This window comes from Lethenteron reissneri, chromosome 8 (genome assembly GCF_015708825.2).
Source record: "Lethenteron reissneri isolate LAM-NWPU_2019-01 chromosome 8, ASM1570882v1, whole genome shotgun sequence".
Taxonomy (NCBI): domain Eukaryota; kingdom Metazoa; phylum Chordata; class Hyperoartia; order Petromyzontiformes; family Petromyzontidae; genus Lethenteron; species Lethenteron reissneri.
This window is the reverse complement of record NC_083786.1, coordinates 8,706,578-8,971,766: the sequence shown is the minus strand read 5'-3', so window position 1 is coordinate 8,971,766 and position 265,189 is coordinate 8,706,578. Positions and strand designations below refer to the sequence as shown.

Here is a 265,189-nt window from a genome sequence, read left to right as displayed (position 1 = left end):
GTAACAGATTTTTGGGGAAAGTGCTGTTAGCGAGCGCCTATGAAGGCCGTTACGGTGCGCGATGGGGTGGGTGGGCAACACCACGCCCGGACACCTTTGTCTCCTCTGTGCTGATGTTTACACATTGTAGCAGGTAAACATTTGAGGCTGAGTCTACATAGGGGAGGCCCACGACCGGTTCAGATAATCATCACTGGTGTTGGCCATGAGCAGGAATCGAACTCGGGTCGCTGGGTTCATCGCACAGCGTGCTAACCGCTACATGGCCGCTACCCACCACACATATAAAACACATGCACGCAGACACATTCCCAACACATTAATCAATAACACTTGATTTTATATGCTATGAAGAAGGGCAATTGACCGAAACGTCACCTATCATATATGTTCCTTTTAAGGTCACAGTGTTATTGAGGGACGCGTTTGGTCACGCGTGTATGTAGGTTTGTTATCACACACAAAGGCAAACACCTCTGGTATAGCCGTGTTAGACTTGATGACTATTGCAAATTCTTTAGGCGAGCATCTCCTAAGGCCCGACACACCAACACACGAGCCAAAGATCCCCCGTATAGACTTCACGTAGGCTGCTGAGACATGCTGCTCGCGGTTACTATGGAAGCCGGAACGGCGGATGAGGGGGTACTTATTTAAGGCTGAGTCGACCAAAGGGTGACCCGGGACCAGTGATGATATCGTTCGTTTCTGACACTAGCTGTGCTCGGGAAGTCGAACGATGCTTGCCGGATTCGTAGCGCAGTGCGCTAACTGCTGTGCCACCGCTCCCTCCCCACACATTAAAGCCTGACGCGCACACACACACACAAATATTCCCCCGTATAGCCTTTAATAGATAGTTGTGGTAAGTACTGTTAGCGAGCACCTAGTAAGGTCAGCATCACGCCCATACGCCTTTGTCTCCCCAGTGCTCATGTTTGCTACACACCGCATCAGCTACTCATTTGAGACTGAGTCAACATGGGGGAGTGGGGGGGGGGACACAGCTGATTCAGAGAATCGTCACTGATATGAGCAGTAAGCGTGAATCGGACGCAAGCCGCTGGGTTTGTAGCGCAGTGCGCTAACCGCTGCGCCACCGCTCACCTGACACACAAGGACATACGCAACACACACACACACGTGTATTCGCGAGCACGTGCGCGTGTGTGTGTGTGTGTGTGCGCTAGGTCGACTCAGCCTCAAATGAGTACCTGGTGCGATGTGTAAACATCGCCGCTAGGGAGACAAAGGCGGCCGGGCGTGGTGTTGGCCACCCACCCCCTCGTGTGCCGTGCCGGCCTTTATAGGTGCTCGCTAACAGTACTTGCCCCTACAGTCTGTTAAGGCTGTACGGGGGATCTTTGTCTTTGTGTGCGTGCTGAAGGACGCAGGTCAAACGTGCAAACACACAAAGGCGCGTTTGCTATTTCAATCAATTTCGTCTTGTGACGGATAACAAATATTTGGGTTTATATTTAATATTCTCAACTATGTGGTAAAAAATTACACGACAGCACGTGCGCGCGAATAAGTACACGTTCGTTATAAGCATGACGTATTACAGAATTGTACCTCGTGGACAATCCCTTGCGACGGGACGTTTCGTTGTGCAAGGGTATCCAAAGGCAAAACCCCCCGTATAGCCTTAACAGACTTTTGGGGAAAGTGTTGTGAGCGAGCACCTATGAAGGCCGGCACGGCACACGAGGGGTTGGGTGGACAGCAACACGCCCGGCCGCCTTTGTCTCCCTCGTGGCGATGTTTACACATCGCACAAGGTGCTCATTTTAGGTTGAATAGACCTAGGGGACGCCCACGAACAGGTTAAGATATTCGCCACTGTTATTGGTCGTGAGCGGGAATCGAACTCGGGTCTACTGGACACCTGTGGAACGACTGGACATGTGTGAAGAAGAGCTTCATAGCTCATCGGATTCCTCCAGTGAAAATACATATTCTGGGTCGCCACGTTCGTAGCGCAGCGCGCTAACCACTCCGCCACCGCTCCCCACTGTGCAAGGGTGTCCAGTGACACACATACACACACCAAGCAAACACTCACTTGAGTGTATAAACGATTCTAGATTTGAAGCTTTCGTAACTGCAAGGATTCATATTCTTAGGTTTTTTCGGTAAAAGTCACGTAGGTAAAACATTTAAATTAATAAAACATCATATACGGAGTGGTAGCTCTTGTAATCTCTCATTTACTTGATACAGCTGTCGTGGCTGTGACGGTTCCACCTGAAGACGGAAGCTTGTGTTGCCTCCGAAACGTCGTGATTTTTTTTATTTTACTTTTATTAATTTTAATGTTTTACCTACGTGACTTTACCGAAAAAACCCAATAATATGTATAAACGATGGGCATGACGGTTTCAGGAGATCCGTGTGCATATGCGGCGCTCGGTACTGACAACAGAGTCCCATTGTTTTTGGCAATAGCAATGTCCCTCCAGCTGACAACCATATCTACTGCTGCGTGCATCTACCGCCGCATTACAGGAGCGCTGCGGGTAGCTACGGACGCGTGGCCTGTAGCCCAGCACTGTGGAGACAACAGCGAGGGTTGATGGGTCACACACAGATGGGTTGAAAGGCTCTTTCCGCGAGACGTCGGCAGTACAGCAAGTGGAAGGATCGCCATTTGCGTGTTCCATCTTGTCGGGGATATAGCGTTGCCCCGTCGCGCGAGGCGTGGAGTTTCTACCCCGGTGCTCCAGTTTCCTTCTGCGGGCATAAACAACGAATTAATTTGGCTGGAGACATATTCTTTTAACGCAATGCAAGCGGCAGGACCCTGTTATCTAGGAAACCGTGGCTTTCCTAGATAACAAACACAAAACATTGCAGGAGCAACGCACGTACATTAGACAGCGCGGTGCCGTGGGATGTAATGCGCACCAACCTACTTAGCATGGGGAAACGTTGAGAAATGTATATATATTTTTAAAAACTCAATCATGTAAATCGTGATAATTGGTTCTTTACCCTTCTATCTGGCAACAAAACTGACACCTTTTTGCAAGGAGTCATGTTTGCATAGACCGCAATACCTGCAGTCATAAATACAAACAAAAGAACATAACTCTGATAATGTGCACTGTCCTTGAAGTTGATTGGTCCACACCCGAGACAGCTTTCCTTCGAGCCTAGTCTCATATGGGTTGGACCAGATGACGCCAAAAGGCGCACAACTCAAGGACAATGCACCATCAGAGTATGAGAGCTCGGGGCAAGCATCTACACTATGGGGACCTCATTTGCCAGTAAAAATATGATAATTGGTTCTTTACCCTTCTATCTGGCAACAAAACTGACACCTTTTTGCAAGGAGTCATGTTTGCATAGACCGCAATACCTGCAGTCATAAATACAAACAAAAGAACATAACTCTGATAATGTGCACTGTCCTTGAAGTTGATTGGTCCACACCCGAGACAGCTTTCCTTCGAGCCTAGTCTCATATGGGTTGGACCAGATGACGCCAAAAGGCGCACAACTCAAGGACAATGCACCATCAGAGTATGAGAGCTCGGGGCAAGCATCTACACTATGGGGACCTCATTTGCCAGTAAAAAAATATGATAATTGGTTCTTTACCCTTCTATCTGGCAACAAAACTGACACCTTTTTGCAAGGAGTCATGTTTGCATAGACCGCAATACCTGCAGTCATAAATACAAACAAAAGAACATAACTCTGATAATGTGCACTGTCCTTGAAGTTGATTGGTCCACACCCGAGACAGCTTTCCTTCGAGCCTAGTCTCATATGGGTTGGACCAGATGACGCCAAAAGGCGCACAACTCAAGGACAATGCACCATCAGAGTATGAGAGCTCGGGGCAAGCATCTACACTATGGGGACCTCATTTGCCAGTAAAAATATGATAATTGGTTCTTTACCCTTCTATCTGGCAACAAAACTGACACCTTTTTGCAAGGAGTCATGTTTGCATAGACCGCAATACCTGCAGTCATAAATACAAACAAAAGAACATAACTCTGATAATGTGCACTGTCCTTGAAGTTGATTGGTCCACACCCGAGACAGCTTTCCTTCGAGCCTAGTCTCATATGGGTTGGACCAGATGACGCCAAAAGGCGCACAACTCAAGGACAATGCACCATCAGAGTATGAGAGCTCGGGGCAAGCATCTACACTATGGGGACCTCATTTGCCAGTAAAAATATGATAATTGGTTCTTTACCCTTCTATCTGGCAACAAAACTGACACCTTTTTGCAAGGAGTCATGTTTGCATAGACCGCAATACCTGCAGTCATAAATACAAACAAAAGAACATAACTCTGATAATGTGCACTGTCCTTGAAGTTGATTGGTCCACACCCGAGACAGCTTTCCTTCGAGCCTAGTCTCATATGGGTTGGACCAGATGACGCCAAAAGGCGCACAACTCAAGGACAATGCACCATCAGAGTATGAGAGCTCGGGGCAAGCATCTACACTATGGGGACCTCATTTGCCAGTAAAAATATGATAATTGGTTCTTTACCCTTCTATCTGGCAACAAAACTGACACCTTTTTGCAAGGAGTCATGTTTGCATAGACCGCAATACCTGCAGTCATAAATACAAACAAAAGAACATAACTCTGATAATGTGCACTGTCCTTGAAGTTGATTGGTCCACACCCGAGACAGCTTTCCTTCGAGCCTAGTCTCATATGGGTTGGACCAGATGACGCCAAAAGGCGCACAACTCAAGGACAATGCACCATCAGAGTATGAGAGCTCGGGGCAAGCATCTACACTATGGGGACCTCATTTGCCAGTAAAAATATGATAATTGGTTCTTTACCCTTCTATCCGATAGAAGGGTAAAGAACCAATTATCATATTTTTACTGGCAAATGAGGTCCCCATAGTGTAGATGCTTGCCCCGAGCTCTCATACTCTGATGGTGCATTGTCCTTGAGTTGTGCGCCTTTTGGCGTCATCTGGTCCAACCCATATGAGACTAGGCTCGAAGGAAAGCTGTCTCGGGTGTGGACCAATCAACTTCAAGGACAGTGCACATTATCAGAGTTATGTTCTTTTGTTTGTATTTATGACTGCAGGTATTGCGGTCTATGCAAACATGACTCCTTGCAAAAAGGTGTCAGTTTTGTTGCCAGATAGAAGGGTAAAGAACCAATTATCATATTTTTACTGGCAAATGAGGTCCCCATAGTGTAGATGCTTGCCCCGAGCTCTCATACTCTGATGGTGCATTGTCCTTGAGTTGTGCGCCTTTTGGCGTCATCTGGTCCAACCCATATGAGACTAGGCTCGAAGGAAAGCTGTCTCGGGTGTGGACCAATCAACTTCAAGGACAGTGCACATTATCAGAGTTATGTTCTTTTGTTTGTATTTATGACTGCAGGTATTGCGGTCTATGCAAACATGACTCCTTGCAAAAAGGTGTCAGTTTTGTTGCCAGATAGAAGGGTAAAGAACCAATTATCATATTTTTACTGGCAAATGAGGTCCCCATAGTGTAGATGCTTGCCCCGAGCTCTCATACTCTGATGGTGCATTGTCCTTGAGTTGTGCGCCTTTTGGCGTCATCTGGTCCAACCCATATGAGACTAGGCTCGAAGGAAAGCTGTCTCGGGTGTGGACCAATCAACTTCAAGGACAGTGCACATTATCAGAGTTATGTTCTTTTGTTTGTATTTATGACTGCAGGTATTGCGGTCTATGCAAACATGACTCCTTGCAAAAAGGTGTCAGTTTTGTTGCCAGATAGAAGGGTAAAGAACCAATTATCATATTTTTACTGGCAAATGAGGTCCCCATAGTGTAGATGCTTGCCCCGAGCTCTCATACTCTGATGGTGCATTGTCCTTGAGTTGTGCGCCTTTTGGCGTCATCTGGTCCAACCCATATGAGACTAGGCTCGAAGGAAAGCTGTCTCGGGTGTGGACCAATCAACTTCAAGGACAGTGCACATTATCAGAGTTATGTTCTTTTGTTTGTATTTATGACTGCAGGTATTGCGGTCTATGCAAACATGACTCCTTGCAAAAAGGTGTCAGTTTTGTTGCCAGATAGAAGGGTAAAGAACCAATTATCATATTTTTACTGGCAAATGAGGTCCCCATAGTGTAGATGCTTGCCCCGAGCTCTCATACTCTGATGGTGCATTGTCCTTGAGTTGTGCGCCTTTTGGCGTCATCTGGTCCAACCCATATGAGACTAGGCTCGAAGGAAAGCTGTCTCGGGTGTGGACCAATCAACTTCAAGGACAGTGCACATTATCAGAGTTATGTTCTTTTGTTTGTATTTATGACTGCAGGTATTGCGGTCTATGCAAACATGACTCCTTGCAAAAAGGTGTCAGTTTTGTTGCCAGATAGAAGGGTAAAGAACCAATTATCATATTTTTACTGGCAAATGAGGTCCCCATAGTGTACATGTAAATCGTGTTCATGTTGCGGTTATCAGGGTTCCCCCTGCAATTCCGCTCTCCCCGAGGAGTGGTGGCGCAGTGGTTAGCGCACCACGCTGCGGAGGTCACCACGCTAACCCCGAATTCGATACTCAGGCACGGCTAACGTCAGTGGCGAGCGAACCGGTCCAAGACCCCTTGCCCAACCATTCGCTAACCCTCCCGCTGACCATCGTGTTGAAGTATGGCCAAGCATAACCACATGACCGACGCGGGGAAGGCCTTTATCCAGCAGTGAATTGATCAAGGGCGGTATAGATTACTATTATTATTATTTTAGTATTTTTTTCTTGCTATATCGCCTATGAGATGTTTCGTTTTAAGTCCACAGTGTTATTGATGAATGCATTGGATTTGTTGTTGTTGTTGTTGTCGTTGTGGTTCGTTTTTGCTTGTGCCGCCACTGTCAAACGCAGCGGCAGCAGCAGCAGCGATAACCGAATTGTGTAAGTTATCAGTAATTTGTTAAAAATATATTTTAAAAAATTGTGTTTTATATTTAAAGAGCTGCGCACATCTGTTTGGAACGGCTGTTCGATGCGTGTCGCAATCATTGATTTGGCTGTCGGAGAGAAAGATCGGAAATATTCAAATCCATAGCTGGGTTTTCTGGTAAACCACCTCCACGCTGTCGTACGTGCAGGCAAAGACGATTCCCCGATAGCCTTATACAGACTGTTGGGAAAAGGGCTGTTAGTGAGATCCTATATGAATGCCGGCACGGCACACGAGGGGGTTGGGTGGCCAAAACACACCACGCCCGGTCCGCCTTTGTCTCCCCAGTGCTGATGTTTAAACACATCGTAGCAGGCACTCATTTATGGCTGAGTCGACCTAGGGGCAGGCCTGGAACCGCTTGAGATATTAATCACCGGTGTTGGTTGGCCGTGAGCCGGAATCGAACTCGGGTCGCCACAGAGACACACACACACACGTGGGTGCTGTGAGCGAGCACCTATGGAGGAATGTCGCTTGCGTGTGTGTGTGTATTTGTGGTAATTCCACTGCTGGATGAATGTCTCTCCCAAGCCGCCGCCGCCTCTCATGCACGATCCCACGATGTAACAATCCACTGAGCACCTATACATATAAGTGAATAAATATATGTTTAAAAGCAATTGATTTATCAGCAGCAGCAGCAATTTCATCAATAACATGGATACAGTTGAAGACTAATATCGACGTTAACGCGATAAAGGTTTTATGAGTCCCAAGACAACTCAGACATGGTTCCTAAGTGTGGAATCTTTTTTTCTCCCCGAATATTTTTTGTTCGCGCGTGTTGGAGGCATGGCAGCAGTGCCCCGGGGGAAACCCCCCACGCACACGAGGTGACAAGAGCTGAGATGATATCAGCCTCGACACCAACACCATCACCTCCAACGCCATCATCGGTACCTCCAAAAGACAAAGATACCCCGTATAACCTGAACAAACTGTTGGGGCAAGTGCTGTCTGCGAGGGCTAGTACGGCGCACAGGATGGGGGGGGGGGCAGCACACACACCACACACACACCGCACACGCACACCACGCACACCACACACACACCGCACATGCACCACACACACCACACACACATCGCACACGCACCACACACACCACACACACACCGCACACGCACCACACCCACCACACACACTACACACCCACCACACACACACCGCACACACACCGCACACGCACCACACCCACCACACACACACCACACGCACACCACACACACCACACACCACACACACACACCGCACACACACACCACACACACACACCACACGCACCACACACACACCACACACACACCGCACACACACCGCACACGCACCACACACACACAGCACACACACACCACGCACACCACACACGCACCACACACACCGCACACACACCGCACACGCACCACACACACCACACACACACCACCACACACCACACCCACCACACACACACCACCACACACACACCACACCCACCACACCCCCACCACACACACCACACACACACACCGCACACACCACACACACAGCACACACGCACCACACACACCGCACACACACCGCACACGTACCACACACACCGCACACACACCGCACACGCACCACACACACCACACACACACCGCACACGCACCACACACCCACCACACACACACACCACACACACACCGCACACGCCCCACACCCAGCACACACACACCACACACCCACCACACACACACCACACACACACACCGCACACGCCCCACACGCCCCACACCCAGCACACACACACCACACACCCACCACACACACACCACACACACACCGCACACGCACCACACACACCCACCACACACACACCACACACACACCGCACACGCACCACACCCACCACACACACACCACACACACACACCACACACACACACCGCACACACACCCCCGACACGTCCACACCAATCACAGTCGCACTCGGCGGCCGCTCGCAAGCTCGCTCGCTCGCCCGCCCGCCGGAAATTGCATCTTTGACCTCTTAATTATTCGCAGCGCGTTAATCAGCTTCATTTCTCAGTGGGCCGCGCTCCTCGTCGCGGTCTGAGCACGCGCGCCGTAAAGCGATAGAAATGAGTCCGCGAAATGCGGAGCGATAAATCACGATCACGTTAGGATGGGTGTGAGCCATGGCCAAGTAAGGTTACACTGGGCGGGTGCTTGCCCGTATGAGGAGTTACGGAGCTTGGTTCGATACGAACATAATAGCGATTTTGTCTCACTGGTCACGATGCTCGACCTCATACTCAATCCCATGCTCGACCCCATGCTCGACCCCACGCTCAAACCCACGCTCAAACACACGACACCTCGAACTCATGATCGACTCCGCGCTTTAGCCCATTATAGCTCGATCCCATGCTCGACCTCATGCTCGATCCCATGCTCGACCTCATGCTCGATCTCATGCTCAACTCCACGCTCAAACACACGACACCTCGATCCCATGCTCGACCTCATGATCAATCTCATGCTCGACCTCATGCTCGATCCCATGCTCGACCTCATGCTCGATCCCATGCTCGACCTCATGATCAATCTCATGCTCGACCTCATGCTCGATCCCATGCTCGACCTCATGCTCGATCCCATGCTCGACCTCATGATCAATCTCATGCTCGACCTCATGCTCGATCCCATGCTCGACCTCATGCTCGATCCCATGCTCGACCTCATGATCAATCTCATGCTCGACCTCATGCTCGATCCCATGCTCGACCTCATGCTCGATCCCATGCTCGACCTCATGATCAATCTCATGCTCGACCTCATGCTCGATCCCATGCTCGACCTCATGCTCGATCCCATGCTCGACCTCATGATCAATCTCATGCTCGACCTCATGCTCGATCCCATGCTCGACCTCATGCTCGATCCCATGCTCGACCTCATGCTCGATCCCATGCTCGACCTCATGATCAATCTCATGCTCGACCTCATGCTCGATCCCATGCTCGACCTCATGCTCGATCCCATGCTCGACCTCATGCTCGATCCCATGCTCGACCTCATGATCAATCTCATGCTCGACCTCATGCTCGATCCCATGCTCGACCTCATGATCAATCTCATGCTCGACCTCATGCTCGATCCCATGCTCGACCTCATGCTCGATCCCATGCTCGACCTCATGATCAATCTCATGCTCGACCTCATGCTCGATCCCATGCTCGACCTCATGCTCGATCCCGTGCTCGACCTCATGATCAATCTCATGCTCGACCTCATGCTCGATCCCATGCTCGACCTCATGCTCGATCCCATGCTCGACCTCATGCTCGATCCCATGCTCGACCTCATGATCAATCTCATGCTCGACCTCATGCTCGATCCCATGCTCGACCTCATGATCAATCTCATGCTCGACCTCATGCTCGATCCCATGCTCGACCTCATGCTCGATCCCATGCTCGACCTCACGCTCAAACACACAATACCTCCAACCCGTCGTTGCATGGCGTTGCTTCCCATTGGCCGGACGAGGCAAGTGCGTGCATCATTCTTCCGTATTTCACGGAACCCATCCTAGCGCGCTGCAGCGCCCGGAGACTCACCGCCGCGTGCTGGCGGCGAATACGAGTGGGGGCGCCACGGTGGCTAGGAGATGTTAACTACCTCGCCTGGTATACAGGAGGTCGTGGGTTCGATCGCGACCCCGACGCCTGCTGCTGTATATTTGGAGTTTGCACGCTCTCCCCGTGGTCGCGTGGATTTTTCTCCGGTTCCTTCGGTTTTTTCCCTCCACATTTAGAAACGTGCGTTTTAGAGTATTTGACTGGTATTAATTTCCACGTGATAAGCCACTTCGTTGATCATTTGTGGCCAGGTCGCATCTCAAACAGAGATACATAGCTCAGTGGGCCTTACTTGGTATAATAAAATAAAAAAGGTTAGTTTTAGTTGAGGCTTTTGTACTGGTAGGAACCTCCTGGTTACACCAGCCCACAGGGGATTATTGTGTCCGTCCGTCCGTCCGTCCGTCGTGCAGGGAGTGGCTGGGTGGGGAGGTTGGGGAGGGTCTGGGTTGGGAGGGTGGGGAGGAGCTGGGTGGGTGGTGGGAGGGGTGGGGCTGGGTGGGGAGGGGCTGGTCACCCCGTGGTGCCTTTATAAAACTCAACGTTTAACCTACTCACACCGGCTTGTGCCAGCCCTCACAGTCGGGCATATTTGCGGAATACACCACGCCGCCGTTGACCCTGGCCATTGACCGAGCAACCCAACGTTCCTACCAGCTCCCTCCGCAGCAGGAATGTGTTGGGGGCTGATTGGCTACTCAATGACTCGACTGGGACTCGCATCAGTTGCGTCCGTCCGTCTGCCCGTGGTGTTCATCCATCTGAGGGCACCGCTCACGTTGTCAGGAAAGATACTGAGAGCGATCGCTGCGAAACTCACCACGCGGTTCACCGGCGTCAGCACGAATCTGACCTCCACAGCTTACCAAGCTCAGCACTGAACTCACCACTAGTCACACGGCGCACCAACAGCGATCCTCAGCTGTGTGTGTAATTTTTTGGGGGGTGCAACGAATATAATATATATAAAACTCCCAAACAGTATATTTGGTTTAGTTTATTATTAGAAATGCGCGCGTGCGTTAGAACGAGTGGAGCTGGAATGGTTGCTATCAGACGAATTCAGGGTGCTTCAAAAAAACGTTCTCACTTCTGAGAATTTGTAACATTCACCACAAGAAATGCGCATCCGGGCTCTGTAGACCACCTGGAGGGGAATCCAGGCACGTGTTGACAATGATGGCGAGCCAGCGGAGACTGACTTTTTGAAGCTATTAACCAACATTTATTATCATGTTACAGTGTATCATTCGTTCTTTTTCCGTTTAAAAACGATAGTCCCATATAAGTGTTAACATTATTTTGAAAACCCCTGTAATTGTTGTTGTTGTTGTCGTTTCGAATCCAGTCGCACGATGCTCCTCCAACGAACTCGAGTCTCGTTTCACGGGCCGGGTTGCTGCAGCTTTTGTATTTCGCTGCGTGGATGTCGCAGCTCGGTACGCGACCAGAGCGCGCCACGACGCGTATCAACACCGGACTGGGGAGGGGGGGGGGGCAGAAACGCGAATTGTCTTCAGCGCGACGCGTCCACCCACGCGAGCACGTGGGGAACCAAAGCTCACCGCATCGGTTACGAATAACAGAACACTGCATTGACACGACATCAAGGCGTTGCTAGATGCGTCCTACGAATGGGGGCGAATGACTCTGCTCAAACAAAATGTTGGTATGTTCATCTGGGGTTGGTGTGCTGTTGTTGGTAAAATCGGGATGTTTATATTTGGAAATGAAATTAATTGTGGATGTACAGATGATGATGGTGGTGGTGATTCATTAACGGATGAATGTGAATGATTATGAATTTAAATAAATGATTGATGGACTGATAATTAATTTCATCGATAATGATGGTGATGATGAATATCGAGAGATGAATAATTATGATTATAGATCGATTAGCATTAACATTGATGGTTACGTCATTATACATATTATTAGTATTGCTGTGAATACGGATGATGATTATTATTACGTGAATGATTTCTCTATGGATAAATATGGATGAAGGTTCTGCTGATGACCATGATGATGTTTACTGGAATGACAAATCCACGCGTAATCTTGGTGCCCGTTAACAGAGCATGACGATGGCGATAATCGTTGTTGCTACCGTTATCATCTGCATGTTGCTTTTTGTGTTTAGTTTCTTGTCCTTCCCTCCGCACCTCCGATTAGCACGGTTGGCTAGAAGATCAACACACACACACATACACGCGTGGCTCTCTTTATAGCTCAGCTGAGATAATAAACGCGTCTTCTGTGCCACTGCTTTGACAGGTGTGCTCGGGCGATGATTCATTCATAGATGACCGTGGCGATGATGAAGAGTGAACTAATCATGAACCTTACCACCACCACGTTGCAGTTATGAGCAGCGCGCATGGCTGTTCGTGTCTTTGTCTTTGGTGGCGGTGATTGGTTGTGGGGAGCGGTGGTGTAGTGGTTAGCGCTACGAATCTGGCGACCCGGGTTCGATTCCCGCTCACGGCCGACACCGGTGGCGATTATCTGAACCGGTTCTGGGCCTCCCCTAGGTCGACTCGGCCTCAAATGAGTACCTAGTGCGGTGCGTAAAAAACATTGCCACTACGGAGACACAAAGGCGGCCGGGCGTGGTGCTGGCCACCCACCCCCTCGTGTACCGTGCCGGCCTTCATAGGTGCTCGCTAACAGCACTTGCCCCAACAGTCTGTTAAGACTACACGGGGAATATTTGTCTTTGCTGTCTGGTTATAGGAATCAGGCGACGAGTCCCGACACTGGACTCGTAAATCAGAGCCCGGGGGGGGGGGGGGGGGGGGGGGGGGGGGCTCCGGGGCTATGATTTAGCATCGTCCGGGCGGATTGAAGTGGCGACGCGAGGCGAATCACCCCGTGCGGGGAGCCCTCGAGAACGACTCGGGAGATGGGAAGTGAAGAATTAATGTCGCGCTCGTGTCCGCCGTCCCCGCGTCTTGCGTCGGGAGGCGTCGATCTGGCGGCAACTGCTGCCGGCGAAACGTCGGACTCGAATTGTGAATGTTGTGGGGTTCACTCTCCAACGACACCGGCGCGTGCTGAGCTCGTCACGAATTTGGCACGTTTTGTTAACGTGAGTCTGTAGTGGCCGTGACCACCGGGACCCTGGCCCACGTGACCACTGGGACCCTGGCCCCCGTGACCTCTGGGTCCCTGGCCCCCGTGACCTCTGAGACCCTGGCCCACGTGACCTCTGGGTCCCTGGCCCACGTGACCTCTGAGACCCTGGCCCACGTGACCTCTGGGTCCCTGGCCCACGTGACCTCTGGGTCCCTGGCCACCGTGACCACCGAGACCCTGGCCCACGTGACCACTGGGACCCTGGCCCACGTGACCACTGAGACCCTGGCCCACGTGACCACCGAGACCCTGGCCCACGTGACCACTGAGACCCTGGCCCACGTGACCACCGTGACCCTGGCCCACGTGACCACTGAGACCCTGGCCCCCGTGACCTCTGGGTCCCTGGCCCACGTGACCTCTGAGACCCTGGCCCACGTGGCCACTGGGACCCTGGCCCCCGTGACCTCTGGGTCCCTGGCCCACGTGACCACTGAGACCCTGGCCCACGTGACCACCGAGATCCTGGCCCACGTGACCACTGGGACCCTGGCCACGTGACCACCGAGACCCTGGTCCACGTGACCTCTGAGACCCTGGCCCACGTGACCTCTGAGACCCTGGCCCACGTGACCTCTGAGACCCTGGCCCACGTGACCCCTGAGACCCTGGCCCACGTGACCCCTGAGACCCTGGCCCACGTGACCTCTGAGACCCTGGCCCACGTGACCTCTGAGACCCTGGCCCACGTGACCACCGAGACCCTGGCCCACGTGACCCCTGAGACCCTGGCCCACGTGACCACTGGGACCCTGGCCCACGTGACCCCTGAGACCCTGGCCCACGTGACCACCGAGACCCTGGCCCACATGACCTCTGGGACCCTGGCCCACGTGACCACTGAAACCCTGGCCACTGTCACCACTGGGACCCTGGCCCACGTGACCACCGGGACCCTGGCCCACGTGATCAGTGAGACCCTGGCCCACGTGACCACTGAGACCCTGGCCCACGTGACCACTGGGACCCTGGCCCACGTGACCACCGGGACCCTGGCCCACGTGACCAGTGAGACCCTGGCCCACGTGACCACTGAGACTCTGGCCCACGTGACCACTGGGACCCTGGCCCACGTGACCACCGGGACCCTGGCCCACGTGACCACTGAGACCCTGGCCCACGTGACCACTGGGACCCTGGCCCACGTGACCACCGGGACCCTGGCCCACGTGACCTCTGAGACCCTGGCCCCCGTGACCACCGAGACCCTGGTCCACGTGACCACCGAGACCCTGGCCCACGTGACCACCGAGACCCCGGCCGTGCCGGTTCGTCCGCGTGTGCCGGGGTTGTCCGGTTTGGGGTTCGGGGTGCATCTGCCTCTCACGGGAGCCCCCAGTCGCTACTTCATTATGCAAAGCGCCCGTAGTCGTTTGCCACTTGACGGCTCAATCCATCGCAAGGGCCCTTAATTCCCATTCAGTAAACACGGATTATAATTCATGTGCGCAAACGTCGCCCTCCGCGTTTTAATTTTGCTCAAGGCCCGATTACCTCTGTTGCATCTATTTGAAGGGTCTTATTCCCCCCCCCCCCCACTCTTCGCCGCAAACTTCTTACCCTAATTAAAAACACTAATCAAGACGCTGATTATTAATTACTGTGAGTGTGGGACGAATACGCCCCTCCCCTCCGCCTCCTACCCACCTCCACCACCAGCTGCATCGCTACCTCCAAGGATGATGATGATGGTGGTGGTGGTGGCTCAATATCGCCACGTGAGCGCCACACCGAAGCCGGGTAAGCTAGTTGGTGAATTAATAATAGAGGGTTCGTGTTTTTTTGGGGGGTGAAATCGCGTAACTATAAATGTTGTGTCGTTAAACCCGTCACCACCACCCGACACAGACAATTAGCAAGGAGTTGTCGCGTAAACAAAACGCGCCAATTCTTTGCACGTTCAGCACTCAGCCGGTTGTGTGTTGGACAGTGAAGCCACAGTCCCGTGACGTTTCGCCGGTAATTACAACCAGCCTCATCAGGCGGCAGCCAGAGTTGTGGGAGAAATCCACCTGCTTCGGTCCTGAATAAAGGGATAGTTAATACATTTAATAAATCACACTCTTTGGGTCTTTCGGTAAAGTCACGTAGATAGAAAAATAATAAACAAATACAAAATCACGTCGTTTCAATCGCGACACAAGCAATCTTCTTCAGGTGAAAAGGCAGGAAGAAATATGTCTCAGCAGTCCGCCTGCTGTATATTTTTCCACCTGAAGACGATTGCTTGCGTTGCGATCGAAACGTCGTGATTTTTTATTCTTTCATTATTTTTATATTTACGTGACTTTACCGAAAGACCCAACGAGTGTGAATTCCCGCAGTCACGAAAGCTTTAAGTCTAAATAAATCACCTTCCGTTCTCTATCTACGCGCGAATAACAGGGTCATGTTGGAGTCAGTCGGCCTACTGACCTTCCAGACATTTGTTATTACCTCTCGTGTGGCGCTTTCGGTCTTAATAGGTGCTCGCTAACAGCACTTGCCCCAACAGGGGAATCTGCATCTTTGCATTATGCACCGTTTGTATGTACTGCATGTGCACGTTTGTATGCATTTGTGTATTTGTGTGCGCGAGCGAGTTAGTGTTTGTTACAGGTGTACATCACAACAGACAAAGATCCCCCGTGTATCACCGATGAAAGCCGGCACGGCACACAAGGGGGTGGGTGGCCAGCACCACGCCCGACCGCCTTTGTCTCCCCAGCGGCGACGTTTACTACACACCACACCAGCTACTCTTTTATGGCTGAGTCGACCTAGGCGAGGTCCAGGACCGATTCAGATAATCGTCGCTGGTGCCGGTGGCCGTGAGCGGGAATCGAACAATAGACAGACACACACAGACACGAGCACAAATCAGAAAATTAATTATTTGTTTATTATCAATAGCTGTTGTGCCAGATCACTAAATACCAATTAATTAAGGCTGCATTAAGGCAATTGATTTATTGATTGTTCTGCAGTTTATATCATAGCCGACAGTGCTGCACTAATTCCTTGAGAGTTTTTTTTTTCACCCTCCGAGGTTAATGATTTTTCAAGTAAGTTTTTTTGTATTCATCGTGTACAGGCTTGCGTGCAACAACAAAAACAGAGAGTCGCGTGTACCCACACACAAAGACAAAGATCCCCCGCATGGCCTTAACAGACTGCTGGGGCAAGTGTCCTTGTGGCCAGGTGGGGGTATGCGCGTCCACAACCCTTTTTGCGAATCCACTACTGGGTGATGTGGCCATCCCCACGCCCTGCCACGGTTGGACACGTACGGTGCGAAAGAAATACTCTTTGGTTTTTTCGGTAAAGTCACGTAGGTAAATTTTTTTAAATAAATTAAATCACGACGGTTCCACGGTTCCACCGGAAGCTTGTGTTGCCTCCGAAACGTCGTGATTTAATTTATTTTAATTTTTCACCTACGTGACTTTACCGAAAAAACCAAAGAGTATGGATCCTTGCAGTCACGAAAATTTCAAATCTAGAATTGGTGCGAAAGAAACTCAACATACATGGGTGAAAGGGATGGGTGACCCAGGACCGGTTCTGATTGTCACGCGCCACTGACCTTAGCCGAGGGCGCCCGAATGTAAACTCGGGGATGCCGGGTTCACCAGGCAGTGCGCTCACCACTGCGCCACCGCTCCCCGTATTTAGGGTTCACGTGTAAATTCCCGCATTGTTCAACTCAAGGCCCCTGCAGCGTGAAAAGAGCGATCTTAGGCACATGCCCTCTCTGTGCCATAGGAAAGGGCTCTTGGCCGAAACGTCTGCCTACTATATATATCTCTGTTACAAGACAGTGTTCATGACGAATGTGATTGATATCGTTTAAGTCTACGAAAAGTACAACAAAAATCCTGCTTCTAAAATAAAAATAAAACATAATCAGACGATAATAATTCCCATATATGCGGTATTCGTGTATTAGGCACGCGTAGTGTAAACGGCCAGATGGTATTTCATCTCGGCGAAGGAAAGAAATGAAAGTAAGGCATCGCGTCGTCTCTTCTCGAAGCCGTGACCCTCATGAGCAGCGGCGTGCGATCTGATGGCCGCGCAGATTGTAGAGAGAGACACGTGACCTTCCGCGTCTCTACCCCCCCCTCCCGACACAAATATAAATATCCCCCCCTCCCTTATAGCCTTATCATACTTTTAGGGCAAGTGCTGTGAGCGAGTAGCACCTATGAAGGCCGGCACGGCACGCGAGGGAGTGGGTGGCCGGCACCACGACTGATCTTTGCGCCCCGACACACACAGCCCCCCCTCCCCACGTTCACTCCCTCCGCACTCCCCCCACCATTACCTCACTCCGCACACGACGTCCAACTCACCTTGCCAACCCTCGTCTCTCCCCATCGCAAGGCTCCATTCTACAGCTCATCACGCCCCATCACCCCCCCCCCCCCTCTTCTTCACAGCTTGCCCCCACCACCATCACCACCATCACCATCCATCTCACGCCCCTCTTGATGACATCAACCAAGCACTTGCCCCATCACGCACCATCGCTCCCCTCCACCTCCCATCCCATCATCCCCCCTCCCCCATCACCCAAACCAAGCTCGTATCCCTCCCGGCTCATCCCATCGCCTCCCAGCATCACCCCAATCACCTGGCCACGTCACTCCCCACATCCATCACCCACCTTTGCCACGTCACCCCACATCACACCGCTCGCTGTCACTTTCTCGCCCCCCTCCGTCAACCACCTCCCACGTCGCTCCTCGCCACAACCCCACCGCGTCACATCGCACCGACCCTTCTCCCGATGTTAGGAAGCCGCTGGAACTCTCCACTTTTAAATCGAGCTTTTAAATCCATACTCTTAGTTCTTTCGGTAAAGTCACGTAGGTAAAAAATGAAATTAAAATTAATAAAAATAAAACAATAACATTTTAATTAAAATCTTAATTTCATTTTTTACCTACGTGACTTTACCGAAAGAACTAAGAGTATGAATCCTTGCAGTCACGAAAGCTTCAAATCTAGAACTTTTAAATCCAACCCATTTCCTTACAACTGCTCGTTGTGTTCAGTTTGTTGTCCTTCCCTCGCATCTCCGACGAGCGAGGTTGGCTACGTACGGTGCGAAAGAAGTTCGCACACACAATACCCCACACATCTTCGCATCACATCGCCTCGCACGCCTCACCACTCGTCATCGCTCCCCTCCCCAGTGGCTCACGACTCTCACGGTCTCTCTCCACTTCCTCCTCCTCCTCCCCTACCTCCTTCCCTACCGTCTCCACCATCACTTCCCTACCTCCCCTGCAGCTCCCCACGTGCCCCCCCTCCCTCCCACCGCGTGTCGCCCCCCCCCGTCCCCACGTGCCCCCCCCCCCCACCGCGTCCACTACCCCCCGCCCCCCCCCCCCACCGTGTGTCCTCCCCCGCCCCGTCCTCACGTGCCCCCCCCCCCCCCACCGCGTCCACTACCCCCCCGCCCCCCCCCCACGTGCCCCCCCCTCCACCGCGTGTCCCCCCCCCCCCCACGTGCCGCGAGACAGACCCTGCAACCCAACGTCGATAATCGCAGCCGAGAGGCTGTCTCTCCTCGTAACTTTGCTCCCAGATCCGCTGCATCCCATTACGCGGTGGGGGGGGGGGGGGGGTGCAGGTGAATTGGTGGGGGCTGCGGGAGGGGGCGTCACTGGGAATTCAATCACGGGAGTACCTCGATGCACGTCTCCCACCTCTACGTCGTTTCGCAAGAACGTCGTCACTTGAGTATTATTATTAATAGCGCCGACTGATTGGCGTCGCCTCGACCCCCAACACACTGGACGTCGCTCAGAGCGTCGTCCACCCTTTCTCGTTATCCGTCGTATTTCAACCTTCGCCACCACCACCACTACCACCCACTACTACCGCTACTACTACCACAACCACCCACTACTACCACTACTACCACCACCACCACCACCCACTACTACCACTACTACTATCACTACTACTACCACTACTACTACCACCACCACCCACTACTACCACTACTACCACCACCACCACCACCACCCACTACTACCACTACTACTATCACTACTACTACCGCTACTACTACCACCACCACCCACTACTACCACTACTACCACCACCACCACCCACTACTACCACTACTACTACCACCACCACCCACTACTACCGCTACTACTACCACCACCCACTACTACCGCTACTACTACCACCACCACCCACTACTACCACTACTACTACCACCACCACCCACTACTACCGCTACTACTACCACCACCACCCACTACTACCACTACTACTACCACTACTACTACCACCACCACCACCCACTACCACCACTACCACCACTACCACCCACTACTACCCTGTAAATCGCTTTAATTTAACGTCGTTTCCATATTCGTGGTCGCACCTTTCGGGAACGCATCCCCGACGTAAACCGGGGTATAATTGTACCGTGTTTGGTTGGTGGTGGTGGATAGTCAGGGTGGTGAGAAATCGCATGCACGGCCCTTGAATTAATGATATTGTGCTGTACCCGCTGTCTGCAACCCGCAGTAGTCAGTCTGAGTTCGATTGCCGAGGATATCTGAAACGGCCCTGAAATTTGAAATCCCTAGCTCGTCGCCACCATCACCATCCCGCACTTCTGACGGGCGTGGTGAAGTATAGTCAATCACCTACCCCCCCAACCTCCCTCCCCACCCATCATGACTGACACGGCGGCGTGGGGGAGGCCTTCATCCATCAGTGGATTGAGAATGTCTTGTAACCGCTTTCGGATCAGAAAGGGCGGATTGGCAAAGAGCTGTGAATGATGTGTTTCAGCCCTTGTGTCAATCCACTGCTATTTGACCATACTTCCCCACGCTGGTCAATGCAGGTCAGTAAGGGGTGGGGTTCACGGGACGTGGGGGCATATAAGTGTCGTACAATAACACTGGTCAACAAAAACAAAACATTTATTTCTGGCCTGGACTTTTGCAGCTGTTCTAGACTAATTTCAGGGTGCTGATTCCAAATCTGATCTCAGATTTGCTCTATCACATCTCATTTTTATGCTATCGGCATACCCCATTTTCATTGATTTTACCCGAAATTAACTCTGTCACTTATGATTGCAATTTGTTGCGAGTCAGTGACTGCTTTAGTGTTAAAATATGGTGCTGGATTTTTAGGATAGTATGTTTCTAATATAATTTTATGTAGATATCCACATTTATTTAATATTTTTCTTCTGCAGTTTTTATTGAAAATGCAATATTTGATATCTCAAAAACCTGATGTGATAGACAAAAACTGATGCCAGATTTGGAATCGGCACCCCAAAACTACCTTAAAATCGTTGGAATACCTTATGCCAGAAAAAGTGTGTTGACCAGTGTAATTGATGCACACACGGGTGCATACACACGCACATTTACCCTACAAATTGTTGATACGCCTACGCGTATATACACACACGGACGCGGTTGCAGGAACCTATAACACCTAGTATGCCTGGTGGTCGCCAATGGGAGCGTGATCCAGGTCTCGAGCACCGCATCGAGTTCCGAGCTCTGTGGCGATCATCCTGTGGAACAGAAAACACTCAACTCAAACTCGGGGGGTGATTTTGTCAGCGACGTGTTTGATAGGAAAATTACTAATAACGAATTACAATGATGAATACCAAACCATCATCGGCCAGTCAAGCAGTGTTTGGTTTTAATTAAAATCGTGCATTCATCAGCGAATAAAGCCCCAAATGTGTTCGTGCTTTCATTGGAAAACCTTTTATTATTGAGGGGTCATTGCCACACAAACTGCCGTTAGCAAATACATCACTGTTTATGTGTTTAAAGATTCCCACCGATCCGCGATAAACGAGAGTTTAGTGGATTTCCAATGCAGATGTGTGTAAAGTATCCACTTTATTACACACTCGTACTGCGACACGGACACATAAAGACACACACACACACACGATCATTAATAAATACAAGCACACGTATACCGATACAGACACACGCTCGCATTTTACTGACACACACGTAATAATATTCATGCAATCACTCAAATAGAGTACTCATACGCGCTCGCACATACTAGCGCACATCTAGACAAAGATCCCCCGTATAACCTTCACATACTTTTGGGGCAAGTGCTGTTAGCGAGCACCTATAAAGGCCGACACGGCACACGAGGAGGTGGGTGGCCAGCACCACGCTCGGCCGCCTTTGTCTCCCCAGTGGCGATGTTTACACACCGCACCAGGCACTCATTTTGAGGCGGAGTCGACCTAGGGGAGGACCAGGACCGGTTAAGATAATCTTCGCTGGTGTTGGCCGTGAGCGGGAACCGAACTCGGGTCGCCGGGTTCGTAGCGCAGCGTTATGCTACCGCTGCCCACGAGACACAAACACGCACACAAGCTATACAGATATTCGATGGCTCTTTCGGTAAAGCCAGGTGAAGACGATTATTTGTGTTGCGATCGAAACGTCGTGATATTTTTATTATTCATAATCAACGTTTTTGGGTTAGATCGCGTTATTTATTAATGTGTCGTAACCCTCCACCACCCGACACGGCCAATCGGCAAAAAAGTGTCACGTTGACAAAAGACAAATAGTTCACTGCTTTAGCCCACCGGTGTGTTGAAGAGTGAAACCACAACATTTACAAATACTCAACAATTGTAAATGTCGTGGTTTCACGCTTCAACACACCGGTGGGCTAAAGTAGTGAACTATTTGGGTTTGTCAACGTGACACTTTTTTGCTGATTGGCCGTGTCGGGTGGTGGAGGGTTACGACACATTAATAAATAACGCAATCTAACCCAAAAACGTTTATTATGAATATTGGTCGCGAAAGCCTACGTGTTAAACATATTTTTATCATTTTATATCTACGTGGTTTTACCGAAAGACCCATAGAATATGTATCCCTGCAGTCACGAAAGCTTTAAGTCAAGTTATACATGTGTAGTGGGTTCCACGCACGGAGGCAGACACTTGTACTTGGGAGGCAACACGTTGATTATACACCCCAACAGGGTAACTGCATAACTTTAATAAACACTCGTGAAAACGAACTACATGGTAACTAGCTAGACCTCAACAAGGTCACCATATAAACGGGTCAGGTCAGTAACGTTCTGCCTGACCCACGATGCCGAACGCGACGACCGAAGAGCAAAGATCGAAGAGACGAAGCCCCCGCTCGGCTCAAAGGACCCCAAATCCTTATCCCCTGGGCGTGGCCTCGTTCCGCCCTCGGCCACGCCTCCTTCGGGATCTCCCCAGAATGTTCTGGGACCTCACATCACGTGTCCCCTTCGGCCCCCGCCCTTATCCTATGCAGGTCACGTGCCCTCTTGGGGTTCACCTCGGCCTGTCACGTGTGCCATGCCGTACTCTGGTGACAGAGAGAGGCTCTAAGACGCACGGTTACACTCTGCTCTCAGTACTTTTTGGTTCTTTCGGTAAAGTCACGTAGGTATAAAATAAAATACGACGTTTCGGTCGCAACACAAGCGGTCGTCCTCAGGCGGAAAAAATATAATCCAGCAGTTGAACTGGAACTTCCAGCAGTGCTGGATTATATTTTTTCCGCCCGAGGACGATCGCTTGCGTTGCGATCGAAACGTCGTGATTTATTTTCTTTTTATACCTACGTGACTTTACCGGAAGAACCAAAGAGTATGGATCCCTGCAGTCACGAAAGCTTCAAATCAAGATATTCTCTCAGTAGCTGGCGCAAACGCCATAGTGACTCTACACACACATATATAAAAACAACGACGGCACACACAACGCACATGGTGTACATGTAAGATATGCTAGTGAAATTAAAATATGCTCATTGGCATTATCTCAGCTGGTCAGGCCCCATTGAGCTACACAGAGAGCCACGCGTGTATGTGTGCTGATCTTCTTTCGCACCGTACGTAGCCAACCGCGCTAATCGGCGGTGCGGGGTGAAAGACAAAAACTTGACACTAAAAAAGCAGCATGCAGATGATAACGGTAGCAGCAATGATTATCGTCATTTTTTGTTAATGGTCACCAAGATTACGTGTGGATTTATCATTCCCGTCAACATCATCATCAGCATAATCGTCATCCATATGTATCCATATATCAATATAAATATGGATCCCATCAACATCACCATCTCGCTGCGTGGTGTGCGTCGTGGTAGTAGTAGTAGTGCATCGTATCTCGCCAAACTTTATCGTTACATTATTTTTGCGGGGAATAGTTTTTTCGCTGAACGCGGCAACTTTTCGGGAACGCATCCACCGCGTTAAACGGGGATTGACCGATTGACCGGCTGTGACGGTACCACCTGAAGACGGAAGCTTGCGTTGCCTCCGAAACGTCGTGATTTTTATTTTTTTTTACTTTTTTATGTTTTTTTTACCTACGTGACTTTACCGAAAAAACCTAAGAATATGAATCATTGCAGTCACGAAAGCTTCAAATCTGGGGATTGACCGGTTAGGGAACGCCTCGGGAACTCGCCGCGCTAATGGGGAGCAATACATTCAGCCACAACCACTACCACCACCACCACCGCGCCTAATCGCCGCCCACTTCTAACCCAGAGCGCCACTGACGGGCGGACGGGACCTCGTGCATACGCTGTGGGCGGAGGGGGTGGAGGTGCAGAGAGGGGTGGTAGCCTCCCCCCCCCCTCCACGCCCATCAGCGTGTTCCCTAATGACCACTTGAACGAAATCAATTTAAGGGTGGCGTGTGCATGTGCGCAGAAGTGTGCACGTGTGTGTGTGCAAGTCTGCGTGGCGTGTATGTGCAAGTGTGTGTATGTGTGTCCACAGGGAGCGGCGGCGCAGTGGTTAGCGCACTGCGGTACGAAACCGGGGTTACCGAGTTCGATTCTCGCTCACGGGCAAAGGCGAATATCTGAACTGGTCCTGGGCCTCCCCCTAGGTCGACTCAGCCTTAAATGAGTACCCGGAACGGTGTGTAAAAATCAGCACTGGAGAGACAAAGGCGGCCGGGTGTGTTGTTGTCCACCCACCATATAGTACTAATTTAAGGCTTAGTCGACCTAGCGGAGGTCCAGGACCGGTGCAGATATTTGTCACTGCAAGTTATTGGTCATAATCGGGAATCGAACTCGGGTGGCCTGTAGCGCAGTGAGCTTAACCACTTCACCACGGCTGTCAATCACGCACGTTCGCACGCATGCACACATTATCCACGTGTCAGTTTTACACGTAGGCTTTCGCGACCAATATTATTCATAATAAACGTTTTTAGGTTAGATCGCGTTATTTATAAATGTGTCGTAACCCTCCACCACCCGACACGACCAATCAGCAAAAAAAGTGTCCGATGATGCTGGATGTAATTACCAGCGAAACGTCGTACTAAAAAAATTGTAAATGTTGTGGATCCACTCTTCAACACACCGGTGGGCTAAAGTAGTGAAGTCACGTAGGTAAAAAAATTAAAATTAATAAAAGTAAAATAAAAATAAAGTAAAAATCACGACGTTTCGGAGGCAACACAAGCTGCCGTCTTCAGGTGTATAAAGTGATACAGCAATCGTGTTGTGACGGTTCCACCTGAAGACGGAATCTTGTGTTGCCTCCGAAACGTCGTGATTTTATTTTTATTTTACTTTTATTAATTTAAAATTTTTACCTACGTGACTTTACCGAAAAAACCTAAGAATATGAATCCTTGCAGTCACGAAAGCTTAAAATCTAGAATTAAAGTAGTGAACTATTTGTCTTTTGTCAACGTGACACTTTTTTTACTGATTGGCCGTGTCGGGTGGTGGAGGGTTACAACACATTTATAAATAACGCGATCTAAACCACAAAAACGTTTATTATGAATTATCCATGTGTGTATGCACGCACGCTCGGATGCACGTACTATTATATGCCGTTTAATCGCGTGCGCGCTGCTGTTGCTGCTACCCACGTGGGCGGGTAATCAGGCCGGGCGCACGCATCGATTGCGCGAGAATCAATTGCCGTGCCGGGCCGAGCCGAGGCCAGCCGCGGGGACAGGGCGCAGCTAATTCGGTCAGGGCGGGGGAGATTACTCCGCGAGAGCGCACGACGTCTCCAATACATCCGCTAATGATGCCTCAACATTGCCTGCAGAACCACCCTTACTCCTCCTCCATCTCTCACTTCCTCACTCGCTCTCTCCCTCCCTCCCTGCAAGCTCCCCTCGCTCCCTCCATCATTCCTCTCGCCTGCTCCGAAACCCGTCCGACCTCCATCACTCCATCGCGTCATCCTCCATCACTCATGCCCTCCATAACTCCATTCGTTCTTCTGTGACTACCTACAGCTCTCCGTCCCTCGCTCCTTCCCGCCCGCGCCTCACTCATCTCCCCTCCCTCCCTCCAACAGTTATCCCGTCTGTCTACCACTCATTCCCCTCCATTCCTACAATCGTTCCCTCCACCCGTCCCGTTGTACGCGCACGGAGACACGGTGCACTTGTGTTCGTGCGCGTTGTCTGTGTATGTTCAATGAGTTCCTCGTTCGGTCCTGCTGCCGTGCCGGCCTTCATAGGTGATCTCTAACAGCACTTGCCCCAACAGCCTGCTAAGGCTATACGGGGGATCTTTGCCTTCTGTGTATGAGCGTAATGACGTTACACGCACGCAGACTGTTACACTCACAGACACAGAACTACACGCACACACACACGCGCGTGTAGCTCTGTGTGTGTGAGTGTGTCAGGAGGAGGCTGTCACGCGCGCCACGCGTGTGCACGTGCGCGTAACGTCTCTCTCCTTACACACACACAGACACAGAGCGACACGCACACACACACACGCGTGTAGCTGTGTGTGTGAGTGAGTGTGTCAGGAGGAGGAGGCTGTCACACGCGCCACGCGTGTGCACGTGCGTGCGCGCGCGCGTGGCGGGGCGGAGGTGCGAACGCCCGCGCCTCCATCCCGTCCGTGATTTCCCTGGAGACGCTGAGAGCGCGAGGCGGTAGTGGGTGGGGGGAAGGTGGGGGGGGTAGTGGGTGGGGGAAGGTGGTGGGGGGGGGGGGCGAGGTGGGGGTGGGTGGGTGTTCGGAAGCGTGTCTAGCGCGTGTGTTGAGGGCGGGACTGTGGTGGTGGTGGTGGAGGACATGGACGGTGATGATGGTGACAGGTTGCGGAGGAGGCGGATGATGCTGGTTCAAGACGACGACGGTGATGGGCTGATGGTGATGGAGAAGGGAAGGAGCGGGTGGCGAAGTTTTTGATGGTGGTGATGCGGCGGTGGTCACGGAGGGTGATGATGGTGGTGATGGTAATGATGGTGGTGGTTGGAGCGTAGTGTCTGCACGTGTGTGTGTGTGTGTGGAGTGGTGGCATCGGGCATTGCGCTACAAACTCTACGACCTGAGTTCGATGGCCAAACACGGCGAGCATCAGCGAGCGAGTGATATCAATCGGTTCCGAGCACAGCGGAGACAAAGGCGGCCGGGAGTTGTTGGAATCACATCACCTGCACGTGCGCGGCGTTGCGACCTTAATAGGTTCTCGCTCACAGCACTGGCCCCAAAAGCATACGTAGGAGATGATGATGGTGGTGGTGGTAGTGGTGGTTGGTGGTGGTGGTGGTGAAGGATGATCATAATAGGGGTGGAGGAGGTTGAGGGTGATTGATGATGATGGTGATGTGGTGGTGGAGGAGGTTGAGGGTGATGATGATGAGGTGGAGGAGGAGGGTGATGAGGGTGATTTGGTGGAGGAATGATGGGTGGAATTGATGAAGAGCTCCTTGAGGGGGGCAGGGATTGGGTGGGGATCGGTGGGAGGGTGGTGGCTGTCCATTATTGCAACTGGTGGTCCCCGCTGCGGGTTATGGGGGAAAACAAAGACAAGGCTCCCCCATATAGACTTAACATGATGTTGGGGCAAGTGCTGTTAGCGAGCACCTATGAAGCCCGGCACGGCACACGAGGAGGTGGGTGGCCAGCGCCAAACCCGACCGCCTTTGTCTCCCCAGTGGCGATGTTGACACCGCACCAGGTACCCATTTGAGGCTGAGTCGACCTATGGGAGGCCCAGAACCGGTTCAGATAATCGTCACTGGTGTTGGCCGTGAGCGGGAATCGAACTCGGGTTTGTTGGGTTCGTAGCGCAGCGTAGCGCTAACCGCTACACCACCGCTCCCTACATGGGGAAAACAGACACGCAAACACAGAAATACACAGACACACACAGAAACACACACGGAAACACACATAACGGCGGGGCTATGGGGGGAGATGGCGGGCGGAGGGGGGTCGGGAGAAGATGGGTGTGTGATGGGGGGATGGGTGTGTGATGGGGGGGATGGGTGTGTGATGGGGCCGCCTTCTGTCAAGGCATTATTCTGCTTCCCGGGCGAGCAGCGGGTCCCGTTTTCAATTAGGGTCCCATTCCCGTGCAGTATAAACACATTACGCACCGTAGATTGAACTTGTTAAGTTGACATATTACATCAACAGACGGGTATTCATTCTGTTTTTCACACTCGTAAGCCTCTGAAAGCGCATCACGCGACCGCCTCTTGCTAATGACAGTGCATTCATTTAGCATTAAGGCATTTTTGAGCAGAGCCTCGCGAAAACAATGCCGTAAAACTGACACGCATCGCACGCACACCACACACGACACACGACGCATCTGACTGCACCGCACCACGCACCAATATATAAAGACATCGCAGCTATTAGGAGCACACAGTTGTGTTTTATGGAACGCGGTGGGACGGGCTGAGTGAGGAGTGGAGGCGCAGTGGTTGACGCATTGCGCCATGATTGCCAAGCCACGGATAGCATCAGTGGCCGGGGGATATCTCAACCGGTCCCTGAGTCCAACCCGAATCATTCACCAACACGCATTGACCACCGTGGCGAGGCACGGACAAAACGATCCACTGCGCTCTATGGATCCGGCTTATTGAGTTCGATTCCCGGCTATGACTATGACATCAGCAGTCGAGTGATATCAGAACCGGTCACTGGGCCTACGTTAGCTTTTTCACCGACATGCACTGACCAGAGTGGGGAAGTATGCTCAAGCACCCCTCCTTTGACCGACATAGCGTGGAGCAGCCTTAATCCAGCGTGTGGATTGACAAACAGTGGAAATGCAAAATTATGTTTGGTATCCAGCAGTAGATAGATCATGGCTAATGGCAATAATGATCCGGTAATATTTGCTCACGGAGAATGGCGTTCAACTGGTTGCCATCGTTGAATGAAGAGCAAACGAATAGAGGAATGAAACAGCTGACGTTTCGGCCGGGTGCCTTTAAAACGACAATGTCTGCCAAAAATCCCCCCAGAGAGACGTACACTCGAGAGAGAGATTTTAATCATCCTAATTAATTATATAACGCGCCTGGCCACCTGGACGAGCGGCCCTCTGAACAACTGCCCAGGGGTGAGTGAGGTCAGCGTTGGAAATTGGTAAATGTTGTAATTTAGTGCAGGGGAGCTTGGGATTTGGGTGATGGGTGACACACACACATATGCGTGCACGCGTAAACACAGACAAAGATCTCCCGTATAGCCTTTGTATTATTTTGGGGCAAGTACTGTTAGCGAACGCCTATGAAGGCCGGAACGGCACACGGGAGGGGGGGGGGTGGCCAGCACCACTCGCGGCCGCTTTTGTTTCCCTATATCGGCGATGTTTACACGCCGTACCAGGTATTAATTTAAGGCTGAGTGCACCTAGGGGAGGCCCAAGACCGGTTCAGATAATCGTCGCCGGTGTTGGCCATGAGCAGGGAATAAAACTCGGGTGGCCAGGTTCGTAGCGCAGCGTAGCGCTAACCGCTGCACCACCGCTCCGCATAGACGCGCACAATGGCAAGCAGACACGTGTGCACATGTTCGTGAACGCAACACGTGCATATAGAAACGTACACATACACTTGTGTATATATGCAAATGCAGTGCAAAGACAAATATCCCTAGTTTAGCGTTCAACAGACTGTTGGGGCAAGTGCTGTTAGCGAGTAGCACCTCTGCAGGCCGGCACGGCACACGAGGGAGTGGGTGGCCAATACCACGCCTGGCCGCCTTTGTCTCTGCACAAGGTAATCGTCACCGGCGTTGGTTGTGAACGAGAATCGAACTCGGATTACCAGGTTCGTAGCGCAGTGCGCTAATTACTGCGCCACATACATATTGAGATTGGTAACGTCGTTTTTTTGCATTACTGGTAACCGAATAAAAAAACCGGTTAAAACCGGTTACTGGTTTTGCACACGTATAGTACTGTATTACAATTATTAAAACTGAGAATCATAGGAAAGCTGCGGTGGTGTTAATGGTCAGAAACATTGGACTTGCAATCAAGACAAGATCTCCCGGCGGGGTAGTTGAAACAAACTCACTCACTCTTACTCACCCACTCTTACTCACCCACTCTTACTCACCCACTCTTACTCACCCACTCTTACTCACCCACTCTTACTCACCCACTCTTACTCACCCACTCTTACTCACCCACTCTTACTCACCCACTCTTACTCACCCACTCTTACTCACCCACTCTTACTCACCCACTCTTACTCACCCACTCTTACTCACCCACTCTTACTCACCCACTCTTACTCACCCACTCTTACTCACCCACTCTTACTCACCCACTCTCACTCACCCACTCTCACTCACCCACCATCACTCACCCACTCTCACCCACTCTCACTCACCCACTATCACTCATCCACCCTCACTCACCCACTCTCACTCACCCACCCTGACTCACCCACTCACACTCACCCACTCTCACTCACCCGCCCTCACTCAGCCACCCTGACTCACCCACTCACACTCACCCACTCACACTCACCAACACTCTACACCCACTCTCACTCACTCACTCTCACTCACCCACTCTCACCCACTATCACTCACCCACTTTCACTCACCCGCCCTCACTCACCCACTCTCACTCACCCCCTCTCACTCACCCCCGCTCACTCACCCAACCTCACTCACCCACTCTCACTCACCCACTCTCACCCACTCTCACTCACCCACTCTCACCCACCCTCACTCACCGACTCTCACTCACCCACTCTCACCCACTCTCACTCACCCACCCTCACTCATCCACCCACTCTCACCCACTCTCACTCACCCACCCTTTACTCACCCACCCTCACTCACGCACCCTCACCCACCCTCACTCACCCACTCTCACTCACCCACTCACACTCACCCACTCTCACTCACCCACTCTCACTCACTCTCACTCACCCACTCTCACTCACCCACCATCACTCTCCCACCCTCACTCACCCACTCTCACTCACCCAATCTCACTCACGCACCCTCACTCACCCACTCTTACTCACCCACCCTCACTCACCCACTCTCACTCACCCACTCTCACTCACCCCCTCTCACCCACTCTCACCCACTCTCACTCACCCACTCTCACCCAATCTCACTCACCCAATCTCTCTCACCCACTCTTACTCACCCACTCTTACTCACCCACTCTTACTCACCCACTCTTACTCACCCACTCTCACTCACCCACTCTCACTCACCCACCATCACTCACCCACTCTCACCCACTCTCACTCACCCACTATCACTCATCCACCCTCACTCACCCACTCTCACTCACCCACCCTGACTCACCCACTCACACTCACCCACTCTCACTCACCCGCCCTCACTCAGCCACCCTGACTCACCCACTCACACTCACCCACTCACACTCACCAACACTCTACACCCACTCTCACTCACTCACTCTCACTCACCCACTCTCACCCACTATCACTCACCCACTTTCACTCACTCACCCGCCCTCACTCACCCACTCTCACTCACCCCCTCTCACTCACCCCCGCTCACTCACCCAACCTCACTCACCCACTCTCACTCACCCACTCTCACCCACTCTCACTCACCCACTCTCACCCACCCGCATTCACTCACCCACTCACACTCACCCACTCTCACCCACTCTCACTCACCCACCCTCACTCATCCACCCACTCTCACCCACTCTCACTCACCCACCCTTTACTCACCCACCCTCACTCACGCACCCTCACCCACCCTCACTCACCCACTCTCACTCACCCACTCGCACTCACCCACTCTCACTCACCCACTCTCACTCACTCTCACTCACCCACTCTCACTCACCCACCATCACTCTCCCACCCTCACTCACCCACTCTCACTCACCCAATCTCACTCACGCACCCTCACTCACCCACTCTTACTCACCCACCCTCACTCACCCACTCTCACTCACCCACTCTCACTCACCCCCTCTCACCCACTCTCACCCACTCTCACTCACCCACTCTCACCCAATCTCACTCACCCAATCTCTCTCACCCACTCTCACTCACCCACCCTCACTCACCCACCCTCACTCACCCACTCTCACCCACTCTCACCCACTCTCACCCACTCTTACTCACCCACTCTAACTCACCCACTCTTACTCACCCACTCTTACTCACCCACCCTCACTCACCCACCATTACTCACCCACCCTCACTCACGCACCCTCACTCACCCACTCTCACCCACTCTCACTCACCCACTCGCACTCACCCACTCTCACTCACCCACTCTCACCCACTCTAACTCACCCACTCTCACTCACCCACTCTAACTCACCCACTCTTACTCACCCACTCTTACTCACCCACCCTCACTCATTCACCCTCACTCACCCACCCTCACTCACCCACTCTCACCCACTCCCACTCACCCACTCTCACCCACTCTAACTCACCCACTCTAACTCACCCACTCTCACTCACCCACTCTCACCCACTCCCACTCACCCACTCTCACTCACCCACTCTCACTCACCCACTCTAACTCACCCACTCTAACTCACCCACTCTCACCCACTCTCACTCACCCACTCTCACTCACCCACTCTCACTCACCCACCATCACTCACCCACCCTCACTCACCCACTCTCACTCACCCACTCTCACTCACTCTCACTCACTCTCACTCACCCACCCTCACTCACCCACCCTCACTCACTCATTCACCCTCACTCACCCACCATCACTCACCCACTCTCACTCACTCTCACTCACCCACCATCACTCACCCACCCTCACTCACGCACCCTCACTCACCCACTCTCACTCACCCACCTTTACTCACCCACTCTCACTCACTCTCACTCACCCACCATCACTCACCCACCCTCACTCACCCACTCTCACCCACACTCACTCACCCACTCTCACCCACTCTAACTCACCCACTCTCACTCACCCACTCTCACTCACCCACTCTCACCCACTCTAACTCACCCACTCTCACTCACCCACTCTAACTCACCCACTATTACTCACCCACCCTCACTCATTCACCCTCACTCACCCACTCTCACTCACCACTCTCACCCACTCCCACTCACCCACTCTCACTCACCCACTCTCACTCACCCACTCTAACTCACCCACTCTCACCCACTCTAACTCACCCACTCTCACCCACTCTCACTCACGCACTCTCACTCACCCACTCTCACCCACTCTCACTCACCCACTCTCACTCACCCACTCTAACTCACCCACTCTCACCCACTCCCACTCACCCACTCTCACTCACCCACTCTCACTCACCCACTCTCACCCACTCTCACTCACCCACTCTCACTCACCCACCCTCACTCACCCACCCTCACTCACCCACTCTCACTCACCCACTCTCACCCACTCACACCCAATCTCACTCACCCACACTCACTCACCCACCATCACTCACCCACTCTCACTCACCCACCCTCACTCACCCACCCTCACTCACCCACTCTCACTCACCCACTCTCACTCACCCACTCTCACTCACCCACTCTCACTCACCCACTCTCACCCACTCTCACTCACCCACTCTCACTCACCCACTCTCACTCACCCACTCTCACTCACCCACTCTCACTCACCCACTCTCACTCATTCACCCTCACTCACCCACTCTCACCCACTCTAACTCACCCACTCTAACTCACCCACTCTAACTCACTCACTCTAACTCACCCACTCGCACTCACCCACTCTCACTCACCCACTCTCACTCACTCTCACTCACTCACCCACTCTCACTCACCCAATCTCACTCACGCACCCTCACTCACCCAATCTCACTCACCCACCCTCACTCACCCACTCTAACTCACCCATTCTAACTCACCCACTCTTACTCACCCACTCTCACTCATTCACCCTCACTCACCCAATCTCACTCACCCACCCTCACTCATCCACTCTAACTCACCCACTCTCACTCACCCACTCTTACTCACCCACTCTCACTCATTCACCCTCACTCACCCACTCTCACTCACCCACTCTCACTCATCCACCATCACTCACTCACCCACCCTCACTCACCCACCCTCACTCACCCACTCTCACTCTATCGCTCACCGACCTACTCATTCTCATTCACTGGGCTGGCACCTGACAGTGATGATCGGTGAGGGTCGGTTGGTTGGCACGAGATGCGTTAATAACGCCGCATGGCTGAGGAATTATTTATTTATTTACACGCGTATATTTCATTTTTCTTTGCAGTAACCAGGAGGTGGAGTGGGGAAGGGGGTGGGCGTGGGTCAGCCCTCCCCCTCCCATTCCATCCCCTTCTCCCCATCTCCCCCCACGGGAGCCTCGACTTCAATTCCCCGCAAGAAAATGAGAAAAACTCCAGCTCAGAGAAGCGTTTAAGAGGCGAGGGATGCAGATAGGTGGGGTACTATGGGGGGCAATTGAGGCGAGGATATTCGTCTGTGGTGGGTCACGGACGGGGTGAGGGGCGGAGGGAGCTCCCCCCCCCCCCCCGCATCACGGGGGTTAATCAGAGTTGGGCGACCGTACAGAATCAGAATCTTTATTGAGACTGGAGGGGGAATCCGATGAGCTATGAAGCTTTCTTCCACCCCCACCCCCCCACAAATGTCCAGTATGGGGCGTGTCAGCAAGTTTACAACAGCAAACAATAAAAAAACGATAAGAGTGCAAAAAAAATGGTAAGTAAGTAAGTCAATATTAATAAGTAATAAACAAATTAATGTTTGATTTAAGGCTTTCGTGACTGCAGGGATTCATATTCTTGGTCACGTCGAAGGGAAATAATAAATTAATATCATCACGTAGAAGGGAAATAATAAATTAATATTTTTTTTCATTCTACGTGACTTTACCGAATATTTCCCTTCTACGTGACTTTACCGAAAGAACCAAGAAAACAAATGAATGTTATACGAGTCCGATTTATCAAGAGCTGTCCGTTCCTGAATTCACACGTGCTTGTGTGGGCTGCTGTGGTTGGCAGCTATTCATCGGGACCCTTACTCAGGTGCAGTGGCGAGGAAGGAGCTGTGTTGTTCTTTTTGTTGATGATTGATGATGATCATTGATGATGATGATGGCAACAATTGGTGATAATCGTGGCGAAGCGACAATGGATGAAGATGAGTCTATGATGATGCGTATGATGCTGATGGCAACAATGTACGATGATTGATGACTTAGTAATTGATCATGAGGACAATAACTGAAGATCACATATAAAGGTGACTATCAGGATGCTTAGGATGATGATGGTGGTGAGTATAATTGATATCACGTTTAAATCAAACGTGACCTCAAGATGACCTTGGATTAATTGTCATGGGTTTGTAGCACCGTGCCTCTTGAGGTTCAATCATCAGCTTTTTTGTATTTCAATCACACAGAAGTCAATACATTGACAAAAAACCCCCACTGTGTGGCCTTAAAATGAAAAATCAAAAACACAATAGATAACGTTTCGGCCACATCTCTTCATAGCACATTTATGAATCAGGGCAATTTTAAGGCCACGGTTTTCTTGACGAATGTGGTGAGCTTTGTTGTTGATAGTGCTTGTGCATCACCGTGTGTGTGTGATGCCAGCCAACTCATGGCACACCACCTGGGCCTGTCCCGTGGCCTCCTGTCAGCGAGCCTTCGACACTTCACGCGGCCCCAGAGTGCACCTCGTGCACCTGGCCTGGCACAAGCGCCGTGGGCGAATGGCGGCCGCTCTTGTTGTTCTATGATGGTGGCAATCATGCCATTAAAGCGAACACAAACTAGAATTGACCATGAAGGCTATGGGTCGGCAACCAAAATAACAAGAATATTTTTTTGTTCGAATTTGGTAGTAGTAATAATAGTAAAAAAAAACCTCAATATTGTAAGAGCCGCAATGCATGTGGTGAATACGAGAGGTTCCTTAACCATTTTTACATTTTTTTATTTTACCATATAAGGCCCACTGAGATATTCGCTTCTTTTTCAAAAGCGACCTGGCCACAAATTATACCTCAACGAAGTGGCTAATCACGTGGACATTGATAGCAGCCAAATACTCTAAACGTGTGTTGATTCTAAATGTGGAGGGAAAAACCGGAGGACCCGGAGAAAAATCATCTCGACCATGGGAAGAGAGACACTCAAATTCCAAATATACAGAGCAGGCGTCAGTGGTCGGGATCGAACCCACGACCTCTTGTATACCAGGGGAGGCAGTATACATTTTGTCACGAAGCAGAACTGCAGCTTGCCGACCCCTGGATGAAGGCACAGCTGTGAACCCATACGGTGTACCCGTATTCTTGTACAAGGAAATTGTGTTTTCAGGTCCATACGGCGTACAGTCATTTCAAAACGGGCACATTTTTGTTATTGTTGTTGTTGTATATTTGATTGTGTTCTTCCTCATGATGGGAATTTGTAGGATGAACGTTGACATTTATTAGGGCACGGGGTGACCAATAAGTTCAGAATAGGTCTGTAGTAAGGTAGGGCACTGATAAGGGGTTGACAGGTATGTGAAGGCCCACATCCTTATGCTGCTCCCAATGTCTAAGTTTCCCCCCCCCCCCATCTCTCGCTGAGTGGGGGGGGGGGTGCAGGGAGCCGCCCCCCCAATCTCGCCCTGTGAGTGGATGAGGCCCCCGTGACGTCACCTCTCCGCCTCCACTGCGCGCCGTTGTCCCTCGCCACGACATTCGCCGTGCTCCACTGCTGGATTGCGCTGCGGACTGACACAAGCTATGGCGCTTCACCGCAGCCTCCGATCTCTGCTGCCGCTACCGTTCAGGGTCGCTCGCCCGAGCCTCAGGAGTCTACCGCCGCGACCGGGGAAGCGATTATTATCCGTCTCCGTGAGTGCCTCGGGCGATGGGGGTCGTTCGGTTGTCAGGAGGCGGCGGTGGCTCGGATAGAATCGCCTGCCCGGGACGGCGCGTGTTGGTCGGTAGAGCGCGCTAGGCCGCGGTGGGTGGTGAGTCGAGGTGTTGGTTTTTTTAAACATTTGTAGTAATGATTAACAAACAAAAATATTGACGTTGAATACAGTGATGTGTGTGTGTCACTGAAGCAGTTTGTGGCAATTTAGTTACTCTGAAGTAGGATTTGTGTGTGTGTGTGCGTGTGTTGCAATTTCGAATTATTCATTGATCTGAAAGATGACGTGTTGATAGCCCTTTGATTAATGCACGCAATTCGCCAGTGCTAGTTGGGAGCGTCTACATGTGTGAATATGTACACTATATGAGATAAAGTTCATAAACACTTGGTCGTAACTTGCACAACCAAAAAATACATTCTTTCATAAGTTGGCTTTTGCAAAAAAAAATCACGTATTAGTATTCATTTCACCGAATAGAATGTTGATAATTATGCACTGGCGTATGTATGGACTGGCTTATGACGTGGAAATATATTTCAGCCAAATACTCTAAATGGGTGCTATGTTGAACTACGTAGCCACCGACGCTAATCGGAGGTTTAAGAGTTACGTGACCAGACCCTTCCCTTTACGCCCCTGCATTCCACAGTGAGGAAGCTGGTCTGAGGGGCACCTTGTGATTGATTAAGAGCTGTCAATAACAGGAACGTGTAACCCAGAGAGGTGGTCGAGACGAACAAACGAGTAGCAGCAAAACAAGATGAGATAATACTCTCAAGAGGAAGCCCTCCCAAGCAGATGGAGCGATGAAGCTTGATATAGCATTGCAGAAACCACTCATATGCATGATATTTATTGTTTTCGTTACAGATAAATGATAATTATCGATACAATTGACGTCGGTAAAATAGTGGACATCTGCGAAAAAGAGCTTCATAGCTCGTCGGATTCTTCCGGCCTAAATAAAGATTCTGAATTGAACGTCTGCTATATTCTTAGGTTTTTTCGGTAAAGTCACGTAGGTAAAAAATAAAAATTAATTAAAGTAAAAATAAATCACGACGTTTCGGAGGCAACACACGCTTCCGTCTCCGAAACGTCGTGATTTTTATTTTATTTTACATTTATTAATTTTTATTTTTTACCTACATGACTTTACCGAAAAAATCTAAGAATATGAATCCTTGCAGTCACGAAAGCTTCAAATCTAGAATGAACGTCTGCTGTTGTTCTCCCCACTCCCTCCCCGATGTTGCCCGAGCAGTGCGCCCGTCGTCAGGACCTGGACGACAAACCGCTTTTCCCCGGAGCGTCGGCCGAGTACTCGGACACCATGGAGTTCATCCAGCCCAACGTGATCGCTGGCATCCCCGTCTACCGCGTTATGGACCGCCAGGGCCAGATCATCAACCCCAAGGAGGACCCCAAGGTTTGTGGGTTTTTTGCCACGGTGGCGAGATGTTGACGACCTCGCCTGGTATAGAGGAGGTCGTGGATTTGATGCTGGCCCTGACGCCTGTTTGCGTGTCTCTCTCCCCATGGTCGCGTGGATTTTTCTCCGTGCCATTCGGTTTTTTCCTCCACCTTTAGAAACGTGCTTTTAGAGTATTTGGCTTCTATAAATTTCCACGTGGTAAGCCACTTGGTTGAGCCATCATTTCTAGGCAGGTTGCTTCTGAAAAATAGCTATATAGCTTAGTATTATGAAAAATATAAAATAATTGAAATAAAAAAATAATTGCTAGTCCCTTGGCGCTTTGCACACGGTCGTCACCCACCCCACTTTACTAGGGAGAATGCAAAGAGGATTCTCTATTAAAACTGTTTCGATTGAAACATAGGCAGATTAAAGTTGTCAAATGGTGGACGGGTGGCTCAGAGGTCAGAGCGCTGAGGTCCTGGGTTCGAATTCAGATATCAGCCACTGTTGGGGCTCAGAAATGCAGCGTATAACATGAGAGCTGCATTGCACAAATTGTCATTGCAGTTAAATTGCTGCACAGATTGGACTTTAGACAGACTCTGGGACCTGTTTACTTTTCTGTGGAATAACATTTTGCATGCTGCCACAGTTTTTTGTGCTATTTTTGGATTTGAAAGTGTTCAAGTGATTGCTGGACAACAGCCATACGCTACTTTACGTCTAAACAACACCGAACAGCGTTTATAACTATTATCATTAAATCAAGTGGCATTTAAAACGGGGTGAAGTTGTGGTGCAGTGGTTAGCGTATTGGGCTATATGAACTTGGCAACCCGAGTACGATTCCTGGGCATTGCTTATATCAGTTTTACGGCTGATATCAGAACTGCTCCAATCAACAGTGACCAACATCGCGAAGTATGATAATACCACCCCATGACTGGCCTGGCATTGGAGGGAGATTCCTCATCTATCAGTGAATTGATAAAGGGCTGTGCATCATTATTATTATTATTGATAAAGCTTTCCAAATAATGTTGACAGTGTTTATGTACGAGCAATATCTCTCCTTCCCCAACGTGGGGGGGGGGGCACTAGATCTCTCACAAAGATGGTCCAATATGAGAAAAACTTTGTTTAAAATTACGTTGCTATGAATGACTTTAAAAAATAAAAACTGGTCGAAATCATTAAACGGTAGCCCAAAAAATTGAAGATACTAAACAAAGCAAAATTATTGTTTGTATGAATGCAAACAACTGTCTGTAACGGCTACCTATCTGCTTCCATACTAATAATTACATAATTCTGAAGACAAACACATGTTGGAACGCATTGCATAATCCATGTGCATGCATGATTTTTCTCAACTAGTATTTTTGTTAAAACAGCAGCAGATATACAAGTTGCTCAAGTGCGAGTGTGTGTGTGTTCCCCCACGTGAGGTGCGGTGGTGTATTGGTTAGCGCGCTGCGCTCGTGCCCGGCATCCCGAGTTCAATTCCCACTCACGGCCAAGGTTGACTCAGCCTCAAATGAGTACCTGGTGTGGTGTGTAAACATCACAACTGGGGAGGCAAATGCAGCCGGGCGTGGTGCTGGCCACCCACCCTCTCAAGTGCCCTGCTGGCCTTCACAGGTGCTACTCGCTAACCGCACTTGCCCCAACAACAGCCCGTTAATGCTATAAGCGGGTTTCTTTGTCATTGTCTTTTTGTTTCCCCCCACTTGCCCTGGAGTAGCTGGACAAGGACACGGTACTGAAGATGTACAAGAAGATGACCCTGCTCAACACGATGGACCGCATCCTGTATGAGTCGCAGCGGCAGGGACGCATCTCCTTCTACATGACCAACTACGGCGAGGAGGGCACCCACATGGGCAGCGCTGCTGCCCTTGAGCCGCACGACCTCGTGTTCGGCCAGTACCGGGAGGCCGGTGAGCCACCGCTGTCGTTTATACGCGACTTGCAAAAAGGGGGGCTTCCGATTCATCGATTGATTTGGCAATTACTTTTATATATTTTTTTTACATATTTATTTTGAGTGATTTTCTCACCTTTCCTATACATTACACTCCAATCGTTTGTTTAGGATCATTGGTTTTAATTTTCTGACCTGCCCCTACTGGAGATCTGCGAAAAAGAGCTTCATAGCTCATCGGATTTCTCCAGGATAAATAAAGATTCTGATTAGCTCATGTTTAAATGATAATTTCATTTTATATAGCGTCATTCATGCAATTGCATTCCACAAGGCTACACATCAATTATCCAGTTCCGTACACAGATAATACAAAAACAAAACCCCACTACTTAGCATAAAAAAAAAACAAATACATAAATATCGAGAAAAAAAATACACAACAAGAAAACAGGCATGGTATACAATGCCTATGACCCTACCCTAACTCTAACCCATTGCTTGTGATGAATACAAAAGCAATCTGCCACCACTCCACCCCACCCCAAAAAAAACTTCATAATGTCACTTGTTTTATAAATGATTTGGATCTCACCCCGCGCCCCTTGTCGATTTCATGACCGCCGTCGATTGTTTGCCTTCTTGCAACCGCCGTTCTCGCCAGGCGTTCTGATGTGGCGAGGCTTCCCGCTCGACCTGTTCATGTCGCAGTGCTACGGCAACGTGGATGATCCGGGCAAGGGGCGGCAGATGCCCGTCCACTACGGGTCGAACGAGCTCAACTTTGTCACCATCTCCTCCCCGCTCGCCACGCAGATCCCGCAGGGTGAGTGTCGGGAGTGTTGGAGTCTCGGAAGAAGCGTCGGCCGCTCACCCCGCCATAAATTCCACCGCCAGCTACTGAGTATTTGGCTGCTATAAATGTCCACGTGATGAGGCCACTTCATTAAGCTATCATTTGCGATGGCCAGGTTACTTCTAAAAAAAGAGCTATGTTCAAATCTAGAATTAAGAGCTATATCGTTCAGTGGGCCTTACCTGGTAAAATAAAAAAAAAATGTTTATAGTTCGTTTAGAGTCTGGGGCACTGCACCTCATTGCCATCATCATAATTTAATATTCTTACCAAGCTTCATAGGTCAGTACTTCTCCAAGCACATCCATGGTGGTTAAACGTGTGGACCGAATTCCTACAGATTTATAAATGCATGTACGTGGGCTGGATGAGGGTCTCCCTCAAAGTCATCGCCGTACCTAATTGACCTGCGATGAAACAATCCGTCGAACTCATGCCCACGAGCTGATTTCCCGGCTCCAGTTTCAAGTGCTCGGAGCTTATTTACGGCTTTCCCACGGTTGCTGAAGAAGCTCCCGACGCGTGAAGCGAAACATCGAGCCTCGTGCCGAACAACACGCGGTACAATCCGAAAGGACGTCGGAGAACTACGCAGCAGCACAATCGTGAAAACCTTACGCGGTAGTGTTCACCCGAGTAGCTGGCACCATGTGTAAACATCGCCACTGGAGTGGAGAGATGAAGGGGGCCGTGCATTATGCTGGCCGCACTCCGTCTCTTCTTGCGCTTTGCCATTCTTGCTTCGCTCTTTTTCTGACGCACAAAGACAGAGATCCCCCGTATAGCCTTAACATACTGTTGGGGCAAGTGCTGTTGGTGAGCATCGACGATGAAGGCCGGCACGGTACACGAGGGGATGGTGGCCAGCACACCGCCCGACCGCCTTTGTCTCCCCAGTGCTGATGTTTTTACACACCGCACCAAGTACTTCTTCATAATGTGGCTGAGTCGACCTAGGTTGAGGCCCAGGACCAGGAATCGAACTTGGGTCACCAGGTTCGTAGCACAGCAGCGCGCTAACCGCTGCACTACCGCACCCCACAACGCACGCACGCACGCAGCCGTGGGTGCCGCCTACGCCTACAAGCGCGCCAACAACGACCGCGTGGTGATCTGCTACTTCGGGGAGGGCGCGGCGAGCGAGGGCGATGCCCACGCCGGATTCAACTTCTCCGCCACGCTCGAGTGCCCCGTCATCTTCTTCTGCCGCAACAACGGCTACGCGATCTCCACACCCACGGACGAGCAGTACCGCGGAGACGGCATCGGTACGGAGTTTTAAACCACGGTAGAAAACCTCTCAAAGCCGGACTTCAGGGTAAGCCGGACATCGGCGGTTTAGCTGGAAGGCTACCCCGAAGTATAAATGTGCTCGACAACAAGAAATCGGATTGCATGCTAACGTAAGGCTGTGCGCTTGCAGGTTACGGCTTGCTGCTTTGCCCTTGCAGTTCTAAATATGTGTAATTTTACGTTGCGTGAAATTCTCTGAAGCTTTGCTCAAATCACGTGATCTGTGCTCCCAATTCCCATTGTTCATGTGTTTGACATTAATTTACGAAGTGAATTCGATAAGCATGTCAAACAATTTATTCAGCCTTCCATGTCCCACTCCTTAAGATTGCAACGTTTATAAACCCCAGCTTCCATCTGTCCGGTTAACCAGTTTACGATTAAGTTACAAAATGAAAACAATCTGTGGCCAGTTTCTTTTATCTTAACGTAAAAGTTAATCAAAACCTTTTTCACATTGTAAAAGGACGTACGCGAGATGTATGTATGTTGAACTTAATTCTCACCGTATGCAGCCAACCGTGCTAATAGGAGGTGCTGGGAAATATGAGTCGCTTAATTGGCACGGACACGTGCTCTTGAGGAAAAGTTCACCAAATATTAATTTTTATCCATAGGTCAATGGGTTTGATCAATAATTTAATTACAAGACCTGTTATGCGCACGGTCTTCTTAATGCGTAATTACAGGAGCCTTTAATTTTACCAGTTGCCAGCAGTTTATGGCTTTGGCAGTGGTCATTATGGCGTCGGCTGATTGGCTGTAAACCTGCCTGGCTTCCGAGTGACTTTGTTGTGCCCGCCTTCATGCCAGTCTCAGACACCGCCACGCTTGCACGTTTCTTGATTACAATCGCCGTGGCGCACGCCGATGATCAAACAGTGTGAGCCACCAATTGTAGAGCCCCCATCGTCCAGAAATGCTTTTCCCCTGCTATGCATGCTGCTGACTGCCTGCCCTTGTTCAAGGATGGCCTCAATATCTTCCTCTTTTATTCATATGCCTGTGACCGACTGCCTCTCTCCGTATGAATAAGCCCAGTTTTTGTTTTACAGCGCCTTAAGATGAAGCCGCATTTACACTCTATTTGAATCCAAACTGTGTTCTAAATATAAGTGTTGGTAGATAATGTAGAGATTTGTAAAACTCCCAACCCCATTGGGCTACGCGGTGGTACAGCAATTGGGTCGTGAAGCCTTTCTCTCTGAATGCAAGTCCATCCGTGAACCTCTCCGTGCTTTATTTTTTGCACTCTCTTCAGACTTTGTTCCATTTTCTTGGTCCATGTTTCTGACTCGTGTCACAGCCGGTGTAATATACACCAACTAAAAACTTTGGGAAGATTGAGATGATGCTCTTCAGTACTACCCCCTCTCGTGTGCGCTTCGGCTTGTCTTCCAGGCATCCCAATGTAGGCTTCCCTCCCCCCACCCCCCCGTTGTTATTATGAACCCTTTCCTGTTCAGGGTGGGGTGTCCTGTTCACCTCTGAATCTCGGAACGCGCGAGGTGCTCGGCGTTAATTTTATTTAGAGAGACGTAGCGCCGTTGTTCTTAAAGACATTGTCACTCACCGCAGAGAACCGCAGAGACACCGTCGCACCGAACTCTACGATAGCTAGCCCCAAACTGTGCCACAAGCCCTCCCCGTATGGTCTTGCGGGAGCCTCGGTACCGATAAAGTAATTTTATTTTTTTCCCGCGTTATTTTTGATGGCGTACACACGTACGTTATAAAAGCCGATTACGTCATCGGAACAGGAAAGGGGTTAACGAGCGTGTGACGTCCGTCGCAGCGGCGCGGGGCCCGGGCTACGGGATCCTGTCGATCCGCGTGGACGGCAACGATGTGTTCGCCGTGTACAACGCCACGCGGGAGGCACGGAGGCGTGCAGTCAGTGAGAACCAGCCCACGCTCATCGAGGCCATGACCTACCGGTGAGCGCCTCCTTCCTCCCGCCTCCCGAGCCACTGCCGAGGTTGGTGGAGAGGACAAACGTACGTCACAATGCCTTTGTTATATTTGTATTTTTATTATATATTTTCATTGCAGCAACATGCGGGGCCCGGCCAAAACCACACACCGGGAGATACCAATGACAGGATACAAAATCCGCAAACGTCCATTCCGGCGTGGCTGGACCACGTTAAAGGGGGCGAAACGAAGGGGGGCAGGGTGCCCCCCCCCCCCCCACTGCTTCATCCAAGTGGGGACCTTGTGGGGGGGGGGGGAAATAGATTTAAATGGGGAGGGGAGACAGGCAGGGGGGAGAATAATAACCAACACACTCAGGGAAGGCCTGGGGAGAGGGGGAAAGAGGTGGGGAGATAATGCTTTGCTCTCTTGATAGAGGGGTGTCTGTGATTGTTTCTGCCTGTGTTGTTGTTGTTATATATTTGTTGACTTAAACGCGAGTTGCACACTGCGATGGGCGCGTCTCAGGATCGGGCACCACAGCACAAGCGACGACAGCTCGGCGTACCGCTCGGTGGACGAGGTCAACTACTGGGACAAGCAGGACCACCCGATCTCGCGACTGCGCAACTACATGCTCCGCGAGAGCATGTGGAACGACTCGCTGGAGAAGGACTGGCGCAAGCAGTCGCGCAAGCTGGTACCGCGTTCGCGCACGCACACACACGCCCACACACACACACACGCCCACACGCCCACACACACACACACGCCCACACACACACACACGCCCACACCCGTGAGAGCCACACTGCTTCACCACCAGCTCCGTTTCGCCTGCAGCCAACCGCTGTATGGGTATCGTTTTTCTCTTTTTGGGGCGTAGGTGCCCCGGCTACGAAGAATGGGGGGGGGGGGGGTAAATTGGGACAGGCGGTTCGCCCTGTTTCGTTGAATCTCTTTGGAACTTGCTTTCTAGTTTGTTGTCCTTTCCCAGCATCTCCGATTAACAGTTGGCTAACGTACGGTGCGAAAGAAGTTGAACATATGTACATACGTACAAATCATACATACGTACGTACATTCCTTGCACCCAGGGCCCGTGCTAGCCGCGCCACACCACGCTGCCGAGCGGTGGCAAATTCATCTTCTGCGAATTGCCCATGAACAGACGCGCGTATGTGTTAACAACGGGAGTCATTTCTGCAGATGTGTAATAATTAGATCCGTCAAGAACCACCTTCCCCACGTCGCCCCTGGATAAGGGAGTAATGTTCCCGTGTTGGTTTCCGAATCTTCCAGCGTCGTATCGCTCGGGGTCGCGCTTACTTTCGTTCCGCGCGCCGCAGGTCCTGGAGGCGTTCGAGAAGGCGGAGAAACGACTCAAGCCGAGCCCCTCGGAGCTCTTCCACGACGTGTACAAGGAGATGACACCGCACATCCAGCGGCAGATGGATGAGATGAGACGCCACGTCAAGATCTATGGAGAGCACTACCCCATGGACAAGTTTGACAAGTTCTGACTCGCTCTCCCTCTGCCCATTGACGACGAACATGTTGCCAGCGTTGGGCCACGATTCCTCTCCCGCCCCTAATCCCCGTGTGCCTGTCTCCTTACATCTGTGAGGACGTCCAACCGTCCCGTGACGTGGAAGAAACAATACCGTTCTATAATATTGCATGCACGCTCATTACACCGACAGATTAGTAGCAAACGTTTTTACTCGCAGTCAGAGCCTGTGTTGCACTTTAGAGGTGGATAATCTATTTATGGTGTCCTAAGTCATTTTGGGGGGGGGTTTGGGGGAGGGGTTTTCGTTAATCCTGGTTTTAGTTGACGGCTGTTTAAAGAAAGCACAGTTTCGAAATGGAACCTTTGCAAAAATATTTCGGCTGGGCTGAACCGCACAAGAAAATCGTAGCCGGCGTCGCATGCCGAGACGTTTGAAAATCTACCGCACTTTGGGAGCGTTCCAAATATTTCACCGCCGTCTCTCGGCGATGGGTGGTGTGGGTTTGTTGCGTAGCGCGTGTCGCCAGCGGTCATGCCAGGTGCGCTGGCGATGCTCGCTCTGCAGGTTTTTACGTTTCAAAGGATGCATAAGCTTCTTGATTTTACTCACTCTCTTGAGCTGTGGCCGTTTCATCATGAACTAGATTGCAGCAAGGGGGGACGCTATAGCACAAGGCTGGAGTCGCAGCAGCGCGTTTGCTTTTGTCCAACTTCATATCAATTTGTAAATTTACAAAGTAGTTTTTGATTAAAAGAACATGCAGTTACGAATTGGGATTAAATTAAACAATCTTGTTGAAGATACCAGTTGGCATCCATCAGCGGCTTAATGCAACTTAGTCTGGAAGGACTTGGAATGTTATTTATTTCATTGCGAGCCTTGATTAACAAGCAGATTGCAGCTTGGCCCAATGCTATCTAGTGTAAAAGACAGTTTTAATAGAGACATGGGGAATTAGTGGCAGAATAATTGGCAATAAATGTTACATTAACTTGAGCGTTAAGTGCATTTTTGGGGATCCAAGTAAATGTGGAGTTGAAAATTAAAATACGGAAACATTTGAACATAAAAACCCTAGGTGCTTAAGGGTATCTGAACAGGTTAGTAACTGAACCAGCTGATCCTATAATTATTTATCCAGGAAAGCCACACCGACTTTTAGAGGGTCCTGCATTTGGGTTTTTTATTTTAAGATTGTTTTCAGCTAATTAATGAGCGCTTATGCGCGAGGGAGAAACACTGCATCCCTGTACAGACGGAAGCAGATGGCGATTCGTCTACTTGCTGTAACTGCCTTCTGGAGAGACAGGGTGATGGCAACCTTGACACCCACGGGAAGAAGGGAGTTGAACAACAACATTCGTGCGATCCCCCACCAGCCCTGGCTTCCTTCACAAATGCTGGATGATTCCAGGCCACGTGTATAGGCAAACGCCCGGCTAAAAATGAAAATCTCATTCGCAGCCGAAATCAGCAATTACGGTTGGAGTGGCTTAAAATAATTGGTCACAGGTGACGTCCGACAATGATGTGTTCATGTTTTGTTTGTAGCAATTGTGTTGAAGGCGTGATAGTGACAAAATAAACAGTTGAAAACGACAGTATATGTGGAGTTATTTAATTTGGGTCGGTAATAAATTAGTTTGCCAATTTGTAGAGTGATTTTAAGAAAACATAAGAGAAAAGTTTATACTGGTAGGAACCTCCTGGTTCCACCAGCCCACAGGGGATTATTGTGTCCGTCGTGCATCCAAAAATGTGAGCGGTGGGGAGGGGCTGGGTGGGGAGGAGCTGGTCACCCCGTGGTGCTCTTATAAAACTCAACGTTTAACCTACTCACGCCGGCTTGTGCCCGCCCTCACAGTCGGGCATATTTGCGGAATACACCACGCCGCCGTTGACCCTGGCCATTGACCGAGCAACCCAACGTTCCTACCAGCTCCCTCCGCAGGAATGTGTTTGGCCATGTCTTTAAAAGTTTTTTGGAAGAGCCCTTAGTGTCACAACGCACGAACCGTCACCGTTTCACACAAATCACATTTGAGAGGTTTATTTTGACATGTACAGATGAGACCAAAATGAGTATTGAAAATCGGACGTTAAAAATTGACGGCTTTGAAATTCCGCTTGTGTCAAAAATCAATGATTAAGGCCCCACGGAGAAGTGTTGATATAGATCTTGAAAAATGAAATAAAAAAAACTTCCTTTGCGCCGGCACAAATTTCTGTGCTGGCGGCATTACAGACTTGTGCCTTTGCAGATAACCCACGTTCAAGATACATTTCGTTTCTCTCCCATACCCTCTTCATGTGAGCCTACAGGAAAAACATGACACGGTCACGTAAGGGTTCGTTCCACTAATGGGGTTTGGTTTGCGACATTGCACTTCCGAGATGATCTCTCAAGCGAAATGCTGAGGGAGGGTGGCGTTTGTGCACAGACTGCCCTATATGACATCATAACAACAGTCTGGACCACTGGACGGGTTCCGCAGGATTGGAAGGATGCCCTGGTGGTCCCCCTCTTCAAGAAGGGGGACCCACACAGACTGTAACAACTACAGGGGCATTTCAGTCCTCAGTGTGCCGGGAAAGGTCCTGGCAAGGATTATTCAACATTGCCTTGCGAGGCACGCTGAGGAGAGGAATCGGGTCACGTGCACGGTCTTTGCTGGTCACATGGCACGAGGGGGGCCCCCCCCCACCCCGTTAGACATTCTGCCGGCCCATGGTTGGCATGTTCACGGTGGGAACTCTCTCCGTTGCATCCTCTGCCTTCCACTGTGCGGTCACCGTCTTGAGCTGCGTGTAGAACTGGAAGCCCTGTGCACGCGCACACGCACACGGCCGAGGTTAGTGAGAACAAACGGAATAAAGAAAAACAAATTCTTGATCTTTTAACGTATGGGTGGGGAAAGTTATCCCTCCGGAGGACCAATTAGTCATGTCCAATGTGAATTAACAGTAGATCAGAGCGGCCCTCCCCCGCCCCCCGATTTAAATCTGCAACCCGAAAAATAAACATACTTTTGCAGATACATCTCCTAGGCTATGCATCTCGGGCTCTCCAACGTAATCATTACGAGAGCCCGTGCCTCCTGTTACAGAGCTCAAGCATGAACGCTCAGCTTTATACAGGGAGGAATTAACAGTTCCTCACTGCCCACCAGGGATTATTTGTCTGTGTCTGTCGTGCATAGCCACGCCCTTGATTTGTATTTCATAGAGCGCTTTGGGCGGGCTCAGCACCACGTGACGCGCCGCCCCACGCAGCTTGCGCCGCGTGACACGGATCGCACGAATGCGCTGTCCAACCAAGTTCCTACCTGCCCACTTCGAAGGAACGTGTTCTGGAAAGTGCCAAAAACCTAAGTGTGTGAGCAATGCTGCTGCATTGATTTTGTATTGCAAATTTGCAACAGTCACACCCGCGATGGTGTCACTACAAGGTGGTGTGGTGATATACCTCAAAGCCAGTTAAACATATTTTCTCATCAGGGAAACTTCAAACTCAAGCCAGATATAGCCCAGAACACAACAGCCTTAGGGTAACCGGTGTTCAAAATGGGAGCGACGTTCTTGTGATGACGAACGAGTCACTTTTTTTTTTGAAACCGACGTGACAAATTTTTTAAAAACCACGGATACGCGGCGAGAGTCGTCTACCTGCTTGCCGTAGAAGTTCACGTCCCCACGGAACGAACCCCTGGAGCCGGTGAAGGAAAACATTGGCAGCGGCACTGGAATCGGGACGTTGATACCGATCTTGGGAGTAGGGACAAAAAAGAGTTTACGTATCAGTTCCTGCGATAACCGATGTCGAATGTGCAGCAGGTATTTAAGCATTCAAACGCAACGGCAATTCCCAATGTCTCGCGTTTCAGGGCGACGATTCGATTCAAATTTTGTTGTGATTTTTAAAAAATCTCGTTCGTAAAGTTACGTTTTTTATATATTGCGTGCAGTTTCACTCACTCCACGAGCCACTAACAGTAATATAATTTGCTAATAATATGCATAAATTGGAAATAAATTATTCTTATACTCAATTTGACGACTGTTAAGCATAACTGTAAGAACTGCATGCACTGCGAGTGAAATAATTCAACCGATGTATCGTTGCTTGCAAAGAATCGTCGTGATTCAGGGTTTGCGATTCGATTCGCGAATCTATTTCCGTTTCACACGGCAGTGAACGGCAGCTCCTCCAGTTACAGCTTCGGAGGGTAAACGTGAACCAATTAGAAACAACGCACTCAATCAAAAACAGTCAACGTCCACTCTTAACAAGCACGCGATTGGAAGCACGCATCACGATCACAAAAATTAATTTCAAATTGACGAAACGCTTCATCGCCTCTAGCTTAGTTCCATCCATATCACTAAATCCTTTGCGAGGGGGGGGGGGGTGAGGTTAGCATCCTCTCACCTGGCCCACGTCAATTTCGTGCGTGAACTTCCGCGCAGTCGCGCCGTTGTTGGTGAAGATGGCCGTGCCGTTGCCGTAGGGGTTGCTGTTGATGACGCTCACGGCCTCGTCAAGGGAATCGGCCTCCAGTACCAGCAGCACCGGCCCAAAGATCTCCTCCGTGTAGCACTTCATGTGCGGCTACGCGCGGGGGAGGGGGGGGGGAACATCCACACGGGAGTTAACGCAAATTGGTTACCGTCGCCGCGAAGAAGATGGAAACTTCACGACTGTGGAGCTGCGACGACTGTTGCCACGGAAGGAGCTGGAGGGCCGCAAAGACCGCAGCGTGTCCTTTCAACGCGACACAAACTAATTTGATAACTGCTCGAAACTGCCGAACTCCTGATTAGCACGGTTTGCTACGTATGGTGCGGTAGAGAAGTTCAACACAAGTGGATAATGACACAAAGTGACAATCTTGGCATTCGCATTTCAAAGATAAAAAATCCCCTCGGCTCAATTTGTCCAATCCAGCCTTGACTGAAAACAGCATGAAGGCAAATAAACGAGGACGTGAGCGACGAGGTTAACGTTTCACCCAGATGGTTGAACAGTCTTCCCCCCCTCCCCCCACCCCTTGCCAACTCCCGTCTCGTCCTCACCTTGACCCCGGTGATGATGGTCGGCCCCACGAAGTTGCCGCTCTCGTAGCCCTTCACCGAGACCTTGCGCCCGTCCAGAATGATGCGGGCGCCCTCCTTCTCGGCGCTGCCCACCAGCTCGCAGACGCGCGCCTTCGCCTCCGGCGAGATCAAGGGACCCAGGTCGGCGCCGGGTTGGTCGCCTGCGCCCATCGACAAACGATCCACCCACGCCAGAGGTCGCAACCGGGTACCCGATACCCGTACCCTACCCGATACCTGTTTGCGACCCTGGTGCGGCCGGGTGCGGGTATGGGTAGACCGCGAGTCACTGGCGAGTAACTGTTTGTCACTCATTTCCCAACGTCTGGTCTCTTCTCACAATTCAAGTTCCTAGAATCAACACACCCGCGCCTGCGACATGGCTTCATCCCAGAGGTCGCAATCAGGTACCCGATACCCGTACCCTACCCGTACCCGGCCGGGTACGGGTAGGGTACGGGTACGGCCGGGTACGGGTACGGGTACCCGTTTCCGACCCTGGTGCGGCCGGGTACGGGTAAGGAATCAAAACCCGTTTGCGACCTCTGACCCACGCCCAATGTAGCAGCAGAGAAACACACACAGTGGGGGGGGGGGGGTAGTGAAGGTCAAGGGTTCCTTCTCTTTGTGGAGAGGCAATACTGGTTTGCATTGCCGAGTTGTACCCCCCCCCCCACACCGTGGGAATGTCAAATTTCCAACACTGGTCAGTCGTGTTCAGCAATAGGTCTGGCAGCCTCCGAGGTTATGCTGCCCATGAAAAGATAAGCCTGTCCTACAGATTCAAAGTGAAACCTCCGCTACCAAACCGGAACTCGTCATAGGCACACTGCCCAGGTATGGAAATTCCTCCACTGTATCTGAAAACTGCCTCGTTACTCATGAGGTGGTACAGTGTTTGTCGACATAAAAAACCTAGGCATGCGCTTTGTTTTAGTGGGGCCGATTGGTGACATAGCAGTAGAGTTAGGGACTGTTGATTTGGGAGACTCTGCTCCTGACAAAAAAACAGATCCACGGCATAGCCTTAACAAGACTGGGCAAGTGCTGCGAGCGAGCGCCTACTGAACACGCGCACGCAGCCACAATAGCACAGCAAACTGCATTCTAGATTTGAAGCTTTCGTGACTGCAAGGATTCATATTCTTAGGTTTTTTCGGTAAAGTCACCATACAGCAAACTGCATTTCAGGCCCGTACCGGCATTGACGCGCAGCTTCTTGGCTCTCTCCACGAGCTCGGGCAGCCAATCACGAGCCCCCCCCACCATGACGGCGGTGGACAGCGCCATGCACCGCTGGCCCGCCGCTCCGAACGCCGCGCCCACCAGCTGGTTCAGCGTGTTCTCCTTGTTCGCGTCCGCCATCACCACGCCGTGGTTCTTGGCTCCCTGCGCGGGTTCAGCGGCAAAACGAACGCGGGCCTCTTGGTCGATCGTTCGCGCGAGTCGTTCGTATGCTCGTGCATCCGTCGGTCCGTCCGTCCAGCAGCATTCATAACAAACTTTGCGACTGCGTTTTAATTATGCTACTGCAGCACCCCCCAACTCCAACCCTTATTCTTTTTAAGAATTTTTATTTGTGCAAGATATCTCCATTGCTATTAAGCAACCTCTTTGAAAATGCTTTCGAGCCCGCACTGCGATGAACATTCCTCTCGGCAGAGCGGGTGGGAAAGTGCTGCCCCATGCAGCGTCGAAATTAGGTCACTTGAAGGGATCTCAGAGTGATCGCCCCTTCGGTGTGCTGTACTCTAACACAAAGGGGGTCGTGTTGGAGAATGGATTCTTCGTTTCCTGACGCGACACCGATAGCACAATTAAGATAATATTGGGCAAAAAAAAAAGCCCCAAGTTGTCGCCCATCCATTACACGATCCTCTCCTGCTTTCTTGTAGGACTCAATCGGAGCATTCAACCGTGCAAGGGAAATGTGCGCAGAGAAGCGCGCACACGCGTGTACAAATGCACGCAAGAGTAAGGCATGTAATCGTGCACATGCATCCTTATTAAACTTTGGGGAGAAAATTGGTATTTTTTAAAATATATAAGACAGTAACGAGGACTGCGAGACCAACGCACCATGTTGCACTGTACGCGCTTGCCGTTGGCAGAGCCGCGGGTGTGGATGTACTCCCCGGCCTGGTTGGAGCCCACGAAGCTGATTGCCTTGATGGCCGGGTGGTCGCACACAAACTTCACGGCTGTCAAGAAGCATAGACACACACGTGCAATAATGACACGGGGAGAGTGTGATAACAAGCAGGCTTTCATGTAAAGGCGTTGCCGTTGTTTCAGTGGCTTAGGCGAGGCCCTGGACTAGTTTGGATATTTTCCATGGCTGGGAATCAATGCACTAATCACTATGCCGTATTCCACATACACAAAGACAGACTATGAGGGCAAGTGTCATCAATGTGTTCGTATTAAGGCCAACAAGGCGCCCGAGGGTGTGGTGGGCTAACACTACGCCCGGTCGCCTTCGTCTCCCCAGTGGCGATGTTTGCACAACGCACCAGGTACAAAATAAAGGTTCAAATCCACCTCGGTGACCGCTTCAGATATTCGTAAAAAATATTAGCCGTTGCCACGGAATTGAATCGCGTTCATAACTCATTGCATCAACCACTACGCTACCGCTCCAGTTCCACACACACATACAAATACCCCTCCCATATAGTCTTCAACAGACATTTGGGGCAAGTGCTGTTATAGTGGAAACCTATGAAAGTCAGAAGAGGACATGAAGGGATGGGTGGCCAGGACCACGTCCACCCACCTTTGTCTCCCTAGTGGCAATATTTACATCTCGCACCAGGTACTCAGTTGAGGGGAAGTCCACGATTGGTTCAGATATTCACCGCCGTTATTGTTCGCGAGCGAGACTCTAACTCGGCTGGCCGGGTTCAAAGTGCAGCGTGCTAACCACTGCACTACCCACTCCCCATACAGACAACAACCGCCATTCGCCACTAAGTGGCGGTGGACGTCACCACGGCGCTTGTGCCGGGCTACAATGCACTTTAAGGCCACGTAAAATGTCGAACGCTTACTGGCAGGAGGTCATGGGACAGACCCGGGTGCCATGGGTTGATTGACTGCGATGACTGGTCGAGGGACCTACTGGCGGAGCCAGTGGGGGGGGTGGGGTGGCACGTGCCCCCCCCCAATGATCCGATCGAAATTCCTAATTGAGGTTTATTAGTAATAAATCGGCATTTTGCGACCCCCACTGCCACTGTGTAGCTTATTATTGAGTCCATAATTGGCAATAAGTAACGGCAAAGCAGTTATAAGTGACTCAGAATTGTGCGCAGTTGCGTATACAGTACACAACTTCCCTGAAGGCATTCACCTTCAGCGAGCGCGATGCCGATCACACAACGCGGTTCGAATTCGACCCTCGATCGATGACTGCGCCATCGCGGCACACGCGTCGAATAAAAAGCAAGGGACAAGTCCTTACTTACTAACAACTCCTATCATTTTTCATTGCTGGAGGGGTTGCCCCCCCTACCTGAAAATCGTGGCTCCGCCATTGGATGCACCACCTGTGCTCCCTACTGTGCCAACTTGCTGTATTTTAGCCACCCGGCGCTCCGCTCATTGTTGTGAGCGTCGCTCCTCTGCCCTCCGTTGTTGCTGGAAAGCGACTGCCTCCAACTGTCCAGTAACGTCCTTCACGAGCCTCCTCCACAGAGGCCGATTTTGACACCGCTGCTACCAGTCATCGGCAAGTCCACTCAGCTCCACATCCTCTTGTACCACATCACTCCATCTCTTCTCTAGCCCGTGCCGCGCCCGATTAGCACCCTCTATCAGGCCGAACAAAACCTGTTTAGGTGTGTGGTGGCTGGACATACAGGCTACACACAAGCACACGCAAATACAGACACGCGTACATCCGCACGCGTGCAAGCGCGGCGTGCGCGAGGTCCCGTACCGTCGTGCTGTCCGTGGATGATGTTGAGCGTTCCGTCGGGGGCGCCGGCGTCCTGCAGGAGTCGCGCCAGCAGCATGGCGGTGCCCGGCACGCGCTCCGACGGCTTGAGCAGGAACGTGTTTCCGCACACGAGCGCCACGGGGAACATCCATAACGGGATCATGGCCGGGAAGTTGAAGGGCGTGACGCCGGCGCATACGCCGAGCGGCAAGCGGTACGTGTAGCTGTCCATGTCGCGCGCGATCGACGGCAGGGTCTCGCCCAGGACCAGCGAGGTAATGCTGCAGCAATGCTCCACCACCTCTGTGGGCAGCAGTGTCGGACCGCTCAAACAAACACGCGCACACAAATGACAAAAGATCCACCCCTCGTGTGGCCTACACAGGCTGGTGGGGGGGTACGTGCTGTTAGCGAGCACCTATGAAGGCCGTAGTGCCACACCAGGGGATGGTGTGGCAAACAGCATTCCTGGACACCTTTGTCTTACCAGTGCCGATCTTAACACAACACACACTCGGCATGATATTGAAGCGGTGAGTGCATCAGGGCAGGAGACTCACGCAGCCCTCGGAACACATCTCCCTCCGCATCCGCCAGCGTCTTGCCCTGCTCCTTTGTGATGACCTTGGCCAGTTCTTTCTGAACGAGGCCACACGCACACACGGGTCTACGTTTATAATACAATACAATTTGGACTTTTTCGCGCCTAAATGCGACTGCATCTTAAGACATATATCGGAAACAATCCCGCAACAGCTGGCTTCAAATGTGTGGCAATGGTTAGAGCTTTGCTTGTTTTCACAGTTTGTTTCTTTTTTTTTTAAACCATTTCCCCAATGTTATTCCAATGGTGATATCAGCATCATATCACTGAGGACAAATGTTCATGCAGAACACCCAATGTTAGAGAATAGCCGGTGGAAGCAAATATCATGGAACTACTTATAACCCTTTCCCATTCCGATGACGTATGTGTATGTCTTCAGTGTTTCTTACAATTCCGTTCTGATAATGTACGCGTACATGTATAAAATAATAACTTTATCGGTACGTCTCCAGGTTGGAAGACGTACCGAGGCTCCCACAAGGCCACGCGGGAGGGTGTAGAAGAACACAGTTTGGCGCCAGCTATCACCCAGTGAGGTCATGCCGCTTGAGTTCTCTGCGGTGAGTACGGTAACAATGTCTTAAAAATAAACGGTGGTACGCCTCCCTAAATGAAATTGACGCTAAACGCTTGCGCGTTCAGCGGTGAACGGAAACCCACCCTACCACTTGCAGACGTCTCGGTACGGGAAAGGGTGAAGAGACCAATACAAGTGACCTCAACCGTTATCCACCCCTAGGGGCAGGGGCGGTTTCTTCATTAGGGCGATTGGGCGACGCACCACCAATGTCATTCAACCACAGAGTCACGCTAGCCGTCACTGTGCCTCTGGATATAGTCCAATCAGCGTCATGTCCCGTTCTGTGGAGTACCGCCTCTTTTTGGGCGATTTCACTCCGGCTGAGAATCGCCCAGAGTGGTCCCATAGACTTACATTCAAAGATGTTTTTTTTCGAACGGGGGGCGCTGCAATGCATTCTCTATGCTTCCGGGAGGGCTCGCACTAACATGCTTACGTCATCATACGTAAGCACGTTGCATCCAACAATATTATTTGTCGCCACCTAGTGGAATCTTTAATAAAAGAAATTTGAGTGGATTGTATTAATAGTGAGTATAGAAACAAACAAGATGTATTGTAAGAGTCACTTTATTTTTCATTAATATTAAAGAAGTGAAGTTGCCTTTACATGCTTAAGCTGTTAATTTATCCTTTGCATGGGTGGACCTTATCCTTATAAATCATCCAGACATTTGCCCCCCCTGAGAGATTTTGCAGGAGCCGCCACTGCCTAGGGGAGCTGCACGACAGTGTGGCTTCGGCACGACAGCCGTGGAACGGCGAACTCACAATGTTGTCCTTGATGAGCTGCTGGTACTTGAGGAAGACCTGCTGGCGTGTGAGCACCGACGTCTCCGACCACGGTCCGTAGGCGCGCTGGCACGACTCCGCCGCGGTGTTCATCTCGGCGAGCGTCGCCTTGGGCACGCGCGTCACCACCTCGTTCGTGGCCTGAAATCGCGGCGTTCACCGAAGCGTCGCCGGCGCGTTAAACCGACGAAGGTCGATACGGGAGCAGAAAAGTGCATGAAAAAGCAACATAATGGAACTGCAAGGCCGTGAGAGGTGGTAATGGTATGAGGAATTCATCCAGCAGCGGATAGAATGGATTGATAATGAAGAGCAGGCAGTGCTGCAATTAATTACCTCAACTAACAATCAGAACAGAGGTTTTTTTGCATTAGATCATGAACATGTAAGTGTCGTTAAACCTGCCACCACCTGACACATCAGTAAGGTTTGTCACGTAACCAAAACATGCCAATTAGTTACTACGGTGTGTTGGAGAGTAAACCCACAACATTTACAATTCGAGGACGACATTTCACCAGTAATTACAACCTCGACAAGCGACAAGCCTAATGAGGCTGGTTGTAGTTACTGACGAAATTAATTACTGGTGAAATGTCGTACTCGAAATGTTCCTGTTGTGGGTTTACTCTCCAACACACCGGTGTGCTGTACTAGGAACGAATTGCCATGTTTTGTTTCGCGACAAACCTTACTAATTGGCTGCGTTGGTTGGAGGCGGGTTTTACGACATTTATATTTATGTGATCTAACCCAAAAACCTCTATTATGGATAATATTGGTCGCAAAAGCCTACGTGTTAAACTCTTTGGTTCTTTCGGTAAAGTCACGTAGGTGAAAATAATACAAATAATAAACTTTACCGAAAGAACCAAAAAGTATGGATCCTTGCAGTCACGAAAACTTCAAATCTAGAATTAAACAATCAGAAACTCACAAGTTCAAATCCCATTCTGGAATGGGTTCAGCAGGGGTTGATACATTTTTATCAACATTGCTTATTCCATAAAGACACTGGTCACCTATCACAAAATAACGTGGAATTTCCAGCACCAGAAAGCACGACAAACAGGATTCGATTATTGAATCGAATCGCGAACCACGAATTGTCACAATGTAAATATTTGTGGAAGGATGGAAAATTATTACACGGTTACTTTTTAATAACAGCGGCAGAGTTCAGCTTAACCTTGAACACCAACACGTGCCCTCCAGCTTTTAGAGTTCTGTAACCACATATTCCAGCCGACAGCTGAGCGAAGAATATTAATTCATTAAATTACAATACTTATCTAATCTCATCGAGCCGTTTGCATCCCCATCATACCAGAGTTGCCTCATCTTTATTTAATGCTCCCAGAGTAGATTTCACAGCCAACTTTCAAAGGGTTCAGTGCCAAGTCCATATGAAGATCATAAAATGTGCTTGCTCAGACAGTCCCGTTGCAAAGTCAACTTTGCAATTAAAAAAATATGCATTGGAGTGACTGTACAGTATAATGGTACAGAAGTTTTCAAGTACACAAGGAAGCATGGGAAAAGTACAGGTTTGGAATTTCATGAAGACACAGAAAGAGGAATGCATGGATTGGAGTGAATACACAGGTTAGAACTCAAAACAAGCAAGTAGGCTTGGGAAGGACATGCCGCTTGAAAGGATGATGGCGGGTGGGCGAGAATAATTACTGAGTAGCAGCCAACGGAGGAGGGCGATGGGCCCGAGAGGAGACCCACTATGGAGATGGAGTGCTGAGTTCAGCTCGTGTGCAGATGCTGGGATGATTATCGTGACGAACGGCGGACGGATTGAGAAGGCTGCCTTCATCCAGCAGTGGATTGGTCATGGCCGATGATGATGATGGTGACGATGCATTGGGGTGAAAGATTTCGAGTGAGAGATGTAAATGTCTGAGCGTACAACTCCCTTGCTTGTGCGTATTTGTGCAAGTAATGCGACGCACAAGCAAGCTGTGGGTCATGTTCCAGGTATGCACTAACATGCAACTAATTAAACCACTTACTGGGTTGTGCACATCCAGCCATTCTGAGGTGGTGGAGTCGAAAAACTTTCCGTCGATGAACAACTTTGTGGTTGGCTTTGGAGAGACACGCACAACGTACAGGAGAGTGCATGCATGATCCATGAACCATTTGCATCGCACACACCACTGTTAAAAGCATCCGTTCAGTGTGTGCGTGTGATCGTACCTACAAAGCAGTATATCATTCCCGGGTATGACGTTATGTGATCACCTAACAAACACGTCGCTGAGGAAGGCAACTTTCCTTCCCGAATGGCTCAGGAATTCGAGCATGAAGTTGGGTGTTGTAAGGAAGGCAGGGGGGGAGTGAGATGGGTTTGGGTGAACTTGAGGCATGAGTCTGCCCTCAGGCAGAAACATTTGAGAACATTTAGATAATACTTTAAGCCAAACTAAATGAAATCTCATTCAATAAATGAAACTTTTTAAAAGGTAAAAAAAATTGGACGTGTAAATGTATAACACGTGTAATGCATTTATAACACCAGTGTTATTTTGACCTATGGCATACAATTAAGGGGTCCACATAATTATTCACTCTTCCGAGTGATATCAGGAATGCCAACACATTGAAATATTTAAATACAATTTTAATAATCCATGCGAGATTACATTTGAGCAGGATTGTGAAATGGCTTTTTAAAGTATTATTACAAATAACCCTGGGATGCTTTGCAAGGAGAGCATTATACAACAAGCAAACCGTCATCACCGGCCTGTAACTTCGCACTGCAAGGCAAAGCCCCTGTTCCAAATTCTTTTACGACTTCCTTTCCCTAGTTGTTCTTGTCCAGTAGTGGGGGAAACTCTGTTGTGTAGGCACACTGCGAGATAAGTGTACGAGGAGTCGTACTCACAGCTCCAGAGGAGTACAGCCTTGCCGCAGCGTGGACTCCCTGCAAAGAAAAAAAACAGAAAAAAGGCACATCACAGGTTAATAATAGTTACGTTTGTCAAAACACAAATGGGTGAAGGTCTCCCCGCGATGTGTAGGGTCATGCGAGTTGACTGTACTGCACGTAGCTGGGTCAGTTCGGGTCCGGGAGGGAACGAGCTGAGTTTGTTTTTTATGTCACTCACCACTGATGCTAGCCATGACCGGTAATTTAAATGAATGTATGTGGGTTATGAACAGTGTGCTGGACCATGTACCCCCACAGTTAAATAATTGAGCATTACCGAATCTGCAGTCCTTTATCAAAACAGCACACTACTGGATGAAGGCCTTGTCACACCGTGTGGGTCATATGGGTTGTTTTGACTATACTTCACCACACCGGTCAGTGCGGGTGGGTCACGCCAGGCCACACGAGTGGTTCGGAGAGCACTTGCCACTGATGTTAGCCATGGCTGGAAACTTGGAAGGCCAGATTTATAGTGCAGCACGCGCATTCGCTTGACTAATAGTTAATGAATCGCATAGTCTTTAAGCGTGGTTCTCATTTAAATCTGTCATCAGCAAAAATGGTTTGTTTGTCATTGCCAACCAATGGAAAAAGGGGGTGTTGTTCCAATGAGCCAATCCGCACGTCCATTTCGTAGAAGTCACGGCCCATGAAAAAAAAAACACATTACCAAGCGCCAGTGTCCATGGCTGTTAAACTGCTGGTTATCCAGACCGCAGGACTTGCCTCTAGATGTATAAATTGCTTTCGTGGAAACAGAATATTAATACCTGTACAGAGGTGTATGTTTAGCGATGGGCTTTAATGTTTAAAAGGCCGCTGTAAATGATTATTCATACGAGAGGCCTGGCTCACTGAAAGAGATAAGTGTGTGTTCTCCAAAACTTATTTTGGGTTACAACATTCGATGCCTTACTGACAAGAGATACAAAACAAAATCCAGTAGAGTTTTCAGAAGAAAACAAAACCCAATTACATCTCATTTCTATGCTATCGGCATACCCCGTTATCATTGATTTTACCCGAAATTAACTCTGTCACTTATGATTGCAAGTTGTTGCGAGTCAGTGACTGCTTTAGTGTTAAAACATGGTGCTGTATTTTTGGATAGTGTGTTTATAATATCATTTGGTGTAGATATCCACATTTATTTAATATTTTTCTTCTGCAGTTTTTATTGAAAATGCAATATTTAATATCTCAAAAACCTGATGCGATAGACAAAAACTGATGCCAGATTTGGAATCAGCACCCCAAAATTACATTAAACCCGTTGGAATACCTTGTGCCAGAAACACGTGTGTTGACCAGTGTTATGCGTATTGTTATTGGGTGTCCCCGGCGCCTTTGTATGAAATGAGGATCATCGCCTGAAACGTCGACTATTTTTTTTCTTCCCCTTTGTAAAGCCACATGAGCATCACCAAATAATAAATAAAAACATCATTGGACATTTGGATTCGTTATAATCTTACAATAAGTTGCGAAATAAGCCATTTCAGGGCCGCGTGAACTTGACTCTGACGGGGAATGTGTTTACACTTGAACGCAATGCACGGCATTTAACAGCTGCAAACGCACGAACTTGTTTTAACTCTACACTTCTACCTTCGAAGTTAACACAACGCCTTGTAGCAAACCACATCGTCCACAAAACATCGTCCACAAAAATGTATATCAATAACAGCTTAGCATTAAAATGCAAAAACGACAAATCGCACGCAAGGCCTAAAAAAAACGTAGAGACCGCGGACCCCCCCGTCTTGCCTAGCGGCTCTACCCAGGACCCCCCCCCCCCCTCAGGCGGCTCTGGCCTGGGGCGATGCCACCTCGCACGGATGGGGGGGGGGGCTTTGCCTGACAACCAAATCGTTTAAATAAATTCGCATCGTAATCACGCTGCCATCGCAATGCCACCACCTAACGTCGCCTTATTTATTGTTAACTGCTGCACCACTAAAACTGACAGCCGAAGAACATTAACAAAGCTTACCCCCAAACCCGCGTCTCGCATGTAACAAAGACGGCGGCGCTGTTAGCGAGCACCTAATAAGGCCAACACTACGCCCGGCCACCTTTGTCTCCCTCCGTGGCGATGTTTCACACACCGCACCAGGTACTCGTTTGAGGCCGAGTCGACCTAGGCGAGGACCGGTTCAGATAATCGTCACCGATGTTGGCCGCGAGCAGGAATCGAACTCGGCTCGCCGGGTTCGATACCGCAGCGCTAACCACTACACCCACCGCTCCCGCGCACATCCGAGCACCACGCAACGCAAACTCTCAATACATTTTAAGCACTTTAACATTATCCTTCACTTCACAGACGTGAGTTTCACAGCGGAGATGTTGCCTGTGCAACTTTAACATCGACGGCGTGCAAACATTATCACGGTACTGCGTGCCACATCACCACCACCACCACCTTGTAGTGCCCCGCCACGCCTTTGAGGAGGAACGCCATGGTGAGACTGGTGCGGTGCAGAGGTCGGAGAGAGCGGTGCTCTCCTTTTAGCCAGCCAGGCTCAGCCAATCGCCTCTTCTCCTCGAGCTCACGCCCACAACCATCCCCCTCTCTCTCTAACCATCTCTCTCTCTAACCATCTCCCTCTCTCTCTAACCATCTCTCTCTCTAACCATCTCTCTCTCTTACCCCTCTCTCTAAACTCCCTCTCTCTAACCATCTCCCTCTCTCTCTAACCATCTCTCTCTCTAACCATCTCTCTCTCTAACCATCTCTCTCTCTCACCCCTCTCTCGAAACTCTCTCTCTCTAACGCAAATTCGTGAAGCGTTCCATATTTTTTCATGCCGAGGGGGAGAGTGACTTTTTGAAGAAATGGGGGTGCGCCAAGGACGCTCTGTGTACAGTTGTGCAGAATGCACTGATCTACACGTTTTGACCCCCCCCCTCCCCCCCGTTTCTTGTCCAGTCGTGCAGGACTGACGCCGCTGTTCGCTTTATGGTGATTGTCACTGAGACTGAACGCATTTAATTTGTCACTGGTTGCAGAAATGGTCACTTCCGAGTGGCTTACAAGGCACAGCAATATTCCAGCGCAATTTGCGCTGGGGAAATAAAGTTTTCAAAAGTCAAAAGTCTCTTACCTCTCTTTTTTTACGATCAGTGGAAACAAGACGATGCTCGGTGTATTCGGCACTTTGCATCGTTTATCATTTCGTAATTAAAAAAAAAATGTTTAACCTAGCTTTATGTAAAACCCTCACGCCCACAACCATCTCTTACCCCTCTCTCTCTCTCTTACCCCTCTCTCTCTTAAATTTAGATTTAAAGCTTTCGTGACTGCAGGGATTCATCTTCTTGGTTCCTTCGGTAAAGTCACGCAGAAGGGAAATAATAAAATAATAAAAATAAAACATAATAAAATAATTCTCACGACGTTTCGGCCACAACACAAGCAGCCGTCCTCAGGTGGAGAACAGGTCTGTTTCCATTCTGCGTGACTTTACCGAAAGAACCAAGAAGAACTCTCTCTAACCTCTCTCTCTTCTTTTCGCTGCAAAGCGCGTCGATTTGTAGCGTTCATTTTCATTTTTTTGTGTATTTCATATTTAAATCGCCTCCAGTGCAATTGCTGCTAGCGGCAATAAAAGTTGTTTAAAAGTCAAAGTCTTACCCCTCTCTCTAAACTCACTTTTTTTTTACGATCAGTGGAAACAAGAAGATGCTCGGTGTAGTCGGCACTTTGCTTCGTTCATCATTTCGGTTTTTTTGTTTTTTTTAAATGAAAGATTTCACGAAAGATGTCACGCTCTGCTCTCCTTCTTACCCCTTCCCTCTCTTTTTTTTCTCTACCCCCTCTCTCCCTACTCCATGTCTATGTTCCCCCTATGTCTTCTGTGGCCTCTCTCCTCTTCTCTCTCTATCCCCTCTCCACTCGCCTTCCCCCCCTCTCCTTCCACGATACAAAGGCAGTGGATGAATCACGATTTTCCAGCTCCTCGCGAGATTCGGTGATTCGCATTTGTCAATAACACTTGTTTTGCTTTTTGCAAATGACGACGTTTCGGGCAATAGCCCTTCTTCAAGCACAGTGTGTTTATTGTAAGGAACCTACCCCATTCAAATCTTGATACGCATGTGTGTAGAACTTCTTTCGCACCGTACGTAGCCAACCGTTGCCAATCGAAGTTGCGGGGGGAACACAACAAACTAAACACAACACGCAGTTCTAAAGAAGTTACATTTCATTCCGGACGATTATTTAAAAGTGCACATAGCTCCAGTGGCGTCCTGGCATTGCAAACGAAGAGAACGTTCCAGACGGCCACAGGAAGCGCATCTGATGCAGTGGCCACCGTCCTTTGTTCGATGGCCACACAAAAGCCGCCGCTGTTGCGGGGATGACGTTCGCGATTATGGTTTAGGGGCCGTCCATAAATGACGTCACGCGATTTTGGACGATTTTTGACCCCCCCCCTCGTCACACGGCGTCACAAAAAGTCAGACCCCCCCCCTCAAATATGACGCCACAAAGCTCTGCTCTGCTCCCCCCCCCCCCCAAAACCATATTTCCATTTTGAAAATAAACATGCTTCAAATCGCTTTCAACTATTGTCATTGTAGTGCGTATTTAATGTGGCGCTGCACTCTGATGTTGTATGAGTGTTGTTATAACAATTAGTGTTGTTATAACAATTCTATATTTATTTAAAGTTGCGCATTTTGATGTGACGTCACATTTCTCACCCCCCCCCCCACCCTCGTTACACATCGTCACAAATGTCGAAGCGAATTAAATAGCAAAGACAAAGATCCCGCACCCCGTAGCCTTCACAGACTGTTGGGGCAAGTGCTGGCAGCGAGCACCTATGAAGGTCGACACGGTGAACGCGAGGCGGTGTTGTGCCAAGCAACCACGCCCGGCCGCCTTTGTCTCCCCAGTGGCGATGATAAAGACACCGCACCGGGCATTCATTTGAGGCTGAGTAGACCTATGGGGAGGCCCAGGACCGGCTCACACACTCGTCACTGATGTTGGCCGTGAGCGTTTTTGTAGCGCGGCGCTCCACACAAACACTGAGCACGCGTAGTTAGGAAAGCCTTACATAAGCACCGTTTGCATATTAACGATTGTTCTTCTTTGTTTTTTTTAAGTCTCACTTTTGCCCGTCTCGTTTGCGCCATTAGCTTAACAGAACAGCATATGAACTGGCACATCATCAACGGCCGTGATCTTGTTCACCGCTGGATAAAGTCTCCTCCACATGCCGACATCCCCGCACGGCAGACCTGGCAATGGCAAAATCCGCCTCCTGCACGTGCGCTGAAAGAATAAATCGCTCCAAACTTGCGAATGAGAATGATTGTTCTTCTTGGTTCTTTCGGTAAAGTCACGTAGAATGGAAATAATAAAATACAACATAATAAAATAATTCTCACGACGTTTCGGCCACAACGCAAGCAGCCGTCCTCAGGTGAAGATCAGGTCTGTCGGGGAGACAGCGTCTACGTGATGACTTTACCGAAAGAACCAAGAAGATGAATCCCTGCAGTCACGAAAGCTTTAAATCGAGAATGATTGTGTTGAGCGGGCCGTGTATTTTACACCTCGGACTTCAGGGCTATCCTCCCGCAATGAAACCGCCTTCGAATAACCTCACCGTGACACGAGGGCTCTCGGCTTTTGTCATTTGACGTAACCACCCCATATTCACGGTGACAGTAACCTTTATCGAGTGGAGTAAAGTGATTTAACACGAGGCTCAACACCTATGAGAGTTACAATACACTAATTGCAGAGACATGAATACATGGTGACTGAAAACCATCAAGGATGTACCGCTGTTACACGCGGTATGACAGGATGCTGCATCACAAATAGACATCGCGTAGCCCAAATCAATGTCATTACCAAAGAAATAAAAACAAACTCACAACATTTACTCATACGACCACCAAGCAAGCAAAAATGCCGTAAAACACAAACAACACAATCAGGATGGATTCAACAGGCTTCCCCACAAAAAAAAATCTAAAGCACTACATCTAAAAATCTGAACGTCACGAAAGAAAATTTTAATAAATCTTAGATGATGCTACGTTACGTGCTGAAGCGAGTTTTACTTCAGTTAGCTAAATGGCTCTCCGATCACGCCACGCGAAAAATGCGAACGTCGCCGGCTTGGCCAGCGAGAAGGCTCCGGCGTGTCCAAGAATACGCCCAACATGGCAAACTTGACATCTGATTGGTTAAAGGATGACAATCAACAACATCGTCCCCATTTGCTTCAACAGCAGAGGGGATTCACTCGACATTCTGAAGGCCCTCGGGGTAGATTTTTCACCCGGAGAGACGGAGACGGCACAGGTGGAAAATCCGATTGGATAAACGCTCTCATTTATATATGAGCTGCACTGGAAGCAGCGCAACCGAGGGAGAGAGTAGCAATGAAATGACGTTAATAGACTGATGGGAACGAACTTTGTAAAATACATATAGCATTCAAGAAAAAATATATTAAATTATGAAAAAGTTCTGATTCTGACAATTTCTAGGCCAGCAGAGAAGGTCTTGCTGGCACTGGCGGCCAGCCTCTGGACTGTTGACAATTTTACTTTTAAAACAAATGAGTTGATGTAGTACTGCAATATAAGTTTAATTAGTGCAGGGTACGTCTAGTGAGTAACTATTCACGAGCAGATTTCAGACTATTCATCAGGACATAATTGAAAATGTAATTATTATAGTGCAATCCACTCTCTCTCTAGCTCTCTCTGGACTCTCTATTGATGCTTCATATTCTTGGTTCTTTCGGTAAAGTCACGTAGAAGGGAAATAATAAAATAATAAAAAATTCACATAATAAAATAAAATTCTCACTGTCATTTTCAGAATTTTATTTGATGTTATATTTTTATTATTTTATTATTCCCTTCTACGTGACTTTACCAAAAGAACCACGAATATGAATCCCTGTAGTCACGAAAGCTTTAAATCGAAAAATCTATATGTGCTATGCAGAAGAGCTATTGCCTGAAACGTCACCTTACATATATTCTTCTTAAGACAGTGTTATTGGCGATTGTGTTGTATTTTTTAAAATATTATATCTCTATGTTACATGCCCTTTGGGGTGCATTGTTTATATATTTCCACTTGATAATCTACTTTGTTGAGATATCATTTGTGGCCGGGTCGCTTCTGAAAAATAAGCTAATAGCTCAATGGGCTTTACCTTGTAAGATACAAACATAGTTTATTTTTATACAATTTTAAAGCAATTTGTTTACCTTTGCACTCCTTTCGTGTTTTTTTATTGTTTGTTATTGTAACGTTATTACCCGCCACTAGTGGACATCTGTGAAATAGAGCTTAATAGCTCACCAGATTCCTCCAGTATAAATATATTTTCTGATTCTAATGCAGCAGCATCACCGAAAAAAAGTACAGTAATAATCGGATAGCCAAATCTTGAAACTAAAAAAAAGTCTAATTTCGAAGCGTGTTTTTTCGGGGAATACAACAAAATACGCAGTAGCAACATTTGATTTATTCTTTATTTTTCACGTGTACAAAATTTCATGTAAAAAATGTCAAGAGTTGACGGTTATAAACAATTGAGTTCTAAATCCATGACAAAGCATTGGCTGTTAGTACAACGTTGTATTTACAAATCACGTTGGATAATCTTACGTACCAAAAGATTTTTTTTACAAAGATTATACATTTAATTTTCACTATATCACAAACAGCAACCTGTAACAGCTTGTCATGAAGTACATTCTTAAATACAGATGTGCAGGGGTTTAAAGGTTATCCTCTTATTATGCAAGGGATTTTCTGTGGGCAGCCTGAATTTTCTTCCATATAAAAATAAAACTCAATTTTAAAAAATGGATTTGGCCAAATTCTCCTGGAAAAGACCTCCCTGAAAAAAAAACCAGTACACACAAGGGGCTTTTCCCAGGTAAATAATTATTGAAATAAAAAAAATATTTAGAAATTATCATTTATTTGACCAACATAAGAACTACATAGGTGGCTGTGTTTCCGAAGGTCTCATTGAAATGCCAACATATGACACGTGGCAAGATGTACGTCATCGTATCAGCCATGATTTATCCACTGCTTGATTAAGGCCGCCCCAAAGCTATGCTGGTCGGTGCGAGTTGGTTAAGGGATCAGGGGAGTGGGAACCAGGATCGGTTCGGGTCATCACTCGCCACTGCTGTTAGCTGTGTCTGGGACTCAAACTTAGGTTGATGGTTTTTCCTGGTGAAATGTACGAACCACTGCTCCACCCTATTCTGGATGTAAATTCGTTTAATTATTACTTCATATTGTTCATAGCCTGTAGCCCTTTGGGTCTCAGGCAGTAATTGGTCAAATATTTCTACAACATTCTGAAAAGACTATTTTCTGATACACGAACATTACAATGAGGGCATTACATGAACGTCTATATTAGTGCAAAATGCAGACCACCTCACTGTAGTGGTTGAAAGGTATACACTGGCAATGTTACATTGTGCAAAGTTTGGTTACAAGAATCATACAAAATTACACGTACATACTAAATAAAGATAAGATTTAAAAAAACCCCGTGACTGATTGTACAAAGCAGGGTTTAAGAGAATCAAGAATGACTTTTTAATAACCGATGATTGATGTGGTTAGATAAAATCTATCGGTAATTACTGTGAAAGCTGCATATAAATTTGTTTTGTAGGCGACACAAATTTCTGCAACAATTACCGAACGTGATGAAATATTACATGAAGTCGGGCAGTTATTTTTTACATAAAGCGACAATTCCACCGATGCACTTTAAATTTGTGATTCTTTCGTGGACTTTGTTGATTCGCGCTCCCTCTGACAACGAACGCTCCATGGAATCTGAAGTTCATCTCAAACGATCGGAGCGGAGTTCCTTCATCTTGTGCTGTAGAGGACGTTACCTCCCATGGATATAATATAATGCTTGCGCAACGACCCACACGCACAGAAACAAAACCGTTGACAGACAGCATGCAGTTTGAGGCAACGCAAGCGTTTCGCAAGCAACAGTACGCCACACACAGCTGCGCAAGTATCCACGCTTGTGTTGCCGTGCACAACCCTCCGATGTGTTTTCAGGTTGTACCGTGGTGCTGTTTTTTACACGATGTCTGACGTTTCGCTATCAGACATTAGACAGTGCCAACAAGAGCGTAATTTGCAGTTTACCTGTAAGAGTATGAAAGGCAACGGTAGGAGAGACCGACATTGGGCTTAACGCACAGACTCTCACATCCTCTGTTGATCTTGTTTTGCCACCTTTATTCATTTCCCTTGCTCGTTTCAACAAAAATAACACCCGATGGCACTACCCCAAGTCGTCAGCTTCAATGCGAGGTGTAAGTCACTCTCTCCCCGCATGCGGTGAAGCTTCAGCGTCCAAACAGACCGACGTCATGCGTGGCATGTAACAGCTGCAAACGCATGAACTTGTTTGTCCCACAGACCCTCGCGTCTGTCATTTCCGGCACGGAGAAGTAGCAAATCGAGTGTGAAGGCGGTGCAACTGCCACCCGGGCCCACAGGCCAGAGGGTCCCGGGTCGCCGAGAAACGCAGAAAGTGGGGGGTGTCCGGGCAGGTTCAGGTGCCACCCCTGCCCCTCATCTCATTCCTCGCACCCGGTGGGCCCCCCGCCCCCCGCGCCACGACCACGCTACTGCACTCCGTGGTCATCACACCGCCTTGTCGAGGACGGTGGCCGCCGGGTCTCGCTCGGAAGCCTGCGCCTCGCCGGGACCGTTGGCGGCGGCGGACGGCGGCACAACGTAGCGACTCTCCGCCTCCGCGCAATCGCCGGCGCCCTCGCAGTGCACCGTCGCGCACGAGGCCACGGGCCGGCAGCATCCCGCGGCGCCGCCATCGTCGCCGCAATCGTCGAGGTCCCCAAACGCGGCCGCCACCGTTGCCGCCGCCGCGTCACCGCCGGCGCCGTGGTCCTTATCCGCGGCGCACCACACGGCCCTGGCGCCACCGATGCAGCTGCCGCCGCCGCCGCCGCCGCAGGCTCCGAGCTCCGAGAAGAATCCGGTGGCGGCGGAGGCTCGGCCCCTGTCGAGTTGGTCCGCGTTGACGTAGAGCTCCTCCGGGAGGGACTTGGCGATCTTCTCCAGCTCGTACCGCAGCGACGTGAAGCTGGGACGCTGCGTCGGGTCCAGGTGCCAGCAGCCGTACATCAGGTCGTACCTGCGGCACACAAAAGACGGAGAGCTCCCGTGTGTCACCACGCAAGGACCGATGGTGAAGGTGCCGTCGGCAGCGAGCGCCTATTCAAGGCCAGCACGATGGACAAAGTGGTGCGGCGTGGCCAACACTACTGCACACCGCGCCGAATTTTTCTTCCCGGTGTTGATGTTTATGACACACCGCACCAGGTACTCGTTCAAGGCTGAGTTTGACATAGGGGAGACCCAGGACCGGTTCAGATATCCACCACGAGAATGGAACTGGGGTCGCCGGGTTTGTGGCACAGCACGTTAACCGCTGCGACATGAGGGGCCGTACATTGTGGGCGTGTGTGCACTCACGGACATTCGTCGTGGGGAGAGTTTCAGAGTATGGTGCTTGCCACTTTGGTTTTCCAAACACATGCAAAAGCACTTATATAAGGAACCGGCCAGGTTTTCCTAAATTGAGATCCTCCTTTAAAAAAAGTGGGGGAGCAAGGGGTGGAGGGGGGGGTGCTTTCTCTGAACATTTCTGTTGATGTGTGGGAGGCAGCAAGAATGTCTGGAATAAAAGGAAACTCACGAGGGAGTATTCAGTCACTTTGGAACAAATAACAGCACTTGCTGTACTGTCTCCTGCAACCACTTAATGATGGACGTGATGTACGTATGTTGATCTTCCTTTGCAGCGTATGTGGCCAACCGCGCCGATCATTTGGTTTCTTACAAATCCTCAACACAATACGATGTGGACCGATTCGGCGGCATCAATATGCTTCTTGCACCGAAACAGGGGGCACGTCGATTTCATAGAGAGAGACAAAGGAAGAAAATCTCCGCTGTATAGTCACAACAGACTTTTGGGGCAAGTGCTGTGAGCGAGCACCTATGAAGGCCGGCACAGCACACGAGCGGATGGGTGGCCACCAGCACCACGCCCTGGCCGCCTTTTTCTCACTCGTGGCGATGTCGACTACACACTCGCACCCCGCACTCATTTAAGTCTGAGTCGACCTAGGGGAGGCCCAGAACCCATTCAGATCATCGTCACTGGTGTTCATGGCCGTGAGCGGGAACGATACTCGGGTCGCCAGGTTGGTAGCGCAGCGCGCTAAACGCTGCTGCTGCTGCTGCTAGAGAGACAGACAGACACACCCACCTAGAGGCCCTGTGCCATTAGCACAACCCAAAGGAAACGAGTCGGGGTGGTGGAGTGACGACCGTAGGGGGCTTTGGGGCTTCGAAGCCGCAACGCCTACGTGGCACCGAGGAGTAACAATTCTTTCCCGTGGCGTGCGATGTTTCCAATTAGCGGCACTGTAGTTTCTCCGGCGGGGTATGCATGCATGTATGTGTGTGGGTGAAGCGGAGCGGTGGCACAGTGGGTTCGTGCACCACGCTCTGAACCAAACAACCTTAAAAGTTTGATTCCTGCCCATAGGTTGTCATCGGTGGTGAGCGGTGGCCTCACCAACACCCACGGCTGGCACGTCAAGAGGAGGCTTTCATCCAGCAGTGGATTGACGAAGGGGCTGTAAACTAGTATGATTATTTCAGGGTTTTATGCAATAGTCTGCAAGCATTTCCACACGTCTGATTGGTAGGGTTGACTACGTGCGGTGCGAAAGAAGTTCAACATACATACGAGCATTGATACATGCACATTAGAGTGTAATATTTACAATTTTCCAAATTAAATGTGAATGTGATCATATTATGTTGCATTCGATATCCACCATCTGCACTTCGAATGTGTTTTGAGCCTAGAGAGTGGAAACTGTTTTATTATTTGAAATATTTCACTCGGACCGATACGTTGAGATGGAAAATCCCTTTCAAGGTGTGCGTCCAGGGTGCATGCAAATTGTAAGCTAATTTATTTTATTCAAACAATTGAATTAAGAAACTATCTATTAATCAATTATAATATAGGGACTATTCTGCTTACGAATGAGTTCCGGGTCTGTTCGTAAGTCGATTTTGTTCGCAAGTCCAATTTTACTCCTGTCGATTACAAACGTGTTGTACGGCGTGTACACGGAACACGGGGTATGGCTTCAAAAGTTGTATAATCTCCTGTAGATGTAGATGCCACTGGTTCTTCACGTTCTGCAGATGTAGATGCCACTGGTTCTTCACGTTCTGCAGATGTAGATGCCACAAGGTTCTTCACGTTCTGCAGATGTAGATGCCACTGGTTCTTCACGTTCTGCAGATGTAGATGCCACTGGTTCTTCACGTTCTGCAGATGTAGATGCCACTGGTTCTTCACGTTCTGCAGATGTAGACGCCATCACCGCCATCTATTGTGCGGCGGTTGAACTTACGACTCTCGGTCCGAAAAGGCAACTGGACATACGGGCAGGTTTGTTCGTATCTCTAACAGTTCATAAGTCAAATGTTCATAAGTAGGAGTCCCTATAATGTTTTTCCAATGTCGAAGAGTCCACAGCTTCGAAATTTGAAAAACATACTCCACTTGGGATTATACACGACAATCATCCAACCCAGACTGCCGAAAATGTCACGAAATTTGGTGATCGAGGCTTTCCTGGCCAAAACAAAGCCAAACAAAGCCAAACAAAGCCGAAACAAAGCAAAAAATGGCCGCCCTTATTGTCCGGTGCAGATGTACCGGCCGCTTTGTACCACCAGGTGGCGCCACACGCACGGGATTTGTACTGCCCCCTCCCCAGCAGGGCCAGGGGAGGGGGGCATGCAGGGATGGGTGGGTGAACTGGAATTGACCACCTGTGCACCAGAGGTCGCACCCGTACCCGGCCATCGGGTAGGGTACGGGTATCGGGTACCTGATTGCGACCTCTGCTGTGCACTCTGCCAGGCGCTATTGCCCTCCACCCGACCGTCACCTAATGTGTGTTGTGCGTGTCTGTAATAAGAAGGCCAGGCGTGGCACGCTGGCCACCCACCCCCTCGTGTGCCGTGCCAGCCTTCATTCACAGCACTTGCCCCAAAAGTCCGTCAAAGGCTATAGGAGGGATCTTTGTATGTGTGTATGTATGGGGAGTGGTAGTTCAGCGGTTAGCGCGCCGCGCGACAAACCCGGCGATCCGAGTTCAATTCTCGCTCAAGGCCAACACCGATGACGATTAATCCGAACCGTTCCCGGGCCTCCCCTAGGTCGACTCAGCCTTACATGATAATTACCTGTCGTAATGTGGAAATCATCAGCAACTGGGAGATAAAGAAGACCGTGCGTGGTGTTGGTTACCCACCCCCTCGCGTGCCGTGCCTGCCTCCATATGTGCTCGCCAAGAGCACTTGCGCCCAAGAGTCTATCAAAGGCTATAGGGGGGGATCGTTGTCTTGGTATATATGTGACCAATTCTCGTGGGAAGCTGCGTGCGTTGTGAACGCCCGTCCTGACTGAGATAACACTGATGATGATGATTATGGTGCCCTTGCCAACGCAATTATTTAGTTTCTCAATGGGTTTCTACATGAGCCTGTGTCTCCGTGCGAATCTATGACTCACCAAATGAGTCTTTGAAGTGTACATGTGAGACTGTGGGCAGAGGAGCGACGCTCACAACAATGAGTGAGGCGGTACTGGGGTGGCTAAAATGCAGAAAGTTGGCACAGTGGGGAGCAAAGTTGGTGCGTCATCTCGGTCAGTCAACCCATGGCACCTGGGTCTGTTCCGTGACCTCCCGCCAGCGAGCCCTCGACACTTCACGTGGCCTCAAAGCGCAACTCGAGTGGCACAAGTGTTGTGGTGACGTCAAAAGCGATTTTAGCGGCTGTTGCTGTTCGCTCACAGTTGGTCGAGGCAGTCTGGCGGCTGCTTGAGTCGGTGGCCCTGCTGCAGGTAGTCGTAGATCTCGTGGTTTGCGATGCCGGGGTACGGCATCTGCCCCCGCGTCGCGATCTCCCACATGGTCACGCCAAACGCCCACTGCGACGACAGTCAAGAAACAGAGTTCCGCACGTTTAGGGGCGGCTTCGCCGGTCAACGTTATTCAGAATCACGCGTGTATCCATCGCCGCAATGCGTTTTAGGCTTGCATCATATACCTAGTAAACGCGCAGCGTTAGCAACACGATGCGCCGACATTGGCCCCAACCGCATGGCAACGATGGCCACCTGGGTAGCTGATCGCAGAATTTATGTTTCGAAACAGCAGGGTTATTATTCGCGGAATGACGAAACGCAGCAAAAGCGCTCCGCTGTCAGCAGAGGGTCGTGCGGCAAAATCCATTGTTGTACCGTACTTATATGCTGCTGTACTCCCGGCGTCTTTGCGCCACGCCTTTTTCCAATCCACACCGACTACCATGGCGCACCTCCGATTAGCACGGTTGGCTACGTACGGCGGGAAAGAAGTTGAACATACCGGTACTTACGTACGTGGTCACATGACCCTCATAATGATCCATATTTGCGTGAGAAGGCCCTCGGGAAGCCACCAGGAGGCCAACAACCAGCAATGGATTGAGAAAGGCCGCATTGCGCAACGCGCTCCGAACCCACAGACCTGAAGTTCGACTCCCGGCTGCTGCTAATAGTGTGCGAGTGATATCCGAAGCGGTCGTGGGCGAATCTCCCCTTGACCAACCCGCACTGACCAACGCGGGGAAGTATGGACAAACAACGTCCCCCACCCCTCCCCGCCCCCACCATGACACGACACGATGTGACGTTAATCACCCAGGCAGTGTGTTTACTTCGCATCAATCACAAAAGTGGCCGCTGTCATGGACTTCAGATCAATACTTCCTGTATTGGATATAACCAGGTATGAAGAGTCGTTTCCACCCCCACCCCCAAGTTAGCCAAGCACATGGGTCAGGCTAACTATAGGACCCATCAACAGAGCACCGAACGGGTCAGACCGGTCTCGGATGAGATTAAAAAAGGGAGCGATTGTGCTCTTTACTCAATGAGACGGCGGTTTTCCTTCACCGCTCCCTTGAAACGAGCGCCCGTGTCAAATTAAAGGCGCAGGGGTTGTAACCCCGCTCCTATTCTTGCATGTGCAGACAGACGGCACAAAGGGGGCTTTTGAGCTATAGGAATGGGTTTTCTCTCCCCCCCCCACCCACGTGCGGTATACAATGCAGGGGGAGCGGTGGCGCAGCGCTCAGAGGCACCGAGAAATGAGCCCAGCTACCCGTGTTAAATTCCTGGCGAAAATTTTGGCTCAAATCATGGCCAAAAATCTTGGCTCAAATCATGGCTAAAAATCTTGGCGAAAATCACGGCTCAAATCATGGCTAAAAATCTTGGCGAAAATCATGGCGAACATGTGTGGCGATTAAACCCATCTCATTCGGGCCTATGCCACCGCTATACCAACCCGCAGTGACCAGCGTGGTAAAGTTTACTCGAACAACTCCCATGACTGGGGAGGGTCTAGTAATCCAGCAACTGTGGAGGCAGCGAGGGTTAGTGGTTGACGCACACACACACACACACGTGCGCGGATGTTGTGAAACTCCCTTCGCGTGGGTCGTTGAGGAGGAGCCGTACACTGGCTCGCCAGGAGAAGGCAGTACAGCAAGTGGGCTAATCGCCATCCCTTTGATCTATTTATACGGGGATAGCGTGTTGCCCCCTCGCATGCGTGGGTTTTCTCTGGGCGCTCCCACATGTGTCATAATAATAACAACATAAATCGTACATTGAATGAAAACATCTTAAAATAAAAAAGTAAATTCAGGACCTTCACGAAAGTCCCGAATTGACTTCAGCTTCGCTTTCCTGGATAAATAATTAATATGAATAATTCACTCGTATAAACGAGTGGGTTGACATGTGGCTGTTACAATATGCATGTATGTATGTTGAACTTCTTACGCATCGTACGTAGCCAACCGTGCTAATCGAAGGTGCGGGGGGAGGGGAAGGACAAGAAACTGAACACAAAACGCAGTTCTAAAGAAACACATCTTCAATCTACATGATGATTTAAAGTGCACAGCTCCAGTGGCTACTGAATATATATATCAGAAGGAAGAGCGTTCCAGACGGCCGCAGAAGCGCATCTGAAAAAGCACAATGCAGTGACCGCCTTTGTTCGATGGCTAGACAAAATATAATTCGTGCACAATGTAGAGCATGCCCGCTCTATAGCATGCCCATGGCAGCCAAACACATGCACGCACACACGCGATTCAATGTTCGAACAATCGCATGACCACAGTGTTTGTTCGCACGAACAATATCCTTTATTTAGCCTTGAAGACTGTAGGTGCAAGTGCTGTTAGCGAGCGGCACCTATGAAGGCCGGCACGGCACACGAGAGGGTGGGTGGCCAACACCACGGACTTTGTCTCCCCAGTGGCGATGTTTACACACCGCACCAGGTACTCATTTGCGGCTGAGTCGACCTAGGGCAGGCCCTGGATCAGTTCAGATAATCATCACCGCTGTTGGCCATGAGCGGGAGTTGGACTCGGGTAGCCGGGTTTGTAGCGGAGCGCGCTAACCACACGCGCCCATAACAAACACGCACATGCCTACACACACACACAGCCCTACGTGTGCACCCCACACACCCGTAACACATGCTTTGCATGCAAGCCGCTTGTGTGACCACTGGATCACTCTACAGCAGCCGTGGATGACGGGACCCGATAGTGGAGAGGAGTGGGGCATCAGGAAGAACCAGGCAGACGTGTGCTGCACCCAGAGTTGCGCACAGCTGCCAGCCAACTTTGACTTCTGGGCACATTCCTTGAACAAGACCGTCAAGGAATAACGCGTGCATGTGCGTGCATGTGCGTGCATGTGCGTGCTTGTGCGTGCTTGTGCGTGCCCGACTGAATGTGTGTGTGGGCGTGCGTGTGGGGAGCGGTAGTGCAGCGGTTAGCGCGCTGCGCTACGAACCTGGCGACCCGGGTTCGATTCCCGCTCACGGCAAACACCAGTGACGATTGTCTAAACCGGTCCTGGGCCTCCCCTAGGTCGACTCAGCCTCAAATAAGTACCTGGTGCGGTGTGTAAACATCGCCGCTAGGGAGACAAAGGCGGCCGGGCGTGGTGTTTGCCACCCACCCCCTCGTGTGCCGTGCCGGCCTTTATAGGTGCTCGCTAACAGCAACAGTCTGTTCAGGCTATGGGGGGGATCTTTGTGTGTGTGCGTCTGTGCACGTGGGTGTGTGCGTGTAATTACAGCTTTGTTATAAGTGAACCAAATCCTGGGCCTCCCCTAAGTCGACTCAGCCTCAAATGAGGTGTGTAAAACATCAGCACTGGGGAGACAAATGCGGCCTTGCATTGTGCTGGCCACCCACTGGCTCGCGTGCCGTCCTGGCCAAGCTTAATAGGTGCTCACTAACAGCACTCGCCTCAACAGCCTGTTGAAGGCTATACGGGGAATCTTTGTCTTTGTGCACACATGCGGTTGCGTGTATGTATCTATGTATGTTGAACTTCTTTCGCACCGTACATAGCCAACCGTGCTAATCGGAGGTGCAACAAACTAAACACAAAAATAAATTAGTTTTAAAATTGCATGGGTCAGTTGAGGCTCTACGGGATATCTTTGTCCTTGATGGTGTCTTGGTTCAGGTCTCCCCCTCCGCCTGCCCAACTCCGACCTGCCCTCCCAAACCCTGCACCAGACTCTGAGTAAGCACACCTGGCCGAGTGCACTGCGAACGAACTACAGATGTTCACGTGGTATTTTATTTTTATTTCCTCCAACATTTGTGGTTCCTTACTTCCCAACGTATTCCCAACCGTGCTCTCGGCGGTCACGTCGCAAGCTGGATAATCCATTTGGAAATCTCGCAAGCAAAGTGCGTAACCCCGAGTTGTCAGCGAACAGCTGTGGAAGAGATCCCTCCCAAACAGTTTTCCCACGGAGGAAGGGAAACGAAAAGGAAACGGGCGGAATTTTCCTAAATCTTGTTCTCGTAGGAGCGTCATTTTTTTTGTTCAGTTTAAACCAAACATCACTCGTGTGCAGTGTGCATCGATGCAATTTGCACTGGAATGGAGATGTAGTGGCAGACACGGAAGAATGAATCGACTGCAGTTAGAATTAATAAAAGCAAAGCAAGCGTGAGGAAGACACAGCAATGGCTCTTTAACTTAAACAAATATTTCTAACAATAAAAATCTGTAATGGTCAATGGCTCGTCGATGAATCTCCATCATGTTTCAGCTGTAACTCAGTGGCACGTACGGATGACCAATCATCCGACGCGGGCGGTATGCGTCAACTTAATTTGCAAAACGCAGAAGGATTGCGTCCAGTGAAGTTTATGAACCAGGTGAGAACTCAAAACGACCGCCAGGATGGAGCTTCATTCGCAAGAGCGACCTGGGTACGGACCGATGATTGCAAGTTTGAGACTCGATGAACGGAGTCCGAGGAACTGCAGTTTGCGGAAAACCGGGCCGATATAAAACTCGCACAAAACCACAGCGCACTGACAACAACGTGCTGCACCCTCCCATGAGCCGCGGGTTGGCTACGTGCGGTAAAGTCGCGTAGAAGGGAAATAATAAAATAATAAAAATAAAAAAGAGGTTCGACAAACGTACGTGCAACAACGTAGCAATATTTCGATTTAAAGCTTTCGTGACTGCAGGGATTCATCTTCTTGGTTCTTTCAATGAAGTCACGTAGAATGGAAATAATAAAATAATTTAAATAAAACATAATAAAATAATTCTCACGACATTTCGGCCACAACGCAAGCAGCCGTCCTCAGGTGGAGAACAGGTCTGTCGAGAAGACGTCATTCAGAGTCATTCAGACTCTGTCTTCTCGACAGACCTGTTCTCCACCTGAGGACGGCTGCTTGCGTTGTGGCCGAAACGTCGTGAAAATTATTTTATAATGTTTTATTTTTATTATTTTATTATTTCCCTTCTACGCGACTTTACCGAAAGAACCAAGAAAACGTAGCAATAAATGCAAGTGAAAATCCCGCTGCTGTGCTGTCAATCGCTCCGTGCAAAAAGTCAACAGATGCTTCCAGCTGTTGAGCAATGGAGAACGCGATTACGCAGAGCGTCGAGGGGCAGCCAGAAGCCAGCGTAGGCAGATATTTTTCCGCGTCCGGCGAGAGGAAGTTGGACTTCTTGGCTCCCCCCCCCCTCCGTCCGGTGAGAAACCGATCCCATCGGCTCGGAGCCCCCGTCCATACGATGACAGCAGTGGGGGGAGGGGGGGGGGGAGTTCGATATTGGGGCAAGGCCAACACCGGTGGAGAGAGTGTTTATCTGAAGCGGTCCTGGTGCTACTCGAGCTCGACTCGGCCGTAAATGAGCACCGCGCCTGGTGCGGCTTTGTGAGCGCCGCCGTTGGGGAGACAAAGGCGGTCAGGCACGGTGATGCCCTCACCACTACTACCCCCGTGCGCACTGGGACGGCTTAAAACGCCGCGAGTTGGCGCAGTGGGGAGCGCAGCTGGTAGCGTCTGTTCGTCTTCCCAGTCAACCCATGACACCTGGGTGTCACGTGACCTCCTGCCAGCGAGCCCTCGATACTTCACGCGAACTCAAAGTGCACTTAGCTTGGCTCAAGCGTCGTGGTGACGTCACGGCGTTTTAGTGGCGAACGGCAATTGTTGTTGTTGTGTATGTGCTTGTTTATACGAGTCAACCCAGCCTCAAATTAATACCTGGTATGCCACTGAGGACACAAAGGCGGATGGGTATGATGCCGTGTCGGTCTTCATAGCTGCTCCTCTCTAAACACCCTTGCCCCAACAGCCTTTCAAGGCTACACTGGGGTTATACTGGGGATGCATACGAGTGAGCGAGTGAATGAGTGAGCGAGTGAGTGAATGAGTGGGTGGGTGTGTTCCGCACCACGTCGCTCTTGGACGTGTAGAGCCGGTCGGCCAAACTCTCGAGCGCGATCCACTTGACGGGCATCTTGGCGATTCGGCCCTGCCGGTAGTAGTCGCCGCTGTAGATCTTCTTGGAGAGGCCGAAGTCGGCGACGCACACAGTCATGTTCTCGTGCAGCCTGCGGCCATGCGGGAGACACGGGGTGAGCGAGAGCGAGCGGGTGGGCGAGCGGGCGGGCGGGCGAGCGGGCAGCAGAGCGAACGGGAGGGTTCAACGGCGGGTGTGCGGTGTGGTGACGATGCGAGAGCAAAATGAGCAAAAGTTTAGTACGACAGTGGGACATCTTCTTGGTTCTTTCGGTAAAGTCACGTAGAAAGGAAATAATAAAATAATAAAAATAAAACATAAAATAATTCTCACGACGTTTCGGAGGCAACACAAGCTTCCGTCTTCAGGTGGAACCGTCACAGCGCGATAGCTGTATCAAGTAAGAGTCTCTTACTCTTACTTGATACAGCTATCGTGCTGTGACGGTTCGACGTGACTTTACCGAAAGAACCAAGAAGATGAATCCCTGCAGTCCCGAAAGCTTTAAATCAGTGGGACATCGTTCGCTGTGACTGTTCAGAAATGGAGAGTGGGCTCGGGCAGGGTGCGTCGCCAGAAGGGATGACGGCCGGTGGTGAAGGGAGAGGGAGGAGGTGGGCGATGGTGGAGACAGGGAGGAGGTGGGCGATGAAGGACAGGGAAGTGGGCGATGATGAAGTTGGATGAGATGGGCGACGAAGTGACGCATCCGCCACGACGACGGCACGCACTCACATGCAGTTGCGAGCGGCGAGGTCGCGGTGGATGAAGTTCTTGCTGGCGAGGTACTCCATGCCGCCCGCGATGTCCACCATGAACTTGACGAGCGTGTCCAGGGGCACGAGCTGGGCGTGACGGGCGGGGGTCAGGGGTCAGGGGTCAGCCACCGCGGGGGGGGGGGGGGGTTGGTGTTGGTCAAGCAGGGGAGGATGGGAGAGAATAGGGAGATGATAGGAAAAAAGAGGAAATTGGGGAAAAAGCAGAGGGGATGGGATGGGAGATGATAGAGGGGGGAGATGATAGAGGGGAGAGATGGGAGGTGGAAGGAACAAGATGAGAAAGATGGGGGATGTGAGAGAGATCGACAAACCAGTAGATGACATAGGTATAAGTGGGAGAGGGGAGATTGGGGGAGGGGAGAAATTGCGAACGAACAAGGTTATTCATATGTCCTGTGCTTACCAGTAAATAACGTACGGTGCGAAAGAAGTTCAACACACGTACATACCTGGCTCTGCTGCTTCACCAGCCATAGACAGCTACGTGTACACCGTCTGTGTAAACTAGGGACGAGCACGCATGAAACGTGCCTTTGTGGCACGCAGAGACGCGAGGCGAGAGGGGGGACAGCACCTCCGATGAGCATTGTTGGCTCCGCACGGTGCGACAGAAGCTCAACGTACGCACGCACATAAGTTTTAGCGAAGCGAGAATTCATCCGATGGAGCGGGCGGGCGTCGTCATCGCTGCGGGTGAACTTTTCACGACACAGACGTCTCGCTGGTAGAGGTGGAGGGAGGGGGTGGCCTGCTCGGTCTGGGCGAGCCTGTCCTGGCAGACCGCGTGCTCCTGGCATCTAAAGATCCCTCGTATAGCCTTAACAGACTGTAGGGGCAAGTGCTGTTAGCGAGCACCTATGAAGGCCAGAACGGTACACGAGGGGGTGGGTGGCCAGCACCACGCCCGACCGCCTTTGCCTCCCCAGTGGCGATGTTTACACACCACACTGGGTACTAATTTGAGGCCGAGTCGACCTAGAAGAGGCCCAGGACCGGTTCAGATAATCGTCACTGGTGTTGGCCGTGAGTGGGAATCGAACCCCGGGTCGTCAGGTTCATAGCGCAGCGTAGCGCTAACCGCTATACCACCGCTCCCGGCATCTATACCACCCCCACAAGGGCTCGGGGGTTCGTGCGGCCGCAGTGGCGTATAGCGTAGCGTGGTCGGCGGGGAACTAAACGGGGCTTCCCTGGACGACGGGCGCGCGCGAGTGGTGGCGAGCGGCGAGTGGCAGAGCCTCACCGTGGGCTGGTTGCTGATGCGGGAGCGCAGCAGGAAACTGTGCAGGTCCCCGTGCTGCATGAACGGGATGACGACCATCGGACGCGGCATGCGGTGCTGCTGGGACATCTCCATGCACACTCCTGCCGGGCGGGCACCACACGCGTCGCGTCAGATACCAGATGAGGATTTTGGGGCTCCGATTTTGTTTGATGGTGGTATCCCCATGTAAGGGTCAGCAGCGCACTGGACTTGCAATCCAGCGGTTGGCGGTTCGATTTGTTTCTTAGATTTTGTTGCCGTGCCGTGGTTTGAGTAAATAAGCGAGTTAATCGACAGCGACGCCGAGGATGATCGAGGAGGACGAATGGCTCGGAGTTCTGTGCGCCGAGCCAGCGCCGCTGTTCGCGACCAGAGGATTGGTCCTCCCATCGTGCCTTGCTACTATGTGAAATGAACGAGCTGCAGTGTGACCTGTTTGGTTACATGGTGCCTCCTGAAACTATTGTTAAGGTGGCTTGGGAAGACAAAGGTCAGAGGTCAGAGCACCGAGCTGCCACCAATGAGAATCCTGGGTTTGAACTCCTGGTTTTAGCCGCCCATGAGTCCATTGGGTCCTCAAGTGCGGTGAATTGTTAGTGTCAGCCTGGTCACCAATGACTCACATAGACACTCATAGACTCACATAGAGTTCCATAGACTCACATAGAGACCCACAGAATCCACAGGTCTCAACCTTGATTTAACTGGATTCTCAAATGTGGGGAGTTTTTGGTGTCAGCCTGGTCACCAATGAATCAAACAGAAAAAAAACCTCCACTATCGGCAATTTGGATTTTTCGCCTAAGTTAGCAAAATGTACAGCTCTGAGAATTAAACATTTCGGTTCAACGGTCAACTGTCAAACCTCATAGCAGAGTGTGTGGGAAAGCACGATGCCTGCAGCGTAAAGGAACAAAAATTGAGTGAAAGGTTCGGTGAAAAATCCCTTCCCACGGTCATTCTCTAACACAGGGGGCGGGGCAATGCAGCGCTCTGCGAGATGTCTCAATGGATTCTTCGCCTCATGACACAAAGCCAACAAGAACACAATGCATTGGAGGCAGTAGGGGTGGAGGGGGTGGGGTGGGGAATTACCAAAACATGTAAATAAATATCCGTTACAATAAGCGACGAGGACGATGATGACGACACTAACGGTAAGGACAACTGCGATGAACAGGATGACGGTGGTCGCGCGTTACGTAAAGGATCGGCCCACGTTTCACTCCATTGCCCGACACCAAAACGTTCTGCTCTTACAAAACATTGCGAGGATGATGATGACGACACTAACGGTAAGGACAACTGTGATGAACAGGATGACGGTGGTCGCGCGTTACGTAAAGGATCGGCCTACGTTTCACTCATATGTCTGATGCCAAAAGGAAGTGTGCAACAGCTGCTCTCTGATGACTTGAACGCAACATTTCCCAAAGCCGCTGGGCAACCGGGGGAACTTACGGCGCAGGGATGGCCCACTTGCGGTCCAGCATCACCACTAAGGCACAGGACACGGATGCCCACGGATCCGTGAGCCACAAGGATCCCTGGGTTCAGCCCCCTCCCCCCCCTGCCGCCCCCCCCCCCCCCGTCCTCCCACACCGTCCCCTCCCCCTACCCTCCAGACTGCAGTGAAGAAATGTTATATTTATTTTATGTACATAGTTGTACCTTTTAGGGCCACAGCGCTGTTGACAAATGTGTCATGCTGTTTTATTTGTGTTTGTGCGGTCACTGCCAACGCAGCAGCAGCAGCAGCATCACAATTTAAATAATTACTTAGTACGTATTTCAACGCTCGTTTCCTGTCAGTCAATGGACAGCATGCAAGTCCTGTCCGATGTACTCTTAGGTTCTTTCGGTAAAGTCACGTTAGATAAAAAATAATTTAAATAAAATAATAATAAATAAATATTAATCAATTAAATCACGACGTTTTGGAGGCAACACAAGTCGTGATTTAATTGATTTATTTTCATTTACTATTATTTTATTTTAATTATTTTTTACCTACGTGACTTTACCGAAAAAACCTAAGAGTATGAATCCTTGCAGTCACGAAAGCTTCAAATCTAGAATCCTGTCCGATTTTGTTTTCGGGTTCTACCGCGCGTTGATCGGCACCGTGTCCGAAGTTTCGCTCCACGTACCTGGAAGCTTCCTTCTAAAAACGGAGGGAGCTAAACATCGGAAACCGTTGCCGTTATACACTGTATGTATGTTGAACTTCTTTCGCGGAGTGCGTAGCCAACCGTGATAATCGGAGTTGCGAAATATTCCGTTTCTTCCTTAATTATTGTTACAGATCTTTTTCTTTTACAAAAACATGACCGGTTTCGCGGGCAGCACGGATAAAAGCGAGCGGTTCCCTTCACGAAGGGGACCGCCCCCTGGGGGCAACACTCACCGGGCCGCGAGCCCTGGACGGCTCAAACCTCACGTGATTACCGGGCGGAACCTGGCAATTGTTCACAACCTCTTATAATTGTAGCACGGTTGGCTGCGTACGGTGCGAACGACGTTCAACACTCGTGTACATACACGTGCAATCGGGGCCTTAACGTGGGACGCTTGGTTAATGGCCTGAACAAGCCCCTGTGCTTGCCAGTAAACAACGCAGCGCTCTGTGTGGCTCTGATGTTTCACAAGGTATGACAGCCACGTGCATACATTGTGTAAACTAGGGACGAGCGGAGCACGTTTGAAACGTGCCTTCGGCATGCGGAGACGCGAGGTGAGAGGGGACGGCACCTCTCCGATTAGCACGGTTGGCTACAGACGGTGTGAAAGAGGTTCAACGCACGTGTACGTACGTACAATCAGGGCTTAACGTGGGAGCTCGGTTCACGGCCCCGGGGCCAGTACCCTCCCCGTACCCCGGGCGAGCGGGCGAGCGAGCGGGCGAGTCGGTGGGCGGGCTGGTGGGCGGGCTCACGGGATGAGCAACTATTTTCTCAGGCCCGTGGCCCCGCGATGGATCGCAGTCACATTCCCACGTTGCGCAGCAGCCTGGTTGCTTCACGCTGGAACGCTGCAAGGCGCCCAGGAGTTCCCACGGCTCTCCCCGGACCTCCTGGGACGGAATGCTCGCCGGGCTTTTGTGCTTTGCTTTTTTTTTTCCCGGGCCAAATACAAACAGACGACCAGCGTCGTCCGCCACTTAGAGCTATCGCTGGAGTAAAAACTTTGCTTTATCGAACGATCGTGATTTATCCATCTTCGTTTTATTGTTGTAGCCATCATCATCGTCATTGTGATCATTGGTCAGAAGCGATCCACTGCTGTATAAAGGCCTTCCCGAGCCATCGTCATGTCTCGTGGTTCTTATAATGACACACTCTACCTGTTTTTTTCATCATCATCATCATCATCAATCAGCAGCAGCCATAAAATAAAAACATTGTTTATAGTAGTCATATGTGTAGAATCCACAGATGCATCCTTACCAATAGACCCAGGACATTGGGGTGATCAAATTCATTCATGCAGACCGCCTCGCTCAGAAACTCCTCCATCTCGTTCCGGGAGCAAATGTCCACTGCAAAAAAAAAACAACAAAGATCCCCCGTGTAGCCTTAACAAACTTTTGAAGCAAGCGCTGTTAGTGAGTAGCACCTATGAAGTTTCCAGCCCAGCACGTAAGGGGGTGGCCAGCGACATCATCAGGCCACCTCTGTCCCCGCAGCGCTGATGTTCACACACCAACAAGGCGCTCATTCATTTAAGGCAACTGATATTAGCCGTGACAGAGCTTGCTGACCGTTATATCACCGCTCAACAGGCACACACACACAGATACACACAGAAGGAGGCAGTGTGTGTGTGTGTGTGGAGGGGAGCAGAGTGAGGTGGGAGCGGAGAGACGTAGGCAGTCAGGCAGACGGTGAGGTGAGCGTGTGCGACCTTGCAATTAATCTGGGATTGCAGAGGAAAGCCGGTGGAGTGGTTGGTAATCGGGGTGATGTGCACGTGGCGGCGGTGAGGGGGGGGGGGGAGAATGGCGGCCTTGTTTCAAATGGAGCCGTCACGTCTCACTCATCGCGAGGTAACGAAGCGAAGTGGCCACAAGCCGGCGCCAGGATTGGTCTCACGAGCGCCGCTAACGAAGCGACTTCAGCGCCACGCTGTCGTGCATTTTTTGCCGTCGCCAAATATTACGACGTTTCATGCATCTCAACTGTCTTATTTTGAGATTTAAAAGGTAGAAAATAAAAATAGGACAAACCCTCCGGCAGTTACTTGTGCAGGCAGGCTCTCAGCTGCGCTCAGAGGTCATAGACCATGGGATTTTCCCCCAACTGCTAAATCAAGTTTGGGCGAAAATCGCACCAGTATACATTCATCAGCGGCAGTGATTTATCCAGCGCCGGACTTTTAAGGCCTCCCCTAAACTGCCGCCGTCTCTCACGGTATCCGCTCCCTTCGCTGGCTTCCTGTCGCCAGCGGGGTCAACTACAAGGTCGCCTGCTTTTGGTCGTCCCCCTGCACTAACAGCTGACGGTGGAACCCTCCGAGGCAGCAGCAGCAGAGCGACTCACAACCTACTCTCTACACCGAGGACCAGGACCGCCGTTTAATCGCTGGCACCAGAGTCACACGGCAACCACGCTGCTCACCACTCCACTGTAAACCGCTCGCTCCCACCTCTGCGCCACTCACACACCCCAAAGGCAGGCGGAGGGGGAAAGTTGTTATGTTTTTTCCTTCTTTCTGTGCGACTGTTTTAATCTGAAACAGACACTCCTGCAGGAAATGGGGAAACGCGCCGTGATTTGCAGGCAGGGCTCGGGTAAAGGCGTGCATATGTGCGCGCGTGGAAATGTGTGTGTACGTGCATGCGTGGAAATGCGTGTGCACGTGTGTGCGTGGAAATGCATGTGCACGTGCGTGCATGGAAATGCGTGTGTACGTGGAAATGTGCGTGTACGTGTGTGCGTGGAAATGCGTGTGTACGTGGAAATGTGTGTGCACGTGTGTACGTGGAAATGCGTGTGTACGTGGAAATGCGTGTGCACGTGGAAATGCGTGTGCACGTGCGTGCGTGGAAATGCGTACGTGCTTGGAAATGCGTGTGTACGCGTGTGCGTGGAGTTGCGTTTGCACGTGTGTGTGTGTGTGCACGTGAAAATGCATGCGTGTGCACATGCGTGCGTACGGAGAAATGCGTGCGCGTGCGGAAATGCGTGCGCATGTAAAAATGTGCGTGTGTAAATTCGTGCGTGTGTGCATGCATCCGTGCGTGTGTGCGTGCGTGCATGCGTGCGTACATTTCATGGTCTTGACGGCCACCTTGGTGCCCTCGCTGCTGGCCCCCTCCCTCACGAGGCGGCCCTCGATCACCGAGCCGAACTCGCCTGGGGAGAGGGAGGGCCACGTCGTGGTGTTAGGGGGGGGAGGAAACAAAGACAAAGGTCCCCCCAGTGTAACCTCCTAACAGACTGATTGGGGCAAGTGCTGTTCTAGCGAGTAGCAGCACGACGCACGAGGGGGTGGGTGGGTGGCCGGCATCACGCCCGACCGCCTTTGTCTCACCAGCGGCGATGATTTACACATCGCACCAGGTACTGATTTGAGGCCTAGTCGACCTAGGTGAGGCCCAGGACCAGTTCAAATAATCGTCACAGATGTTGTATTATTAATTATAATATTTGTCTAATTAATTAATTAATTTGTATTACACAAATGGAAGTAGCGTCACGAGTCAAATGTCTTCTCAAACACGAGCAGTAACTTTCACACCACTCCCCAGACCTTTTTTTTCCGAGAAGACCCTGGGATTTCAGAGGCTGGGTTTCCTGGTATGAATTCTACAAAAACAAAGCGTGCGCTTCCAATTCAAACATTTCAACTTTAAAACAAAAACAAGCTTCGCCGAGCTCATAGATGCTCAAAAATTCTCCCTCTACCCATCATTTCCCACCAGTCGTGGAAGGGGAAATGAAGTTATTTTTAAACATCTCAGCTGCCAAAAGATACCACTCACTCATACTTCCCCCCCCCGCCACCACAACACATCCCACCCCTCCCCCTGATCCCAAGAAGAGGATGCAATTTCTGACGATCGTTTTACGGTAGCAGTGCGACCCGTTTTATCCGTGAAAACGAAAGCCAACGCGGGATACGAAACGCGCTTTTTCTCGCAGAGGGTGGCGGCACGCCATCTTCACTTTCTACGTGGCACGTATCTGGTGATTAATAAATAAATAATTCGCGCCAGTGATGTGCTGTGATTCATACGCACAGTGAGTATTCGTTGAACGCGGTAGGGGATGCGTTCTGGAAACGCGCCACTTGAAGCGAAAAACGCATTCAGCGAGATCAATTTCCCCATATTTAATGTAGTAACGGTGAAGTTTGGCGAGTTACGATGTACCGCTACTACTACTACTACACACGCCGTGCAGTGAGATGGTGGGATGAATAACTGAGGGTACGCCGCCGCGTTCCTGTATCATTCCGCTTGATGTATCACTGTGCTCCTCTTTGACAGCCAGGTGCCTGGACTTATCCTGCGCTAGCACCCCCTGGACTTATCATGCCCTAGCACCCCCTGGTAATAACCTGCCCTGGGCACAGTTGTACTGCCTGTACTCTCGATGGCTACGCCACCAGTTGGTGAACTGTAGCTACAGGCAAAGCACGTGGTGTATGTATATGTGTTGAACTTATTTCGCACCGTATATAGCCAACTGATTTAATGAAATGAGTGGCTTCCTAATATTGGAAGGAAGAGAGCGTTCCAGACGGCTGCAGATGCATGATGATGCAGTGACCGTCTATTTTTCGAGAAACCAGCCACGGACCAACCCTCGTCTCCACGGACAACCCCTCACCAAGCGTCCCCCCCCGCCCCTGCCCCTCACTCGCGAGGCCTCACCTTCGCCAATGACCTTCCCCAGTGCCAGCTGCCTCCTCTCCAGCATCACCTCCTTGAGCTTCACCTTGAGTTCCTCGCTCACGCCGAGGCTCGTGACTGCACAGCAGAGGGACCAGCCGAGAGGGACAGAGAGACAGAGAGGCAGAGAGACAGAGACACAGAGACACAGAGACAGAGAGACAGAGAGACACACACAGAGAGACACACACAGAGAGACACATACAGAGAGACAGAGACAGAGAGACACACACAGACACACATACAGAGAGACAGAGAGACACACACACACAGAGAGGGAGAGACGGAAGAGATGGAGGGAGAGAGAGAGGGACAGGTTCAGTTAAATGTTCCTTCTGATATTGTTCCAGAATCAACCGTGTTCCAATTGCGCTGTCGCACATCGTTGTTATTATTTAAAATGTTGTTGAAGTGGGTGAGAACTCGTGATCGTCTCATTTACAAGAACGACCCGAGAGAGTAGCTGTGCTGTCAAAGTGAAAACATTTCATTTCGGAATTTGTATGGCGGGAGAAACTGTTTAGTGGCGTGATTGGTTGGTTGTTATTGATTCTAGATTTGAAGCTTTCGTGACTGCAAGGATTCATACTCTTAGTTCTTTCGGTAAAGTCACGTAGGTAAAAAAAAATGAAATTAAATTTTATTAATTTTAATTTCATTTTTTTTACCTACGTGACTTTACCGAAAGAACTAAGAGTATGGTTGTTATTGGTTGGTTGTAATTGGTTGATTGCGATTGCTTGCTCAAGACACCTGTTGGTGGATAAATAATTTGGTGATAAAAAAAATAAAAAAAACACAACACACTCGTTTAAAACACTTTGTGCCTGAAATGAAAAGTTTATGATCAGCGATATTTCGGGCAATTTCCCTTCTTCACAGCACATACATAACATAAGGGCAATTGTCGCATTAAGTATACTTTTTTTTAAGGCTGCAGTGTAATTGACAAATGTGTTGACTTTCATGTTGGTGGATATCTGAATGAAGTTATTTAATCAGAATCATCATCCTGTTACAAGCGGCTTCTTGAAGTTTTCGTCCATCATTCCCCTTTTAGCTCAAGAACCGAAGGCAGTGCTAGGACGAGGCTGTGTGCACACAGCTGCCAGAGTAGATGCATCCAGCAGTCTGAGTTCGATTCCTGACCACGAGTCTCCGTGTGCACAGCTACAGAGGTCAGCGTAGCGGTTGCATCGCCGCTCCTTCACATGTGCTTCTGTGGCCATCTGGAATGCTCTTTCTTCCGATATTAGGGAGGCACTGGAGGTATTCCATTTTAAATCTAAATTGAAAACTAATGACTTTAGAACTGCTTTTGGTGTTTAGTTTGTTGTTCTTCCCCGGCACCTCGAATAAGCACGGTTGGCTATGTGCGGTGTGAAAGAAGTTCAACATCCATACATCCCTCGATGGGTTTAATTCACGCAGTCATGGTTGACCTGAGCTGAGCCCATCAACTCGCTGCCCTTGAGAACTTGGTTTCAATCACGGGGCAGTTTTAACCCAGAGTCGAACCCAGGTCCATTAACTTTGCTGGCTCGGACTGTGCTTTCATCACGCGGAACGAAGGAACCACTCCTTCGGCCAGGACAATTCACTAAAAAAATAACACTCCTTGATGCTCGTCTGAAAGTGACACTTCCTGAACAACGGCTTTGTTTATTCTAGACTCTCCCCACAAGGTCGCGAGTAACGAGGAAAGCCAGTGCGATACCGCATCTTGAAATAATGTTACGTCTACTGCCACCTTCAACCCCCGGGGTTCATACGAACTGATGGAGCCACCCCAAAGATGTCTGCCAAAACGTGGCAGCTTCCGCAGTTGTAGGCGGAGGTCCGTAGGACCGTGCTCGTAGGCATTCGGGTGAATTAACAAAATAAAAATAAAAATCAGCCATGATTCGCGAAGGCCTTCCATCACAAGCCTGGCTCCAGTTCCTCTTGGATTATGGGCGCTACGGTGGCGACAAGTTAACTACCTTGGCCTGGTATACAGGAGGTGGTAGGTTCAATCTCGACTGACGCCTAGTTGTATATTTGGAGTGTGCGTGTTCTCCCCCGTGGTTGCGTGGATTTTTCTCCCGGATCCTCTGGATTTTCCCTCCACATTTGGAAACATGCAGGTTTAGAGTATTTGGCTGCTCTAAATTTCCACGTGATAAGCCACTTCCTTGAGGTCACTTATGAAAAAAAAAAACCAATATAGCTCAATGGGCCTTACATGGTAAAGTAGAAAATAGTTTATGGGGTGGGAACAGTAGAAATATTGTGTGAGGGGCCAAAGGGACATTGGGTGGTCCAGGGACCAACCCAGCACCCCTCCATCACCACCACCACCCTCCCCCCTCCCCAATCCACCAATCTCCCTCTTGGCCAAGCAATAACAATAATATGAATGATGACAATAACCATGGCCTTAAGCTAACGAGAATATCGTCCGGGAGTCTCAAGAGGCTCCCGCTGCATCGGAATGGTTTTGTCCAATTCTGTGACTCAAGAGTTTGGCTCAATGTGGTTGGGAAGAGCGGAGAGGCCGGAGAAAACCCGACCGCAGATGTGCAAGGGGAGAGCACTCAAAGCTTTGCTTAGCACAGTCGGCTACGTACGGTGTGAAAAAAGTTCAACATACATACAATACAATACCCGCCGTCGGCCACTAAGTCACGGTGACGTCACCACGACGCCTGTGCCAGGCCAGGTGCACTTTGAGGCCACGTGAAGTGCCGAAGGCTCGATGACAGGAGGTTTCGGAACAGACTCAGGTGCCATGGGTTGGCTGACTGAGATGACTGGCAGATGCACCAGCTGTACCCCCTAATGTGCCAACTTGCTGCTTGGTGCTTGGTAGGAGTGCCAGGTGGAAGGGTTACCAGCCGCTAGTATACACTAACCTTGCTACATACACACCCCTCACACACACACATATCCTGCACCACTTACACACCCAGCCTGCACCAAACGCACACCAACACAGCCTGCATACACACACACATTCAACAAATACATCTCCTCTTCTGCAATCCTCTGGGCTGCTTAGCAGCTCCAGGTGGGTTTTGGGGAGGGGGGGTTCACGAATCTCTACGTGATTCGCCAACCCTTGCCGCCGAACTCGGTGGATCGCAGGTGTGGCGGGCGCACGTTCACCGCCGGACCGGTGGGGCGATTTTGCGAGCGCTTGCACCGTGCCGGAGGGTCGCAAAGGCGGCGTGGTGGCGACTCGGGCCAGCGTGGGCGAATTTGGCGAGATGTAAACATCGGGCCCCCACACTGCATTCCTCTGTCATAGATCAAGTTACAACAACTGCAGTTTGCAAAATAAGTCTTCGGCCCCTTACCCCCCCCTCCCCTGCCGCCCCCCCCCCCCTCCCACAAAAAATAATTTCCCCAAGGAAGGAGAAGAAAAATGTAGCGATAAAACATCTACACTGGACGCTGACTGTAACACGCGAAGGCGATTTTCGTTTGCTGTTCTGTTTATTTGTTTACCTGTGATTTACTTGGGCTAATTTGCCTCTGGGGTGGAGCGGGCGCGCAGTGGTTAGCGTGCCGCACTGTGAACCGGGCGCCGCAGTGGCGAGATGTTAACTACCCCGCCTGGTATACAGACGGTCGTGGGTTCGATCCCGACCCCGATGCCTGCATATGTGGAATTTGCGCGTATCTCTCCCCGTGGTAGCGTGGATTTTTCTCCGGGTAGTCCGGTTTTCCCCCCCACATTTAGAAACATGTGTTTAGAGTGTTTGGCTGCTACCAATTTCCACGTGATAAGCCTCTTCTTCGTTGAGCTTTCATTTGTGACCAGGTCGCTTCTGAAAAAGAGCAATATAGTCCAGTGGGCCTTAGCTTGTAAAATTATTTTTTTTGTTAATTTTCGTTTCTCGGCCAAGGTTGAGTGACACCTCAACTGCTCCTGGTCTCTCCTCCCTTCCCCCACCACCTCTGTTCACCCAGCATTTATAAACAGGTCCACCACAGTTGGGTCCGCCACCGTTAATTGATGGATTACGTGTGGTGGGATACAGTGTGGGTTACCCCCGCTTCTCCCCCCCCCCCCCCTGAGTCGTTAGAAGAGCAGGCCAAGTACCCTCTTAGAGGAGGGCTTTCCGGAACTCGCTCGCTCGCAGCGGAAGCCCCTCACGGTACGGGCAGGCAACTGCCAGGCTGCCCCCCTTTTACCCGTTTTGCCTCAATTACCTTGAGTAAATTGCATAGGGCGAGCGAGCGTTATTTCCGTCGAGGAGCTAATGGGGGGGGTTAGAAATGTTTCTGTGCTGTCGCGCACGGTCACGGAGGAGAGGCATTCCGCTCGCTGGGGGTCCGTCTCCCTTCTTGACGCCATGTGGAAAGCGTTATGGAGACGCGGCTCTATTTCTTTCCTTGCCTTTTTTCCCCTTCTCCTTCTCCTCCTCCTCTCTTGTTAAAACAATTTCGGACTGCTATGAATGTAAACAGACGGAGCCCACTCTGGAAATCCCACGCACGCATTCGCAGGGGGGGCCCCTGTGCGACTCTCGGCTCCAACTCTCGCATGAAGCTTTAAGGCGGTGGCGAGGAGGGGTGGGGGTGGACGGAGGATTGAGGTCGTGGAGATAACGCTCGCTGTGCTGCCTTACTGCCGCGGAGTTCAACGTTTGCGCGTTCAAATAACGACTCGGTTGATACAGCGCGTCAAACCTGCCGTTACAGCAACGGTTCTGAACCCTTGGGTCAGGGGGCGCAGGCTGCTGCATGGATACCGTGCAGGAAATATTGTGAGCGTGCGCGGGGAAATGTCAGCGTTATGTTGCGGTGGCAAACCACACACCGTAAACCTGAAACACGTGCCTTGCTAACACTGCATTGACTCGAGGCATGGACACGTGGGATCGCTCTACCCTGCGTGTGGCCTCTCTATTCATGTAGCTATGAATAAGGGTCATTGCCCGAAACGTCGCCTATTACACATCATTCCTCTTAAGCCCACACGGTGTTATTGTTGACGACCGCGTTGAGGTATTTACCATGTCATTCGTTTGGTCTCGCCGTGCGGGACGACGATGAATGTGTCGCGAGCTCGAGAATCTGTGTCGACTGGCGGCCTCAATGGATGGCTTGTCAAATGGGTACATCACTGCGGCCTCGTGGTAATCCAACGTGCACGTGCACTCCCTCGTGTAATCGCGCACGTGCTCCTGCTTGAGCCAGCGCTGGCTGGCGCGCGCACGCACGTGGGGGTTCAGCGCGCGTTAGTGCGAGTGTGTACGTGAGTACGTACGCGTGTTGTCGATGGCGCGTCGCGAGTACGACTTCTTGGCTCGGTACGACACCATGGGCTCCTCCAGGGCGCTGGGCGGTACCGTACGGAACGCTCGTCTGCGGTGGGCAGTTGAAGGTTGGGTGTGTGGGGTTGGTTGGTTGGCGATTGTCAGTTGGTGGTTGTCAGTTGGCGGTTGGCGGTTGATGGTTGGATGTGCGGGGTTGGTTGGTTGGCGATTGTCAGTTGGTGGTTGTCAGTTGGTGGTTGGGTGTGCGGGGTTGGTTGGTTGGCGATTGTCAGTTGGTGGTTGTCAGTTGGCGGTTGGTGGTTGGGTGTGTGGGGTTGGTTGGTTGGTTGGTGATTGTCAGTTGGTGGTTGTCAGTTGGCGGTTGGCGGTTGGTAGTTGTCAGTTGGTGGTTGGGTGTGCGGGGTTGGTTGGTTGGCGATTGTCAGTTGGTGGTAGTCAGTTGGCGGTTGGTGGTTGGGTGTGTGGGGTTGGTTGGTTGGTGATTGTCAGTCGGTGGTTGTCAGTTAGCGGTTGGTAGTTGGCAGTCGATGATTGGTAGTTGTCAGTTGGCGGTTGATGGTGATCAGTTGGTGGTTGATGGTTGTCGGTGGGTGATTGGTAGATGTTGGTTAGCGGTTGGTGGTTGAGAGTTGATGGATGGTGGTTAATGTTGGGCGGTCAAAAGTTGTTGGTTGGCGGATTATGTTTGGTAGTTTGTCGGTTGATGGTTGTCGGAGAGTAGGGGAGGCGTGGGTAAGGGGGAGGAGAGGGAAAACGTGGAGGAGAGGAAGGGGAGTCGGGGGTGAACACAGAGCAAAATAACATCGAGGCAGTGAGCTAAAGAAATCAGCAAAGAAACTTCATCTCCAGACTGAAGGAGTAAAGCAAAAAGCCATTCCATCTTTTAAAAATCCGCTTTGAATAGCCAATATTCAAAGTAATCCACTTTGGTTTCTTGAGATCACTCTCATTTGTCTAACAATGTGTTTTTAATAATAAACTGGCCGATGAAAGAGTGTTGTGAATGATGTTGTTCATAAGTCTCGCAAGCCTTACTTATGCGCGGCTTCTCGTTTAAGCCTCATCCATCCCAAGGCGCTTACCATCATTTTTGTTTTTCTGTTATGTCACGATGGCCAAGCTTGGGCCCGAAAGGCCCAAACTGATGGTGGCCAGTAAACGGCGAGCGCTCGCGAAGTCGTAATCAATGACAGACTAACCGCAACGGTGGTCAGGTGTTAACACGCGTTAATCCAAAAACACGTTTAAAAACAAAATATGATTTATTATTTATGCTCCACCTTAATGCATGCACAGCGCACTATCGGTTTCATGTCACGAGACAGAGAATCCATTCGGAAATCTCGTGTGCGGGCAGTGCAACCCCCCCATGTGTCTGATATGCAGCAGGTTTTCACGGAAACAACTTCTGAAAGAGTCCTCCAGTGACCTGTTTATCTTTGACACGGTAGAGGTTGCACCTTCCCACACACGCCGATATTAGATTGGTGCTCGCCACGTGACAGTCAAACCGATATTTCAATCTACCGATTGCACCGGGTACTCATTTGAGGCCGAGTCGACCTAGGGGGAAGGCCCAAGACTGGTTCAGGTCATTGTCAATGGTGTTGGTGGTGGCCGCGAGCGGGAATCGAATTCAGGCCGCCGAGTTGTTCGTTCGACGCGCTAGACGTTGCGTTAACCCCCCCCACCCGCCCGCACGACCATGCTGCTCATTGCGTACTCTGCTCGTGTCTTCACCGTGCACGTGTTTGGCATTTAATACGTCTCGGCCCTCGTCGTAACTCACTCTCGCCGTGGCAACGGATAAACAAAGATTACGGAATCGCAAAAAAGACGCCCTGTGCCCATTTCCGGCACAGCTGCCCCCCCCCCCGTCCTTCCCCGCACGTGTGCAATTGTACTGGGTGAAGGATTTGTTTTGTCTCTCTCCTGACAGTAATAACAAACAATTGAGCGCATTTGGTGACGACGTTGGCATCCTCAAGAGCGCAGGCCTAGCACGAAGGAACACGTTGTGTTTCACAGACACAGGCTGCCGCAGGGAGGGGGGGGAGGCGACGTTGTTACGTGTCTACAGGGTGATAATGGTCCAGATGTCTTGTTACCCCCCCCTCCCCCCCCAAATTCATTGACCCCTAACAATTTTTGCTCCTTTGCAAATTCATACATCTTTTGTTTTTTCTTCATAAACCTTACATACAAACATTTTATAATTTTTTAGAGAATTAAATGGGGGGGTCCCAAGATGTCTCGACAACACTGTAGAGTGATCCCAACATAGAACAAAAATATTGCGGTGTAATTAAAAAAAAAATCGAATTTGCCAAATGTGGACTGTGACACCAGCACACAATGGCTCTTCCACACTGTTATGGAAGAGGGGGGGGGGGAGTACCCACCCTTTACCCCACTGCACGTGATCTATGGATCAACTTCATCACAGTGTACCCATGCTGGGTGGACAGAGGCGGAGGGATTTAAGAAAATCATCCATTCTTTCAACTATATTATCAGGATTGGAATATGTATTCATACTGGCGGAATCTGATAAGCTATAAAGCTCTCTTTCACAGGTGTCTAGTCGGGACGGGTCAGAACATTACAACAACAACAATACAAACACACAATAGGAGTGCAAAGTATAGGAAAGGTAAACAAATCGCTTAAAAATATATACAAATAAAACTAAACTATTTTTGTCCTATCAGGCAAAACCCACTGAGCTATTAGCTTCTTGTTCCGAAGCGATCTGGCCGCAGATGATAGCTCACGGAAGTGGCTTATCACGTGGAAATCTATAGCAGCCAAATGTAAGTATCTGCCTGCAAGAGACAAATAAAACGCTCGCGCACACACGTAACACACACACACACACCCCACCCACAACATCATCATCACCATCAGCCATGACGAATCCGCTGCTGGATGACGAGCCCTGGTGAAACTCACCCGAAGGCGGTGGCCTTGCGGCGGCGAGCGACGGCAAGGAGCAGGGCGAGTAGGGCGAGCGCCGCCACCACGGCCAGCACGCCGGCCACCAGCGGCGTCCAGTCCCAGTCGGCCCTCTCTGCCGCTCCCAGATTCGCACCCACTGCTGCGGCATAGCAACAAGGACGATGGCGCATTCACGTCAACGCAGGCGGCCGCGCGTCGATTGTTTTGGCTTATGTTATCAAACTCCAGGCATCGCGACGCGCCACGCCACGGCACGAAGCCTTCCCGTGCCGAACTATCTTTACCTCCTGTGCCCCACCCCCCCCACCGCCCCCATTCAGCCACAGTCAATCTACTGCTGGATGAGCGCCTCCCCAAGTCACTACAAGGCATTGCCCAGTGCCTGCGCGTGGGCCGATCTCAATGCTATATCTCGATGACGGCAGACGTTGCTTCTCGGGCTCGTTGCCTCCTGTTTGGCTGCCACTCCGTCGTTCATCCGTCGTTAGTCCGTCGTTACGTGGCCTGCACGAGCGCCAGTTGCTTCTCTTAACACAACTAAATTCACACCTTCCACCCACGTGTATGTATGATGGTGAACTTCTTTCGCACCGTATGTAGCCAACTGCGCTAATCAGAGGCGGGGGGGGGTCAACAAACTAACACAAAAAAGCGTTCTCCGTGCGACGCGGCCCGCCGGCGGTGTCTGCGGCGGCGCATTCACAGTTTAAATCTAGCGGCCGCCCCTGGTCATCGACGCAGAAAAAAAAAAAACACGCGTCATCCACTGAACGACGGATGCTGAAAATCCCGTGACGTCGCTCGACGTTGAGGATCCCTGTGCCACCATCACGGTCCGAATTTGCAATTTTTTTTAAAGAAGGCCTGCAAATTTATTCAATTGGGATTACACGCAGCAGCAGCAGCAATAGTCACCCCCCGCACTGGCAGACTGATGCCCCCTCGCAGGCCACGTGCGGAGCCAACCGCGTGCCGCACAGGGACAGCCGCCACTGGGGCGGGTGGGGGGTGGCCTTCGACTGTTCGAGGTGAGCTGCGATGTAAGGTGCTTTGGTTTTGCCGACGCCGTCAAAGCGCCGAATGAATGCAAAGATGGTCGTTATTATTGTGACGAAAATTGGACGACGTCGTCGCCACCGCGCCGTACTCTCGGCACGGAGAAAATGGGATGCAGAAACGACGGGGGGGGGGGGGGGTGATCACGTGCGTCCAAACTCGACAACTTCACATTTTATGGCTTAAAAATAATCATTGCAGCTGCCGTAGCTCAAGAGTTCCACATTGCTCACCCCACATCTTCCCCCCGCCACCCGCACCCCCACCCCCCCCCCCCGCAAGGGCCACGTGTACGCGCCGTGTTACGGACGGGAGACGCGGCATCATCGTGTTAACCTCACTTGGAAACGAGCGCCCTGGCGATGCCAACTACCTTTGAGTGGCGAGCAGCGACGTCTACTGCTGCTGCTGCTGTTGGTGTTTTGCGTAAAAGTTATTTTAGATTTTTAACGTGCCATGAAGAAGGGACATTGCAGGAAACATTGCCTAAAGGCCGCGGCGGTGGTGTTATTGCCACGGAACATGTCGAGTCGTTGTCAACGGTGCTTGTGCATCACTGCCAAAGCAGAGGCGTCGTCGTCACCCAAACACCATTGGAACCTCATTTGCCAGTAGCAAAATATGATAATTGTTTTTCTTGCCCTTTTATCTTGCAACAAAACTTACACCTTTTTTTACAAGGAGTCATGTTTGCATTGACCACAATACCTGCAGTCATAATGCAAAAAAAAACACAACTCTGATAATGTATGCACTGTCCTTGAAATTGATTGCACCTTTTGGCGTCATCTGGTCCAACACCATGTGAGACTAGGCTCTAAAGAAAGCTGTCTCGGGTGTGGACCAATCAATTTCAAGGACAGTGCATACATGATCAGAGTTATGTTTTTTGTTTGCATTCCGACTGCAGGTATTGTGGTCAATGCAAACATGACTCCTTGTAAAAAAAGGTGTCAGTTTTGTTGCCAGATAAGACGGGTAAAAAAGCAATTATCATGTCACCCAAACAGTTTGCTTCGAATAAGTGCCTTGCGCAATGGTGCTGGGTGAACTTCTCCAGCGCCGGCGAGACAGGAGGTGATCGAGCAAAGCGCAGAAGCACAAGCCCACACCACCATCTCCGCACACGCCACGGCGACCAAAACAGGCGCTCGCCAACAGCGCTGACACAAGCTACAAAAGGAACTCTTTGTTTTTCGTGCTGAAATTAATTTGATTAATAATATACAAAACCAGACTAGTACGCGCGAAAAATTATCGTATCGTTTTCTACGCTTTGGTTGATAAAGACATAACACACGCGCTGTTTGTTTTACCCAGAACGTGTGCGTTTTTTTCATTTTTAACGGCAGATTTAGCCAAGTTTATTTACTTTGCGCATGCCAGGCGGCGGGTTTAAAATACAGTAAAACAAAACGAATCGTGAAAGCTTCTTTCATTGCTCGAGGCTGCGAGGTTTTTTTGAGTAGCATGGCAGTGGCTGTGGCGGTGGCACATCCGGCACTTTGAAGGCAAGGGTTGGTGGATCAAGCAGAGATTTGGGGACATTGGGGAAACTCTCTGCTGCCGGACGGCGAGCTGGTCGCCAGGAGATGGCAGTACAGCAAGCGGGGGACGTGCACCTCTCTGTGTGGAGCCGGGCTTCGGGTGTTCGACTGTTACCCCCTCGTGCGTGTGCGCGCTGCGTTGGGCTTTGCGTATGTGTATGTTGAGCTTTCTCTCACACCGTACGTTGCCAACCGCGCTGCTCAGAGGTGCGGGGGAAGGACAACAAACTTAAGACAAAAAATTTATTCTGAAGAAATTCGTTTTCAACTCAGATTTATAAGGCTCCTAATATCGGAAGAGCGTTCCAGACGGCCGCAGAGGTGCATGGGAAAGCGCGCGATGCGATGACCATCTTTGTTCGATGGTTTCCTCCCACGCGACGTCGTGGAATTCATGGCCAAACGTCCCGATGTAGCAGGACCCTCCTGAAAAGAGTCTTGGGACTCAGCGAGGCTTTCTTGGACAAACAAGAGAGCGTGTTATAGGCTGCTGCAGCACTACATTTCCGGGGTCAGCAAAGGCGCAGTGCAGAACAATCCGTCGTTGTACTGCGCTTCTGCGTTCCCACCTCGAGGCAAGTCCGCCTTCACCAACCGGCGTTGACCACCGCGGTGAGGGACAGTCAAATTAACCCCAACGACCGCGCACGGCGTGGAGAGCCCCTCATCCAGCAGTGGATTTATAAGAGAGCTGTACACAACACGTACAAAACTCACAGACGGCATCGGGAAGCACATCTGCGGCGACAGCCGACTTACACAGCAGCAGCATCAGCGGCAGTGTATGTAGCAGTGTCTGTAACAGCAGCATCAGCAGTGTCTGTAGTAGCAACATCAGCAGCAGCATCAGCAGTGTCTGTAGCAGTGTCTGTAGCAGCAGCATCAGCAGTGTCTGTAGTAGCAGCATCAGCAGTGTCTGTAGCAGCAGCATCAGCAGCAGCATCAGCAGCGGCATCTGTAGCATCATCAACAGTGCCTGTAGCAGCAGCAGTGTCTGCAGCAGCATCAGCAGTCTCTGTAGCAGCATCAGCATCAGCAGTAGTGTCTGTATAATCAGCAGCATCAGCAGTGTCTGTAGCGTCAGCATCAGCAGCAGCGGCTGAGTAGACAGACAGCATCAGACTCCCACAGGCTCTCGCACTCCCCAGGAATGTAGCCGGTTGTGTTCTTTATGTCCCCGCTGTAATCGCTGTAATGAACCCCGACAGCAGCGGTGGTAAACGCTGCAGGTCTCCACACCCGTGACAGGGGGGGGCGGGGGGGGAGGTGGTCACGCAATTCTGGAGAGCGATAAGAGAGCTTTTATTACCTCCTATGATTGTGCAGCACTCGGCAAATCCTGCCACCGTGCGTCTGCGTGCGTCTGTGACGACGATGACTCGGTTCCCGCGCAACGATGGCAGCGGCGATAATTTCAGGAGTTCGGGGCCAATGCCGGGGCTTGCTGCGGCTGCTGGCCACGTGCGAGGAGGGCTTCAGAAAAGAGAGAGAGAGTTTGTGTCGTTTTGCTGATCCTACCCCTCCGTTGAAGGAGCCCAGACTTGAGTGGGTTTACGATGCGGTCCATAGCTATGGCTACAGTCGCACGGCTCTGGCTTGTGTCTTCTTGAATGCATCTCTGTATGTCTCTATGAATCTCTACGCATCTCTATGGGGGGTTTCTATGGGTCTCTATTTGTCTCATTGGGTTGACGATATGGTCCACAGCGTGGGCTGCATGGCCCGAGTCGCACGCGTGTTTATTGACTTTAATGTAACTTTATGGGTCTCTTCGTTTCTCAACTACTATTTACCATTTTTTATTTTTTACCAAGTAAAGCCCACTCAGCTGTATAGCTCTTTTTCAGAAGCGACCTGGTGATCACAAACGATAGCTCAACGAAGTGGCTCATCACGTGGAAATGTATCGCAGCCAAATACTCTAAATGCGTGATGTTGATTCTAAATGTGTTGAAAAATCAACGCGACCATGGGGAGAACGTGCAAAATATACAGCAGCAGGCGTCAGGGTCGAGATTGAACCCACGACCTCCTGTATACCAGGCGAGGTAGTTAACATCTCGCCACCGTGGCGCCCCATAAAATAAAACTTGCCGTACACGTCTGGGATTGGCACTTACTGGGCAATTATCGTCTCGCCTCTCGGTGCCTTCGTCAGTTCAGAAGTCAAAGTCCCGTGTGGGCCGAGCTCTCTTTGCCTTCCACTCGGCTAAAATAACCGCACCCAATGATAAACAACAGCAGAGGGGGCCCCCCTCCCTCCCTCCCTCCCTCCACCACCCTTGAGTAGTAGATGTTCTATCTCACAGGACTCCGCAGGTCAATGTGTCAATCGCTGTGGACTGTGCTCTTTCAACGGAGGAGGAGAAATAGCAAAACTACAAGGTATATATAGAGATCCATTGAGACACAGAGATAGAGAGATACATTAAAGACACAAGCCGCAGGAGTGCGACTGAGGTTGTGCAACCCAAGCTATGGGCCGAGCAGTAAACTCACTGTGATCTTTCGATTTAAAGCTTTCGTGACTGCAGGGATTCATCTTCTTGGTTCTTTCGGTAAAGTCACGTAGAAGGGAAATAATAAAATAATAAAAATAAAACATAATAAAATTCTCACGACGTTTAGGCCACAACGCAAGCAGCCGTCCTCAGGTGAAGAACAGGTCTGTCGGAAAGACAGCGTCTATCCGACGGACCTGTTCCTTCACGTCGTGAGAATAATTTTATTATGTTTTATTTTTATTATTTTATTATTTCCCTTCTACGTAACTTTACCAAAAGAACCAAGAAGATGAATCACTGTGATCTGTGCTCCTTTAACGGAGGAGAAACAGCGAAACGACACGAAGCTCTATCATCATGGCCAACAGCCGCAGCAGCAGCAGACCTCGACATTGGCATCTGTCTCCTGAACATTTCGCTTTCATACGCGAGAAGAGAATTTCAAAGTGAGAAAATAAACACATCGAAATGCCCCGATTCGTTTCCGTCCCGACGTTTGGCTTCACGTGCTGGAAGCCTCTTCCGGAACTCGATGAGCACATGGGGCGAAACGTCGGGCATCGTGCAGAACAATGTCCGCGGTGCGCCGGCGAAGGAGGCAAAGGTCATAAGAGATCCTTGTGGATATCACTCGCCGCTGATGTTCACCATGGCCGGGAATCGAACCCAGGTGGCAGGGTTCATAGCACGATGGTCCACTAACCCCTGCGCCACCGCCACCGCACCAACATGAAGCGAGCGGATGAAAATGTTGAGAAGTGTACATCTGTACAATGTCGAACATATTAATTTAAATTGTAATATCGCATCGCCTGCGCGTGGGCGACGAGATCTATAATGTTTGGCTTTGACTTCCTAAAACAGCCACATCCTTCACTTTTCTCATGAAATATTGCCAGCCCCGAATACGCAACATTACCACATCCCCACAACCACAATACCCGCCACGCTTCTGTATCCTCAGCCCCACCCTCGTTCTTCCCCCGAACCTACCAAGGCTGCGTGGGGTGAGCCATCAAAATCACTCGCGCGGCAGATGTTCCACAACGTTTAACGCTTTGCGAATACGGTCGAGAAAGCGTCGGTGCCTTAGCTCCGTCCATCTGTGTGTCTGTCCGTAATGGGGTGGTGGTGGGCGGGGGGGGCACCACAACTCTCGAGTCTTCTTCTTTCATACGGCTGTTGATGCAGAGCAACAACCACAATTCCACATTCAGGCGGTGAAGCCCAGACACCCGCATCAGGAGCAGCGAGTGGAGCGTATAGCCACGATGTCTCCTTCATATTTGTCGATCGGGGAATTGCGTCGTTACACGTTGAACGGTGTGTTCTGGAAAACCACAGTTTTAAATTTTCCGTTTGTGCATCATCAGGGTATCCACATCTACTGCTGCCATGGTTTGTGCAGTGGATGCGTTTTAGGGTGGACCATGAGCTTCGTGGAAGATCAAACCCAGCGATCTTAAGCATTTGGTCTTTCACAATGTGTTTGTGAGGTCTGTTGAACTCCATTCCGCTCTTCCAGGCTTGAATATGTAGAAGAACAGCGTCTTCTTCTGGAGCATGTTCACGAAGTGCGAATGAAGCTTTGGGCTGAGGTCGTGCTCCCTCCCCAGCGGAGGCCTCGCCACTTGTGAGAACTGGAGGACCGGCCCCACCTGATGAAAGCATTGGCTTTAATAAGTTGGGCCAGTTCAATGGCCTCCGTGCACACGATGGCTATGGAATATCCATCTCTATACGGCCTCCGTTGAACTGGGCCAACCCTCCGAGAGCGTCGTGCAATATGCATCATTTTTCCTTAAAACTTGCTTTCTCCGTCGGCTTATTGAGGCAACAACCGGGCTCTGCGAAGGGAGCGGCGCTTTGATCTCAAAATGCGACGGAGAGAATCCGTGACGGCAGGAAGCCAAAAGCGCCCACGCTACCTCCTCTCAAATACCGGGTGATCCACGGACAGATACCCCACTAAAATAACAGGGGGGGGGGATACCAAAGAACAACATTCTCTTTCAGAGCCTCCGCACGTTTCCCACCAAACTCAATGCACACGCTGGCTATGGAATGTCCATCTCTATAGGGTGGGCGGCGATTGAGTAGGTGAGCGGATGGATGGGTGATGAGTAGGCGAGTGGGCGGGTGAGTAGGTGAGTGGGTGGATGAGTAGGCAAGTGGGCGGGTGAGTAGGTGAGTGGGTGGATGAGTAGGTGAGTGGGTGGATGAGTTGGTGATTAGGTGGGGTCTGTGAGTGGGTGGGTGAATCGGTGAGTGCGTGTGTGTGGGTTAGAGGATCTGTGTATTTAGCAATTCACCAACTCTCGGACACAGCTATTGCTTATCCAAATCACTTACAAGTGAATCTCTAATCATTGCTATTCAGTGGCCATTAAAGGAGAAGATCCCCCAACTATCTACATCTTGCCCAGCCCTTACCCTCTAAATAATATTATCTGGCTCAGCTCTGGCTCCTCTCAGATGGGAAGGGGGGGGGGGGGTGTCGAGAAGGGCCCCCAAACAGCTTTGTGGCCCAAAGGGACCTATTGAGTCGGCGACGCATCCGAAGAACGTGAAGTCCGCCCTCAAAAAGGGACGTTCAGCTGGAAATCAAGCAGTGCACTCGGAAGATTGTTTTAGTGGAATTTCCTAAATTGCCGCAATGTCTGTAAAATTGACCGCTTTCGTGTGACGGCACGCGGTGGCCGCATCGCGTTGTCGCACGTGCGACGATTGCGCTTGTGGGTGTTTGGCGGCGGGGTGGGGGGTGTACGGCGAGCGGTGGCGCAGCGGTTAGCGCGCCATCGCTACGAATTCGGCCGCCCGAGTTCGACTCCCGCTCACGGCCAACACCGGCGACGATTTTATCTGAACCACTCCTGGGCCGCCGCCCTTAGATCGCCTTAAGAATTTGTAATTAGTGGGGTGTGTAAACATGGCCACTGGGGAGACAAAGGCGGCTGGGCGCGGAGCTCGCCACCCACCCCCTCGTGTGCCATGCTGTCACTTCATAGGTGCTACTCGCTAAGAGCACTTGCCCGAAAAGTCTGTTAAGGCTACACGGGGAACCTTTGTGTGTGCGAGCACCTATTATGGCCCCGCCAATGATATAATTTGTTTGTCTTTGGCGGGGAAGAGGGGCGGGGGTTGGACAGATCCGAGGTCGTGTCCGAGGTCGTCGTGGAGAAGGAGAAACGAGAGCCACGTCACCGCCGCGGTAATCTCCAGGAAGCTGCTCTCACGACTTCCCCGCACGTCGCGTTACGCGGGTATCGGTCTGATTCTCATCATCTTCCTCCGCCCTCCGCTGTCTTTCGTCGTCAACTTCGTTTGCTCGCCTCTTCCAGTGGTGCAGGTGGTTTACACTCTGCACCAGAGTACTCATTTAAGGCCGAGTCATCTCAGAGGATTCCCGCCCAAGATCAGTTCGTTCCGATCTCACCTCGCCACTTCCGCAAGCCGTGGCCGGGAATCAGCCTCGGTGCTGCCAGGTTCATAACAGCGGTGCTCACCAGTGTGCCATCTTTCACCGCGTTCGTTTGTGTGCAGCGCGCAATCTGCACTCAACAAGGGCTGGGCGCTCCTGCACATGTGAAAGTTCACGGACTTTCAAGACGGCAGAGCGATCCATCTCACTGCTGGGAAGGGGCGGGGGGGGGCGGGTGTAGGGGGAGCCCCCAGGGTGACGTGGGCGTTGGAAAGTCTCCAGCCAACAACTTAAAGCCCCTTTCGTGTTTACGATAGTCACAGCCCACGGGCGGAGGACAAACGACTCGCAGAAACAACATCTCAGAGGCGTGGAAATTGATTCCTCGCCCCACGTCACGCGTTGGCGTCGCCGCGAAGCCAAACGCAGCTGCTAGTCGGGCGGACTGCTCCAATTACCGAGCCAGCTGATGAATTGCGAATTGCAGTCCAGTGGACTGCGCACCACGGCACCACCACAACCACCAACCCACGCGCAGTCCCCGGCACCAACCCAACCCACCCACGCTCTGGATTAAGTGGAATATTTTTGCTTGGCCTAAGTCGGCGTTGAATTTGGATTTATATTTTTTCATTTTCGTCCCGACCGTTTGCAGATCTGCGAGTAGGTGTAGGCGAGACGCACGCACACGATGGCGCGCGGTGGCGCGATCATCTACGGTAACGCAATCAATCGTAGCGGTGCATGGCAGGGCACGCAGTCTGCTGATGTCTCTAAGAATGGCGAAACGTGTCAGTGTGTCCCGCGTCCAGATGGGTGCTGGTGCTTCCACTTCGTAGTGGGCTCGCCGACAGTCAATCTGTCTGTCGCTTCAGACGCGGTCTTCAAGATGCAGACTTTAAAGATTGTTTAACTCCGTTTTCGTTTCTCATTTTCGATCAGTCCGTCGGAGCGGGTTGGCGGGCAACAGCACGGCAAGTGAAACAGAGTACAGTATTTAAGGCGGCGTATAAACCATTCAGTTTTCAGCTCACCGCTCACCACAGCATTACGCTGTGCAATTGGCCGCCTGCTCGTTGAAGGCAGACGTCACCTAATTTCTGGGTTTGGGGGCGACGGGTGTTGCCACTGGGAGGGTCCAGGGTGTTCCCACGGCACAGCTTCATGATGCATACCCACCCAGTGAGATCATCACAGGCGGAGACACGATTTGGATACAAACACTCGCGCACACGTGTACGTCTATACGTAGGAAAACACACACGCACGCAAGTGCACACACGTACACAAACACAAAGATCACCCCTGTAGACTTCACAGACTGTTGGGGCAAAAGTGCTGTTAGCGAGCACCTATGAAGGCTGGCACAGTACACGAGGCGGTGGGTACGCAGTACCATGCCCAACCGCTTTTGTCTCCGCAGACCATACCAGGTACTCATTTGAGGCTGAGTCGACCCAGCGAATGCCCAGCAAGCGGTTCAGAATTGCACTCGCCAGAGACGCTAGCCGTGGCCGGTAATCAAACCCAAGCTTGTCGCTGCGGTGATCTCGCCACCACTACGCCCACTCCTCACCACTGACGCACAAAGCAGGCACGCGCTATGAAACACCCGCACACACAGAGCGCCCATCGATTCATCGCATTCCACAGAAATCTGCACTGCAGAACTAAATCCGAGGGCGAAGGCAACCACACGAGCTCCGGTTTCACTCGGGTGCCTGCAACGCGATGGCAGTGACAACAAGCGCCACACATCCACCCACGACCGCAGCCCCCCACCCCCCCCCACAAACCCATGTGGCGGTGCACGGAGCGGGAGCCGGCACGTATCTCAGCGCCGATGGCACCGGTGATTAACCTCCGTTGTGCTGCCGCGGGGGCGTGGGGGCGGGTAGCGAGATGATGGGCTCAGATCGGTCACCAAACGACTCGCACAGAGGTCCGTAGATTTATATCGAGAACTGTATGCTAACGTAGACACCACAATGCTCACGTAAAGATCCTTGGGCTTATGTAGAGACACACTAATGGTGTTGTGGATATTTCTAAATTCTGGGACGTGGGAGTGGGTGGAGAACGATTCCAATTCTACTGAAAATGAATAATACTCTTTGGTTCTTTCGGTAAAGTCACGTAGGTATAAAAGAAATCAGTGATTTATTTTAAATCAACGATTTATTTTATTTTATACCTACGTGACTTTACCGAAACAACCAAAGAGTATGGATTCCTGCAGTCACGAAAGCTTCAAATAAAAAATGAATAATGTTTGGGTTTACTGATGCGCGACAAACACTCCTTGCGGAATTCTGTGCCCGTGTGTGGAGAGAGAGGCGTATTGCAAGTTACTTCAGAAGCAGTTCCGTGACATCCTCTTCTTCTCTGGCATGAGGCGAGGCGCCACTGCCTGCGAGCGTTCCGACTGGAGACCCCCCCCCCACCCCACCTTGCCTCCGTCTCGTGACGTGATGATGCGGGTGGCATTAGAATCAAAGACTCGTCCGGGGTATTTGGCCGCAAAACATTTCCACGCTTCACTTGTGATGGCCAGGTCGCTTCTGAAAAAGAGCTACGTCGCTCAGTGGGGCCTTACCCCTTTTAAAATAAAAATAAAGTTTTACTCCTTTTTCCATGACGCCTCTTGGAATCCCTGCCTCACTTGATACAGCAAATCTGGCTGTGACGGTCCCACCTGATGACGGAGACTTGTGTTGCCTCCGAAACGTCGTGATTTTTATTATTTTATTTCTAATAATTTTAATTTCATTTTTTTACCTACGTGACTTTTACCGAAAAAACTAAGAGTATGCCTCCCAGGAGGCCAGAGAGGGCGTGATGATGAAAACGATGGTTTGGTAGTGAAAACGTGGCGCTTGGCTTTTGCGCTGCAGAGGAAGTAATCCGCGCCACGTCGCACCCTGCACAACCTGCCTCGTCTGAGATTCCATCTGGAGCGTTTGGGTCAAGGGAGGATAATATGGGTGGTTTTTTCTCTGTGTGCGTCTGACTTTTTGCGTGTCTGTCTGTCTGTTCGCACGTTGGTCTGTCTGCCTGTTTATCGATGTCTGTCGGTCTCTCCCCCGCCTGTCTGACTGCCTGCCGTTCTGTCCATCTTATTATCGTTCTGTTTGTCTAACCGTCTGTCTGGCTATCATCAAATCTGCTTGCCTGCCTCGCATTATTTTAGTTGTGCTCCATAGACTCAACAGACTAATAGAGGTATGGCCAACATTTGCAAACGTGATTTGTTACTTTGAACCTTACGACAGTTCAATTTCAATGTGCAATTTTATTGAGGGGCTATGCGCTGTCTTTGCGTGGTCTGGGACTGTTATTGTTGGTGTTGTTTTGCTGCCTTGCCAAGCTTGCATGTGGCGTTGAAATTAATGCACTCATGCAACTTGTACGTGGATTTGTATTTATTTTATTTTAGCGACTTGCTTACTTTTTCTCTATTTTGCACTCCTATCGTTTTTTGTTGTTGTTGTTGTATCGTTTGTTGACGCAACTCGCTGACACGCCCATACTGGACACCTGTGGAAAAAGAGCTTCATAGCTCATCGGATTCCGCCTCCAGGATAAATAACGATTCTGATTCATAATATGAAACATAATATCAACCAACTAAATAACCAAACTACTTATTTACCCACCTGTCTTGTCTGCCCACATACCGTGGAACCTCCTTCTGATCTATCCTCTTACCTGCCTGCCCTACTACATGTCTACGACTCACCCACCTGCTTACACACCCACCAGCCCAGCCATATCTGTCTTGCCTGCGTTTCCACTCCCCATCATAAAAAAAATAATGACTCATTTTACAATGCAGGAGAGCACCGCATCTTCCCACAGCAGCAGACGCCCCCCCCCCACCACTTGAGCCACACACACACACACAGATTTGTGGTGCCTCCGTTGGCCGTCTTCACACGGTGGTGGAGGGGGTGGGGCGAAGGGGGCGTTGAAAAACAATTCGAAGAAAATTCACGCTCGGGCGTGGATTATGCAACATGCGATCACGCAACAACTTGGATCATGCAACACGCTGGATCACGCAACACGCAATTCCGACGTGCGCCACTTTCGTCCGTAAGTATAAGTATTCGATCCGCACTCCGGAAGCCGAGAGGTAGCCGTCAGGGTAAAACTCACCTGCGTATTTGCAAATACGGTCGTGGTCTTTTCTGTTCTGCACCTTTTTTGTATCAATGTGGCCCGGTTTTCATTAATTGTGAGTCCTGAATAGCAACACAACTTTGACACCTAAAATCTAAGTTTATTTCCCATCGCAATGAGTTTACGAGAGTTACCGTGCCCTCCCCCCAACCCACCCTCCCACATTTTATACAGAGACCCAGAGAGAGACATTCAGACAAAAACGGCTAACACAGAGATGATTACGCAGGTCGAAGGTTACACCCAAGACGTGGCGCGACAGTTTGGGGACTTGGTCGCGAATGGAGGGCAGCGACGGACCGCGGGGGGAGGGGGGGGGCAGCGACGAACCGCGGGGGGCAGCGCGACGGCCAGAGGTCGCAACCGGGTACCCGATACCCGTACCCTACCCGATACTCGGCTACCCGTACCCGTACTCGGCTACCCGTACCCGTACGGGTACGGGTAGCCGTTTGCGACCCTGGTGCGGCCGGGTATGGGTAGGCCGTGAGTCACTGGTGAGTCACCGTTTGTCACTCATTTCGGGTAGGGTACGGGTACGGGTAGGGAACGGGAACCCGTACCTGGCCGGGTACGGGTACGGGTACCCATTTGCGACCCTGGTGCGGCCGGGTACGGGTACGGGTAAGGAATCAAAACCCGTTTGCGACCTCTGGCGCAGGCCGCTTGGTGCTGAATGACCCTCGGGCCCAAAGAAAACGGCCCAGTGGGCTTGGCCTGAGGGTTGCCGCAGCCCAGCTGTGAGAGTGGCACGAAGCCACGGTCTCTCCACTGCCGGATGAAGGCCCCCCCTCCCCTCCCCCCTGCCCTGCCGCGCAGTACTCACCGGTCTGGTGGAGGTGGACGGTGAGCTCGGCGCTGGCCGGCCCGTCGCCTGCCGCCGTGTACGCCAGCACCTGGACCGTCAGGTTGCCTCCGCCCGCCGCGGAGACGTTGAGCCGCGCCCGCGCGCTCCTCCCGGCGTCCAGAGCCTCCTGCGGGCGAGCGCGGCGCCGCACGCGTCGACAGTTGGCTGTCAATCATTATTGTCGTTGCTGTTGTTGCTATAACACTGGTCAACAAAAAAAACATTTTTTTCTGGCCTGAACTTTTGCAGCTGTTTTAGACTAATTTCAGGGTGCCGATTCCAAATCTGATTTCAGATTTGCTCTATCACATCTCTATCGGCATACCCCATTTTCATTGATTTTACCCGAAATTAACTCTGTCACTTATGATTGCAAGTTGTTGCGAGTCAGCGACTGCTTTAGTGTTAAAAATATGGTGCTGTATTTTTAGGATAGTGTGTTTATAATATAATTTTATGTAGATATCCACATCTATTTAATATTTTTCTTCTGCAGTTTTTATTGAAAATGCAATATTTGATATCTCAAAAACCTGATGTGATAGACAAAAACTGATGCCAGATTTGGAATCAGCACCCCAAAATTACCTTAAACCCGTTGGAATACCTTATGCCAGAAAAAGTGTGTTGACCAGTGTTATCTTTTTTTACGCGCAAATTAACCGATGCCGCTGCTGCGTTGCCAGTGGTGCACAAATACGAACAACAAGACGGCTGAAGAAGAAGAACACTTTTCGCGGAACGCGGAACGCGCACCGTTAGAACGCGGTTTGTGAGCGGTCGACGACGAAATGCTTTCTTGAGATGCGCAGCTGAGCGGCACGATACGGTACGCCAAATGATACGGTACGCGGAGGCGTACCCTCATCTCAGTTCTTTGTCCCGCCACGGCATGACGGCAGGCCGAGTTCACAGCACACACGTGATTCCCAGTAGCAGTAACTCCTCGTTTAACGCATTTTCACTGAACGTGGCACTTTTCAGGAACGCATCTACTACCTCTGCCAGCCGTGGATAGATCACGGCTGACAACGACGACGATGATTATGGCAGTGCCGTACCGGTGGGGCGCCGTGCACCGAGTAGATCAGGCGGTAACCGCGCACCGCGCCGTTGGCCAGCGTCGGAGGGACCTCTGCCCACGTCACGTCGATCCAGTCCCCGCTCTGCATCAGCGAGACGTTCTCGGGCGCCACCTCCGGCACTGGCGCACGGCGACACACGAGGCGTTGGGGGAGCACATTAAAATGAACGAGCAGTCGAAATTATTCCTTTGAAGGACGATTCACTGTTGATTTTTTGGAGGTTTGGCCGCGTAATTATCCGGGCCGAAGTTTTGGTCGTTTAACCCTCCACCACCTGACACGGCCAAACGAATGACATTTGTCACGTGGTGCACAAGCGTTCATCGCGCCGGTTATTAGTTGTTGCAGCTCACTCGCCGGTAAGTTTAAGAACAATTCCCACAACCAATTTTAATAAAAAAATAGATTTCATATATTTAAAATCAATATATACAAAATATTTTTCGTGGGACAACTTAGGCCACGTCATTATGTGGCTTTAACCAAAAATCACTTACGAATGATAATATAGGCTGCAAAAACCTGCGCCCACGGGTAATCATAAGTTAATTGTAAACATCTCATAGCTATTAATAAACGTCATCACCTGCTCACACTTACCCCCTTCCGTGGTGTTGCCTTGTGACCAATCCGACCAATCAGAGCGGCCGACCTCGTTGTCACAGGCGACTCGCAGCTGGTACGTTGCCATGGCGGCCAATCCTTCAATCACGTGCCAACTGGGAAAGGGGGCGGCAGTGACCTCCCAGGCTTGCTCATTGGCTGTCGTGCTGGAGGCGGAGCCACGAGGCATGGGGGCAGGGCCCGTGGAGGCGGTTGTGGTCGAGGAGTTTGTGGTGGAGGAGTTTGTGGTGGAGGGGTTTGTGGTGGAGGCAGTGGAGGTGAATCCACGTGGAGGGAGGGTGGGTCTGCTGGTGATGCTGGTGTCCGAGGTGATGCCCTCTCTTAGAATCTGGTAGCAGAGGACAAAATGCACTTAAGTTATGCCTTTAATCACCAATATCATCAGCCGTGATCAATCCACTGTTGGATGAAGGCCGCCCTAATCTGTCGCCTTTCCTCTTGGTTCCGTGATGCAGCAATCCTCCCAGCGTCTGCGCACAAGTCGGTCTCATTGCTTAATCTCCCCGGTGGACGTCCTAATGGGCACCTTCACCCCCCTTTTAATCGTGGCAATTTTTTTCATTTTTTTTTCACGTTGTTCCAAACGTCCTATAGCTGTGGTGTCATGAAAATGGCCCATGGAAGGGGATATCACAGAACTGCTTCTGAGATCCCGTTCAAGTGCCCTCCTATCCGCACAGTATGGGCCAGCACTTTCTCAAGCACCCCGCAGCAAAGTGACGCTCGTCACGAGACGGTCAACGTGATATTTCTAATTCTCTGCAATTCAGCCAAATTGAGTGTGGCATCAAATTTAACGCGATGTCTTCTTTTCATGCAGCCATTGGTGACCGGTACATCTGAGACTGTCGACTCTGAAGGCTTGAGAACCCAGTATAACAACGGGCGGTTGAAACCTGGATTCCAACTCGGCTGGCTTGTCAGCAGAGCCTCTGACCCATGAGTCACCTAGCCACCCCATGAGTCACCTGACCACCTTAGCACACCTACATTTCAATCCCAATCTTTGAAATCTTTTAACCCCACTGCACAGGTGGCCGAAACCTGGATTCCAACCCAGGTTCTCAGCGATGTCGCCCGAGTTGCCCTTAACCTCGGAGCCTCCCGGCCGCCTCTATTCCTATCCGTTGATTTATGTATTTATTTGCGACAGTGGAGGAGTGCCACGCCACCTGGATGACGCAGCTCGCGATGGTGGAGAATCCCTCGAAGCCGGACACCCAGGAGACGTTGAGGGAGTGGGCGGCCGCCCTCGGCACAGACACGGCCCCGGGGGCGGTGGGCACGACTGTGAGTGTGGCACGGCGGAGAGAGAGAGAGAGAGGGGACACAGTGAGAAGAAGGGAGAAAGAGAGTGGACGGAGAGAGAGAAACTGCGAGAGATGGTAAGAGCGACACACGCAGTGAGACACATGGAGAGATGGAGAGAGACACGGAGACACAGGGAGAGACAGAGGGAGAGAAAAACTGCGAGAGATGGTAAGAGCGACACACGCAGTGAGACACATGGAGAGATGGAGAGAGACAAGGAGACACAGGGAGAGACAGAGAGAGAGAAAAACTGCGAGAGATGGTAAGAGCGACACACGCAGTGAGACACATGGAGAGATGGAGAGAGACACGGAGACACAGGGAGAGACAGAGGGAGAGACACAGGGAGAGATATATAGGGAGAGAAACACACAAGAGACAGGGAAAGAGATACAGAGAGAGACAGTTAATGAGTGTTAACACGAGGGAGGAAGCCAGGGCATCCGGAGAAAACCTGCTTGCGAGTGAGGGGGCAACCAGTGGGCAACCACGCACAGATGATATTAGTCGGCACTCTGCTTTACCACATCCTCCTGGTGAGCAAGGGTACGGCTCCCACTCGAAGCCCCACGGGAAGGGAGTGTTGCAACGTCTGTGTGTGTGTCTGCGCGCGATCCACCAAACCTCGCTGCTGCCTCCTCAGCGCTGCGTTACAGGCAGCCACGTGCAGTGAGCGTGGCCACCGCTGCCAGATTCTCCTTCCGGCGCATGACGAGATAATGTGTGAAAAGCTAAAACCGTGAATATCGAGGTTGGTGACCGAGCCCGGCTAAAAGGAGCCCCTGAACATGAAAAAAGAGAGTGCTGCCCGACTCGCCTTTGATGTTGACCAGTGCATTGTGGGAGACGCTGACGCCCCTCGCGTTGGAAGCGTGGCACGAATACTTGGCGCTCGTCTCCTCTCCTGGGGAAACAGAAAAGAATGTTCGCTGAAGCCGCCGCCTCTGAACAAATCCTCAAAAAAAACACAAATCCTCCGATCGGCAGAGCCACGCAAATTTGCGAGCCGATCCGACATCTGCTGCCAATTGTCGAGCGAGGACCGGCACGACCGAAGCGCAGCGCTCAAGACGGCGACCGTCGCTATTCGGGAAATGATAACGCAAGGTGGGTTTGCCAAAAGGCCGATGAAAAGAAGTGTTTGAGAAAGTCGCAGAGATTCGTTGGAATTATGGACAAATAAGGAGTCATCGATGCCGTTGATGAAGCAAAATAAATAAAATCGTGAGGACGTTTTGGTATTCGCGCGATCGTTATTTTAGCGGGAAGGATATCAAGAAAGCACGGAGTTTTACAGACACGGTTCCATAAGTTTGCTCGTGTGGATCCGTGAGTGGCGGGGCGATTTTGCTGTGCGTTTCTCAACCGAGCCATTTGTGGTGTAAAGACAATGGCAGCAGCAGCAGCAGCAGCGGGATGACATCAAAGGCCTACAACAACAATGCAACAACACTCCACTAAAGTATAAACTAATTTTATTTTACCAGGTAAGGCCCACTGAGCTATATAGCTCTTTTTCAGAAGCGACCTGGCCACGAATGTTAGCTTAATAAAGTGGCTTATCGTGTAGAAATGTATTGCAGCAGCCAAATACTCTAAACGCGTGTCGATTCTAAATTTGGTGGGAAAAACCGGAGGACCCAGAGAAAAAAAAACACGCGACCACGGGGAGAGAGACACGCAAACTCCAAATATACAGCAGGTGCCAGGGTCGGGAAAGAATCCACGACCTCCTGTGTACCAAACGAGGTAGTTAACAGTCAAGATGCTGAAAAGCGCTTGATTTGTAATGATTACTTTGTGTTTTTGTTCGAATTAAATGTCGTGCGGGGGGGGGACGCGAGTGTTTCGCGAGAGCGGTCGAGCGCCACTTTCTTCCGCAAAAACTAAAAAAGTGGAAACGCGACGGTACACAGAGCACAGCCGAACACAGCCGCTGCTATTTCCGCGGAATGTGTCTGTGTGTGTGTGTCTGTGTGTGTGTCTATGTGTGTGTGTGTCTATGTGTGTGTGCAGTTGGCACTGTGCCAACAGTTGGTACAGTAGGGGGCACAGGTGGTGCATCAGCCAGTCATTTCGGTCATCTCAGTCAGTCGACCCGTGGCACCTGGGTCTGCCCCGTGACCTCCTGCCAGCGGGCGTTCGACACTTCACGTGGCCTCAAGGTGCACATGGCCTGGCACAAGTGTCGTGGTGACGTCACCACCACTTAGTGGCGAAGACGGTTGTTGTTGTTGTTGCAGTTGGCACAGTAGGGGGTACAGCTGGTGTATCTACGGGTCATCACGGTCAGCCAACCCATGGCACCTGAGTCTGTCCAGAGACCTCCTGTCAGCCAGCCTTTGACACTTCACATGACTTCAAGGTGCACCTGGCCTGGCACGGGTGCCATGGTGATGTCACCATCACTTAGTGGAGAATGGTGGGTATTGGTATCGGTGTGTGCAGGGCGTGGTGCGGGCCACCCACTCCCTCGTGTGCCATGTCAGCCTTCAAAGAGGCAATTCGTTAACAGCACTTGCCCCAACAGCCTGTTAAGAGTATATGGGGGATCTTTGTGTGTTGTGTACAGGGTCAAGGTCATACGTGTGGTGGGAGCGGTAGTATCATGGTTCGTGCTCTGCACGACGAACCCGGCGACCCGGGTTTATATGTGGGGCACTTTAGAAAACTTAAACAAAAACTAAAAAACGTTAACGACTGTGTTTCATTTTTCCCAGGTAAAGCCCACTGGGCTATAAGCTCTTGTCATTCATAGGCCACCTGGTCACACGCGATGACAGCTCATTGATCGTGGCTGCTATCACCATCGCACGTGGGAATTCATAGGAGCAGCTAAGTCATATAAATGCGTGTTGATTCTCAATCCACCACGAGCAGAGAAAGACAGAACACTTTGACTCCAAATGTCAAATATTATACATCGCCAGGGTCCGGGATCGAACCCACGACCTCCTGCGCACCGAGCAACGGAGCTCAACATCTCGCCACCATCCCAGCGCCCAAAGCCCTCGCCAATGAGTAAATTATGAAGTATCTAATGCGCATCGTTCCGCGGTAATTGAACACAACCTGATAGTCTTGGAAGGACACGTGTTATCAATGACCCACGACGGGTTTCTATCCAAAATTGTTTTCCAAACCGAAAAAAATATGTTCGGCTTTTAAATTTTTTATATATATAATAAATCGTTAAAAATGCCCCCCGGCATAAAAAAATGTGTTCCCGTTCTGTCCGAGGATAAGAGCGTTTTTTTCCCTCACTCCTGGAATGAATGGAATTTTTTTTAGCAGAGAAGCACTGCTGTTTACAAAGATCGCTATCCCGCCCCGCGGGCCCCTGAGCTGTGGACAATCGCCGTGTTGTCGCGTGCCCTGTGCCTTGTAGGCCTCGGAGATGGGCGACAAATTTAATTTATTTAAACCATTTTTATTTTATTAGCTAAGGCCCTACTGAGCTCTATAGCTTGACCTGGCCACAAATGATAGCTCAAAGAAGTGGCTTATCATCATGTGGGAATTTATAGCAGCCAAAAACAATAAACGCATGTTTCTAAATGTGTAGGGAAACACCGGAGGAATCAGAGAAAAATTCACGCGACCACGGGGAGAACACACAAACTCCAAGTATACAACAAGCGTCAGGGTCGGGATCGAACCCACGACCTCCTGTATCCAAGGCGAAGTAGTTAACATCTCGCCACTTTGGCATCCCAATTATCACCGTCTCTGATGGTGTTTTCGGGTCGTGCCATGCGTGCTGTTCAGTACGGTGTCCGATGTTTCGCGACACGTGCCGGGAGCTTGGAAGCTTCTTCGGCAAAGAATGTAGCACGGAGCAAACGGGGCATTTAAATATAGAGCGGTGGAGCGGTGGCGCATTTGTCAGCAGCCTCCACTATAAACCCAGCTACCAGAGTTCGCATTCATGACACTCAAGGCGCTTGCCACAAATGAACCACAATATATTTCTGATCTCAAGCAGCATAAACCATCACGCAAACTCGAGTCATCCTCGCAGCAGCGGCGGCGGCGACTTTTGGCGAGGCATCGAACAAAGACGGCCACCGCATCGCGTGCTTTCAAATGCGCTTCTGCGGCAGTCTGCCTTCCGATATTAGGATGCCGCTGGAGCTATGCACTTTGATCTCATCTACATTGAAAACTCATTTCATTAGAACTGTTTGTTGTCCTTCCCACCCACATCTCCAATTAGCACGACTGGCTGTGCATGTTGCGAAAGAAGTTCAACATACACACAGAGTTCTAATCCTGACCACGGCTGACATCAGCGGCAAGTAGTACCTGGACCAGAGGTCGCAAACGGGTTTTGATTCCTTACCCGTACCCATACCCGGCCGCACCAGGGTCGCAATCGGGTACCCGTACCCTACCCGATACCTGGCTACCCGTACCCGGCCGGGTATCGGGTAGGGTACGGGTACGGGTACCCGATTGCGACCTCTGGGATGAAGCCATGTTGCAGGCGCGGGTGGGTTGATTCTAGGATCTTGAATTGTGAGAAGAGACAAGACGTTGGGAAATGAGTGACAAACGGTGACTCATCAGTGACTCACGGCCTATCCGTACCCGGCCGCACCAGGGTCGCAAACGAGTACCCGTACCCTTACCCGGCCAGGTAAGGGTAGCCGGGTATCGGGTAGGGTACGGGTATCGGGTACCTGATTGCGACCTCTGACCTGGACCGGTCCTGGTTCCCACCATTCACTCACCAACCCACTCTGACCAGCGTGGTGAAGTATGGCCAAACAAACCCCATGGGTCCCCACCTCGCCCTCTCTCCGTAGCCCAATGCCAACTGGGCCCCTTACAGCCCATTGCACCGTTACACATTCAACAGACGCATCACTAGCAGGTAGACCTTCATCCAGCAGTGGATTGTGCAAGTTAACCAATGTACGGACCCTCATGTGACGACAGAGGCACGTCAAAGCACGTGAATAGTTTCTTCTTCTAAATTAAACAATTTACAAATAGATTTCAAAGCATTCGTCCAATGCTGCATCATTCCCTGCAGAGTCGCATTTCATAAACAATACGAATGCCAACACATGACTAAGCAAGCTCTGGTTACATAACACTGCTCACAATGGGAAAATAAATTCCTCACTTCTGCCACTCGCTTTATATGAATGACCAACGTTATGCAAACAGGCAAAGAAAAGTGTGAGCAGCTGCAGATCTTGTTCATTATTTCCTTTTACATATTCCTCTTATTTATATGCCGAGTCGGCAAACACGCGTACAGGATGAGTAGCCCCCAAACTCTCCCATACCTCCCCACCCTCGTCCAAATCTCTAACTTGACGGCTCAATGGGAACAGTTTCAAATGCGTTGCTTGTTCCACCAGATGACAAAATAACGCAGTGTCATCCAATTCCAGCGCTTGAGATGTTCAGGTTATGTGGGTCCCTCGAGTTTCGTAACCGCAGCTGGCGAGGGCCCTGGTGCGAGGAACGTACATGGCCCCCCCCCCCTCTTCCTCTGTACCCCCCCCCCCACCGCCTCCGTGCACCCTCCACCCTTCGCCCCATACCCCCCATTCGGGCCTTTCCTGTTTTCCCGTCAGGCCTAGGTGCAGTTGCACTGCCTCCATACTTCATGAAGCTCACGGACGTTGTATCACCGCAAAAAAAATTAAGAATAATCAACAGCGGTTTGTTAATCTACTGTTGGGTGAAAGGCTCCCCACGTCGTCACGTTGGTCCTGGGGGTTGTTTGATCATACTTCACCAGGCTGGTCGGTGTGTGGGTTGGTTTAATCCTTCTCTTTGTGGACGTCGCGTGTCACTAGTTCCCGTGACCTCCGTGGCCGCAAGAGGCGCTACAATGGATGTAAATGCATATAAAGAATTGGTTCTTGAATGGAATTTTGACCCCGAATTGTGATGATTCATCAAATGTAAATGGGGAGGAGGGGGGCGATGGAGGGGGGTAAGAGAGGGGGAGGGCTCTAGGTGGAGGCGGGGGGTGAATCATCATAAGTCTGCTCGGCAGATTCTTGATAAACAAAAAATAGCGCTGATAAAATTTGCCATCGTGTACATTTTTACGGGGAAGTGTTTTTGCCATGGGTGTTTTGTTTCATTCACTAATGTGTTGTTTACGAACATTACAGGCACAAGACATTCCTCTCTCCGACACGTGCGCTCACAATGTTCACGTTGTTGCGAGAGGACACGGCGGGACCCCCTGTTGTGCCAAGACAGGCGTTCTACTGAAGATGCCACCCGGCCAATCGGAGCAAGACACACCAACTTTCGCCAAACCTCCGAAGACCACGCGCCAACGCGTCGCCCTCAAACGTACCCGGTCTCGCTGCAGACGCAACTGAAGAAGCTCTCGGCAACGGAGCGGAACGTCGGACATCGCGGCCAACACGCGCGCGCGCGGGAACAAACCCAGATATTTGCTTCTGTGCGCACGGAGATTTGGAACGAGCCCCTATGAGAGATCCGAACGGATCCTTTGTCTCGCGACGACGGTTGCGCGCAGATGACGCAAGAGATCAACAAAACGAACGAACCAACACCGCGTAACATTCGGCAGTTCCGTCACGTTCCAAAGCCGCGCGCACGCACCTGGAACGAGCAGCACGGAGGGGGACTCCTCCGCGTGGTTGAGGGGGGCCCCGTTACGGAACCAGGTGATGAGCACGGGATCGGGGGGACCCTCGGCGGCGCACGTCACGTTGAAGGCGGCCCCCCGCAACACGTTCACGCTCGCGGGGTCCTGCGTGAAACTGGGCAGCCCTGGCGAGGAGAGAAGGTTGAGAGGGGTGCGCGCGGAGCGTTGCGCACCGTACGAGGTCAGAATTGCGACATTGCATTGGCTTCCGGTTGTCGAACGGATACGACATAAGGTCGTACCCGCTACACACGCAGGGCGCTAGCCACAAATGAACAACAATCCCTCGCTGATCTCGTCGAAGAGCTTAAAACCATCATCACGCGAACTCCGGTCGTCCTCGCAGCAGTGGCTTCTGTGTGGCTATCGGAGAAAGACTGTCGTCGCGTCGCGCGCTTTCAGATGCGCTTCTGTGGCCGTCTGGAACGCTCTTCCTTCCGATGTTAGGAAGCCGCTGGAGCTGTGCGTTTATTAATCTAGATTGGAAATTCATTTTCTTGTAACTGCTTTTTGTGTTTCGTTTGTTGTCCTTCCAACCTGCACGGTTGGCTACGTATGGTGCGAAAGAAGTTCAACGTACATATGCGTACGTGAACGCGATCGCACCTCACGACGCCACGCGGCAACAGTGAGCATTATTTATTATAGAGAGACAGAGAGGCAGCCATGGGCAAAGGGAAAAAATTTACCCGTAAAAACAAAGTTTTTCACTATAAATCCTTTATATGCGTGGCGGCTAGAGTCCTCTCATCCTCTGGCTTGAGATGGCTGCCACCTATGGGTCAGATGATTGCCTGCCACCATTAAGCAATTGGTAATTAAATATAATTTATTTTTTCCTAAAAAGTGTAAAATTTTGGAAAAAACTTTTCACGAAAATAAATTGTCACGCACAACGAGTCTGTGTGCAAAATGTCAGCTCGATTGGATCACGAGAAGTGGGTTAAAAAACGACCGAAAGATTTGCACGGTCGTAAGCGCGCAAGCAAGCAAGCAAGTGAACTTAATATAAAGGATTTAAAAAAGCAAGCTATCTGAAAATTTAACCCAGCTGTGGAAAAATCATGGCCGACCGACCGATGATGATGATGATGATGACGAGTTGTACGTAGTGAGTTCACTTGACTCCCTGCAGCCACGCAGAGGCAGCTTCAGCGACTAGCGAGGGAGGAGGCGGCGAATCCGTTCTTTTCCTCAAAACGAGGAATCCCTTCATGTGCTTGAGGGCAAATGAAAGATCGTGAAGTGACATGCCCACTGACCTTCGACCCTGAGGAAGCCTTCGTCCGATAGCAGCACTTGTTGGCTCGCTTCCACGCGGCAGCGGTACGCCCCCGCGTCGGTGCGCGCCACGGGGTGGATCCTTGGAACACGAGCAGACAGTTACACCGCATTAGAAAGTAAACTACGCAATAATATCTTCTTCTTGGTTCTTTCGGTAAAGTCACGTAGAAGGGAAATAATAAATAATAAAACATTAACATCATGCTAATCTCCCAGTTACGTGATAATTTCTCACTTTAACATCATGCTAATCTCTCACATTACAATAGCTACTTGTATGATAAATTCCTCTGTTGATATGTAAACTCCTTTGTCAAGGCGCTCTGCTCCTCCCATCCAGCTTAAATACGCTGCCAAGCTTAACAGTGTTCATTGGGACGCTGTCTTTTCCGACAGCTCTGTTCTTCACCTGAGGACGGCTGCTTGTGTTGTGGCCGAAACGTCGTGAGAATTTTATTTTTTTATGTTTTATTTTTATTATATTATTATTTCCCTTCTACGTGACTTTACCGAAAGAACCAAGAAGATGAATCCCTGCAGTCGCGAAAGATTTAAATCGAAATTTACACAATAATAGTGAGAGGTGACTGGGGTAGAGCTCAGTGGATCAGCAAGCCGACCCAGTAATTATTCGAATGTTGGGCCCCCTACGTTGAAATGTGGTTGGAACCGTCGGACCAGCGTTGCTCCAAAGTTCCACGTTTACTGGGGTGCCTGAGATCCCGAGTTCGAAGTTGGGTTTGACCCACCCAACGGACGTTAAGCTGGGTTCTCAAGTGAGTGCAGTGAGTCACGTCCACCAAGGAGATGGAGCGATGAAATCGGCGCGTGTGCAGGTTCTGGGCGGATCGTTATATCGCAGGTCTGTGAGAGAGATGGCAGCAGTTTTTTGGAGGCCTTCATCCAGCAGTGAATTGACCATGGCTCCTGCTGCCAATGATGATGATGATGGAAAACAGACGTGGCAAGACACTGAATCTTCTTGGTTCTTTCGGTAAAGTCACGTAGAATGGAAATAATAAAAGAAGACACTGAATGTCTCTAAACCGGTGCAGAGTTATTTTCATCGCCCGTGGCCGTGCGAACTCGGCCACCCACGGTAACGTGGCGGCCGCTGCCGGTCTGCGGAGCAGAGACAATGGAACCGAGCGTGCACGCGGACGCTCCCACGTGACCAAAACATCTCCTCCTCATTCCCGATGCTCCTCTCTGGAGCGAATAGATCGTGGCGTGCGATGTGAGCCGTTTTTTAAATTTTTTAACCAACCACGTAAGGCCTACCGAGCTATTTAGCTATTTTTCAGAAGCAACCTGGTTATCACAAATGATAGCTTAACGAAGGGGCTTGCCATGTGGAAATTTACAGCAGCAGAATACTCTCAACACATGTTTCTAAATGTGGAGGGAAAACCCGGAGGACCCGGAGAATAATCCACGTGATTACCGGGAAAACATGCAAACTCCATATCCAGGATTCGGGGTCGGGATCGGACCCACGGCCTCCTGTATACCAGGCGAGGTAGTAGAAAATCTCACCACTGCGGCTCCCCCAAATTCAACCCCGCTACTGCAGTCCCCCGTGGCCTCGTGGGCAAGTGGCTGGAACATTGACAATGGGAGGTGGGAACGTAGCACCTCCGATTGGCACGGTTGCCTATGTACGGTGAGAAAGAGGTTCAACGTACATATGTACGTACAACACGGCGAACGAACAGAGCAGGAAACAGCTGCCGCCGCCACAGCCACCGCACCGAAAGAGAGAACATTGAGGTTGTTTGACCATACTTCACTATTTTGGTCCGTCCTGGGTTGCTGAAGAGTGGAAACCCCCCTCCCCCCCCACCCGCCAGGACCGGTTCAGATATCACTCCACCATTGACGTTAGCCGTGGCTGGGAATCGAACTCGGGCCGCCTCGGTCGATAGCGCAGTGCGCTAACCACTGTGCCACCGCTCAATTGCGATTTCAACCAACGTTTGATGAAAACAGCTGAGGTTGTCGAGTGGTCATCTGGCGGATATAGCGACGACAACAGGTCGAGTTGATAGACATGCCTCTGTTATTCTTTAAAAACTAAAATGAGTTGGCGTGGTTAGGGTGCAGAACTGTCTGAAGAAGTGAAATACATTTTGCGGCAATTCGTGGCATGTCAGCGTGTTCTCTCCGTTTCAGTCACAGATCAGGGCACCTTTCAAGCCCGCGAACTGAGATTTACCGCAACCCTTACCACACCTGCAGGGAACATACCGGCTCGGATTAAAACCACAGAGGCTTAGCCTCGTTTAAACGTTAATCAATAAACTACTTTAAAATGAATAAGTGAGTGTAACAAAAAAAAGGGAATCAACTGGACCAAAAATGCAAAGATTTATTCCCTAATCCAGAAATCAATCCGCTGCTCGAGATGAGTTGTAAAGCTCGCAAAGCAATATGCTAAAGTCGTTTTTTTGCAGTTAATAAAAGTAAATTGGGCACGGCGGTCGGTGCAATGCACCGAACCCGCCACCCCACCCGGTTCGATTCCCGGTCACAGCTGAGATGAGTGGCAAGGGACGTTCGCCCCCTTTGAGAAACCGGCACGGAGCAGCGAGGCGAGCTACGGCCGAACAACCCCCGGTGCTTGGCACGCTGTCGGGAGGCCTTCATCCAGCAGTGGATTGAAATATTACAGAGAATCGATCAACCGTTTCGTACGAATAATGCGAAGCGGCAAATCTGTGCGTGCGTTTGTTTGTTTGACAGTTTTGTGCGCGTTTGTCCGAAAAAAGAAACCTCATCCTAGACCACTCCACCAAAGTGAGGGGTCGTTTAAGGAGCTCACGTTACGGAGTTCATGCCAACGGGGTTGATGCAACGACCAAACCAAAATTTAAATTTGATCAGATAAATTTGGATAATTCTGCTTATCATTTACATTAGCCCGGTTCATGATATGAGTCCCATTTCAAAATCACACAGTGGAAAGGCAAGCGCCATTGGTGGGGGGGGGGGGGGGGTATGGGATTGTGTAGGGGAGCGGCGCAGACGTAAAATTTCAACAGGTTTCCCACCCACCCGCTCGTAGTAAACACAAGTTTTTATTATCGTAATTATCGTTTTAAAATGTTTATGTAGTTCCACCCCCCACCCCCTCTATTTTTGAAGGTCAGGTCTGACAGAGCGCATTGACAATTTATTTACTTATATAAACGGTTTACTGTTGAGAAAAGTATGCGTGGCGAGAAAGGACGATGGCCGGTGGGTGAGAATAACGATGTAGCGGCAGCCAACGGAGGAAACGCGCCCGAGAGAACGTCCGGCGCGGAGATGGAGCAAATGAGATCCACTCGTTTACTGGAGCTACGTGGATTTTTAAGTCACAGGACTGTGCGTGATGGTGATGACTTTGGGTCGCCTTCATCCAGCAGATGATGGTGGTGACTGATGATGATGAGGAAGTTTAAGTTCGAAGGCAATTTTGTTTAACCGGGTGAGAACTTAAAGAGACCAGGGGAACAGTCTCACTTGCGATAATGACCCGGGGTCGCCAGAATGCCAAAAAAAACTAATTCAACAAAACAGAGCACAGAGTGACCGAAATAAACAGAAATCAGACCAAGAATAGAAGAAAAAAAATAGAAAAACAAAGCAAAAAAACAACTCTGTTTTGCAGATGAAACAACGACCACTGCGAGTAACAAACAAACTGAAAACGTGACAGTCGGTCACCGTTGGAAGAAGAGAACGCGAAGTTGCCAGCGTGGCGGACACAAGCCCATTCATCGGGAGCGCTCACTCGAAGAGACCGCGGGGGTAATTGTTCACGAGCACACAGCGAGCGGCCCGGCTGAATTAGCATTTTGTGCACGACGGCTTGGCTGGGTCAAAACAAGGCACGGATCGCCGACCCAGTAAGGGCCGCAGGAAAGTCTCCGAATTTGCACTGAAGGGTGCCAATTACTAAAGCGTAGTTTTGCGGAACGCAGGCCCAGATACCAAAAATAACAAGCGGCGAGCGACAAACACAGCGTCGACTGGAGGTGTAATTGATGGAGAGTGAATGCCTTTCTTTTGTTGAGCGAGGTTGTCATTATCAGAGCTTGGGGAAAGAGACTAAGGGAGGGAATTCCAAAGTAGAGCGGTGTGCGGGAACAGGCGGAAAGTGAAGTTGGGCGATCCGCAGTGTGGCAGTGTGGCGAGTGGGATGAGTGGGAGTGTGGATGGGCGAGTTAGTAAATGAGTGAGTGGGTGAAGGGGTGAGTTGGTGAGTGAGTGGGTGGGTGGGTGAGTTGTTATGACCTACAGTGTGGTGGATGAGACAAAACAATCAGTCTGGTAGACATGGCACTCAAAGTGGGTGGAGGAATCGATTTTAACCTGGTGCAGCGAGGCAGAAGCTGGGTGCTCCCCTCCAGCTATGGCAGCGGCATTCCAACTTTGGATAAATTCATGATTTGTACCATCGCAATAATTGTTCGGAGCTACAGAAGAAGTAACAAAAACGAAAGACATTCACCAAAACCGCTGCACATAGGAGGAAAACTAATTAAAAAATTGGCGACGTTTCGGGTAATGGCCTTTCTCCACAGCAGGCCAATTGTGTGTTGGTTAATCTTTTGTCTGCAGTGCCTGCGCACCCAATGCCAGCACGGTGCCACAACCTTCCCTCCAGAGCTCAGGATGGCTTTGGCACAGAAGAGGAAGCCGAAGGAGCTCGCTGCAATCAAGAGGGCGGCTGGCAGCGAAGGCAGCTTCGCAGGCAACGCGACGCAACGTGGCAGCCTGCTACGTTCCGGATTGACCGCCCCCCCCTCCCCCCAATCCCCCCAACGGTTTGGAGTCGCATAAGCCAAATTTCCACTTCTGCAGGAAATACTGAGCCCAACTCATAACTCAACACAACCGCGTGCCTCCTTACTGTCGCCGTTCGTGCCAACTGTTTGGTTTTAGCCGTTGTGCAATGATATTCCGTTCTTATGGTCGCTGCTACTGCTCCCACTATGGCAGTCATACAAGTGCAATGACAGTAGAGTCAATCTACTGTGTGAGTGGACTAGTGGCCACGTGAGGTAATGACAGAGAAGTCAGCTTGCAGTGCGAGTGGACTGGTGGCTGCGGGAATGATCGAGAATCGGAGCGTGGCCAGGTGACGGAAGAGGACGGTGGAGTCTGCCAGTAGAGAGAGCGGTCTGGAACCAGCGAGAAGGTTCGGGAATGGGGGCGTGGCCTCGTGACCACATATAAGGGGGGAGATGCGCGGGAGACTCAGGGCTGTTGCAGTGGGGTCAAGTGTGAGCACGTGGCACCTTAATAAAATAAACCATCTCAAGACAAGTACGTCCAATTCGTCTTTACACAAGTAAAAAAAACACTCAAACCAAACTGGAATTTTCTAGACAACGGGGTCGGCAAAAGCAAATAACAAGAAGATAATTATTTTTTTTTTAGAATTCAGTATAAGACTCAATGCTTAATAAATAACGTCACGAAGCAGCCCTTAAAGAGCCACATGCGGCTCTGGCAAAGATAAAAGTGCAGCCATGCGATTGCTTGCTCACGCCGCTGCTGGCGAAAAAGGGCTTCCAATACTGGCACCTCTAGAGCCGATCTGCAGGGTAGTTGGCCTGCTCTTCCACACTGGCCAAATGTCGCGGAAGAGGTCCGAGTACCCACACTGTACCTCACCGCACGCGACCTCCCAATTAACTAACGGAGACACTCCAATAACCATTGGCTACGTTGCTCACCTCCATTAGTGATCTATTCTTGATTTCCTATACACTGGTAGAGCTTCACCAATATCCGTCATGTTCTATCAACTGTTGTATAGACACCTTTATGGTCCTGTGTTAGTCGTAATGAATTGCGATGATGATGTAATCGGAGATTGTAATTCAAGATAGCGATGTTGCTGTCACTATAACTGACCCATATTTTGGCTGTCCTGCCACGTCCCATCTCATTTGTGCATGAGCTGAACTCATCCGCTCCCCTTCCCCGTGGCGGCGTTGTCCCCTTTCAACGGTCTCGTCTTTCAGCGGTCATCATCCCTTCTCGCCATGAAGTTGTGCGCTGCCCAAGCCCACTTGCATTCCATTTACAGAAAACTCAACACGTCCGTAATTTTCACCGTGGCCTTAAAAGGAGAAGAAATATGTAACAGGCGACGTTTCGGCAAATGGCCCTTTTGCATGCCACAAAAATCAATGCGCCATTCCCTAAAGCATCGCCGATGATGGTGGCGAGATGTGAACTCCCTTGCCGGGTATATAAGAGGTCGTGGGTTCAATCCCGACCCTGACACCTGTATATTTGGAGCATGCATGTTACCCCCGTGGTCGTGTGGATTTTTCTCTGGGTCCTCTGGTTTTTCCCTCCACATTTAGAAACACGCGTTTACAGTGTTTGGCTGTTGCTAGACATGTCCACGTGATAAGCCACTTTCTTGAGCTATCATTTGTAGCCAGGTCGCTTCTGAAAAAGAGCCACAAAGCTCAGTGGGACTTACCTGGTAATATAAAAAGTTTTTTTATTTCGTTGATATATTTTTCCTTTAAAGGCCACAGTGTTATGGACGAATGCATCGAGTTTATTTGTGTTGTTGTTGCTACTTGTGTTATTGCACCACTGCCAACCCAAGCAGCAGCCAGCAGCGTCACCGAATGTATCCGTTTACATTCACGTGCAGTGGATGCGGCATGCCCGATTTGCATTGGCTGCCTCGTCAGGTGGAGAGCCAGTTTTACCAACCGCAAAGGAATGACGACGATGAAGGCCCAACGGCAGAGAAAACACCCTGCGCCTACGACCAGATCACTCGGAACGCGCCCGATCTCGCCAGATCTCGAAAGCCAAGCTGGCTTTGAGCCTGGCTAGTTGCTTAAGTTGCGAGACCGCTGTGCATAAATCAGGTGTCGTGAGCTGCTGCATGGGCTACGCTTATTTTTGCTTTGATTTCTATCTGCCTCGTTGTTCTATTTTATTGTATGTTGTTGATTTTGTAAGTTTGGTCACCGGGGTCACTCTTGAAAACGAGACTCCATCCCGATCTCTTGGATAATCACCCGGGCAAACGAGATAAACTGCAAACTACGTTGTCAGAGCGGGGACGTGCTGACAAATCCACTTTGGTATTGTACAAACTGTGCCCTAACGCCTATATGTCCCACATCTTCACCAACCCCCACTGACCAGCATGGTGAAGTTTGGTCAAACAATCAGCACAACTCGAGCGGCATAGCCTTCATCCAGCAGTGGATCGACCATAGGGGCTGTGCAGTTACACGTACATACACGGAGACTGGAATGAATTGAGCAAAAATAAAACAGAACAGCAACAACAACAGCATTGTCAATTTTTGGTGACAAACCACCAATGAGGCTTGCCTCCGTAAACTCAATTACTCCGTGTTCTTTTTGGACGTCGTTTAATTAAAGTGTGACTAAACGAGATTGAGTCAGAAAGCATTAACGTGTTCGTGGGGGCTTTTTCTTCTGGCCCCTGTATCATGCTGAGCTCCAATACACCCACCCACCCTGACCAACGCGACCCCCAGCCAAGACCTAGTGGAGACCAGGGGTTTATCTGTGGCTTGTGTGGGGGGCCGCTTGGGTGGGGGGGGGGATGTCACGAGGGGGTTGGCAATGATGGGGGGCACCCAGCTTGGCACGCGATGCCATGGAATGAGAGTGCAAGGCTGCTGCTAAGCTTTGAGTAATCCTGTTAACTGGCAAGGGGCACCCCCGTGTTAAAAAAGAAACACTTACAGTACTGATCTAATTTAACTTTATTGACCGTTTGTATACGAGTGATGACAACTACTAATAAAGAGGGATGGAAGGATGGAGCGGTGGTTAGAATCTGAATATTTATTGAGACAGGAGGAATCCGATGAGTTATGAAGCTTTTTTTCCCACAGATGTCCAGCAGGGGCGGTGAGGGCACCGTGCTAAAAACCTAGACGGAGCTGCGTTTGAATCCCGGCTACTCTTCACAAGAGTGACGAGCGATATCCGAACCTGTCCCTGGGCTCCTGTGCACTGAACCATACATAGCAGCGTGGTGAATTATGGTAAACAACCCACATAACTGACAACGATGTGGGGAGAGGGCCTTCATCCAGCAGCCTGTTGCTAAAAGGCTGTGAATGATTCTTTTCAGTTACAAACAAGACAGAAATGCACACACTCCCCTTGTCATTCTTCCCTCTTATAATTGATTACATTTTTGCCCCCAAGTTTATCCTGATTGCACTGAGTAATATGCCAAAGAATCCATTTGCGATTCTCGTAAAAAAACATTGCGAACCTTCGCAGTTAGAGAACGGCCTGCGGAAGTGGATATAACAGAACTACCGCCGAGATCCCCTGAAAGTGACCTCTGGTCCAGAATCTCAGCAGTGCCAGCTCAGCGCTCTGAACACGGAGCCGCAACACAAGCCTCACCTTTTGGCATTTTCAATAGAGAAAAAAAATACAAAAAACAGCCGTTTATTGCCGTATATTTGTTATTCTTTTTCTAAATACCCCTTGCTCTGTATGTTGTCACCCCATGTAACCGACGGAATCAGAATCTGAATCTTTATTTATTCTGGAGGAATCCCATGAGCTATAACGCTCTTTTCTCACAGATGTCCAGGAGGGGCGGACCATAAAGTTCCAACAACAAACTATACAAACACACAATAGGAGTGAAAAGTATTGGAAAGTTAAGCATAACACAAATACAAAATTTATTTTGCCCGGTAAAGCCTACCGAGCTATTGGCTTCTTTTCAGAAGCGACTTGGCCACACATTTACTTATTTATATTTTTTATCAGGCAAGGCCCACTGAGCTATATAACTAGTTTGCAGATAGCTCAACGAAGTGGCTCATCATGTGGACATTTATACCAGCCAAACAATCTAAATAATCTGAACGCAAAACAGACAGACACACTAACAGACGGATGGACAGAGCCCCGGCATGAACGCTCTCAACCGTCATTAGGAAAACGTTCCAAATGCTGAAAAACCAGGGCGCCGACATCGACAACGCACGCAGGCGGGCAAACAGTGAAGGTAACCAGGCGAGCGGGCACCGGGTGAGAACATCTCTTAAATTTCGATTTAAAGCTTTCGTGACTGCAGGGATTCATCTTCTTGGTTCTTTCGGTAAAGTCACGTAGAAGGGAAGTAATAAAATAATAAAAATAAAACATAATAAAATAATTCTCACGACGTTTCGGCCACAAAGCAAGGTGAAAACCAGGTCTGTCGAGGCGGCAGCGTCTTACTTGAGCACCACCTGCAGCAGCTCGCGTCCGTCGCTGTTGAAGCGCGTGAACTCGCGCACGGAGATGTGATCGCCCAGAACGTCGCCCAAGTCGACGCCGTCGCGCAGCCACACCACGTCCATGCGGCGGTCGCTCTCCACCGAGCAGCGCAGCTCGGCCGACGCGCCCACCGACGCCGTCAGGTTCATCGGGCTGCGCTGGATCGACAGCGCTGGATGGGAGAGAAGGTTGGGGTTGGAGTTGGGGTTGGGGGGGGGGGGCAGGGGGAGTCATTGGTTAGGTGAGATGAAAGGGGGCAGAGAGAGGGAGTGTGGGAGGGGGGCAAAGGTCACAGGGGAGCGTAGAGGGAATTGGAAGATGAAGATAACGATGTGAGCTGCGTGGAGTTGAGGATGTTTTAGGATGATGTTTTTGAACGCGAGTTCTCTGGATCCCCACCACAGTACATTGTCATTTTCATCACTGTCAGCCATGATCTATCCACTGCTGGATGAACGACTTCCCAAGTTGTTGCCATCTCTCACGGCCCCGAGATGAAACGATCCATCTACCTCTCAGTAAACATGGATGGAGCAATATGAACACAGACTCTGGGGGAACACAGGCTCTGCTGGTTGCACAAATCAGTCTGAAGACAACCGTTATAAACACGTCACAAAAAGTAAACGGGAAAAAAAATCCATCGTTGTAATCATTTACGCTGAACAAAACCAACGTCAGCAAGACTAGAAAGCAAATGCCAAAGTTGTAAATAAACAGATGTGTGCAATTCACTTGGGCCACTTGAAGGGCTTGTAAAGGGGTCAGCTTGACCACACAGTCTAGAAGATTGCTTTATTTATCAATTCATCACGTTCGTGCAAAAATGCGCAAGCTGAGTATATTGTGCGGACGTTTTGACACTCAGCTTTCCCTGCCACGGTTCGCGAGCAATCTCGCACGATAACCCACGAGCACCACCACCACCAGCAGCAGCAGCAGCAGCTAACAAAACAAATTGCCTACCCAACCCCCAGAAAATAATTAACACCACCCGGAATGTGTCCGATCTCGTCGCATCTCAGAAGCTTCAAGCAGGCTTTAGTGCCTGGGTAAGGCTTGCGAGGACTCGTGCTAAGACGGACGTTTTGCTGAAGACGCCACCCAGCCGATCGGAATGAGACGCCAAATGACAAACACCTCATAACCAAATCGCCCTGGATGTGACCGATCTCATCGCATCTGGGAAGCTAAGCAGGGTCTTTAATTTTTTGTATCGACAGTGCTTCAGATTGGGTGGCCATCATGCATACCAGGTTGTCAGTCTACTCCGGGGGCCATGTGGTGTGCAACAGAGGGCTATTGCAGCAAAATCTACTGTTGCACTGTTCTATGCCCCCTAAACATATACGCTCCCCATATTTTTAACTAACCCGCACTGGCCGGCATGGTCGGTGAAGTATGGCCAAGCGACCTCTACGACCCGCACGGCATGGGGAGGGGGGGGGGCTTTCACGCAGCGGCGGCTCGGCAAAAGGGCCGTGTGCACGCGTACATTGTGTACAACAATGGCAATCGTCACAGCCAAGAGGAAGACCATCGCGGAGATGAGCCGATTGGCTAACTTTCCTCGAGAATAAGTCATGTGAAAAAATACTTTTTTTTTAAAACACGCTTTAATTAAATGTACCGTACGAGTAATGTCAGAACTCCACGACTCCAGGAAGTGGCCCCGAAGCTTGCCACAACATAAGGGATTGTGGTGATTTACAGCCAACGTGAGTTGAGCGTGGACAATTAGACCCAAGCCGAAACATAACATGTAAAAAAGATGGTTTAAAAAAAAAATTTAATGATAGAATATAGTATTGTCATCAGTATGACATAAGTATACCAAGTTTGCAGTCGATAGCACATTGGGAAGTGGGTAAAATTTTAGTTTCAAGATTTGAGGATACAACAGACAGAGTGAGTTAAATAAAAGCGTGTAAAGAAACGGCAAAATCACTGGTGGCGGCTGAGACCTGGGTTCAAACCCAGGTCTCTCAGCTGTGGCAGCCCTGACCTCTGAGCTATCCGATGACCTCTTGCAATGCCTTACTGCTTACCCCCGACGTTTGACCACGTGATACACCGAGTATACCTCACAAATATAATCAGTCGAGATTGTAGCCCATAGTCAACTAAACATGCCCGTGGGCACACAGCGTAGCAGCCTTCAAATATTAACTCACGCACCCTTAAATACAAACTGGTCCCTTTAATTTGGATTTTCAAAAGTCAATAGCCCAAGGGGCTGCTTTTCTCCTATTTACAGCCTTGAGCCAGTGGTGGAAATTCCACATTTCTATGACGGGGGGGAGGGGGAAGTATGCCTGTCCATAGAACCACCACTGTTGGCTCTGGACTACTGCACTGCATAAACAGACCGAATCGAAAGCTGCTAGACTGGAAGGCAGGGGGTGGGTGGGGTAACTTTTTCCCCGACTGAGGGCCGAATAGGACTTTAACAAATACCTTTTGTGGGGGGACCACACACCGACACACACGCTCAGGGACTCCTGTCACCGTAGGAGGCCCTGGCAGTGACAGAAGTGAGCGAGCACAGCGCTCAAATTCGGTGTTGTTGTTGCCAGGTCGACAAAAGTGAACCCTCCAGTACCCGATTAGCGAGGCTAAGAAGCTTGCAGTGAAGGATTAGTGGCCGTGGGTCGTTTCGATGTGGTAGGCCTCACGTGCCCACGGTCCGTATGATATTAAATTGTGGGCCCCCCCTACCCCCCGAGCCTAACATTTCCCACAACGCTCGTGGACAACGACTCCTTGACACATCTGAAACATCTGATGACAAGAACGGGGCGTACAATCTAAATCGCGGGTCGAATACAAATGTGGATCTATATCGTGTCTAAAATTGTGACCGCATCTCATGATGCTGCACAGAAACAGTGGGGTCTTTAATTGTGTTGAGAGGCAGCAGTTAGTCATAGGCAGAGAGAAAAAAACTTGTTTTATTTATACAGCATGAAAGGAATTTGCGAACGAGAAATAACAAACCTTTTTTAGTGATATTTTATTTCCCTCATGACCATTGTGTAACAAGAGAAACTCAGACTGGGTTCGTGGTGTCGGCATTTCTCAGCAATACCATGGCCACTTTCTACACACACGTACTACAATGAGAATAACACAACCGTGAAATGTCAAAGTTTGAGTCCCACGGGAAAAAAAAAAACTCTGTCACTCAGATTTATTTTCTCCATTTCACAAGTCAATTACCAACTCAAGGGTCATAGGTGGTGCACAGGTAATCGTCAACACCACAGGTACCTGATGACCTTCGGTCGGAATGCACGACAATATCTACTCGAAAAAAAACATCATCACCCGGCAAGAATACATATCACGCTCTGGCTTACTCTAGGCCACCAGCGACACAAAACTAAAAGCGACGGGGCTCACAAACTAACTTATGCATGAGGAAGTAAAGTTTCCTAAACTATAGATTCACGATTGTGATTATGGTGCTAACACAAGTGGCAAGCGATATCCAAACTGGTTCTACCCCCCCCCACGCACTTCCTCTTGTCAATCTGCATTGACCAACGTGGTGAAGTATGGTCAAACAACCCCGACGACCGGCAGAAAGTGTAACTCCTATTTCTTTTCCTCACGTAGAACACCCACGTTGGCCATGAGGACACTAACAGCAGCAGCAAGTTAAATCTACTGGCAAATGAGGTTCCAATGGTGTAAATGCTTACCCCGAGCTCTCATACTCTGATGGTGCATTGTCTCTGAGTTGTGCGCCTTTTGGCGTACATCTGGTCCAACCCATGTGAGACTAGGCTCTAAGGAAAGCCGTCTCGGGTGTGGACCAATCAACTTCAAGGACAGTGCATACATTATCAGAGTTATGTTTTTTTTTGCATTATGACTGCAGGTATTGTGGTCTATGCAAACATGACTCCTTGTAAAAAATGTGTCAGTTTTGTTGCCAGATAGAAGGGTAAAAAAAACAATTATCAAGTTAAATCTTGTTTTGTTGTTGTAACTTGCTCATCCGCCCCTACTAGACATTTGTGAAAAAAAGCTTCATAGCTCATCGGATTCCTCAAGGATAAACAAAGATTCTGATTCTCAACTGGCACTACCCTCCCCATTCCCACATCCGTATGCGTAACCTGCACTGACTGGCATCCAGCAGTGAATTCACTTAGGTGCCGTAAATTATATTATTGCATTACGCCACGTCACTGCTTCTGCGTCACCTTTAGCCGTGAAGAACAGACTTTGGCACATTTGCAATCGTGACAAAGTGCACGAGTAATGAACACCACATGTTGCATTACATTACACATATTAGTGCAAAAGTAACATCGTTTTTTGTTTATTCTTGAAGAGTTTGTCCGTTACTCTAATCGGTAACAATTCACATGCCAATTAACAAACATTCATACGGAGATAATTGTATAATGTAATTCTCATCCAGCCCCACATCAACAAGTGCAGCCTCCGACTCTTATCCGCTATCTGTCGGTGACCCCATTTGCGTGATATAAAGGACCATTACTCGAAAAGTCACCTGTTATTGTACACTATCATTCCCTTTCATGGCGGTGTTTTTGACGAAGGCATTGAGGGTTTTTGGTTGTTGTTTGTGCTCAGTGCATGAATCCAAAGCCGTCAACCCATACGGTTTACCCGTATTCTTGTGCAGGGAAATTTAATTCAGGTCCATACGGGGTACAGCCGTTTCAATGCGGACCAAACTAAATTGTCTCTTTGTGTTTCTCCCTTGTGATGGAACTTTGTAGGATGAACGTTGAGATTTATAAGGGCACGGGGTGACCAATAAGGTCTGTATTGGTCTGTAATAAGCGAGGCACTGATAAGGGATTCACAGGTATGTGAATCGTTTCCCGTGACTGTTGAAAGGCAAAGGTATGCTCCTTAGCCGAGCTTAGGTAAGGGGCCGTCCATAAATGACGTCACACACCTGGGGGGGGGGGGGTCAGATTTTTGTGACGATGTGTGACGAGGGGGGGGGGGTGAGAAATGTGACGTCACATCAAAATGCGCAACTTTAAATAATATAGAATTGCTATAACACTCCTACAACATCAGAGTGCAGCGCCACATTAAATACGCACTACAATGACAATAGTTTTAAGCGATTTGAAGCATGTTTTATTTTCAAAATGGAAATATGGTTTGGGGGGGGGCAGAGCTTTGTGACATCATATTTGAGGGGGGGGGGGGTCTGACTTTTTGTGACGCCGTGTGACGAGGGGGGGGGGGTCAAAAATTGTCCAAAATCACGTGACGTCATTTATGGACGCCCCCTTAGGTAATAGAGTCCAGTGTATATTTCCGTACGGACGGTCCCGGCACACCACATTGATGATACCTCTCGTTGTGGCTGTAGCTACCAGTAACGCACCTACTCCATGCTACCATCGACTCGCAAAAATATTACGTATGGAAATAAGTCCTGCCCGGATGTGTGTGTGTGTATATATATGTGGGGTGTTGTATTAAACGATGCCATTAATTATCGCGACTCAGATCCAAGATTCTGGTTTAATAACTGATTGTTGTGTTCTACGTTGCAGTGCAGCGGACCCCGCGTGAGAACCATGGCAATGCAACACCAGTTATTGAAGGCGGATCATGTAAAGTTCGTGTGAACAAAAATGAGGCCGAGGAACAATCGAAGGTGTCTGTCTGTCGGAGGGACACAACTGGGAAAACACAAACACGTTATTGTGTAGATACCTCGGGAAGTTATTGAAGGCAGATCGGGATCAAACTTACGACAATAATGGAGGTTGCTGTATGAGTTTGGGTGCTTTTGGAAACACCAATATGCCTAAAGGAGAAGGTTTTAAATCAGTGGACGGTACCTAACATTTTATGAGTTGGACCAGGGCACGTTCTGACATTACTCGCCAATCTGCGTTTGTAGTCGTGGCCACGAATTGAACTCGGGTCGCCCGGTTTATCACTCAATATCAGCGTATCTGCACGTTTATCCGCGGATTTAAAATTTCCATTGTAAGAATTAAAAAATATTGTGACAAATCTAATAAATGTGTAGCCAAAACAGTACAAAAAGTATTTGTTTTAATATCGCAGGCAACAACATTACGGGAAAGTTATTTTCAAAGTTTGACTGAAGATAAGCGCGCAAGCCAAAATAGCGCACAAAGTGACGTACAGCCGAGTAAAACTCACATTCGTCAATAGCACTCCGGCCTCAAAAGAAAAATAATAGGCGACGTTTCGGGCAATGGCCCCTCTTCAAAGTACATTGTATGTGCGATGAAAAAAAGCCATTGCAAGACAACTATTATATGAAAGGCAGTGTAGTGTTATGTATGTATGTATTTTATTAGGTTTTATTTTATTATTTTATTATTTCCCTGCTACGTGACTTTACCGAAAGAACCAAGAATATGCATTTCTTATAATTGTGCCTGTGCACTACTGTCAACGCTGCCGCGTCACCAAATTACGTTTAATCACTCACACCACGCTTGCTGAATCCAATTAAAATAATTGTTGGGAGTGACACAGGTGAAAAACATGCACTGTATACTGTGGGGCAACTATTAAAGGCGAATTAGAATCAAAGAAAATACCAGGTTAATTAGACAACAAGTTACAAGTAGGCTTTCACGACCAATATTATAATTATTTCGGATTGTATCGCGTAGATATAATGCCAATAATTTGGCATAATTGGCTACGTGATCTCATTGTCCTTGTCGGGTGGCGGAGGGTAAAGTTGAAAATTGTCATTATAGCTACACCATGATATAACCCAAAAAAGAAATCGAAATTATGAGTCCGAGAATAAATATTTCATATTATTACTACAGAGCTTTTGAAGAGGCGATGGATAAAACGATTGTTTTCTTTGTTGTAAAACTGAATTTGATACTAATTTGATAATCATATAAGTAGCAGTGTGTCATTCCCTGCATGCGTCATCTCCATACTGTTGTTGTTCAACTTGCGTATAATTGTCTCCATCAGTGTGCGCACACAAGTTTGCGATCCATAAGGCAACACGCGCATCCCGACGTCTTTTCAATCGACGTGCCGGTGTTGAAGTCCTCCGCACCTGCGATTAGCACGGTTGGCTGCGTACGGTGCGAAAGAAGTTCAACGCACATACAAGGAAAGTGTAAGCTCAAGACATCGCTCTTACCTTCAGCGGAGAAGACGGCGCTCAACAAGAACAGGACCACCACTCCGCCAAACTTTAAGTTGCATCTTGCGACCGAGGCTTGCTCCATCCTTCAGTCCACTTTCTCCCATTCACCGACAATCCAACACGCTCTTGCGCGGAATTAATCAACAGCCTGTCCTGCGCAGAGACTCATCCACCGCTCTAAAAACAAATCTTTGTTGGAACAAAATCAGAACATTGTTTTCTCTGCTTTAAATCAACTCAAGGTCCCTTCAGCTACAGCCTACGCGCATGATACGAAGTTCATCGCAGCTTGAGAAACTCGAACGACTTAAAAAAAAAAACCCCAGGAGTTTGCACGACACGCTATGGATTATGTTTCGCCTTATTTTTATCGACAGTATTTGCCTAGCCTTTTTGTTGTTGTTAAGTCGTACGAGAGCTGAATTTAAAGCGAGTTGGCAAAATACCGACGCTTCTATATTTCGCTGGACGATAACTTGACCACGAGACATTAAACTACTGCAAGACCTCCTTCGCATGAGAAACCATGATATGGACTGAGCGACCGAGATAGACAAACAGGTCTCCCTCTTCCACTGTGTTTACTTTTGTTGAATCAACCGAGGCCGGGGGGAGGGAGCTTTTGTTCCTCTTGCTCGCTTCACTCCATCGAATCACCACTCTCTCAATAGTCGGTGCCGTATCCGGCCGGGGGCTGGGTGAACAGGGAGAGTGGAGGCTGGATTTTGTGAGAGATGGGCGGGACATTGAAGAGGTGTAGGAGGAGGAGGGGGGGGGGCCCACAGCATGGATTAAGAGAGGGAGTGGTGATGGTGGGTGGTGGTGGTTCTTGTTGTTTTTGTGGTTGGTAAGTGGATTGCGTTCAAAGTTTTCATTGAAAAAAAAGTATTGGGGTTTAAATTGCTGCAGTTGAGCGCCACCTGACGGCTATTTTGAGGATTTCCGAGTGCAATCGGCGTGCAAATTTAATGCGGAATAGTGAAAATGAAAGACGCGAGTATCTGTGGGACCTTTTTGCCAGTATCAAAATGGTGTGGGGGGGGGGAAGAGGCTGTACCCTTCCTGGCAATAAAACAGGAGGTGTTAAGATGTCCAAGGGAGGCGGTCCATAAATGACGTCACGCACCTAGGGGGGGGGGGGTGTCAGACATTTGTGACGATGTGGGAAATGTGACGTCACATCGAAATAAGCAACTTTAAATAAATATAGACAACACGTTCTACTTAATTAAATATACTTTTTAATAAATGTTTTCTTCTACAACAGCAGAGTGCAGCGGCACATTAAATACGCACTACGATGACAATAGTTTAAAGCGATTTGAAGCATGTTTTTTTTTGGGGGGGGGGGGGGGGCAAAGCTTTGTGACGTCATATTTGAGGGGGGGGGGGGGGTCTGACTTTTTGTGACGCCGCGTGACCAGGGGGGGGGGGGGGGGTCAAAAATCGTCTAAAATCGCGTGACGTCATTTATGGACGGCCCCAAACACCAAATATAATAATACCCATTTATCAAGGCATCAAGTCTGCATTAACCACACGATCGTGGAAAACACATGCTCTGATGATAATAATATATGCATTTTATTGGTTCTTTCGGTAAAGTCACGTAGAAGGGAAATAATAAAATAATAAAAATAAAACATAATAAAATAATTCTCACGACGTTTCGACCACAACGCAAGCAGCCGTCCTCAGGTGAAGACCAGGTCTGTCGGGGAGACAGCGTCTGAATGAAACAGCACCACGCTTGGAGCGTATATTTAAGCTGGGTTGGAAGATGAATCCCTGCAGTCATGAAAGCTTTAAATCGAAATATATGCATTGTCTTTGAAAATTAATGTCCTACACCAGCGACAGCCTCCCTCATGGCCTCGTCTCACCAGTGTGGCCGTGCAACCCAAACTATGGAACGCGTAGTCAACCCACTGTGGTCTGAGCTCCTTTCGACGGAGGAATAGCAACAACTATACGCTACGTCGAGATCCATAGAGACACCGAGATAGAGAGATATACATTAAAGACACAAGCCACAGGAGTGCGACTGTGATCGTGCAACCCAAACTATGGACATAAGTGAGTTTTTTTGGGTTAGATCGCGTAAGTATAAATACTTCGTTAAACCCGCCACCACCCCGACGCAGCCTGTTAGTAAGGGGTGTCATCTTCTTGGTTCTTTCGGTAAAGTCACGTAGAAGGGAAATAATAAAATAATAAAAATAAAACATAATAAAATAATTCTCACGACGTTTCGGCCACAACGCAAGCAGCCGTCCTCAGGTGAAGAACAGGTCTGTCGATAAGACAGAGTCTAAATGACGTGTCATTTGATGTTTAGTTTTTATTATTTTATTACTTCCCTTCTACGTGACTTTACCGAAAGAACCAAGAAGATGAATCCCTGCACTCACGAAAGCTTTACATCGAAAGGGGTGTCACGTCAACAAAACGTGCCAATTCTTAACTAGTTCAGCACACCGGTGTGTTGGAGAGTAAACCCACGACATTTACAATTCGAGTGCGACGTTTCCCTATTAATTACAACTAGCTTCATCAGGCGATGATGATAATTACTCATTGTCTGTGTCGGGTGGTGTCGAGTGTAACGACACATCGATATTTACGCGATTCTAACTCCAAAACATCCTCTATTCTGGATAATATTGGCCGCGAAAGCCTGCCACGTGCTAAACAAAACTATGGACCGCGCAGTCAACCCACTGCGGACACGACACGAAGCCCTCTCGTGGTGGCCAAGAGAGGCAGCAGCAGCAGCAGCAAGACTTCCTCCATAATTGGTTGGCATTTATTTTCTGTCACCATGCCATGCGTACGGTTAGAATGTCGAGACGTGTCACTGTGGTAAACAGCCATGTGGGTAAATCAGTGAGAGGGATGTGGATGGTGGGAGGACTGGACAGGGTTGGGAGGACGAATTCCAGTGATGTGATGTCGTTTGACATTTCATTTTCAAATGCAATGGAGCACAAGGCCACTGCAGCAGTAATCAAAAGAGCATTGAACAGAGGTTAAATTTTTTTTAGAAAGTCTAATATATAAATTTATTCGTGTGATGTGACTACTTTGCATTGCCTGTTCCTGCACTTTTCCGCGTCGGAGTATTGCAGACTGCACTGAGTTGAATGGTGTAAATTATGTTTAAAAATAATATATACATCAATTACAATCAACTGATGTGATGAACAACCATGCCATCTTTCGATTTAAAGCTTGCGTGACTGCAGGGATTCATCTTCTTGGATCTTTCGGTAAAGTCACGTAGAAGGGAAATAATAAAATAATAAAAATTAAACATTCAGACGCTGTCGCCTCGACAGACCTGGTTTTCACCTGAGGACGGCTGCTTGCGTTGTGGCCGAAACGTCGTGAGAATTATTTTATTATGTTTTATTTTTATTATTGTATTACTTCCCTTCTACGTGACTTTACCGAAAGAACCAAGATGTCCAAAGTAGTTGTTTATAATGTCTGATTATGGACATTAAAAAATAAAAAAAAAACATCAGGTAAATTGTTATATTTCATGAGGAGAAGAGAAGGTTTTTTTTATTGTTATGAATAAGAGTTTAATAAACTTTGCCACTTCAGCGCCCCCTCACGGTCACCGCCTTTTCCCGCCAAATTTCGAGTGCGAGAACCCCGCGGCGTCTCGAGACCCATCGCCTCAGTCTGCAGATTAGAAGTTGTTGTTGCTTTGTGTGTGTATGCTCCTCGTTTAACGCCGCTTGTTAGCGCCCGGCTAACGAAGGTAAGTCGGTGTTGTCGTCGTCCCCAAGTTTGCGTAAATTTGATATATTTTTTTATAAATAATGTGAGGTAATTGTTTGTGCGTGCTACAGTCCGTACTGTACCGCGTAAGGTTTTATCGCTTGGTACCTCCGCCCAGTATAAACGTGATACTTGTGATCATATGTTGTATTACCTGACGTGTTTTAACATTGTGAAAGTACCGCCGTCTATCTTTAATACCGTCGGGAGTGATTTTTGGTTGTGTGGTGTGTGGACAGACTTGGCCCCGTCATAGTAACGCGGAGTTTCCGTCACTGGTTTCTTGTCGCTCATCACAACATTGGGACGCTTGAGCCGTTGAATGATTGGACTAAGTTATTAATATTTCGCCGAGTAATCGATTAACGACCACAAAACCGGTACTGTATGACAATAGTGCGGCCGTCATCCAGCAGTGGATTGACTACAGGGACGTGCACGTCCTCATGTGATCCTTGACCTTTGAGTCTCATTGATATTCGTGTAACTCGGATTGGCTTTGTATACAATACCTATGGGGCCGTCCATAAATGACGTCATGAACCTGGGGGGGGGGGGGGGTCAGACATTTGTGACGATGTGGGACGAGAGAGGGGGGGGGGTGAGAAATGTGACGTCACATCAAAATTCGCAAATTTTAATAAATATAGACAACACGTTCTACTTAATTAAATATACTTTTTAATACAGTACATGTTTTATCCTACAACATCAGAGCGCAGCGGCACATTAAATACGCACTACAATGACAATAGTTTAAAGCGATGTGAAGCATGTTTTATTTTTGGGGGGGGGGGCAGACCTTTGTGACGTCATTTGAGGGGGGGTCTGACTTTTTGTGAAGCCGTGTGACGAGGGGGGGGGGGGGTAAAAAAAATCGTCCTAAATCGCGTGACGTCATTTATGGACGGCCCCAAAGTCTTGCATTGTCTGGAACCTACCCACGTGCCAAATTTAAAGTTGGTTGCATGTCGGGAAGTATGCTAAACATTTCGAACAGACACACACATTCACAAATTTCCCTTTTATATATCGATAGATATTCATTATTGCGCCCCCCCCAAAAAAATATATAAAAGTAAATTTATATTTCATATATATAGATTAGTGACAAACAGCCCTTTTACCAGTTCACTGCTGTCAGTAATGTGGGTGTTTGTGACTATACTTCACCACTCTGGTCAGCGGGGGTTTGCGAAGGTGGTGTCCAAGAACACTGATGTTAGCAATAATATAGTTTTTTTTTAGTTAGATCGCCTAAATATGAATGTGCCGTTAAACCCGCCACCACAATATCCATATTGTTACGGATATCATCCATATTGTTATGGATAAAATTGGTCGCCAAAGCCTACGTGTTAAACTGATGTTAGCCGTGGCCCAGAATGGAACTTGAGTGATCGGGTTCTACACCAAACAATGTGCACCCCAAATTCCTGTTTTCCTCATGCCCTAATTCACCCCAAAATTCTTCAGGTGAAAATAAGTCAGAATAAACACATAATTACTAGATCAGCTAAGGTCCATCCAATGCTGAAGGCATCAAGCCATTACATTCAGAGTGATAACTACCTCGCCTGGTATACAGGAAGTTGTGCGATCGATCCCGACCCTGACGTCTGCTGTATATTTGGAGTTTGCATGCTCCTCCCTATGGTCGCGCGGATTTTTATCCGTGTTCTCCGGTTTTTCCCTCCACGTTTAGAAACTTTTTTTTAGAGCATTTTGGCTGCTAAACATTTCCACACGACGATAAGCCACTTCGTTGAGCTATCGTTTGTGCCTAGATCATTTCTGAAAAAGAGCAAGATATCTTGGTAAAATAAAAATAGGTTAGTTTTAGTTTACTTGAATCGAAGACCCTTTAGCTTCTTATCACATGCATTTATGTCTATAAATTATCCTTGAAATTCGTTGGGAACATATTGATAGAAAATGAAAGGCCAACAAAGGCACATGGGCAAGCATGGTTTAGAAAGGGTTGCTCTACCATCGACCGAAAAGGTTTCTCTTACCATCGACCACACGCTATCAATTGCAGTCTCGACTAAATATGTCAAAGGATGTCTGCAGGGGTGGGGTGCGTGGGGGTGTGCAAGTTCCATTGGTGCAACGATGCATTGTCATGATTGTGGACAGGCTGGCACAATGTGGACAGAGGTGGAGTTTCTGTCCGGCGAAGAACAATCTGGCACTCGCCTGGGCTGTGGTTCCAGCCAGGAACGTGGGAATGCCCTCTACCAGATCGACACACTGCTCAAGGTGTCACCCTCCGAGAAGGTAATGTGTACTGAGAGAAGCCTTTAAAAATAAAATGACAAAGGCCTATAACACCTCGGTGACACTTTCGATTTGCTTTCACAGGTCCTCACCAGCCCACGTGTGTGGCTGCAGAGTAGCAATGCTGGTTTTATTCTAACAGTCGACAGCACCGTCACCCTACTCAGCAGCAATCAGCTGTCTCTGCTACTTCAGCTGCAGTTCGGTAAGTGGTTGTGGGCCACTTTCACAGCTCTTTGAAGATACCTTTCTACACTGCCAAGCATTGTCACGGATGCCTAAATCACTCTGCATCAGAGGTCGCAAACGGGGTTTGATTCCTTACCCGTACCCGTACCCGGCCGCACCAGGGTCGCAAACGGGTACCCGTACCCATACCCTACCCGTACCCGGCCGGGTACGGGTAATATCATTTTCCTCTGGGATGAAGCCATGTTGCAGGCGCGGGTGGGTTGATTCTAGGAACTTTAATTGTGAGAAGAGACAAGACGTTGGGAAATGAGTGACAAACAGTTACTCACCAGCGACTCACGGTCTACCCGTACCCGGCCGCACCAGGGTCGCAAACGGGTTCCCGTACCCGGCCGGGTACGGGTAGCCGGTTATCGGGTAGGGTACGGGTATCGGGTACCCGGTTGCGACCTCTGCTCTGCATGTACCTGATCTCATGAGATATAGGAAGCCAAGCAGGTTCCAGTTTTTGTGATCACTCCTCACAGCAGGTGTTACAGGCTGCTGTGCACTGATTTGCGTGGCTAAATATGGTCAAGTAACCCCTACGAACTGCACAGCATGGGGAGACCCTCATCCCAGCAGTGAATTGACAAACGGCTGTATGTGTACATAATATCATTTTCCTTGGTAACATAAGCCTTATTGATCTGTGCACCTATTCTCAGTTGACAATTTTCAACAGGATCTCAAATGACTGTTTGTTATTGATGCATTTCACTATTTTCACTATTTTGTTTGATGCTTTGTTGTGGTAAATTTCCAAAGGTCGACATCATTAACAGAAATGGCATTTCAGGAGAAATTGCACTCTGATTGAAGGTTAATGCTTGAGTTAACATTTCGGCATTCAACCCTAAATGCTTCTTAATCATTCTTTTTCAGAGGTTGCAGAGTTGCTCAGAGGTCAATGTGTTTAGCTGGCACCACAGAACCTGGGTTTGATCCAAACAGCCGCCTCTAATTAAATCTAGTTTTCCTCTATATTAAGTTGATGGTTTTGGCCCAGTCACCAATGAATGCAAATAGATTAACGACATTAAATGATTATTTTTTGTCCCAAACTTGGATAAATACTAGCGCTGATAATTTAAAACAATTGCATTTCAAATCATGTGACAAAGCTTACTGTCTGTGACCGAGAGGGTGTAAAAGTGTTGTTCTCTACTCTGTAGATTAGATATCAAAGATAATGATTTGATATTCTCTTTTGTGGGCCATTCTCCAACATGGGAGGATGCATTGTTCTGTGAAAGGTCCGATTGGGTACTTTGTCTCACGACATGATGCCTACAGCACAATCTGGATAAAGTTGGAGGGAGGGGAACATAAATAATTTGCCATCTCTTTATTATTCTATTTCTCAAGTGAAACCGTTTTAACAAGATGACAATGTTTGCTCACAGACTCGCCGGTGGATGTAGTGGGGCTTTGCCAGCGAGGTCACTTTCTGGTGGTGGGCGAGAGCAGTGGTTTTCTGAATCTCATCCACGTCGCCTCCCAGCGGAAGCTGATGACCAAGGTGCCGTGTGCTGCTTAAGTGTCCCCTCATCTCTCTGTTCCAAACACAAATCTCTCAAGGCAACAGTCAATTGGCACTTGCTGTACAAGCTATACTCTTTAGGACAAAGGTGGGCAACCTATGGCCCATGACTTCATCTCATACGATCCACGGCCACATGACGCCTACCACTTTGAAATGACCTGCAAATTATATATATCCGTTGTTGCAAGCATGATAGCCACTAATCAGATACTAGAGAGCAATTTTTTCGACCCACCATCAATTTCGCTTTGGCTTGATCAGTGGACTTCTGTCACTGCAAGAGACTCCTTGTTAATGTGTGACCCACCAAAGATTTTGAAATTCCTATTCAGCCCGCTGAAAGTTAAAGGATCCCTGTCCCTGCTTTAAATGCACCATTGTCAAAGTGTTGATTACATTAAATTCACGTGTGACCATTGAATTTTCTTTTCAACAGTGTCTTCTTCAAGGAGATCCATTGAAAGGAAATGGGTCGTACATTGATCTGATACTGGAGCCAGACCCTTCTCAGAATGGTAGGAGGCATGTTGTTTATGTACAGAACTGCACTATATGGAATGTATCATGTGCATTAATATATGTGCTCACTGCCTGTGACCAATTATGTTTTTTGTGTTATTCACAGTAAGAATCGCAGATGCATTGTTTCTGCCCCTTAAATTATTTTTAGTACTTGAATTCCTTTAAAGGCCATGTCTCAATGTTCAAAAACTCAAGACAGGCATACAAATATTTTAAACATTTTAACTGCAGTTCTTGTTTTGATTGTTTTTGTTGAATCCTCATGTAGTTGTATTGTGTATATGACATGACGTGCCAGCTGGCCTATGGTTGTCAATGTTATATGACCATTCTAACCTTAGCTGTCTCTTACATTAATTTTAAAAAAGATATTAATGCTTTGGTACATGTGGTGGTGGTGTAGGTGGCTTGATAAGGTTATGTCAAGCCTGTTGTCATGCTATGGTCTGTCCACTTGCAGATGCCTACCATATGTTCCTTCTGTCGAGAAAAGGATTCTTGTGGGTGTCAAACTTGCGGCTTGAGAAGCTTCAGGAAGGTAAATGTTATCGTGGGTGTTTACTAACTCACCATGCACGACTGTCCCTAGGAACGTCCTGGTCTTAAGACTCGGCGAAGGACATTGTCTTCATTATCATCTTTGCACCGGCGGCTTTTGGCTAGCCATCGAACAAAGATGGTCACTGCATTGCACGCTTTCTGATGTGATTCTGTGCCCATCTGGAGCGCTCTTCCGATATTATGAAGCCACTGGAGCTATGCACTTTTAAATCTGGATTGAAAACAAGTTCTACATACATACATCATTGTCATTAAAACCCAAATTTAAAATGGAATTTGGCCAAACACGACCATGCTAGACCCTCTTGAGAATGAGTTGAGAATTTATGTTGCGAATTAAGGACATCAAGTGATGTCTTCTAACTCGTAGATCACATTCATTGCAAAGCATTATTTTTTGTTTTTTCCATTGTGTGATGCATACATGTTGATATGTATGGAAGGTTCATTTTGTATATGTATGCACATCTATATTTGAAATACACAAGAATAATTCTAAATGTATGCGTATGTTTGTGTTTTAGCTTTGGAGACGGCAAACATGACAACTGCCAAAGAGGTAAATATTGAATTACAATTTTGTATTGCCATCTACAAAGCTGGAAATTTCACTGAATGATTTATATTAAACTTCGTTGTGATGAAATGTACACATTCAGGAGACAACTGTAAACTTTTGTTAACCCACATTAAGTAGAACATGTACTATTGAAGATGTCAATAGTCTACTTTGGAATCCCATTCATGTTTTTTTTCTTTTTCCATAACAGTGCCAAGAAAAAATGAACATCAAGTTCATTTCAACTCAAGATGTTCATACGGACTATAACAGCCATGGTCTGGTCACATTAGTAGATGGCAGCCCACACCTGATCATTGCCGTAAGAGCTGTATTCCTTTTTTATAAAATTATAATTTCTTTGCAAAGGGTTTGTGTCATTTACTTTTCTATGAGTGCAGTGGTGAGATAACATTTTTAGCGAGTTGAGTTTTACTTCAACTCAGTAATTTTTTTAAACGTTAATTTCTTATTGGTGGCACGGTTGTTAATGCAACAGCCAATAGGGGTCAAAGGTGGGATGTTGTATAATCTCCAATAAAATAAATGCTGTAATAGTTTATTCTTTACTCATCTATTTTTTACACGGTAATTAAAAAATCTAAAGATATTCATTTCTCTTTTATACATGTTTAAATTATGCTTTCGAAGTGATTTGCTTATTATGTGTTCCTGGAACTGTATAAAAGCTCATTAACCGTTGTCGTGGAGGATTATGCATTATTCATTCGCAAGTATCGAGTCTATTCTTCATAAAAATAAATACGCAGCATTTTATTCTATGAGACTATGGGACATGTAAACCAATAGTTTTGATCAGTTTTCATGCCAAAAGAAAAGTGATTCTCAATTCCAGTACTCGCGACCCCCCCCCCCCCCCATGGTACAGCATTCTGTGATTACCAACTATCAGGTGAATGCGGTGTGCAGGGGCTTTCCTGGCATATTAATAGAAAAGATTGGTTATCCTAAAACGGTGGACCGTGTAGGTCTAGAAGTCTGATGAGGCTGCTGAACTAAAATCTTATATTTATGTGCAGGGGCAGACACTTGCCTGTTAACTAATCTAAGGAGTTGTTGCTCTTCATTTCCCAAACAATTTCTACGCAGGGCAAAGGTGACATGGTGCTGTCAGAGTGGAAATTGCATACTGCGACACAGCAAGCCTCCATGCAGAGGGCAGTGGATGGACATTTCATGAATGGTAACCATGTGCAATATTTTTTTCACATACATTCCTCTTTTAACATCCAGTCACCCACGAGGTGGCGGGTAACGGTGGCGCAGTTGTTGGTGCATTTTTTTAAGAGTCCGTCAACACAAGTTTCGATTTTTGGCCATGGCTAACAGTAGGCGGGCGAATTCTAAAGCAGTCCGGAGCCGCCCCTTCACCAACCCGCACTGACCAACGTGGTGAAGTATGGCAAAATATCCCCCACGACCGACTTAGCGTGGAGGAAGCCTTCAGCAATGGATTGTAATGATTCCACTAGGTGGCATTAATACCAGATGTGTAAACGAACAAAATGCAAACTGCTGTGTTTTACCTCACATAAGAGGAAGAAAAACATTTATAAAATGTTCAGTGTATCCATTGGCCAATGTTTAACTGTAATTAAATAAGTGAATGCATTTGAGGCCACAAAAGGAGGAAGTGTGCACGCAAATTTAGAATTTTCAGTAATATAATACGTTATCTCTAAATATATGCCATCACGTGAGCATCTTCAGTAGGTTTTTCATGCATATTTTTGGTGCGTGTGCCACTTTTAATGTTTTGCTTTTCTATATCCTTCCTTTGCAAATGCTTAGGTGCTGGCATCCAAAAGTGCCTTGGATTCAACAACTTCATCTTCACGCTGGACGACAACGTACGTTATTTTATTCTCGCGGATAAATTGGTTGGCTTGCACTTCATGAGCCATGCCGAGAGCTATTTCTCTTGTGTGAATTTAAATTTATGGAGGAATGTTAGACTGAAAATCGACATTCAGGTCGAGGAATTGATTTGGTATGAACTGTGGGCGTTGAAGCTGTGAACTGGTGTATTTGGTTTAAAATTGAGGTCTCATGTGTTTCAGAGGCACAAGTGTTTCCTGTTGCTGCATGTTTATTAAATGCATTAATGTTGAGAAAACGAATACCAGTTGGATGCTAGCTGCATTTTTCTTTTATTTGAAACTAAATATTAACATGTGCCGCACTGTTACTGATGTGTTTTTTAAATTAGTATACTTTAAAATCTTTCCGCCCACACATTGGCGGCAATTGGTTTCCATGTCATACCAAGTGTTCTCCCCAAACTAATTATCTCAACCTAAATTGGGTATTTGTTGGGGTGGGGGGGGGCAGTAAAAAGGTGTGAAGTGCTTTCATCAAACATGACTGCTTGGATTAACATATTCCAAAAACCAAGATAATTTTTTTAAAGGAATCTGCATGTGGTCTTATGCGATCACACATAGTTCGTACATTCAGGATTCCATTACATTCAGGAGTCTAAAAACACCCAGCTTCGTTCTTAAGCGAATCCAGAGAGATGTCTTGTAAATTCCGGTGGAAGCACCTCGGATAAATTACCAAATGATATCAGCAAACAAGTGCCTAATCTCTGATCCCACTAAAAGAACCCCTGCATTTATCTATCTCACACAATTGTCCGCATTAAATTGAATCTGCACGTCTCATGCCAGATCCACTCACCACCCTCCACGACTGGAAATACAAAGACAGCCCATTATACGGGAACACCGACAAGATCATTGACCGTATAATAAAACATTGAGAACTCTGAAAATGTAAGAGTCATTAATGCAAGCTACCACACGGCAATTTAAGCCATTTCCTGGCTGAATAATCTGGACATAAATGTGTAAGTTGCTGTTCATCCAGTCATATGCAAGAGAGTTTTTTTTTGTTGGTGTTTGAACATCTTAACACCTGTTTCATTGCCAGGAATTGAGTTTGGTTCTCTTTCTGTGATCTCAAGTATTTCTCACTGCACAGAACCTCAGTGTGTACCTAGCCTGGTACTGCTAAAATAATGGTGGCACTCATAAGAGCATTTTTTTGGGTTATATCGCATAAATATATAAATGTGTCGTTAAAACCCGCCACCACCCGACACAGCAAACTAGTAAGGGTTGTCACGTAAACAGAACATGCCAATTCGTCACAAATTGGCGGGTATTAAGGACACATTTATATATTCACGCGATCTAACCCAACAAAACCTCTTATGGATGATATTGGTCGCGAAAGCCTACGTGTTAAATGGTGGCACTGCTAAAATAATAGCTTCACTACCACTTAGCAGTGAATGTTGTTTTTCTGTCGTTGCCTGGGTTGTGTGCAGCATACGTTGAGCATGTGGGACGTGTGTAGCCTGGTGCTGGTGTGGCAATGGCCACCCGTCTCCGTGCAGGACTTTGGCCTCGTGACTGATGGTGATCTCAAGTCGGCTGAGATGAGCAGGTCAGCCTCCACTGTTAATTCCTCTCTTGCTTCTTGCCATCATCAATCATCCTTAATCAATCCACTGCTGGATGAAGGCCTCCCAAAACCGCAGCCACCTCGCAACGATCCGATCACCATCTGCTGCTTGCCCAACTTACTTTGGTTTTGTGTCATGCTGATAGCGACAAGTCGGTTTGCGCTGGTAGCCAACTCACAGCCAACCTTCTCAAGTGTGTCTGTTTCTGGTTAGCCTCTCCACTTCTGGGAGTGATTTCCAGTTCCAAACATTCTTCTTTAATGGTATCAAGTGATTTTTTCCCCCTAGACATCGTCTAGACCTGGTTCTACAACGATAGCCCATATAGATTTGGGTGTTGATGTTAATGTTAAGAATTTAATTGTGTCCCAGTCACATTCCGCCTTTCCTCCAACCCTTACTCCCATACTACATATCTTTGTTCCCCCTCCCCTCCTCCACGACACACACTTGCTCATGGTCAGATGTCCATTTATTTTTGTCAAGAATATAACTATTTTTGGTTCTTTCGGTAAAGTCACGTAGAAGGGAAATAATAAAATAATAAAACAATTAAAATTAGGACGTTTTGACTGCAACACAAGCAATCATCATCAGGTGTGAAATCCACAGCAAGAACATTTGAGAATTTGTATTGTTTTATATTTTTATTATTATTTTATTGTTTCCCTTCTACGTGACTTAACCGAAATAACCAAGAATATGAATCCCTGCAGTCATGAAAGCTTTAAATCAGAATTGTGCTTTGTTTCTTCTGTTTTGTTCAGCGTGAAACTCGTCATTATGACAACACCGAGTGAAGAAAAGGTAAGTAGTGTTATCGCAGGAGCACTGATCAGTGGTCATTCTTGTGTTGGCCTTGTATTTCTGGGCAATGATAAAACAAGCAGGACGAGGTGTTAAATCAAAATTGGCGGATCTGTTTACTCCATGCTTACACAGATGTGAATGACCTCAATGGAATGATGCCTAAATAATTTTCTATTCACAAAGGGAGACAAAACTGATTTGAAGAATTATACACCCATTCGTCTTTTATCACATGTATACAAACTGTTCAGAAAGATCATACATAATTGAATAATGGTATGTTTAGTGGCCAAAAAACCACAAGAGCAATCTAGTTTTAGAAAACGTTTTAATATTATTGTCAACTAACAATATCGATCAGATTTTTTTACAGAAGACAAATTTATGCCATTTGAATATGAAATACTATAATGTGTTGCATGTGGTTGCTATGCCTGGTCAGGTGAGGTTTCTTCAGGTCTTCTCCCTCCCGGCCATGGAGCAACTGTACTCGCTTGAAGTCACCAACCACTCATTCCTGGCCCGGGCAGCTATCACACAGGCAAGTCCTCTATTTTTTTATTGTAATTCAACATGAGCCTGGTACAGAGAATAAACCATGACTAAGGGAGGGGGCATAGAAACTCCGTGAAAAAAAAGTTCTAAACTCGGTGCTCCTGGGTATACAGGAAAGTTCTCTAAACTATGTGATACCGATGCATACTATTAGAATTTAACTATAATTTCACCAGAAAAACCTCAACGAGTCTCAGGACTCTTTATCACGAGGGTCCTGCATTGGGATGCTCGGCCAGTACCGTTTAATGAATTATTTGGTATATGAGTGGAAACTCATATACCAAATAATTCCGTGCCACATTTTATTTGTTTTTCACACAAACTTTGCTGTTCTGCAGGAAGCCATTTACCTCCTGGAGGGCATGTACGAAGGAGGAAGCAGGTACCTGTTAATGTCACTTTGGGCTTTGTGCGAAATATTCTGATTCATTGCATAGACCGGTCCTGATGAGACTTGTGTAAATGTCCTGAAATAAATTGTACTGTGACAGGTATGTGTACTGTGTAATGCAATGGTTAAAGTATTGCTTTTCAAATGTGGTGGTTTGTCTCTTCCTCTTTACATTACAACTGCAGATGTTGGCTAAATATTTGTAGGCCTATTTTTTGGGGCCAGATTATTATGTTCTGGTGATCATAAAAACAAGTTTGAAATATATACTATAATAGTGTCACTTGGTTCATAAACAGAATAGCTAAAATTAGCTACTAAAAAAATATGGGGGGGCACTATCTTTTGATGGGATCATGAACTCAACTGTTAGGATAAAGTTGTATTAGCTACTTATCCTATTGAAATCCTTTCAAATTGATTTAAAGATTGCCCAAAGCACAAACCAGTGAAAAGGAAACTACATTTTGTCCATTCTGCTACCATTCAGTTTCTATATTTCTCATTATATGTTTCTTCATATAAATACATTTTGGAAAAATATCCAGATTTTTTAACTTGTTAAAATACAGTTCTTGCATCCTTTAACTATCAAGGCATCCAGACGGCGCCGTCTCCATGCTGGTTCTGCGACATCTGACCGAGGCGCTTCCCGAGAACCGGTGAGTCGCATCGGCAATAAACCCAGCCTGGCGGTGAGCGTCATAGATACTCCCCCGTGGGAAATGGCGCGGTCCACTCTGAGCAAGGCCCCCCAACACATTGTGTTACCCACAATGATCCGAATGGAGCAGCCCAAGTTGATGGTTATTTGGGGGGTTGGAGGGGTGTTTATCGTTATTTGACGCTGGTGTGGATTTTTCTTTTACACCAATCCCTGAGAGATAGTAGATGTGGAATAATCAATCATGTTTCACATGTGTTTTCATGGTCGTTTTGTGGTCGATAGCACATAACCTAAATGAAATATCGCTCTGCTTAAGCGAGCATGGTGAAATGCTCATGTCCTGTTTGCAGTCCTGAGATAGTGCTGGAAATTCCTCATTTACGAGTGAGTTTACCCATATGACAACCACTGTTGACTTCTCACGAATTGGTACTCGTTGTCGGATCATGTAGTAGTAAATTAATACTCACTTTCGGATCATAGAGTAGTCGAGACACGTGTTCTACTACAAGATGATCTGATAGGCCTAACATAAAGTTGCAACGCTGTAATTTTATGCTCTGAAATTATTGTTACGTAGCAATATACATTCTGAAATGTGCATTTCTAACATTGGTTTTGTAGGCACAGCAGAACATTTTTTAATGACGCATATGATGTGGCTTGAAATTTAAATCGAGCCCAGATTGCAGTTATGAGCTTTTGCTGTTGCTGAGTACCATTAGAGAGCGGTCCTATCAGCATCCACGCTTTGCTTCTGAATGGTTGTAAAAATAGCGCATTACAACAAAACCGCTTGCTATTTTAAATGACATTTTTTTTTTCTTTTAATAGACTGAGCCGCTTGCTGTGCATGCAACAGTTTGAAGAGGCAGAAAAGTTTGCAATTCATTTCCACTTGGATGTCGAGGTACGCAATGGTTTGTGCACATGCAGCTGTTTTGTCGATCGTCATATATCGTGCTTCCCATTAGTATATCTATCCCACTGCCGGGTGAAGTCCTCCCTATGCTGTGTGGGTCCTGAGGATTTTTTAAGTTAAAGCCTTGGTTTTTAATATTCTATTTGTTTGGCATTCATGTACATTTTTTATCTTATGTGAAGTGCTCTGAGACAAACCTTTAATTGATGTGAAGTGTTTCGATTTAAAGCTTTCGTGACTGCAGGGATTCATCTTCTTGGTTTTTTTGGTAAAGTCACGTAGAATGGAAAGAATAAAATAATAAAAATAAAACATTATAAAATAATTCTCACGACGTTTCGGCCACAACGCAAGCAGCCGTCCTCAGGTGAAGAACAGGTCTGTCGAGAAGACAGACTCTGTCTTCTCGACAGACCTGTTCTTCACAAGATGATGTGAAGTGCTCAATGTAAATAAATATTGTTAGATTTCTTTCACCATGTTTCTCCGCAGTGCTCATTGCGGGTTGATGACATGAAAACTTTATGGTTACGCTTGTATCGAGAAAGATAATGCATTGTGTCAAATTGTAAAGGTGATAACAAGGTGTCTCTCTATCGGATTGTCACAACGCGGCTGACACTGCTTGCTTCTATCAGGTGGTGTATAATGTGAAGGTGACCGTCCTACTGCAAGAGCTCACCTTGGTATCTCCTAGCAGCAAGAACGTTGAATACCGGGCCCAGCTTGCCAAGCAGGCCCGGGCCACGCTGGAGAAAATCCAGGTGACGGGCGTTAATGCACAAGCCTGGTTGAACTTACAGGGAGATCCATTTATAGTTCCTCCACTAAAATAACATGGATATATTATAGAGAAACCAACAGTTCATATGAAAGCTGCGACATATCACTAAACCAATATGAATATACTTATTTGATATATTTTTTATTCTCTCTGTCAGCTTGCAGCCGTCTCTTTAACAATACTCATTCACCTGTGCAGGCGAACATGTCTTTAGAAATAAATGGGGTGTGTATAATCGGATTAGTCAGCCCGTATGATCTCTCACTCGATGCAGGATGACTCTGCTGTGGTGCGATACTGCCTTGACACCTGCTGGCCAAGCTTCGACGTGGCCGTGGAAGTACTCAGCTACTGCAAGAGCAGGGTGAGAGCTCCAATCGTCGCGGTGGATACTTCACGTGGTGGATATACGTCACAGAGCCCTTTGCAGCCACAGATGTGGTGGTTCAAAAGTAGGATGGCTCGAGGGGAAACAGTAGCTCTCGCTGAAATAACTGTGGCAGGTGATCAATATTAATATGAACTGACATTCATATTCAAACAAAGCAATTTACAATAAAAGTGGAATAGCCATAGGGACATTTCGGTCAAATGCTGCTTCTCTCAACCTTTTAAATCAGTTTAATGTAATGTGTTTTAAATATATATACACACAGGCATCCATTCTTGCTCCAAAAACTATTGCATAGTAGTCCAATATATACCGCAATAATATTGTATAATAAAAATGTAATGGACTCGTACATTTCTTTTAGCGGTTTTTGAATGTGTCTACTTCTTCTCTCAACAGATTACAAAAGGCAGTGCTTGGGTGAAAAATGAGCTGATGACAGAGGTAAAGAATACGACAACGGTTATAAAAGTACCATAACATTGCACGTCTATGTAATCGTCACCGGTGAAATTGAGCCCTCAATTAATTCTGAACCATTTGCATTCATGCAGGTTTTACAGGTTCAGGACAGACTGATGACTTTTCACGGAGCATTCGGGGCAAATAATTTCAGGTTTGGAAAATAGCAAATATCGTTGCATACGATAGTCCATTTTGACTCTTTTTTTTACTGAATATAGAGATTTCTTTGACTCCAAAATTGTTTTTGCAACCGGTCACATGAAAGCAACTGATCACATTACATTCTTACAGACAAATTGGCTCAAGCAAAATTAGTATTGCTTTGTTAATCCACTGCTAGACGAAGGCCTACCAACGCTGTGTCCGTCACGGCGGTTGTTCGGCCATACTTTACACTGGTTTTGTGAAGGTTGGTGAATTGGTGGGGGCAGTATTGTTTCAGATATCGTTCGTCACTGAAGTGAGCCATGGCCAGGAATGAAACTCGGGTCATTGAGTTCATAGCCCAGTGGGCGAACCGCCTCACCACTGCTCCCTCTGAGTGAAATATAAACTGTGGACTGTTACATATTCATTACTACACATTTAATGAGTTCAGAAACTCTTAAGTGATTCCCAGCATTAGATTGCCATTCATGTGACAGTACGTTTTTTGAAAAAAGCATCTGTCTCTGTGATCAACAATGGGGCAAAGATTTAAACCGTTTTTTCAAGATACGAATGTGATGAGGTGGGTCGGATGTCACAAAGTGCTGAGCTGGCATTGCTTAAATCCTGGGTTCAAATCCAGGTTTCAGCCACCCATGATTCAGACTGGCATCTCAAGTGTCGTGAGTTGATGGTTTCAGCCCAGTCATTAATGAATGCACACCAAAGTAAATCCTTAAATATGGTTCTCCATGTAATTTCGCTGAATTTCGGCCTCATGAATTGACAACATAAGTTTGACTGTCATGTATAATGAACATTTCCCTGTGTAGCAGAGTAGGGGACAAAGCGGTGGCCCCTCGTTTGAATTTCCAGTCTCATGAGATTTCAGAAGCAGTTCTGTCATTTCTCTTTCTACGGACTCTTCTGCAACAGGATGAGGCACTGCTCTGTGACCTTGTCCTCACGATGGGATGCCGATAGCACAATTGAGATAAATATTACGACACATATTCGCGTCATCTGCTTGTGTATATTAGTATGGTGCTGACCAGCCTGTGTGTGTGTGTTTTTTTAACTGACTCGCAGTGGGCCCCAGTGGCTTTCATTCAAGTTGACCGATCTTTTCACCCAAGTGTTGGAGCAGCTTGAGCAACAGAACCTCGCTAGTGCCCAGTTCATCTGGCTCCGACACCAGGTTTGTTTTTTGGGCGTTTAACTACGCGTGCCCATCACGGTTCGGTGAATTATCACAATTATGGGTCTCGGTTCTATTCGGTATTATTTTTTAGTTTGTGGTGAACCACAGTGTCTAGTGGTTGCACGGTTTATACCAACCCATTAAGTACAACATCATTATAATCAACCATGGCCTGTTGACTGCTGGATGACTTACCGACAAAGAATATGAACAAATGTGCGACAAAGAAGCATGGAGAGCTGTAAGTTTGGAATTAAACTTAGAGACAGCAAGAAGGAACACTTGGATTCGAGAACATACACAAGTTAGAAATATCAAATTAAATATTAAGAAACGTAAGTGGCTTCAGCTGTAGACATCATTGCTGGTTCGCTGACACCGATAACTTAATGGCAGCCAAAAGATGGAACGCACCTGTGAGGAGGTCCACAGTAAATACAATATACAAATCAAATAATATTCCATTATCATTGCTATGCATTTTAGTTGATGATTTTAAGCAGTGTTATTTTCCTACAATTGAGTAAATGGCAATGTCCATCCTGGATATGACAATCAGTCTGGCTGCCTCTTGCGCAAACCCATCACCATACCAATATGATTTAGTAACAATGAAGGACAGTTGCACCAGTCTCTATAAACCACCGATGTCATGATGTCTGCTTAGATTCCACTGGCCTGCCCCTGAGCAGCTGACATCGGTGCAAAATTTATGTTCTCGTGCAGGAGATTAACGAGTTAAGGTCAGATTTTACACTATATTCCATATCCATTTTATAGGCGAATTCCTACCAGAATTACACCGAGAGGAAGAGGAATACATGGATCATGGAACACATACAAGCTAGACGCATCATATCGACTGTTAAGAAAAGTAAGTGGGCTTGGGCAGGGAATATTATTGCTTCAAAGGGATAATGGCCAGTCGTTGAGACTAACAACAGAGTGCCAGCCAAGGTAGGCAACACATACACAAGAACATCGACAGCAGACATGAAGTACTGTATACAATTCTAGATTTGAAGCTTCCGTGACTGCAAGGATTCATACTCTTTGGTTTTTTCGGTAAAGTCACGTAGGTTAAAAGAAAACACGACGTTTCGGAGGCAACACAAGCTTCCGTCTTCAGGTGAAACCGTCACAGCAAAATTTCTGTATTTGTTTTCCTTTAACCTACGTGACTTTACCGAAAAAAAACAAAGAGTACTGTATACAAGTCGGCTCATACAGGTCCTCGATGAATTGTTGCATCACAAGACTGAGAGTATTCCACTTATAGAGTTCAGATCAGCTGACCACTTTAAACCAAGCAAAGACAGACTCCTGTGCCAGGGAATATTGGCGAGTAGCTTGGGTGACTTGGAAGGTTTTACAAGTGATGCCTCTGTATGTCGTTGCATCTGTCTGTCTGTCTATTGCCGATTTGCTGCATGCTTGACTTTATACTTACCTGCCTGTACACCTGTCGGAGTATTTGTTTGTCTGACTGCCTGTTTTTGTCCATCTTCTGTCTGCTAATCAGGTGGAGTTTGAGAAGGAGCTGGACTGCGTTCGGCTGAAGCAACTGCTTGCGGCGGTGCCCCGTGTGATGCCTTCGTGCTCTCTGCTGCCTTGGCTCGCCACCCTGCTCGTGCCGTGTGTGCGCAGGCGTATTCCTGGCGGACAGGTGGGTTTCCTTGTTATGCCGATGGAAAGTTCACCATGGGGTTTGCAGATCTTATTGGACAATTTACACTGGAAAAATGACGTACGTTCTCTGAAGCTTTGTCGCAGTTTTAGCTTAAATATTTCGCTTTTCCTGTTGTTGTTATGATCTCATACATATACTGTTTGTGCAATGTGTCCCTGTTGGAAAACACATGACGAAAGAAAGATATTTTTCTTCAGTTATTTTGAGTAGTGTGCGTGTTAGAGAAATTTTGATTAGTAATTTGCCCAGAGGCAGGTCGTTGGCTCAAATGGCCTCAATTCTGTCAGACCCTTGAGCTTTCTTAACTTCATCCTACAACCCCCCCTTCCCCCATCCTTCAAGTCGTCAAGCAGCATCTTTATATTTCTGCCTCTTTGGCTTCTTCCATAACGTCGCTTGTTTCTGAACACCCTCCCTCAAGCTTTCACCCCCAAGCATGCGAGAGGAAATGTCTTAATAAATACTATTAGGCTCTCTGGTGTGACTGGTTCCCTCTGATGAATGCTAATTGGACACATTTTCACGTTGCTGCATTCGTGTTGGATTTGTATTTTTGGCATTAACCGTGTTATGTATGTGATGTTAAATTTGAGTTGACATGTTGTTTGCTGTTCAGAAAATTCTGGCAAAGTGGCTGGATCAGAGAGCTCGTAGCCTGGAGCTTACGGAGAAGGTACGCAACACAGCCTTGAGGCAACAGCCAGCTTGATTAAATAGCTCTTAAGCATGTATCAGGAGCAACACTTAATCTCCTTTTTGGAAACAGCAGTTTCGATGCCCAGTAATTGCTTATTATAGCAAAGCGTTACCGCTTGCCTCTTTTATAATTATCTTATATCTTTACCAAGGAAAATATAATTGCCTAAATTGACTGGTTATTAATTTAAATGGTGTAACGTTTTGTTATTATGGCAGGATTATTTTTACGAGTGCAAACGCTACTCCCGTGTTTTAATGAACTGCGACAGTGCTCCTTGCATATTATTTGACACTAACGCATTTACTTGTACGTTGTACAGTGTAATCCTCTGCACAGTATTGGCCAGTTTATACAATTTCCTGAAATCCATCGCGTTTTATTCTGCCACCTAGCAACATTGGCCAGAAAACGGACTTCAAATAGCAGAGGTCTTCTTCACAGCTGGGATATCGCCGACACAACTGGACCCCTTCTCTGCCCAGATCATCTTATCCCAGGCATGTTACTTTGTGTGTGCTGTGTGTATGTTGTTTTGGTGTGTGAGTGTCACAGTGTGTGTGTTTCTTAAGATAAGTACCTGGTGCGACATGTAAACATAGCCACTCGGGAGACAAAGGCGGCCAGGCGTGGTGCTGGCCCACCCACCGCCTCGTATGCCATGCCGGCCTTTCATAGGTCCTCGCTAACAACACTTGCCCCAAAAGTCTGTTAAGGCAATACAGGGAATCTTTGTCTTTGTTTCTCAAAGAATGTTTCATTAATATGTGTCTTAGAGTATGTGTGTGTCCAGCCTTCATAAGTGCTTTCTGACAGGACTTAACCCAACAGCCTGAAAAGGTTATACGTGGGTTCTTTGTCTGTGTGGGTCTTAATAGGCCTTAATCGGTACTCCTTAAGTCACTTTCCCCAACAGTCTATTAAAGACCAGGCGGCCGGGCTTGGTACTAGCCCCTCGTGCACAGTACTCGCTAACAGCACTTGCCCCAACAATCTCTGTGGTTATAAGGGGATATATTCCATGTGTGAGTTTATTGTTATCTGAAATAGGCCTTACCCTCAGTGGGATGAGTCATCACATTGTTTTTTCTTTGCTGCTCAGAGCGAGTTTGAGTGCAAGGAAGTACAGCAGCTGCAGGCACTGGTTCACAGCATCCAGGAGTTGCTCGCTCTGCACCGCAAATACAGCTGCCCTCTTTCTCTCTCCAACTTCGAGAAGGTGAGAGTCACAGCTTAGCTCTCGGCTAGCCCATTGAATCTTCACAGATTTCCCACCAATATATTTGTGAGTGAAGGTCGGGTGAATTGATGACTAGTGAGTGCCGAGTATTCGGGTGAGTGGTGAATTTCTGACGAGGGTCAGTTGAGGTCTACGTCATGTTGCTAACGTCCATACAACAGATTTCCCACGAGTAGCAGAGTACACCCAAAGATCTGCACAGACAGGTTTTGACCTTTCAATGCTTTCCAACGTAGGTTGAAAGCGTTCATGCTTTACCTTTGTCCGCTGGTCCATCTATCTGTAACAAGGTGTCCAAAACATCTCTCTTAAAGATAATTCAATATTAACAAAACCTTTTTTTATGAAGGTTTGTTGTTCTTGGAGACTTAACCCGAGACAAAACCAGCCAAGTTGATTATTGAGTCGCACAGCTCTTCGGACAATAGACCTTTCATAAATGACTATTTTCGTGCATATATGTGATTTTTCATAATCGGCACCACGATGATCCCGGCATGCAGGAGACGCGCACGACAATCGTTTTCCGCATGCTCGACCAAGTGGCAGCGCCGCAGCTCGTGGCGCCCACGTTGGAGCGCGTGGTACGGCCCTACCTGCAGGAGCGTGGCCTGGCGTACGACAGCCTGCTCGTGCACTACATCAAGGTGAGCGTGGCCCGCTGGGGTTGGTGGTTCACGTGGGCATTAGGGAGTTTGTAGTGTTGTAATGGTGCCATGGCCTAGAGTAACCTCATCCCATGGCTGACACTCTCGGTAAAGTCACGTAGATAGGTTGAAAAAATAATAAAATAAACAAAAAAACTATGGCGTTTCCATCGCAACACAAGCGACCATCATCAAGTGGAAAGGGGGGGGGGGGAAGCCACTAAAGGCAAGCTGTTTTAAAGGTTTAAAATGGGCATAGCCCAAGCGTCCTGGTATTAGAACGAAGTGGGAGGGGCACATGTGCCCCTCCCACTTCGTCATGTTAATGTGAAATCGGAGAATCAAGAAAAAGGTCGACGCAAACAACTTGTGGTACGCCCAATGCAGGGGCGACACCGCAGAAACTGGAATTGCTCGTCCCATCTTTAGTAAAATAAAACTAACATCGGAAGGTGGCAAGATGGAGACATCACAGCTAGTTATGACTTAAACTGATTAATAACCAGGCCACAGTCTACATTATAGACTGCCAGTACACTCACTCCGATTAAGAACCAGGCTACAGTCTACATTAGTGTTTTTTTGTTTTTTATAATTTTTATTTTATTTGTATTATTCACTTTATTTTTTTATTATAATTGTTTTTCTATCTACGTGACTTTACCGAAAGACCCAAAGAATATGAATTCCTGCAGTCACGAAAGATTTAAGTCAGATTTAAGTCAAGATCTGTTCATACATGTGTTATGACATCGCGGATGTCACTGTGTGGCGCCGGCCCTAGAGGGGCACGGCGTGCGATGTACTCACATCGCGGACATCACGTATATGTAGCGACATCGTGTATGTCACTGTGTAATGCCGGCTCTAGCGAGGCATGGCGTGCGATGCATCGTCATCGCGGACACCCCGTATGTGGGTGTAGTACCAGCCCTAGAGGGGGCTCGGTGAGCGCTGGGATAGTGCTCAGTGGCACCACGCGTGGCGTGCAGTGCTGACTCCTACAGGAGGGAGTGTGAGAGTGTCAGCCATGGGATGAGGTTACCCTATGCCATGGCACTGGTTGACCCTGGAAGTCACGTGACCAGTAAGATCTACACAAGGACCCCAGGTGGAGGCTTGGGGGTGGTCACGTGTCAGGGTAAGATCTGACGGGAAGGATCGAGAAATGACAAGAGGTTTCTCGAAGGTGGTCATGGCCAAGAAGTACGTCTGCAACTCAGTTGAACCCACTACACTTTTATTAAATCCCTCAAGGTTATGTGATTATTGTTACTTTTGGGAATGCATATTAAAATGGTAGCCTTTGTATAGCTTTTTGTTTTACGAGCACGGACCAGAGAAAATAACGTCTCCGCAATATTAAATAAATACTGCTTTATAACCCCAAATAAGTATCTTAACAGACAGACGTAACCACTGTAAAGTGTGCATATCATCTGTACAGCAGGGATGGTCGGGCTCGTTTGAGTTGCGAGACGGGGCGCTGATGTCTGTGCCTGTGCTGCTTCCAGGACCTGCTGGAGCGCTGCAGCAGCCGCTCCATGTCATTGTTCGAGACAGCTTGGGAGGCAAAGGCCATGGCTGTGGTGGCCTGCATGTCCGACACTGATGTGAGTATCCACTCGGCTCCCCTTTGCGTGAAAGTCGCAGCAAACAGTTGCCGAGTCAAACGCGTGTTGATCCACCTCGGTTGCCGACCCGTTGTTATGAAGCACATGAAGAAAAGGTTAATCAAACAAGGTAGCCAATCAAACTGGTACACATTGATTCTTCTTTCTAGATTTGAAGCTTTCATGACTGCAAGGATTCATACTCTTTTTTTTTTTTTCGGTAAAGTCACGTAGGTAAAAAATAAAATAAAATAAATGAAAACAACTAAATTAAATCACGACGTTTCGGGTGCAACACAAGCGTCCTTCTTCACAGCCATCTCTTAGACACATGTAAGCGGTTGTGCTTTCGCTACGTTGTCCCCACCTGAAGAAGGACGCTTGTGTTGCGCCCGAAACGTCGTATTTTGATTGAGTTTTCATTTATTTTATTTTTTACCTACGTGACTGTACCGAAAAAACCCCCAAAGAATATTAATTATTTTGTGTAATTGTACCTTATTTTGCCACCTCAAGCATTGGCCACCGCCACTGAAATAAATGCACTGTCGTTAATATTCTCGGGGAAGCACATGAAGCTATGCGCATACACGCCTTCATGGATATTAACGAGCATGCGGTCACTGTGAAATTTCCAATTAGGCTGTGTAGCCAGTTCTGAGCAGCGCTCATATTGTGTTTGATAACAAGATTTCCACAGTGCATCTTCTAATCGCAAAGCCTATCAATATAAATATAGATGTGTACTTGAAACCTGATAAAGTGGTAGCTGCCTGTGGGATAAAACGTGACTATTACTTCTTGTCTGGCAGCATGTTGCATGGTTCAGTAAGTATTGTCTGCATTGCCTGTGCAGTTGTGTAATTTGTGTCATGAATGATAATAGTGGGTTGTTCAAGAATGTAACATTTTTATTTTAAAATGTGGCAATCCCAGCCCATGGTAATGTTACCATCTGTTTAATGTCATATATTTGTAATTTAAAAGTTTATATATATCTTTTTTTCTAAATCTACTGTGGAAATGGAGTGAGATGGTGTGACAGCTTTTGGGTGACCTTCATCCAGCAGTTGATATATTATGGATGATGATGATGATAATGCAATGTTACCACAGCTATTGCATGATTTTTGCTTTGTGTGTACAGTTGATCTTTGACGCAGTGCTGCAAATCATGTACAAGGCGGTGGTGCCCTGGAGCCAGGCTGTGCAGCAGCTGGTGCAGGAGCACATGCAAATGCATCATCCCAAGTGTGTGCTAGCTCTGAAGCCCCCATGCACTTCACTTGGGCACCCTCCCCCCCCCCTCTTACGGTGTCGACTTGGTATCTCCCTACCACTGAAATGCAGTGAGGATCTCTGATTGAGATTAAAGTAATGATTATGTAACATAACATTTAAAGATTCACCCTTCCAGCTATTCTACAAAATTTCACATCTCAGCATTGCGATGTGATTCAAGAATAGTGTTTTTTTGTTCTTGCCTCATTTGAATTACCTTATTGTTGCTCTGTCTGTTTTTTTATAATTACTTTCTATTTCTTTGTGGTGTTATGATGAATGCAACATAAGCATATCCATTGTGTTCATCGTGAATATCTGATGCTCACATGTACACCATGTGTCGTGAGCGTAAGAACGTATTTTTATCGATGAATTGTTACATGCCTGTCATCTCTTTTCCATGTAGGATCATGCAGCCTGAAAGACCCTTTTAAATCTTATTTCTTTTGGTGAAAGTGAAACAAACGTTACGTTTGAACGTGTGTGTAGCTGTCTAGCATGAGGGCTGTCGTCTCTGAATTTCAGAGATGTTTACCCGTAGCTCTGTACAATTATGGTTGTAATTATGAGCTGGGCATGGTTGCGCACACTTGTAATGCACACTTGAAGTTGAATATTGTGGATCGCATAGATTGTGACCAGGAGATGGTAGTACAGCAAATCCAAATGTGCAGACCTTTTGAGTATTTTCCTATTGTATGCAGGATGCATTTTCTCTTGGGTGCTCCAGTTTATTTGCACACACAGAACACTCTTTAAAAATGCAGATGACCAAATATCCCAAAGCAGGACTCTGCCATGACACTGAGTCATGAGACTCGGTGAGGGTAAATGTATTATATATTATTTTTTGTCGACACGGTCAGACAACTCTTAGCACTGTGTGATCTCACATGGGAAGTTCGTGATGCCATCTCCTGTAGCTGTTTGTTGGCTGTCCCATCTCACAGGGTGAAGCTTTTGCAGGACAGCTACCGGATGATGGAGATGAAGATGCTTCTGCGCAGATATGGCATTCGCAACTTCAACCTGTCCAACGACAAACAAGCTGATGTGAGTCAATTCCATTATCTCCCTCACCGCTGTTATTATCCCTCTTTAATGTCAGTAAAATATTATGCATATGTGTAGAATATGTAACACATTTCAACATAAGTTTGTCTTTGAAAGTAATAGATTATTATGATGAAAGCCAAAGTGTAAATCGTTTTTTTGTTTTAAGGCAAACCTTTGATACATTTTACCTGTTGTCAAAAGGGGAAGTCCCTAAGAGCACGGAAGAAAAGTCCTATCAACTATGGTTGGAAAGTTTAAAAAGTGCTCCCCGCCCTAAAGTATGCACATTGATGTGTAGTTCAGCTACGAAACTAAGGTTAAAATTAATGAAATAACATTTACCTAATTTATTTATCCCAACTAAGTTACACAGAGTCATATCTGCATTGCGTATATAACTTTTTTAGAGCACCCTGGGTGTTTTTAAGATTACATAGTTGCATTACATTACAGATGTCAGGAAATATCGGACACAATCTTGTACAACTAAGATAAATCCTTAGCAAAGGCTGGAAGATGCCAAACCAGAATAATGAAGTAATACACCTGAAAGAGACAATAACTAAATTATTTTTTAATAAATATGTATATAAATAAAAAATGAAAGTCTGTTCCGAATACAAATCCACATCGTTAAAGCTATCGCCACCAAACTTGGCAGGGTTACTTTTTAAAACCCCGCGGAAAACCTTGGCGACATGGCGAGCTGACATTTTATATAGGGGGGCCCAGAGCCCCCCAAACGGCACCCCACACGCTCCCAGTAACGTCACCAACCCTAACCCAGCACGTATTAACCTGGCCCAACACATCTAACAGTTACATAATGACCCCTCCTTATGAAGTTAATCTAAAATTGCCGTTGATTGCATCACCAAAAAACCCGTTGGTGATTCCAATTAAGAGTCAACCTCCGTGACCACGCCGATCTTTCCGTGCGAGAGAAACATTCACAAAAGTACCCGGGCAACGCCGGATGTTTCCTGCTCGTATATATAAAATGACAAGTGTGGTCTTTCAGCAAAATGAAACACCTGGCGATCTCCTTTTCAGACGCTAGTGCGATGCATACTGCGTCAAGACTTGCCCTTGTCATTCGAGGATGCCCTCAAGGTGACCAAGGCGTACATGCTGCCCTTGGGGCAGACCTATCTCCGTCGTGCCCACCAACTGCTCGTCTCAGACCGGGTGAGATTACCGTGGCACAAACTACTCGGAAGCATTAGCCGGTTTCCCAGCTGTCTGTGTCTGCCCAAGCAGATTAATTGAATGGCTGCACGTGTAATGTTCTAATGCTTTTTATTCTGAATGTAAAGTTGCGCATCGACAAATATTAGTTTCAAAAGAAATGATAAGCTTGCTGGAATGTACTAATTACACACGATTTAAATATAAAGTTTGAATAAATCTGAAGATTTGTTAAAAGCAAAGCATGTGATGATGAATTGATTTATCGGTGATAAATATCACCTTTGCATTGCATCCATGTAATTGTGCATGTGTGAATTGGCTATTTACAATTTATGCGAATTATATGCTGATGTTACATTTAAGATAATAGTTGCACAAAAATATATAAAAATACAAGCGAGACAGTAAAAACAAGCGATCGTTAAATCAAATCACAAGTCTGAGTTCTGACATCAGATTGCTGTGGGGTCAAATAAATCCAGTCACACAATACAATTTGCTATTGCATAGCACCCTTCATGCAGAAAATCCCAGGTCACTTTACAACAATAATAACAATCGTATAACTCATGCCTAGTTAAGCACAGACTCTTTTTTTTTGGGCAGATGGAAGAATGTGTGGAGTTGCTACAATCTCTGCCGTTGGACGATGCGATGGTGACCGGGCAACGGCTTTTGCAAAGAGTCGAACTCGAGTTGCAGAGTCCCTTCAACCGGACACACGAGGTGCCATACACGATTGACGATCGATTGCAGCCCATTGTCTAACCACTGCTGGATGAAGGCTTCGCTCTTCCATTGCGGTGGAAGAGATTTGTCTGACTAGACTTCACCACGCCGTTCTGTTGTTGTTTCATGAAGGAGAGACGCCCAGATGTGTTCAGATACCACACTCCACTGATGTTAGCCTTGGCCGAATTGAACTCGGTTCGCCGACTTTGCAATGATGACATCGGGTGTTTGGAGTTTGGGCTGCGTGGTGGCCAGGAGCTCGTAGGGCATCAATATCTAGTGGATTCAACTGAGTCGCAGACGTACTCTTTGGAGGCAACACATTTATTGATACCAACAAAAAGGGGTAACTGCCCCTTTACCAGGTAACAACAACCTATGGTGGTGGACCACCAGGCTAACTACACTAATTACACTGGGAGTAGCGACTACGGACCGGACCCGGCTTGGGTCCCGGTCCACGTGTTGGTGTCTCTTCTCGGACGTAGAACGTAGAATGTCAATCTTCAGGATAACAACAGCAACGCTGAACCCCGGTTCCTCGGGGGACCCGGTTTAGATCCTCACTGGTCGTGGCTGGCCCTGCCTTTGGCCACGACCACCTTCTCGAATCCTCTAGTAGGATCTCGCCCCGACACGTGACCACCCCTTGCCCCCACTTGGGGCCCCTGTGTAGATCTTACCCGTCACGTACCTTCCAGTGTCAACCAGAGTGTCATGGCCTGTAGTAACCCCATTTCATGGCTGATAATCTCACACCCCATCCTGTAGGGGTCGGCACTGCTAGTCACGTGTGGTGTCCACTCAGTGCCATGACTCAGCGCTCACCGAGCCCCTCTAGGGCTGGTACTACACCCACATATACGGGGTGTCCGGGATGGCAATACATCGCACACCGTGCCTCGCAAGAGCCGGCATTACCCAGTCACATCCACGATGTCGCTACATACGTGATGTCCGCGATGTAAATACATCGCACGCCGTGCTTCTCTAAGGCCGGCACTCCACACGATGTCACTACAAATGGATTAGTGAATCCATATGTGTATATTTGAGTGTCGCCACCTCATATGCACGGTGGGTTTCTCTCCAAGTACTCCAGTTTCCTCCCAGATGAAGCCAAACTCTCATTCATAGAATGTATTAAATGTCCCAACGCATGACTTTCCTGAAAGAGTCTTGAGACTTGGTGATACACTCATGGATAAATAAAGTGCATTATTATTCTAAAGTGTATTATTTATTGTATGTACTCATTAACATACTTGTGTGCTTGCATATGATAACCCATTGGTTCAGAGTCATACTTGTCATCTGTGGTTGTAGTTCTGGACCAATCCTGACAGTTCGCTGTGCCGTGTGGTTTCTTATTCAGGGGAAGGCTAAGCTGAAGAAGCTAACCGAGTACTGCATCCCGATTCTCAAGTTCCTTATTTTACATACAGGTCGGTACGCAATTACAATTTGAATTCTGCCAGCATTGTACTGATAAATGCTGAGGTATCTAATTATGCAACCTCCTTTACCTGATATTCTATGAATGATTACGAATTGAGGTCACAGTGTGATTATTCGTTGGTCCTGTTTGCACTGTCTTGTCAGTGTTGTCTTCCTCGTATGTGCCATTTTTTTTTCATTAATTTCTTTAACCCAAATGTAACATATGCATAATTTTTAAAATAAATCTTAAGGAGTCAATTCTTATACTCATGAGTCAATGCGTGTAGAGGGAGCATCGGAATGAATGGATTGTTGCGTGCATACTAAATGTGGTTATTTCTTTCTGCTGCAGAAAACGTCTTCAAACTGAAAGAGCTCAACGTGAATTTAAACACTTTCCAGTCCATTTATAAATTGCAGGTAAGTGTGATGTGGGATTTATGTATGACTTTTGTAAGAGTCCCATGTGCGTGTTGTATAATGCTGCAGACTTAGTTCATCTGTATGTACGTACGAATAACTTCTTTCACACATTACTTACCCAACCGTGCTAATCGGAGGTACGTAGCCAACCGTACTAATAATGGTGGTGATGATGATGATTGAAGTTAATAATGCAGAATCCGTGATGAAAATGGTATTACCAGTCGTTAAAATGAGTGATGATTATTATCATCATACGAATCATGTAAAAGTGATGGTGATGCTGCAGTAACCAATGACAGCTTCCAAACATTTTTGATTTTAGTTTTCTGAATGTCTGAAAAATGTTGCGATATTATTTTAACGTTGTCCAACAATTGTGCGTAAAATCCGTCCGCAGCACAAGTTTGGCATTTACCTGTCGTGCGAGGAGTACGAGTGCAGCGCTGGCCACTCTACCCTGCTGGCGCACTTCTCTGCCGCGTTCACCACCGAGAGTGACGACCTCCCCAGCGACGGCCCCACTCGCGGCCCACCGCAGGCCCCGCAGGTTTCACTGCCCCATCTATTTATTATATATTATTTTTACACCAGGTAAGGCCCACTGAGCTATATAGCTCTTTTTCAGAAGCGACCTGGCCGCAAATGATAGCTCAACGAAGTGGCTTATCATGTGGAAATTTATCGCAGCCAAATACTCTAAATGTGGAGGGAAAATCGGAGGACCTAGAGAAAAATCCACGTGACCACGTGAAGAACATGTAAATTACAAATATACAGGCGTGAGGGTTGGGATTACACCCACGACCTCCTATCCACCAGGCGAGGTAGCTAACATCTCGCCACCATGTGCATGTACGTCCCCATGTTGTTAATCCACTGCTGGATGAGGGGCCTCCCCATGCCGTGCTTTTCAAGGGAGTTACCGTCTTCTGTGCGTTATAAGATGCAACTTTTTTACCTGTACTTTCAAGCAAAAGTGGTAGGCGTGTGCTCAGTTTTGTATAACTTTATTGACACCAGGTACACGTTTGGGGTGCGAATCACGGTCCGGAGAACGTGGTATTTTGACCATGCTTCGTCGTGCTGGTTAGTGCGGATTGGTGAATGGGATGACCAGAAGCTGTTTGGATATCACTTGCCACTGATGTTAGCTGTGGTGGGAAATCTAACTAGGGTGACCGATCATGGGACCTCCTTTGCCAGTACCAAAATATGACAATAGGTTTTCCCCTTTTTTTTGGCAACAAAACAGGTGTTGAGATGTTAAAACAACAAACTGAAACCTTTTACAAGGAATGTTTTTTGTTTGCATTCCGACCACAAGTATTGTGGTTAATGCAGACATGATTCCTTGTAAAAGGTTTCAGTTTGGTGTTTTAACATCTTAACAACTGTTTTGTTGCCTAGAAAAAAGGGGGAAACCTATTCTCAAAGGGTGACCGAGTTCGTACTGAAGTGCACCATCCACTGTGCTACCGCTTATGCCAGCTTCATATGTACATGTGCAGCCCTCTTAGCAGAAAACCGCTGAATGTGGGCCTCCCCACGCAATGTGGGTCATGGTCTGTGAAGGCGGGAAACGTATACATGGGAGCATAGAAATTGCAGTACAATCATGGATTTTTAGCACTGCCTTCTGCAAACTATACATCCTCTTAGCAGAGTGTAACAACCTGGCGTGCATGGTAGTCGCCCATGCAAGCACTTTCCAGGCTCAAATTTGTTTGGTTTCTGAGATTAGGCGCATGCCAGATGTTTTGGTCATGGTCCAACTTTGACCGGATATTTTTTTTTGACAGTGGCACAGCAGTATAATTGCCCTGCTTTCTCCCATAAAGCACACATGATCATTCTGTACGTAATGTCATCGCTGTGCGTTAAGAGTGCAGCGAAGCTCAGTGTGGTGAGCTGCCGCGGCGTCAGCGAGGGGGGCGAGGGCAGCGAGGCGTCCGAGCGCTGCCCCCAGAACATGGTGGAGCTGCATGAGTTGGCCGCGCTGCTCGGGGTCGGGCGGCATGACCTTGCTCGCGGGCTCGCTGGGCACGCGCTGTCCACCGGAAAGGTCCAGAAGGCCATCGACATCTGCAGGTGAGAGAAGGTTGGAGAAAAATACAGTACAGTGGACTCGGTGGGGCTGACTGCACACTCAACCAACCGTACATACGCGTGCTTTGTGGTTTCTGCTGGATGAGGGCCTCCCCTCACTTGCAGGTCTTGGGGTTATTTGACCATACTTCACTACGCAGGTTTGTGAAGGTGAGGACCCACAGCCAGTTGAAATAGCATTCACCGCCCATGTTTAACCATGGCTGGGAATAGACATTGGAGCAAGCTACAACAATTGTATTTTGCTGCCCTGCCCGCCACGTAACCCGTTGGCAACAAATCTGTATTATGCACGGTGGTCACCCGTCCAAGCAACTATCCAGACTCGGCGCTGTTTAGTCGAGCCTCGGTGTGATCCCACGGCGTGCGCTGTTCTCTTTGCGCCCGCCGCTCAGGGGGGAGCTCGACGGTGCTCTGAGCCCTCACGCGTCGGCCGAGTTGGCGTTCTGGGTGGTGCAGCAACTATCCACGAGGCTGGAGAATGATGAGCACATGGAGGTGCCACCCACGCTCAACCTGCCCGCCGAGATGCACACGCTCTGCCAGTTCGCCACCGCATACTGCCACCCCGGTGCGTCGCCAGTCTTGTCAAACCCTTACGAATGTAACCGTTGAGGGCTCCATTAACCAGCTTCAATTGGGAGAAGAAAAAAAAACGTGGTATGCAAAGGGATGCAATGACGCATTTATGTTGTCGATTTAAACCGATTTTTACACTGAATGACGCATGCATCAAATGGTACGTGAAGTAATAACATTACGTTTAATTTGACGAAATTACACACGTGCGGTAGTTAATTTATTCGTGTGTATAGAAGAGGCCCCCCCCCCCCACCAGGGATGTCCTGGGACTCGTTGGTCTCACCACGGTGTTGCTCTCTGACCTCTTTCCCACAAATCCCTACCCTGGTTGTCCCCCACCTCCCTTGTACCCTTATCGCTTTGCTTTTTTTCCCTTCCATTTTTATAAGGAGCTTGAGATGCTATTGTATTTTAACTCGTTACAAGTTGTTGTTGCTGTTGCAATCATTACATCAATGTACCCCTGCCTGCCTTCTCGTGTGCCCCTAGACATCCTGCTCGATTGTCTGGAGTTGAGCAAGAACACGCGCGTCGCCTTGGCCATTTACGAGCAGTGCCAGACTGAAGACTACGGCTTTGTGGCCAAGGTTCCGCCAACACCTTCCTTTTCAGTCTCTTTCATATGTAGTCCATTTTTCTTCTTGGTTCTTTCGGTAAAGTCACGTAGAAGGGAAGTAATAAAATAATAAAAATAAAACATAATAAAATAATTCTCACGACGTTTCGGCCACAACGCAAGCAGCCGTCCTCAGGTGAAACCAGGTCTGTCGAGGCGACAGCGTCTGAATGAAACAGCACACGAGCTTGGAGCATATATATAAGCTGGGCGCCTTGACAAAGGAATTTGCATATCAAGAGGAATTTAGCATATTTATGGGAAATGCAGGAATGTGATTAGTACTACATATGCATGTGCATTATGCAGGATTAACAGCATCAAAGGGAGAGGATATGGGAAATGCAGGTATGTGAATAGTACTAATTCAGCATCAAAGGGAGGGGGTAGGGGTAGCATTAATAAAGGGAAGGAGTGTTAATAATATGTAGTCCATTCATAAACAGTCAATAGGCTGGTAAATTAACTGGGGATTTTGAGGTGGCTGGGTGGCCCCACACTGAGCCGAGACCCTGCGATGAAGTCTGATCAGTTTCTTGTGATTTAAACAGAGTTTTCAAGTGTAGAGCATTGATGGTCTGATTCTGATCATCAATGCCTAAGCAAAACCCCTTACATTTGGTTACGCGTGTTCTCACGATTAATTATCAGTCTGGTCCAACAGAGCACCATCTCAAACATGAGAGTCGCGTTCTGTAATTGTGGCCGAACCGTCCCTAAAGCCTGAGTTTAATTTCCAGCCATGACTAACATCACTGCTGATTTCTATATCAGTATCAGTCACGGGTCACCCTTCACCAGCCTGCATTGACCAAGCTTGGTGAAGTGTGATAAAAACAACTCCCATGACTGCCACAATGTGCAGAGGCCTTCATCTGCGCACTCGTGATAACCTATGTGTATAACAGTTATAAATGTACTTCCTTACATCCAGTAATTAGCCATGCATTCGGACCTCCAATTTGCATGGTTGGCTACGTAGGGTGTGAAAGAAGTTAAACATACTTACGTACAAGGTAATAAACATATATTCAAGGAAATAATCAAATCTAAGGTAATAATGCATTTTCCGTTACTTCTTAAATCATTGCCCTACTCTAATGTGCATGCGCACATGGCAGGACTCGGCTGGTGCGGACAAGGATCCCTACCAGGAGTGGACGTTCGAAGAGTACTTCCGTGAGGATGGCATCGTGCTCGATCCCGTGCAGACGCTCCCGGTTGTCTACGAGCTCACCGCCCTCGTTGGCCCGCGCAAACACGGTTCGTGCCGATGGCTTAACTCGGTGCTTCTCAACCAGGTGGGGGGAGGTGGTACGCGGACCACCTTGGGGATACGTGAGGTGATCTCTAAATGTGTAATTTTTTTTTAGAAGCGACCTGGCCACAAATGATAGCTCAACGAAGTGGCTTCTTGTGGGGAAATTTATAACAGCCAAATATTCGAAACACATGTTTGTAAATGTAGAGGGGAAAACTGGAGTACCTGGAGAAAAATCCACGCGACCACAGGGAGAACATGCAAACTCCAAGTATACGGGCATCATCAGGGTCGGGATTGAACCCACGACCTTCTGTATACCAGGCGAGGTAGTTAACATCTCGCCACTGCGGTGCCCCTTTTCCAAATTATATCATGCATGAGTCATTGGTGGATACTTATATAATGACGTAAGAATCTGCCAATGTAAAATAACTATGATAGACTTTAAATCCATATGGCCGCCGAGAACGATGCAAAAATGTATTTCTAAACTTATTGATCGTAAACAATGTGGTTTCCAAGAGTAACCAGCGAGTGTGAACAAATGATGTTATGCATGTAGAGCATCCGTTAAATGTTTTTTTCGCTTGCATTTATGAGCTAGTTAGGATACCTAACAAAAGGGACAATTGGTTAATATATTGATGTTTATTATTCATACATTTATTTTTCAGAACCTTGTGTGGTCAAGCATGGGGATACTCGGTTGAAACAAAATTCAACATGGGGGGCCAAAAAACCACTGGCTTGGCCGTAATGCCTGTCTCGCTGCACTTCTTGGCAGCTTTTGGACATTACTAACAATAAATCAATAAATCCTGTTAGCTGTACTTCACCCTGCTACCAAATTGTGAACTAATTTGCATTGTCACCCTTGAGTGGCCAAAAATTAACGTATTCATCTTCACATGGTAAATGCTATGGGTCTTGCGTCTCTTCCCTCTTGTCATCCTTTAACAAGTATAACCCGTAAAAACAAAGTTTTGTCACTATAAATCCTTTATATGCGTGGCGGCTAGAGTCCTCTCGTCCTCTGGCTTGAGATGGCTGCCACCTATGGGTCAGATGATTGTGTGCCAGCATTAACCAATTGGTAAATAAATGTTTTTTTTTTCCCTAAACAGTGTACATTTTTGGAGAAAAAATTTCACGAAAATGCAGTGTCACGCACAACGAGTCTGTGTGCAAAATGTCAGCTCGATTGGATGACGGGAAGTGGGTTAAAAAACGACCGAAAGATTTGCACGGTCCTAAGCAAGCAAGCAAGCGAACTTAATATAAAGGATTTAAAATGACTCGTTTCTGTGGCTTGTGTGCTCGTGACATTGCAGGAAAACGGTTCCCTCTGGATTGCACGGCTCTTGCCCTGAGATCTGAAGGTACACATAATGCTTTGTCAATCCACTGCTGGATGAGAACATTTATTTATACTTGCCTACTAAACATAATGCCAAACAAAAGGAAAAAATGCACGTGTACTTTGAAGCAAATAACTTCCACAGTCAATGATAATCCCCATTATCTTGAAAAGCGGTAGCACAGCCTAACAGCACGGCGATAATTTTTCCCTGTTTAGCCGCCACCACACCAGAGGTCGCAAACGGGTTTTGATTCCTTACCCGTACCCGGCCGCACCAGGGTCGCAAACTGGTATCCGTACCCGGCCGGGTACGGGTACCCGATACCCGGCCGGGTACGGGTAGCCGGGTATCGGGTAGGGTACGGGTATCGGGTACCCGATTGCGACCTCTGGGATGAAGCCATGTTGCAGGCGCGGGTGGGTTGATTCTAGGAACTTGAATTGTGAGAAGAGACAAGACGTTGGGAAATGAGTGACAAACGGTTACTCACCAGTGACTCACGGCCTACCCATCGCCGTACCCGTACCCGGCCGCACCAGGGTCGCAAACGGGTACCCGTACCCGTACCCGGCTGGGTACGGGTAGCTGGGTATCGGGTAGGGTACGGGTATCGGGTACCCGATTGCGACCTTTGGGATGAAGCCATGTTGCAGGCGCGGGTGGGTTGATTCTAGGAACTTGAATTGTGAGAAGAGACAAGACGTTGGGAAATGAGTGACAAACGGTTATTCACCAGTGACTCACGGCCTACCCGTCGCCGTACCCGTACCCGGCCGCACCAGGGTCGCAAACGGGTACCCGTACCCGTACCCGGCCGGGTACGGGTTGCCGGGTATCGGTTAGGGTACGGGTATCGGGTACCCGTTTGCGACCTCTGCATCACACATTTTTGTAAGGCTCGATTTTAAACATTTATAGAGATTCCGATTGGCAGCTAAGGCTTTGCGTCACCACCATCACTCGTGGATGCTCTCCCTTTCGCGGTGGCACACGCAGGGTTATCGCGGAAGTCCGGTGCAGAAACGAGCGAGGTGATGCAGGTGTACACGCCTCTGGTGGCCCTGCTGCACAGCCTGCGTGAGGCCAGCCAGCTGCAGCTCGCCCTCATGGCTGTGTTACGCCTCTTCGCCGCGTGCCACCAGCACATCTTCACCAACATCGTCAGCAAAGCGATCGCCACTGGGGTAGGCGCACGTTGCTTTTATTTCAGGCCGAGGAGAATGTCGGTGGGGTAACTGGAGCGTCGGATCTGGTGATACTTGATGTCATTGTTTATAAAAAGTGTTACTTTTTACCACAATTTTACGTTGTCCTGGTGGTGCTAGTGGTGCTATGTCATGCACCGAAGTGTCCGTTCAGAACTGCAGAGCAGCGTGCAACCCTTCATGCATAAAAATGGCCCATGAAAGTGGGTACCAAAGATCCACCACTGAGGTCTCTTCAGATTAGCTCGAGTTCACACATCTTCTTGGTTCTTTCGGTAAAGTCACGTAGAAGGGAAGTAATAAAATAATAAAAATAAAACATAATAAAATAATTCTCACGACGTTTCGGCCACAACGCAAGTAGCCATCCTCAGGTGGCCGAAACGTCGTGAGAATTATTTTATTATGTTTTATTTTTATTATTTTATTACTTCCCTTCTACGTGACTTTACCGAAAGAGCCAAGAAGATGAATCCCTGCAGTCACGAAAGCTTTAAATCAAAATTTAATCGAGTTCACACAGTTGAGGACAGCACTTTCCCACCTATCCTGCTACAAAGGAAAATGTTGTTGCAGTGCAGCGCAACTCTCCCTGTTAAAATGTGATATCTGCACACCATATCGTAGTTGTGAGTTCCGAATAAAATGTATTTATTTCATGACATGATCCAGGATCGTACTTGTAGTATAATTCAGAGAAAAAAATACACGTTGGCTTAATGTCACACATGCATCTGACCAGTGGTCACCACATTTAGCGTTGGATAAAATATTTTAATCGTGTATTTATTTTCTCCATTGTTGCTTTTAGCTGCACGGCCAGCAATGGTATGACGAGCAGAAGACGCTTCTCTTCACGTTATCCAACACGGTGATGGATATTATCAAGCCGGTTGCTTTGGCTCTCGTACACAAGGTAGGCCGTTGGTATCCTCCATGGGGTTTGTAGTCACTCGTGATGGATTTGGGGTGCTCTTTTGTTTGCTTTTGTTGGAATTAAAGGCTCCTAATAGATCGATGAACCCTTTGTTTTCCTCCAGGTTGAGATTGCAGCGAGGCTTTTTTTGCTATCATGTTTGTAACCGTTACATTTTTAGCATTTTAAAATTGCATTTATATGGATGGTTATTTAGTTTACAAACAGTTGTATATCTCGATCTATACTTTCAGTCTCTGAATTTTCTTTTGTAGTTCTTTAGTCGTTTATCAAAAATATTTATTAGAAGGGGTGGAGCGATCTTGTGCGTGTATATCACATGCGTGGTGTGCAGAGAGCGCTTATTTTAATTTCACCAGACCTTGCGTGTATGTATCCCGGGAGACTTATAACGTGCTGATTAAGAAGCACTCCCTATTGTTAAACATTAATCAGATGCATGCAGCTTTGTACCGCCTTGAATTGTATTTTGGGTGGTAAACATGGAAAAGTGGCGTGCCGTGGTGTGACACGAGAACTGAAGTTTGAGAAACCTTGCTGGATATCATTTTTGCTGGAATGATAATGCTGCATCCTCCGCTGCTGTTCATCTCCTTCCTCCCACCTGCCCCCATGGCCCTCCCCCCCCCCCCCCCCCGACAGGTGTTGAATTCTCGCGCTGTGGACAAGAGCCTTGCTCTGAGCTACTGCCTCATGCTGCATCCTGATGTCGCCTTCGAGAAACTGTGGTCCCTTGTCAAAAACGCACAGAATAACTACCCCCGCATCTTGGTGAGTGCTGGTGCCTAACTGCACCTTTGTTTGCGCAGTGCAACTTGCTGGTAGTAAAATAAAGAATACAATTTGGGTTTATGTCACGATGAAATGCAACTGCATCTGAAGACGCTGTTCAGAAAAAGCGAGCATGTTTTTTTGTTATTTAGAAAGGGAGTCGGTCATAGGCAGTGGGGAATAAGGAAGGCCTTCAGCCCGAACTTAAACCGGGGCAGGGATTCGACAGCGCATATGGGGGCAGCAGAGGAGAAATGAGTTTGCTACACACTGAGAAAACGATACCTCTGGGGGCTTTGACAGGTATTGTTTGCTGGAGAAGAGAGTGCATGGAGGGGCAGGAGTGAGATGAGAGAGGAGGGGGTGGGAAAGCACGAGTCCATGCTGGATCTTGAAGACGGAGTGCGATCTTAAATTAATTGTTAAATGCCTGCTGGTTACTCTTTCTGAAAAAAACATTTCTTAAGACAAATTGAGACCATGAATCTTTACAATTCATTGAGTCACGAGGGGGTTTGAATTGTTACATGCCGACTCGTGGTGTATAGATGCAAGTATTTATTGATTCATATTAATGTTGGAGGGCCACGATACATGCATCGGATTGCATGTGTAAAAATCTGGGGTTGGGGGCGGAGCGGGGGGATTGGGGAGGGGGGGGGCTTGTACTTTAAATGTCTACTTGATACCTCTGAGCAGGTGAGAAATGATAGGAAATGCCACTACCCTTCATGAAATGTTGATCATGATCCTTCCCCAATGCTGTTGCGTGATGCAGTCGATGGCCGTTGTTGGCGGGTGGCTGGCAGAGATGCAGAGCAGCCCCGACCAAGCCAAGTGCTTTGCAGAGCTCTACACTGATGCGCAGTGGGGAGTGAAGCTCAGCCGCCTCGGGGTACGTGTCCCCCCCCCCCTCCCCGCCACTGAGACAGCGCATGGCGCTTGCAGCTTTATTGGATATGGTTTTCCCGCTGTTGTGCCGTATAGCCCTACGATGTGTTTTCTGGTCGTAAGGAATGTCGTTTGTCATGATGTCTCGACGTTTCACTTTATGTACTGAGAGCTTCTCCGGGAACTGAATGTAGTTCCGGCAGAATCTTCTAGGAACTGCCTTCATCCAACAGTAGATTTTAAAAAGGACTATAAAGTAACGTATGATAATGAAATGCGTGCCAAAAAATTAAGCTTTCAAAATGTGAAAGGAAAACCCGTTTATTTAACAAAAGATTAATGTGAACAGGTGGCGTTCCACTCCGTGTTCTGCATGTCTCACGCCACCAAGGGCAACCTCATTCCAGCTCTGGTGAGCTCCCCAAATATGGACTCTGATCTCCTTCTGCAGTACTGCAGGTAAACTTGAGGCTGCACTCTTCACACGACATACTGCACGCTAGGCAAAGCACAACACATCACACGCTACATAATTTACACGACATGCCCATGCAGCACAACACACAATAGCCATGCACGCTGTATACTTCGCACACTGCACAATGTATAACACACCACGTGCAATGCTGTGCATGGCGCACCGCATACTAGACGCACATTTCCCCACATCTCCCTTACAAACAACCGTGAATCGCAGTTGCCTCAAGTAGTCGGATAAAGAGTGTGGGGTCGCGCTGAGAACCGGGCGTGCATTTGCGTTCCAGCGAGTACGGATTGGAGAGCGATGCGGCGCTGCAGCAGTACATCGAGACGCTGCTGCTGCTCCCGCTGTGCCAGTCGGGCGACCTCGTCCCGGTTGCCGCTGCTCCTCCGTTGCGTGGTGCCGACGAAGGCGGCGACGCGGCAGAGGAAGAGAGAAGGAAGGCCGAGCAGGCCCGTCGCATTGAGAAGGCCTTCGCCGTCATCCCCTGCCTCTCCAAACAGGACGACTTTGTGCTCAATCTGACGGCGAAGCTGCATAAGGCATGGAGATGAGCTGAGGTTCAGCTCTCCGGGTTTTTCGTTTCCTAGATTAAATGTGTAATCTATCTGGTGCAGGGGTCTTGCAACTAAAATAACAAGAAGAGCCATTTTTTTCAAATTCGGTAAACAACTTAATATTTAAAGAGCTGCATGTGGCTCCGGAGCTGCAGGTTGCCGACTCCTGATCTCGTACCATCCCTATAACGGATGGTTTCCACCTTTTGCGATCTTCATTGTCTCTCTTCTCCTCGATACCTCACGAAACAAGCCTACAACACCTGGTTATCCCAGGTAGCCGCCCACCTAAGGGACTAACCAGGCTCAGGGCTCCGTCGATTTTGGTCACATAGTGATTTGGTTGTCGGTGAGATGTTATTTTTTGCTGGGTTTGGTGGCCAAAACTGTAGGTCAACTAACACTGCATGTTCCCATACATTCTGTAAAAAAAATATATATTTTATAGAATGAAGTGGAAAACACTCATTTGTTGGAATGTTTTTTTTTGTGTAATATTGATAACAAGCTTGCAACCACCATTGGAACCTCATTTTCCAGTAACAAAATATGATAATTGTTTTTTTTACCCTTTTATCTGGCAACAAAACTGACACCTTTTTTACAAGGAGTCATGTTTGTATTGACCACAATACCTGCAGTCGGAATGCAAACAAATAACATAAATCTGATAATGTATGCACTGTCCTTGAAATTGATTGGTCCACACCCGAGACTGCTTTCTTTAGAGCCTAGTCTCACATGGTGTTGGACCAGATGACGCCAAAAGGCGCAGGTATTGTGGTCAATGCAAACATGACTCCTTGTAAAAAAGGTCTCAGTTTTGTTGCCAGATAAAAGGGTAAAAAAAAACAATTATCAAGCTTGCAACCATCAACTCACTGGTTTAATCACGGATGGCTGATACCCAGATTCAAAAGCAGGATCTCAGCGGTGCTAACTCCTGAGCAACCCGCCCACTTCAGCTCATTGCATCATAGTGTTTATGTAAAATATATTATTAGAAGCGTTCAAAAGGTCTCTTAAAGCTAAAACATATATCAAGGCTTATTTTTGTATTCACACACTGTTATAATACCGAATCAGAAAACTCCTCAATTGCAAAAGTTTTCCCTTCTGCTAAAAGCTTTAGTTCAGGATTCAGACTTTTTTTCCCACAATTGTATTTCACTGTAGGTTGGTAATGGCCCGAGCAGGGTCAAATTCTCGCTCGTATGTAATCTTTCATCCCGTTTTGTTCCCCCTTTTGCCTCCGACAGTTGAGTCCATATGACTACAATGGCATTGAAGTGATTCTCAAGGCCATGCAGGTCGCAGATTCCGACATAATGCACATAAACGTGGAACAGGTACGTGGGACTGATGTATGTATGTGTGCATGTATATTGAACTTCTTTCGCATCGTACGTAGCCATCCGTGTTAATCGGAGATGCAAGATGTGCTCGACATTCGCTTCCTCGCATTAATATTTGCCGATCTTAATAATCCTGTCTCTCATTTTCAAAATCAAATTCATTATTCATTGATTACCATTTGCCTGTCTTGTGCTCATTCCAATTACAAGTTCGTCCTATGGTCATCTAAGGTGGTTTAGAATTACTTGCGGAAATGAAACATGCCCCGCAAAATACCATTAATTTATAATGATTTTATTACTGGACCTCTGTCGTTAAAATAAATTCCTTGCCGTCATCATGAACAAGTACAAACACTGATTTATTATTTTAAAAAATAATATATTAACGTTACAGCCAGGTGGGTATGGTTATATTATTTATCTCTCAATAAGCGATTATGAGTTTGTTTCCAATTTGGAGGCCTATCATCCCTTGGGTTATTCTATGGCTAGGTTCTCCACAATCGAGTGTGAAATATTTTTGCTGGCTAAGGCCTGCCAACGGGGGCCCAAGAACATATCACATTTAATTCCAGACTATGACCATTCATAGCAGACTAATATAGATAGACTAGCTGTACTACCCGGCTTCGCCCGGGACTTGTATCCACCACGGCCGGCCACCTTTGTCTCCCCAGTGGCGATGTTAATACGCCACACCAGTTACTCGTTTTGAGGCTGAGTCCCTCCCTCACCACTCTCCCTCCCTCACCACTCTCCCTCCCTCACCACTCTCCCTCCCTCACCACTCTCCCTCCCTCAGCACTCTCCCTCCCTCACCACTCTCCCTCCCTCACCACTCTCCCTCCCTCACCACTCTCCCTCCCTCACCACTATCCCTCCCTCACCACTCTCCCTCCCTCAGCACTCTCCCTCCCTCACCGCTCTCCCTCCCTCACCGCTCTCCCTCCCTCACCGCTCTCCCTTCCTCACCACTCTCCCTCCCTCACCACTCTCCCTCCCTCACCACTCTCCCTCCCTCAGCACTCTCCCTCCCTCACCGCTCTCCCTCCCTCACCACTCTCCCTCCCTCACCGCTCTCCCTCCCTCACCGCTCTCCCTCCCTCACCACTCTCCCTCCCTCACCACTCTCCCTCCCTCACCACTCTCCCTCCCTCAGCACTCTCCCTCCCTCACCGCTCTCCCTCCCTCAGCGCTCTCCCTCCCTCACCGCTCTCCCTCCTTCACCGCTCTCCCTCCCTCACCACTCTCCCTCCCTCACCACTCTCTCTCCCTCACCACTCTCCCTCCCTCACCACTCTCCCTCCCTCACCACTCTCCCTCCCTCACCACTCTCCCTCCCTCAGCACTCTCCCTCCCTCACCACTCTCCCTCCCTCACCACTCTCCCTCCCTCACCACTCTCCCTCCCTCACCACTATCCCTCCCTCACCACTCTCCCTCCCTCAGCACTCTCCCTCCCTCACCGCTCTCCCTCCCTCACCGCTCTCCCTCCCTCACCGCTCTCCCTCCCTCACCGCTCTCCCTCCCTCACCACTCTCCCTCCCTCACCACTCTCCCTCCCTCACCACTCTCCCTCCCTCACCACTCTCCCTCCCTCACCACTCTCCCTCCCTCAGCACTCTCCCTCCCTCACCGCTCTCCCTCCCTCACCACTCTCCCTCCCTCACCACTCTCCCTCCCTCAGCACTCTCCCTCCCTCAGCGCTCTCCCTCCCTCAGCGCTCTTCCCTCCCTCACCGCTCTCCCTCCTTCACCGCTCTCCCTCCCTCACCACTCTCCCTCCCTCACCACTCTCCCTCCCTCACCACTCTCCCTCCCTCACCACTCTCCCTCCCTCACCACTCTCCCTCCCTCACCACTCTCCCTCCCTCACCACTCTCCCTCCCTCACCACTGACGCCCAGCCGCCTTTGTCTCCCCAGTGGCGATGTTAATAGGCCACACCAGTTACTCATTTGAGGCTGAGTCGACCTAGGGGAGGTTCAAATAATCGTCAGCGGTGGTGGCCGTGAGCGGGAATCGAACTGGGTTCGCCGGGTTGGTAGCGCAGCGTAGCGTTAACCACTACACCCACCGCTCCTCACACACCACACACGCACAGACACACACACAGACACACACACATAGACACACGCAGACACACACACAGACACACACAGACAGACACACACACACACAGACACACAGACAGCACGCTAACCACAACACTACCGCTCCCCACACACCACACACGCACACACACAGACACACACACACAGACACACACACACAGACACAGACAGCACGCTAAGCACTACACTACCGTTCCCCCTACACAACACACGCGCGCGCGTCCATAGGTACACATACACGCGCTTGCTGCAGACAGACGACTGTCAGGGTGCGTAGGGCAGTAAACGACTGAAAATATAAAGCGGCAATGCTGCGCGAGGAACGCCTTAGACCTGCAACACATTTGTGTAATGCAAGCGTAAACACACACATACATACACACATACACACACATACACACATACATACACACAGACATACACATACACACAAACACACACATACAAACACACAAACACATACACAATACACACACACATACATGCATACACACAGACAGACACATAAGACACATACATACACACACATACATACACAGAAACACATAAACACACATACATAGACACACACATACATACACACAAACACATCCACACACGTACATACACACATACATACAGACACGCAGACATACACATAAACACATACAAAAAAACGCACATACATACACACACATGCATACACACAAAACATACAGACACATACATACACACATACATACAGACACGCAGACATATACATAAACACATACAAAAAAACGCACATACATACACACACATACATACACACAAAACATACAGACACATACATACATACATACAGACACACAGACATACACATAAACACATACACACATAGTCATGATCCGGCTTTGCCCGGGACTTGGATTCACCACGCCCGGCCGCCTTTGTCTCCCCAGTGGCGATGTTAATACGCCACACCAGTTACTCGTTTTGAGGCTGAGTCCCTCCCTCGCCACTCTCCCTCCCTCGCCACTCTGCCTCCCTCGCCACTCTGTAGAGGACGAGAAATTTGTATGAATTTACCTCAGAGTGGCGTGTTGGGTGTCGAGGCCTAGCACCGTGCAGAGCCTCCCGCCTTGCCTGATTTTCCCACCCGGCGAACGCTGGGTACGGGTGCCGGTCCCCCCCCCCCCCCGCGCTATTAAAAATGGCGTCCACCCCGCGGCGAAAAGTTGCTACTCGTTGCCAGGGGCAACCGCCGTCCAATGAAAGCGGCGAAGGCGTTGCTAGCCGTTGCCAGGGGCAACCGCCGTCCAATGAAAGTGCGTATGGTCCGAAATCCACACACACATACACAGACAGACAGACATGCACGATTTTATATACATAGATTGTTGCCTGTAGATGGACGGTGGCATTATGCAATGCAATTCCTCAAAAAGCCCATCTCATGACTCCAGCAATGACAATCTTGTTGCATCTCTCACCCTCGCCTCTTCTCCACCAAATCCTGGCACCACCACCGTTCCTGGCAAAATGCAGGCCCTGGAGCTGCTGAGGCACCTAAACTCCTACCGCCGGATCTCACCTCCCGGGAAACTCGAGGAGCAGGGCTGGACCCTGCAGATAGCACCGCTCGCCGCCACACGCCTGCCCTTCCACCTGCTGCCCTTCAACCCGCAGCACTTCTGGACGGTTATCAGTAAGGATGTTTGCCATCAAGGCTTCTCAGAATTCTGGGAGGCTGCCCGGTTGGTGTTGGACTTGTATTCATGGATTATTGTGCTGGTGGGATCTTCATGAAAAATACCGTGCTGGTGGCTCAGAGGTCACTCAGGTAGCTGGGGGTCGCTCAGAGGTCAGACTACAAAGCTGGCACCCCAGAGATCCTGTGTTTGCATCTGGGTTTTAGCCACCACTGATAAAAAATAAAACTGGGTCCTCAGGTGTAATGAGTGGTCTCGGTCGGATCACCAAGGACTGCACGAAAAACCCATCCACGTGAAATTAGGAACCGGCACTTAATTTGGCTACCTTTCAGCTCCTGAGAATTTAAAATATTGGTTTCACCGTCATGCAATAGACATTAATCTCAGTGGCTTGGTGGGAATGCGCTGCCCTCTACTGTGTAGAACAAGTCACTTGATTGGATCTCAGAGTTGGCTTCATGATATCTGCTTCCGACAGCTGTTCTCTAACACAAAGGGTCACATCGCTCTGATAGATTTGAAAGGTTCCTTTGTTTCATGACATTACACTGATGGCACAATAAAGATAAAATTGAGGGAAAGACATATAAATGCTGCACGAATACATTTATTGGGAAATCCTAGTAAGTTCTAGACAACACAGATATGTATAATAAGCACACAACCTCTGCAAATGCAAATACTGTCATTTCCTGAAGAAGTGCATTATGGTCCTTTTGTCTTAGGTCGCAAAATGTGAGCAAATGTGATTGATAGTAACAGTGATATAGTGCTTTATAAGTGGTCACAGATGAAACCTTATTAGGACTCATCAGCACAGTGTACTCACCAGTGCTCACTGCAACAAAGTCTGCCTGAAAACGATATACACTATGTAGGCCCCACTTTCATTAGCTTGGCTAATGCCATAAGCTGTATAAAACCTAAATTTGGTTTCACATGGAGAAATGCACTTCTCCTCTGTTCATTAAATATTCACAATGGACTTCGTGCCTGTTCATTATGCATTGGTTATTCTTCATTGCAAACGTAACGCCACAACATTGGCCATCGTGCTGCGACTGTCAAATAATGGTAATATTTCTGCCAAGATTTATGGGGCGCTGTAAGCGGGGGGTGGAAAAAGAGCGACACCGTGTTTTGATTTACAATTGCAGCTCCAGAGCTGAGCGAGGACACACTCCCCACCCTCGTGCTCATTGCCAAGCTCCTGAAGGTCAGTTCATTCTCTGTCATCACAACACGGGAGCCATGCATCGCTTCCAACAGAGACCATGCTGTGCGCTCGTTACACTTGTGCTGTGAACCTACCGTTTGATTACATTAGCCCAGAGTTCAGCAACCTTGTGGCTCCAGAGCCGCATGCGACTCTATAAGAACTGCTTCGTGACGGTATTTATTAAGGACCGTCTCGTATTCGCATGTATTGTGGCTCTTGATTTTTTTTTTACCAAATTCATAAAGAATGGATCTCCTTTGTTATTTTGGTTGCCGACCCTTGCATTAGCCCAACAATTATCTGAAAAGCCGTTATCCCCGTTATTGTGGTACATGTAGCTCATTGGCAGAGCAAGACGCTCGCAATTGAAGGGATGAGAGTTCAAATCCTGGTTTGAAGGTTTTCAGTCCACCATCTCCCTGGGGTCTATCAAATGAGTCCCATGCAGGGAAGGTCAACAGTGGTTGTCTTATGGAAAGGCTGGCACCCACCATGGGAAACTGGATTTGTATCCACTGACTCGGGATTGTAAACAGGAGTTGATCACCACTTTAGTGCTCATTTGGGTAGGAGATAACTTAGACTTTTATGTATATTGTATATAGTTGTGAACATTTATGTTTTAGGACACATGAGCTTACAAACTGTATCCTACTGGAATTTTCGAGAACTGCTTGCTTTGCAATGCGCATGTAATGCTAAATACAAAAAAAAATCTGTTCTGACATCCACGATCCATACTTTGAAACATACATGTAAAATATAATTAATTACGGCTATTCATGCAAATAATTGTGCAGCTGTTCTTGTGAGTTTAGTGGAACGAATGAGACGGAACAAGGCAGACATCTCAAGGCAGAATACAAACTAGATAACTGAAATTATTCTTGAATTAAATCATGGGGCCCACACATTGTCACAATCGATTTTCTGGGTTTGGGATCAATCGTTGCATGTCTCATTTGCAAACACTGCCCTGTGACTGGAATTTACGTAACAAACCAACGTTGTGGGTAATTTGACGCTCTTAACAGCAGGACTGCTGCTCTGAACTTTCCCCTTTGTGTGTATTCTTCAGTTGTAAAGTCAGTGTTACAACGGTGGTAAAGCATCCGCAACCTCTTACTACACACCGGCTGCCAACAGAGACCCTGACATTTTTACATTGGACATTGAAAAACTAAATCTGACATGGATTCTACCACTAGATAGTTTTTTTTGTGGTTGTGCTGTCTCGCTCTCTGATCAATTTTTTGTGTTGCACCGTGTGCTGTTCGGCATGTTCAACTTTTTACTGCACGTGCTGTGAGCTTCGGCAATTATTTTTTCAGATTTACACACAGCGCAACCCGCAAACGAGTTCGAGTTGGCAAGGATTTTGTTTCTGATGCCAAGCGGTCACTGATGCGCGACAGGCTCACCGATTGATCTTCAAGTTTTTTTTTACGTGCGTGATGCCCCGTGAACCAGATGCCGCTGGACAAACTCTACCTGTCCGCCATCAAACACGTCTTCGAGAAGTCCCTCAAACCCAAGATCCTGCACCGTTCGTTGGAGAGGACGAAAGCCACCGCTGCCGCCACAGCCGGGGCACAAGCCACTAGGGTGGCACCCTATAGAACTTCTGCTTCTTCCTCCTCCTCCTGCCTAACGATCGACAAGGAGGCGATGGATACCGTGCAGAAGCTGTACTCCTATGTGCTCGCGATCCAGAACCCTGAGTGGGCTAACGCCATTGCCTCGTGCATCGCCCATGAGCTACCATCAGGTGCATTTCCTCCTGTGCCCCTGCCTTTTGCTCTGCCCTATAAGTGTAACTGCCCGTCATAGGAAGAAAAAATACTAAAGTAAGGTCTGTGACTAGTTGGCTGCCTTGCAGATGGCAATAAGGAAGTCTTTTATAATTTAATATACAGCCATTTTTTACAATCCACAGCTGGATGAAGGCTTCCCCATGCTGAGATATTCATAGGGATTATTGTACCATACTTCACCAATGCTTGTCAGATGGTGAGGGTGTTGGGGGGGCCCAGGAACGGTTCAGATATCACTCACCACTAATGTTAGCTGTGGCTGGGGAAAATGAACGTTGCTTCATTGTGCAGTGTACTAGCCACTGTGCCACTGCTCCGCCAAACAAACGGAACACTGGATAAAATGAAAGGAATAAAATAATATCAGGCAATGTGATTTTTTTATGCAATTAAAAATGTCAGTATAAATGCTAAACACATTTTAAAAATGAGTTATAGTTCTACTATAAGATGACCCGGAAGATTGCATGTGGGGTGTATGTTTTCTTGTGTTATCACACCCATCAATTATTTAATATTTATTAAAATTACAAGGCGATGTCATGTTAATGTTTTTTTTCGACTAACAGATCATATAAACACTGGACAAATGAGACATGGCAAACGAGAAGCAGTAATGCCTTGTTAGTGCTGAAATGATTAATTGGCTAAATAGATTCCGAATAAATTAACGTGATTAATCACTCGTTACATGTTTTTATTTAATTACGAATCTGCTTGCGGCCTCATTGTGGGAGACTCGCCGCAGAGCGAGGCGCCTGCGCGTGACGCGGCGATGACGCGTGATGATGGTGACATCCTCTTTGGTTTTTTTCGGTAAAGTCACGTAGATAAAAAATAAAATAAAGTAAATAAAAAATGAAAAAAACTAAATTAAATCACGGCGTTTCGGGCGCAACACAAGCGTTCGTCTTCAGGTGGGGACAATACACAGTGAAAGAACAATCGCTTAAGTATGCCTAAGAGATAGCTGTGACGAGGAATTACATAGCTGCGGGGGTGTGGGGGCGGGGTGTGGGCTGGGAGGTGGGCATGGAGTTCAAACTAAAGCTTTGTGATGCAGGGGGTGGATGGAGGAAGTTAAGCTGGTTCATAGGAAAGCTATAAAAAACTAAATGAAATCACCAATACACTACACTACTATACTCTACACTGGTGACATCGTCAGTCGTCCCACTACGTCGATCTCGTGCTCGTGCCGTTACTTACTTGTGAAAAAAGTTTCTTGGGCATAATCAGTTGGCTTTAATCAATGAATTACTATATCCCTAGCTACACATTTGGGGAACAATTGATGAGCACAATCCATACATGTATTTTAGAAAGTAACACAAAAAATGAGCTGCAATGTATTTTGCATTTATTGCAGCGGGATGTGCAGTCCTCATTAAATCTTTATATGATCCGCACTCTGGTAAAAAAAAAATTTGCTAACAAAGGATAAGTTGTCATGGTGGAATTCAGGGTCATTTTAAAGCCACGGCTTGAAAACCACAATTTTACAGTGCATTGGTGTAATGGGAGACTTAGAAATAAAACGTTAAGTGTGAGTCTGCGCATTGGACATTCTGTGCGGAAACCCTTTGTGCACTACAGCCCTTCTGCTAATCCACTGTTTGTCGACGGCCTCCCTACGCCTTGTTAGTTGTTTTTTACCATACTTTACCACACTGAGCAGTGCAGGCTATGGCGGTGGGGGCCCAAAGACTGGTTCGGATATATCACTCGCCACTGATGTTAGCCGTGGCCGGAAAACGAACTTAGATGATCGGGTTTAGAGTGGAGCACACCAATCGTTGTAACACCGTTCCAGTCAAATCTCTTTTAAACCCCTTCTAATTAAACCCTTGAGAGCGTCACCAATATGGAGGGTGGAATCGTGAAGGGGATGAAATGAATAAACCGTGGATGCTTGTGGTTGGTTTCTACAGGTCCGGAGAAGGTTCACGTTCTCAACCTGTGCATTATACTGGCCCAGCGCTGGCTGAGCAGCATACCAAAGGTGAGCTCCCTGAAATTTGTCTCACTCCTAGGGACCCACCCAGTCCAGGTAAAATGTACAGCCATTCATCAGTCCACTGCTGGATGAAGGTCTCGGCCAGCTGAATCAGTCACGGAGGTGGTTTGACCGTACTGCACCATGCTCGTCGGGTGTGGGTATGTGAAGATGGGGGAACCAGAACTGGTTTAGATATCACTCACCATTGATATTAGCCATGGCTGGGATTCGATGTTATGTAGCCAGGTTCAAACAACCAATCATCGCAAGATTTATAAAGCAATATTCAGGGCTTTTGAAACTTTCAAAGCAACCCTGGTACATATTAAAATGCTAGGCTGCTGCAAAATGGGAACAACTGGTCTGAATCTAGATTTGAAGCTTTCGTAACTGCAAAGATCTATACTCTTTGGTTCTTTCGGTAAAGTCACGTAGGTATAAAATACAATTAATTAAATCACGACGTTTCGATCGCAACACAAGCAATCATCATCAGGTGGGAAAACCACAGCAAGAAAAAACTGGTCTGAGACCTACACAGAAGTACAAGGTCATGCAATTCACATTTAAAGTGCGTTGGATGAAAGTCTGCTGTAAGCACGTTCCTTTGGAGTGGGCAGGTAGGAACTTGGTTGGGCAGCGCATTCGCTCGATCCGTGTTGGATACCGTAGTCGTGTTGGAGGTTGTAGTATGCACGACAGACAGATAATCCCTGGTGGGCAGTGTGGAACCTGTTGTTCCTACCTGTATAATACTTTTATGTTATATAGCGTAATTCATGCGAACAGCATCCCACAATGCTGTAATAGTTGGTCACAATGTTTTAGAGTGTGCCGCTTTAAAAAAATGTCTGACTTGATATAAGGCCATTTTAAAACCAAATCCTGATCCTCTGACCAGTTGCAGTGTGTTGTGTAATAGGAGACCCGGTTTGGAAGTGAACTATTGTTGTAAAAATCCTCTTGCTTTTCATCATAATGTAGTGTAGCCCATCATCAATCACAACCACTACATTCTTTAGAATCATTGGTCAACTGTTCATAGCTTCGTGCATCATTGCTGTCCCCTCCCCAATCACCTGTCAATATTATTATCACCTCCAACATGTTCTTGAGTATAACTGGTAAACCGATCATGACATGGCAATTCATTCGTAACCTCCCTGAAGACTTCGTTTTTTTAATCAATCATGTTTTTTAGAATAGGTGATCAATTGATCATGACTTAGTAAATCATTGCTACATTCCTCTCCAGGCACTCGTTAATGCAATCGCCATCATCATCATCATGATAAGGAGCATTAATACATTTACTCAACTGTGTTCGCAGGGCGAGGAGGGCAAAAATGACACGGCAAATGCATGCAGGCTGCTGGAAAAGATGACCGTGCAATATCGGCGCTCGGCCACGGAGAACTGCCTGAATAACCACGGCTTGTCTTCACTCGACACCCTATCCATGCTCTCCACGCCCGCCAAGCTCATCGTCTGCCTCTATGACCACGCCAGCATCCTTGAGCGTGCCGCCAACCCCATGCTCGGCGATTACCCTGGTGCGTTTTGACTTGTCGTCCCGTGTCTCTTTTTGGATTGCAATTTAATTGGAGTGCCTGTTAGTCCGCAGCAACAATGCGCTTCTTAGAAAAGACGTGTTGAATTTAAAAAGCAACGATGCACTCGCTCTCGCAGATATACACGCGGCGGTGAACGAGATCGGAGAGGTGAACAAGACGGACGTACGGAAAATTCGCGTGATGCTGCTGCAGCAGTGGCTGAACCCGCCCAGTGATTCATCTGAACAGTGGGTAAGTGGCATGTGCATTGGCATTGCAGTTATATTCCAATTACGCCTTTTGGTATCATATGGTCATGGAATTAAGAACTTCCTCTTCAGGACTATTATCGAGATCGGGCCGTGGAAGATGACATCCCAGAACACCTTCTGATGCCACTTAAATGTCCTTTTTTCCACACGGAGTAGTGCACTTTCTCATGACTTGCATAGAGTGTTAATTGCATGTCGACAAAACTAAATAGCAGTTTTAAATTCTCAGAGCCAAAATGATCCAGATTGAATGTGATTGTTTTCCTGTATATTCGTTGGTGACTGGGGTGAGACCCGGTTTTTAAACTCAGGTTTCAGATTTGAACACAGACTCCGTGGTGCCATCTCAGCACTTTGATACAGTGTTAGTGCCCCCTGACCCACCCAGCTACCTCTTGGCAGACACTCTAGAAGGTTTCTGCTTCAGCAATCTCTTTTGTCACTGTTCTTTTCAGCTGTGCAGATGAATAATTGGTTTGCCCGGTGCCTTTGCTGAATATGCCCTCATATCCCGTGATAAATTCACTTCTAGATGAAGTCTCCAAAGCACATCGCCTTATTCTTTGGGTCTTTCGGTAAAGTCACGTAGATGGCTTCACAAGTATGTGGACCAGAGTTAACTTGGAGAGATGTTCATAGGTAGTTACGTGATATCTGCTGTGTGCTGTTCTCTAACTCGGAGGGTTAGCACTGCTCTGGAAGAGATCTGCATGGATTATTTTTCTCGTGACAGGACTGATAGCACAATCGAGATAAAATACAAAACTTCTATTTTTCAGTGAACAAAAGACTTTGATGAGTCCCCGCAGAAGCTGGTTCTCACTTCATTAGAATGTGTTCGACACACGTGCACACTTGCCTGCATGCGTACACAGCAGCGCAACAACGTACGCACAACGATAAACATGCAGCACAAAAGGCTATTGTGTGCCATGCAAGCTGCAGCGACGATCAATTTTTAATCTTGCCACCGCACTGTAGAAGCCGATGGGTGACAGTGACCAACGTGTTTGAATACGCAACCAGTGTCACGTAAATCTGACTTTGTGAGAAGCACAGATTTGACGTTATTGGAAATTCTGTTTCTCGGAGTAATAATAAACGCCAGCTCTGTGGATCCTTGTTTAATGCGCGCAGTGGCAACTTTATAACAATGATGCACATTTGTCAGCAGTTTGTGATGAATCAGCAACATTCGACTTCATCCGCACGATCCAACATGCAGATGAAGGAGTTGCAATTACGGTAAAGCCATATTGCCAAATTTCAGCGATTTGACGTGCAAATAAAGCATAAGGTTGCATATTAATAAAGATGCTGTGACAGCTTTCTCAAGAGGAAATCATCATGGGCCTGTCATAGCCCAGCACCTAATTTAAAAAATACTCCACATGAATTGCAAAGTGCATGAAGAGAATATTTGTTTTACTCCCCTTTGAAATACTTCTTCAACTGTCCCGCGTAACGCTGTCTGCGTTAATAGAGCCGTTTGAATTTCAGATTGAGACCTCGGCGTGTGTGTGTGTAGGGAGCAGTGGTGTTGCTGTTAGCGTACTGCGCTACGAACCCAGCTACCTGAGTTTGATTCCCACTCATGGCCAACACCAATGACGATTATCTGAACCATGGGCCTCCCCTAGGTCTACTCAGCCTAAAATAAGTACCTGGTGCCATGTGCAAACATCGCCACTGGGGAGACAAAGGGCGTGGTGTTGGCCACCCACAATGTTGTGTGCCGTTTCGGCCATCGTAGGTGCTCGCTAAAAGCACTTGCCACAATAGTCTGTTAAGCCTATATGGGGGATCTTTGTCTTTGTGTGCACATGTTCCACGTGACGCAGACAGCGTTAAATCACGTGGGACGTGTTTAAAAATTGGGCTTGTGCAGCGTGGAATGAGTTCATTTGTAATGAATGGGAGGAGTACATTGGTAAGCGCGGAAAGACGTAACGCGATGGGTCGCGAGGACTGGAGTTTGGGAAACCATGTCTTAAGAGAACGTGGCAGGAAAGCGTTGTAGATGTAATTGGACAACGGAGGTTACAATGGGGTGGGGTGGTGCATGTGAGGCAGGCATTGAGGTGGCACCCAGAGGTCAATGACCAAGGGGAAGACGTAAAAACCCAGATGGTGGAATATTTTGCGGGTTCGATCCCGACCCCGACGCCTGCGTGTTTGGAGTTTGCGTGTCTCTCTCTCCCCGTGGTCGCGTGGATTTTTCTTCAGGTCCTCCGGTTTTTCCCTCCACGTTTAGAATCAACGTGCTTTTAGAGTATTTGGCTGCTATACATTTCCACGTGATAAGCCACTTTAGTTGAGCTATCATTTGTGGCCATGTAGCTTCTGAAAAAGAGCTGCATAGCTCAGTGGGGCTTACCTGGTAAAAAAAAACAAGGCTCAGACCAGTAGTTCAGAGGTTGACTGCAATTGCTACGGTGTCTCGCAAAAAGAAGGCGAAGTGTGGTGGCATCAACAGCATTTGCCTTAAATTACTAAATTAAACCTTGCTTTGAATCGCAGTTACCAACGATCTTATTGAAAGATAAAATTAACCTTGATCCATAGGCCAGTTACTTTAAGGACATGGGTTTCTATTTGCACAGGGACTGGACGGTGGGGTGCAACCATGTGATCTTCATACAGACAGCAGCCTGGCAAAGTGAGTACCTGCATAAAAATAAAAAAGAATCGTGCAATGTTAAAAAAAATATCAAACATTTCAACTAGTTTGCCAAGATGCTTGCATGCGTGCTGTACACACACACACACACAGCCTCTCCACGCCTTGTGGGTCCGGGTGAGTATTTGGTCATACACCACCGTGCAGGTTAATGAAGTCATAGAGTATATAGATATGGTAGCAAAGAAGTATGGTACAACAATTAATAGGGTTTTTTTTATGCACTGCCCTCTGCTACTGCCCACCACGTAGCCCTACAGTCTACAACAGCCTCTTGTGGATGGTGATCACCCATCCAAGCATGATCCAGGCTCGAACCTGCTGGGCTTCTGAGATTTGACGATGTAGGGCGCATTTTATATGATCTCGTCTGTGCAAACGAGTGACAAAACATGTCAGACAAGCCAATGTTGAGTAGACTTTTCCCCCCTCAAATTTGGTTAAAATTCTGGGCAGTCATTCGATTCATGTCGCGTGAACATAATAATACATTTTAATCAATACATCCGCTACTTTCTTAGTGTTCAACTTACTTAAATGTGTTATTGGAATTTGCAATTGCTGGATTAAGACCTTCATTCAGCAGTGGATTGTATGTATGTTGAACTTCTTTCTCACCGTACGTAGCCAACCATGCTAATCGGAGGTGTGGGATTGACGAAGGGCTGTTAAATATTATTTTATTTTGTAAGTCTGTTGTCGTCTGTATGTATGTTTGCCTGTCTCTCGCTCTACACGTATAATATGTTTACTGTTGCCTTCTTCTTGGTTCTTTCGGTAAAGTCACGTAGAAGGGAAGTAATAAAATAATAAAAATAAAACATAATAAAATAAAATAATTCTCACGACGTTTCGGCTACAACGCAAGCAGCCGTCTTCAGAAGACGGCTGCTTGCGTTGTAGCCGAAACGTCGTGAGAATTATTTTATTTTATTATGTTTTATTTGTATTATTTTATTACTTCCCTTCTACATGACTTTACCGAAAGAACCAAGAAGATGAATCCCTGCAGTCACGAAAGCTTTAAATCGAAATTTACTGTTGCCTTGTTATCACTTAGTAATAGGCCATTGCATTGCTTGGCCTCACAGAGGACACCGCAGGCAATTTAAAATCAGAGCAATGCGACCTGGAAATTGATTAACTCAATACTGCCCGAGGTCGTGTGTATAGCATCAATAATTATTGAGCCACTGGCCTCCCCCTGTGCCATTTGGCCAGTGCACCCCAGCCCTTTCCACCACCCTACTGGAGCGTTCTGTGTATTGGTTCTGGGGTCACTCCTTGGTCGATCCATCTTCTAATAAGTTCCCGGTGAGGTGTGTAAACATCCGCGTTGTGAAGATGACTGGTGGTCAGGCCATGACTGACCAGACCACCTCCATTGTGTGCCATGCCAAGTCTCAATATGAGCACGCTGTTAGAATTCGACCCAATAGTCTTGTTTTAACCGATACGACGGATCTGGTACCTGTTTAAAGTGGTATTTGAACTTGCCATGGCCTTTCCCTAGGTTTGACTCAGCCTTAAATGAATACTGGTGTAGTGTGAAATAAGCTTGTTTGCAGGCGTTATGTGGATTGTTGCGTCGTTGAGATTGAGAGAGACCATGAGAAGTTGGCAACAGCTATGAGAGGTCTTCATCAAGCAGTGGCTAGAACCTGGTTGGTGATGAATGTATTGGTTGGTGTGTGTCGGCATAGGATAATGTACTTGCTGCAAACCCTGCCCCTGGACTACAGCACCCGCGGACTGATTACCATTGCCAATGGCGTAAGTATTTCGCTTGCTCATCACAAATGGACACACTGCCATTCCAAGTAACAGATACAGCAATATAATGATATGAGTCATTTGTATACTGCAGTCTATTAAAAACATTGATATAGCGTCAAAAAAACAGAGGCAGCCAAATTGGAAAACGCGCCTGAGAGTACGTCCGCTGCAGAGATGTAGCTCTGAAATTAGGTTGTATGCATGCATGCATGTGCTAGATGGATTGTTACGGCGCAAGACGTTGAGATGGTGAATACGTTTTGGGAGGCCTTCATCCAACAGCGGATTGATCATGGCTGATGCCACGGTGGCGAGATATTAACTGCCTCGCCTGGTATGCAGGAGGTCGCGGGTTCGATCTCGACCCTGACGCCTGTGTATTTGGATTATTCTTTGGTTCTTTCGGTAAAGTGACTTTACCGAAAGAACCAAAGAATAATTCCTGCAGTCACGAAAGCTCCAAAATTAAGATTGTGTATTTGGAGTTTGCACGTTCTCCCCGTTGTCGCGTTGATTTTTCTCCGGGTCCTCTAGGTTTTTCCCTCCACATTTAAAAACATGCGCTTAGAATATTTGGCTGCTATAAATTTCCACATGATAAGCCACTTCGTTGAGCTATCATTTGTGGCCAGGTCGTTTGTGAAAAAAAGTGATATAGCTCAGTGCACCTTACCTCGTAAAATCAAAAGTTTTTCAGCTTAGTTTGATGACTGATAATAGCGCCTCTCTTTCGCGACGGGTTTCGAAGTGCTAACATTTTTTTTTGGTGCGTGCGTCTCCAGCAGTCGATGTCGGACGCGAAGGTGACTTACAGACAGCGCGCGCGAGCGCTGCATTGCCTCCTCCGCCTAGCGGACGCCCCCACCATCGAGTCCATCACTAAGCAGCCTCTGGAGAAAGTCCGGTGAGCATCGACCCACGCCCGTCACGAACACGGCCTTACAACCCACACGCCTGTGTAATCCAGCACTTTGGAAGCGAGTGTGGGCGGATCATATAGATTTATGAAATGTCCACAAACCCTCTGGGCTGCGAGGTGGCCTAGAGGTCTGCTCCTTTTTACACGCTTTTATTTAACTCACTCCATCTGTTGTATCCTCAAAAAAGAAATCGTGTAACTCAATTTTTACCTAGTTCCAAATGTACTGTCGACTGTTAACTTGAAATAGCTATGTCATACTGATGACAATACTATATTCTATCATAAAAAAAATCCCAAACATATTTTTTTACATTTTACACACTTTTATTTAACTTACTGTATGTGTTGTCGTATCCTAAAATCGTGTAACTCAATTTCAACCGTATTCCCAATGTCGTATCGACTGCAAACTTGGTATAGGTGTGTCATACTGATGACAATACTATATTCTATCATTGAAAATTAAAAATATCTATTTTTAAACAATCTTTTTTATGGCTATAATTGTCCACGTTTACGGCTCTAATTCTCGACGCTCAACTCACGTTGGCTGTAAATCACCACGGTCCCTTACGGATGCAAAAAGACGAGGATCAAAAGAAAGCTGTCTCTTATTCTTAGGTTTTTTCAGTAAAGTCATGTAGGTAAAACATTAAAATTAATAAAAATAAAATAAAATTCACGACGTTTCGGAGGCAACACAAGCTTCCTCGTTTACTTGATACAGCTGTCGTGGCTGTGACGGTTCCACTTGAAGACGGAAGCTTGTGTTGCCTCTGAAACGTTGTGAATTTTATTTTATTTTACTTTTATTAATTTTAATGTTTTACCTACGTGACTTTACCGAAAAAACCTAAATATGAATCCTTGCAGTCACGAAAGCTTCAAATCTAAAGCTGTCTCTGGTGTGGACCAATCAGTTTCAAGGACAATGCATATAATATCAGAGTATGTTTTTTGTTTGCATTCTGACCACAGGCATTGTGGTTAATGGAGACATGATTCCTTGTAAAAGGTTTCAGTTTGGTGTTTTTACATCTTAACACCTGTTTTGTTGCTAGAATAAAGGGGTAAACCTATTATCATTTCAAGAGCCGCAATGCATAGGAATACTAAACGGTGGTCCTTAATAAATATCGTCACTAAACAGTCCTTAAAGAGCCGCATGCGTCTCCGGAGCCACAGGCTGCCAGCATAAAAATCTATATCCAAGTTTGAAAGCCACACGATGGATTAAGACTGAAAAAAATGCTGCTGTGCCTCTGTTGAATTTCCATAGTTCTCAGTGGTTTAAAATGTGTTTTCTGGAGGTCTTCTATGCAAACCGGTTCATGAGGATGGATCAGATCATTTTTTTACAGTAATTCACATGGGTTGTATTATAACCAATTAAAGCGGCTACCCTGGGCTTATTTAGCAAATGGCAGGCTCTCTTTAGCGGTGGTGAATTGCGCTTCGCGACTGATGCCCGCTTGTTTTACATATTTGATGTTGGTTGTGTTTTATAACCTGAACAGATACGACCTGCACTCCTACCTGTACCTGGCCCAGTTTGAAGCCCTGTCCATTCCTTACACGGTCGACTCGTTCCACAACAGTTCCAAAGAAGGCTTGATCAAGGGGCTCTGGAAGAATCACAACCACGAGCCCAGGGCAAGCGATGCACACAGCTGATATCCCACATGTCTGCTGTTCCACATGATTTGCTGGACATCTGTGAAAAAGAGCTTTATAGCGCATCAGATTCCTCGAGTATAAATAAATCTTCCGATTCTGATAACCCACACAATTGATGTCCCGCAAATTACATTTTACACGCCTGATATTCAATGCCTGCCTTCTCACACACCGAGAGTTCTACAGATAAACTTCATTGCTCACCCGCCTTTTCATACGATTCTTTACAAAAACTACATTCCTGCGTGCCTGTGTTCAAATGAATTTTCCCATTTTTTGTTTACATTTGTTCTTGCTTTTAAACCACGTGCTGAAATGCCAGGGAGATAATCCCTTGGGGCTACAGCAAGCTGGCAGGTTATTGGGTCAATGGAGATCAATGCATTATCGGCGTTTTCTATCATGTGTGGAGACTCCGCAATTTTGGTTAAATGAATCGTGCTCAGCACACATATACAGCCTTCCGCATGCGTCGCATAATTGTGCTTGTCACCAGGCTGTGCGGTTGGTGGCCGAACTGAGCTTGGATTTTGGAGTGTACGACCTGCAACTCTGGAGTGGAGTCCTGCAGAAGCTTCTGGCCTTCAACATGGTGAGGAGAATTAAAACAAAGATCCCCTGTATAACCTTCACATACATTTTGGCCAAGTGCTGCGAGCGAGCACCTACAAAGGCTGGCACGGCACACGGAGGAGGTGGTTGGCCAGCACCACGCCTGCCTTTGTCTCCAGAGGCTGATGAGTTGATGAGTTAATGATGACGTCACCCTGCTGCTGCTCTATATAAGAACGGGAGACAGAGCAGAGCCTCACCATTCTGGCGAATTTCCCGATGATGCTGGATGCAATTACCAGCGAAACGTCGGTCTACTCAAAAATTGTAAATGTTGTGGTTTCACGCTTCAACACACCGGTGGGCTAAAGCAGTGAACTATTTGTCTTTTGTCAACGTGACACTTTTTTACTGATTGGCCGTGTCGGGTGGTGGAGGGTTACGACACATTTATAAATAACGCGATCTAAACCCAAAAACGTTGATTATGAATCCAGAGGCTGAGTCGACCTGCACGGTGTGGGCAGGCTCTCTTCCCGCAATGGATTAGCAATAAGGGACTGTATATATATGTATATGTTCAATATCTAGTACTGTATAATACTAAAGTTAGTGCATTACATTTTTACACAAGCTTCAATGGCCCTGTTGCCAACACACTGCCATTTTAAGATTAATATCAAAACACTGGTGGTTGACAATCGCTGCCAAATAAATACAATTAATGTAAACAAACGTGTGAGCATATGGGACCCTCGTTGTCACTAAAAGCTATTGTTCTGTCTCCCCAAGCCAATTATAGATTGTAGTGTCACTGTGCTGGTAGGTGAAAAATTACACAAGTCCACCAAACTGCTGAATTGAAGTTTTGCACGGTTGTTGTACGTCACGTGTTACAAAGTACTTGGAATCCGTATCTAATCCACAGATCGATTACCTGCGAGTGGTATTGGTTAGGATCACACCCATCACGTCTCTCTGGCAGGTGAGTGGATCTCCTGCTTGTTTCCTCGCCACAATAAGGCTCCCTTTGCATGGAGTGGCTGCGTGCTTGGAATTACATTGAGAGAGAGGGGGGAAGGAGGACCACGTAGATCAGAGAATATACGGCGAGTTGGAGACAGCTTATTGACTTGAAAAATTAAGTGTGCCTTGGGGAGGGCACGTTGCCAAAATAAATGATGCCCAGTGGTGGAGATTAACGATGGAGTGTTATCCAAAGGTGGGAACACGCCCAGAAGAACGTCCACTGCAGAGGTGCAGCGTTGATTTCCTGTGCAGAAGCTACATGGATCATGAACATCGTGAGATCAAGACAGATGGCAATAGTTCTAGATTTGAAGTTTTCGTGACTGCAAGCATTCATACTCTTTGTTTTTTTTCGGTAAAGTCACTTAGGTAAAAAATTAAAATAAATTAAATCACGACGTTTCGGAGGCAACACAAGCTTCCGTCTTCAGGTGGAACCGTCACAGCAAAACGGTTCCACCTGAAGAAGGACGCTTGTGTTGCCTCCGAAACGTCGTGATTTAATTTATTTTAATTTTTTACCTACGTGACTTTAACGAAAAAACCAAAGAGTATGGATGGCAATAGATTGGGAAGGCCTTCATCCAGCAGTGGATATATCATGGCTGTAGATTCATTTTTATCTATAGGTTCATTATACCTTGTGGGCTTTAATATTTTCAAGCCAAGGAAGCTCACCCTGGATATGTGTTGGAGCCTCTTGCAGCAAAGAAGCATCACGGAGGAACCTTATTCTAAAAGTTATTTTTACTAGAAAATCGTAGCACATTTTTTTGTTCAGGGAATTTTTTACGCAGCCAGAAACACCTGAGCATTACAATAATTCAAGATGTTTTATTGAACCTCTGAGTGTAATTAGCTTGACTCAGCACACCTGGAAAGTTTACAAAAGTCGATTATTTTTCAAAAGAGCTAATGAAGTAGTTTGACACGGGCATAGATTTGGACCGAACGATTTATGCTTCCCTATGTGGTTCATTCATCATCTCTACAGTGGCTCTTGTTATCCACTGGTTGTAATAAAAAAGAGCTTCCATGCATAGCCTTTATTTCATCTATCACTGCTGCTGAGTGTGTCCAAAGAAACTTGCTTCTCTTCTATATTTTAGGTTCCAAATTTTGCAAGAACGTGGAGGTCTGTCATCTCAACACCACTGATCGAAGGTTGGTCATTGTTGCTTAAGGGTCATGGATACGATTGATTTCTGTAATTGCTTTCTACTTTGAACTGTTAATGAAATGTTTTCATGCAAATACACAAACATTCTTACAGTTCTTTACAAAGGCAGCTAGTTTTCGTTTGATCCAAGTTTGAAATTTATTTCATTTCCTGCTGTGAAAAGTATTTGTTTTCAAAGTTTAAATGCAATTTTGATTGTGTTCAAATAAATTAAACAACTTAACCTGCTCTGTGCGTCTTTCCTGCAGCTTCCTGCCCTTTGACTCCCAAACAAAAGGATGATTGCCATCACTCTTTCTTGTTACTGCTCAGGTACTTTATAAACAATGTTGATAAGCGATGATGCAATATAACACTTTGGATTTACAGATGGTCTAAAGCAGCGGTCCCAAACCTTTTTGGCACCAGGGACCGGTTTCGTGGAAGACAATTTTTTCACGAATCGGTGGGGGGGGGGGGTTCATCATTGGGTCTTTCCCCCTTTTCAAAGAAGCTCTCCAGCGACGTTTGTTTTTTACTCATGTTGGCTACTAGGGGTTAGCAGCTTGTGGGCTTACCAACACTGTGACTGAGACAAGTGCGCAGTGCGGGAAAGAGGCACGGACGGAAGTGGTAAATAAAATAATGGCCGGGCCACGCGCGGACTCACGCTCACCTCCTGCTGTGCGGCCCGGGCCACGGACCTGTACCGGTCCACGGCCCGGGGGTTGGGGGAGCGCTGGTTTAAAGTCACCCGCAGCTCTAGCAGCTTTTAAATTAAGGGGGTTGGGAGGAGATTTATGTTCTTGGTTCTTTTGGTAAAGTCACGTAGAAGGGAAGTAATAAAATTATAAAAATATAATTTATTATGTTTTATTTTTATTATGTATTACTTCCCTTCTACGTGACTTTACCGAAAGAACCAAGAAGATGAATCCCTGCAGTCACGAAAGCTTTAAATCGAAATTTAGGAGATTTATGATTGAAAGATACATAGCAAATATCATTATAATAATCTGCACACATTAGGTGCCTTTTAAAACGTCTGAAGGCAATTAGGACTGTAAGTCTCTCATGTAAGTCTGCACACGTGCTCGCGAACAGCTGTTAGCGAGCAATTATTATGGCCGAAACAGCACACAAGAGGGTGGGTGGCCAACACCACGCCCGGCCACCTTTTGTTTCCCCACTGGAGATGTTTACACACCGCACCGGGTACTCATTTGAGGCCGAGTCGGCCTAGGGGAAGTCCACGACCGGTTCAGATAATCGTCACACGGTTTCACAAGTGGCAGGTTTCACAAGTGGATGGTGTGGCAGTTGGGTGGAATTTGGTGTGAAGGTGCAGCTATTCGCACCTCGCCCTCTGGGCAAAGATGCACCGTCACAGTCGCATATGTATGTCGCGTTTCAGATGCCCTGTTCTCGCCGACCTGGACCTCCTGGCTGTCGGCAAGATGTTTTCCCTGCTGGGGCAGCTCGCATTCACGCTGGGCTCCCTGCTGCTTGTCCCCGTCTCTCAGAAGCGCACCCTTCAGCTCCAGGTTGTCACTCGCGCCCGCGTTTGCCTCCCCGCTCCTCGCAGTTGTCTGCTATGAAGTAAGGGGCCATCCGTTTAGTACGTACGCATGGAGGGGGGAGGGGGGGTTCACCCAAATGCGTATGCTTGCGTATGGGGGGGTGTACTGACAAAGTTCATACGCATAGGAAACAGGTTGGGAGGGAGGTGAAGCCTCGATAGTAATTTGTCTACATTGGCCTTCAAATGAGCTCCAGTTCAGTTTCTTCAGCTGTTAGACAACAAGTACTAGCGGGAGAAGTAGGACTGTGGGAGAGGTGTCACTTGTATGCCACCGTACCCCTGACTGCTAGCAATCACGCAGATCAGCTGTGAGTCTGACAGTCTGGCAGCCTGCCCCATGGATTACACATCTGGCCTCACTACAGACTGCCGCTGGCTCAAGATTTTAGCTGCCGCAGGCCAGTGTAAAACGACACCAGTGCATTCACACGACTGAGTCTTCTGACAGTGAGAACAATCAAAAGCTGGATGATGATGACGTCAGCTACGCTGTGGATATTGAGACGGCGGCCCAGCAGACTGCAGCTCATGCTGCTGTGCTTCAGCCTGACATTGCGCGTGTTGACGAAATCCCTATAATACGTAACCTGTCCGACTGGGTTCAGTCGGCGTTTGAACCTAGCGGACACCAGACAATCTTTTTAAAGGTACGCAACTTAATTCTTTAATGCATTCGGCGGTGGACTATCTGATTGCTTAAACACGTTAATATTATTCATCCTTGATCATTTCTGCGTGGATTAAATACCGGCCGTTCTATAGGATTTGTCAAGCTTACGTACGCCGGTCGGGGGGGGGGGTGGTGTAAAAAGTACGCGTGCGTACAGGGAGGGGTGGAGGGGTCAAGTTTTGACAGATTTTTGCGTACGTACTACATGGATGGGGCCCCTAACATGTGGTGTTAAAGGAGGTGGCGCGCGTGGCTAATAGGGAACAAAGGACCCGTTGACCTGAGCCGTGGAGGTAACGCGTCATCGCGAGTGGCGGTAGCGCGTCGTGACGCGGATGCGGAGATGTGGGGGCGGTGTATGACGGCCTTGTCACAACACTGAGCTGCTGCCGCTGCTGAGACGCTGGGTTCGAAACCAAGTTTGAGCCACCCAACTGTGATTTCACTGGATTCTCAGTTCTACTGATTTGATGGTCCCTGTCCAGTCAGTTTGCAAAAAAAAACTCCATCGAAATGTAATGTATTTTTTCACTTGATTTTGTTTATTCCAGTGCTGATAATATAAAAAAAGCATTGCTTTAATTGGCATGAGATAGACACAGGAAACATGGCATTTGTCGGGGTTACTTTGAAAATGTTTATGCTGGGTAGTTAAAAGGAATGGCACAACTCAAAAAATCAACAGTACGTATCCTCTGGATGCACGTCAAGCTATATAGAGCTGTCTGCCATAAATCCGATGCTTTATTGATGAGAACATTTACTTTTAGAGGTGGCTTAGTGGTCCAGTGATATTACTGCAGCATGAATTTCGTACATTTTAATAGAATATTGCAAAGACGTCACGAGCACCACCACGGCTCGGCCAAAATCCACGTTAAAGTCTTATTCTTACTAACGATACTTCTAAACCCTAGTCGGACAATTCAGGAGACAGTCTGGACAAATGCTGTATCTGGAAGATCAGATGCATTTTTATAGATTACGGCTCTTTAAGTCGCCGAATGGCGAGCCTCCCGAACCCATGCGTGTGTGCCAGCCTTTGCCGAAATGTAATGGTGGCATCGCTTCTGTGCCTCCCACTCTCTGCCAGGGCTTCCTCTCCTCGTGCTGTCTGGACACGCTTCTGACACAGGTCTCGGAGGACGTGGACAAGACGGAATTCTCGGGACTTGCACTCCAGGCACGTTGGGTGCACTCGCCCATGATAAGCCTGCCCTTGGGCAACAAATGCATTTTTTTTTTCACTCGGGGTGAAGGGGAGGAGAAAAAAAATCCTTGTAGGACTGGGCACAGTGCACAGCGCGGTTACATCGTCTTTGTATGTCACGTCCCTTCGATTTTACTTCCAGTGTCACTTCGAGAGACGCGACGGCTCTTGATGGGCGGAGAATTCTAGCGTTGCATCGCGTGCTCGCTGCTCGGCAATAGGGTTTGCCTGCTTATAAGATGTGCGATCAAAGACCTGTTGTCGTTTGCGATGTTGGCGTTAAGAAATTGCACAAGCGTGACCGTGGAGTTTAATGCTTGTGAACGTTTCCTGGAGGTGAGTCAACGCGGCGTTAACAGCAAAAGAACTCCTTGTTTATAAAAAAAATGAAATGATCAGCACCCTCTGAAAAAACACATTTTCCTTGACGTTGATGGAGCTGGATGTGAAAGCTCAGCATCTGCTTGCGATGAATTGTGACGCATGCCCCCGTCAGTTATTTGTCGGTATGAATGGCGGATTCGGTGGGGAAACTATGGGGACGGAAGATTGCCAGGGCGCGGATCATCACGACGTATGGCTGGGGCCACACGCGCCTGCGACTCCCCCCACGACGAGGGATGATGGACGATGTGCTTCGCTTTCGGAGGACAAATTAGCCGCCTTGACTGCACGTTCAGGGTGAAGAAACAATTGAAGCGCCTGTTGGACGCTATAGATTTTTTTCGGGGAAATTATCTCTCCTAATTACAATCGTTTCCGCCAATAGACCACGACGTGTAACTTCTCTCTCTGGCGGCGTCCTCGGCAAACACCAGCTCTTCAGATTTTGGGTCCCCTTTTTTTCTTTAATAGAACAGCATCAATTATTCACACATCCCGTAGGGAGGAGATACACCAGTTTGGATAAGCAGCAGTTAGGACAAATGTAGCTGTAGCGTGCGTTAATACAATCCAGCCAAGGTTCGATGACTCCCCGATGCTCGGAAGCAATAAATCATACCAAGCGGCTGGATAGGTGGTGGTGATACGGTCGCCCTGACTGGTACAATACACATCGGTGCAACTCCACCTTCAGCTCAAGGTTGCTCAAGGTTGCCCTTATAAAACTCAACGTTTAACCTACTCATGCCAGCTTGTGCCCGCCCTCACAGTCGGCCATATTTGCGGAATACACCACGCCGCCGTTGACCCTGGCCATTGACCGAGCAACCCAACGTTCCTACCAGCTCCCTCCGCAGGAATGTGTTTTATCATAACGTTACTGTTCACATTCTTTCTTTCTCTGCGTCGTTGCAGCTGCGTAACGTGGTGCTGAGTCACGTGTTTGAGAAGTCGAAGTTCGAGCGACTACTCGGCTCTGCACACTGGTCTCTGGTGTTGAACTACGCTGCTTCCGTGGAGGCGACCCCCAGATCTCTGCTCGCCTTCCTTTCCCAGCATGGCCGGTGAGCGCTGAGAAATCCCATCATTGTCGTCATTATCGTCGTTATCGTCGTCATCAGCTGTGATATAGCCACCCACTGCCGGATGAAGGCCTCCCCAAGCCACCGACGTCGCTCGGTTTCGTGATGCGACGATCTGTCTTAGCACCAGCATACGAGCTGGTTTTGTTGCTCCATCTCCACGGTAGATGTCCTCCTCTCGGGAGCGTTCTGTCCGTTGGCCGCCACTGCGTCGGTAGTCTCGACCGCCGGACGATCACCCCTTCGGGCAACGTTTCCTGACCAAGCCCACCTATTTTCCTTAAGTCAACGTGACGTCTGAAACGGATATTTCATTTTTATTTAATAATGGAAAGCAACGTAATGTACCTAAAGGGGAGAGGTTTTTACCCGCAATTACACACGAATCAAAAACATGGACAATTACATGCAGAATGGAACAAAGGCTGAAAAGTTTGCCGTGAAGAATAGAATGGTGCATGCTTTGAAAATCTACTGAGAGACAGGAAGCAGAGCACAGATTATGGAGAATCCCTGGGAGTGAAAATTATAACAGGACGGCTCATACTTACTCAAGGGGACTTCTGAATCCCACAGTGGAGCACTAAACCATCACGGCTGGGGGCCTGGGTGCGATTCACATGTTTACAGAGGGTAGTTAAGGCCTGGAGGAGCGAATCTATTTATGGCTTTTTTCTCCATTAGATCTGCCAAGACGGATGTTTTTTTTTCTGCCTTGTTTAATTTGCCCACTCACCAATATATAAATCTCGCCCCGAGTCCGCAATTTCCATTCCCTAGTGATTCAGCTTCTCATGTATACCAAGTAGTCGCCGTTTTTTTATATCAAGTGGTGACTGTTCTTTTTACAGTCATTGGTGACTGTCCTCAGACCATAAACTACGCTTGAGCCCTGTCTAAACACGTTCCTGCGGAGGGAGCTGGTAGGAACGTTGGGTTGCTCGGTCAATGGCCAGGGTCAACGGCGGCGTGGTGTAGTCCGCAAATATGCCCGACTGTGAGGGCGGGCACAAGCCGGCGTGAGTAGGTCAAACGTTGAGTTTTATAAGGGCACCACGGGGTGACCAGCCCCTCCCCACCCAGCCCCACCCCTCCCACCCCCCACCCAGCCCCACCCTCCCCACCCAGCCCCTCCCCACCCTCCCCTCCCCACCCGGCCCCTCCCTCCCCACCCAGCCCCTCCTTGCACGACGGACACAATAATCCCCTGTGGGCTGGTGTAACCAGGAGGTTCCTACCAGTATCACAAGAAGTTGCCAGTATTTTAACTCGGGTCCCAGTGGTGCCGGCTGAACACTGAGAGTCTCTCGCATAGCAGTGCAACCCTCCACGTTGGAGAACGACCGTGGAAGAGGATACCACAGAACTACCTCCAAGATCCCTTCAAGTGACCTCTGGTCCATACAGTAGAGGGCACCATGTTCCAACCCACTGTATTATATTAGAGTAATGTTTGTTGCATGATGGTCAAATTAATGTTTTTCATTCTCAGTTGGAACTTAGCCAATTTGGTACAGAACCAAATGTAATATAATATGTCTCCATCGTATATCTACCCCTCCACATAAAACAAGTATTGTTGCACATCCCATCACTCGCAAGGCCTTGTGGAAGTGCATAATATCAGCAGCATGTATTCAATACAAGCAAAACGCTCGGTCAGTTTTGACATTATCTCATTAGCAGAATCAAGCTCTCACATTAACATCACTGGCCCCGGCCACTTCTTTATAACCCTTGAGCTACACTCATTTCAAACCTTTTAAAAGCTGCTGCCTCAGCAGCAGACCATGCTTTCCCACCTGATGACGGACGCTTGTGTGTTGCGCCCGACACGTCGTGATTGATTTTATTTTCTACCTACGTGACTTTACCGAAAGAACCAAAGAGTATAGAATCAAGCTTGCTTGACTCAATAATGCTGAGCTTCCAGATGGAATAGGAATAATCCCGACTTTTAAGTTGTGTTCCTAATTCGACGTAAAACTATATCATATTTAACACAGTAATCTGTATAATGATCACATTTTTAATGAAAACATATTGTCTGCTTTTTTTGTTGTTACTTTTATGCTCCACAACAACGCTAATGATTATTTTGTCTTGACATAATGGTTATGTTGTGTGCTGTAATAAAAAAAAATTCAATTTTTTTTTAGGATTTCACCAGCACACAGTAAGAATGCAGGGCACATCGCAGGGTCTTTAACTTCCAATTTGCTGCACCATCATGGCCCTTGAATTCCTAACACTGCGCAGTCCTGGGACCAAATTGGCACGATTACTTTAGGATTCGCATGATCATCGCGTGCGTGTTTGCACGCGCGCCTCGCAAATCTTTTAACGCTCCCGTGGGTGATTTTGCCCGCCTGCAACCCCGTCTCCGCCTCCCAGCAGCGAACCGTAAAAAGAGTCCTCCGCCGGTGGGATGTAAACAAAAAAAACGCAAAAAACTCGTGGCACGAAAACGTCGCGGAGATTAGGTCCACTGTGAGCGGAGTGCCGTTTCAACGAAGCCCGTTTTACCCTGGGCCGATGCTTCACAAATAACGACAAGGCCAATGAGGACAGTTAGAAAAAGGTGTTCTTTGACACGCAGGTTTTTGCATCCACTCGTAAGCCGACTGGCCATTCCGGATAAGGCCGTGCGTTGGACACAGTTTCTCTCAAACGTTTGCCGCTCACTACTGTGGGCATTTTTCCACACTACTCTTGGCCTTCATAGATGCTCACGAACAGCACTTGCCTCACTAAACATCCTGTGTAGGCTAAACAGTCTATTTTGTGATCTAACCCATAACACCTGGCTCTTTCTTGCGAACTGGCAGCGAGCCTTCGACACTGTATGTGACCTCAAGGTTCACCCCGCCTGGCACACGTGCTGCGGTGCAGTTGCCATCCTCACTTCGTGATGAATGGTGGCTGCCGTCCTTGTGTGTGTGTGCGTGCGTTTTTGTTTTTTTCCCCCCATCCTGTGGCAACGCTGCACATGCCGTTAAACGATCGCAGGCAGATCATCTCGGCACTCTGTTTACATTTTCGGTCGGCGGTTGATGAGTTATTTAAATTTGCGTAAAGGGAGCTATAATGTCTGTGAGGATGTACCAACGCAATAAGTGCCCTGATCGAGGAAAAGTTGTTCATTGTCTCATCCCTTTATGGATCCTTTTCCTCCCCGCTGCCTTTTAGACTCCCAAGCACGTGTAGGCAATGTTACTCAACCTCTGCGCTTCCTCCATATTCCCTGAATGTTTAACGTATTGGCCCAGTTCTTTATTGCACGGGTGTCTCACTGGTGTGTGTGCCTTTCATAGATTTACTTGCAGTGGCCAGTCGTATTTCTTACACCGTGAAGTGAGGGGGGTGGGGGACACACCCTCGTGAATAGGACTCGTGCCGTTTTCTTTTAAATACACGGTGCGACGCTGCAAAGAGAAATAGATCCGTTAAGAAATCGAATAAGTAACCGACATGCTGCCTGAGACTTCCCGAGCGATTTGGCAAAACAACGAATATGAAGCCTTGTATATCAAAAGTTTATACTGCGATATATAAAAAAAAACATCGGGAGTAGTTTATTTTGAGCAGTGTGTGCGCAAGTGGTGGTGTGGGACCGTTCGACTCTTGGGCCTTCCCTAGGTCGACTCAACCTGAAATGAATACCTGATGCAGTGTGACAACATCGCTACGATGGAGACAAAGGCTGCCGGGCGTGGCGATGGCCACCGATCCCCACCCAGTGTGCTGTGCCTGCCTTCATAGGTGCTCACTCACGGTGCTTGCCCCAAAAAACCTGACAAGGCTACATGTGGTAGCTTTGTCTTTGGATTTAGATTCAGTGAAAAATTGCATGTGGGGGGCACTCCAGCTGGAGGAGAAGATGGCTTTCAGACCGGCACGCTGTCTGCATGCCAAATGGTTTGGGCGCTTACCGAAGCAGCACTGGTCCACATCTGGGGCAGTGCCCACAATTTGGGCGACCTCCTCCTAATTACCCACGTGTGGGGTAGTCATGATATTTAAGGCAATTATCCATCGTTTTAGAAAATCTGAATTATTCAGTGGAGCAAGTCAACTATTTGATACGAACACGAAGTTGAATTTGCCGTCACTATCCCGGCGTGGACGACACGGTGAGTTCATCGGAGTACGTCCGATGATGTGATTTGTCATCAGACATGCTATGCCCTCGTTAAAAATCCACTCGGTGATTTTTTTTTCCCCCCAATGATTATCCACATCTTTGTTTGAAGTGTCCGAGATGCACGTTCAAAATCGCGGAACGGCTGCCCATCTGTGAAGCAGCCTTGTTTTTAATCCATCACACACTTCCTTTTAACCAACTCACCAAAAAGTTAAAAGAAAAGCGAAATGCAGGGAATGCGTTGGCAAGGGTATAAAAAATATTTTTTATACAGATAAGAAAAAACCCTCTCTTTATCATAAACACACGCTTGTTACAGAAAAAACGTGCAGGAAGCACAACTGTTCATAATATGCCACCACTGAGGCAGTGTTACTGATGGTGTTTTGTACTAGTATCAACAAAGTGTTGTTTTAATTTCATTTACCGCAACCACCAATGGCACAGTCTATCACGATATTAAGTTTTAATTTACATTATCACCCTGGTTACCTGAGTTTGATTCACAGCCACGGCTAACATCAGTGGTGAGTGATATCTAAACTCGTATTCAGTCTCAGTCCCTCTATAGTGCTCCGTGTTGACCAGTGTGGTGAGGTATGAACAAACAACTGCCATGACTATAACCACAGCAGACTTTAATCCAGCAATGCGTTGGAAAACGCGCTCTGCGTTATTATATTATTATATAATGATTTCCACATTGTCAAAAAATATCTAATCTTGCACGTGCTGTTAATATTATATTGGTATACATTTGCAGCTTGTATGAACTTGATGCAGTAACGGTGAGCAAAATGATTAATATTGTTTTCCGAAGTGATTAAAATACTTTTAAGTTTTAATTGACATTTCAAGGTTTTTTTTTACTTGATATTCAACATGGAAGGACATTGTTGTGCATTTCCATTTTTGCTTTCTTCAAAGTTATATCCCAACTGCGCTGATTGGCGTCATGTGGCAAGACAACCAAATATCTATGAAGAGCTGTCGCAGTGATCAGTGCACCACCTTGTGCGATAGAACAGTCCTGAAAGATGACATCACTTAAACGCACTTCATGCAAATATCTAAATTCCCTGCAATGTATATTTGTTAGATTTCGATCAAAAAAAGTTTTGAATTCTCAATCCTAGAATAAATTAATTGAAATTTAAAATTGACTAATGTATTGTTTGTACAGTCATTGGTAATCAGCCTGAAACGGTTTTCTCCAGGAATCTAGTTTAATAACGGACGGCTGAAGCCTGGATTCATACTCAGAATTTCAGCGTCACAGGCCCAGTGCTCTGACCTCTGTGCCTCCCGTGACACCTCCACTGCGTGATGTTTCAGTCGGAGCGAGGCTGTGGAGCTGCTGAACCACAAGATACGCCGTGGCGAGGAGTTAGATTCCAGCCATTCCCCAGAAGACCTCTTGGAGGTAAGCCGCCACATCAATTCTGATCCCCGCCAACGCAGCAATAACGAAGACAACAAAAAATGTTTCCACGAAAACAAACTGCTACAGTTCTCCAGCTGACACCGCCTTTTAAATGTCATTAATATTGCAGCCCAATTGTGCGGGTTTACAGCGTAGTGGAATTTACGTGGCAGTAAAATTAGTCCCGCCCAATATTTGTCGGCACATCACCTTTACTGCCGTACGTGCAGAAATGCCACGATGCCGTTAAGTCAAACCTTAAACTCCAGCGTGGGAACGTGTAAGTTCTGTCCCGTGGCCTGGCCAACGGGCATGACGCACACCGTGGGACAGTGTTTTCCTCCAGCGGTAAGTGGCAGAAAGATTTTTCCGTTCTGATGTCATCCGTTGCTAATGCGTGACGACGTGTTCCTGCACGAGCCTGGCTACCTCTTTAAATTTTCATGATTGAGTGCGAGGCCTTGTTGGCTATGTAAGTAACGCTGCACAAAGCACTCTGATGCCCGTCTGCAGTTTAATATCGACCTGTATCAAAATCAATAAATGAGTGAGATAATGTGGTCCATTAAAGCCGACTCCAAAAGAACCAAGAATGTACAACACTCTCATTACCCACCACTTTTAAATGTGCAAAATATATGCAGGTGGCTTCAACTTTGAGATGTAATAATTTATCTGTTAAACACGTAGGCTTTCGTGACCAATAGTATCCATAATTGAGGTGTTTGGGTTAGATCGCATAAAATAGTGAAATATATTACGTCGGAATATAAAAATGAATAAATCTTCATTTTATGGATTTTTTTTATCCAATACGGAGTGTAGCGATGCACTCATTTATCGATTGCTTCTTAAGCTCGCGGTACATAAATCGCATCGCGTGAGTTGCGTGTGATGGGGTTCAGCTGGCCCATGCATCTACTACGGGGCTGCTACATTCAGCACATTGTGGAAAATAATCGATTGTTAAAGGAAATCGCAACCCTGAATCACGACAATCCATCGCATTGGCGGGGGTGGCGGGACTGATTCGTTACTCCACTACTAACTGGAGTAGGTTGTAGGCTTCCTCAGGCTCATTGTCAGATTAACTTAAAGCCCACGCGGGAAATCGACCACGAAATCTGTCTTGCTGCGCCGCGTTGGGTGGGACTCCGACAAGTGACGACTCGGTGCGTTTTCCGTTGTGCTTTGTCATTTAGCAGGTCCTGAAGGCCAGAGTTTGGAAATCTGAAGACGTCTCGCGCAGCTGGATTTTCACGAGAGTTAACAAGTGCGTTATCGTCACGCACACCTCGGAAACACTGAGCGAGCGGTGGGACTGCCAGGAGCCAAGGCAAACAGAGAAGCTGGTAGCGACGTTATTCACGAGGTTGAGCGTGCACCTAGACGCTGGAGAGCGCGCAGTCGTGCAACTCATCGGGTGAATTTTAAATCCTCCCCTAAGCGCCATATTAGACCGGATTGCGATATCTATATCCTGTTGTTCTAACGACGCGTCGCCTGCTCGTAAATTCCCTCGGCGATTGTTCTGCTGTCACCATTCACTTGGGCTTTGGGGCGCGTTAACCTTTAGGCACAAAACCGCGCCGCGGGTGCCCATATCTGTTCCCGCAGTCGCTGACATCGCCCTTGAATGCATTGTGGACTTGGCATCCGATGAAGGGACAGGAACTGTTGTGTTTAATGTTAATGAGGCCTACCCACCATCCCTTTGGCAAAAACACAATTAGAATTAAATTGTCACTGGGGTACTAAGGATAAGCAGGTTGATGAATGTGTATGAAGACATGCATTGAGTCTGTGTCGTGAAAGCCAGGGGCTGTTAGCTCTTTACAAAGTAGCTTTCTATCTCTGCCACCCCTATTAAAAGTGGTTTGTTCCACGTCCGTGCACCCCCACATGCTTGCACAAGGTGTGGGTTATTCTATTTTTGAGTAAGCCTGTTCTAAGAGGGGTGTTTGGGTATGTTCATTTTTTTCAGTGCTCTTGTAGACACCTTTATCTGGGCGTTTTGCTGTCTTGATTTGTTTATTCTCTGCCAACGTATGTAAGCTTTGCACTTTCAGACTCATTTCTTTCAAAAATCCGTATCTATAATGTACAGTGTTCGGACAAGAAAGAATGACATTTCAGATTCCTGACAAATGAATTAGCTTTTAATAAAGATGATTCTTTGCGCACAAATGTCTGTAACGTTTGCTGTTTTTGTTTTGGATGTGGGCTTTGAAAGTTTCAATCATCCGTCAATCGATCAGTGACGGCACACCGCAAAATCACAGGCAATCACTGAAAATCACAGGCAATCACTGTAAACCCTCGATTGCAGCTGCTTCGCAACTACAAGTTGCTCGCAACTGCACGTGGTGAGACGTGTCCCATCGGCGTCAGACCCCCGTCACTCGAGCGCTGGCTGAGAGACAGGAGCCACCGTGTGAAACAAGGAATTTCTCACGAAAACGCACAATCTGCACCTTTTTGCCAGCCGTTATTACCGTTGGCGGTCGCGGCATTGGCTTGATGCCGATCCTAAAGCCTCTACCACTACCCAGCTTGCATTTTCACTGCGATCAACCCCTTTCATTCGTCTAGCTTGGCACGCGTCAAGCTCCACACTTGGTGCCTCTGCATTCTGCTGCGTCCATACGTCGTTATAACAACAGCTCTCTGATGTGGTGCCGTGCCGTGCCGCGCGTTGCTTGGCGTGATGGCCGAGGTGTCGCTGCACATGGCGGGAGCTTCTTCAGCAGCTGATTTGAACAAGAAAAGAAGCAAGCTACCATTCAAGCATGCGGAGCGAAACGTCGGACGTGCCAAACAATACGTGGTACAATTGGAACAGGCCGGAGAGCTGTAACAGCACAAACAGAAAAACTACGCGGTAATAATGATACAGTAATGTAATAATATACAGCCACTTGTGATTCCACTGCTGTATGAAGGCGTTCCCTCACCTTATTGGTCTCAGGAGTTGTTTGACCATACCTCTCCACGCTGGTCAGTGCGTGTTGCCGGGAGGGCACACGGGAATGGTTCAAATATCACTCGCACTCACATTGGCCAAAGACGGGAATCAAACTCAGGTTGACGGGATTATAGTGTAGCGTGCTGGTCACTGGCATGCCACCCCAATCGTACATGGGAGGAACTATGTATGTATGTTGAACTTCACCATTGGAACCTCATTTGCCAGTAAAAAATATGATCTTTTTTTTTAAAGGTGTCCGTTTTTTTTTTAAAGGTGTCAGTTTTGTTGCCAGATAGAAGGGGAAAAAAAAAAACAATTATCATTTTTTTACTGGCAAATGAGGTTCCAGTGACCAATTATCATATGTTGAACTTCTTTCGCACCGTACGTAGCCAACCATGCTAATCGGAACTGTATACAGTAATAGGGACGGGGACCTCGCCATAGGAATATTTAATTTCCACCACTCGCTCGGGGGCTTGCCAATGGACGTCAGTGGTGCTGCATTGTTGATTTCAGCGGGGAGACAATGACTTCACTTGTGACGCACGAGGTTGCTTGGTGTTGATGGAGAAAAAAATGTGACGTGCATTCGAGTGGGCAGGAATTTCTTCATTATTAAAAGCCACTTGCTCGGCCGAACAGATGTGAATCACTGCACTGTGTTAATGGTGCGGAGTGGTGGCGCAGTGGTTAGTGCACTGCTGTGAAGCCGGCTATTTGAGGTCGATCCCCGGTCACGGCCATCAACGGTGATGATCGATATCTGAACCGGTCCCCCCCCCCTTCACCAACCCGCATTGGCCAGCGTAGCGAAATATTTTCAATCAACCCCTCTATTATGTTTTGTATTATTAACACTGCATGGGCCTGATGCAGATTGCTGGATAAATTGTCAGTTTCGCCAAATATCTAGTGTCAAATGTAAAAAAACACAAATCGCCACTCGTTTCAACCAATTTGCCAAATTGTTACGCCGGAAATGTATGAAAAGGTGTCTTTTTTTTTTTACCGCCAACTCGCGCGATTCGGGACTATGTGTCACCAGAGTGGGCGGGCAGCTGTCGCAGGCGCTGCTTCGACCTGTGTGCAATGTCAGGCTGCCCGCTGGCTGTGTGAGACAAGCGACGGGGGTGGGGGGGTTGGGGAGTGAAGCGACTTGCAGAGAGAGATGGCGTACGCCTCCTGCTCACGGGTGTCCACTACACGTGTAGAGGAATTGGCTTAATGCTAGAGATGTTTGAATGGGTGGCGCAGATGACGTGCGGGTTTGTCGGTGAGGGCTGGTTAGGGGGCAACCCCCGGCTTACAACCAACATTTCTTTGAACGCGCCTGATCGCGTCGGATGTCGCGAGACAAAAAAAGCAGTCGTCAGAGGAGGATGCGAAACAGTCGAATGGGAGACGGCCTGGGAATGCCATCGGCTCGGGCTGCGGGCAATTGTTTCTTAAATCCATCTTCTGAGGGCGTGTTGTCTTCGTATGCGTGGTTGATTTTTTTTTCTTCTTCCATTGTTGCATGCTCCCATTTTCTCCCACACCCACACCTCCCCCCAACCCCTCAAAAAAATAGTCATTAAAATAGAATTAGTCAAACATGCCAACAATGTAGCTGGGATTCTCAAAAAAAAAGTAATCTTAAGACTCGGCGGATTAACAAGCGGCATTAAAGTTATTATTTCGTTTCGCGGTGGGGAGCGTACACGTTAAAAGCAGGAGTGCAGTTCGCTTGTTTTAGACAGCCCCGTTGTCAAAACCACTTTGGTGATGTTTCGGAAAATGCGAACTGTAAACAAAGAAATAATGCGTCCGAATACACTTATCATCCAAACTCGCCATCCAGCTGTGGAGTGACCATGGTTGATAATGATGACGACGGTGATGAATGAAAACGTAGTTTATACGCAATCAAGCTTGCTTCCCCATAAATTATTCCCCAACCCCCCACCCCCCTTCGAATAGGGTGCCACGGTGGTGAGATGTTAACTACCTCGCCTGGTATACAGGAGATTGTAGATTCGATCCCGATCCTGACGCCTGCTGTATATTTAAAATGTGCATGCCTCTCTCCCCGTGATCGTGTGGATTTTTCTCCGGGTTCTCTGGGTTTTCCCCTCCACATTTAGAAACGTGCGTTTGGAGTTTTTGGCTGCCGCTATAATACATGTCCACGCGATAAGCCACTTCTTCGTTGGGCTGTCACTTGTGGCCAGGTCGCTTCTGCAAAGGTGCTATACAGCTCAGTGGGCCTTACCTAGTAAAATACAAATTTATTTTTTTTAATCTGTGAGCGGCAACGGGTTCAAGTGTGCGCCACTTGTGGAACCGTTTACCCCGATGAGACCCTGCCAAGACCTCATCCGGCGAGGGGTTGGGTGGCAGTGCCTGGCAGCGGCGTCTCCTCCTCGCGTGATCGCGCGAGCGACGCTCTCATTAGGCGCGGCATCTGTTGCGAGCGAGCGCGGAGCGAGCAGCCGTCACTTACTCACTTACTCCAAGGGTTAACATTGGACCCGTGTGCCGCACGGAAAACCATGTCGCTTAACAGACAGAAATTGAACTAAACTATGGTTTATTTTACAAGGTAAGGCCTGCTGAGGAGAGATCTGGCCGCAAATGATAGCTCAACGGAGTGGCTGATCACGTGGAAATGTATAGCTGACAAATACTCTAAACACATGTTTATAAATGTGGAGGGGGAAAAAATCCGAGGGACCCGGAGAAAAATCCACACGACCACGGGGAGAGAGGCACGCAAATTCCAAATATACAGCAGGCGTCAGGGTTTGGGATCGAACCCACGACCTCCTGTGTACCAGGCGAAGTAGTTAACATCTCGCCACCGAAGGGAATGAACGATTTGGAATGGGAATTTGCAGCTCGCTTCTATGGAAGCGAGGGCACCCACATGGCCGAGCGATCACGTGGCACGAAGCTGCGATCATTCTGGCAGCGATGTTGGGATTGTGGTCGTGAAACGCTCAGGACGGTCTTTTCGTTGGCTATGCCAGATTTCTTGTTGTCTGATGTTACGTCTTTTAGAAGATGACATTTTTAACATTTGGAAATCTGGCAGTTGGCAGCGCGTCGCTCTCGCAGCAGAATAGCTCTTGAAGATGAACGGTGGCTTTAGCTTAATCGAGTGTGCAGGGCGGTGCGATCGCACAGGGACCCACGGGTTGGTGGGGACCCAAGCTCCGATTGGCACGCTTGGCTACGTAAGTTGCAATAGAATTTGAACATACATACACCGGGTTATGAAGAGGAGTGAAATTGGAGAGGGGGACCCCTTCTCATCCCTGGCACCAGAGTCCATGTCAACCACGACTCGCCACTGGAGATGGACGTCAGGACTACCTGGTCCCAAGTCGACCTCGTGTCCGTGCTCGGCGCACACCTGTTGGTACGCGCCGTCCAAAGATTGTCACGATCCTCGTTTGTCGCGGGCTCGAATTGTGCCAAATGTAGTGAAAACTCAAGCTTTAAAAAAAAACAACAACGCGTTTTCTTCGTGGTATTTATTTGGCAAGCCAGACTGAGACCATAAACTCGCTGCACCTTCAGCAACCGGTTTTGGTCACGGCTGGGCACCGGGTTTGAATCCAAGGAAGGTGTCAAGGGTGGTGCCACCATAGCTCTCTGACCCCTCAACCCACCCAGCCAACCCCGAGAGATTCGCCTAATTTTAGGCGGGACGGTATGTCAAAGAAAACAGCTGCTTGTGGTGGCCCAGAACAGCGCTTTCTTCATCATCACCATCATCAACACCATCATCATCATGCACAGGCCTTTTTTGTCCATCCACTGCTGGATGAGGGCCTCCTCCACACGTCGTGCGGGTCACGTGGGGCCATGTGGATTATGTGTCCTACTTAACCCCGCGCTGGTTCGCGCGCCGTGGTGATGGCATGGGAGCAGAGTACAGTACAATAATGGATTTTTCTCTACTGCTCTCCGCTGCCCACACCAGAGCCCCCCCCCCCCCGCCAGCAGCCAATAGCAACTTGTTTTTTTTTTGTGCGCGGTGGTCGCTCATCCAAACACGATCGAAGCTAAACCTTTTTGCGAACTATATAAGCATCGCCTTGTACCCCTAGAAGCCGGAGTACGAGACTCTTAGACGCTGTCCCTTGAGCTGAACTGTATTTCTCTTCGAAACAGGATTATCTCCCCCCCCCACCCCACAATTATATCCCATTGTGTGCTCTCGACATCATCTCATGAGACGGAACGTTTCCATTCCGAAAATTCCCGGCGCGCAGTTTTAAAAAAAACAATCAACGTCGTGCGGTCGGGATGGACGGCTCTGTGAAAGTGGCGTGGCGTGGGTTGGCGTGGGTACCCGATACCCGTACCCTACCCGATACCCGGCTACCCGTACCCGGCCGGGTACGGATACCTGTTTGCGACTCTGGTGCGGCCGGGTACGGGTAGGCCGTGAGTCACTCGTGAGTAACTGTTTGTCACTCATTTTCCAACGTCTTGTCTCTTCTCACAATTCAAGTTCCTAGAATCAACCCACCCGCGCCTGCAACATGGCTTCATCCCAGAGGTCGCAATCAGGTACTCGATACCCGTACCCTACCCGTATCCGGCCATGTGGGTCCGGCCGGGTACGGGTAGGGTACGGGTACGGCCGGGTACGGGTACCCGTTTGCGACTCTGGTGCGGCCGGATACGGGTACGGGTAAGCCGTGAGTCACTCGTGAGTAACTGTTTGTCACTCATTTCCCAACGTCTTGTCTCTTCTCACAATTCAAGTTCCTAGAATCAACCCACCCGCGCCTGCAACATGGCTTCATCCCAGAGGTCGCAATCAGGTACTCGGCCGGGCGACCTCTGGCGTGGGTCCTGTGGTTGTACGGGCGCGGCACGGGCTGGAGAAGAGTTGACGGAGCTGATGTGGCACGCGAGGACGTGGAGCTGAGTGGACTTGCCAATGACCGGTACAAGCGGTGTCGAGATCGGCCAGTGTGGAGGAGGAGGCTCGTGAAGGACGCTGCCTCTGGGCAGTTGGAGGCGGTCGCCCTCCAGCAACAACGGAGGGCGGAGGAGCGACGCTCACAACAACGATCGGAGCGATTTGGCGGCTAAAACACAGCAAGTTGGTACATTAGGGAGGCACAGCTGGTGCATCGGCCAGTCATCTCAAGTCAGTCAACCCATGGCACCTGGGTCTGTCCCGTGACCTCCTGCCTGCGGGCGTTCCACACTTCACGTGGCCTTCAAGTGCACATAGCCTGGCACGAGCGCCGTGGTGACGTCACCGCGAATGGCGGCTGTTGTGGTTGTAAAGAGTGAAACGGGGGGAGGGGGGGGGCTCATGAGGCCACCTGTCCAATGCCCCCCCCCCCCCGCCAATAGACCGGCACCTGTTACCTCTCTCACCCTTTCCCGCATCTCCGATTAGCACGGTTGGCTACGTACGGTGCAAAAGAAGTTCAACACACACACCCGTAGTTCGGCACTGTGCAGTTGCACCGTCTGCACACTCGAGAGCTGTACTGCACTTGGAGGATGGTGCTACGGAAGCAGAAAAGACTCGCAGTCGCACGGCATAAGTGGCGTTTAAAATGTAGTGCACGTTTCTTATCCATAATACGACACAGCCAATTAGTGAGGTTTGTCACGTAAATAGAACGTGCCAATTCGTTAGTAGTACAGCACTAACCGGCGTGTTGGAGAGTTGCATCCGCAACATTTACAGAGTACGACGTTTCGCCGGTAATTACAACTAGCATCATCAGGCGAAAAGTATCCTCCCCATAGTCAGTTTAACAACGTCGGCTTTCGCGATGGCATTGGCCGCGAAAGCCGACGTTTCTTATATGCGAGTGAGCACAGCAACAAAAAGATTTAAGTGGAAATTTTTACATTTATAAATATTTTATTTCATGGCCTCAATTTGTTCGCTCTCGCACCCCAGGTGTTGTCAGGAACTCTGAAGGCCACCACGTGGTGCCTTGTCACCTCACATCGAGCGACCCGCCTCATCCTACAACGCCTTTAAACATTGCTGACCTCAGTGTGCCCGTTGCCGAGTTAAATAAAGGACACTGGTGCCTTGTTACAGTGTATACAACCAAAAATATGAGCGAACCTTTTATATGAAAATAAAAAAAAACATCAAGAAAAGCCTCCGAGACAAGAGCGAGTAAGAGAGCATTGTATTATAGCATATAATCAAGAGACAGAATTGAGACCAGAAGTCCCTTTGATACCACATCATCACGTCATCACGCTCCTCAAATCCCTACTACTGCTTCCAAATTCAAGTCCGCATCAACTAGAACATCGCCCTCACTGCCTTTAAGATCATCGGTGGAATCGGCCCCATCCCAACCCCTGCCTCTACTACGACCCAAACCTCTACTGCCAGTTATTTTATTTTTTATTTTATTTTTATTAATTTTAATTTTTTACCTACGTGACTTTACCGAAAAAACCTAAGAATACTCTACTGCCAGCTCAGCTGGGAGGATTCTCCTCTGCAGCTGCCTCACCCCCCACCCCCGTGGCTTGGAATTACCTAGGTCGATTCGGCCTTAAATAAGTTCTGTACCCAGTGACAAAAAAATGGGCCAAGGAATTTCTCAACATACAGGGGCCCAAATTGCAGGGCAACTTCATTGGACCATTTGGGCTGGTCCAAAAATAACCAATAAAACAATTGGGCCGGTGAGGTTGAATCTTTGGGGCTGCCAAATATACGGGACTTAATGCCAACTGAAAGCGTAAATAAGCAATGAAGCGTCCACATTAAAGGTAATACAATATTTTTTTTATTTACATTTTTTTATTTTCTGATCACATTTGCAATTTTCCCCATACAGCCCGGCCCACCGTCTCTCGCAATGGACCGGCCCCACCGGGCATTCGCCCTGCGGACTGCTGACCTCTGGCCAGCCTGGGCCTGAGCCATCGTCTGTACCTGCTGCTGTACGTGAACATCACAACTTTGGGAGATACAGGCAGCCGAGGGTGCAACTGGTACCGGGCACATCACAGATGCTCGCCTAATATCAGAACTTGCCCCACCCCCCACGCCGCCCCACAACATCCCTTTGCAGCCTATAACAAACACGGCGTAACTTTGCCTTTATGTCAGACCCCCCCCCCCCCCCCCCCCGTGTCGCCAAGGGGCGCATTCGCCCCCCAGACGGACCGGCGCTCGGCGAGTCTCCAGTGCAGGATGCGAGCGATGCTCCCGTGGGGGGGGGGTGGGGGGGGAAGTGATTCCTCGCCACCACAATCCACGACGCGCGTGATGGCTCTTCCTGTGCGCGCGTGTCCAGTTACACGGCTCATTAAAAGGGCCTCCGTTACGTCTGCGTGTGTAAGTGTGTGTATATATCTGTATGTTTCATTTTTTTTGTATGTGTCTAGTTCAGGGGCGTCGGCAAAGCTGCGGGCTACGGAGCCGCATGCAGCTTTATCAAGGGCCGCTGCTTCGTGACAGTTTTATTAAGGACCAGCACCGTCTCGCATTCAACCACGTGTGCATTGGGCGGCTCTTGTTGAAATATTGAGTGGGGATTTTTTTTTTTGGTACCAAATTCCCTGGACTAGTATGTACGAATGAATGTATGTATGCAATAGCAGTGGCGTTTATTTGAACCACGCCTGGGATCCCCCTAGGTCGACTCAGCCTCAAACGAGTACCTGGTGCGATGTGTAAAAAAACAGCGCCACTGTGGAGACAAAGGCGACCGGGCGTGATGCTGGCCACCCACCCCCACGAGTGCCGTGCCGGCCTTCATAGGTGCTCGCTAACAGCACTTGCCCCAACAGTCTGTTCAAGCTACAGGGGGGGGGATCTTTGTCTTGATATCTGTGTGTGTGTGTGCGTGTGTGCATACACTTGTGTGTGAATGTGCATGTAACTACGTGTCTTTGTGATGTGACTTTGGGGCGCTGTACCGTAGCCTTAAATGGGTATCTATAGAGCGGTGTGAAAACATCCCTGATGGAGAGATGAAGGCGGTCGGGTGTAGTGCTCGCCAGACAATACACCTAGTGCGCCTTAATAGGAGCTCACTAACAGCACTTGTCCCAACACTACAAAAGGTTACACAGAGGGAGGGACCTTTGTGTGTGTGTGATTGTGCGCCTGTGTATGTACATAGGGAGCGGTAGCGTTGTGGTTAGCGCGCTGCGCTAGGAACCCTGCGACCTGAGTTCAATGCCCGGCCACAGCTAACATCAGTGGCTAGCGATACCTGCACCGCCGGTTCTGAGTCCCACTCCCCTTCCCTCCGCTACCGTTACCGACCCGCACGAACCGGCGTGGTGAAGTATGGCCATCAAAATAACCCCTCCACCGTCGGTCGGCCGTGAGTCAGTCGCATCGGGAATCTAAGTAGCGACGACGAGTCGATGGCCGCGTGGGCTTCATGTGACATCTGTCACTTCTTGGGCGCTGGGAGCTTCCCTGTCGCAGATGCGGTGGAGGTCGGGGGGGGGGTGTGGGGAGCAGCGGGGGAGCGAGATGCGAGCGCGGCGGGGAGACGGAGGAGTGGGAGAGGGAGGAGAGAGGGAGGAGAGAGGGAGAGAGGGAGGAGGCGGAGAGAGTGGAGAGAGGGAGGAGAGGGAGAGTGGGGGGATGAGGAGGAGAGAGGGAGAGAGGGAGAGAGTGGAAGAGGAGAGAGGGGGAATGGGAGGAGAGAGGGGGAGAGTGGAGGAGGAGAGAGGGAGGAGGAGGAGAGAGGGAGAGTGGGAGGATGAGGAGGAGAGAGGGGGAGAGTGGAGGAGGAGGGGGAGTGACGCGCGCCCATGATGAACGGATGAGCGGCGTGCTGCTGCTGGGTCTCTCAGAGCGACTTGGATTCACACGCACACACACACACACGCGCGCGTCTACACACATACAGTATACACACAGACACGTACACACGCGTATACACAAGCCTGTGTACACACACACACATTGGTATACACACACGGATCCATAACATTCAGTTTACGCACGCTCAATTCTTCACGTTCAATATACACATAGATATGTGCACATCTCTACAGATACAGTGCACGCGCCTGTGTGTACACGTACACACGTTTGTATCAACACACACATCACTATACTAATGCATACGCGTATATTATAAACACATCCATACACAAGAATACCCACATATACTATTACAGTATATACACATCACATACATACACACCTCCATATACAGCAGGCACATTCACACACATCCAAAGCGACACCGACACATCCATATACACATATCCTCACAAGCATTGCCACACAATCACACGTATACACACAACACATGCATACATCCAAGTACAGCATACACCCACGCATTCATATATATTACACACACACACATCCTCTCACACACACACCTACACACACATCCACACACACACATCCACACACACACACACATCCACACACATACACCCACCCACACACATCCACACATACACACACATCCACACACACACACATCCACACACACACACATCCACACACACACACATCCACACACGTGTGTACGTGCCAATCAGCATTGAGAAGGAGGCTGCGACTTCACATCTCGCGCTAAGGAAGATTTGAACACAGAACCCGGTATGTGTGTACGTGTGTGTACGTGTGTGTGTACGTATGTGTACGTGTGTGTACGTGTGTGTGTACGTGCGTGTGTGTGTACGTGTGTGTGTACGTGTGTGTGTGTACGTGTGTGTGTACGTGCGTGTGTACGTGTGTGTACGTGCGTGTGTACGTGTATGTGTACGTGTGTGTGTGTACGTGCGTGTGTGTACGTGCGTGTGTGTGTACGTGCGTGTGTGTACGTGCGTGTGTGTACGTGCGTGTGTGTACGTGCGTGTGTGTACGTGCGTGTGTGTACGTGCGTGTGTGTACGTGCGTGTGTACGTGCGTGTGTGTGTGTACGTGTGTGTGTGTACGTGCGTGTGTGTGTACGTGCGTGTGTACGTGTACGTGTGTGTGTACGTGCGTGTGTGTGTACGTGTGTGTGTGTACGTGCGTGTGTGTACGTGCGTGTGTGTACGTGCGTGTGTGTACGTGTGTGTACGTGTGTGTGTGTACGTGCGTATGTACGTGCGTGTGTGTACGTGTATGTAATGGGGAGCGGTGGTGTCGTGGTTAGCGCGCTGCGCTACGAACCTGGCCACCCGAGTTCGATTCCTGCTCACGGCCAACACCAGTGACGATTATCTGAACCGGTCCTGGGCCTCGCCTAGGTCGACTCAGCCTCAAATGAGTACCTGGTTCGGTGTGTAAACATCGCCACTGGGGAGACAAAGGCGGTCGGGCGTGGTGCTGGCCACCCACCCCCTCGTGTACCGTGCCGGCCTTCATAGGTGCTACTCGCTAACAGCACTTGCCCCTACTAGTCTGTTAAGGCTATACGGGGGATCTTTGTCTTGTGCGTGTGTGCGTGCCCCAGAAGCGGTAGCCGCTGCGCTACCAACCCGGCTGATCTGAACCGGTCCTGTGCCTCCCCTAAGTCGACTCAGCCTCAAATGAGTATCTGGTGCGACGTGTAAACATCGCCTACCCCACCCCCCTCCTTCGTGTGGCGTGCCTGGCCTTCATAGGCGCTCGCTAACAGCACTTGCCCCGACAGTCTATTGAGTCTATACGGGTGACATTTGTCTTTGTGTATGTATGCCAAGACCCAGAGTTCGATTCCCGTTCCACTAGGTCGACTCAGCCGTAAATGTGTAGCTGGAGCGGCGTGTGGAAACATCGGCACAGGACGTGGTGTTGGGCCTCACTGCACTTGCCCCTACAGTCTGGCAAAGGCTCTGCGGGGGACCTTTGCCTTTGTACCCGTGTGTGTGTTGCTGCAGTGCGTTAGTGTGTGTGTGTATCCCAGCGCACGTGTGTGTGGTGTGTGGTGTGTATGTCGTTTATATATTATGTGTGTGTGGTGTATGTGTGCAATGTATGTGTGTAGTCTGTGTATGTGTGTGGTTTGTGGTGTGTCGTGTGTGTGTATGTCGTTTGTATTTTATGTGTGTGTGCAATGTGTGTGTGTAGTGTATGTGTGTGGTTTGTGGTGTGTGTACGTCTGTGTATGTCTTTGTCTCTTGTGTTGAGTGTGTGTGGCTTGTGACTTGTGTATGGTTTGTGTGTATTTTGTGTTGTGTGTGGCGTGTGTTGTGTTTGTGGCTATGTGTACAGGCATGTGTGCATGTGTATTGTGTCTGCGTTGTTTATTGTGTACGTGGGTTTGTGTGTCTGTAGCTCGGCATGTGGTGTGTATGAGTGGTGTGTGTGTGTTATATGAATACTGTGTATGTGAGTGGTGTAGATTGTGTTTTTGTGTAAATGTTGTGTGGGTTATGTGTGATTGATGTGTATATGTGCGTGTTGTTGGGGTGTGTGTGTGTTATGAATGCTGTGTATGTGAGTGGTGTAGATTGTGTTTTTGTGTAAATGTTATGTGGATGTATGTGTGATTGATGTGTATATGTGCGTGTTGTTGGGGTGTGTGTGTGTTATGAATGCTGTGTATGTGAGTGGTGTAGATTGTGTTTTTATGTAAGTGGTGTGCATGCGAGTGTGTGTGTTGTGGGGCGTGTATGTGTGATTGATGTGTATATGTGAGTGGTGTGTGTCAGTGTGTCTTTGTATCAGCGGGTGTTACGACGTATACTGTACAGTACGTATGGGTTGTAAGCTCTCAATGTGTGCATTGTCTGTGTCAGTGCAGGTGTATATAGCTGTGTCTATCAGCACTTGCCCCAAGAGTCTGTTGAGACTATAGGGGGGGTCTTTGCCTTTGCGCGCGCGTGTCTGAGTGCCAGTGCGTGTGTGTAATTGGTTTGAAGGGGACGTGGGAGCGTGGCGGTCAGATGTGGGATTCCCCGAATCCCAGGCTACTGTGGGCTCACCTCCAACCGGAGGCGAGGAATGGTGGTGGTGATGGTTGGTGGTGGTGGTGGTTGGTGGTGGTGGTGGCTTACGCCCCCGCTGAAAATTGAGCATCAGTGGAGGGATGCAGGCAACTCTGATCAGTGCAAAGATGCCATCGTTTGACCTCCTGTACTAGAGTCATCCAGCCGGCGTAACGTTAATGTCCGATTGGATCATAACGCAAGCGGTGGGACTCGGGTGATTGGAAGGCATGGGACAGATCAGCTCCGCACGAAGCTTCGGGTCCTTTCGGCCACGGTTGTGATCTGGTCTTCTCCGTGCTTGAGAAACGTGGAAACCCCCCCCGCCTCTGAAGGAACATCTGCGCCAGTGGGAAACATTCAGGCCGGCTTGCCCACGACCAGGCTGGATTGTGCGAGGAGCTCACAAATCCTTGCAAGAACTGGACACGGCCCCCATCTGTGAGCGTCTCTGGGAGGCGAGGCTGCGTTGGCTGGGCCATGTAGCCCGAATGTCCACCCACTTGCAGGCCCAAGCAGCTTCTGATTAGCCGGATAGAGGGGGGGCTGAACGGGCTAGAAAAGAGATGGGCTGATGTGGCACGGGAGGATGTGCGGCTGATTGGACTTGCCGATGAGGAGGCTCTTGCAGGACGCGACTGGGCAGTGACGATTATCTGAACCGGTCCTGGGCCTCCCCTAGGTCGACTCAGCCTCGAATCAGTACCTGGTGCGCGATGTGTAAACATCGCCACTGGGAAGACAAAGGCGGCCCAGCGTGGTGTTGGTCACCTACTCCCTCGTGTGCCGTTCCGGCCTTCGTAGGCGCTCGTCAACAGCACTTGCCCCGAGTGTTCAGGCTGTACGGGGGAGCTTTGTCAACGGTGTGGTGCTACGGTTGTGTGTGTATCTGAATGGTGTGTTTAGTTGGAGTGTGTGGTGTGTAAGCGTGGTGTTTGTTCGTGATGCAAGTGGTGTATGTGGGGAGCGGTAGTGCAGTGGTTAGCGCACTGCGCTATGTGAACCCGGCGACCTGAGTTCGATTCCCGCTCACGACCAACATCGGGGACGAATATCTGAACCGGCACTGGGCTTCCCCTGGGTCGACTCAGCCTGAAATGAGTACCTGGTGCGGTGTGTAAACATCACTTGTGGTTCTGGCTGTCCACCTCCTCCGGTGCCATGCCGGCTTTCATAGGTGCTAGCTAACAGCTCTTTCCTCAACAGTCTGTGAAGGCTATGGCGGAAGGGGGGGGGGTTACGTTCTTGGAGATTTGACCAAATTCCTGGAGTGTTCTTATCATTCACTCGGCAGCGCTGCCAAATTTCGTGACTTGGTACATGAGCGGGCATTTTCTAAGCGGTTGTGAAATGGAATTCTCAAGAACAGCAACAATAAGAACCCACAACTTTAGAACAAAAAATCAACTTCTCTCTTTGGGATCCTGTCTTGCAAATCTGGTGCATTGTGGATCCCGTGCAGAAGTCCGGCCGCTGCTATTTTAGCATCGCCGTCGTCGTCACCGGCTGTGCTCTGTCTACTGCTCGATCAAGGCTTTCCCAGGCCGCCGCCGCCGCCAATACAAAATCAACCCTAACCTGTCAGCTCCGGCCGCGTGAAGCGATGTCACGTCCAATTAATAGGGCTCGTTGGAAAGGTGTTCAACGTCCATGCGTACGTTCTAACGTTTCATAATATTGACAGCACAATTAGATTGTATTCTAATCGACCTATCGGTGTTGTGTCACGAGACGTATTCTCGCGATGCAATGCCACCCCCCTCCTCCCGTGCCAGATAATGGCCCTGAAAGGTGATGTTACAGAACTACTGCCGAATTCGCCTCTCACTGAAGGTGATGTTACAGAACTACTGCCGAATTCGCCTCTCACTCCACACGGGTCTCCCCCCCTCCCTCGGGGGCTGTCCCGCACCCCCTGCAGGTGCCTTCGAGGACTTCGTGCTTTGCAGAGCGGTGGGACAGAGACGGAAGGAGAGGGACGGGGAGGGGCGGGTACCCCCAGCGCCGTGACCACGCCGTGACAGAGGGAGAGACCACGCGTGGTGAGTGGAGGGGACACGTGGAGCTCAAAGCGTGGATGGCGTGGGCCATGGTGCCAGGAATTCAATGCCCTTTCTTGCACCCATCACCACCCCCGACCTCCACCCCATGTCCAATTTTGCATTTTAGTAACGGATGTGTAGCCCTGCGTGTCTATCTCTCTATCTGTGGGTCTATCTCTCTATCTGTGTGTCTATCTCCGTGTCTGTCTGGCTGTCCGCCAGCTGGGTTGCTCAGCGTGAGAGCGAGCGGCGCACAATCGGAAGGTTAGGAGTTCAAGCCCTGCTACGGGGAGGTGAGGGGGGGAGACTTAACTCACCATTGCTCCAGGGTCGATAAAACAAGTAACACTCTGTGGGTAAGGCAACGGTAGTTCACCAATCGCAGCGGCCTAACTGCAGTGCCTGATATTGCCGCCTCCCACCAACTTGGGGGGGAGTCGTAAAGCCACCGAATTTCTGGGAGGCTCAACCAGGACACATGGTGGCTACGAACGGTGCGAAAGAAATTCAACATACGTACATACAGCCGATCCCCAATGTGTTTTCTGGTCGTGCCGCGGCGTGTACGGTGCCCGACGTTTCGCCCCACGTGCCGGGAGCCCCTTGAGGACATGAATTCAACACAGCGGATAGACACGCTCGCGGTGACCCGTTCTGGGGGTGCACAATTTCGGCAGCATTGGGTTCAACGCAAGGAAAACGCTGGACCGGTTTGAACGCAGAGTGTCGGGCTTCCTTTGAACCGAGCCTTAAATACATGCCAACCCCACCCACTGCCCAGGTAGCTCCACCCACTGCTCAGGTAGCTCCGTCCACTGCTCAGGTAGCTCCACCCACTGCTCAGGTAGCTCCGCCCACTGCCCAGGTAGCTCCGCCCACTGCTCGGGTAGCTCCGCCCATTGTCCAGGTAGCTCCGCCCACTGTCTAGGTAGCCTGCCCACTACTCAGGTAGCTCCGCCCACTGCTCAGGTAGCTCCGCCCACTGTCCAGGTAGCTCCGCCTACTGCCCAGGTAGCTCCGCCCACTGCCCAGGTAGCTCCGCCCACTGCCCAGGTAGCTCCGCCCACTGCTCAGGTAACTCCGCCCACTGCCCAGGTAGCTCCGCCCACTGCCCAAGTAGCTCCGCCCACTGCCCAGGTAGCTCCGCCTACTGCTCAGGTAGCTCCGCCCACTGCCCAGGTAGCTCCGCCCACTGCCCAGGTAGCTCCGCCTACTGCTCAGGTAACTGCACACATTTCCCGCATCATGAGTCGAGCGTGAAGCCAGAACATTTGAAACCGGAGACAAAAATAAAACCTCAGGGGACACCAAAAGACTCGGAACTGCCCATGGCCGGAACAGAACATGTGCTCTCTCTTTAGAGATGGTGGGGGGCAGGGGGGGGTGATGGAGAGGGAGGGGGCACGGGGAGGGCTCGAGTCGAGGTCGAGCCCGCGGCGTCCCCCCCCCCCCCCCCGCGTGTTTACGGAACTTTGCGTGCGGCACGCTCGGAGCGCGTGCGGTCGATGATGATCCAGCGGTGACGAAACACGGCGACGACGACCTTTACACCCGGGAGCTCCCTTCCTGCTGGTCACTCGTTACAGCCTACCCCTGCTACAGCCTGCCCCTGCTACAGCCTGCCCCTGCTACAGCCTGCCCCTGCTACAGCCTGCCCCTGCTACAGCCTGCCCCTGCTACAGCCTGCCCCTGCTACAGCCTGCCCCTGCTACAGCCTGCCCCTGCTACAGCCTGCCCCTGCTGCAGCCTGCCCCTGCTGCAGCCTGCCCCTGCTACAGCTTGCCTCTGCTACAGCCTGCCTGCCTCTATTACAGCCTGCCCCTGCGACAGCCTGCCCCTGCTACAGCCTGCCCCTGCTACAGCCTGCCCCTGCTACAGCCTGCCCCTGCTACAGCCTGCCCCTGCTGCAGCCTGCCCCTGCTACAGCCTGCCCCTGCTACAGCTTGCCTCTGCTACAGCCTGCCTGTCTCTATTACAGCCTGCCCCTGCGACAGCCTGCCCCTGCTACAGCCTGCCCCTGCTACAGCCTGCCCCTGCTACAGCCTGCCCCTGCTGCAGCCTGCCCCTGCTGCAGCCTGCCCCTGCTGCAGCCTGTCCGTCCGTCTGCCTGTCAGTCTATCCCCCTCCATCTCCATCCATCCGTCTATCCATCTGACTATCGATCGTTCCGTTTTGCCTGTCCTATCTATCGTCACCACGCCCCTGTCCTTCTCTCAGCGCTCGTAAACACGGACGGGTGCCAGGCCTGGGTCACGGTGTGCATAACAATTCTCGACAGCCCCGGCATGCGGGGCTTTGTGTGGCGTTGGTGGCGGTGGTGGCGGTGCAATTGTGCGTGGAAGATACACGAGGGGCGTGGGGAGAGGAGATATTTCGGTTGTGGGGGGGAGGTGGGGTGCGGGGGGGGTAACAACAGCAGGTGGATGTTGGTACAGCTTGCTATCCCCACCCGTTGCGGACAATTGTGAAAAAGCTTCGTAGCTCATCGGATTCCTCCAGTCCAAATATTCTGATTCAAAGGTTGCATCGCACCTAACCCTCACCCCCACCCCAGGGGTCATGATCCCTGCCCAGGGGCATTGTGACCCATGATCGAATCCTTAGCGGCAAAGGTCGCGACCTTTGCCGCGCGAGGTCATTAACGTCACGCCGATGTCAAAGCGGCCGCGTCACCGCCGCGCACATGATTCAGTCCGCCCCCCGCTCGCTTGCCTGGCCCGAAAAAAGCCGAGGACGGCGCCTGCGGAGATGGAGTAAAAAAAAATAGAACTCTTTGATGTGCTGCCGCACGAGTCCCCGTAATCAGCAGGTCGCTCGCAGCCAGGCCTGGAGTTGGGAGCAGGCGGGGGGGGGGGGGGGGTTAAGTGGGGACATTTGTACTACAGGGAGCACAACTCACGAACGATGGAGCCACAGAAAAAAATAAATACGTTCGCAGTTATTAAGTAGCACTCTGTATTCATTCTAACATTTTAATCTGAATGACGGTAACAATACTGCCTTGATTATTTGCTGCTTTATCAGGTTTTTCGTTTTAATTCAGACCTGCATATCTTCCCCAACCTGATACAGATTCAAAGTCGGAGTGAGCTCCTGCTCACGATGAGCGTTGAGGCATTGGTTCTCATCTCTCGTTTACTGCCCTGAGTCAGGGGTGGAAATTCCATGTTCCTCTGGCAGAGAGGGCGAGTCTCTGTTGGACTTCCCGAAAAAAAAAAGTTATACGAATTTTTATCGACCCCGGAGGGCTGATGGGCTGAGTGAAACGCTCCAAGCTGCATGTCATTCCGGAGACAGCCGGCTGCCGAGTGCATCTATAAATTATTTAAAACTATAAACTATTTTTATTCTACCAGGTGAGGCCCACTGAGCTATACGGCTCTTTTCCAGAAGCGACCTGGCCACAAATGATAGCTCAACGAAGAAGTGGCTTATCACGTGGACACTTATAGCAGCAACCAAATACTCCAAACGCACGTTTCTAAATGCGGAGGGAAACCCAAAAGGACTGGAGGACCCGGAGAAAAATCCACATGACCACGGGGAGAGAGGCATGCAAATTCCAAATATACAGCAGGCGTCAGGGTCGCGATCGAATCCACGACCTCCTGTACACCAGGCGAGGTAGTTAACATCTCATAGCCACCGTGATGATCATGAGAGAGAGAGAGACACCGCCATCTCCAACAATACAGCAGCAGGCGTCAGGGTCGCGATCGAATCCACGACCTCCTATATACCAGGCGAGGTAGTTAACATCTCCTAGCCACCGTGGCGCCCGACACTCGAACGGACGCTTGTGGCCGATGGTCGAGACTGGTGAGGGAACGGCAGCCGAAGGAGAGAACGCGATCTGAGAGCTCGACCTCCGCGGAGACGGAGCGACGGGATCGGTCCACGTGCAGGAGGCGAGACGGATCGCGACGGCGCAGGAATGCGAGTGTTGGTGAGGCAGCATCGGTAGGCTTTCATCCAGCAGTGGATACTGCTGATGATGATATGACGGGCGGTGGTGGTAGCTACACTGCACGTGGCTGTCTGTAAGCATCCAGCACTGTGGAGACAGCAGCGAGGGGGTGGTGGATCACCACAACGATGTTGTGAATCTCCCTTCCCGAATGCGGCGAAGAGGTGACCTAGCTAGCCAGGAGGTGGTGGTACAGCAAGTGGACTTATAGCCAGCTGTATCCATCTGTACGGTGATACAGCGTTGCCCCCTCGTGCAAGGCGTGGGTTTTCACACGGGTGCTCCGATTTCCTGCCCACGTGTCTAATCAACACAGCTCATTAATCGGCTGAAAACGTATAAAAAAATAAAACATTTCAGCAGGATCCTCCTGAACAGGAGCCCCGTGACTCAGTGTGGGTTTCCTGGATAACGAAAAAAAATATTCAGCAATGTATAATATACCCCCCCCTCCACCCCCTCCCACCACCTCCACTCCTACATGATTTTCATCCTCGCAACATCACCGCTGTCCTCCCCCGTTACCGCCCATCTCCACCCACCACCACCACCCCCATCCCCATCTCAGACACCCACGCACATTTCAGATGTTGCCAGTCGGCTCCTTTCATCGGGCCTGACAGTGTAATGGGTCAATTATTACATCACGACCACAGAGTCGATCACCCGGCACTGATGAGGAGCCTTGATAACGCGGCGGTGGATGTGTTGCACGGAGAGGGGGTGGGTGGCTAAGTGACTGGCTGGGTCCGTGTTGTGGATATGTGGGTGGGTTGGTGGATGGGTTGGTGGATGGGTTGTTGGCTGGGTGGGTGGATGACTGGGTGGGTGGGTGGCTTGGCTGGGTGGATGGGTGACTTGGCTGGGTGGGTGGCTGGGTGGGTGGCTGGGTGGGTGGCTTGGCTGGGTGGGTGGCTGGGTGGGTGGCTGGGTGGGTGGCTTGGCTGGGTGGCTGGGTGGATGGGTGGCTAAGTGGATGGCTGGGTTGGTGTTGTGGATGTTGCTGGGTGGTTGAGTGATTTGGTATTCAGCCTGTATTTGGATGGTTCTGGCCTGGTGACAGGATGGGTTGCTGGGTTGGTGACTATGTTGTGGATGTTGCTGGGTGACTGGATGGGTGGGCAGCTGGCTGGGTAGATTGGTGGCTGGGTGGGTGGGTGGCTTGGTGGCTGAGTTTCTTCGTGGGGTGGGAGTTGTGAATGTTGTGGATGGTTATAGCCGCATGGGTTACAGGTTGGATGGGTGGGTTACTGTGTGGCTGGATGGTGGATGTTCTGGATAATCTTGACTGGGTAGGTGGGTGCGTGAGTTATTGGGTATGTGAGTGGGTGAGCTACTGGGTAGGTGGGTGGGGTGAGTTACTGGGTGGGTGGGTAAGGGGATGCTTGGATGGCTTCTGGATGGTGGAGTGACTGGGTGAGTATTTTGGATGTTGCTGGCTGGGTGGTTATGGATCTGCCTCCTCTTCCTCCGCCCTCCCCTTTCCCCCATTCAATTGTAATGTTGTCGGGCGGTGGATGGTTTGACATGTAAAATGCAGAAAACATTAGTACCGTATCATCTGCGTCTCCCTCTCCCTTACCTCTCCACTCTCTAACTCAACCTCACAATTCTCCTCTATCTCGTTCAGTTGCTGCATATTTTCCTCTCTCCAACTCTAATCTCACTTTAATCCGTATCTATCCCATGACCAGCTTCTATATCTCCCCTTCTCTCTCCAGTATCTCCATTGTCTCTCTCTCTCCCCCTTCCTCCCTCCCCCCTCTCACTCGCTCGCAATCGCTGTCTCGTTCTCACGCACAGGGCACAGTCTGAGTGTGCAAACACGCGCGCAGCTTTCACACGATTAAAAAGAAACTGTAACGATCATATTCTTGGGTTTTTTCGGTAAAGTCACGTAGGTAAATAATTAAAATTAATAAAAGTAAAATAAAAATAAAATAAAATAAAAATCACGACGTTTCGGAGGCAACACAAGCCTCCGTCTTCAGGTGGAACCGTCACAGCACGCTCGCTGTATCAAGTAAATAACGATCATCGCTACTATCGAGGCCGTTGGGACCAAATCTTCCAGGGGGTCTGGGGGGTCGCACCCCAGAAAAAAAAAATCTCAATTTGAAACGAATTTCCTGCCATTTCCTGCCTAAAATGTAAAAACAATCACTAACACATAGGATGGACTTTTTATTTATTTTTTACAATAATGTCTAATAGTGTATTGTATTACATTGCTCTGTTTTTTATTTATTTTTTACATTTTTTTCCTGTTCCATTGTATGTAATGGCAGAGATTAGGGATTAATAAAGTACAACCATAACCACAATCATATAAACATAAATCTATTTTACGGCAATATATTGGGGGGGACATTCTGAGCATATTTGAATATTGGGGGGGGGGGGGGGTGTATATCATTACGGCCTTGGCTACTATTATCAGTAGTAGTAGAATCATCCCCCCCACTACTACTACTGCCACCCACCCTCGCTGCTCGTCACTCGGTGTTGCTCTCAGCGGCCCACGCTGATGGCGGAGTGGCAGCCAAAGGGCAGGGAACGCTCCGCCCTAAGGGCTCCTCCACCGCGGAGATGGAGCGACAGATGAAACCAGCCCGGGTTGTTTACGTCGCAGACATGCGAGAGATAGAGACGGTCTGGGGGGTGGGGGGAGGTGGTGGTGGGGGGGGAGTCCTTCATCCAGCAGTGGATTGATCATGGCTGGTGGTGATGATGATGACGACCTTTGCTAACGGAGTGGTTTCAAGACATGGGGGGTGTACAACGATGGGGTGACGTGTCGGGGTGGGGGGGGTCAGGTTTTCACGGGGGGAGTGGAGGGGGCGATCGGGGGGGGGGGGCAGGGGGGTGGGTTATGTCCTGGAGCCATGTGAGTTTTGCAGAAGCAATCAACCCGTATCCGTCAGGCCGAGTTGAAGGCATTTTGACATTTAAAATAAGTATAACCAGTAAAACAAAGTTTTTCACTATAAATCCTTTATATGCGTGGCGGCTCGAGTCCTCTCGTCCTCTGGTTTGAGATGGCTGCCACCTATGGGTCAGATGATTGCATTGCACCATTAAGCAATTGGTAATTAAATATAATATTTTTGTCCTAAAAAGTGTAAAATTTTGGAGAAAAACATTTCACGAACATTAATTGTCACGCACAACGAGTCTGTGTGGAAAATGTCAGCTCGATTGGATCACGGGAAGTGGGTTAAAAAACGACCGAAAGATGTGCACGGTCCTAAGCAAGCAAGCGAACTTAATATAAAGGATTTAAAAATCAGCGTTGGGGAGACAAAGGTGGTCGGCCGCGTCGGCATTAGCCGCTCGCCCCCCCCCCCCATTTTACTAAGCGAGCTTCCCCGCGATGTTCCCTTGTCCTCCTCGTACGTGCGGTGTTCTCCAGGGTGGTGAGTGGGGGAGGGGGAACCCCTGATGACTAGTCCCATGCACAGGTATAACACACACACATGGTACCTCCCAAGCAAATCAGAGGTACTGTGGCGCCGTGGTGGCGAGATGTTAACTACCTCGCCTGGTATACAGGAGGCCGTGGGTTCAAACCTGACGCCTGCTGTATATTTGGAGTTTGTGGTGACTATTTCCCCGTGGTCTCGCGTAATTTCCTCCGGGTCCTCCGTTTTTTTCCCCTCCACATTAAGAATCAACGTCACGCGTTTAGAGTATTTGGCTGCTGTACATTTCCACACGACGATAAAGCCACCATCGTTGAGCTGTCCTTTGAGATGACCAGGTTCGCTTCTGACAAAAGGGCTAAATAGCTTAGGTGGGCCTTACCTGGTAAAATAAAATAAAATAGACTCGTTTATAGAATGCGAATGTAGCCGTCATTGCGTCGTGGGCAAAATCTCAAGGAGGCTGCCAGACCGCCAATAAAACACAGGAGGGGATGGAATTTGAGAAATGCTGAGCCGAGCCAACCAAGGTGGCGTTTTCCAAGGAATCGTTTCAGCCCAAATTTGTCAATCCACCTGCAGCCGGATGAGAGTCTCCGCGTGCAGTCGACGGTCTTTGGCCATACTTCACCGCGCCGGTCAGTGCGGTTATTGGTGAAACGGAGGCGGCGTGCGGTGCACCCTGGGGCAGAGGTCGCAACCGGGTACCCGATACCCGTACCCTACCCGATACCCGGCTACCCGTACCCGGCCGGGTACGGGTAGCCGTTTGCGACCCTGGTGCGGCCGGGTACAGGTACGGGTAGGCCGTGAGTCACTGGTGAGTAACCGTTTGTCACTCATTTCGGGTAGGGTACGGGTACGGGTAGGGAACGGCTACCCGTACCCGGCTGGGTACGCGTACCCGGCTGGGTACGGGTACCCATTTGCGACCCTGGTGCGGCCGGGAACGGGTACGGGTAAGGAATCAAAACCCGTTTGCGACCTCTGCCCTGGGGTAACGCCGTGGCCGGGGGCAAAACAATCGAACTCGGGGTCGCCAGGTTGATAGGTGCAAGTCCGTTAACCGCTGCGCCACTGCTCCGAACCACAGTGGCTGTAAAGAACCCCAACATTACGAAGGGACATTGCCTGAAACGTTGCCTACGAACACATTTTTGTCTTCCCTTTAAGCCCACAGTGTTATTGTCGAGAGTGCTGAGGTTTGTTGTTCATTCTGCTTGTGCACCACGCACTGCGAACGTAGCAGCAGCAGCATCACCAGAACATACTCTTTGGTTCTTTCGGTGAAGTCACGTAGAAAGAGAAAATAATAAATTAAATAATAGCATGCAACGTTTCGATTGCAACACAAGCAATCATCGTTGTGTTGCAATCGAAACGTCGCATGCTATTATTTAATTTATTATTTTCTCTTCTTGGTTTTTTCGGTAAAGTCACGTAGAAGGGAAATAATAAAGTAATAAAAATAAAACATTATTTATTAGAATTTTTATTATTTTATTATTTCCCTTCTACGTGACTTTACCGAAATAACCAAAGAGTAATCCCTGCAGTCACGAAAGCGCCAAATCAAGTTATCACCAGAGCGTTTACCCAATTCGGGGTTCAATTGGCAAACTCGCCGGACTGCCGTGCCGGGCAGCCGCTAATCGCTCTCCCGCGACGCGAGGGCTCTTCACTCCGTGCCACAAATCGCGAACGCGGCCGACTGAGAGCTCTCATGGAGCGGTGATGGGGAGCAGCGTCACGCGCTCGCATGCAGGAGGACTGTGGAGCCTGCAGTGAGAAACGATGATGGTGATGGTGGTGATGGTGATGGTGGTGATGATGGTGATGGTGGTGATGATGGTGATGATGGTGGTGATGATGGTGGTGATGATGGTGGTGATGATGGTGATGGTGGTGATGGTGGTAATGATAGTGGTGGTGATGATGGTGGTGATGAGGGTGGTGATGATGATGGTGGTGATGATGGTGATGATGGTGATGGTGGTGGTGATGGTGATGGTGGTGGTGATGATGGTGGTGATGATGGTGATGGTGGTGATGATGGTGATGATGGTGGTGATGATGGTGATGGTGGTGATGATGGTGATGATGATGATGATGGTGGTGATGATGGTGATGGTGGTGATGATGGTGGTGATGATGATGGTGATGATGGTGATGATGGTGGTGATGATGGTGGTGATGATGGTGATGGTGGTGATGATGATGGTGGTGGTGTTGACGATGGTTATGATGTTGGTGATGATGGTGGTGATGATAGTTTATCTTGAACTTTTTTCGCACCGTACGTAGCCAACCGTGCTAATAACGGTGGTGGCGGTCATTCATGATGATGAAGATGGTGGTGATAATAACGATTGAAGTTAATGCTGCAGCATCCGTGATGATGATGATCATGGTAATACCAGTCGTAAAGATTAGTATGATGATTATTAGCATCACCATACGAGTCATATAAAAGTCATGGTGATGCTGCAGAAACCATGACAGTGATGATGATGATGCTGCATGGGTCTTGACGATGTCGAGGAGGCCGCCCCGTGCCCTTGGGAGTGACCTTCCTCCTCCCCACGAGGCTCCGATGATCGCCAGGTCACAGCCGCCACTGTGGATTTATCCAGCGCTGTCACGTGACTTCCAGGGGTTACAAACGAAAAATGTCACTTTATTTTCACCGCACAAAAGACGTCCCTCTCTCTCCCTCCTTCTCTCCCCCCTCCCCCTCTCACTCCCAACCCCCCCCTCTCTTCTCCTCCATCCCGTCTCTCTCCCCGCCCCTCTCGCTCCCTCCCCCTTCCTCCTAGCGCTCTGACACCGGCCCAGTGAATGTTTTGAGCGTTCTGCCAAAAAAACATATCCCAGTGTCTTCCCCTTGTCTGCTGTGTTCTAGCGTGCTGTCTGATTCCACTCATGAAGTACCCCCCCCCGCCCTGCCCCTCCCATGCCCCCCATTAGTTGCCTCTCGTCCTATGTCCCAAACCATGGGGGTCCTGTAAACCCGTGTCTGCTGGGCTGCTTCCCCATCTATCAATGTCATGTCCCCATGTTCCATGTCTCGTGTTCCAAGTATTCAAGTGCAATGTTCCGTTGTGAGGTCTCGTGTTGCCTGTGTCAACACTCCCAAGTTCCGTGCGTCAGGTGCGATGTGGATCGCGTGTGTCCCTGTAATCCTGCGTGCGTCCGCGATAAATCCATCCTCTACGCTCATCCCCTCGGCACTTACACCGCAGAGAAATTAAACCCACCACGGTGGAGTTAAGATAGGTTATTAAACTAATTTGACCAGGTTAAGGCTTACTGAGCTGTGTAGTTATTGTTCAGAAGCAACCTGGCCACAAATGATAGCTGAACGAAGTGGCTTATCACGTGGAAATATATAGCAGCCAAATACTCTAGAAACGTAAATTTCTAAATGTGGAGGGAAAATCCGGAGGGCCCGGACGAAAATCCACGCGACCACGGGGAGAACATGCAAACTCCAAATATACAGCAGGCGTCAGGGTCGGGATCGAACTCATGACCTCCTGCATACCAGGCGAGGTAGTTAACATCTCGCCACCACGGCATATTTTTTTATTTCGCTTGTTTGCTACTGGAAAGCCTAACGAGTCTCAAGACTCCATATTCAGGAGGGTCCTGCCCAGTTTGTCGCGGTCGGGGGCGATGATGTTACGATGTGAGGATGATGGCGATGATGTTACGATGTGAAATCGCAGCTCCGTAATTTGCGGTGCAAATTTGTTTTGCCAATACCGGTTACATTGTATGGGATTTTTTTTTAGTTAGCTGATAAGATGCACTCCCAGAAGGCCATGCAAAACAAATTCAACGTGGAGAGGTAAAGATGGTGAGGAGGTTATTAATTTAGTAATTAACATTCAATGCAACGACGCTAATTGGTCGTTGGCTTTATTATTATTTTTTTACCAGAAGTATTTTATTGGAAGAAAATAAAAAGGCCCGGGGAATGTTACAGCGTCACGGTGAGACGGTGTTGCGTGGTGGGGTAGGGGGCAAAGCGGAATGGGGTAACCTCAACAGGTAGAGCTGGAGTCCTACACTCACAAGGTGTGTGGCGGGGGGTGGGGGGGGTCACGCTACGAGTGGAAGAGACGCGGTGGAGAGGCGCTACCGGCCAGGGGACGCAGCCTGCGGCTTCCGGAGCCGCGTGCGGCGGCTCTTTAAGGACTGCCCCTTCGTTTGACGGGAGTTTATCAAGGACCACCACGCGGTGCAATGTGCGGCGCTTGAAATATTGACGTTTAGTTTGACCGATTCCGAAGACAAAAACAAGGCTGCTCTTGCTATTTCGGTTGCCGACCCCTTGCGCGAACTGGTTATGTCATATGCACAACTTTTGTAGGGCTGCGCGCGTTAGGGTGGGCGGCCGGTGAGGAAATTGTTCACGTGGAGCCCGAGTTGTATTGTTAGAGGAGGAGAGTACCCCAGACACGGACACGGAGAGATTGAAATCATCTCGCTTTGTGAGCAGCGCGCGCGCGCGTCCCCCGCTTCATCGTGGTCCACACTCCGCGCGGCCAGGACCCCCTGCGGAGCTCGGCTCAACTCTAGGCGCGCGACCCGGGGCAGATCGTCGCCGTTGGCCACGGAGCGAACCCTCTAGGTCGGCTCGGCACGAAACGAGCGCTGGCTGCGGCGATGAGATGGACGAGGTCGCTGGTAGCGCCGACCGCACCGGGCTCCGTGGGTCTCCGGCGAGCTCGATGGGCGCTCGCGAACGTCGCTCGCCCCAACGTCCTCCACCACGTGGGAGCTTCGTTCGATTTTTTCATTTTCCACGCAGTGCGCGAGCGGGGTTTCTTGTTTTCTTAATCGCGATTAATGTATTATTGTTGTTGCCGTCGTTGTATTACTCAACAAGCCGCAGACGACATCAGCTCGTTCGATCTGATCTCGCGCTAATTTCTGAGAAAAATCATCGGCCAACGCGCGGCCGATGACTGAGCTTGCAGTGGCCGTGGTTGCGCGCGGGGAGAAAAGGCAACTGCCCGGCCAGTGACCGATGGGAGTGGCCGGCCAGGACGCGGCCGTTGGGATGTGGAGAGGCGTTGCGGTTTAAGGGGGGCAGCGCGACTCCGTGACAGACTCCTCTTCCGTAGAACGAGACCGCATCAACGCAACGCTCCGGGTCGCTCCGCTGGCTCCCCGTCGATTCGATCCCGGAATCAGTATCACACTCAACGTCTCGCGCCGTGCCTCGGGTTTCCCTCTCTCATCTCACTTCGCTCTGCTCCACGCACTCTCCTACCTCTCATCTCACTCTACTCCCCTCCATGCACTCTCCTACCTCTCCCCTCTCATCTCACTCTACTCCCCTCCACGCACTCTCCTACCTCTCCCCTCTCATCTCACTCTACTCCCCTCCACGCACTCTCCTACCTCTCCCGTCTCATCTCACTCCACTCCCCTCCACGCACTCTCCTACCTCTCCCCTCTCATCTCACTCCACTCCCCTCCACGCACTCTCCTACCTCTCCCCTCTCATCTCACTCCACTCCCCTCCACGCACTCTCCTACTTCTCCCCTCTCATCTCACTCTACTCCCCTCCACGCACTCTCCTGCCTCTCCCCTCTCGTCTCACTCTACTCCCCTCCACGCACTCTCCTACCTCTCTCCTCTCATCTCACTCTACTCCTCTCCACGCACTCTCCTACCTCTCACCTCTCATCTCACTCCACTCCCCTCCACGCACTCTCCTAGCTCTCCCCACTCATCTCACTCTACTCCCCTCCACGCACTCTCCTGCCTCTTCCCTCTCATCACACTCTACTCCCCTCCATGCATCTCTTCATTCTCCTCTGCTGCCCCCACAGTCTGGAACTTCCTCCCCCCCCCGTCCCCTGTGCTGTAGACTCCCTGCCCCTGTTCAAATCCAGATACGAGGACTTCCATGTACGTGAAATCGCACAAACCGAGCCCGCTTAAAGCGAGGTAACCCTGTGCTCACATTGATAGCCGTGTAGCCACATAGAGACATATACACTCACACAGAGATCCATAGACTTACATGGAGACCCATAGATTCACATATAGATCCACAGATTCCCTTGGAGACCCAGACTAACATTGAGACCCATAGACACACAGAGATCCACAGACTCACATGGAGGCCCACAGACCTACATAGAGACCCATAGACTCACATGGAGATCCACAGACTCACATAGAGACCCACAGACTCACACGGAGGCCTCTGGCTGCCTGCTGCTGTCTATAAAACAAACTCTCTTTGTGTTCAACATCTGGAGATGCGGCCGCGTTGCGCCGCTATGATTAGTTCCACGTTGCATTGCAAGTCATTACGTGCCGTTTCATCCGCGGTGTCTTCGCCTCCGATGCTCGTGTGGTCCCCTCTGCACCCCCGTGGGTCCCCATGGGGTCCTGCTTACGGGGATCCGCAGGGGACTCACGGGGGGACTCAGAGGGGACCCACGGGGGGTCCACGGGGGACCAGAAGGGGGCGCAGGGGGGCGCCCCCCCCCCCTTCTGGCGTGGAACCGATCCGCTGCGCTATCTCAGGGAGCACAGGGAGTTGCGGTTTCCTGGAGCTGTTTTGCTGCTGCCGGTCAAGGGGCCCCGGTTAACGGTCACTCGCGTTTGATGGTGGTGTTGGTGGTGGTGGTGTTGCTGGTGGTGTTGGTGGTGGTTGTGGTGTTGGTGGTGGTGTTGGTGGTGTTGATGGTGGTGTTGATGGTGGTGGTGTTGGTGGTGGTGGTGTTGGTGGTGGTGGTGGGGGTGATGTTGGTGGTGGTGTTGGTGGTGTTGATGGTGGTGAGGGTGGTGTTGGTGGTGGTGGTGTTGGTGGTGGTGTTGATGGTGTTGGTGGTGGGGGTGTTGTTGGTGGTGGTGTTGGGGGTGGTGTTGGTGGTGGTGTTGGTGGTGGTGTTGGTGGTGTTGGTGGTGGTGTTGGTGGTGGTGGTGTTGGTGGTGGTGTTGATGGTGGTGGTGTTGTTGTTGGTGGTGGTGTTGGTGGTGGTGTTGGTGGTGGTGTTGGTGGAGGGGGTGGTGTTGTTGGTGGTGTTGGTGGCGGTAGTATTGGTGTTGGTTGTGGTGTTGGTGGTGGTGTTGGTGGTGGTGTTGAAAATAAATAATAATCGACGACAGGGGGGAGGGGATGGGTTGACGAATGTGTCGAGTGTTGTTGTTCCACTGCCGATGCAGGAGCAGCAGCATCACCAAATAATGTGTGTGTTTGTGATGTTTGTTTTCCATGTTTAGTTATATAGTTTGTTTAGTTTGTTTTCCTTCCCCGCAGCTCCGATTAGCGGCGCGGTTGGCTTCGTGCGGTGCAAAACAAGTTCAACATACACGCAGTGTGGAAAATAAGAATAGGTTTGACCCTTTTCTGTTAAGATGTTCAAACAGCAAGTAGAAACCTCTTGCAAGGAATCAAGTTCGCGTTAACCACACACAGTGCTGGTGAACATACTAACAAAACATGCTCTGATACTATTTGATACATTGTCTTTGAAACTGATTGGCCTACAGCAGAGGACAGCAGCCTTCTGTATGACACAGGCGGGACTCGGTCCTAAAGAAGGCTGTCTCTGGTGTAGCCAATCCGTTTCAAAGTCAATGCCAATATAATATGATTATCAGAGCGTGTTCCTTTGCATGTTCACCACAAGCATTGTGTGCTGTTAATGCAGACTTGATGCCCTTTGCAAAAGGTTTCTATTTGGTCTTGATTTGAAGCTTTCGTGACTGCAGGAATCCCATGATCTTTGGTTCTTTCGGTAAGTCACGTGGGTAGAAAAACAAAATAGATCTCGACGTTTCGATCGCAACACAAGCACAGCAAGAACAAACTGCTGAAGTGTAGCAGTTGGTGCTTGAACATCTTGACACCTCCTGTGTTATTGCCAGAAAGGGTAACATCTCTTTGATTATTTATTATTATTTGATACCGGCAAAAAAATGATCCCATGATATACACACATCCATCATCATCATCATCGTCTTCTTCTTCCACGCGATTGTCCCACTCACGTGGGGGTGTCCGCTGTCCTTGCCAACCTTCTCCACGCTGCCCTGTCCTGCGCCATCTCTCGTTCCGCTCCTCCGACCACCGTGGTCCCATCGCACCACATCGTCCCCCTTCTGCCTTCCTCTTCATCCTTTCCTTCCACTTGCATCGCTCGCACCTTCTGACCCACATCATTGCCCTTCTGTCTCTCCACGTGACCGAACCGCACCCAGAGCCTTTTCTCTCTCTCTCTCATCTTCTCGGCGATTTCTACCATCTTGAGTCCTCCTCTCGCGTCTTCAGTTCTCACCCCTTGTCCTTGTTACGTTAATATCTCGGTGGGCCCTTGTCTGGCAGGATGGGGATGGTTTCGTGTTGTTTAACCTTTCTTGCACTTACCTTTGCACTGCTATCGTATTTTCGTAACTTTTTTTGATGTAACGTTGTTACCCTGCCCCTACTGGACATCTGTGAAAAAAAGAGCTTCATGGTTTATCGGATTGCTCCGGTATGAACACATTGTCCTTGCGGAGGGAGCTGGTAGGAACGTTGGGTTGCTCGGTCAATGGCCAGGGTCAACGGCGGCGTGGTGTATTCCGCAAATATGCCCGACTGTGAGGGCGGGCACAAGCCGGCGTGAGTAGGTTAAACGTTGAGTTTTATAAGGGCACCACTGGGTGACCAGCCCCTCCCCACCCAGCCCCACCCCTCCCACCCAGCCCCACCCCACCCTCCCCTCCCCACCCAGCCCCTCCCCTCCCCACCCAGCTCCTCCCCACCCTCCCCTCCCCACCCAGCCCCTCCCCACCCTCCCCTTCCCACCCAGCCCCTCTCCACCCTCCCCACCCAGCCCCACCCTCCCCTCCCAGCCCCTCCCCACCCTCCCCTCTCCACCCAGCCCCATCCCTCTCATTTTTGGATGCACGCCGGACGGACGGGCGGTCACAATAATCCCCTGTGGGCTGGTGGAACCAGGAGGTTCCTACCAGTGATGCACATTCTCATTATGATATACGCATGCATCTGGCACACCACCAGGGATGGTGCCCGGCTCGCTGCAGAGCTCAGCCGGTGCGGGGTGGGGTGGATTCGGCCGGTCCAAATGGAAAATAAAAATAAAATGAACATTATTTTAGAAAATGTCAACCGCTCGTTTTCAATCTTATGTTCTCCGTAGCCGTTCACGGCACTGGCTTGATATTAATTCGTATTTCATTTCGTTACAAATTGGATGCAATGACATTTGATAATTGCAAAGCAATCTGCATAGGGGGCAAAAGTAATAATAATAATACTTAATAAAAAAATACACATTATAATATTACGTGCAACAAACGTGCAGCCCCCTGTCTTGGTGGCATGGTCGTGAAAAGTGAGCACTGGGGAGACAAAGGTGGCTGGGTGCGAGTGGAGCCTTTATGCGTCTGCTCGAGAGAGGCCCGCAGAGTCTCATCCAGCAGTGGATTGGCAAGGGCGCCGTGTGTGCGTGCACACACGTGGACAGCGCGCCACGCAACTAACCCGGCAAGCCGAGTTTGATTCCCACGTAGACAACACGTGTTTGTCTACGTGCTGTGTTACGTGTGTGTGTGCTGGATAACACCAGCGACGATTATCGTAAACCAGTCCTGGGCCACCCCTAGGTTGACTCAGCCTCGAATGAGTCACCTGGCGCGGCGTGTAAACATCGCGACTGGGGAGACAAAGGCGGCCGGGCGTGTTGCTGGCCACCCCCCCCCCCTCGTGGCGCCGTGGTGCTCGCTAACAGCACTTGCCCCGCGCCCGTGGCGTCGATCTTCCGTCGTGGCGAGAAGACGCGGAGCGGTGGCGCAGCCGCCACGACTTCGCGTCGATCCTCTGTGCGGGAGATTACGTTTTGTCGTTGTTGTTGTCGTTGTTGTTGCCGCCGCCGCTGCTGCTGCTGCGAGATTTAAAGGTCACGCAGCAAGGTCGCGATCGCGCCACTGAATAACCATGAGACTTGGCAGTGTGTGATGTGTGTGTGCAGTTGGGAGTGTGTGTGGTGGTGTGTGGTTGTCTGTGTGTGTGGTGGTGTGTGGTGGTGTGTCTGTGCGTGTGTGTAGTGTGTGGTGGTGTGTCTGTGTGTGTGTGGTGGTGTGTGGTGGTGTGTCTGTGCGTGTGTGTAGTGTGTGGTGGTGTGTCTGTGTGTGTGTGGTAGTGTGTGTGAGGTGGTGTGTGGTTGTGTGTGTGGTGGTGGTGTGTCTGTGCGTGTGTGTAGGGTGTGGCGGTGTGTCTGTAAGTGTGAGGTGGTGTGTGGTTGTGTGTGTGTCGTGGTGTGTTTGTACGTGTGAGGTGGTGTGTGATTGTGTGAGTGTGTGTGTGGTGGTGTGTCTGTACGAGTGTGTAGTGTGTGGTTGTGTGTTTGTACGTGTGAAGTGGTGTGTGTGCGTGTGAGGTGGTGTGTGTGCGTGTGAGGTGGTGTGGCTGTACATGTGAGATGGTGCGTCAGGTGGTGTGTGCGTGTGTGTAGTGTGTCTGTGTGTGTGTGGTGTGTCTGTACACGTAAGGTGGTATGTGCGTGTGTGTAGTGTGTCTGTCTGCATGTGCGTGGTGTGTCTGTGCATGTGTGATAGTGTGTGCCTGTGTGTTGGATGTGTAAAGAGCGGTGGTGCAGCGGTTAGCGCGCTGCGCTACGAACCTGGCCACCCGGGTTCGATTCCCGCTCACGGCTAACACCAATAGTGACGATTATTTGAACCGGTCCTGGGCATCCCCTAGGTCGACTCAGCCTCAAATGAGTACCTGGTGCGCTGTGTAAACATCGCCACTTGGGAGACAAAGGCGGCCGGGCGTGGTGTTAGCCATCCACCCACTCGTGTGCCGTGCCGGCCTTCATAGGTGCTCGCTAACAGCACTTGCCCCAACACTCTGCTACAGGCTATACGGGGATCTTTATCTTTGGCGATGTGTGTGCGCATGTTTGTGGGAGAGAGGAGCTGCGGTGCCTTGCACGGTGCTACATATTGACTACAACCTCTGCCGTCTGGGCTCGATTCCAGGTCAAAACTCCAGCAGCATCGAAATAAATCCGGGTGGCTCTCGATCCGAAAGGCTGCGAGTTCAATTCCTTTTGTTGGTAAGTCGACAGCGGCTGTCCTTCGTAAAGACTGGGCCCCATCATAGATGTGTGTAATTTCCTCCATCGGCTCAGGCCTGTGAACATAAGATGTGCGGCAAATCACTTTGGTTTATTTACACAGGATACCCGTAGGTGATGTTTGTTTTGCTGACGATTGCTCAGTTTCATGAGCGTTTGGCTTCCTTGTCGGATGAAACTGAAGGCGTCGCGAGGGAAAACTTCCACGCCATGCGTACAGGTGTGGGTGACGCTCGGAGCTCCCGCACAGATGGATTCAATCTGCAATTCAGGTCGTAGCGATACGAATCGAGGGCGCCACGGTGGCTAGGAGATGTTAACTACCTCGCCTGGTATGCAGGAGGTCGTGGGCTCGATCCCGACCCTGACGCTTGCATATTTGGAGTTTGCGGTGTCTCTCTCTCCCCGTGGCCACGTGGATTTTTCTCCGAGTCCTCTGGTTTTTTTCAGCTCCGCATTTAGAATCATGTGTTTAAGAGTAATTTGGCTGCTATACATTTCTACGTGATGAGCCACTTCGTTGAGCTATGATTTGTGGCCAGGTGACTTCTGAAAAAGAATCTACACAGGCTCGGTTGGCCTTAACCTGGTAAAATAAAAAGAGTTTAGTTTTAGAATCGAGTCGGTTCCACCCATAGGGTCCCCGGTGTCCGTCCAGTCTGTTGCCGTATCACCGAATCCGGCGGGTCGGATTGAAAGAGAATATTTTAATATTTTAAACTCTCTCTCTCTCCTTCTCGCTCATTGCGAAAATCGATGGCGCGTGTTAATGGATCGCACGCCGCGCGGCATCCATTCGTCATGCGCCGACTGCGTGTCAGCAAACCCAGAAAGTCTGCCCGGGTAGCTCAAGCGCACGGTGGCTCTCTCTGTAAGGTGTCTCTCTGTCGAGCGGAGCGCTCTGACACGTCGTGGTTCCGAAGTGGATTTCGTGGAAGCAGAGTGAGACCTCGAGGGGGGACCAGGAATTTAGTCTCATTTGCAAGAGCGGAGCCGGTGGGGGGGGGGGGCTGTCACTGAAATGTCAAAATCAAAACAACACTCTGTTGTTGTTGTTGTCACGTGCGGAGTGAAAAGGCACAACAAACGATTGCGTCGTCGCACGAGCAATCGGACACGTGGCGCGGAGCGGTGGCCGTGTGAGCAGAGGAATTGCGGGGGAATTGCGGGGGGATTGCAGGGGCTGCAGCTTTGCCTGGAACAAACAGCGGTGGGCTCTGGACGGTGCATAACAGCAGATGCCTTCTGATATCCCAGGGATTAGCAGAAACCTCCCCTCCCCACTCTCATTGTACCCCTCCTCCACCCCCGACTGCTCCACCTCCTCCTCCTCCTCTCGAGCAATTTGACTGTCGTGTTCGCTTGTCTTCATTCAACTCAGGAAGTAATTTATGTCTGTGTGCGTCTGTCTCTATTCGTGTGTGTATGTTTGTTTATGCGCGTTGTGTGTAATGCTATGTTGTGTTGTGGAGGTATTGTGTGTAGTATCCGTGTTGTGTGGTGTTTGTGTGGTGTGCATTTTGGTGTGTGTGGTGTGTGTAATGTACGTTGTGTGTTGTTGTGTGTGTGTTGTTGTGTGTTGTTGTGTGTGTGTTGTTGTGTGTGTGTTGTTGTGTGTGTGTGTTGTTGTGTGTGGTTGTTAGTTTGTTACGCTTTGGAGCCAGCTGGCCAGGATTGTGCAAAATTTCGCCCCCGACTCTTCACCCAGGCAACTCGAGAGGACAGACCACGTGTTGTATAACCTCTAACACTCAAACTAACGATAACATACGTGTTGTGTGCGTGTTGTTTATGTGTGCGTGCGTGTCGTGTGTGCTGGCCAACACCAGCGACGATTATATCTGAACCGGTCCTGGAACTCCCCTAGGTCGCCTCAGCCTCAAATGAGTATCTGGTGCGGCGGTGTAGCAGTGTAGTAAACATCGCCACTGGGAGGGGGGGGGGGACAAGGGCCGGGCGTGGTGCCAGCCACCCACCCCGCTTCGTGCGCCGTGCCCGGCCTCCAGATGCACTTCTGCTGCTGCTACTCGCTAAACACAGCACTTGCCCCAACCGTCTGCTAAGGCTACGCTGGGGGGGGGGGGGGATCTTTGTCTTTGTGTGCGCGCCCCGGCAGACGGAGCGATGAATAAGCTGCGGCAGAGTCTGCGCAGGAAGAAGGAGAACTACGTGCCGGAGGCGAGCCGCCCGCACCAGTGGCAGGCGGACGAGGAGGCGGTGAGGCGCGGCCACTGCAACTTCCCCGTCAAGGTGAGGCCAAAGGATGCCTTGTCAAGGTGAGGCCCCTGGTGGCCTTGTCAAGGTGAGGCCCCTGGTGGCCTTGTCAAGGTGAGGCCCCTGGTGGCCTTGTCAAGGTGAGGCCCGAGGAGGCCTTGTCAAGGTGAGGCCCCTGGTGGCCTTGTCAAGGTGAGGCCCCTGGTGGCCTTGTCAAGGTGAGGCCCCTGGTGGCCTTGTCAAGGTGAGGCCCCTGGTGGCCTTGTCAAGGTGAGGCCCCTGGTGGCCTTGTCAAGGTGAGGCCCCTGGTGGCCCTGTCAAGGTGAGGCCCGTGATGGCCCTGTCAAGGTGAGGCCCGAGGTGGCCTTGTCAAGGTGAGGTCAGAGGTGGCCTTGTCAAGGTGAGGCCAGAGGTGGCCTTGTCAAGGTGAGGCGCCTGGTGGCCCTGTCAAGGTGAGGTCCCTGGTGGCCTTGTCAAAGTGAGGCCCCTGATGGCCTTGTCAAGGTGAGGCCAGAGGTGGCCCTGTCAAGGTGACGCTCGTGGTGACCTTGTCAAGGTGAGGCCCGCGGTGGCCCTGTCAAGGTGAGGCCCGTGGTGGCCTTGTCAAGGTGAGGCCCGAGGAGGCCTTGTCAAGGTGAGGCCCGTGGTGGCCTTGTCAAGGTGAGGCCCGTGGTGGCCTTGTCAAGGTGAGGCCCCTGGTGGCCTTGTCAAGGTGAGGCCCCTGGTGGCCTTGTCAAGGTGAGGCCCGAGGAGGCCTTGTCAAGGTGAGGCCCCTGGTGGCCTTGTCAAGGTGAGGCCCGTGGTGGCCTTGTCAAGGTGAGGCCCCTGGTGGCCCTGTCAAGGTGAGGTTAGAGGTGGCCTTGTCAAGGTGAGGTTAGAGGTGGCCTTGTCAAGGTGAGGCCCTTTGTGGCCCCGTCAAGGTGAAGCCAGAGGTGGCCTTGTCAAGGTGAGGTTAGAGGTGGCCCTGTCAAGGTGAGGCCCGTGGTGGCCTTGTCAAGGTGAGGCCAGAGGTGGCCTTGTCAAGGTGAGGCTCGTGGTGGCCTTGTCAAGGTGAGGCCCGTGGTGGCCCCGTCAAGGTGAAGCCAGAGGTGGCCTTGTCAAGGTGAGGTTAGAGGTGGCCTTGTCAAGGTGAGGCCCGTGGTGGCCTTGTCAAGGTGAGGCCCGAGGTGGCCTTGTCAAGGTGAGGCCCCTGGTGGCCTTGTCAAGGTGAGGCCCCTGGTGGCCTTGTCAAGGTGAGGCCAGAGGTGGCCTTGTCAAGATGAGGCCAGAGGTGGCCTTGTCAAGGTGAGGTCAGAGGTGGCCTTGTCAAGGTGAGGCCAGAGGTGGCCTTGTCAAGGTGAGGCCCGTGGTGGCCTTGTCAAGGTGAGGCCCGTCGTGGCCTTGTCAAGGTGAGGTCAGAGGTGGCCTTGTCAAGATGAGGCCAGAGGTGGCCTTGTCAAGGTGAGGTCAGAGGTGGCCTTGTCAAGGTGAGGCCAGAGGTGGCCTTGTCAAGGTGAGGCCAGAGGTGGCCTTGTCAAGGTGAGGCCCGTGGTGGCCTTGTCAAGGTGAGGCCAGAGGTGGCCTTGTCAAGGTGAGGCCCGTGGTAGCCTTGTCAAGGTGAGGGCCGAGGTGGCCTTGTCAAGGTGAGGCTCGTGGTGGCCTTGTCAAGATGAGGCTCGCGGTGACCTTCTCAAGGTGAGGCCAGAGGTGGCCTTGTCAAGGTGAGGGCCGAGGTGGCCTTGTCAAGGTGAGGCTCATGTTGGCCTTGTCAAGGTGAGGCTCGTGTTGGCCTTGTCAAGGTGAGGCCCGTGGTGGCCTTGTCAAGGTGAGGCCCCTGGTGGCCTTGTCAAGGTGAGGCCAGAGGTGGCCTTGTCAAGGTGAGGTCAGAGGTGGCCTTGTCAAGGTGAGGCCAAAGGTGGCCTTGTCAAGGTGAGGTCAGAGGTGGCCTTGTCAAGATGAGGCCAGAGGTGGCCTTGTCAAGGTGAGGCCAGAGGTGGCCTTGTCAAGGCGAGGCCCGTGGTGGCCTTGTCAAGGTGAGGTAAGAGGTGGCCTTGTCAAGGTGAGGTCAGAGGTGGCCTTGTCAAGGTGAGGCCCCTGGTGACCTTGTCAAGGTGAGGTCAGAGGTGGCCTTGTCAAGGTGAGGCCAGAGGTGGCCTTGTCAAGGTGAGGCCAGAGGTGGCCTTGTCAAGGTGAGGCCAGAGGTGGTCTTGTCAAGGTTAGGCCAGAGGTGGCCCTGTTAAGATGAGGCTCGTGCTGATGGCCCGGAGTGCAGTGGTCGTGGCGGCACTGAGAGGCCGTGAGTGCTTGCTGGTGGTGGTGGTGGTCATGTCGGCGCGCTACGCTACGAACCCGCCGGCCCGAGTTCGATTCCCGCTGCCAACACCAGTGACGATTATCTGAACCGGTTCTGGGCCTCCCCTAGGTCGACTCAGCCTCAAATTACTACCTGGTGCGGTGTGTAAACATCGCTACTCAGGAGACAAAGGCGACCGTGCGTGGTGGTGGCCACCCCACCCCCTCGTGTGCCGTGCCGGCCTTCATGGGTGCTCGCTGTGCCCCGCACTTGCCCCGAGGAGTGCTTGCGCAGGGGCTCCTTTGTCTTTGTCCGTTCGCTTCGGGCGGTCACGTGGCACAAAAGGGGCGCTGTCCAGGATCCACGCGGTGTGGGCCGTACGTGCCACACACACACACGGGGTGTGACACACACACACACGGGGTGTTGCATGCCACACACACGGGGGTGTTGCGTGCCACACACACGAGGTGTTGCGTGACGCTGCGGCTCTACCGATTGAAACCCGAAGAGAAAAGAGCCAGAGAGTAGCGGGCATCCCGTGTGAAATAAAACCGCTCGCGCGTGAAATTGCTCCGAAATTCCGTGGCGCCCTGTTTGTGTGTGTGGGTGGTGTCTGTTGTGTGTGTTGTGTGGCTGGTGTGGTGTGGGTGGTGTCTGTTGTGTGTGTTGTGTGGCTGGTGTGTGTGATGTGTGTGGGCGGTGTCTGTTGTGTGTGTTGTGTGGCTGGTGTGGTGTGGGTGGTGTCTGTTGTGTGGGTTGTGTGGCTGGTGTGTGTGATGTGTGGGTGGTGTCTGTTGTGTGTGTTGTGTGGCTGGTGTGTGTGTGTGATGTTTGTGGGTGGTGTCTGTTGTGTGTGTTGTGTGGCTGGTGTGGTGTGGGTGGTGTCTGTTGTGTGTGTTGTGTGGCTGGTGTGTGTGTGTGATGTTTGTGGGTGGTGTCTGTTGTGTGTGTTGTGTGGCTGGTGTGGTGTGGGTGGTGTCTGTTGTGTGGGTTGTGTGGCTGGTGTGTGTGATGTATGTGGGCGGTGTCTGTTGTGTGTGTTGTGTGGCTGGTGTGGTGTGGGTGGTGTCTGTTGTGTGGGTTGTGTGGCTGGTGTGTGTGATGTGTGTGGGTGGTGTCTGTTGTGTGTGTTGTGTGGCTGGTGTGTGTGTGTGATGTTTGTGGGTGGTGTCTGTTGTGTGTGTTGTGTGGCTGGTGTGGTGTGGGTGGTGTCTGTTGTGTGTGTTGTGTGGCTGGTGTGTGTGTGTGATGTTTGTGGGTGGTGTCTGTTGTGTGTGTTGTGTGGCTGGTGTGGTGTGAGTGGTGTCTGTTGTGTGGGTTGTGTGGCTGGTGTGTGTGATGCGTGTCCGTGGTGTCTGTTGTGTGTGTTGTGTGGCTGGTGTGTGTGTGATGTTTGTGGGTGGTGTCTGTGTGGTGTGTATGGAAGGGTGGTGTGTGTGGTGGTTGCAATCCTATGGATGACTGTGATAGCTCGGTTGTGTGTGTGGTTTGTGTGTGTGTGGTGTGTGTGTGTATTGTGTGTGTGGTGTGTGTGTGGTGTGTGTGCGGTGTGTGTGTGGTGTGTGTGTGGGGTGTGTGGTGTGTGTGTGGTGTGTGTGTGGTGTGTCTGTGTGTGTGGTGTGTGTGTGGTGTGTGTGGTGTGTCTGTGTGGTGTGTGTGTGTGGTGTGTGTGTGTGTGGTGTGTGTGTGGTGTGTGTGGTGTGTCTGTGTGTGTGTGTCTGTGTGTGTGGTGTGTGTGGTGTGTGTGTGTGGTGTGTGGTGTGTGTGTGGTGTGTGTGTGGTGTGTGTGTGGTGTGTGTGTGTTGTGTGTGTGTGTGGTGTGTGTGGTGTGTGTGGTGTGTGTGTGGTGTGTGTGGTGTGTGTGTGGTGTCTGTGTGTGTGGTGTGTGTGTATGTGTGGTGTGTGTGGTGTGTGTGTGGTGTGTGTGTGGTGTGTGTGTGTGTGTGTCTGTGTGTGTGGGGTAGTGAAATTGCCTATAAATTGTCCCGCCTAGTCAAGTAGCAGCCTTCCTTTGCAGCAGCCCGTGCTGTGATTTTGTTGGTAATTTATATGTAAATGTGCGTGTGTGTGAATGTGTGTGTGTGTGGTGTGTGTGTGGTGTGTGAATGTGTGTGTGTGGTGTGTGTGTGTGTGAATGTGTGTGTGTGGTGTGTGTGTGTGTGTGTGTGGTGTGTGTGAATGTGTGTGTGTGTGCATGGTGTGTGTGTGTGTGAATGTGTGTGTGTGTGCGTGGTGTGTGTGTGTGTGAATGTGTGTGAATGTGTGTGTGAATGTGTGTGTGTGTGGTGTGTGAATGTGTGTGGTGTGTGAATGTGTGTGTGTGAATGTGTGTGTGTGAATATGTGTGTGTGAATGTGTGTGTGTGGTGTGTGCATGTGCGTGTGTGTGTGGTGTGTGAATGTGCGTGTGTGTGTGGTGTGTGAATGTGTGCGTGTGTGGTGTGTGAATGTGCGTGTGTGTGTGGTGTGTGAATGTGTGTGTGTGGTGTGTTAATGTGCGTGTGTGTGTGGTGTGTGAATGTGCGTGTGTGTGTGGTGTGTGAATGTGTGTGTGTGATGTGTGAATGTGTGTGTGTGTGTGAATGTGCGTGTGTGTGTGGTGTGTGTGAATGTGTGTGTGAGTGTCTATGTCGAGGGAGCGGTGGTGCAGTGGTTAGCGCACAACGCTCCGAACCAGGCCCACGGCTATAATCGGTGGCAGGTGGTATCACAACTTGTCCTGAGACTCCCCTAGGTTGCCTCAGACTGAAATGAGCGCTTGGAAGACAAAGGCGGATGGGGCATTGTAATGGCCACACCACCCCATCGTACGCCCTGGTGACCTGAATAGGTGCTCGCTAACAGAGCACTTGCCCCAGTCTATTAAAAGGCTACACAGGGGACCTTTGTCTTTTTATGTACGTGTATGCTTTGTGTCTACTAGTGTGCGTATGTATTTGTCTGTAAGAAAGTTTATTTATGTACTTGCACAATATCTATTTGTGTCTGTATCTGTGTGTGTGTGTAAATGTGGGGAGTGGTAGCGCAACGCTCACGGCCAACACCGGTGACGATTATCTGAACCGGTCCTGGGACTACCCTTGGTTGACTCAGCCTCAAATGAGTAGCTGGTGCGATGTGTAAACATCGCCACTGGGGAGACAAAGGCGGCCGGGCGTGGTGCTGGTCACCCATCCCGTCGTGTGCCGTGCCGGCCTTCATAGGTGCTCGCCAACAGCACTTGCCCCAACAGTCTGTTCAGACTACACGGGGGGTCTTTGCCTTTGTGTAAATGTGTATGTTAGCGTGTACATATGTAGGTGTATTGATGTGCGTGTGTATTCATGTGCATTCAGGAGTGTGTGCGTGTATGTGTCTGTCCGTGGATGTGTGTGTAAATTTCGATTTAAAGCTTTCGTGACTGCAGGGATTAATCTTCTTGGTTCTTTCGGTAAAGTCACGTAGAAGGGAAATAAAATAACAGCCCTGTTTTTCACCTGAGAACGGCTGCTTGCGTTGTGGCCGAAACGTCGTGAGAATTGTATTTTATTATGTTTTTATTTTATTTTCATTTTTTATTATTTCCCTTTTACGTGACTTTACCGAAAGAACCAAGAAGATGTGTGTGTATTTACGTGTAAGTCCCATGTTTGTGCCCGCGTCTGTCCGTGTATGCGCATGTGCTCATGTGCATTCGCCTGTATGTGTCCGTGTATGTGCTCACGCGTATGCAGCCGTGTGTGTGTGTGTCCGTCCGCGGGTGTGCATGCGTGTGCATGCGTGTGAATTCACGTGTATTTATTTGTGGCGTTTTATAAGCTGTCGTATTATTAGTTTGTTCGATGATAATTAGTTCTCCGTCAATGCCTGCCGCTACGCGATAGTGCAGCTCCCCGCGGGCCCTCTGTGAATGGGAGGAATCTTCTCGTGGCTATCAGCGGCCGCAGCCGTTGGTTGACAAGGTCAGAAAAAGAGCGATGGATGCAAGTGAAGAGGAAATCTCAAATCGGAGCTCGCAACGCCGGTGCAACGTGGGTTTTTATATCGCCGCGTCCTCAATGTAACCGCGCCTCGCAATGCTGGGCTCAAGCAGGGTGGTTGTTTGTTTCTAATATATATAGAGAGAGAGAGATTGGGGCAGTCGGTCCTATCCAGAGGAGAAGGGGAAGCTGTTGAGTCTGGATTTCAACAGGGTAGGGAGTCGACAGCACGGATGGCTGGGGGGGGGGGGGGGAAGGAGTTTCGGACCTTGGGAGCAGCAAAGGGGAAATGAGCGACCTCCCACCGAGCGACAACAACTGTGTAACACATCTTGTGTTCCTGGGTCGGCTTTCTGTGGAAGCCTCCATGACACGTGCCCCCCCCTCGTTGTGCCCCCCCCGTTGCCCCCCCCCGTTGTGCCCCCCCCCCCCCCCCCCCCACCGGTGTCTCTGCCTCGCCGCTGACGACCTGCCTGCCCGGCTCAGTACCTGGGCTGCGTGGAGGTGGACGAGTCGCGGGGGATGCACGTGTGTGAGGAGGCCGTGAAGAGGCTCAAAGCGGTGAGTCGCGTGAATCGGGGGGTTTTCCGCGGAGCGTGCGTGCGAATTGGGAATCTTTACTCGGGCTGGAAGAAATCCGGTGAGCCGATTAAGCTCTTTTATTTCAACGGCACGAGGTGACCCTCGGCACCGCTATTCTGCCAGTAGGGGCAGTCGCTTGACGAGCGTGGGGGGGGTGCCTGGTGGCCAAAGCTACGAGTTGGGGGGGATGCCCCTACAGCATTAAATGTTCGAGACCGTGAGTGCAACGACGATGCGATTACGGCAAGAGGAGACGCGATAGAGTAGAGCCTCGAGGTGCGACCGTGCGAGACAAATCAAATATTGGGGCTCGAGCTGACCGATTGCCGCACCTCCTGAGCTGATAGTGGAGTTATTACACAACTGATAATGTAGTTATTACAGAACTGATAATGTCGTTACTACACCACTGATAATGTAGTTACTACGCCACTTATAATGTAGTTACGACACCACTGATAATGTAGTTACTACGCCACTGATAATGTAGTTACTACACAACTGAGCAGGGGGTTTGGTGGCGATGATTGCTGCTGGATTGGAGTCCCAATTGAACAATTTGCTGGTAAGTTTTCAAATTTGGCCCCACTTTTTTTAGAACGATGTTGTGGCATCTTTGGCCGTGCGTATATAAAAAGTGTTTTAAAAAAAATAGATATTTAATTATTTAAAATAAAATGCCCGTCTTCTCCTCAGACGGACAGGAAGAAAATCCGCGCCGGGCTGTGGGTCTCCGCTGACGGACTTCGAGTGGTGGACGATGCCACCAAGGTACCGGTCAACTCCTAATCCCTTGCGGTCATTACGACAACCATCAGTCGCCATGCACGCACGTGTAGTGGGTTCACAACAGAGGTCGCAACCGGGTACCCGATACCCGTACCCTACCCGATACCCGGCTACCCGGCGCACGACGCGACCCGCCCGGTGCAGGGAGGCCCCTCATCCAGCAGTGGATGGTGCACTGTTGTGTCACGGTCACCCACCTACTGTGGGTGTTGCTGCTGCTGCTGCCGCTCAGGACATGATTGTGGACCAGACGATTGAGAAGGTCTCCTTCTGCGCCCCGGACCGCAACTACGACAAAGCCTTCTCCTACATCTGCAGGGACGGCACGACGCGTCGCTGGATATGCCATTCCTTCATGGCCATCAAGGACTCGGTATGCATTCGGGAACTTATTCCTTCGTTCATCCGTTCGTTTCGCCATTCATTCCTGTGGTACTTGTTCGTCAAATAGTTCGCCTCATTCATTCGTTTTTCATTCATCTGTTCCGGCCTTTATATATTGATTCATTTGTTTATTAATTCGATCTCATTCCTCCAATCACGATTTCCTTCATGAATTAACTCGTCGGCGACCTGGTTGGTCATTCGGTGACCTCGTCGCTCCATCGTCGATGATCCCATTGGTCCACCTGTGACCTTGTCGGTCTATCGGTTGGTGACCTCATTGGTCCATCCGTGACCTCGTCTGTCCATTGTAGGTGATCCCATTGGTCCATCTGTGACCTTGTTGTCCCGTCGTCGGTGACCTCGTCGGTCCAACGTCGGTGACCTCATTGGTCCATCCGTGACCTCGTCGCTTTGTCGGTGACCTCGTCGTTCCGCCCATCCCACGCCCCCCCCCCCCTGTACGCGCCCCGCAGGGCGAGCGGCTGAGCCACGCCGTGGGCTGCGCGTTCGCCGCGTGCCTCGAGCGCAAGCAGCGGCGCGAGAAGGAGTGCGGCGTCACCGCCACCTTCGACGCCAACCGCACCAGCTTCACCCGCGAGGGCTCCTTCCGCGCCAACGCCGCCAACGCCGCCAACGCCGCCGGCGGCGCCGGTGGTGCCGGTAGCGCCGTGGCGGGCGACAGGCCCGGCGACGAGGTGGCGGGGACGACGACGACGACGACGATGATGATGGTGGCGGTGACGATGACCGGAGCAGCGACGCACGAGCGAGCGTCGAAGGGTGAGCGGGTGGGTGGGTGGGTGGCGGGTGGGTGGGTGGTGGGTGGTTGGTGGACGGGTGGGTGGGTGGGTGGTGGGTGGGTGGTGGGTGGTGGGTGGGTGGTGGGTGGGTGATGGGTGGTGGGTGGGTGATGGGTGGTGGGTGGGTGGTGGACTGGTGGGTGGTGGGTGGGTGGTGGGTGTGTGATGGGTGCGTGTGCTGTGCTAGTAAACCGGCTACTTACCCGAGTTCGATTCCCGATGATGGCTACCAACGCCGATGACGATTATCTGGACCTGTCCCGGGTCTCCATTGACATGTCTACTCTAGTGGAAGTGCCTTATGCCGTTAATCATCGTCGTGTTCATCATTACAGCCTCACCCCTCGTCTCATCATCATCATCATCGTCACAGCCAACCATTGTCTAATAACCATCATCATCACAGTTTAGTAGTTTACGCCATGGTGTACGTGAGTGAGTGTGTGAGTCTCATCGCCATCACCACCATCGCCCCCATCACCACCACCGCCATCACCACCATCACCCCCATCACCACTACCGTCATCGCCCCCACCGCCATCACCACCATCACCCCCATCACCACCACCGTCATCGCCCCCACCGCCATCACCACCATCACCCCCATCACCACTACCGTCATCGCCCCCACCGCCATCACCACCATCACCCCCATCACCACTACCGTCATCGCCCCCACCGCCATCACCACCATCACCCCCATCACCACTACCGTCATCGCCCCCACCGCCATCACCACCATCACCCCCATCACCACCACCGTCATCGCCCCCACCGCCATCACCACCGTCACCATCTTCACCGTCGTCACGTCGTCTCGTCTTTGCCCCCCTCCCCCGCCTTCCCCCCCCCCCCCACCAGCGTCTCCCATCGAGAGAGCCATGGCAGCGATGTCGGAGGTCGGCAACTCGGGATCGGTGGTGGGAGGGCCGCCCCCCGCGTACCCCTCCCCCTCCTCCTCACCCTCCTCCTCCGTGGCCGGGCGCGGTGGCGGCGCTTCCCCAGCGGCGGCCCCGGCGGCCCCAGCGGCGCAGGCGGCGTGGACACCGGGGGAACCGCCGCCCCCTCACGCCGGGGGCCACAACCCCCACGCCATCCCCCGCAAGCACGCGCCGCTAGAGCAGTTGGTGCGGCAGGTGAGAGGCGCGTGCACCTAGCCTGGCGCGCACGGGCCACGGCGGCGGCGACGTCGCCAAGAGATCCGCGCTCGCGCCCGCTCACACGGTAACCGGTGACGGTCATCCGAACCGGTTTTCTCAAGCTCCCCTAGGTCGACCCGGCCTCAAATGAGCCGCCCGGTGCGGTGTGCAGTAAACATCGCCACTGGGGAGACAAAGGCGGCCGGGCGTGGTGCTGGCCACCCACCCCCCCTCGTGTGCCGTGCCGGCCTTCATAGGTGCTACTCGCTAAGAGAACTTGCCCCAAAGGTCTGTTTAGGCTACACGGGGGGATCTTTGTCTTTGTGAGTGTGTCTGTGGGAGTGTGCACGTGTGTGCGTCATTATAGTTGACGCAGCGATTCGTGCGATCGTTGTTTGAATGATTACGGTGTCACCTCCATCGTCGTCATCAATGCCAGGAGGTGGTGCTGGCTATGCACGTAGCTCTACCTGTAATCCAGCACTGTGGAGGCAGCAGTGAGGGTTGCTGGATCGCACACACACATAGATGTTGTGAAACTCCCTTACCGTGGGTGTCGTGGAGGTGCCGTACCCCTGGCTCACTTAGAAGGCGGTACAGCAAGTGGACTAATCGCCGTCTGTTTAATCCATCTGGATGGGATAGAGTGTTACTCCCTCGCACGCGTGGATTTTCTGTGGATCCTCCGGTTTCCTCCCATCATGTACCTACTCGTTCATATATAGAGGACCGTAGAGCTTGGGCAATTGCTTGTAGCGCCAGCTCATTTCTTTAGAACTGCTTTTTGTGTTTAGGTGTCCGATTAGCACCTTTGGCTACGTACGAAAAAAAGTTCAACATACATCATCATCACAGTTATCATCGTCATCTTCATCGTCGTCGTCAGACTTGCCACCCTCGCCACGGTCGCGAGCGATCAGGAATGAGCACTCACGTCCGCTGCCGTTGCCGCGCTTGTGCAGGGCTCGTTCCGCGGGTTCCCCGCGCTGGCGCAGAAGACGTCTCCATTCAAGCGGCAGCTCTCGCTGCGCGTCAACGACCTCCCGAGCACGCGGCAGAGACACATGGACTTCCAGGGTGCGGCGCGCACGCACCCACCCATCCACGCACCCACGCATGCACCCACGCATGGACCCACCCACGCACACACCCACCCATCCACGCACCCACGCATGCACCCACCCACACGCTGCACGCCCCCATCCACCCACCCACCCACGCACCCACCCACGCACGCCCCCATCCACCCACCCACGCACCCACCCACGCACGCACCCATCCACCCACCCACGCACCCACCCACACACGCACCCACCCACGTACCCACACACGCACCCACCCACGTACCCACACACGCACCCACCCACCCATGTACCCACCCACCCACGCAGGCACCCATCCACCCACCCACGCACCCACCCACGCACCCACCCACACACGCACCCACCCACTGTACCCACACACGCACCCACCCACCCATGTACCCACCTACCCACTGCACGCACCCCGCGTGCAGGAGCTGTAACTGGTGGGGTATAGGACACTACCGACCACCCACCCCCACACGCCCGACACCCCATGCCCTTCCTCCCGAGCGGTGGGGCGCCACCGGTCTCTCAACGCGATGGGCGGCTCGGCGAGGGGTTCCCCCCAATTCTGTCGCTTTGTCCTGTGACCACCGATCGTGCGGACGGGGTCCAACTTGGGGACGGTGACGATACCCAAAAGGAAAAGCGGGGTGGGGGGCGGGGTGTGACGTTCGCATCGCGCCATCGAGGTGACCGCCCGCTGCGCCGCCGTGTCGCGTGCAGACGAGCTGACGGAGCCCGAGTCCCCGTGCCAGGGCGACGCGGACGATGTGAGCGAGCTGTGCGGGCAGATGTCCGGCACAGGGCTGCTGGGGCGAGGTCACGACCTCCCCGCGGCTTCCGGCTCCATGCAAGGTGAGGGTGAGTAGAGTGAGAGTGGGGAGGGAGGGAGGGAAGGAGGGAGGGAGGGGAAAATTATTGTGGTCATTGTTGCATTTTGATTGTAAATGTTCATCATGATTCTACAGTGGCAGGATATTTGGTGTAACCATCATCATCATCAGCAGCAGCAGCAGCAAAATCAGTAGCAGCATCGGAAGCAGCAGAATTTGCATAAGTAGCAGCGTCGGCATGATCAAAATAGATTTACCGCGGTACACTCCCGCCCCCCCACCTCCCCCCAACCGTCCGCCCCCACCCCCCCTCTCCCACCACAGCGCACCGCGACGGGCCGCCGTACCCGCTGCCCGGCACCGCCCGCGACAGCCTGGACCACCACCACCAGCGCGCCGTCTCGTGGGGGCCGTCGGCCTCCCTGCCCCACGAGGGCACCGCCGTGGGGCAGCCCCGGCCGCACCACGCGCCGCTGTCGTCGTCGTCGCCGCCGCTGGGCCACCGGCGCACGGCGTCCGAGGCCGAGCGCTGGCTCGACGAGGTCACCAAGGCCGTGGCGGCGCAGGCTCAGCCGGCGCCTGCCGGGGGTCAATCCGTTTGGCGGGGTGGCGGCGCCGGTGCGCTCCCCGTATGCCTCAGCAGCTGCGCTCGCTCATAACGGCACGGTGCCGGCGGCTGGCGCTTACGGATCGGATCTAACGCCGGCGCAGATGGCCGCGAGCCTGTTCTCCCCGCAAGCTGTGTACGCCGTTGGCCCCGCCACGCCGTCCGCGCCGTCGTCGGCGTCGTCGTCGCCATCGTCGTCGGCAGCGCTAGCAGCGGCGGCGGCCGCGTCGCTGCTCCAGCAGCAGCAGCTGCAGCAGCTGCAGCAGCTTTCGCCGCACCATCTCGCTCAACAGCAGCATCAGCAGCACCTTCTTACTCACCTGCAGCACCAGCAGCAGCTGCAGCAGCAGCTGCAGCAGCAGCAGCTTCAGCAACAGCTGCAGCAGCAACAGCATCACCTTCTGACTCACCTGCAGCACCAGCAGCAACAGCTGCACCAGCAGCAGCAGCTGCGTCAACAGCAGCACTTGCAGCAGCAGCAGCAGCACCTGCTGCAGCACGGACAGGCACCGGAGTCGCCGCAGCTTGGCGGGTCGCTGCCCCCGTCGCCGCTGCTCCAGCCGCGGTTGCACCAGGCTCATAACGGCGGCGCTCGGTCGCCGGCGCACAGCGAGCGCTCACCGGCACACGGCGGGGCTTTCGAGGAGCGGTGGGCGTCAGCCGCACCCGTCGCCGGGACCGCCAATGCCGAAATCGGGGGCAAAATGTACCCGCCAGAACCCGGGCCGCCTTGCTCCCCGGCGACCACCAACCCGTTTCATCGGTGACCGCGACAGGAAAACGAAATCTGCCGATCGAAAAGAGGGTCCGTGGCGTTCGCTTGAATGGGGGAGGAGGTGGCCGAGACGACAGAGGGCCGTTTTCCGTGGGATCCGTGAGGTCGGGCGTGGCGCTTCGATAGGGCCGCCATGTCCCCGCGCCTGCGCGCGTGCAGTGTGCGAAAACGTCGGCAAGTGTCGTGGGAAGGAGGATGCGAAGAACGCCTTTGTCTCGGGCGTTTGCAGTATTTTTTTTAATCATCGTTATTACGATGGTTTTTGTTACGCAGCTGACAAAAACAATGGGGTATTTTAATTGTCGTACCGGGAAGACTTAAAGATGTCTCCAACGAGAGAAGCATCCTGGGATAATCAGGGCGGGTGGCGAACCCCATTCTTCAATGATAACTGGACGGCCTATTTTAGCGTGGGTGTCTGCGAGTCGTGTTGTGATGTCATTGGCTCTCCACGTTCGATTGGGCAAGCTGGAGCCAGGTGACCGGAAGGGGCGTGGCTCTTGTCCAGTCACATGATGTTCGCGACCGCCTTGTGATTGGCCGCAGATACGAGTAAAAATGGCGGCCAGTGCACTCTTAGGTAGGAACCTAAGAACCCCTGATGACGAAGACGCCATGAGACCATCGGAAGGGTTAGAATCACAATGTGGGTGACCACTCGGTCGGTCGGTCAGGCTCGCTTGGTCGTTGGCAACAGATCGATTCTAGAATCTCATCGAGGTGTTTCTTGAAGAGCCCCAGTGAGAATCGGCCACCACCACCACCGTCACATGTCGCGTGGGCAGATGGTTCCAGACTCCCTCCCGGCCAATCTCTCCCGAACTTTCCCGCACACAGCCTCCCGCCCCAGGCCTCTGCTTCTCGTCTCTGTGCTGAGCGTCAGCTGTGTGTGTGTTGTAGCCCGACAGTGTGGACAAGGCAACGTGCTCGGATTATTCTCTGCTTCTGTTTGTGCTCGTCGGCAGCTCTGTCACGTGCGGCTCTCATCGTCGGGCTAAGTTCATCTTCAACGCGTATGCACGCGCACACACACAACTCAACTGGGCAGTGGTGGTGGATACTACGCATGCGACGGCCTGCAATCCGGCTCTGTGGAGGTCACAGCGAGGGTCGGTGGGATCACCGCGCAGACGCTGCGAGAATCAATTCCCTTCCAGTGATCATCGAGGAGGCGGACCCCTGGCTCGCCAGGAGAAGGCAGTTACGCGGCAGATATGTGGGCAAGAGTGTTCATTTGGCTTACGACAACTTTTGGAGAGGAAAAAAATACCGAAATGCGGAATCATTAACCCGGCGTGGCTAATTTTATTTGTGTGCAACTTCCTGCCACCGCGATGATTGCGCCACCGCGTAGCCGCTTATTGAATAGTTAATTACGATGACGATAATAAATGAAAGGTTCAGAATAAATTTTATTTTATTTTTTTGTACGCTCTGCACAGGGTCACGCACGAGCCTCAAAGCTTCGGCTTTCGACGCCAAGACGGAAGAAGAAAACAAAAGATGTCCTTACTTGAACGAACGCGTCTCTCTCGCTATCCGTTACGCGCGTCGGGCCGTGCCTCGCGTTGTTCGGCACGATGTCCGACGTTTCGCTCCACGTGCCGGGAGCTCCGTCAGGAGAGCTATGCAGCCGAGAGCGCGCGAAAACCTGCGCGGTAGAACGAACGCTTTCCTTCGTTTGCGCCGATGAAGTTTGGCAGTGAAGATGCGCCGAAGCCGGGAGGGGGAGCAGGAGGAAAAGGAGAATGAAGCAGCAGGGAGGATGAGTGAGTGAATGAGTGGTGATTGCGATGGATGCAGAGCCCTTCTTCTGGAATCAAACTCTCACTTGTGTCAGAGCTTCTTCACAGGCGAGATTTTAACACGCAGCCCACGCTTCAAATCCACGCGGCCAAACAGGCTGAGCCGCTGGTTCAGTCTCCCCAGGATGCAGCTTGTGTGCGTGTGTGCAAACACGCGTCGTGAACTGTCGCATCGATGAATCGGGCACAGCAATCGCTCATGGTACCAATGCTTCGAG

General features: G+C 49.5%; 5 protein-coding genes across 8 annotated transcripts; 3 read left to right on the top strand and 2 right to left on the bottom strand.

Annotated features, from left to right (window-relative positions):
* The first annotated feature begins 36,653 nt into the window (after nt 1-36,653).
* On the top strand, nt 36,654-47,397 carry BCKDHA (branched chain keto acid dehydrogenase E1 subunit alpha). The gene is made up of 8 exons (XM_061581584.1): nt 36,654-36,851; nt 38,142-38,306; nt 40,042-40,237; nt 40,886-41,047; nt 42,139-42,345; nt 44,166-44,307; nt 44,813-44,984; nt 45,634-47,397. Exons 1-8 carry the CDS (start codon nt 36,741-36,743, stop codon nt 45,805-45,807), a joined length of 1,329 nt encoding a protein of 442 aa, XP_061437568.1. The 5' UTR covers nt 36,654-36,740; the 3' UTR covers nt 45,808-47,397.
* Nucleotides 47,398-47,832: 435 nt separating this feature from the next.
* ALDH6A1 (aldehyde dehydrogenase 6 family member A1) lies at nt 47,833-62,300 on the bottom strand. Its single transcript, XM_061581495.1, has 12 exons — nt 62,184-62,300; nt 59,711-59,749; nt 58,833-58,907; nt 56,791-56,952; nt 55,393-55,471; nt 54,833-55,135; nt 52,972-53,093; nt 52,092-52,281; nt 50,872-51,053; nt 50,228-50,407; nt 49,465-49,563; nt 47,833-48,621 (listed from the first exon to the last, which is right to left on the bottom strand). Exons 1-12 carry the CDS (start codon nt 62,220-62,222, stop codon nt 48,508-48,510), a joined length of 1,584 nt encoding a protein of 527 aa, XP_061437479.1. The 5' UTR covers nt 62,223-62,300; the 3' UTR covers nt 47,833-48,507.
* Nucleotides 62,301-67,261: 4,961 nt separating this feature from the next.
* On the bottom strand, nt 67,262-138,631 carry LOC133339020 (tyrosine-protein kinase Mer-like). The gene is made up of 20 exons (XM_061547154.1): nt 137,927-138,631; nt 130,732-130,942; nt 121,455-121,555; nt 120,147-120,317; nt 114,361-114,447; nt 113,405-113,520; nt 112,209-112,560; nt 111,585-111,727; nt 110,503-110,650; nt 96,961-97,105; nt 93,999-94,096; nt 88,724-88,819; nt 87,114-87,200; nt 85,293-85,384; nt 84,712; nt 81,826-81,947; nt 80,539-80,648; nt 79,735-79,894; nt 73,724-73,860; nt 67,262-69,963 (listed from the first exon to the last, which is right to left on the bottom strand). The coding sequence occupies exons 1-20, from the start codon at nt 138,012-138,014 to the stop codon at nt 69,453-69,455; spliced, it is 2,976 nt and encodes a 991-aa protein (XP_061403138.1). The 5' UTR covers nt 138,015-138,631; the 3' UTR covers nt 67,262-69,452.
* Nucleotides 138,632-141,577: 2,946 nt separating this feature from the next.
* On the top strand, nt 141,578-213,949 carry KNTC1 (kinetochore associated 1). The gene is made up of 66 exons (XM_061580800.1): nt 141,578-141,701; nt 143,861-144,001; nt 144,086-144,206; nt 145,639-145,754; nt 146,215-146,293; nt 146,761-146,838; nt 147,386-147,420; nt 147,632-147,742; nt 148,531-148,624; nt 149,233-149,291; nt 150,776-150,894; nt 151,681-151,720; nt 152,166-152,264; nt 152,620-152,663; nt 153,269-153,334; nt 154,174-154,249; nt 154,900-155,025; nt 155,320-155,409; nt 155,836-155,880; nt 155,991-156,052; nt 157,138-157,246; nt 158,772-158,915; nt 159,556-159,612; nt 160,032-160,136; nt 160,739-160,855; nt 161,380-161,523; nt 163,038-163,136; nt 164,284-164,387; nt 165,371-165,473; nt 166,530-166,664; nt 167,274-167,393; nt 168,775-168,844; nt 169,192-169,259; nt 169,663-169,812; nt 171,148-171,353; nt 171,767-171,942; nt 172,443-172,540; nt 173,691-173,832; nt 175,165-175,212; nt 176,191-176,378; nt 177,211-177,315; nt 177,979-178,107; nt 178,886-179,002; nt 179,348-179,457; nt 179,763-180,021; nt 181,296-181,385; nt 185,012-185,171; nt 186,336-186,394; nt 187,868-188,165; nt 190,143-190,213; nt 191,541-191,763; nt 191,900-192,015; nt 194,639-194,694; nt 196,419-196,488; nt 197,274-197,395; nt 198,931-199,066; nt 199,587-199,682; nt 200,571-200,627; nt 201,781-201,835; nt 202,100-202,163; nt 203,245-203,374; nt 205,176-205,265; nt 206,592-206,740; nt 212,238-212,325; nt 213,528-213,598; nt 213,943-213,949. Exons 2-66 carry the CDS (start codon nt 143,870-143,872, stop codon nt 213,947-213,949), a joined length of 6,903 nt encoding a protein of 2,300 aa, XP_061436784.1. The 5' UTR covers nt 141,578-141,701; nt 143,861-143,869.
* Nucleotides 213,950-224,062: 10,113 nt separating this feature from the next.
* LOC133362514 (numb-like protein) lies at nt 224,063-262,443 on the top strand. Of its 4 annotated transcripts, none has more exons than XM_061581465.1 (11): nt 224,064-224,873; nt 229,092-229,212; nt 249,836-249,969; nt 256,653-256,727; nt 257,445-257,519; nt 257,770-257,910; nt 258,398-258,704; nt 259,586-259,860; nt 260,826-260,940; nt 261,675-261,812; nt 262,109-262,443. In XM_061581465.1, the coding sequence occupies exons 3-11, from the start codon at nt 249,844-249,846 to the stop codon at nt 262,441-262,443; spliced, it is 1,587 nt and encodes a 528-aa protein (XP_061437449.1). In that variant the 5' UTR covers nt 224,064-224,873; nt 229,092-229,212; nt 249,836-249,843. The 4 variants fall into 4 exon arrangements, with proteins under 4 accessions (XP_061437461.1, XP_061437449.1, XP_061437469.1 ...); XM_061581485.1 differs by having other exon boundaries at nt 224,065-224,873; nt 261,675-261,806; XM_061581477.1 differs by lacking the exon at nt 229,092-229,212 and having other exon boundaries at nt 224,063-224,873.
* Nucleotides 262,444-265,189: the final 2,746 nt, after the last annotated feature.

Bases quoted from the DNA above. Each gene is read 5' to 3' on its own strand.
- BCKDHA (XM_061581584.1), top strand. From the start codon at position 36,741: ATGGCGCTTCACCGCAGCCTCCGATCTCTGCTGCCGCTACCGTTCAGG. The intron at 38,307-40,041 runs GTTTGTGGGTTT...GCCCTGGAGTAG, and splicing joins ACCCCAAGGAGGACCCCAAG to CTGGACAAGGACACGGTACT. The intron at 41,048-42,138 runs GTGAGTGTCGGG...GCACGCACGCAG, and splicing joins CGCCACGCAGATCCCGCAGG to CCGTGGGTGCCGCCTACGCC.
- LOC133339020 (XM_061547154.1), bottom strand. From the start codon at position 138,014: ATGGAGCAAGCCTCGGTCGCAAGATGCAACTTAAAGTTTGGCGGAGTG. The intron at 113,521-114,360 runs GCGAGTCGGGCA...CCACACTCACAG, and splicing joins TGCACTGGTCAACATCAAAG to TCGTGCCCACCGCCCCCGGG. The intron at 88,820-93,998 runs GTACGTACTCAC...TCTGCTGTGCAG, and splicing joins ACGCGCCATCGACAACACGC to TCACGAGCCTCGGCGTGAGC.
- ALDH6A1 (XM_061581495.1), bottom strand. From the start codon at position 62,222: ATGGCGTTCCTCCTCAAAGGCGTGGCGGGGCACTACAAG. The intron at 59,750-62,183 runs GTGGTGGTGGTG...TTTTCTTTGCAG, and splicing joins GCGTGGCGGGGCACTACAAG to GGAGTCCACGCTGCGGCAAG. The intron at 58,908-59,710 runs GTGAGTACGACT...GTCTCTCCAAAG, and splicing joins GGCTGTACTCCTCTGGAGCT to CCAACCACAAAGTTGTTCAT.
- LOC133362514 (XM_061581477.1), top strand. From the start codon at position 249,844: ATGAATAAGCTGCGGCAGAGTCTGCGCAGGAAGAAGGAGAACTACGTG. The intron at 256,728-257,444 runs GTGAGTCGCGTG...TCTTCTCCTCAG, and splicing joins CCGTGAAGAGGCTCAAAGCG to ACGGACAGGAAGAAAATCCG. The intron at 257,911-258,397 runs GTATGCATTCGG...CGCGCCCCGCAG, and splicing joins TCATGGCCATCAAGGACTCG to GGCGAGCGGCTGAGCCACGC.
- KNTC1 (XM_061580800.1), top strand. From the start codon at position 143,870: ATGTGGACAGAGGTGGAGTTTCTGTCCGGCGAAGAACAATCTGGCACT. The intron at 155,026-155,319 runs GTGACGGGCGTT...CACTCGATGCAG, and splicing joins CCACGCTGGAGAAAATCCAG to GATGACTCTGCTGTGGTGCG. The intron at 190,214-191,540 runs GTGAGCTCCCTG...CTGTGTTCGCAG, and splicing joins GGCTGAGCAGCATACCAAAG to GGCGAGGAGGGCAAAAATGA.